Source organism: Embiotoca jacksoni, unplaced genomic scaffold (assembly GCF_022577435.1).
Source record: "Embiotoca jacksoni isolate LCO1_2020_lvr unplaced genomic scaffold, fEmbJac1.0.p SCAF_2, whole genome shotgun sequence".
Classification (NCBI taxonomy): Eukaryota; Metazoa; Chordata; class Actinopteri; family Embiotocidae; genus Embiotoca; species Embiotoca jacksoni.
This window is the reverse complement of record NW_027185340.1, coordinates 6,342,499-6,630,856: the sequence shown is the minus strand read 5'-3', so window position 1 is coordinate 6,630,856 and position 288,358 is coordinate 6,342,499. Positions and strand designations below refer to the sequence as shown.

Genomic DNA, 288,358 nt, shown 5'->3' with positions numbered 1-288,358 from the left:
GACCGTCCTGAACAAAAAGCCACAATACTGGACAAAGAAAACACCATCCAGTTCGAGGACCAATGAGGGGTTTCTTTCACTTTTCAATCACTTCTAGTCGTGCCCGGGATTAAGAGAGGGCTCTTGACTCTCTCTTTCACACAAAACCAAGAGTGCTTGTCAGCAACTTGAAGGGGAAAAAAAGAAGAGAATAATACGTGAGTCCAGGGTTATCGTGTTTAATTGGATTAGATGGTGTCATGTTGAAGTCTGGAGCATGACAAACAAGAGATAGACGACAACACGACCGGGATAAATACAGCATTATCCCACTAAAATATTTAATAACGCAAATTAAATATTAAAAAGGGATTTTATCGGCTTTTTAAAATAAAAATAAAAAATAAAAAAAACATTTTCATAGAAAATTGCTCAGACTCCGCGTGTCATTCTTAGAGAGAGTTTATGTTTTGATGTCTCTCCATAAAATGAAGTGAAACATGCTGAGGCTAAGAACTGTGGCACCGGAGAGGTTTATATTGTCGGGATTGTGTTGCAGGCTGTGCCCTGCGCTGATCTGTGCGTCAAGCAGCGGCAGCAATAACAAGGTGCGCGCAGCTGTGTGTGCAGGTGCGCGGCCTCCACCTGCTCAACGGCACAAAGAGAGAAAGGACGAGTGGAGAGGAGAGGGGAGGGAGGAGGCGAGGGGAAAGGGGGGGGGGGTAGAGGGAGGGAGGCCGGTGCCGATCAAAAGCTTGAGTTTTTGATTGCGCGGGAGAAATGGGAAATCGGTACCAAATTCACGTCGACGTGTTGTTGCGTTTATCAAGCTGTAAATGCGCAAAGTTTCAGAAGGAAATCCACTGAGAGATGAAACTTTGGTGCATGTTTTAGGTTGAAAGAAGAACGGCATACTTGTCACGGTTGGTTTTAGGCCTAAACGTTGAAAGCCTAAAGTTGACATGCCCTCTTCTTTGGCAACACGCCGTATAAACGGTTCTAAAAGTTCCAACCAGTTATCTGGTCTTTTGCGCTATTTTACGCTAAACTGTCACGTGTGAATAAAAAAAAAAAAAAAAAAAAAAAAAAAAAAAACGAAAGCAACTATGAAAACGTCCAATAGAGGATGCCCAGGTAAACGTGCTAGAACAAAGAGACAGAGAGCAAAGCAGGCTCAGATGCGCATCAGTGCGCGCACATACGTGCGCGCGCGCACACACACACACGCACGCACGCACGCACACACACACACACACACACACACACACACACACACACACACACACCAGATATTTGCAGGAAACTGCTGTCTATTAAAATATTTCTACCTGAGGATTAGTTGCATACAGAAATATGCAACTCGTCATTGACGTGACTCTGAATTAACAGCCCACTTGGCCGTGGGAGGTAAGTGCGAGATTTGATCTCATATCCTCCGCCTGTATGACCACAGATCTCTGCAGAGCGGCGCATTTTTTTTTTTTACGAGGTGCTGTTTGCTTTTTGGTCACTTCCAACTGTCTGCGTCTTGTCGCTTAAACTCTCTTTTGGGTCCGTCGTGTCTGGTGCGTTTAGGGACAACAAAGCAAAACAAACAACAACCAGGGGATTTTTTTTTTTTTTTTTTTTTTAGTCTCTGAAGGTACATGTTTAATTCAAAGGATGTTATCAAAGGGCGTTAAATATAAACCTCTCCGGTGCGGTGGTGTATCCTAAACACAGGGAGACCTGCTATCCACCTCTCAGTAAGTGATTAGAAAAAAAAAGTACAGTCTCAGGATACGTGGTTCTTGTTTGTACACTGTGCATAAAATGTTAACAGGCTGCTGTAATCCACTGGAAGAAAGAGTTGGCTAGAAAAAAAAAAAAAAAAAGAACTATGGGAACTCTTCAGTGAAGTCTAAGTCAGACATCTGAAGGGAACTTTTAACAGTCAAATCTGACGACAGATGGACACTAGAGGATGGACAAAAAAAAAAAAAAAAAAAAAAAAAAAAGAAAGAAAGAAAAAAAACAAAACAAGAAAAAGTTGCAGAGACTTTTTGTGCCTCTGTAACGAGTCTCATTACCATGCCACCCCTCCACCTCCACCTCCTCCCCCACCTCCCCCGACACCCTTCCTCGCTCCTGGCAACAGCAGACAAAGCGGGCGGGTTTTTAGTGGTCTCCGTCGGGGCGGTCACCCTTTGATCTAGGCCCGTTAAGAAGAAGTGAATCCAGGGGGGGAGTCAGGCCAAGAGAAGGACTGTGGAGGAAGGTAAAGTCACCTAGAAATGTTTTTGTTTTTTTAACCTACCTTAAAAAATAATTTAAAAAAAACGGACACGAATTTGCTTCCAATTGGGACAAGGGAATTCTTAATTTAAGGCAAAGACAGAACCTCTGAGGGTAAAATGTTGCCAGCCTGAAAAGTCTATTTGATTTCTGTTAATAAGGCCTTTTTCCTTTCCTAACTGCAGACAGGTAAACACACCTCGGACTCGGCATGGACTTCAAGGGATGCGGATTTCCAAAAGCTAAACTCCTACAAGATGCATGAGGGCCTTCAGAGGCCTGCAGAACGGTGGTGGGTTAAACTATAGATAGTATAGACACGCCTCCATCCTAAAGATGATGGGCGGATATAGACTAATGCACGTGTGTTGCAGCTCTGCACAACAATTTGCATACCTGAATTGTGTTGAAAATTTAATATTGTCCAAATTTGATCTATCTGCAGGGGGGGGGGGGGGGATGATCCAATCAGAACAAAATAATTGTAGAAAAATGTACCTTGTTTAAAAAAAAAAAAAAAAACGAAAAAAAAACCACGATATTATTTAGCATTATATTACTCGGCTTCTTGTGGTATGTTTGAGACGTACAATATAAAAGTGGGAGAAAGTTGGGCTTCAATATTTCTGATTCTGATTCCCGCCACGCCGCTCCGTCCCCTCGGACTCCCTTCACTGACGGGGACACTCAGACAAAAGGTCTCCTTAAATGAAGTTAGTAATGGTCCACATGTGCCAGATGACTCATGCAGCACAGGCAGGCCGAGGTGAATTTCGTATCATGCGAACCGCACGGGGAAGAGGAGGCTGAACATGGAGAAATAATTAAAAAAAAAAAAAGGCTCTGCGACTTAGTGAGGATTCAGAGGAAGCAATCCAACAAGCGTTTCCATTCAGAATGAAGTAGCTGGGAATATACTGAATAAATACAAGCTAAAAGAGTAAGAGTGAAAGCCTCCTTATGGACTGCTAGTTCACTAAATAATATGGTTGTACATTGTCATGTCAAATTATATGAATACAATTTAAAAAAAAAAAAAAAAAAAAAAAAAAAAAGGTAATCTTGTTCCTTGCAGTTTAATTATTTATTTAAAAATTCTGCAACGACAGAAAGCTTATCAAAGAAGAAAGTAAAATAAGTCGTTTCTTTTTCATTTAAACCCATTTTATTATTTCTAATAATTGATAAGGGAAAAAAAAAAACATGTCTGCCTGAGGGCTGTGGTATGCTGAAAATTAAAAACTGCTTCTAATAGTTGTCAGTTTCTCAGAGGATGGCCTCTCGTAGTTACTTTCAAAATGTTCTAATTTATCTATACAATATTCCCAAATATCGAAACAGTTAATTAGCTCTAACCAAATGTTTTATGATGATCAGCTCTATTTATTTTAAGCCATTTTTTCCCTAATAGCTTTACACTTTTCAAACTGTGCAGCAACGAAAATAACGAGGTGTTTTATTGCTTTAGAATAATCTTTTGCCGCAATTAGTTTGTCATATATTGTCATTAGAAGTCTATTAAAACATCAAGTCATTATTTGGGCATCCCCGGGCGGGGAATTAGAATAAAACTATCTTTCCCACACGGGTCCCATTTAGATTAATGGAAAAATATGTAAAACATTTCGTTTTAATTTTCCTCTGACAGTGTTTTGCATACATGCATTTTCTCCGCTTGCGCGGTCCCTCATTATTTATGAAAGCAATCTCGACCAACACATTACCAGCCTATGAAATACTGCTCGCAGCCTAATTGATTCCCGTCACAATTTTGTGAGGTTATAATCGTGTTAATTGTAATTTAATCTCTCAGGGAATACCGGAGAGATGTATTTAAATAAAGCTGCTGAACGAGCTGAGGAGATTTTATCAGTTCCACACATAATAGAAATGTCATGTAGAATTACACAGCAGAGGCAGACAGGGATGCATTCCTCTAATCTACAGAGATGTCACTGAAATCTTTGAATTTTTTTTTTCATTCCCATATGTTATTGAATTGTAAAGTTGTTTGAGTGCAAAAAAATAAATAAAATAAAAAAAAATAAAAATGAAAAGGAGCTCTATGAAGACCAAAGGACAGATTTTGTCTCACCTTTCATCAGAGAGAGGGGGGAAGGGTGAACATGTGGGGCTGGAAGTGGAAACGCCAAACAAGAGCAGGATTATCAGGTGGAACGAAAACATGACAATATGTGCTGCATGTAAACCCTCAGAGGATGTTGTGCTTTGTTGAAATATAAACTGGTCAAATCATTTCCTGATCATCCTCAGAAGAGGTGCCTTTTCTTTTTTTTTTTTTTTTGCTTGGTCTCAGCGTGACGCCGCACCACTTCCTCTGCTCTGAGATCTTCCTTCCTGTGTGTGGGGGGGACACCTGTTGGGCAAGAGCAGCTTGGAAAAGCCAAGTTGTCCCATCCGACTGGTCCTCCCTTCACCACTTTAGTCACTTTAATAGCCTCTTAGTGCTGGGTATTCACAGCCATGTGCAACAGGCTGTGAATGACTTTCTGTGGTCTTTTATGCTGTTCTACTGTAAGTCTGAATAGGGACTGTCAGAGCTGTGCCATTAATGCCAGAAATATTTTAATTCAAACAATATAACAACAACACCCATTCAACCTCAGTTTTCTAGCTTTAATTCAAATATTTATTGATGGACATCATGAAATCGACTATGGGGGTGACGCTGTCAAACCAATCGGGGAAAAAAAATAAATCTTTATTTTTATCCAGATTATACACACAAAATTCAAAGACGTTTCTATTTCTGAAACTTCTTCATTAATTGCAACAATATTTAGCTGCAATCAAGTTTAAAAAGTCCTCCAAGTATTTTAAAGTTTGATAAAACAAAGACAAATGTACAATATAATTTAAGCAATCACTGCAGGCAACTTAAAATGAACTAACTGCTGAGTTAAACATACATCTCTGAAATGTTACATGTTGTCCAATTTCACCGTGATGCTTGTCCAATATCTATTTTGATGCTCTGCAGAGTCTCACTAAACATCCCCAGCCAAATAATATTCAATGGAAGTCAAACACAATAGCAGTTTTGTCCACCAACCTCAGGGTATAATAGTAGACTGGAGAAAAAAACAAACCTACAAAGCTGAATGTGTATTCACCACATAGGAAAAAAAAGTGAACCAGGGTGAGAGAAATATGTGGCTAAATGCCAAAGAAGCAGCGTACTGTTGGGGTCTTTGGCTGGATGCAGGAGTGGTTTCGATCTTTTTGTCTGGCCTGGCCTGGCACAGACACCAGCCCTGCCCCAGACACAATAGATCATACAGTAAGAGAGAGAGAGAGAGAGAGAGAGAGAGAGAGAGAGATGAGTGGATGAGGTGGGGTAGAGGAGGTATGGCGCCTTTCATTACCATGGTCACCAATGGCACTATTAACCATTCAACACCCCCCCAATTATCCTCCCATCCACAGTCAGAGAGACAAAGCCTCAGTCCTGGTCTGCTGGAGCAACATGGCCACTAATCTGTCTCATTCTAACATCACACCCACTTCACTGTCTCTGCAAGTCAGACATGGACAAGCGCTCCACAAAGCCCCTTTTGTACTTCCATTTGTGACAAGACAACAAACTTCTTTACTGAACTCATTAAGGAGTTCATTTCTAGGTTTCACCGTTGATACGGTTAAATAGGTTTTGTAGATGCTGATGTAAAAGCAGGTCACGTTAATCTCATGTTAAATGAGAGATCAGCTAAAGAGTTTTGCTGCAGCTTGTGTACATAGGCAGTGTTGTATTTTTTCTTTTTCGTCCAGGTCATGGTGTCGCTAACGCCACACGCCTTCCCCATCAACACACCATCAAACACAGGCTCACAGCTGCCGCAGAGAGAGCTGCATGCCTTTACTAGGGAGAGTAACACAAAAAAAGCTAAATAGTGACTTTACGCACTTCCATTCGCCTTTTCTTTTCTTTTAAAGGGAGCGAGCAGGACTTTGATGTTTGGGAGTCAGGCCCCGTGTAGGGGGGCTGAGGCCTGACTGGAGGACTTGGTGAATAGATCCACAACAGTGGCTTGTTGTGTTTGTTTACCCTTTTGCCCAGCTGCCTGGACCGTGGAGATGGGACAGCATTCATCATGACCCAAGAGAGATGGGAGGTATGGGCACACACTCTCTGGAGAATGTGGTGATGGTGCAACACCCTGCAGAGCATGCCAAGAACAGCAACACGGGGCAACAGTCCTCGGAGGTTGGTTTCAAGAGGCTCACTATGTGCAGAGTTTCTCCTTTTGAAATAGAAGAGTCCCAACAGAAGCAAAACTTGGCTGAAACCCAAATAAATCAAGTGAATTAAATAACAAATATTTGACTTAATTAAAAGTCTCGTGTCAGAGGATGTGACAATGATTGAAAAGCTTCTGAAGTGCTATTTTCCTCCTGAGACCTTCAACAGTCCTGGTTCCTCCCTTGTCGGGGTTTCCTCACGTGGTTCCTCCTGGTTTCTTCTCAGCGGTTGTGTTATTTCTTTGGCACCGTGGCAGAGAGCGTTACGATGTTCTGAGCCTGCTTCAGCGAGGGCATGTCAATCATGCTGCCACGAAAGGTGAACGCACCCTGAACAGGTTTTGCAACACAGGCAAGAGCAGAAAGAGAAAGATTAGATTTGACTACTTAATGCTGCTCTAAACAATGTAAAAAAAAAAAAGAAGTATGAATTACAAATTGTATTATTTATTTGAAAATGATAAAAATATCCACAAACCTCACGTCAAAATACTGTCAGGGATTCTAGGCGAGAATTAAGAAAAGCCTGTCACGTTGTATAACAAAGGAAGTAACCCTGCTCACTGTTCAAACCACCACACACACACACACACACACACACACACACACACACACACAGAGAGAGAGAGAAACACACACATGCACGCCATGGCAGAGGGATGGGTAGGGTATGAATCCCTCGGGCGATGCTTAGTAGAAGCAGCCCTGGCAGGGAGAGGTGTGGGCAGATTGTGTATTACCTCAGCAGATAGCCCACAGAGCTCGACACACAGGATCCAACCATGCACTAAATTAGGAACAATAATATTGTACACTTAATTGGCCCTACTCCCCCCCCCCCCCCACACACACACACACACACTGTCTCTGAGAGTCACCCAGGGTTGTACAGTATGTATTTTCTGGTACTACGGAGGTGTGTGAGAAGACACACAAAGGATCGGTCCGAGTGGGAGAGCAGAGAAAGACCACGGTCATCTGAGCACAGAGTCAGCACACATATTTTGTCATGTTGGAGGAAGTTTGGTGTAAAAAAATAAAAAATAAATATTCCACAAATTATTGAAAGGTCTCTTCCATCATTCATATGAATATTTTGTAAAGTCAACGTATCCCCTGAATGATTTTGTAAATATTTAGTAATCAGAGTTAAATTAAATGAGGTTGTAGCCCAAGTAAAATTACTGGAAATATAAACTAGGACAACAAATTAATGAGCAAGAAAAATAGGATTTGGATCTTCTTTTGAGTTGATATAGTGAAACATTTTTTTTTAATTTTTTTTTTTTTGCATTTAAACCTTCTCCGCAGTGAGCAAACAGTTAATTTTTTTTAGATCAGAACACTGCCAATAAAGAGAAATTTAAATTGCCTTAAACTCTGCCAAAAGGAGAATCACATTATTTCAGAGGGTGTTAACCTTACCTTTCCCTCCTTCTGATGTTGGTCAAAAGCAGCAATGAGCTCTTTGGCCCACTGGACCCTCTCCTGACTGGGGGAGAACTCCTCCTGCACAGCCTGGATCTGCCCTGGGTGGATGACCTGCTTACCTGCACACAAACACAAAAAGAAAACTAACTATATGCTAATTGTAACAGTGGGTTTTCATCTGCTCTGAATATAATTAGGGGAAGAATTTGTGCTAAAACAATAAAATAAAATAAAATAAAATAAAATAAAATAAAATAAAATAAAATAAAATAAAATAAAATAAAATGATCTTACTTGTCGGCGCAAAACTATCAATAACACAGTTTGTGCTTTTTGCTCCGAGTATAACGAGAAAAATATCAGAAAGTTGCTGCACAAACAAATGTATAAATGTATAGAGCTGGAATGTTAAGAAAAAAGTTGGGGAAAAAAAATGTGAATTAGGAGGGGATGCAGCTGGCACTGCTCCATCAGAGAGGAACCACAACAAGAGAGGAGAAACAGGAAATACAGCAGTGATTTTCAGTTTCAGTATGTCCTTTGACACTGAGGTGAGTCAAGCGGGTAGCACAGGACCGTAAGCTGCTGTGCATCATGATGGGTAAAAAAGCGTCTCCTCTCTGCTTGCAGTCCTGCCGTTATACAGAAACTTAGCTGAATACTTGGTTCGAGTTTATTATAATTTAAAACGGCACACTGACTGATGTAAGAACAGCCAGTTAGAGCCGAAGGAGACATATATGGTCAAGTAAATCATTAAAAATAAACAACAAAATAATGCAGAATTAGCCCATGTAACTGTAAACAAAGTATTATATTCATAACCACATTGAAACAACAACCAAAAATTTTCATGCAAAAAAACCAACAAAAAACCCAACAACAACTGAACTAATAAAGAACTTCTTTTTCTATTTGGCTTCGATATGTGTTCAGTGACAGTGGCTGCACACCGACACTGAACAACTGAAACAGAAGCCTAATATGGAGTTCAAGCTCTGCCTGCCTGCCCCCCCCCCCTCCAACCCCTCCTCCACACTCCTGCTCCCACTCCCTCTCAGTTAAATGTGGGTGAACGCCACAGACATAATCCCGTGTACATTTGCAGATCAAACTTGTAGTGATAAGTTAAGGTTATGAAACGTCTGGTGAGAACGAAGGCTCAGGGGCAGCCAGCAGGAACTCGACACTTTAGGGCTTAGCTCTGTCGCCAACAACAAATCCTTCAAGGTGGCCGAGCGGGCGGGCTGAACGGGCAAAAAAAAAAAAAAAAAAAAATGTAGCCCAGGAGAGAGGAGGGAAGAGGAGGAGAGGTGAAGGCAGGCGAGCGAAAGGGGAGGAGAGAACCCGCTCCCCTTCATCCAGCTCCGCTCACCCTAGTTAACCTAAAAAAAAACCCCACAGCAGACACACAAGCTGCTTGTGTGTCTGCTGTGGTTTTTTTTTTTTTTGGACTAAAAGGCTTCAACAATTACTTATTACTTACTTAAAATTGATATTTACAATAAATAAATACATTTCAGGGAAGTGTGCAAACAGCAAAATATGTTCAAAACCCATTCTGTGTGCGTTTTTCTGAACTTGTGATGTGTGTTTGTGCAACAAACAAAAAAAAAAGTGCCATCACAGCCTCGCTGCTTCACACAAACAAACAGCCTGAGGACTCCCCAGGCCACGCTGGAGATGTGTCTGACTGTGTTGGTTGTGTGCGTGCACTCTTATAATATCTAGGTTTTTGTGCTTGTGCATCACCCTGTCTGCAGTATCTAAACAGAACAAGTAGATATGAAAAACTACGGGAATATGTGCATATGTGTTTGTCTGGGGTAAGTCTGTGTGTTGCAGTCCATCAGCGGTGAGGCGAGAGGAGTGTGTATTCCCTCCTCTGCCACCTGTTTTACTTCTGGACAGAAGACGGGAGCGTGTTTCGACACTGGAAGTGGCAGGCTTACTGTATGAGGGTGTCTCTTTGTGTTCGTGTTCGTGTGTCTGTTTAGGACGACGGGAGAATGACAGAGCGAAGAAACAGACTGGGTGACTCAGGTGCCCTCAGTTACAAGCCATTGGTTCTCCTAAAATACATCATTCATGCCCTCCAGCCAATCCCAGCCTGCCATGTGGTGCTGGCATCTCATTGGAGGATTGCTATTTAGCAAAGTGCTCTCAGGCGAATGATGGGCAGGGTCCCGGGGATGGCAGTGAAATGTGGTGCCTAAAAGCAGACAATTCTGTGGAACCGTTTTCTATTTCTGGGAGGCAAACACTTTCACTGACTCTTAACAGCAACACACAGTTTACAGCACATTAAAACAAGGCGCTTACAGAGTGAAGATGCTGAACTGTTACATCCCCAAATGAATCACCTTCCTGCCAGACATATTTGAGACTTGTAAAGGTGTACGATTGTGGCTTCTCTCTGGTCTGTTTACCAGTAAAGAGCACCGGGTGTTTGTGTTTCACCAGTGTGTTCTGTGCTCGGTGCTAATGGGTGCTGTACGCGGCTTAGGTAGTGCCAAGGTCAATTACTGCACAGGTAGAGGCTTTTGGCTGCACCGTATTATTGCTTAAGCGCACTCGGGCCAGTAATAGCTACTAACTAAGATTATACAGAGTGCCCATGGCTTGTAAGCCACTAATCCAGTGCTTTGAATGGTTCTGTTCCATAACCATTTATTTCATCAACCAGCTGTTTCCATTCATTAGCTTTTGTGCTTTTTGCCTCATGTTCAGCACGTTTTGAGCTTTTTTTGGAGGGAGGGTAGGGAGAGGGGGGGGTTATTAGCTCAGAGAGATAAGTCGTAAGTCATTCAAACTCAACCCACTAACAAACAATTGAAAACAAGATGTTATATTAATAAGATTGAGAACTCCTTGTGCTAAACATAACATGCGATCAGGGTAAAACTGCAGCAAACTGTACGAAAATAGACAAATGTGAAATAAAATCCTAGGCAGAAAAAAAATGCTCATGGCAACAGCTGAGCAATTCTGAAAGACAGACACAGACAGACACACACAGCACCAGAGAATACAGGTGGCAAATGAGGTCACCGGGAAGACTTTCTGTACGAGACAGCAAGAAGCTACAAATTGATTTGATGATGTGACGTCCAGGTAATATGTGTGTAATATGTGTGTGCAGCATGAAGAGTGTGGTCAGTGCCACTGCTTCTTTTTCTCACATTTCTTTCCAGAGTGAAAGCCTAAAAATGTCTGATGCCATCCTGTTAAAATGTTGGAAAAAAAAAAAATTCTGAACACTGAGGAATAAGGAACAAAACAATATCATGAAATTCAGCTGCTTATTTCTCCAGTTTATTTGGATCTACGCCACAGGAAGAGGAACGAAAAATATCAGAACAAATGCATTTGCTGCATGGAAGGGACACCCGCTTTGGGACAGGCTGTCCTGCCCTCTGTGGTCCGTTACATGCAGTCTGCAGGGCACACGCACGCTTTACATGGCTGCAGAGACTCAAAGCACATACTACCACACTTTCCTAATAAGTCACACACACACACAAAAAAAAAAACATCCATGGTGAGGACAACAGAAATAAAGTGTTTAAGGACTGCAGTGTTGTTAACAATTCATTTCACCAGCTCCTAAATTACTAAAAAACAAACAGCCCTCCGCGAGTTCTAAAATCACAGATGTATTGGTCATTCCAAGTATAAATATCAAATGAAAAGCCAGGAGGTGTTTTGCAACCTCACGCAGGTTTTAATGCCAGATTTTTAAAACATCTACAGATAAAGTCATTTCCTATTTTCATTTGGAAGGAGACAGGCGAAAGACGGTGTGACAGAAGGAAAGAGGAGTGAAAATGCAATTGCTGGATGGCTTGAATGCTGCTTGCCTCAGGAAGTTGAGGGAAAGAATACAAAGCAAAGCAAATGCAGAAATCTGAGGTGCCTCAGGGGGACAGACACGATGTTTCAAGTCAGGACTTGGAGGGACAGGGTCAGATTCGAGATGTCGAACCAGGAACTGTACCTGTGAAGCCCATGAGAGCTCCTTCTCTGGCCTGCTGCCTCAGCCCTTCCACGTCTTTGTAGTCGATGTAGACCAGGTCGATAGCCTGCAGCCCAAATGCTTTAGTGGTCACAACCACCTTCTGCCTGGCGTAGAGGAGCTCCCTGGCATCCTTTGTCCTTGTGGCACCTATGGAAAAAGGGATGGGGAGACACACACACACCGCTTGTAGATGTCAGTCAACATTTTTAAATCTGGTCGGTAAGAGGTGTAAATGAGTGGAAATGGTGAAGAGTGATAAACAGCAGTTATGATCATAAACAGCATGTCATCTTTCTCGTCTTTGGTGGGAGACCATTTCATATCAAACAAAGATTTTGACATCTAAATATGGTTGTTTCTAATTGGACATATCAAAAAGAGCTGGTCAGCAGTTTCTCCACTGTTCTCTTTGTTTTGTTGCCCATTCACAAAACAAACAACAGAAACCTAACCACGGGTTAACTGAGAAAAAAAACAAACGTAGTTTAAAAACCTAACTTACACACAGTCTTCTATTTTCATGTGCTAAGTGGCCATAAGTTACATGTCATCGTTCATTCTGAGGCGTCCCGATACACAAAGTCCTAGAATTAACCTCATTTTCAATGCTTACGCACAAAATCATCAAATAAAAACAATAATACTTTATTTGTAACCACTTTTCATGCAGTCCTTCAACCATTTGTTCAAAAGAGGGAAAATGTGAGTAACCTCTGTGAGATATGTGTAGTATTTACACAAGCGATTTAAGTTGTGGATTTTACACCACTGGTGTTCTCTGCCATAAATCCAGAAGGACAAAGACTGAACGTTTGTGGTTGACATCGTGTGGAGAGATTTAAGCAGAATGCGTGATAGCTACCTATGCTGGCACAGAAGTCATCAGAGCCAAACACCACGCCATCATGGTGAAGACCAACTTTGGGGGCGAGACGACGAACGTCCTCACAGACCGCCTGAAGAGAATATACTGTGTGTTAACACGATATAAAGAAATGTTGGTTGTAGTGACACGAAAGCTCCTCATTAAACTCAATACTTCTACAGCCATCGTCACAAAACCATCACAACTTTTCTCATTGAGAGATTACAACATAAATGACAATAAACAGATTTTTGTCAAATCCTGATTTTCATTTCACCTTTACTTTCTATAAACCTTGATGTTAATATACCAGCTCACTAAATGTGCCACCTTCAGCCCCCCCTCCCCACCCCCCCAACAAAAAATAAAAAATAAAAAAAAAAATACATAAAAGCAAACAAACACAAGTAGAAAAAGATGCTTCTTTTCTCTTGGCTGGCTCCAAACACTCAGGTAAGAAAAAGTTGAAAACCACAATACTTTCTGATTACCATGTTTCAGTAGTCATGGCTGAAGCAGGAATGTTTTTAAACCTGCAAAGTACTTAAAGCTGGCATTATATGATTGGTCCTTTTTTTTTTTTAAGGTGTGTTCAATCATTTTACTCCATATTTCCTGATGTAAATGGTATTTTTTTTCACATTATAGACTATTTTATTTGGTCAAACTTCTTGTGAGGCTACTTTGTGTTAAACCATCATTAAATACTGAAGCGTGGATGCAAAAAGGACAAAGATTTTGTTCATATTGAAATAAGAGTCTGATGTTTTGCTGCTTTTACTGGAAAATATCAAACAACAACACAAGTTCTGGACAATCATTACTGAGGAAAGTAAAATAACAACAACAACAAAAAAGATCCGAATGTGATCTTCTGTGGTGAAGAATAGGAAACAATGAGAATGTGTTTTGTGCTTTTGTTGGCCTCCAAATTAATTTCACCACTAGCTGTGCCACAGCAAGTTTTTTTTTTTCTCCTCATGCTTGTAACCTGGGGTTCAGTCTGGGCAAAAATACTGGGTGTTCTCAAGAAAGCACACAGAGGCACCCCCTGCCATCAAAACACACAGGCACACACTCGCAACCAAAAACACAGTCGCAGAATTAGAGTGAAGAACTAAAAGACAAATCAAAAGAAGGAATGACAGCTGGTTTCTCCCCAAATGCCCCAAACCATGCCCTTTTCCCCATGTAGCTGAAGGTCATGCTGCACTACAACAGAAAGCGCTTTGATGCTAGCCAAAATATCATTAAGAACTTTTCCACTATGATGATTTAAAACAGTTCTAATTAAAAAATGTCAGCGTGTATGAAGAGGGATAGAGAGAGACATGCACAGACAAGCAAAAAAAAAAAAAAAAAAAAAAAAAAGCCTCAAAAGGCTCATTTTGAGAGGCAGTCCGAAAGCTTTGAATCCCTTTTATTTTGGACATGTGGAGTTCTGTACTCGCTGGTGCAGTCTTTAATCTAAAGTGAACAATGGACAAACAAGAGAAAATGTCTTACGCGTGCAGATTTTTCCTTTTGGTGGCATTTGTTTGTGATTTACCTTAAAATTGAGCAGGCCCACAGCGGTTTCCACAAAGGTGACGAGGCGAATGGGTTCTGTCAGTGCCCGTCCTTTCAAGTTGTGCTGAAACCTGTCAACAAACTAAGCACACAGGGACCATCTTCATGAGCAACTCATTAACAAAACCCACTGTTTCTGTGGAGAGAAAGCAATCACAATAAATTAATTTGGTCTCTCTACTTTGTAACAGTCATATTCACATTCATCAAATGTTTGTGCTTTCTCTCAGACTCATATTATATTTTAACATTTGCTGAAATAATAATAAATAACTTTTCAGATATATGATTAGCTTGAACCTAGTGGCGATTCGGTTGATCATTTTTTAATATCTTGTTCTGGTGGACTGCTTTTTCATTCAGCTTCCTGCACTATTGTTCAATTAGTTGTCAAATGCTGCTGCTACACTCTGTGAACTTATCAATACATTAATAGTAATATGAATTATAAAAACAGGGAACTCAACCGGAACAGAAAGCAGATATTGAGCTATTTTGTCAGAGTGAATTTAAAAAGAAAGAAGAAAACCATTCAGCGGTAACAATCGTAAATGGTTTGACATGTTTCTCAAAATCCAGTGTGGGGTAAGACAGACAGAGAGGAGGGAAAAAAGGAAATCTTTATGCGCAAAAACTTACTTTTGATAAAAATTTTGACACTTTTATTTCCCGCACTGTTCCCATTTCAGTCCTTATTCACAGACACATCTATGAGGGTTCAAGAGCAAGCGTGGAAGTGCAGCAACAAAAGCGAGTGAAATGAAATATTTTACATTATCACCGGGGTTCCCCCTTCGTCTGAAGTCTTCTGCTCTACCTTCTTTCAGAGCCTCTGCATAACTACAGCGTGTACTCCCCTGAGAGAGTGCACATGTAAATGCACACGTGCACACACCAGCACACGCGCGCACACACACTGCAAACCAATAGAAGAAACAAAATATCGAAAAAAGGGGGAGAAGAAACAAGATTTGGGATGTCTTTGAGTGTGTTTTACTGCGACATTATTCTGTTTTTGCGTCCCCTCCTCCGTGGCAGGGGAACAGGGAGACTGGAGCAACAATCAGAGTGTGATGTGACACTTTGTTGAGGCCTTTATCCTGCACGACTCCTGCTAATATGCAAGCTCACCTAAGTAGGGCTTTAAAACCAAGTTTAATTCTTTGAAGACCAAAGCATTCCAATTTTTTCCAACAGACCAGTTCACAGCTAGCCCTGGACTGCCAGTGGGGTAGCCCAAATTCCTAAATCTATCATCTGGAAACACACAAAAGCCCCCTCCGTCAGATATTTCCTTTCAAAGCCAGACGAAAAGAAAAAAAAAAAAAGAGAGAGAGAGAGAGAGAGGAGAGAGTGCAAAAGCTCAGAGTAGAAATGTCTACCTCCGTGTCCCCCCTTCATCTCCTTCTTCTCCCTCTTTGACACACCAGGAGAAAAGACTGTTATAAATCATCTCAGGTACAGTGCTACTATTTTTTTTCTAAATGAAGAGCAAAATAACCCTGATGCCCACACTCACGACTCTTGTTCTGGAAACCGAAAGAGTGGGCCTCCATTGAAGGATTTCAACAAAAAAAAAAAAAAAAAAAAAAAAAATAGGGGCAATTTTAATCATCTCTCCATTCAATCTCAGTTGGATAAATCATATCTGAGAGATTTGCATAAATACAAACCATCAAAGACTTTTCATCTTCAAAGAGGTTTTCAAGACCCAATAGGCTTTGTACTGTAATCATCTGAGGTCACAACCCTGTGGGAGCAAGGCTGCTATGGCAACATAAAAACTAACGCTGGGGGCTTAGCATAATATCCCCCCCCCCTTCGCAAACACAGGAAGGGGTGGGGGGGTCCGAGAGGGAGTGTGAAAAGGGGGTGTAGATAAACCTATTTCTGGGACAGAGGAAACTAGATAGATATGGCCTGTTGAGGGGGAAACCTGGCTGCTATTACACATAGAGATTACCACCAATACACTGCACCACGCAAACCCCAACAAGGCTGTGGTGAGCCGGGTGCGCCGTTTAGATTCAAACCAAAGCCAAACAAATGACAGCTCCGTGCAGCACCACTGGCTGGAAAGCCTCCGAGCCTCTCTGATTACATGTTTCCGTTCTTCTCCCGCATTCTCCTCTTCAGCTATTATACACTTTGAGGCTCTGATTTACGCTGCATAAGAGGGACTATAGTGCTCGTTCACTGTTCCTCTGATGCGTACGGCAACCATTAGCTGTCAATGGCTCTCGAAACCCGGACCCTTTAAGATGTTATTCACCACTGAATTGAGAAAAAAAATAAAGGAAACGTAAAAAAGAAGAAATAACACCTCTTCTTGCCATTCAGAGCCACGCTACAAACAAGCCCTCTGACAATTTCACCACCCAATCTTGAAAAGAGAAGGAGGGAGAGATGGAGCTAGAGAAAGGAGGCTATAGTGGGACAAGTTTCAATTAATTTTCTTCAAAAGGGGGCCAGATTAAATGTTTCCGGCCTGCTGAAGTGTTCATTTCACAGAGGGGAAGCGGAGAGAGGGATGAGGGGAGGGGACAGGAGGAGGAGTAGAGGAGGAGGAGTGGGACAGGGTGCGATTCTTTTGGTCCCAGTGCGCACCAAATAGTGTGGTGGGCAAAGAATGCACACGGCTCCGAATCTGTGTGAGAATTGTCCTCAAACAAAGGGAGGGAGTTACGCCTGTTATGGCCCAATAAGGCCTGTCAGTCACACAAGGGCCGGAGGAGAGCGGAGAGACAGAGCAAAAGATTTCCACACAAAGAGAAACAACCAAGTCCATCTTTTAGCGACAAATCAGTCCGGAGGTTCCCTGTGCCAATATCAATAAAAAGGGAGAAAAATAAACAATTGAGGGGAATTACCGCACTGCCTTACAAGAGAGGAGAAAAATCAGACACACAAATACACATGAAGACACTCAGAAAAGTCTGCGCAAAGCCAGGAGTGGCAAAGTTTGGAATGACAACGATAAGAATAGATGGGAAACTTTGTCTCAGTAGTGCATGTGCACCTGCTAATGCACAAATACACAGACAAAAATAAAGCTACGTGAAAGCTGATTTACAGTGCACCTAACAGACATTTCTCCTGAGGGGAACATGACCCATATAAAGGGTTGACTTAAATAAACTTACAATTAAGTGTTTGTTGTTGTTTTTTGCCACAAAGCATTGGCATTAGAAAAAAAGAAAAAAAAATACAAGCAGGCAATTATCTCTATTTTAGAACATTAATGTGTTGGCTGTGATTTTCAGCAGAATAATAGTAATAAGAGTGAATAGTTTTAAAAGAAATTGCAGAACAAAAACAACTCTATTTTTCTTTTCTCTTTTTTAAGTGAGCAAAGGTAGCCAGGGGAGAAAAGAGCTGGAGGAGAGAATTAGTGGACACCTGTCTGCAATTATACTTGGAAGAAAGAAAGGGCAGCAGGAAATAGACGTGTTCTAATTAAAACCACTAGTTAAAAACTTCCTGCTCCTGCCCCAAGACCATGTATGAGTATATGTGTACGACGTGTGTGTGTGTGTGTGTGTGTGTGTGTGTGTGTAGTAATACTGAGGTAAAAAGCCAGACTAGACGCATGCCTTTCACTACTGATTTAATGAAAGCTTTATTTTAAAAGGTCGATCAGCCACTTAAAAAAAAATACTAAGCTAAACTGCTTGCCAATGTAAAAAGCAAGTAAATAAAAACAACCATCGCTCAACATTAGTGAGTATCTTTTTGTTAACGGACACCAGTATTATCCTTGAATTTCTGAAATCCAAAAAGTGACAAAGACTGACAGTCGCCCGGTGTCTCCTGGTAAGTGAACCATATGGAGCTGATCAGAAAGGTCTGCATTAATGATGTCACTGTATCCTGACCTTTCGGGACTTGACATCCGTACAGCACCCCTTTATAGAAAGCCAGAGGGATGGCCAAGCCCAGAAAAACACCTCTTAACTAATGCAGTTAGTGTGAACAATTTGTACAATAGAGCAGGCAAGTATTTAAAACAATTATTTCTACAGGTACTTCATGGGGGCATTTATCTATAACCTTTCTAAGAGAGGAGAAGCGTGTGATATAGGACATCAAATTTGGGCAGTTTATGATATGTCTATAAAGACTCTCAGTCAACATCACAGGAGATGTTTGAAACCGACCATTTGGTGAGTTATCTAATACACTAAAACATCAGTGACAGGTAAGATGTTCTGTTTCTACTTCGAAAATGTGTGGCCGGTTGCAGTACACTGAATATTTAAAGGCGTGCATGAATAAGGGAACGCAGTGCATATTTGTGGCTCACTGGTCTGGTTGAATGCTTTAAGTTTGATTAAATTAGCACTTAGCCACAATATGACATTGTTCACAGCAGTCTCCAGCGAGTTCACCAGTGGCAGAAGGCACCGACGTGTTGTTACAGAAAGCTATCGGGCTTCTGAAGCTAATATGGAGAAATGTCATCCGTTTCTTGAGCAGCAGCCAAGAAAAACACTCAGCCTGTCCCTGACAGTTCTGACACAGGGATCGATTCCCTCTTTTACTGGGAAATGGAAAAGTTTGTTATGATTGCTTTGAAGATTCCCGAGGTTTCTTCTTACTTCATGAGTTTGTGTAAGAGCGCCACTGGGTTTTCTAAAAGACACCCAGAGGTGAAAGAGAGAAATGTCAGGGGTATCACGATTCTAAAAGGGGAAAAAAAAAAATCCGCTTAGTACCCCGAGCCGGCTCGGACTACCGCCACAGTGCTTCTAGGGTGGACCATGACTTGTAGCTCACCCACTGCACCTCCTGCGTGTCGTCCACTTTGGGCAACATGATGGCAGGAGGGAGCACCTCGGCCTGCAGAATGACCTGCAGGTCAGCCTCAGCTAAGCCACTGGACACCGAGTTCACCCTCACACACTTCTCTGTCCGGCCCAGGTCCAGTTCCGCTAACATCCTGGGAATGGTTTCCCTGGCTTCTGTCTGAAAATACAAAAGAACAAAACACAGACAGAAACCATGATTATCCAATGTGCTGCATTTATTGTCAGATTGCAGTTCAGAATAACTAAGAAAGATGCTCATTCATTAAAACTGTGTGGAGTTGTTTGATTCAATTCCTACTGAAAACTAAATTAAATGCTACAAGGTACTGTCAGTTCAGGTCAAATTTGTTGTAAAGCAGTAAATGCTTTAATAGGGACAAAAACATAATTATCAGCTGGTAAACTGCAGATGATTTGTTAGGTGTACTCAACATGTTTCATTAAAAAAAAAAAAGAAAAAAAAGATGCAGAGCACACATAGCTTTCATTCATCAAGATAAAAAAAATAAATATATATATATATATTTTTTCTTTTTCGAAAATACAATAACTGTTCAATTTCCTTCTGGTAATTTTCCCTGCATAAATAATATTGGCCATTAGGCATCAACATAAAAATAAACATTTCATTTATGAATACAAATATTGCCTGATCAAAGTGAGTAAGTGACAAAGCAATCATCATGAAATAAATAACATCAAAATGAAACATTAACACTAAGATAAAATAAGGTACATCTGCACTCTATCTTGACTGCAGTGCATCAATATACAGTCTGTCAGCAAAACAGAGGCTGCACACTCAACTTTGGTCTCTCAACGCAGGCATTGTATGAGCTGGGCAGGAAGAGAGATGAGGAGGATGAAAAAAAAAAAAACAACATTAAATCAAAGGGAAGCCTACACTTCCAACTTCTATCCGTAACACAGTAGCACACGCCGCTGTATTCAAACCAGATGCTGGGCGACAGGAACGGAGAGAAAGAAGGGTGGAATGGGGAGAGAAGTCGGGAGAGGAGAGAGCAGAGAGGCTCTGTGGGAGAAATGTGGTCCGAGTTAAGCCAGCATGAGGAAACGGTGGCTTAGGAGTTGTCAGCTCAGATCAGAGGCTGGACCCTTTGAGTGCTTGTGTGTGTGTGTGTGTGTGTGTGTGTGTGTGTGTGTGTGTGTGTGTGTGTGTGTGTGTGTGTGTGTGTGTGTGTGTGTGTGTGTGTGGAGATGATCAGACTTTTACCCGACCTGAATTTTTACCACAAAAGACAAATTCTAATAGAAAACTATCAACCTGGTGCCAGCTGCAGCGTGAACCACCAAGGTTTTTCAGATTCTCATCCATGAAGTAGAATAAAATGCTGCACCGATGAACGGTGTTAAATGAGGCATCTTGATGAAGCGTCCTGGTTGATGGCAGCTTGTGATGCAAATGACTTGTATTTACTGCTTAACAACAATTAAGTAGACGATCTAAACAGTGATAATCATTAAACTGATCGCTGCAGTAATGTGTGTGTGCGCCCATGAAAAAGAATACACAGCCAGACGTAGCACAGAGAGCCCATACATCACAATCTCTTGTAAAAAAGTGGACCAGAGTCAACCTCAGTTCAGTTGTATGAAAGCTTATGAGGACCCCTGAGGGGTCACAGGACTAAACAGTCTGATCTCTTGGAATGCAGAACTGCATTTGATATTGTGAACGCCCTTCTAGTATCAATAAAATACGGTATCAAAGTACATATCAAAGATTTGCTCAGATTTAATAGGGGTCATGAGCAGGCTGGACTGCTGTGTGTCATCCAGGTCTCCCTTTTGCCTGACTGAATGAGACAAGAGGGATTGTCACACCATACGATGGGTGCACTGTGATCTTTGACTCTCACATGAGGTTTTGCTCCCTCTCTCCCTCTCTCTCTCCCTCTCTCTCTCCCCCTCAGTCTTAGCGCCGCTCTCACAAGCCAGGACAGACCTGTAACTGTATCGCGGTAACTTAAAACGGATGGGGCGATTTACGCAGCCATAATTCACTCTTCATAAACCTGCTACTTGGTGGATAAAATTCTGTCTGTCCCTCCGCAGTTCTTGCTGACTGGAGGAAGTTGATATGCGAGAGCTGCTGGCTGCTTCATGTGCCCAGAGTCACATTGATCCCCAACCAAACTAAATAAATAGCGGTCCAGAAATGATCAAAAAGCATGGTTTATAATATTCACAGATCAAATAGACAGGAGAACTCCAAACTCAGCCTGATATGTTGGAAGCATGTGTAAAATTCTTTTAATGCAACTGGAGATCGCTCATTGCATTGTCTCCTGCACTTTTCTCCTTTTGCAACGGTATTTCTGAATCCATGACGCCAGGAGTGGCTAAGGAGACAGCCAGGTCACCATGCACTATCCTTTCTTTTATCTTCCTTTCTGCCTAAAGTGAGAGAGAGATTATTCCGCTAGACACCTTGACCCCTATGGGTTCCGCGACTCCGAGCTTGAATAAAGCCCTTTGAACAGAAGATATTTTACATTAATAGACAGCCATCCAACAAGTTGCTTCAAAGCTCCCTCCCCAATCACCTGGTGTCCCATGGAGAGCTCGCCCCGACGTCAGCTCCATCTCCTCTTTGATTCCCTCCATCATCCTCATCATTAGAGGCTGACACGCACAGGCAGGCGAGCACGCGAGCAGACGGCCGGGCAGACAGGGCAGTACAACGCATAGATGCGCACAAGAAGCTTTTCAAGTGCAGAGAGGCTGACCTTCCAGGAGAGCGAGGGCAGCTTCTTAACACACACAGCCTGAGCCCTGCCACTCGGGGATCCTACAGAGTGCCGTGTATGTGTGACACAGCATGGCTGCTGCCTTGTAGACACCACCTTAGACTGGAGCGTCCAAACTGATGTGTGTACAGCCCACAGCGGGACCGACTTCCTCTCCGGCATCAGATCATGGACGTCCAGCACTTCTGTCATGCCGCTTGAAACAGACAACGTCAAACATTGCCTCTGGACAGACTAGGCGCGCAGACACACTGTGTCCATTCAATGTGAATTATTTCTCAGTGCAGGGATAGCTATAGTAAATATAGGAGAGATTTCAGAGCAAAAAAAAGGGGTCTAACATGGAATGTATTTTAAAAGAGGCATTAGAAGGCCTAGTTTTAATTTATCTGTAGAGTTTTTCTGTGCAATAATAGGAGCAAGGGATTATGATTAGGAGCATAAATTAGGCTAATTTACATGATTTAATACAATAACAAGTCAGTGTCATTTTAAAAACTGCTAGCAGGTGTGTGCCCCCATTCCCCAAAACAACTTGTATGTACATCCCGCCTTTTGTCATTGACATGGCGCCTTCAAACAGTCGAGTGCTGCATCTTTATTCTGAGAGTGTATATATAGTATGGTTTCATGCGATAAAAGTGGGAGATCATGAGTCACAGTGAGCGTAGTTGTTTTTCCTGCTTTATTTTTTATTTTTTTACCTTTTAAGAGCTGGCGTTTTGCTCCCTGCTGTGCAACTCGCGATGCCATTTAAAATGAGCTGTAGACTCTCGCAGGTGAAGGCTGCCTGCCTGAAGTGTGACCGTGTACGCATTTGTTCATCATGTAAGCGTGTGTGTGTGTGTGTGTGTGTGTGTGTGTGTGTGTGTGTGTGTGTGTGTGTGTGTGTGTGTGTGTGTGTTAGCAGGCTTCAAGTCATCGCGGATGCGTTCTGACAAGTGACATGCTGCACTCCAGAAAGCTGGAGTGAGATGACTGACTAATTCAGGCTACGCCGATAACTGAGACGTAGCAGAAGGAGATTCAGGCCTTCACTCTGTCAGTTGGAGGCACTCTGCGTTATCTGTTATCCTGTCAGGGCAGACAACAAGATGTAAACTAGCAGGATCGGAGGAGGAGAAATTTGTAAATCATGAAACCAGCTTGTCATAGTTGGTCAAACCTGACAGCCTGAGGTGGAAAACAGCTAGTTATTACACACTGTTTATACACTTTAATTAGCCATGAAAAGATCTCATTACAGCGCCTGGGTTCCAGTTCATTACAAGCTGCATTGCAATGTTTTGGGGAAATGAATTCGCAAGAGCTATGCATCCATATTTTAAGAAAAATGGTAGAGATGACGCTCATCCTTCAGTATCAGTGGAATACGTAACACGGATCCTCTGTACGTCTCATTTGCAACTTCCTGTACGCCTGCCTATCAACAAAGTCGGAACAATAAACTGTCAGAAATGCTGTATAAGAATAGCTGAGCTGCGCCAACTGTCGCTTACAGCTTCAGTTTTCTTCACTGCGAATAATCTGGTAACTCGGAGAAATGGGTAAAGTTCGCACCAGGCGAGCATAAGAAAACAGATTCACACAGGAAATGCTTTGCTTATCTTGACGTATCTCTATTGACTTCCAGTTAAACAATATGAAATGCTCATCCACGGTTATATTACATTCACTCGTGGCTTTTGGCAATACTACACTTTATGGTTCATCATCCAAAGTCCTCATTAAACTCCAATACAGGAATTCTTCCGCTTACCGCCGCACTCATCCCCAACATCATCCCTGTCCTGAAGAACCTTCGCTGCCTCGCTGTCCAAAAATGTATCTTATTAAAAATTCATTATCATCACTTACAAAGTCCTTCTTAAGGTGCCCCCCGCCCTCCCATCCAGGATCCCGCACTGGACCTGCTGACCGGGCTTTCTCAACAGCAACTCCCTTCCAAAACACATTTCTGAAGATCATCTGTCAGCATGTAAGGCTACTAGTCAAGGTTTAACTTTCTACAAAAGCTTTGTTCTGATTTCAATTCAATTCAATTCTATTGAATACAATTGAGTTGATGTCCCTTGCTCCTTCTAGCATGTTCTCCTGCACCTGAGAGAACACCTCTGTGATTCATGGTGATGTTTTTCTTCTTCTGTGAAAAGTGTCTTTGAAATCTTGAAACGCATCAGTCATGGATTTATATTTTCCGATCGATGTAATTAAGGTACTTAAGGAACAGACATCTGGCTAAACCACTGAGCTTTAAAGCCTGGATGAGGCAGAGGCTCCTCAAATCTTTGCCAAACCTGAGCAGAAGGTCTACAATGTGCTCCAAACAAAATTATAACAAATAATACACAACAGAATTTTCACCTGTAAAACTGTCATAGAAGAAAGATAAACAAGACTGAGGAATTTGATAGAAGATAATTGTATTTTATCACAATGCACGAAATATTTAAGATGTTCAAAAAATTTTACTGAAGCGAAACTGCACTGATGAGTTAAAATGATCAGAGAAGTATTAATCAACTAAAGAGTTTGTTATGACCTATGAACCTTTATAATTTTAAGGCAGTTCAAGTCCAATTATTTTTTTGTTTTGAAAGGGGTAAGGGTGCAGGGAATTGACAAAACTTATGAATCTTATTTTTTTTGCCATTTTTATGCAATTTCATCTACATTTCTAACTCGGAATAACTAAAGTGTGTGTCTCTCTTTTTGTATTCATGTTTAAGTGATTTGATATGATTTATAGCAGAAAACTTCATCTACTGTTGTGTTGTTTGAATCATTTTAGTAACGGTATAGAAGATCATTTGAAAATGGTTTCAAGCAGCTATTTGAGTTCTGATTACCTTCATATGCCCGGCCACTTAGACCGAAAATTAAATGGGAATCAATTTCTCGCAAAACATATCGAGATATAGCATTGCTTATCCCACCCCCCCCACCTCGTGCCCACATCTGCTCCATTCCTCTGTTTGCACCGCTCTCCATCATCACTCCTCCTACGGGGGTTGCTCTCCCAGTGTTGGGTGCGTTGCGCAGCCCGTAGCACAGAGTGGTGCGTGCTGCGGCTGCCAGCGAAAACACAGGAGTGTAACGGGATAATGAGAGACGGAGAGAGGACCTCTCTGTTCTCTGCCTCGGCACTTTTCGACGCCTCGCTAAGCCTCAATCATCGCCCCGATCTCATGTTTGCAATCCATGAAATAATTCAAATCTCAAAAGTCACATGAGAAATATGATTACAAGTCCTTTAAATCCCTCCACATTCCTGAGCAACAAATGCTTATCACAGCACTGTCATCACTCTCCTATGCACCCCGACCTCTTGTTCGCCAACAGCCCCGTCCCAAAGGACTCCAATCGATACCTGACACATGACACTGAAAACACACACATACACTGTGACAGACAGTAAGGTTGGGAATGGATGGTCTTTCTGTTCGGGCTGGGACGGGTCTATTTTCTGGCTGAGCGGCTCACATCCCGTTTGTGAGTCTTGGCAGCCTGACTGGGAGTTTCTCTCAAGTCTCTGGGGTCCTCCGAGGTGTTGAGCACACAGTTACACACACAAGCACATGCAGATACGGGGAGGTAGAGGCACAGACACACACACACACACACACACACACACACACACACACACACACACACACACACACACACACACACACACACACACACACACACACACACACACCAAGTACAAATGTTCAGCATTCATAATTCAACTGGTTAACCTTATTTCCCAGGAGCACTTTTCTGTCCAGAGTTTAGTCATTCGAATCCACTTAAATAGGGAGCAGATCTTTGAGTGTCCTCTGGAATAACACAGGGAGCACTGAACTGAGGTCATGTATCACTTGACAGTTGGCTGCATAATTTATGTTAAGTTGAAAATCTCTGGTGTCAGATACAGTTCATGCGGAGACCATGGCTCATATATTGACTGACAAACCAGACAAAGGTAATCGGCTGTAATAATGTCATCCCCTCTACAATGTGCCAGTCTTCCTTCAGCCGCTCTGAGAGCTGACTGAAAGGTCCATTCTCCAGACCAGTGGTGTTAATGGGGAGATGAAAGACAAAGGAGGAAATATGCCAATTTTTGTCAATGTGCGTATTAACATAAAATAAAGTTCAAACGTCCGGGTTAGCGGCATACTCTATGAATTAAACACTGCTACACGTAGAAGTAAGTGGTTTCTTACTCGCTAATTAAATCACTGGAAAAGTAAAGCTAGAAGCCGGACAGCCTTTTAGTAAAAGAAATGGAAATATAACTAATGACAAGTAAATATAATTTCAAAAGTCAAACCCTTTTACTTGAACTGTTGAAATGTTTACAATGTGAAAAGTGGTCAACTCATTAGATGACCACATCTTGTTACAGTGAAAGTCTAAACCACAGAGGGTACATGACACCTGCACATCACGACCAAATTCAACACTACCGCCCACCAATACGTTTCTAATGTTTATTTTTTGTCATGATTGTGACACGGAGCCTCAATTTTCTGTTTATTTTTCAGGCTGTGGTTTGCTCTGCTTTTGTGATTGTTCCATGATATTTGATAATCTAGTATTGTGTGCATCTTCTGTGACATGTACTTATTGCTACGGGTACCAGATATACAACCGTTTATCAACGAAAAAATATACCTTTTGGTAAATTTCTAATCTCTAATTTCTTCTCTAATACCTACTTCCTAACAAGAACCATTAACAAAGTTACTTTTACACAAACTGCATCAATTAAACGGAGAAAAATTCTAAGTTTGGTGGTTGTAATCACACCCCTTTACGCATTAAACCTTTAATATCCGGGACTGACTGGTTTCTAGTTTCCACATGGGCCCTGCAAGAGGATGTTGATCATTATCAGCAGGGGTTACATAAAGTGGTATATACTGTATATACATCCACTAACAAGTGGTCCGAGTTCTGTAACATACTGCTGTGAATGCAGGGCGCAGGTTCTCTGTTTTTACTTGACTGATGCACAGAGATCTACCAACTGTATAACAATCCCTGTATGTGCTTGTGTGTGTGTGTGTGTGTGTGTGTGTGTGTGTGCGCGCGTGCGTATTTGTGTGTGAATGTGCATGTGTGTGTGCGTGTGTATTTGTGTGTGAATGTCTACGTGTGTGTGTGGGTGTGTGCGTGCGCGTGTGTGTATTTGTGTGTGAATGTCTGCATGTGTCTACATGTACACGCCTTCGCATGTGTGCATGTTTGTATTCTGCATGTCTTGTGTGCGCTCGCAGGGCGCGTGCGAGAGGTGCTCCCCGTTGTTTCGGGCGCGCCACTATGCCATCTGGAGAGGAAATCGAGTGTGAAGTACAGTATAGTTTGGGACCAAGCTCCGTGGCAGCGGCTCAGCAGTTAGTTCATTAGTTCCAAACTTCCAGGGATTAGGAGAGAATCTCTGCAGCAGGGAGACAGGGGGGGAGTCGTGGAGGATGGAGGGACCCATGTGGGGAAAAGGAGAGGCAAAAAAGAGAAGCACCGGGAGGAATACTGGACCAAAGGGCACCAAGAGACGGAGACGGAACACGAGGGAGAGAGAGAGAGATAAACAGTCTTAACCCTGAGGACCCTGGAGAGGGGAGACGGGCGAGAGAGGAGGACAGTGAGAGAACAAGACGGCGAGGAAGAGAGGAGGAGAGAGGACAGGTGTAGCCGTCAGTTCCGCTCCGGGGTTTCAACCTGCCCTCCCTCTTCCTCCACCCCACTGATCATACAGATATGATGATATGTGTAAGAGTGTTAGAGCAGTCAGCCTTGTCTTCCCTCCCCACTCTCCTCCTCCTCTTTCTCTCCCCTCTGGGTCCATGGCGACAGTTAGCAAGCTCTGGGTGGCTCCTACCCTTTACTCCCCTTTCTTATCTCCCTACCTCTTAGGCAGGCACCATTACTGCCAAGATGGAGCGCAGACATTTTTGGAGTCAAAGTGGCAGGCAATTAAAGCAGGCACTCGCGGATTTCAATTTTCAAGGGGAGGGTGCAAACTGACCTTCATCACGTACCTTTTTGTCATGAACATCCTTCCCTGTTTTAAGGTGAAGGTGAAAGATGATAAAAAAGAATACATTAAACACATAATAGGAGGGTGGTAGTGGGCAGCAGCCCCATTTAAGGCCTATCCATGCATACACGGTAACTAACCTCACGTTCCCCCTCCTCCATTGTAGCCTTTACCAAAACAGTGGTTGCGGATGGCATTTAGCAGTCTTTGCTCTGCTCCCATTAGACATGCATTACGAGACTTTGAGACATTGTTGAGGGCTGGCATGTTTTGGCAAACCCACAGTGCCGACTGTGCGGTTGTCATGGTGAATATAATCGCAGCTTGGATATACACTGTAGAAATTGTCAGCGCAGACACAGTGCTGAATCTCTCATCCATTTATAGATCAGTTGGTCTTAAAGTGACCTAATAAAACACAGGTGATATTTTAGACAAGACGTTTTGGGGTATGTTTGCAAAGCTGACTGCAAATTACTGTCAGGGGTACGAAACGCGTGTCAGAACAATTTATTCAATTTATCTGGGTATTTACAAAGACAAAGATGTAAGCTTGCCCAGCCACCCTTCATTGTCTTTGCATTACGTTTATTTCACAGAAGCTTTCAGTAAAGAAAATTACAATAATTGCGGCAAAACTAAAAACCCAGATGTCACTAAAATTTTAAGATAGGTACTTGAGTAGACTTACTGTGTCCCATTAACAGTAAGTAAGTAACAGACAAAAAAGTACATATAAAAGGTAGGACGATAACGAAAGAAAAACAAGAAACGGGCTGCATCTTTATTTTGTTTTTACTTTTTCGGCAATAAATGGACAGCTCCGCTAAAGTGATCTAATATTCTTTACTGGTGTATTAGGCTTTCATTTTCTGAACACTAACTCCAGACGAAATGAAAGTAGTCTCAAAGCTCTGCCATCGTTTTGACTCTCTCCCTCTGTATCCAACAACACTGTGTGCATTATACCATGTCTACAGAGACAAAAACTGCACATTATAAGCCCAGGAGGAGCAGCTTCAGTTCTCCATCGGTGTGTATACACAAGCCGCTTTCATGCACAATGCAGTCATGTAGGTCATTTTGTGTTATGGCAGCTCAAAGCGCCCAAAAATCAATCACTGCACCAACAAGTCTTTTAACATGTCGTTAGTTTCACCCTCAAATACGAACCACGGAAGTGTTTCCTGAATCATCACCCCTAGTTACGTTTTGGCACAAATATCATTCAGTCAGGGTTGGGGAAAACTATTGGTTTGGGTTAAAATGGTAAAGTTACGCAACTAGTGTACTAAAAACAACAGTAAAAACAAAAAAAACATGTATATAGGATATGGGAAAATATTTTCGGTCCAAGACAACTGAAATACTCGGCTGAAATGTATCAACAGACGTTTACACCTTCACCTAGATGTTTTATTTCTCAATAAATGTGAATTTGTATAGATTGAAATTTTCTCTCACCATATATTTTTTTTCCATCAACAGGAATAACCTGAAATGAGGGTCATGCTATTTGACAGTTTAGTTCATAATGAGGGTCCGCAAATAGTAAATATTATTAAATATCCTCATCTATGCATGTAGTAAAAATGACTTATTGAAAATGAAATTTGTGAATGCCCAGTGAAAAAGAAAAACCTTATTATTAACATTATTATTTTATCAAACTTATATCAAGAAAAAAAATTGATATCCAAAGCAAACAAATGTCTTCATGGTAATCCCAGAAACCACAAGCACACACAAACACACACACACACACACACACACACACACACACACACACACACACACACACACACACACACACACACACACACACACACACACACACACACACACTATCCTAAGGAAAGGTATAACTACACAACAACCCCCGTGGATTTCCAATTGCCACAGTGGAGAAAGATTCTGAGAGTGTGGGAAGTGAAGAAAGGGTACCAGTGGGGAAGGTGCACTTTGTTATTGAGTAAATAACAAATTTTTATATTACACAGCACGGCATTTTAATCAAATAATATGTTAGCAGTTTTTTGAACACTACGCTGGAAGCTAACATGTCAAACGTAGCTGAAACCTGCTCTGATGCCTTCGTACAGTGTAGTTACTACGGTAGCTACTGTAGATCAAAGAAGGAAAAGTAATGGGATTATTCGGCAGGGAACTATTGTGGTACAATACTATTTATTGTGATGTGCATTACTTAGAGTGCTGCTTGTGGAAGACAGAGTGGGAAGGCTGCTGAGGGAATTGAATGGAACCACCCTGTAGCTAATGTATTTTTTTCCCCCTTAATTTTAACAGCATATAACAGGGCTGCAGGTCCAACCCACCTGGTAATTTCTAAGATTAAAGGCATTTAAAAAGGAAAAGAAAAAAACATTCAAATATTGTCTCAGTCAGCAGTAATAGCTTGTGTTTTATGTGCATTGAGTGGGTTGGTGAAAAAAAAACAAGTGGGTTGGAGGAGAATGCTTTTGTGAAAATATATGTAAGACAGAGACACAGCCCTGTCACATGCCGACAGCGCAAACAGTCCAGCATCTGAATTCTTCTCAAAGCCTGAATGGCTCCTTCAAAGCTGCATTCCTCTCCACATTTCCCCTTTAACACATAATAAAGACAGAAGCTCTGACATCCACCGACACCATTGCAGTGTCACAGTTCTAACCTGTCAGTCACACAGGCCATAATCTTATTGTCTTTGTCGACTACAGGAACAGCCTCAAGCTATATCAATCATCTTTATTATCATGACTTAAAAACCTTTGTTAGTTAACTTTTTGCACCGGGCCCCTTCTTTATCCCACTCTCCAATCACAATTTCACGGGTAGTTCAGCAGGGCCAATGGGGAGGTTGCGTGGGCAGTAGGAGAATTCTTTTAACCTGCTGCATCTGGTGCTTTCCCACTGCTCACTCAGTGGGACATGGTCACCTTGTTTTAAGTGACTCTGATAGGGGGGCACCGCTGCCTTTATACCATCATAATGGGGGAAAATGCTCTTGTTTTAAACATCTCACTTAGGCAGTTTTCCTTTCAGTGATTAAGACCAAGCACCTGTCTGAAGGAGGGAGGCGGGATTCGAATCACACAGCTGTGTCTGCGTGTTCCTCGTTGTCCTGTTCATGCCAGGCTGCATTTCATTTTGTGCATGTGTTATTATGTACCTTTTTGCTGAGGGCTACACCGTCCTCGCAGTCCAACACGGCACAGTCGACATCCAGCGAGGCTAGTTTCTTCAATTTTCGCTCATCATTGCCAGGGCAGTAGAGGACTGCCCTGCGGGGTATGTAGTGCAGCGAGGAGCCTGCAGAGTGATGGTGACGACGCCATGCTTCGGTATACAATTGCCAGACTGCAGGCAGGAGCCGACTGCTTTCCCTGTCAACACAAATACATACATACATACATAAACACGCGGTTGCATACGCACAAATACAGACACACAAATATACACAACACTCAGGCAAGGGTACCATGCGTGCACAAATGAACGTCTTTAGTGCATATATTACTCACGAGCACACACAGTATCAATACACGGCTAAGGGCAATGAATAATTAAAGGTTGTTGCTGCATTCATAATATCTACGGTGTTTATATTAGACTTGAAGATGGAGGAGGAGGCAGCTTCGTCCAGACTAGAGTGAAAATCTGGAAACATTTCATTTTGTGAGTTCTGTTTGCCCTTCAGCTGTTCATTGAAGTGAAGGAGAGACGCTGACCTGTGCTTTGGCACTCTTTGTTGAGAACAAACTCACCCAAACACTGAGCCAGTCATATGCTAATGTCGCCACACTGTTGAATATCTAGGCAGGCCAGAAAGTGAATGAGTAGGGTGTCAGTGGTTGTGTAGAGCTGAGTCATGGGAAAATGTAAGTTTGGGGAAATACAGTTTAACTGTGTGACAATAACTTAAAAAGAAGGGTTTCTGTAGTTAAACTTTGTAACGTTATTACTACTCTGACCACTGCAGGGCAGTTAGTGTTCACCCTAAATTTGTGGATCACTTAGGTGCACCTAACACATATTTTACACAGGGTGGATGGGGTGAGGGGGTGGGGGAGGGGATGTTATGTGCCTTTATATGGACTAAGTGATGCATTTTCAGTGACTGTATTTGATTTTATCACATTTCTGTTGTGCTAATGTGTTTGGGCCTGTTGACCAATGGACACTGATGAACGCTTGAGAGACTTTAAAAATAGAGGTATATACTTATGACCTCTGTGTAGCACATCATTTAACATTCCCTTCAGGACTGATTGTCAGAGCAGTTTTACAGAATTCTAGTTTAAAAAGGTAAATGAGCTGCACACAGCTTTTAGTCACACTTGAAATAAATTGAAATATTCAACAACACAGGACTGTAGTCGCAAAGTTGCCATTTAAAAAAAAAAATTATTATTATATATTTGATTAAATTACCCCCGCACAGCACATTTTTTTCCATTCTAAATGCTTTTCCCATGTTCTGCTGTATCTTTGCTCTTTGGAGAATGATTCTTATGAGAAATAAATGCTATAAACTGTTTGTTAAGGACTATTTTATATTTAGATATTTAGCAAGCAGCATGACAGAGATTCTGTGGTGCAGCAAAATACAAGCAAAATGTGTATAAAGTAGTTCCTCTTTAACAACCTAAAATAAAAAAATTGTTGGATTACAACAGCATGAAATGTAATTTTGACTAATACCTGACATGGTCCTCATCACTGTAAACATGCACTCTCAACTGTGTCAATGGTTTACACACAAAGTCAGCAACAATAGCATCGATACTGGTTTGTGTACCCTTTGCACCCACAAAACTGTCACAGCTTGATAATCCGTACCATCAATCGGGCTTCTGAAACAATTGGTCCTAATAAAAAGCTCAGGGTTTAGGATCAGATATATCTAATTACAGCAGGAGCCAGCTTCTCTTCCCGCCAACTCTCTCTGGGTATCAGAAGTCCTGTGAGGGGTCTTATTGGTACATAGTGTCCTTATTTGCCTGAGGAAAGCAAATGAAAGAAAGCAAGAGAGGGGATATCCATCCTGTTAAAAGAGGGGGCCGACTTATTCTCTTTTCTTGTCTTTTGCTCTCTAAAGGAGCTAAAGTGACTTCAATGGCCATTTAATCCTGTCAACTACGCTTCCACATGCCCTCCAGTGATCTACAGTGAGATGTTACAGTTGTAGCAGGGAGATAAAACCAATTCAGAATGCTTGCAGCATGTTAACCCTTTGAGGCATGTGCAGAGTCTATTTACAAAAGAATTGAGGAGAAAATATGATGAAGTTTGGAGGGTAGACTATGTCCCAAAAACATGCAAATCATGGAACTGTTAAATCGGGTCACGCTTACAGTCATCTTTGGGACAAAAAAGGTACAGAGCCCAAAATGACTGGGAAGAGATGTAAAAAGCAAATCAGAGTGGGGTGGGGTGAGGGGGCTGTTGACACCTAAATGAAGCAGTCTATTCTGCGTATACTACTCACAGGGAATGGTTAAAAAGCCATACTAAGTGCCTACTTCAAAGGCAAATATATTACAATATGTAAAATAAGAAAAATGATGATGGTTGTAATTTAAGAGTATGGTTACATTATGAAAGGGGAAAACTGAGAATGAAGAAAGGGAGTGGAGGTGCCTTGATGTTGGCTAAAGTCAATACAGAAGCAGAGGTTAATAACGGAGGCCATTCTACCTCTTTCTAGTCTTTAAGTGCCCACAGGAGGTCTCATTTTACTGTAAACTGGTAACTAAGGGGTAAAGAAGGGATGAGGCAGGTAAGCTGGGTTGTATTTCTTCCCCTCACACTGGCATTGAAATAACTCCAAGAGGAAGTAGTCCAGTAAAGCGTGCTCTGATCTCCTTGAAAATAAAAAGATGATATATATTGGCAGTTTGACAGGAAGTAGAAAGCATGCTGGGCCTCGTAAAATATAAATACACGATATAACGAGAGTCTGAATATAATACTCTGTTGTGGCGTTTCCTGTTTGAAGAGCCCAAAGTCAAGGTATGTATTTAGGTCATGGTTGTAGAAGAAAATGCAGTTTGGCTTAATAGGAAGCTACAGGACAGCTATGATAAAACTGTAGTTCTCAGTTCTATCTTTATCTATGCAAGAAACAGCACAGTCGGAGGGCATGTAAGAACATGAATGACCAATGTTAAGACTTGTTAAGATTCGTGTGATGCCATTTACCAGAGAGGTGGTCTTGCCTTAGCGATGCAGAAGGATCTTTGGAGTCAACATATCCTCATCCCAATATGACAAAATAGATCCATCTCCAATCAGAGCCCTCTACAGGACCAACATATCCTGACACATTAACAAGATAATAGCTCATTTGCCAAAACGACATTTGACCATTGGAGGGTACAGCGAAAGGCGTGCCAGACTTTGTCGTAACGGGAACAGTAGTAAACACTGTATCCTTCTGAGATGGCACCAAACCACTGTTAGCTTTAAGAATATGGGACATAAAAAGTGGTCTGCTGGGTCAAAGTCCTGCATTTGAACCATCCAATCACCTACTAAACATAGTTTGTCACTAATTACACTGCGTTAACTCGACTTCCTCTTTTGCTTCTGTCATAATTACTACGGGCACCAGACGTCGCAATAAATGCAAAAGTATGTTGTAATAAGCTGCTTCACAGACGATCTATACGGCCATGTTTTAGGGCTGCAACTGATGGTTATGATCTTTATGAAATGGGGTAGCTGGAACTTGAAAAATTACTTAAATGATAACATCTGCATTTTTGTAATTTTTTTTACGTACATTTTACATTAAAACCACAATTGACATACATTTCTGCTCTTTTAATAAACTAAAAGGAAACCTGAAAAACCTTTAATGTGTCCTTTTTCCAGTTGGTAGGTTTAGGTAGGCAGGAAAGAAAATAAAATGTTTTCAATTATCATTATAATATAAAACTGCAGTCTGTGTACATTAATAATAAACACTAAACTTGTACCTAAATGTCAATTAACCTGGCCCTGTTTTAGCATTAGGGTTTGACAAATAGGCCAAAAGAAATGGTAGAGCTCGAAAAAAGTACTACACAACAATTATCTCATAAAAACCCAGAGCAGCTGCTTATATTGTCAGGCAGCCATAATCATAGATAGATTTGAGCAAAGCTGTGACCAGTGAGGATCTAGCCACTGTCATCAAATACACGCATCACTTCTGCAAACTACATGCTGTTTGAAAATTTCTGTTTACATCATACCACATCTAGTTGAGATTTCCCCATTATTAGATCAATATAAACTTGGGTTGTATATCTTTAAACAGTCCCCAAGGCACCATATGCACCTCTGTTACTAATTTCTTTTCCTCGTTTTTCTTTTTTTCTTTCCGTTTTTTTAAATGAAGGGTTATGATAACACAGGGCTGTGTGGCCATATAGCAGCTGTAAAGCGGTCGGACCTCGCCGTAGTGACTACGTTTACTGGTCTGAGATCAGAGGTAAGTGTGAGTTACTAGGGACTGGTTCTTATTAGCAGGGAAGCTGCAGCAGACTCGGGCCTAGTGGGGGAGGATGGGTGATATATGAGGGGTGGTGAGCTCTGTATTAGACTAGATATGGGTCTTCCTCAGCGATCGGTACAGTATGTTACAGACGGACCTGCTATCCAACAAGTAATTATCATGAACAGCCCAAAAACATTGGGTTTAACATCATTCAGGGTTATTATCCTTCTATATGGCAGTTTTCCACGCTGGCTGAACTGGATTTTACATGCAGATTTGTGTCTGTCTTCCTCCAACACCAGACAGTGTCTTGGACAAAGCAGTTCACAGGTACAGAACTACCAACTGATCTTCAATCCAGCCGAATAGCCTCTGATGATCTGACACTCACTGTCGGCGCCTCGGTACCATCTAACTACAATAACTCCACCTTGAACCGCATATCCTTGAACTTCACATTTTATCTGCAGCGCTCTCAGGCAACTATGTGACTAATGTACACGTTCACCACGTTCTTCTCCTTATCTCTGAAATCCCCGGTTATTTAATCCAGTCAGGTGCATCAATATGCCTCCCAAGGTAACCGGCAATAGCATGTCAGTAAGAAATGTCAAAGTACATATAGAATTGGAAACATCCCGTGTTTCAGATTATGCTTTCTGGCATTTGATGGGTTTGTGAACATGTAAAAGTTTACGACACAGCTATTCACCATAGCTTTTCATGAGTGTACATCAGTTTTGGTCATCAATGGCGATATGGGATGGGAGCCTCCAACTGCCAGATATAAATGTGAAACAATACAGCTTTGGATGGCAGTACATATTCAACTGATGGCATTCAAGCAGCTGCAGGATTTATTGGTCAGTCAGAAGCAAAGGAAGATGGGTAATGTTGGCATAATGCCTGCAAGCTCGGGGTAAAACAAGAAGTCACAGCTTTTTGTTTTGTTTTAACCATGAAGAGAGTCATTCCTTAAAATGAATTGTTGTCACTAATTATTGAAGGCCATCTAATGTTAAAAAAACAACATTGAAAAAAGTATAAAAAGAAACCAAAGCGTGAAGTTTTCCCTTAACTAGATACCTACTGTGACAAAAAACAAGCCTAAACCTAACCAAACCTTAACAATAGCATTGTCACAACATAAATTTGATTTATTTACAACTATTACAGTGATTTCTAACAGTTTTGAATATCTATAACTCTTGAGAACAGTTAAACAATGTATTTTATTGTTTCCTTTGAAAGATTTGTTGCACATTTCACTGGATTACGCTAGGATTCATTTACTTTTTTTTTTTAAACTTTTTTTTTTAATGGCTTTAAAGTAATATTTACAATGCTCAGTGTCAATCCTCCCTTATTTCCAAGGAAATAGTGCGTTGTTATGTAAGTAGACTAAATTATAAACATCCATCATGAAAGCAGCTACGGTTCAGAGCCTTCAGTGAAGCAGAAGTCTGTCGACAGTTAAAGATATGTATGCTCAGTCATCTTCAGCTACATTTCCATTGGTTAGAAAAGCAAGCAAATTTAAAAGTCTCCCTGAGGAGACAAGACTTTGTTTGTTATCAGTGAGATTAAAGATTTAAGCCCATTTTATGTGTTATTGCTCATTATATTTTTACATTTTTAGTAAAAATGTAATTTATTCCTTTCTAATGAGTTCCTCTGGTTGAATGATTATCTAAAAATGTGCGCGGTCTCTAAGGAAAGGAACCTTGTTTGTAGTGGATTTTGTTTGTCAAACTTGGGACAGAAGAGAAAGTTCTTTGTTTTAATTGTGAGGTTGTGTAGTACAGTATGTTCTTGCCAGACAGATGTTCCACCACGGCAACTGTACATTATTAGAGACCTGGATGAATACTCCATTTAATGCAAGATATGTCACATAATACAGTTTTAAACTGTTGATTGTGGTCTGGCAGCCAATATTGTATTATGGATAGCCTGTAGTAATTGCTTCATTATCATGACATGATGATCACTATTTCTTGTAACTCTACTGGCCTCCACATGGCAGCATAATAGCCTAATTCAGGTGGTAATATTCATCCTGCCACATGAATTACAGCAGATAACAAGAGGCCTACTCCAAAACAGACCCCGATGACAGGCTCCCTCTCAATATGTAGATTTCCACAATTATCTCCAGCATGGTGGGCGCAGGCAGAAGCTGTGTCTAAAATGCACAAAATTAAAGATCTGTGTTTCTACCCCACAATAATCAGCTCCTTCTTAATATGCAAACTACATTCTGTGGTCTGTGGTGCTTAAGATTCCAGATTAAATTTGGTGAAAATAAAGATGAATAAAGAGTAGGGAGGAAATCGATGCAGCTGAAGCGTCAACAAGCCCTCGGTCTGCTGAAAGCTGTCTGCGGGTGGGAAATAAAATGGTCAAGAAGTCATCAATATTTACCTAGCTTCATGTCCACCTGCCTGTCTGACACTTTTGTTGTTGCTATTTTAGAGTGAAAAAAGAGAGCTGAAGCATTCCCCGCACATGTCCTCCTCTCAGCATGATGCTGTGTGTGTATGTTTTTTGGTTTTTTTCTTCATCACACTGCCTCAGGACTGAGGACACAACTGGATGGCAGAGAAATGTTGAAAAATTAACCACAGACACCCAAGACAGGGAGAGGAAAGAATCAAACACTTCTCTTTTACTTTTCTGCCCCCTGCTTTCTCTGACTGCCCTCCAGCAAGTTGGAACCGAGGGGGAACGATCCATTCCTCTCCAGATTAGATCAGCTGGGGGCTGCAGAGTTTACTGGGGACTACACAATAGCATACTGGACATGCTAACATGTTGTTAATGATGTCTGTATTGACCGTGCTGTGCTACCAAACAAAAATTTGCACCCAACAGCAGCTACATGTGCTGTTCGTGTGTTCCATTAACAGCACATGTGCATATAAAGATGCAATGCCCTACATGCAGAAGAGACCACGATTTACCCACCTTTAATCAAAGTCCTCAGCCATAAGTTAGCATGTCATGTCTGCACTGATTGGAGAACCTTTTTATACATCTCCCTACCCCAGATTATATCATGTCCCTACATCTTTCTCGTTTTGCCAATTCCAGTGACAATGTCCCTCACCATCAACAAAACCCCTGACTCATCCTCCCATCCATGCCTTCTCCCCTTTCCAGTCTCATTAGTTTGGGTTTCATGCCTTAATCTACACAATGAGGACGAAGTCATGGCAGTTATCTTCAGCAGCCAATGTCTGCCTACCTGTAATCCTCCTCAAAGTCCCCGGCTTTCTTCCAGCTCACAAATCGGCACACAATGCTTTTATGCGAGGCCTCTGCCGTAATGCTCGGAGACGAAAGCGGTCTTTTTTTCCTTCTCTTTTATTTTTTTTCACCCCTGCACATAAAACTACTTGAATCCACCTCCTCCGTGATAGAACAGAGACGTCTTAATCTAGGTCTCAGGGCAGGGAAACGTCAGGATGTAAAGGACAAAAGTACCTTTAATGACTGGTAGATGTCACTCCTGCTGCCTTTGCTTCTCTGTCTGTCATAAACAACTCAACAGATGCATTCAAGCCCTTGTGTAGCTCATGCTGTATATACAGTAAATGAATGAGGCAAATTAATGAATAATAGCATCAGAATAATGTACTCTGGATGACAGTTACAGAAAAGAAATCAATGAATTTATCATTAAAAGTTAATTGAGAGGGGGGTTTAGAAAGGTCAAACAAGTCGCTCCATTCGAGGAGGGCATAAGGGGGTTAGCTTTTAACTTAGCATTTTTATTGACTCTGGCAAAACAAAATGAGCGGGCTCTGTAGGATTGTGCACTCTGCATTGGCCATTGAGGCCCTCACAGCCCCATTGTAGTACTTTGAAGAGAATGAAAGGAAACCCCACTGGTGGAAATGCAGTGGAACAGCCCCACAACAGGCCACAACTGTTCCCTTATGCATGAAAGGCAGGGACATAAAAGACAAGATGGACTTCTGAGGTAGGGCCAAAAACAAAGGCAACAAAAGTGCTGATCACGAGGGGATGACACGACTCGTCTCGGCAGAAGGAGCAGGGAGAAAAGGGCCAGGGGACAATAGCACTCCCAGCCAAATGACATGTTGAAGAATTGAAAAATCCACACAAGAAGTGTCTTCTCAATTCACTAAACCCACAAGAGCTGGGTGACTGTCGGCTGGACCCTGTTTAGACTGAGAGGGAGGAGGGGGGGTTTCTTTTCTCTCGCTAACTTTCTTTCCCAAAATCTTTCCCTGTTTTGGCAAACAACTTGGCAAGGGCAGAGACAGACTGGGGTGATGGCTTTAGTCTGCACACACCAAACCGAAACCAAACCAAACCTAATCAAAGCGTGGTGGGTTCCGCTCCCGCAGCTTCCGTTTTGATCTGTTGGCTGTCTGTGCGTCTGATCCGTTTCTGTTTGTGTCCTAAACACAATTATGCTACTGCCTAACCACCATGGAAACAGTCAGACCAACAAAAAACATGTTTGCTCTCATTCAAAAAGCATCCTTGTCTCTAGTGACACAGTGTAATGACTGCTGATATTTGTGCCAGTGTTTCCTAAGTCATACTAAATAATGCTTTCTTAACAAGAACGCTTCCTGCCGATTTTCACCCTGATGGCTTCTCAGCTGGGAGCGACTGTGTTTTGTTTGTTTGTTTTTATTTCCCAGTGTAGAAAATAAATAACTGTTTTAAGATGGCAAACCCCACAGCCTTTGTGTGTGTGTGTGTGTGTGTGTGTGTGTGTGTGTGTGTGTGTGTGTGTGTTGCATTTGCAAAACCTTAAATAGGTGGTCAGGTTTAATAAAAGAAGAAGGGCAATTTAAAAAAAATCCTCTTAATTTTGCTTGCATTAATTAATCACTTTCACATAAATATGCCTTCAAAATGAATTGTATATGGTAAGAAAATAGAATGTATTTTCTTGCGACTTAAGATCCTCCTTATGCTTCTAAATTAAAGGTTAGGACTACTTGTTAAGCCAAACTCCACACAGTGTACTCCCCAGGTGAAGGCCCTCCTCCGCGATAGCCCGAGGCCTATTCCACAATTTTTCACACATACTCATGGGCCCTTTCACTGGCCATCAACCTGTCTGATTAATGGATCGATGTGGTAATTGATTAGTGAGGAGAAGGTGGGAATAGTAACATAGGTCAAACGTCAATAATGTCCCCTTGACAAAAGGTGGAAGACGTAAAATGTACCAGTGATAGCCTGCAGCCAGACCTCTACCCATCAAAGCCCTGGCAGGGCTAACATAAAGGCCCCAGCACATTCTCCAGCCTGCCCTGCCCTCCCTCCACACCGCTCCTTTTCTCTTGGTAATGCTGTCTGTTAAAGTGGCAGGAACCATTCTGGGAGCTGCTTGTCAGCTCACCTTCATAAAACAAGCTGTAAAGCAGCAAATAACAGGCTTATATGGCTTCATTATGCTGGCTATGCAAGATCACATCCCTGGGCCGAGGGGTGAGGGGGTTTGCGCTGGTAGTGGGGAGGCGGGGAGAATGTTGGCAGGACAGCGTGGTTCTCGTGGAGATTTGTTGTCCCATCGCTTGTCACCATGTCCGTGTTTGCACAGGATAGGGGACTAGTTGACCCCCTTACGCCCCTGTATTACCCAAAATCCTGAGCAAGACAGACAGAGAGGTGGGACTCGCTTTGGACATGCTGTTGACAGCTCAGTCAAATGAGACTTCTTTTGACTTATATCCTGCTTTACTCCATTTTAATGTTAAAGTTAAAAGATTCTAATTTGAGCCTCTAACAAACCATAAACCATATTGAAGGCCAAACCATGAACAGTTAAAGACTGGAGACGAGGAGAACAGGGCCAGATGGAGCATGCATCTGCGACAGTAAACCTTTGGCCGCAGCAGGGCTGGACATGAGAGAAAGTCTCATTTATTTAATGCAAATATCTTTGGGCTGTTTCACAGCCTGTCAGTGGGGGCTGCAACATGGTCAACATTTCAGGTTATGTCTCCAAAAAACATTTCCGCTGTTTTTCAAAGGCAGCCATGGGTGGCCTGGCAAAGAAGTCTGAATCAGTATAAGCAGCAGCAAATATGTGCACTTGTGTGCTTTTAGCAGTCTGTGGCACAAATAAGGACAGTAGCTAATTCCTCCAACACGACTCGCAGTATTTCCCCGCTGACTTGCTTCAAATGGATATGGAGCTTTTTCCCAGGGTAACTTAAATCCTATTTTCAAAGAGCAACATTTGACAGAGAATTGCCTTTTGTACATATATGATGTTTAATCATTACCCTACATATAGAATGATGAGCGCTCGATTAAGGTTCAAAGCTTCAAGAGGAACTATAAATAGTCAGCTGATATTAGCAAGTCAAATATGCAGCAGAGAAGGCTTACAGAACATCTGGTAGGCAAGCATACACTATATTCACCAAAGGAACTGTCCCTTTATGTGCTTATCCGTCATCTGCCCGGTCCCAGTCGTGTTGAGATCAGTTACTTATCTCTTTAGCGAGGCTGTAAGGCAGCAGTACAAGTGGCATCACTGTGATCATTGTATAGTTAATTGTCACCTCCATCAACATTAGCACTATCAAACATGCTAACCAGAGGGGGAAAGGGGGATGGGGGGGATGGGTGGGGAGGTTGACTGCACACTCTATTCTGATCCTGACACTTGTTCTCTGAGGGGCGGTTTTCGGTGTCAGGATTACAGTGCACGGGAGGAAAGAGGCGGAGGAGAGGTGGGGAGCTTTCTCCGCAACTCATGTCACCGCGTCTGTCTGATGGTAGCAGAGGGGGAAACGATAGAGAGAGACACGGAGCTGAAGAGGATTGATTGGCGTTTACTTTAAAGCAGCCTCTCAGCCAATGGCAAACCAAGAGGCCAACATAAACGGGACCATCTTCCCTTAACACTCTCCCGTGGGTCAACTAATCCCCCCTCCCCCTTTCCTCTTGTGGCTGTATGATACAGACTGTGACCATACAGTCACATGATCACACCACAGTCACATGACCTAAATAGGCCTGCTTGGGTGCAGACTCCATCACAAAAACACAAAGTTGGAAAAGGTTCAGTGTAAAAAAAAAAAAAAAAAAAGACAGACACACACACACACACACACACACACACACACACACACACACACACACTAGATCTATTACACCACACATTTGGCACAAGGCCATAAGGATTCAAACGTGTCGCCACCGAACCATATGGACGCACATATCTGAGCCTAATCTAACAAACACTGCAGCACGCAGACACAGATTTTAGCCGGCACATTGACACACATATCCGGACTGCTAAACAGCATAGCCATCTTGAGCCCCCTGGATCACTGGGGCCATCTGACACTGCGGAGCCTGAATGCATTAAGACTGGCAAGGTGGCTGCACTTTCCATCTCAGCTAGCACTGTTACATAACCCTCCATGATATGAATGCATTAACAGTATTAGTTCTGCAGGTGAGAACAACTTCTCTCCGCTCACAAATGGCGCCAACTCAAATTTACACAACAGATAATGTTGCTACAAAATATCAAAATAAATCGCATCCAGTAAAAACATCTGCAAATACACCCTGGAAGCTGACTGTCATGGGAGCGGGGGGCATCTAAACCGAACGCACTGAAAAGTATGGGGATGATTTTAAGCAGGCGATTACTTTAAGACAAAATAAACACACCTGATTCACGTGATCTAGAGATGAAACCTGGTGGACTCTACAGGTGTCAGCAGAACTTGTGGAAAGAAAAATTAATTTAAGGGGGGTTGAAGGATAAAGCATTCGTCAGATTTGTGGTGGAAAAGAGAGAGCGAACGAGGAATGGCCAGGCGTGGTTGCAGAGGATGGAAAAAAAAAAAAAATTGTGTTATAACATGTACTACATGCGACAGTCTGGGCTGGGATGTGCCTGGGTGCGCCCTGGACATGGATATGACTGGGACAGTAGATCAGAGGCGAGATCAGACTATTAGGATATTTGGCCTGCGATGTGATATGTACTGCGTCTGGTCTCTTTGCCCCCACCCACTCACCCACCCGGGCCCAGACACAAACACGCCCCCATACCCCTCCTCGGACGTCAGAGAGAGAGAAAAAAAAAAAAGGTCTGACAGATGGGTGTACTGGAAAGATCCACTGAGGAGACCAAAACATACTAAGGCGTTGTCTGTCTGACTTTTGGATTTGGAGGGAAACTATAACTGGACAAAAACAGGACGGGGAAAAAAGGGACATCTGTGGCATCTCTCCCTCTTATTTCCTCTCGTGTTTTGTTTTTTTGAGTGAGCAGAGTCTTTTGGATCATATGCCATTTAATTAATGACCCCCTCCCTCCCCACACACACAGACACACACAGACACACACACACACACACACACACACACACACCCGCACAACATTCACATCCTTGCTCCAACCTCCTCATCCCTCCCCTGTAAGTTGCCTGTGCCCCCAAGTGGTCAAATATGATAACTACATTTGTTTTACAACTGCATCAGTATTAAACATGCAAATTAAACTGACTCACCAGCCAAGACCATCAGAACCTCACTTAATTACTGAGGAATTTACTTTTAAGCTCAAGCCTCTTACACTCTTGTATTATTTAGAAGAAATATGAGAAAAGTGAATATGAAAGGCTTTTAAATGATGCACTAATGAAGTTTTTCTCTGTGATGGGAAAAAAAAACGTGTGTAAAAGAAATACTGTAAATACAGTTGAATGGGCATTTCTTGTAAAAGAGTGAGCATTACTTTTCTTTCATGCTCAATTTTTTTAGATCAGGTTAGATCATTTTTGAATGCATAAAAAAAGCAGCTCAAACTGTCAAATTTAGTGAGCTGGCAGAATGATATCAGACTAAGCTTTACACCAAAATAATACAAACATTAGAAGACGTTTTTAGCACCAGAATGGAACTTTTTTTTTTTTTCCTCATTTCTCTTGGAGATCAAGATAAGTCATCGTTCACGTCAGCACTGAATGGTCAGACGTTTTAAAGGAGGAATTTTAAGTAATAAAGCTGATGCTCCCCATAGTGTTGTAATGACAGACGCTTCATTCTTTTAACCAACAGGGATGCCTTTTGCCCTCAACTTCTGCCCAGCCCCAAGCCTTTAATTAAGACTGGCTTAGGCCTGATTGATCCTGACACACCAGGAAGTTTCTTGAAAATCTGACTGCCAAAACCATGGAAGTATTATATAGGCCACAACCCCCCATAGCAGCCCACTGCCCCTCCCCACACCCTACATAAAAAGGATTGTAAGCTGAAAGCCCCTGTAGTCGTCCATGGGACCTTGTATTAATAAGGTATGCCTATACACTTTGTATTAACTCTTAAGAGGTACGAAATGCACTTGTAGGTGTTAATCGCATTCTTATAAGTTGTTTGCACTGAATGTTTGCAGTTTGTCTTAACCACAAAAAGTAATTAGACAATTAACTCATGTAAAGTGTTGTTGTTGTAAGTTGTGTCAAAATTTAACCCCTACACTAAAAGTTGTCATAGCTATGGGAAACCCAGTTTCTCTACTACTGCTACAACAACAACAACAACAGACCTACACACCACCACATCATTAAATCAACAACACATTTCCTGTAGCAAAAGCTGTGGTGCAAATAGGAAGCTGGGACTGCTAGGCTGTCAGAGCTCTGTGTTCGGCGGGTGTTGTGCACCACATGGAGAGAATTCTTGTACCAGCTTTCACCGCAACACAGCCACTGATGAGTCAGTGAGCCCCAATGAAAAGTGCAAGAGCTCCGCAAACACTGCCTTTGTTTTGTGGTGCTGCAGTATTCCCCCAGACCAGAACTGCTTGATAACATTCATGTAACAAATAAAGTGTATCATGTGCAGAAAAAAAAATTAAAACCTGCGTGACAAGACTTGTAACTTTAGTAGATAAAAGAAAAAAAAAAAAAGTGATAAAAAGGTAAAATAAGGTTAAAAACAATCATGCAAGTCTAAGGTTTTAGGTGGAGGCAATGTGACATATTGAGGAGAAAGTTTGTCAACATCTGCTTTTAGTAAATTGCAGAAATGGATACAAACTTCAGAAGAACCGCGTGTTCACAGTGCGACAAAGCTTACATGATAATCTGAAGGACGGCGATCCATGACCATTCTCCAAACCTGCGCCTTCAGTGAGTACGGAGAGGGTTATGTCTGTCAGTGACCACGGTAACATTACAATCTGCTACTGCTGTTTCTACTGCTATTTTGGATGGTTTGATAAAAATCGAGTTTAAACTGTTACGTTCTGCCTCCGGGAATTAGCCAGATGTTCCCACTCTATAGTCTGACATAACAAAAGCTCTTGTCTTCTGCTGCTGACTCAGCTTTTATATATTACCAAACTAACTACCAGCTGTTTAAATTTAGGCACATATAACCTTTAAAAACTCACTTTAAAGCAAGCTAAACTTTATCACACACTAGTGCAGAGTGGAAACTGACAGACATGTTTTTTGGACCGCAGCTGCATGAGGCCACTCAGCCCTACAAGCTCATACAAAGCACAATACTCAAAACAATTGAGCCTGCTGATAAGAACTCTCAGACAAACTATCACTTCCTCCACATGCCACACTTAAGTTAAAGAACACTGAACATAAAACTTCGGAGCTCATCAGATTAGTTGAACCATACAGTACACTGTGCTTGTTAGTCAGTTGAATTATTACTCCTGATTTCTGCCCCATAAACAACAACTTTTAGCATCTGTAAGAGTCAATAATTGTTAATTGAGGGGATTGGTTCCTTGGATATGTGACGTTTGAAACCGTGGCAGACTGAATCTGTGATTTTGAAACCGTCAGTGGTACACTACAGTTCCAAAGTGGGAATGGCGTGAGCTGCTGATTTCACTCTGGATATGCCTTCTAACATAAAAGCACAGATGCAAGGTTAAAAACTTGACTTTCATTGTCTGGGGTCTTTAAGCAAAAACATGTTAAAACATAAATTTAGTCCACAGTTTAATGTGCTGGGAGGATAATGACAAGTTTTGTTTTACTCTACCGACAGACCATGTTAGTGTGATTGGCACTCTGTGGACTGACAAGTGCACAATACACAGGCTACTTTTTTTTCCTATTTAAGAAGACTGGACTTTGCATATACTCTAGGCTGAGGGAGGGGGGGGGAACTCTCCAACATCCTGGTACTACTCTAGGCACGCTTATAACTAAGATTCCTGAACATGTGTACACAGCATTAGTTCGTACAGTATCACTTCCTCCAAAGAACATTAACTTCTCATAAAACAATCCAGTAAGTACATAATATTATAGTTAAAGTGTAATTTTATTATCTCTTAAAAGGTAGTATTTAATATAGGCTGTTGGATTGTGTTAGAAATATTGCTCAAGTGTTCCTTTACTAATACAAACTGACTTGCATCCAATGCCTCATCAACAGCTAATACAGGATGTCATGTTCAGACAGAAGAGTCACTTTAGGCAAGCCTTGACTGTTACTGTGTATTTATAACTGAGCAATCCCTAGACATGTCAACTGACATTTGAATTGTTCATTTATTCAGCATTTTGATGTCAATCATTATTACATGTTCAAGTACATGTACTGTACATTCGCAGAAACCACCCACACTTTGGTTTATTGTAAAAGGACAGTTGAATAAAATGCACAGCTGTCTTGAAGGATAAAAAGGTTGACAAACGTTAGTCTAATGCTGAACGCACGCTTTGATATTTGGCTGTAATGGCTGATGCAGCAAACCTATTGGTAGAGTGTTCATAAATGAAACATTCAGAAACATAAACACAGACCCAGCCTCAATGTGGAAAGTGGCAGGGAAAGAGCAAGACCCTACCTTGGCCTATTTCTCCAATAAGGGTGTGGTGTGGGTGGGGTTGGGCAATGACCAGTGCCTCTTCCTTCCTTTACAGGGAGGATCATGGAAACTCAACTACCATTTACAGTTTGTTTGGCACCAACGCATGTCAGGACCAGACTCAAACCACATATTTAAAGCACTCAACATATTGAGACTAGCTTTGTAATGAAGTCAGTTTAATGTAGAGACGATCATTTTTCTTTCACAGGAATGAATTGTGGCAGTCGTATTACTTTTGCACAGAAAAGACCAGAAGGTGCTGAGAAAAGTGTAACTCTGTTGTGATTCCTTTTAAGAAGAGTAGAAATATGGCTGAGGAGGCTGAACTGATCAGTAATGCCCATCATAACTAGTTACCCTGTCAGAATAGCATCTTACCAGGGTCACCCTGATATGACCTTTAATGGTAACGTTGTGGCAGGCACACTCACCTAGTCAAGACAAGTTTTTCTGAAGCTGTTAAGTGTGAAGCGGTTGGTAAATTCAAAAAGAAAAATGTCTTAAATTTAGTTTTTAAATGGCAAAGAGTCATTTACAAACTATTCTAGAGATTTGACAAAACCTGAATGTGGCACTAGACAGTTTTGGTATGGCAGGGGGATCGTGACTACAAGATTACTCGGCTACTATAGCAAGACAAACCTAAACAAGGTATAACATCCTTTTCAGCCACAAATGTTGCCCTTTTCCATCAGAACGCAAAACATGAACTTCATCGAAAGTTTTGTAAAGCTATTACTCATTTAATTAAGTATCTAAGAAAAACTCAACTATCAAGTTGCACCATATTGTCCATTGCACCATTTGTTACCCAAACTCTACGCTGCAAAAGACAAAACTGCAAAATATCTGTACTTTTCAATCTCCGCTTTCCCCTCATAAGTTGTCGCCTAGTGTTACCAGACTATCGCTCAGTTCGTTTCAGTTTTCTTCCCAGTCTGGAAACCCTGTTTGCTTTAATGTTTCCCCAGACACTCTGAAGGGCAGACCAATCAGTGAGTGATCACAACGAAGCATTTTTTTTTTTTTTTCTAAATATAGTTGCAGTGGTGGTAGAATTTTGGCGCAGTCTAGTGTGATTCTGGTCTAACAGAGATACTGGATGTCTATGGAAGCACAGGTAAGGACCCAGTGACCGTATTTGTGTCACCATTCACCAAGAAGTGTGTATGAAGAAGAACAAGGGTTCAATCTGACATAGATAACCTGAGTATTGGCATTAACATTATTGTCAGCGGTGATTCCTGAACACAACTGAAATGTAGTGTGAAGGTCAAACGTCTAGAGTACAGTCACTGCTGGAATCCATAAAGTGATAGCCGGCACCAGTCACAGGAAGTCATTAAGAAGATTCCAGTTGGAGTTTGAGAAAGGTTTCCTGAACAGTGCAGAGTGGGTGTTGGCATATTGTTACTGGAAATGTCTGCTGATTGACACAGGGCATGACGGCTGACACACTGTTTTGACTGGAGTGTAGCCTAATGATCAAAGTGTCACTGAAATGTTACAATATGGAAATTTTTACGAATCCAAAAAAAAGTACAGGGTCTTTTCATTGTGTTAGGTGTGCTTGTCACTAATGCAACTCCAAGAGAGGCTGAGATTCAGAATTATCCAGAAATCTTTCAATAGAAATCTAAAAACTCAATCTTAAAGATTAGAAAAGCTGAGCAGTGTAGTAGCTGGCTGTTGGTTTTGTCCCTCTCTTTAGGTGCTGTAGTAAAGCTGGACTTCAAAAGAGCCTTATCACTGTCACATTCTCTCAGAAGAGAACACAGTAATGTAGACCGGATGCACAGGCTTACACTAGGTTGGTCTAACACAAGGAGAGGAGTGGAGAAATGCTTTGAATGTTGCCTTGTAAAGGGAAGAGCTCCTGTACAGGCCTCCTGACCTTCCCACTCCACTTCCTTCCTGAGAAGTGAAGGAATGCTGTGTCAGGTTTTTATAAATTAGTAGTGGTGTATTTAAACGTTCTCTCAATAGCTCCTCTTTGTTAATTCTAAAGAGAAATGTACAGTTGAAGCGATCGTCCAACAGGCTGCTGTAATGTGACCATACATTTACATAAATTCAAATAATGAAAAGTAAAAGTAAGTGTAATAACATGGAAGTGGAATATGGAAGTCTTTCATAATACTGAGCACTGGTTTTGACACCACTTATGGGCGAAGTTTTTTCAGCAGCAACCATTAAATGCATTTTCATAATGTAATTATCTCTATGGTGTCGCAGTTTTAATGATCACATGCAGGGACTCTTGCATTGCCCACAAAGCACCTCCTCTTCACACAAGCTTTCAGCATCAAGAGGAGAAATTGAAAATAGCATAAGACACAGCTAAAGAGGAGATTCAAATCAGAAATGTTTTTCTCCAGAAGAAAAATAGGCTACCAATAAATTGTTCCCAAGGGTATGTTTTCCTGCCTGTTCTTCACCATTTATCTACATTAATAATAATAACAGAGTTTATTTGTGGAGCATTTATCAAAATCCCAAACTGCAAAGTTACAAAGGAGACATAAAAGTGGGGAAAAAAAGGCCCGAGTAAAAATACATACTCATACATTCCCACGAATGAATCATTAAAAGCAGCTAAAAATAAACAAGTGGATAAAGATTATAAGAAACAAAAGTGGAAGTTAAAGAGGCAACTTAAAAGAGAATAAGTCGTCTGAGATTCTCAGATCATTCCATAAAAGTGGTGCCCTGAGACAAAAAGCTCTGATCTCTGATTTTCGTTTTGTACTATGCTCCACATTAAACAGTTGCAATTTATATAACTATCTCTTGCTTTAAATTTACTCGTAAGTATACTCATTTCTGAAGGCGAAGGAGTTTTTCTGGGACAATACACATTCTTTCCTCTACATTGCACCCATAAACAGAAGTGGTGCCACCAAATCTGGCAAAAGTGCTACCATCTGAGAGACATGGTGGCAAGTAAAACGATTTGACTCTGAAGCCCTGAACCTGTTTGAAATATTTCCACACTTCTCTTGTGCATTTTCCACAACTACTGCAGTCTTCCTCAGTGACGACAGCAGTGCCCTATCATACATACCGACCTCTACAAGTTAGACTAGCTCAGTATAGAGAGCTGGGAGTCATGACGTCATGTCTAGGCTGGCCTGTGTTGCACTAGCTTCTGTAAGTAGTTATCTTATCTAGCATTGGTGTCATCTTTCGAATTTGTGGTCCACGACAACATGTGCAATCCGAAAATGAAACTTTTTTGATTTGACTACAGTTGAAAAACTACTGTCCCTATCCAGGCAGATGCAGCAAGCCACATGTCCTACTGCTGAGAAAGACTTTGTTCCAAAGTTCACTTTTTTAGTTATTACCGTAAAGGACTTTTAAACCTGAGGAACTTTTTAACAGTTGTTGGAACAGTTGAACGTTTTTTGTGTCCACACTACAGGCAGTGAGAACCATGGTAGTAATTCATGATTTACTTTACCAGCACAAAAAGCTACATGCAAGTGATTGGCTCACTGCTTTCCCTTGCCATCAGACAACATTTTCCACTTGGTAGCAATGTGCCAATGTAATGCCCTCTTTGAAAGTCATCGCATATCTTTGACAAAAACACCAAAAATAAACGACTGCTGCCTTGATTAGTTAGTTTGTGCTATTGTGTGACTTAAGTTTGGATCCAAACTGACATGGTAAAACACAAATTCACTGATGAAGGCAGCGGTAGACCAGAAACACCCGTGTTCTGCGAGATAAAACGACTGTTTTTGTACAGGAAAATGTGTGCATGCGAGTCTTCCTTTTCAAACTGCATCAGCACAAAGGGTCCATCTCTCTTGTTCTCCCTCCGCCATCTTTGCTATGGGTAACTCACGAGGTCCCTACTTTGACTGTGGCTTCATCCTGTATTTTCCAATTATCACCTTTTAAAGGCCAGCTGGGTACATTCCAAACCATCGGGGGGCAATTCCATTTGCATTGCTCTGAGACAAAGTCATGGCCAAGTACTTTCATGTTTACATCCATAACAGACAGTCCAAAAGGAGGTTCTAGCTGCAGCACAAAAAGTCGTCATGATAGAATACCTTCCGCCAAATATCATAATTGAGAGAAGGATGTTCGTTCTTTAGTAATCTCGAGATTTAAAGTTGTTGAAAGGTTTGAAAAAAAAAATTAAAAAATTCAGTCAACGTCGAGGTAAGTTAGTGGACAAAATCTCGCTGCTTTAAGGTTAAAAAGTTTTTGTTCTATACACGGCAAGCAGCTTCTCCAAACTTTCTAATTTCAGACTGATCAATGTAGCTCTCCTGTGAGTGGGGTACTGTTTACAATTTCAGCTCATTATGCTGATTTTATTCTTTCTTCGTCTTCATGAACTTGATTTTTAAGCAGCTCAAGGAGTATTTTACATGTTTTATTTAGGTGATTTTTTTTCCACCAGTTGAAATTCCCTGTGATCAAAAGGGCTCTTCCCTCTATTGAAATGACCATCGCATCCATGTGTGTGCGTCCGTTTGTGCACGTGTGTGTTTGTTTGGAAGGGCGGAGAGGAAGTAACTGTTTCATTTGCTGTGCACATTAATGAACGCTGCCTCCGCTGCTTGCCTTTAGGCTCTATTTCTTAATGCTGGGGCTGTTCACTAGTGTAAACCCGTGTTTGATTTCCCCTCTCTCCTCCCTCTCGGACTGCATATAGTAGCATTTAGCTGTGAATTAATTTTCATGTTTGGATATAGCCTGCTGAGGTGTGATGCCAGTGGCGCATAATCAAAATCTGTAACACTTCGTATGGGTAGATAGGCCTTGTGGGCATTTTCACAGTGCAGGTCTGTAGCTGGGCGGGGGAAGAATCCAAAAGGAGAGAGAGGGGTCAATAGCCAGCAGACAAAACAGAAGTCAGCAATAGGCTTTGGACATTTAACACAACTGAGTAAATCTATTGTCTTATTGAAGGGTACGGAGCATAGGATAAGTTTTGCAGAGTGGTGTGCAGCTGCGAGTGTGTCTGTGTGATAATGCACATGTCTCTGGCCATGGGACAAGACAGGCACCCGAAAGCCACAGCTCAAACACCAGCAGCCCTTAACACGGTGTGTCTAATGCTCCTATTTAGTGTTTGGGGTGCAGTGGCGCGTGGCCTGAGGTTTTTGGGAGGGGAGCGTGGATAGCACCTAGCCTGACAGCTGTGCCCCAAACTGAAGACAAAAGCCAGAGGAAGTACCGCATCAGCGAAGATGGGACTAAAAGGGCACGGCAATTTGCTCTTGGTCTGGCCTATACTGCCGTCTGATTCAGCGCATCGTCCGCTATTCATGCTTAATATGGCCATATAGCAAACACTACTCTTCTATGCAGAGCTTAAGCTGGGAAGGCACCTTTAAACAATAGGAATAGGCATCATGTGGTACATTTAGATCAAAAGCTGAAACACAAACTACTAATTCATAACAGACTTTATTTCAAACAAACACAATGAACATGAACCGCCTTTTGTGCATCAGTCTTTTCGCTGGAGTTTATTTGTAATCCTTTGATAGGAGGGAGTCTCTTTGTCAATCGGTGTACATCAAAGATAAGCTAACTTAACATGCTGCTCGTGTTTGTGTGTCTACGGGCGCATGTACGTATTCGAGTTTTTAACATTGCACAGCGAAAGAAAGCTTTTAATCTATTGATTCAGTAAGTTTGGGTAGCAGGTCACTGGCTAAACAAATGAACCAGTTGTGAGCATATAGGCGAAACATCTTAAGTCTAAAAATCGGGTTTGCGTTTGATGCATACCAAGTGGAGCATACAGTAGAACATAACCTACCTTCCTGTCGAGATTACGGACTAGATTTATTGCATTTTCATGAACACAGATCCTTTGGCTAACACTTTGTTTACGAAAGAGACCCCAGCACGAACATAACAAATGCTAGAAAAAAATTCTGAGGTTGGGGAGAAGTTATGTTGAATTTTAAATTAAAGGTTTAGAGGTGCTTCCATTTGTGGGCTGGGCTAACAGAAACAAAAGAGATAATAATTACTCTTTGGTTGTCACATCAGCTATTTGGTGTTTAAAAAAAAAAAAGCCCCGCGTGAGAATTTTAACCCTTTTGAATGGTTTGTTTGATCTGAACACATGTTCCCAGATGGACGTCGTAGTAATTATTCCTGCGTATTAAAGGATAACATCTCTTTAACATCCACTGAAAACAAGTATTACATGGCAGTTGGAGTTCATTCTACTGCAAGGTGACCTGAGTTTGGTGTGAATAGATAGCGAGTTTGCTTTACTTGGATCTGGACAAGGCAGATAAAACATTACATGTAAACTGTGTATCGAGAGGTGCTCGCTCAAAGGGTGGTGCAGCCATTTCTGGCATCCAGATCAATAGCTATCCTGATAATAAAACGGAAAACTAAATATTTACAATTAGGTCTCGACATCAAAACAGGAAAACTATCCATCCTTTACATAAAAGAACTACCTTTATCGCCCCGGTGTTCACGCACAGAGAGAGAGAGGGATTGAACCGGCTCAAAAATATCCACTGGTTTAAATTAGACCATCAAACAGCTAGCTGCTGATTTGTTTCCTGTGTGTGTGCATGTGTGTATGGTGAACTGAGGGAGAGGACCGAGCAGGTTTCTGACCTCCCATGGGTGCAGAGAAGCGAGTGCAATGGTGTCAGTTCACTACACACAATATACGCAACCGTCCGAGCGTGTTTCATAATTAGATATACGACCTGCTGAAAGTAAATTAACAGGCCATTTTTCAAAATTGTTTGGAGGTGATGTCCAGTAAGGTGACCGTAATCCATTGGTATTTTACAAAGTCAGCAAACACACTTAACTTGATCTACTATTTTGCCATTTATGGTATAAAATGAAGCTTTATGGGACATAAAATATGATGAAGTTGCGTTTGAGTAACAGATCCATGAGTTGAAAGTTTATCAGACCTTAAAAAAACAGCGTACACTGCAGTTTATAATGCCCGGATAAGATTTTAAAAATCTGGAAAAAATTTATCGCAACATAAACAGTAGAAATACTTCTTTGTTTTCCGAGCAGAGCTAAAGTTTGCCCGAATGCAACCTTCCTAATGATGCCTGATTGTTTATGGGGATTAGTGGCATTCTGCTAAGATTACCGTGCGACTGCTCAGTGACTTTCAGGGTAGAAGAAACGCCATTTAACCAAGATAAAAGTTTATTAGGTACACATGCAAACCAAATTCCTGCAAAAAGTCTGAGAAAAGCTCAATATGTCACTGCCCCTGTCAGACAGAGGTTAATTAACTATGATCATTTTTTAAACAGTCTGAGATGGTGTTACTCTGGTTCAGCATTACATTATGGGTATGAAAGTAATGTCACTCTACGCATCGTCCCACCTCTTACTGTGCACTCAAAAGTCAGCGTTTGGCATTTAAAAGAAGTCAAATGGTACATAGCTGCTGTGCAAGAGTGTTGTGCTGCACAACACACATTCAGAAAGAACTCAAGAACAAGTTTTTATAGGCTGCCAAAGGCTAAACAGATGAGATGCAACATACAGGAAGGCTTTTTAAAAAGGGGCGTCTAACTTAAAGTAACCAAGCACAAAGTTTTCTGAATGAACTATCATAAAATCTTAATTTCTAGTAAGTAGCAGTAAATCATTCGAGGCTCAATCTCTCACTTTCCCTTTTCTCCCTCTCATTAAGTGCTTTGCAATCTCAGTTTTCTGATAGCTGGGACACATAAATTGTTTGTTGTTGTGTTCTGCAGTTCTTGTTTTGTCCACAACTTGTTACATGCGTTATGACCCATTAACAGAATGGAAACCTGCTACATTGTACAACCTGTATATATTCCCATCACTGCAGCGCAACCTGACTATGTACTTGTTACAAAGAGCCTGGCACGATGAAAAAGTGCAGACCCTCCTTTGTGAGAGTGGCTGTGTCCTTAGAGGGCATTAGTACAGGCATTATCTTGTTGTGCCAGACAGTTCAGTAGTAAACACCCTGGCAAAGGGCCTCGTAGTAAACTCTGATGGAACTGCAGAGTAGAGTCGGAGTGTTGTAGTCGTCCTGGCACGAAGATATGGGTCATGCGAGGCTGTCCTCTCCCTCACCCCGGCACCAGAGCCCAAACCCTGATGAGATTAGCCGGCCAGCCAGGCGCTCAGTGGTGGTAAAACACAAACACCACTGATTACGTGAACATTAAAGTCAGATCCCCTCACACTTCAGCTCGTATTCCCTTTAGGAGGGTCACAAGCGGGTTAGCGGAATGAGTGTGCCGCCATTTGCAACATATACGGCGAAACTGCCACTCTCTCGGCATGCGCAGTGGACCGCATAGATAGTAAACAAACACACGATTATCTTGTGATTAGCGATGATGTCATCAGAGACGCGTGCTATGACTTCCAATGCCGGGACAGTGACACAACTGTCTTACCGGAGTCTTCCAAATAAAGACCTTTACCTGAGGAAATGTGTCTATTATGGCCAGCTTGCCAACTTAGTTGTTGTTACCTCACAGAAATACGAAGCCAGGAGTTTGACATTTCCTTTCAGTGACTGCTTTTGTGGTACCTTGGCCACGGCGACTCTGTTAAATCGCTGCTAGAAATGGGATTAGGCAGGTTGGAATGCTAGGGTAATCACTCATTCAGCAGCAGGCAGGAGAAAAGGCCTCCTTAAGGAGAAGGGGTGGGTTTTATATAGCTGAGGTCTTTGATTACTGCCCCGTCTTAAAACCGCATCCGATGAGTAAAGACATGCACTGGTCCTCCCCCACATTTACTGGGAGAGTTGCCCTCCCGGGTTCCTGTAAATAAGTGATGTCACAGCGCTTAATGATGCCCAGACTAGACTCAACGAGGTCCTGAAAAAAAAAACCCAACAACTACCAGCTTCATCACTACTGTTAGCATGCTGCCTTACCGTCATGTCAACAAGGTTATTAGTTGTGCACACTGTATCCTATCTCTCTGTGGGACTGCTGATGACGCAGCTGAAGTACGGAGCGGTGAACAGGATCGAGTGTATTCTCTCTAATTCCATGAAGCCAGTAAAGTTCCTCCTCTGGGAGAAGAAACATCGTCCTCATTTGAGGATTGACTGTTCTGTCAGTAATGAAGATGTTCAGATGCAGAGTGCACAGAAGAAGATGAAAAACAAATAGAGAGAGAGGGAGAGATGCTCTTTCTGAGCTTTCTCCTGTTCGGCCCGATGCAGACTGGTAGTGACAGTTGTTTCCAGTTGCTACATATAAAAGGGCCCATCATAAAGCCTGGCTAGAGGAAACAGGATAAGCGCTTGAGCCAAGGCAGTAAAAAGCTCTCTGGGAACTTGAAAGCCACACAAATGAAGTCTGCGTCTGCCATCTGGAAACAATAAACAAACAAAACCCAGCAGCCAAACAAACACCATGAATGGCAGAGGGGGAGCGAGAGTAAGAGAGAGAGAGAGAGAGAGAGAGAGAAAAATGGAATCAGACATTAAGAGTTTGAGAGTGTGAATGAGTGATGGGGAGAGGAGGGTGTCAATGTTAAAATGTGTGCAGCATGCATCATTAGCAGACGCTGACGGGAAGACAGACACGGAGACAACCCTTTGTATAAAACGTCCTTTGATGCCAGGGAGATGGCCCTGCTGTTTGAATGTGTGTGGTACCACTGAAACCTGGTTCTAATGAAGTGCAGTGCTAACAGGAGGCTGCCTGTCTGCGACCAGCGCTGGAGACGGTGATGAGAAGTTATAAACCAGTCCCCATTTCAGCAAAATACCATAAAAGAAAATCAGGCACCTTTGCTCCCTGCCCAGACATATCAAAAATAGGATTTTCTCTGATTTTCTTCTTTCAAAAAAAAAAAAAAAAGAAATTCAGAAGAAGCTGACTCCCTTTTATGGCTCTTTTTTTTTTACTGGAAGGTTTTGTGCGTTTATGATCATACTGCTGTTCAATTACAACGCAAGAAACTCTATAACTACAGGAATACTAAAGTTTTTTTTTAGAGTACATAGGGCTGATGGAACAAATGACACACTTTATTAATACTGAAACAAATACTACAATTTTGTCTGTCTAATTCAAGGAGGTGAGAAATAATCTCTCCTTCACACACTTTCTCACCGTGAGAAATCTAGTGATATATGATACATGCTCAGTTGCTTGGGTATCTTGGGCATTTTATGCACATTAGGGTACTAAAGTAACTTGTGCATTGCATTAGGTGTACTGTATGTCGAATCATGAACCCTGGTTGTGATAGTCATATTTGTTTAACAGCAATCTATTGACGTAAACTCAAGCACTTAGGGGCAGCAGCTGATGAACTGTAAATTACTCACTGATCATCAAGGTTGTAAAATGTCAAAATTGGCCGAGGTCCATCACAAGTGCCCCATAAAATGTCTAAAACTGATTCGGTGGTCAAGAAAACAAAGATGTGAGAAAAAAACTACACCTGAGCAGCTAATCGCAGTAAATATTTGGTTGTTTACCTAAACAATTAACCGGGTATCAAAATTGTCACCCATTGAAACAACTTATCAATTATTTGACTAATCTTAAAAAAATGTCATGTAATTAACATAAAGCATTTGTTTTTAGTCTGTCACACACTGTGGTTTGTTTTTGTTTCACTGTTTACTGGCAAATGTTGCTATTATTTCTAGTATAAATAAATCACATTCTAATAATACTACTCGTTTCCCTGGTGACAAAATGTGTTTTACAAGAGGAAAAAGGATTTCTCTCAGCGGTATACAACTTTATCATGAGTGGGACTATTTTAACGAGGGAAATGCATGATCTAAAGCTTCACTTGGTAGTAGAAGGGGAAAAAAAAAACAACCTCAAGCTGCTCTCAGAGAGCTCATCACAAGGCGCACTGTCAACACTGACACCAAGGGGTTAAACCAAGAACTGCAGCCATGTGGCCGCAGCATGGACCCATGTACTGCTACAGATAGTCTCACCTATAGGTGCACACACGCTGAAGCACGTCAAGGCAGAATGACACACACACACACGCGCACACGCACGCACACGCACGCACACACACACACACACACACACACACACACACACACACACACACACACACACACCCTGCTGTGTCTGGTTAACAAACACTCTACTATAAAAGCAGCCCTCTTACTCATTAGGGTGCTGTGTATCAGACAGGAAATGCTGGGTAAATTACACCTCATCGCCCTGGAACTAGCCGACCATCACCATGGCAATGAGCCAACCTCAGTGCCGTGAGAACACCAGAGCACCATCGTGGCGGAGGAAAAGGGGGACGGGACATGTTACCTTTTTGCCTGATAACTGATAAAAAAAAAAAAATAAAAAAAAATACCCAATAGCAGTAACGGAAACATTTCTGAGGTGTAAACTGAATCCAAATCTGTATCTTTTTAATAGCTCTCTGGCCTTTCAACAGAGAAGCTGACTCCAAACCTGGAAGCAATATCCTGCCCACACACACTTCATCTGCTACCCAATTAATGCTACATGGGCTAAACTGTAGCAGCCAAACACAGTCTTTATTAGAAATTGTTAGTCATGCCTACAGTAAATGCTTTAATACAGTTTCACAGGAAGGCTATCGGTACGTCCTACAAATTACAGATGTTCACCAAATGTCACATCAGGCTATTGACAGACACAAGCTAGCTGGCTTCCGCAAACAGAATAACCCATTCAATGTGATGTAAAATTAGTGTGAATTGAGTAAAATCAGGCCTTTTAATGTGTGATTTTATCTATCTGAACAGGACACTCAAGTATAGATTTACTCTGCGTGAACATAGCAAACATATTTTGTTTTAACACTTAAGTGTGTTCATGTGGAGGTAGCCAAGGTAACCAAATTTGGTACTAAAAGATAAGGCATTTTTTAATACTTGGAAGTATTGAAGCGTTGCCATAAAAGTACTGAAGTACTTGTTCCCCAGCCATATTCACTGACCAAATATATTATGCTCATTATATGGAGATTTAGATAAAGGATAAGTAGCATGGACAACTGCACAGCAGAAACCTATGACCCCAACAAAAGTAAACCACTGTTGAATTAAATGCATTTTCAGCAGAGGTTTTAACACCTATAGTTATTGCATTAGTCTTTAGAATGATCATTTCGTCGCAGCACATGCATTGGCTCACATCTGTAAAAAGCAAAAACACAACACATCCCACTTGTGTTGTCAGTAAAAACAGAGGATATTTCCCCAGTTTATCATTTAATCCGACCACCACACTCAAACCCTTAACCACATAAACCACCCGTTAGCCAAGTCCACCCCATGTTTCTAGAACAAAATTCTTTTGTTGCATTGTTCACACATTCCTCCCTGGCCGTGTTTACACAGATGCAATTCCATGTGTGCTCCGGGGTCGTAAGGAGTCCTACTCCGAAGCTGAAGATGTGCTGTTGATCAAAGGCTTCAGTGCTCGAGCAGGGACACTTGTTTTGGTTGTGCTTCTTTTTTTTTTTCCTCTCTCTATGGGGATACAGGTTGCCATATCCATCTGTTGGCCGTATGGATCCACCTTGGTCGGTGCTGGGACAAGTGTAGGCCTCTCTTTCCCTGCCATCCCACACTGCTCTCTCAGCCCTGTTTACTCAGCTGGTCCCCACGCCAGAGCTTTGTTTTCACTCAGCAACATGTGTTAACTTAATGCTCTGTAACAGATTTCAAAGGCAAGCTTAGCTGGGTCAACAACAGGTAATAGAGCGATTTATTGATTCCTCGGCTCAGAAAAGCCAAAGTGCCAAAAAAAGTACTTTTGTAGACACCGGTGAAACAGGGAGTGATATTGTAGAGTAGATTTACTTAAACATGTATTTTGCTGGTGTTGTTTAATTCAGCTTGATAAAAAAAAAAATAATAATAATTTGATGACACAATCCTTGAGACTGAATGAAAAAAAAAAAAAGTTTTTAAAATACATTGTTGCCCACATTTTGTTACAGTGAGCCAATGACCAAGAAAACATCAAGAAAAAGATCAAATAAATAATTAAACGGTTAAATAAGGGTGAAGGGTTTGAGGTTACTTTGCCAACCTGCTCACCCTCCCCTAGCTGCAGAATTTGGTTACACAGTCCCCATGGTTGTTTTCTTGCTTGATTGGATTATGGCCACACACCTTAAGCTCAGCTTCCACCACCAATCAATGAGGAAATGAGATGTCAACACTCTGGTGTTTATTCAGCACTCGTTTATTTTTCTATCGGAAGCCAAAGAAAGCTCGGCCACAGAGGACACCAGATGAGCAAAGGGATTTTCATTAAGCATTTAGAATTATCACATTAAAACAAGAGTTTTGTGGTGTGTGTGACCGCTAATTATGTGTTCAAATAATGTTAAATTTTGTCATTTTTCTATATTTGCATTTCATGAAAATTCCTCCAGTATTGTGCAGTTTAAATGGAAATTACGCAATTTACTGTGAAATATAATTAGTTGATAATGACACATTGTACTAATGTTAAGAGTGTATAATATTACAGATTTATATTAAAATTCTGTCTTGTTTTTAATCTTTTCTTTTACAACTGAGAAGATGAGGCTTTTAAACTCCTGGCTGTGCATCCATATGACCAAGCTAAAAGAACGGGTAATGGGGAAGACACCAGGAAGTCTGTAATGCTTCCAGTCAGCATGAAGTACCATCAAAATAAAATTCTGCACAGTAGCTGCCGCTAAGAACAACTGGGCCAATTGAAAATTCCTCTCCAAATGTAAGGCAAATGCCACTTTATAAACATTATAGCATGCCTGCCAAGTGTCTGCACTGCTTTATGCCCCTTCTCTTAATTGAAAACGTTATAGGGGTGCATTACACTTAGGGTTTTTATAAGCTGTGCTATAAAGCCCTAGCAGGCCCTGAGAGGGGAAACTGCCCATTAACTTATAAGGTCCAGGCCTTGGCTCTCTTAATTGACAACCTCTAGGCTACTTTCATCACTTGTCGACTTCATAGCGGCAGTCAATGCTTCCTCCAGGATGCTGTTGCATCTTTGACACGAGGGTGTTTGTGACAAAGAGCAGTCTGCCGCCAATGCCAGGGCGAGGGCTCTAGGCTGTCCATAAAACAAGCACACACATTCCTCTCCAAGCTGCAGCCATCTGAGAGGACTGCATTTAACCATTACGGTACTGCTTCCCACAAAACAACCACTCTATAGAGAAAATCCTACATGAATCCCAATAGGCATGTAGACTTTTTATGTGCTCATACGGTGCACATTTTACAGCGCATACCAGACAAACAATAAGAATAATTAATTTAATTTAGCATGAGAAAATATTTTATTTTTAATCTGTTAAGGCTATCCCCACAAGCGTAAAAAGACAAGACACACACACTAACACTCACACCAGAGTGGCGTGACAGTCACTTCACACTCTAATTTGGCAGGATCATCAGCTTTGTGCCTCTGGAAATTCATGTGCCTTGAATTAGAGCCACATGTCACAATGTTGCTGACCAGAACAGACACATTACTTGAATATTAAACACACTTAAGTTCTTCGTAACAAACATTCAAACTGTTTGAAGTTTCTCATTACACCTCCTGTGAGACTTGAGTGATAATTTAAAGGTAGAAGAGCACTACAGGCATCTGTTATGAAGACTCGAGGCCTCATCTTGCAGAAATGCGCTGAAGACTGACATAGATGTAAGCATTTGTAGCACTGCAGCAATTTAGTATTGCAATTGAAAAAGGTTAGGGGACTTACAAGAGATTTTGGAAATGATGGTGAAAATCAAAAGAGCAAATTGTAAGACAATATAAATGAAAAGAAAGTTTGCCATAGCGTTCATATTTATTGTCGGTCTCAATCTGCCGTGTTTTACGGCAATACTGATTTATTTACTTTTTTGCCACATGAGCACTGGGACTCTATGGATGGGTGTTTTCTCATCAGCTGTTAAGACTGATTGCCATGAACGTTTGCACGAATATTCATGGTACCCAGAGGATGAAGCCTGGTGACGTTGTTGGTCATCTGACCTTTTTCTGCTGTGCCAGGCAACTAAATGGTTAACATTTTTGGTTTTTTTTTAGGGAAATGCCACACCTGTAGGAGGGACTCCACTATTTATTCAATGACACACAACTGAGTTAGCCTGATGCTTCTGTATCAGATGCACAACCAATGAAATATTACCATCTTTCCAAATGTAACATTCCCATTAACCCAAACTGATCTTTGTTTCATGTTAGCTCGGTAATGTTAGAACGCTAACCTGTAAAACTAAGATGGAGGTGAAAAACTTTAACTGCTAAACATAAATATGTTAGCATTGTCACTGTAACCATGTTAAAGTTAGCTTTTAGCTCGAAGCACTGCTGTGCCTCAGTGCAACCAGCGCTCCTATAGACTCGTGATCTTCTTATATAACGCCCGAATGGAAATTGTTGGTATTTTATCCGCCCCATTACATCCACAAGGTGAGATTAAACATTAGGAACCCTACCACTACCAGAAGAACAAAGCAATACAACTCAACATCCCCCCCAAAATCATTTTTCTAGAATAAACAGGGTTGAATCCACAACCATTTAAAATTCATTCAACACTATAAAAACTTGATGAACAACTTTTATTGTATTTATTGCAGAGCTGATGTGTTAGACAAGTGATTCCCAAACTGGGATCGCAAAGGCTCCCCTTAGTGGTACATGACTGCCTTGCTGTAAGCAGTGGTGCAGCCTACATAATAAGCAGGTATACCCACGAAGAAAGTCTCAGGATGTCCCACTTAAAAGTGATATATAAGTATACAATATAGTTTTGTGACATAACTTTTACTTTAGTGATTTTGTTTTGCAAATGCTGGGAGAGATGCCAGCTTTCATGCTTTTGGTCAGTGTGTTACGCTGCCCCGTTGCCAAAATGTAACTCCCATGAAATAAAGAGAAAGTTTCAAAATGGCATCTTTGAAGAAAAAAAGAGCAAAACAGCAGGAGAGAGTCTAACCAACAGGCTTTTCTGACATTTCAGCATCAATATTGGTCCATAAAAATTACAGCTAATTCTCTACTCATGTGTCCTCGAACCACAGCTTAAAAGGAGGGTGCAACAAGATGATGTCATTAAAAATAGGGATGGCTCATCATTTTTGAATCGTCATTGAAATATAAAAAAATGGATTAGGATATAGGACTACTGTCCTTCCCCATTTCCCATGTTTTTTTTACTGGCACCTGGTTGCGCAAGTGACTCTGTGTCAATGTGTGACCCGGAAATATTGACAGAAATATGACATTTGTCATTGTTACACATAGGCACAGTTTTCATTGTTTAAGAAATCCTTTTTAAAGTAATGAAAAGATTTCAATCAACTACACAAACAGCAAACTTGAGCTGATCAATAACATGCATTTGTGGTGGGCCTGTTCTTGTTTTATGGGATTTTGTTTCCCCAAACACACTATCTCTCCTGCTGGACTGTTTAAAGGGGCCATTTACCGAAGGCGGGCTACAACCTGGGACAGCTCGCAATTCCATTACAGGGCCAACACAGAAAGACTGACAACCATTCACACTGGCATCTACACCTGCAGCCAATTTATAATCGTCATTCAACCTAGCAGACGTATCACTGGACCGTGAGAGGAAGTCAGTGTCCAGACAGGAACCATGAAGGCACAGGGAGAACATGCAAACTGCAGAAAGGCCCCGAACTCAACCTGTAGCTGGGAGAAATATCAAGTATTTTATCGTATCATGATACGAGACTAGATATCACCTTTGAGTGTTGTAACATCATATGGCATTATTGCTGTCTTTTACTTGTTTTGAAGGCTTGCAATACAGTAAAGTGACGTCATTTTCTGAAGATTACCAGACCGTCCCGTCAATCCATCTGGTCTGCTGTAGTAAATGCATGTTTGCTTCTGAAACAGCAGCCCCGTGTTGTTTGTATTTCGCATTTTAAGGCTATTTCTCGATTAAACTAGTGAGTTTTATGTCGTGTAATAAACTGCAGTGGGAAGTGTTCTTCGGTAAATGGTGGTAAATGGCCTGAGAAGTTTGGGAACCTTTGTGTTCGACGAGTCGTTTTAGCACGGTGTACCGAGTAAACTTGTAAATGCCTGTTTATAGCGATCATTAAGACTATAAATGAATTAAAAAAAAAAAAAAAAAAAAAAAAAACAGAAAGAGGTGGACTGTATTGACAGAAATGCTGAGTCCTGCTAACATCTAAAATGAGCGTCGGTACATTTTAGCGGGTGATGTTTTTTCTACGGGACACGGAGCAAATGCATCACAAATGAGAGAGCGAGGAGAAGACATGAACTGACTTACTGTGGAAGAAGTCGTTTCACTGCTCGGGTAATGTGCGCCGCCATGTTTCCCGATGACGCTCTGAAAAAAAAAAAAAAAAAAAAAAACGGAGCAAGAAACAATTGGTCGCTTATGAAGTTCCCACGTGAAGAACGAGGCGTGTGATTGGCCACAGCGCGGAGAGGGGCGGGGCGCTGGGCTGGCGCCAGCACATGGGTAGGTAAACAGTTGATGCTGTTGTGGAGATGGGGAGCAACGGAGAGCAGAAACAGTTGTGATTGAATGTACACCGTATCACAATGTAATTTAAAAGATGTCAATTACTTATAAATCAAAAGTAAGCTTTTTCTTAATAAATGGTCTCGTCATCCGTGTCCGTACTTTTTGAGAGAAAAGAAACAGAGACAGGGAGAAGCTTGCAACGCAGAGAAACGGGAGACATAAAAAAAAAGGAAAAAAAAAAAAAGAGATTTGACCACAAGGCACGTCACCCCAGGAGTTGTCTCTCACAGCAGTGGTGAATTACTACTACTACCATCAGCCAGATCCAAGTGTGGTGCACAAATGACACGCAGTATTTGCCATGATTAAGTCAGCAGGGGTTTTTCTCCAAATGTCAGCATTCAGAAGACAGCCATTGGGTTGTGTTTGTATTTAAAATGTGAATGCCTTCATAAGACAGCAGACTTATGAAGGCTATGTTTGGCTGGAGAGCCAAATGTATCCGGTTGCAGGTTTTGAGAAGAAATGGAGGGAAGGACTCAAAGTCCACGATGAGTTGATGACTTGGTCTTACTTCAGTGGACATTTTTTTTTACCAGGCTTTGATGAAATAACAAAACAAATAATGATGTTTTTTTTTAATCAGCTTTCCCCCATTAATTTGCGCACAGATCAGAAAGTTTACAGCTTAAAAACTGATAACTTCATTCATTAAATATGTTGTTACAAATTTAATCGCGGGCTTTTGTCTGCCACTTCTCCATTCTTTGTTGTTTATTGGGAATTACTTGTTAAAGGCCTTCAGGAACTGTCATTATATTTACAATACATATATGCAACCTGTGATGAGTGTTGAATGTACACTTCTTGACATTAAATGGTCAAAGGCCAAAAAGGCTGCAAACCACTGTTATATCGTAGCATTGCCATTATTTATGCTCCTGGTTATTTTTGACTGCATAAATGCTTTCTCTCTTTCTCAAAGGCTTATAACTCATGTAAAACACATTTTAACACAAATGATAGAAAATGACTGCTGCACCTCAGTCACACCTGATAGTACCTGTACTTATAGATCAGTCCATTCCTTTTTTTTTGTCCAGTAAATTTGACATAAATTGTATTTTTAAATATAGATTGTGACTCTCAACAAAGAGGGATTATGTGCGCATCCATTCCTACATGAGATAAAAATGCAGTGGAGTTGGAAAATTCCATCCATGGGTTACTTGGAAACTACTTCTTTCCCTCCCCCTTCTGTTCATCGAACACAATTGTTGTCTACTAATCCAGTTTTGATAGCATTTGGCACACTTTCTTTGGATCACAGCAAGATGCTCAACTTCCATTCTGGTCTCCCCTAGGAACCTCTGAGCCCAAGAAAGCAGCCGACACCAGGTCGCGCCAGAGCAGGGGGGTTCTCTGTGTCCTCATAAAGCACAGAAAATTATTTTTTGATTCAAGTCACCCCTTGCCCCATGCACACACACACACACACACACACACACACACACACACACACACACACACACACACACACACACACACACACACACACACACAAACACACACAGAGAGGGAGAGAGAGATGTGCACAAGCTCATCAGTTTGGCAGCTAATTCCAGATATATGCTGAATATGTGTTTATTCTTGTCAGTCTGTTATGTTGTTGAATGTTGCAATCACCTAATGACCCCCCTGTAAGGCAACAGAATATAAAATATTATGTCAAAGGAGAAAGCCGTTTGCCTTTGTCCCCCTCTGCACTCGCCCATCCAAATAGACAATGCATCACTAGGCCTTGATGCCTCAGAAGTCTGGGTTCATTAAAATCTTGAACGAGTGCCAAAGCTGTAGTCATAGATAAAAGGAATATGAAAGGATAACAAAATTTATGGATGGCAAGTCACCACCTCACCCTGGCATTTATAATAAACAAATGGTTTCTGTTTCCAATTTAAATTTCTCATTATACTGTGACTTTTGGAAAATGTGTTTTGATTTACCAACATTTTATCTGAAAAACTGTATAATTGATTAGATTTACATGGCTCTGATTTTAATGCTGATCGGCTGCCTTCCCCGGCAGCCCCCACCCTTAGCCCAACACTCACCCAAAAAAGAGCCTGATCTGAACAGCTCCTGAGGCACATTAACATCATATAAAACAAACCTACATATCAAACAGGTCTTTCTGATAAAATAATTGGTTTAAACGGGCAGAATCCAATTCATCCCTTTGAAAGAAACCTCTCTGAGGGCACCAAAAAAAAAAAATTGTGAGATAGACTTCACAGCCCAAGTGAGATGGACATCAATGCAGTGTGCCAGCAATGGCTATATTAACCCATGGCTAAATCCCATCACACAAATGTCAGTGTATCCGTTATGAAACCATGACATTTAGATCCAAGGTCTCCATTGTGGTTTTAGAGGGAGCTGATGTTTGTCCATTCTTCGCATCCATCAAACCGGCACACAGCCTCACAGCCAACTGTACTCTAAACATAGAAAGGTTAAAGATCATAAGGCTTTATGTATCTGATTCAATTGCATAATACATTTTTTATGACAGCACAATCAATTTCTTTTTGGCGGGGATAATAAAAGACAAAACACAATATTTTACCTATTTATCAAATGAGTTCTTTGATCTTAAGAATGATCAATGTGTAAACAAAGATTTTGATTAATAAACATGACAATTTGAAAAAGACTCAATGGACAGTTATTTCATAAAATAAAATAAAACAATCCCTTCTCTTTCTTTTGAAGCCATTTATTTAAATTGTTAAACATTGCTGATTATATTTGTGATTTATAAAGAGTATAAGTACTAAAAAAACATTGGTTTTGCCTGAAACAGAACATTTCATAATACAATTTTGGGTAGCACAGTGCACTGAATCTAGATATTGCAGTGCACATTTTGTAAAGAAAAAAATTATTAAAATGATCATGAATCACATGTGAATCACATAACTGAATAACATATTCAGCAGCTCTACTATTTCTGAGACCTGGCAACATTTGACATACTCCGACTAATTTACCCCCAGACATCACCACTATCACCACAACACACCAGGACGGGTCCAATCTGACACACTACGACCGCTCACGAGTCATCTGCAATGAGGAGCAAAAAACACATTTAAGAACTGGACAACGTGTCAAAAAGCTCTCATGTTAAGAGGGCAACACCTATGAGCCACTTGCCTGAGAAGCACGAGATGTTTAATTATTGCCTCTTTACATTAGCTTGGACTTCCCCCCCTCGGGCATCATATCGGGGGTCAGGCTGTGGGGTGGTGAGGGGGGAAAGAGGGCCGAGACTGGTGGAGATGGTGAACAGGAATAAAACCCCTTCATTACGAGGTCTCTCTCTCCCTTACTCTCGGCCTCTCTCTCCTACGAATGGCAGTCCAGATCAGGAATTACAAATGATATCATGACAATTTTTCATGCTCTTCAAACCAGTGATGTTTTACCGACTCATTTGCTATGATACCTTGTTACGGATCCAGCTGTGAATCAGGGACGTGTCATGGGGCTAGAAGCCCACCTCCTGCTGAGCCTGGCCAATGACCTGGAAGGCAATAGGGGATGCCAGTGCCTGCAGCATGTGCTGCACTGACAAAGCAGCAGGGCACCGTCAAAAACCCTCTCATACAAACTTTGCAGATCACTCCGTTTTTAACAGATGAGTAAGCACTGGTGCTGACTTTTTTTTCTCTGGCCTAACACGCAGTTTATGGATTTCCCTTCACAAGCGTGTGGTTGCATAGCAAAACCCTTGCCCACAAGGGGAATAGTGTAGTGGTGGATCTGGGGTAGATGGGTGCAGATAGCATGTGGCAGGGTCACTGCGCAGGTTAAGCAACAATTCAGTTGAATGCCCATAAAGGAAGTGGAGTGTGCTTGGAAAAGACCAGCACACCAGCTAAAGAGGCCACACAATTCAGATTAAACGTTGGCCTTTGAACTGAAATTGCTGCAACCTCGCAACTCATTCAGCAGCGTATGTGTATGGACTTTAACATGAGCAAATGTTTGTGAATATTTCTTATCTTTGTTACAAAAACCAGATCACTGGTTTCATTTTAGAGAGATTTCTCTAAACGCACATTGATCCACAACAACATGGTGTAATTCAAAGAGACGAACAAGCAACCTAATCCATTCATTAGTTTTTGTGATCATCAACAGGAATTCAATGAGGTTAAAGTTGTTTGGGTTTCCAGATGAGAGCCCTCACGCAATCCCAGGCCCTGATGACTTCTGCATTACTAAAATGATGCTGCCAGGACTGATGGAGCTGAGAGTGTCAGGAGGCATTAGTCTTCACAGCCCAAAGCTGGTGGACAAAACCAGACTGCGGCCCCTGACCAATCCACCAGCAGGTTACTGACCCAGCAATCATGAGCAAAACAGGAACAGAGGGAAGGAGCAGGGCTATAAAAGAAAGAAAAATCTTAAGGAAAACTGATGAGACAAAAAAATGAATATGTAATAACTTTAAGAGAAAAGGCGGGGAACCAGAGAAGGAAAGAAACATTTGGAGTCTTGGACTTTACTGCATGTTACCCAAATCACAGGAAATGGTTTTAAGGGCTTTTTTCCTGTTGGGTTCATTCTGATTCTCCCTCTCTCACTTCATTTAACTGAATTAATGAGCAGGTCCAGCAGGACCTCGGAATATTAACTTCTTGGTTATTTTGATGAGGGATTGAGCGTCTGTGTTTCAGGTCATTACGTAACAAATAAACATGTACTTTTATTACTTATAAATGAATGCCACTCTGTAAAACCTCTTTGGATAAAATATTGCACTAATATAAAATGCAAAATTACCAAAAACAGATGAACATTATCAATGAGACCTTTCGGGCTGTATATGGATGTAGGCTTATGAATGAATGAATGTTCCCATGGTCCTCCTCTCAGTGCGCTAACACTGAACAAACAGTGGGTTGGTGGCCTCGCAACGCGACACAGGCTGACTGAGAAACACCTACATCATAGAGGAATTAAAGCTGTGTACACATAGTTCACCTCAGGACAGACCTGCTTCCTGCACGATGTCAATGCCAGACTCCCTCTGTGCACTCTGTCAAATGCACCTCTGTGATGGTACAGTAGACAGTGTTTCCATTGCACGCTGTGGGCTATATCATGCAGGATACCGTACTGGAGCTGTGAAAGCAGTTCAAAATGTGGTGCTTTTGTTTAGCAGCGAAACCCAGGGGCAAGAATATGCACGCTTATTTCCATATGTTGTGCATCCCTTCCGATTTATGAAATGATATGAGTTCATTCATTATTCATATTGGTAGTGCAGTTATTACCATTTTCCCATCAGGATTGCCACTGACACCATATTATTATGAAGTCACAGTTCGCCCAAGGCATTACTACTGCTGTGAAAAGTGGTCACATTTGACTAGTTAGCATGGGCATGCAGAACACTCGAGACAAGCACTAAATGCCATACAAGTGACCCGTGAATTTTTAATACGGGCAAAGTGGTGACAATAAGACAAGTGACAGGAAAGAAAAATGACTTAGGGACTGAATATTACTGAGGCACGCTCTGCTTAAAAACTCCCGTCTGAGTCGCGTTAATACTGAGCCCATAATGGCACAACAGCTTCAGCACCTCCAGCCATTAAACTCAATCTTAATGCAGTCCAGGTCCAGACTGTACTGTAGTCACACCAGGACCCAATGTGGGATCAGCAGTTTCCATTTGTAGATGTCACACTTTTACTCAGCTAAATTCTTTTTTAAAAATGAATAAGAATTTCACGACACAGCACACTTAGTTGTAAGCTAATTTGTCACAGGCTTATCAAGGCCTATTCATCACTGATCTAGTAATTACGAGAATGAGCTACAGGATAACCCCCCTTTTGTTCCCCCCTGTCTATTCTCCCCCCAGCGATGGTCAGCCTGTAAAACCAGAATGTGTTGGCACCTTTATGATATAAATACTCACACACCCTGGGCATAAGAAAGCTGTCAACAGAACATTTGTTTTCCATTTTTCACCACCCAAAGCACTTCAGTCTGAGGAGGAAAAAAAGGAGACAAGGCGTTAAAAATGTACCGCAACACTAACTATTTTGCCCTTTGGTGAATTTTGGTGCTTAAACAGATGGGGCTTGAATTGGTTCCTTTTTTATTTAGTGCAACAGGATCGTCTGAATTTCCATTCAACAAGCTCTCACCTCCACACATGCTTGGTTGTGGTTGGCACATGCAGATTAAAGGCATTAACGCACATGCAGAGCATTCACACATGCGTGATCATGTATGTGTGCTGACACACACACACACACATACACACACACACACACACGGCAGCTGCTATCGCTGTTCTCCGTTAATGCCCATTCATCTCTAAACTTTTTGCTGATTGAAAAACACAAGTGCATGTCAAGTGAACTGAAAGACAAGGGATGTCAGAGCGACGTGATTTGACCCACGCTTGGAAGTAAGCTGTTATGACCCCCATCCACCCCACCATAAATAGATCAAAGCACATCTGTTTCTGTGTCCAGCAGCCACACATCTATAATTGCAAACTGGCTTTAATGGCTCAGAGCGACCCATCAGATGCTAAGCAGTTTGGACACGGGAGATACTAAAGCATATGAGCATGGTGCGACCATCAGTAATCACTGGACAGGGAATTCTCTGGAGCCACAGTGGCGGCTGTCTGGTCTCTAGCGGACTGAAATAGATATCACGATTTCAGCCTACGGACGGAGGGCCTGAGGGCCCGGAACTGACCACACAGCTGTGATGGCAGAGCAGGGGTTGACCAGTGGTCAGAGTCAGGGATACCACTGGGATCTGGGGGGAAAGATGTGTTTAAAGACTTAGGCCGATGTTAAGGAGGGAGATGGTGGAGAGGGTGATAGTTGCAGACACCAAACCTAACCTGAAAGGTTTTGTTTTGGGCAAAAGACAGAAGCCAGAACAGTTAATGGTTTCAAATTAGTTGTGGGAGCGTCCGAGCTGGACTTGGCTGAATGAAGTAAGTACCAAGTGACGAGAGAAGCTTCAAGTTGGCCAGTTGTCACAGTGTGACACTGATTCGGCCTAATGAGCGTAGTGCTGTCACCACACATCTGCCTCTCTTTCACTTGTAGAATCTGGCAGACTCAAAACCTGCTGGAGTCGCTGCTAGATGCTGGAACTCGAGACATTGCCACCTCACTGGTTGCCAGATTACAAGGAACCTCACAAAATAACTTGTACTTTAACCACGGACGCAAACAGAAAGACAACAAACACACAAATTGGGAGTCATGCCTTGTCTTCCACGAAGAAAGACACGGCAGGATGAGAGCTCTGACAGTTGACACAGTGTAAAAAGTTTCAGTGACTAAATAACAAAAAAACAAACTGTATATCACTCAAAAAACATCTACGGAGACTCTTACTTTGCTCAAAAAGGTATAAGGGCTTTCCTTTTAGCTCAGTTAAGTTGATTTACTGACAATTGTTTGCTTATAATCACAAACAAATCATATGATTTAAGAAATTTTTCTGATTTATTTATCTTTTTTTACATGATCCAACCCTGATTATGAGTGATTATGACTTGCTCACAGGTCACAATTTCAAGCTGGGTAATTTGTCACTCAAATGATATCCCATAGACATCTAACATTTATATAAATTAACAAATGCCACATTGTTTTTACTCACTGTATGATTCAATAGATTAAATGTTACAGTAATAGCCTTGGTGTGTATGTGGGGGATATCAGTCTGTCTGTTGATCAGAGGAGACAACAAGAAAGACTGTACGTCCTTTAAGGTGATAATGATGATTAGGTCGTGGTGTCTCTGATCCGGGGAGGACAGCAGTCCTCCCATCTGTCCTGACTCTGAAGGCGTCTCTGCAGACCGAGCAGCTACTCAGAAATTCCTCATGGGCATCCTCCTGGAAAATAGCACAAAGGTTTACTAAACATCATTGTGGCGGTGGCACCAATTATTGTTAATATACATCAAATAGCTTCAGCCGAGTCTAAGAAACAGACTGATCACTCCGATGATGGCAACTGTCAGTCTGCTCCCCAATGAAGAGAGCTGTTGAAATAATTAGTCCATCCCCTGTGAATAAAACAAAAATACAACAGCAGAAATGACATCCAAAATATGCACATCGCCTCAGATGACCTGAAAACCGGCCGTAGCACGAACCGGGGAACAAGGCCACGTCTTCAAACACAACCTGAGCCAGTGGCCGAATGAATACCGGCTTTGTTTCAGCCGAGTATGTACATGTTGGCATAACATCACTGAAGAGGAAAAGCAGTTGTTGGAACATCTTTTGTCTGACCGTATATTCATCTTTACACTCTGTCTTTATGCACACATAAAGCAGTGCGTTAAGAATTTGCTGCACTTTAACCTTGTACTTTAGATTTCATTAATTTAGTAAACAGAGTAAAACATTTACTATATATTTTTTCCTTTTCTAATCTTTTATTCATGATTGCACATTTCCTTTGTATAAATCTAATCAGAGATAACAGAAAAGCAGAAAGAGGAACCAGGTCATATATGTGCAGTAAACACACAAAGATAATGCAAAAACATCAAACAAGGGCCACATGGAAATGGTACATTGAAAGGTCAGAGCTCAGAGCTTTTAGCACTATTGCAATGCAGATCCTGAAGATGGTGCTGCTCAGCTACATTTCTCACCTTTCCAAAATGAAAGCCTTAATTTTAGCAAAAAAAACCCTAAATATCCAAACCACACTACAACTAAAGGACTGTTTTCTGACACTTCCTGTTAACTGACTTTAGAACCCAGGCTCAAAGTCCCTGAAACTCCCTGAATCACGCTCCCATGATGCTGTCGCTGGCCCCTGATTCACCTGTGGAGAGGACGGGGCTAATCTGACATTCATTTATCACATTATTTCTTCCTTTATTTCTTTCCTAGTTTTCTAAAAAGCAATCTAAATTGATCGTGTGCTTCCGATATAAGAAGTCATATTTCTGCTGTGTTTTTTTTTTTTTGCTGTCAGTATGATTTTGAAGACTTGTTTGTATTGAGGACAGTTTCATTCCCAAATTCATTCAGTGTTGAACAACCCAGCAGCAACATTGAACATGTATTGGGTTTTTATTTGTTAATTTATTTACTATACTCTCTAAATGAGCTGTGCATGTAGGTTTATAACTACTTCATTTTGCGATATGAACATCTGTGTTCCACACTCAATATCCCCAGCCACTGTAGTTCTGTCATGTTGTGTTGTTTAAAGGAATGTGCTAAGCATACAACTCCCTTAGTTCAAAAGAAAAGTGTGATTGGAAATAGGTTTGTCTGTGTTTCATTGTGTTGAAACACAACCTGTGGATGGATGTCTTTGGATTTGTTTTCCTGAAGTGGTGTAACCTGAAACACTCTCTGTTTAGAACTGGGCCTTTCTATCTTCACATATGTTTCTTTGTGCTGCATTGTTGTTTTTATTTGTCTGGAGGTCCAATAAAAGTTTTTTTTCTGCCATGTATAAAATGTCCACAAACAGCTTCTGTGGCCTCTGGCATGACCAAGGCCTTAGTGAACTTTATACAGTTTTATCCATAAAGTATGTATTTGAAGAGCCTGATGAGTTTCTGTATTATTAGACTTTTCTCAATGTGAGAGAAAGGTAGAATTCAATTGCAATTTAATTATGGGTGTGAAGTCATGAGCAGTTCAAAAGGACACCGGGCACAAAGAGTAAGGTGTGTATGGTTTAACAACCAGCTATAGTGTCAACACTGTGACATGCTAGATTAAGAAAGGCACTGATGAAACTAGGAAACTATCCGCAGACACCTGCGACAGCATATAATAAATCTTCTTCACACTTAACGCAGTCTCAGTCAGGCTTCCTCCACTTGTTTTACTCTCACACCAAAAGAGGCGTGCCACATCCTCGTCTCTGTGAAGCGAGGGGGATTAAAAGTGTTGGCAACAACAGATAGCTCATCAGTGATAAAGGTGACAAACATGAAGCAAAGTGTGAACGGAGAGTCTTCACGCGAGCGTGGTGGAACAGGGGACAGGGCCTGAGTAGGGCAGGCGGCGCCTGATGCATGGGGGGGGGGGGAGATGGTGATGATGAGAACAGACACGAGCCACATGAGGCCCCCTGACAATGCAGGAGTCCCCTGCGGTATGTCCAGCAGTCGGCTTATGCACACACACACACGCACACACCCACAGACACGCAATTTTAACACGAACACACAGACATTGTAAAAACCAGTACAATGCACAAAACACACACGTTATACATTTTTTATAAATGTAAATCTAAAAAAAGCTAGAAAAATAAAACCTTTTGCTGAAATACATTTTGCTGTTCACTTTTAACTGACAGGTTATTTTATTTCTGATTTGTAATGATTGCACTCCATCTAGTGGTGCCATGTGTATAGCAATTGCCCGACACATGTATAGTGTTTTTTTTTTTTTTTGCCATCTGTAGTGTAGGAGTTAAAACATCACTGTTACTAAAAAGTCCATAAGTACACAGCGACACTGCTTTTATTGGGCAGCTGAATGAGTCATCAGCAGCATAGCAAAGTTGGTTTGTTAAACTGGACTTAAATTTGAAGCGTGTGGGGGAAATTTCATACACGATTCATTTTGGCAGCAAAAAACATCCCAAATTTGGTTAGGCACCGTTTGTGGAACCACGCTGGCAATTCCACACATGTTGTGGACACCAGAAGTCATTCCCAGTTTGCCTCACCAACACACCACTGGTTCCCCTCCACCATGAGGGTGCCTTTAAAACGATATGCCTTCGGGGGTCTTTCTTTTATGGGCCGCAGTTGCACCATTGACTATTGTATAATTCTCTTCAAATCAGTTTGTTCCCCTCTCCTCCCCCTTTTGTGGCCCACCCCTGACTTAACAACCAGAAAAAGGTCACATTTCTGAGAAGTGACTTCCATGCATGTTCCATGCTGGGTCGTCACTTTCAATTTCCTAAGACCTTTCATGTCACACACCCATCAACCCAGAGAACTGCAAGCACGCTGCTACACGCGACCATGTGCAACTTTTCATGGTGTTGGTGCAAAATATAAACCAGAGTAGTGTAAAAAGGGAATATATTCGAGACATTTAAGCACACTTGTATCTGTCAGAGCACAAACATACCATATGCACAATATGTATTATGTTTAAGGTCAACAGAAAGTTGAAAGTCAATGATGAGGCTGTCAGTTTAAACCTCTTCATGGGTATCCATGTCCGAGGCAGATATGGGGGAGTTAGAAAAGAGCATGCATGAGCAGAAGTGATCATTGCCTTCTTTCCATGTCTTCCTGAGCCCCTGCAGTATTTAACACAGAGAGACCCTCAGGACACCCAGTGAGGGCTCAACATACGACTGTCCTTTCCTGTTGCAGCGCACCGTTCAGATGCTATGAGATGTTTAACGCTGCGTACAAAATTAATGGAGCATGAAATGTAGGCCTGAAGTGCAGCAGGCTTCTAACCTGCAGGTGACATAGTCTACATGAAGGTTTTATTGTGATCTAAGTGAGCTGTATTATAACCGCATTTGACTGGTGACAATTCGTGACCTTTTGCCTATCCAGCAGCCATCCATTTCAATTATACCAACAGGGAAAGCTTTGGTGGGCGAGATACTGTTGCCAGTGCGCTTCTACTGTACTTCTAGTGTTAGCTTGGCCTGCAGGGAGCAAAGCATGAGGCTAATCCTGGGAGGAAGTAGAGTACCAGTACAACTGTAGCCATAAAAGCATTAAGTGTATGTTTTTTTTTTTAAATGGTCATCATCATCTGATACTTAAAACGGAAGTCAAGGAAGACCTAGACAAGCTTTTAAGTCTCGCCATATAATCATTGAAAATGATGAAAGAGCCAAAGACATATTCTCTCACTCACTTTATTAATATTTATTGGACAACATACAGTACAGTATAAAGAGTACCGTGGTGAGTCATTCATGTCTTCTTTACTGAAACGTCAGTTTATTCTGCTTTTATCTTTCAAAGCTTTTATGATGAATTCCAGCCAAGACAATGGGCATCGCTTTTTTTTTTTTATTGAAGAGTGCTGTACCATCAGAACAAAGCATTTAAAACCACTTATTACATTTCGGAGACATGCGGGTTTGAATAAAATGGCCCCTGTTTCAGTGTTATCATCATATAGTTACTAGCTGTAAAATAAAGCAGTGCTTTGTTCACCCCTCTCTCAAGGTAATTTTAAATCAAGTATCAAGTATGCAAGCTGTAATGTGTAGAATTATACAATACACTTTACCACCACTTATTAGACAGAGGGCAAAAAAATGTCCAGTAAAAGTTTTTTTTTGTGCATTTGAAGATGTGTAGCTCTGAACTGGTTGCATCAGTCAACTGTCCATCTTTGCAGTCAAGTCTTTATACAATGTCAATAACCTGCAAGTTGAGCTTATACAGTATATCAATGGGAAAGATTCACTCGCTGAGGCTCACTAGCACGGTCCTCTTTTGCAAAAACCTAGCTGGAATTCTCATACCCAGAATGCAACACTCTATTAATGTGTTCAGCAGCTGAGTCTCTACCTGACAAGTAATGGCAAGATTTCTGTAGCTATCAAAGTTTTTACCTTTCAAGTGTGTCCAGAATAAAAGTCCATATATATTCATGTATGATGCAGTTTGTTATGAAAGCACACTAGTTGGTTCCCTATGTGCACCATATACTTATTTATTATGTACCGAGTAATTAGAACCCCCTTAGTTAACCCCTTATCCATTAATCACGATTCCTTTACTTTGTAGCCACCACTGAGTGTCCTGTAGCCTTAGTATTTCATTGATACCTGTTAACAACAACATTTTCACCCCGTTATTTTCAGCTTGCGATCTGAAGCTGTTAAAGTTACTGTGGAAATTGTACATTGAGTCTGTTTTTGTTTGCAGTGAAGCTGCTGCATCTTCCTCTGCTGAAGCAGATTAACATGGGCGCATTTCACCACTATAACTATTCTCAGAATTTAACACCATGGTTTTTTCAGTTTAGATTGTTCAAGTGTTTTTAATCTTTTTAGCGAGGTTGGTGGTTGAGATATATGTAGATGTGACATTCATCAGACTGTCAGTGTTTCATCCACACATCATAGGATTGTGACAGTTTTTTTTTTTTGCTTTAACAAGCACCAGCAACATTTCAGCTTCCTCCTATATCTTCCATCAGTACCACCTCAGGCCTGCCTGCATTCGCTTCGGCTACATTGACTACAAAGTTGAAAAACCTCAGTAGCAGTAACATACAATAACATAAAACCTCACACTTTATCACTTCATCTAACCTTTCCCAGAAACACACTCTACCCAATGCAAGCAGTAGTGCAAGTACATGTACTGTTTTATTAAACTGTAGCATCTACAAATCCCATTACAGATATGTTTGTCTAATCTTGCATTTACAACTTTTATTTAGAATCCTGTCCTTCAAATGAAGTGCACACTTACAGACGTTATACCAGAACGACAGATATTAAAACTTTATAGACACTTCAGTCCTTATCTTTCACTGTCTGTCTCCAACACATTTCTTCTTACATACTTTCCAAAAAAAAATTCCCCTTCTTTCTTTTGGTTTCTTACCAACACAGACTTTTAAAACCCATAATAAAACTTGAACTACCCCCTTGGACTCATCAGTGAGTCTTCAGCAACCACAAATATCCAGTATCTGCTTTCGATAATACATATGTTTGAAAACCATTTCTCTCTGAATAGACGAAAAAAATGAAATAAAATCCCATCACATTAGAAATAGCTCCTCATTTTCACATTTAAAACATATTGAGACAAATAGTCAGAGTTGTAATCATCAACAGAAGCAGTCTTTTATCTCAGCTTTTACAGTTCGGCTGTTAGAAAACTTTCTTCGTCTTTAAATTAAGTTTTCCTGTCAATGCTGTATACTTTCAAGCGCTCACTTTTAAAATTAGATTTGAATTTGTTCATTTGTATCTTTCCATTCTTTTGTATTGCTGTTTTAAAACTCCTTGTAACCTTAAAATTTATGAAATGAAAAGCGTAATAGAAAAAACAGTTCAATAGCAAAAAGGACATGTTATGTGCAACATTGAAACATCATTTTAATCTTTATAGCTATACTTGTCAGTGGGAAGCTCTAAAACAACCTGTGTCTGCTGGATGCAGTGCTTCAGCTAACCACTATGGATGAAGAGTGAAGGAGTGTAACAGATATGATGTCAAAAAGGAGAGGTGGGATTTGAACACTTTGTGCAACCTTATCAAAGTCTTAATGAGCATCGCAGCTCAATTCTCCTCCACATCCAGCAGACTCAGACGCATAACAGTAAATTCACTTGGCTACTTGATCTCCTATTGTAAGTACTCACTAGCTCTTTTACTTTTGCACACTTTCCTGACTGTAAGGATACATTATTAACAGTGTGATGCTTTTCATTAAAATAACAGGTGGGATGGCTGTTGAAAATATCACCCTGGACTCAGCAGAAGACTCTCCAAACCAGAGCAGCTGTGATGTGTTTGTCTACCAGGGAGCCGCCGTGGTCCTCTTCCCTATTTTCTACTCTGTGGTTTTCATCATCAGTGTGTGCGGCAACAGCTTGGTTCTCTATGTCATCTGCCAGAGGAAGCAGAAGCTCAACTCTACCTCCATGTATTTGGTCAACCTTGCGCTATCAGATGCCCTGTTCACATTGGCACTGCCAGGGAGAATTACTTACTACATCCGTCACTTTGACTGGCCATTTGGTGACCTTCTCTGCAGACTGACCACGCTTCTCTTCTTTGCAAACACCTATGCAGGTAATTATGAGCACTCTTGTGATCAGTTTGATACATTTTGGAGAGTATGTTTACATGTGTCTACACATGTGCAGCCACATCTTTACATCAGGTGGAGACACTTTAGTTTTACATTCAGAGCTTTTTACGTGTGAACGATATCAGTATAAAAACACAGTAAAAGCTAAAGAGTCTATTTTCAATTGCATAAAAACAATGAGAAAATAAAAATTCTCTATGAGTACAACTACAATACATGAAGTATTCAAATGTAATCGACACAAATTTTTCTAAATGTGGCTGGGATGGTGAAAACACCCTCTACAAAGTCGGGAACTTTGAAATGATTGATTAGTCCTACCATTCTTTTCTTTATACGTTGACTATAAGCTGAGTTGCATCCATTTTATTTCCACCAGGCATTGGCTTCATGACCTGCATCAGCCTCGACAGATACCTGGTCATGGTGCATCCACACCGGCTGCAGTGTTTGCGGAGCGTAAAGGTTGTGCGCAGGGTCTGCTGCCTGGTCTGGGCTCTGGTATGTCTGCAGTTAGCTCCTCTGTTGTCCCGCAGCATGCTGCACGTGCACCAGCAGAAACGCACCTGCATGGAGTACTTCAACTTTGAGGGCTCTCGCGCTACCCCTTGCCTCCTGCTCCTGGCCTGTGCCATCTCCTTCTGCTGTCCGCTAACAATCATCATGGGTTGCTACGCCAAGATCAACCTGAAACTACGAGCTGCAGCCAAGCAGAACTCTGTAACTGGACGATCGAGGAGAAATCACAGGGCCAACACTATTATTCTCCTCATCCTCCTCACCTTTCTCATATGCTTCAGCCCTTACCATCTCAATGTTATGCAGTTTATGTCCAGAAAAATACACCACCAGCCAACCTGTGAAGAACTGCGGGTTTTTAAGGTGTCCTTACAGGTAAGTAGTGTAGGTTTTTTTTTATATTGATTTTATACATTCCCCATCAGTTATCCTCTTCATAACCCATCCTCGCCCTGCAGGTTACAGTTTCATTAATGAACTTCAACTGCTGCTTGGATCCAGTCATCTACTTCTTTGCCATTAAGACCTACAAGAAGCGGGTGATGAGCCTGTTTAAGGACTACCTCTATACTTCCGGTGCCTCCTCCAAAATGACAGCTGAGAACAGCAGCAGCAACACCTGAGAAACCACAGCTAAGTTTACACGAAATGTGTTTACGAGTGCCACAGAGAAGACCTAGTTTGCCATGTTAAACTCAAACAGGCCTATTTTAGTCTCTTGTGTTGATGCTTTCAATGGGAATGACTAATGAATCTTTCACTTCAGGCATTGTGTATTTTGCATTGACATATGCAGCTTATGTCCATTAAGTGTCGTATTTCTTGTAGGAAAGATTAAATTTACTAATCACCAGCCAACAAAAAAAAAACATCTTTGCATTATTATAGTGTGAGTATAATGTGTGTTTGTGATGTATGGAACTTATTGCCTATTGTGTTTTTCTTTCTATATGACTGTTTATATAATTGCATTTCTTATTATTATTACTTTCTTCTGTTAAAAAGTCAAAAAGGTATGTACTATGCAGTGACAACATTGTCATACTGTAGTGTCAAAATTAATTTGGTTAATCAATTTTTGTGTGTTTTTGAGTTCTTGTGCAGATGTTTGTGTCGGGGGAAGGAAATGTCATAACCCATATAAACAAGCTAAGTGTTATTTCCACTTATTGTAATATATTTTGGTCATTAATGTAGTAAAACCGACTTTCACTTCCATGTTGTAGGGAAAACATGAATACGGTTTAGTCCAAATGCAAAACTGTGTGTAAGTGGAAGTAGTTAGTTATGAGACATTTGAACTATGATACAAATATTGTGTGTGCTCTTCCACTATCAAAAACATTACTCATAAGGTCCTTATCTTTCATAGCATGCGTGAATTTTGCCAAAATGAGAACATGACACTTTTCTCACTTACATACCCACATCTGACTTCTGTGTGGGAGTGCGTAGATAAAATGTTACCACTTCCTCACCCACTTTTGCTGCTCCCCCTCACAGGCCTCATTCCATTCCTGCTGGCTTCAACATCTTGAGATGGGGCAGCTTGTGTGTGTGTGTGTGTGTGTGTGTGTGTGTGTGTGTGTGTGTGTGTGTGTGTGTGTGTGTGTGTGTGTGTGTGTGCATCTTGCGGGTTTGAGCAGGTGCACAGTGTCTGTTTATAGTGCAGAGTCCCATATTTAAATTTAACCCTTAACATTTCCTGAGTTTTTGGAAAAGCTATGCAATGATTTTAGCACAGAAAAAAATAGATTATCAATATAGGGTTGTTTGAGCACTAGTTCCTGAAAGACACTCAATGAAAATAACATCATTTAGTGTGAATACTCTGATCAAATGCATGAGTGCTAATGAGATCTGATAGGTAAACTAAAACGGACTCTTTAATGAATCCAGTGCCATTAAAAAAGGATTTATTCTATGTGTTCAGTTGCAAGACCCAGCAATTGAACACATAACATTGAATCTATATGATAAAAGTGCGTGAATATAGGATGTACCATCTGACTGTGTTACAAATGGGAGTTCAAGCTTATAAAAGGAAGCAAGCTCATCTCGGGAAACAGAGCTGTATATCTGGGTATCATCTGCATTAAGATGTAAGCTTGACTGATTAAAGGTGAATATTACCAAGAGTTAAAACATATAAAGGGAGAAAAACAATGGATCTAAGACAGAGCTTTGAGGAAACCCAGTCCCAGATGAGAAGCTGTGATAGTTTGAAATGGTATTGTTGTAAAATGGTGTTCTTCTTCTCCTCTTGAAGCGTGTCTTTCACCACCTTCAGGAATTGAATTGAATTGAATTGAATTGAATTGAATTGAATTGAATTGAATTGAATTGAATTGAATTGAATTGAATTGAATTGAATTGAATTGAATTATTATTGGGTTGGACTGTGCAGTTTTTTCAATAAGATACAAGAAAAGTAGTCAATAGTTGAAAGGTCAGATATTGATGTCTTTGAAACCAAAAGGCATGTAGACAGTAGTGTGAGTTGTTCTGTGATGTAGCAATATAATAATTATAACTATTTTCAGGCAAACACCCACAAACTAATTTTCTTTTCATTTCTTTTATGTCATCTTTAGTGCAAATTGTCTCAAATACCCACCGGAAACACTCTTTTGAATGACAAAACCTGGATTGCCGTTATGTCAGACTATAGAGGATGTGGTTATCGTCATACAACTGCCCCAAATATATGGACGAGTATGATTCTACGAAACCGACGTATAACTCCTAGTTACAGTAACAATGAAAAACATTTTGGTTGTCTTAGTGACATGGTTGCAGTTTGATTTTGGCATCAAAACTATTTGGTTAGGCCTCAGAAAATGTCACGTTCTGGGTTACAATAATTAGGTTAAATATGTAAGAAACAACTTACCGTCATGTAACTTACATACATACATGCATATATACAACATATATACGTACATAACTTGAAATAAATAAAAAAAATTACATGAATGGATGAGACACAAACAGACATCTGTGTTTGAGAAATCCAACTTCTAGTTATTATATCCAGCAGTATATAAACATGATTCAGAACTGATCCTTGTTTTAAAATGATATGACTGAGAATTTTTTTTTTTTTTTTTTTCATTTAATACATCCAGCAGTAGGATTGTTTACAACGGTGCATTTTTTTTTCTCTTGAAAAAGGGTATTTACATGAATTTAGGAAACACTTTGCAATATGAGCAAATAGTGAAAAACCACACAAATATTAATTGCTATAAGAAGCACCCATAATCAGGTGTTTTCATGGACCAAATTGTGGTGGAAATTTTCACCAGAAACATTTTAATGTCAACATCTGTGTGTGGTACATTGGTGACATTTTCTCTGATATTTGTCACAGGAAACGGGCGTTTTGAGATTTATTGAAATTCTTGTTGCAATATTAATAAACTACTTAACAAACCCCCAACATATCATATCTAACAAATTACATCTGTCAGTATATCTTTCACATTTTTAATACATCAGACAGAAGTTTCCAAAAAGTCAAAGTTTATAAGCAGAGGGAGAAACAGCTTCATGTGTTAAACTCATTTAGATAACATCTCTCATCACTAAATCCACATGAGAAAAATCCTGTTTTTCAGTACACCCCCTTTTGTTATTTCTGTTGTCCTTTTTTATTTATTAAGACAATATTAAATGATGGTCGTTGTGGCAGGAAACTCTGATCCATGGGGTCAAAAACAAACATGTTAGAGACTTTGCTCAGTGTCATTCTTATAACAGTCAACAAATCCTAAAGAAACTAAAACCAACATTCCAGTGGTAATTTTCTTCACCACTGCAGGGAAACAGTTATTGGAAAGAAAGCCGGTGTTGTAGTCTCTGTATATCCTCTAACATGTCAATGCAAATGGTGTTGCGCCCCATACACTTACAGACTGTGAGGTGGGTGTTGCGGTGAGGCAAGGTCGCTGTTCAGAAATTTGAGAGTAGGTTCAAAGTCTCATTTGTGTGGCTTCATCTGCTTTTTTGGTGGTTTCTCAGTTGTGATTACTTAGATCCATTACTGAGGAAGACGTATTGACACAATAAAATGCGTCACAAGACCTGAATGAATTCATAAACATTTAAAACATTTCCGTGGTTTGGTGCCATTACTTTTAGAAAGCCAAGCTAATTGATTTTGTGAGCTAAACAATATGATAAACAACATCCGTAATGATGTCTTGCTTTCAATCCTCAACATCCAGTGATAAGCACAGTCATTACTGATTTGCTCTTTTATTTTATTTTCTTATTATACTCAGTTTGATGCCAGAAGGAGCTAAATATTCAGAATAATTTCCAAATAATGTTCATTTCATTTTCAGATCTTTAACCATGAACTTGCAAACTGTATTGACATACATTATAAATGTGCAAGATAAAAATACTCTGCATGCACTGAGACTGACAAGCTTAGAGATTTAATGCTTGATTTCAGCACTGGATCTGAATTTATTTTGGAGAAGAATGGAGCAGTAAGGACATTGCTGCCATCCTGTGACTTACGTATGTTATAGCGCATGTCTCAGAGTACTGTAGACTGTGTTAAGTGCAGGCCTTTGACCTATACTGCTCTTTTCCCCCACTGTTAAGGCTCTCAACCTGTACAGCTGCAGTACTTCTTACTTGCCAGAGGAGAGCAGTGTTCACCTGAGAAGAGGTGTCAGAGAAACAGGATATTTTTACCAGGTGGTTTTTTTGCATGTACTCAATATTGCACCCAAGTAATGTTCATTTTAAGAAATGAAACACAATTTGATAACCAACCAAATGCGGTTTGGACAAACTGTTGTAACATTGCACAGAAGACATTAAGTGTAAGATTTGCAACAACATAATCGTTACAACATGCTCTCCTGTGCTGAAACTGGAGCCAGTTCCTACTGATCCCCAGTGCAAGGTTGCTGCAGTCATATGAACTCTGAGACGGTGATGTTCTGCTCATTGTTTTGGAAAACACTGAACTTTTAACAGGTTTAAATGCTGACTTCAGATCAGAGATGTTTTAAGGCGCTCACACTGTTTTTGGGTGAACACATTGTTCAGTGCAGGATTCACTGCCCTTTGAATACTTGGGGGCTTTGAATGAAAAGGAGTTTCTGTCCAGCACCAAAATACAATCATATTTGATATATATTAGATGTGCATTTATTGTAAAATAGATGTGCTGAAGTGCCGCGCATTGCAACACAAATCTATCACTGTCCTTTACTTTCTGACTGTGTAGTGTGCTGCATAAATGTTGGTCTGAACCCACTGCTGGCCACAATAAAAGTGAAAAGTGGAGTCAAATATAAACAGAAAACATATTTTAAATTCTTTTTATTACAATTTGATTATTGAAAAAATGATAAAATACTAAAGATGTATTGATATTTTTTCTATGTGAGATATGCTTAAAATTAAGCATTGCATTTTTAAAGCAAAAAAAAAAACCAACACAGTTATAATTCTCGATTCTACATTAAACATCTGATACATGTTGCTTAATTTTAACTTCAATTATCAATAGAATTAAGCGTTGTAAGAGGCCACAAGTTAGTCTGAGTTGACTTTTTGTTACTCAACTTTCTGTTTCAGAAGTAAAATGAACCGCCACAGAAGTTTCCTGTAGTGTCGCAATCTTATCTGAACCACGTGTTGAACAAAGGCCAAGACACTTGACATTAGACTGTTGACACATTGTGTTATCACGAATCTTGTCCCAAAACTGAGTATGCTACTCATGCAGCAGAATACTGGATCATGTCCATTTCTACACTCCAAAAGTTGTACTGTATATAACTGATATGTTTTCATTTTATGTAGAAGGAACTGCTATTTAAAATCTTACCAAATATTAAGAACCACACATTTTCTTCTTGGCACCTCAGACTAAAACTATTTCTGACATTATTACACTCCAGTCAGCACGCATGGATCTAACTGGGAGGCGTTAGTTAGTACACTAAAAAAAACCTTCACAGCACTTCTGAACTGGTCATTGACAGTCTCATCCACCTCCTGAAGGAAACTTCTGGCGAGCTACCGCTAAATTAAAGCATCAGTTAAGGGCTGTGACATTCACAACGATAATCTATGGCAGATATGTTTCATCACATACGGCTCAAGAGGATATCCTTTGTGCAGTTTCACTCACTGTGCACAGGATATGCAGAATACTGATTGGTATCAAATACTTGGAAAAATCTGCCATTGTGTCACAGTCCACCCACCACCCATCAATTTTGTTTTTAATTTTCATCGTCATAAAAAAATAGTTAAAAACTCATCTGAAAACAAAATATCCCAATATGTACAAGATCAGAGTGTAAAGACATTATAGGTGACTTTTCCTTGGTATTGAGCCCCATTGTTTTCTATGAATAGCAACGGCAAAATACCAGGCCTGTTGTCTGTCAGCGATGGGTGTGATCAGGTTGTCTGAAGTCCAGTGAGTCAGGCACACAAGGCCGGGCCATGAGGAAGTTAAACAGCTTCCTCTGTCTCGCCACCGGACTTGTTTTGAATGAAGGAAGGTTGCAGTCAACAAGAAAAATAATTAAATATTCTTTTACACATATTGTATTTGTATTGTGCAGCATTTAACTATCTGCACAATCCTTTATGTTCCCCATGCTCAACATATTTGTCACACCACAGTTAGCTTTTTACATTGGAGCCGGAAAGAACATGAACGTGTTGAGCACCAATTTGACTGTTATTTCTGAGAAGGCTTTGATAAGAAAAATAAAAAGCGCAGGTATGTGTTAATGCATACCATTATGTGCCATGATAGTGCACATCCTGCAGCTGAAAATGCTTCAAGAAGCGCCCACAAGGGCGGGAGTGATTTAAAGGTGTGAAAACCGCTCTGAGTGTTGGTGCACAAAACTTAGTTGTGATCAGCAACCCTGGATTCAAATATAGTGAGTAGTACTATTAGGCTCATAATTTACATTGACATTATTCTTTTTTACTTTAACAGAGAGAAACATTTCGTAAGAATGGCGTCATTTAGACACCTGCCATCACTACTGATCAATTGATGGCGATAAAAGCGAACGCATTAAACCCTTCAAAAGAAATATTTTAAATACGTTTTTTTCTTTTCTGAAAGTCATTGTGAGCTCAAAACATCAAGACAAAGATATCTTTGGAGAAAAAGAAGGTTCCTCATTTTGTTGTCACGAATGTCTGTAGTGTGAGGGGAAATTGAGTTTGTATTGTACAAGGGAATGTGTGATGTAATTGTGAAATTAGAAAATTTGGCATTAGTAAAACTTAAAAGTGTCTTCACATGAACCAGATCAAGCAAGGTGTAAACCCCCACACACACAAATAAACCTCTGGATAGGGTGATCTCTATAAATGAAGCTACATCCTCCCATGGGTAAACACGTGGCACACCATGCTGTCTGAAACGTTGATTTTACCCTCCTGAAATATGTCACATATGTTTCAAACTTAAACACACTAATGCCAAAAGGAAATGACTTACAACAGTGCAGTGTCACAAGATGTTGTTTTTTGGAAGCAGAAAGGAGGTGTTTCAGTAGATGGTTTACCAAAAGTGAGAGAATCTCACACACACACACACACACACACACACACACACACACACACACACACACACACACACACACACACACACACACACACACACACACACACACACACACACACACACACAGAGAAAGAGAGAGAGCTACAACAGGATATTTTGTCACTATGGTTACTGTTCTTGATCTCTGTATGTCATGCTGTTTTCAACCAGGACAGTGTGACTGCAGTGCTGTCGGAGCTCTTCCACTTGTGATCAACTCTAGAAAAAAATACAATTTCACATCCTTTGGATCAACGTGCCTTTAGTAAATCTGAAGAGCAGCATATTTCCTCTGAGGTAAGTTTCTTTTCCTAACTGAATGTTCTTTGAGGGTAACTGTGAATCATTATATGTGGGTCCTTTGATTTGTAACAACAGGGAAAATGCTTCAGTTGACAGTGTAGTTTGTAATGGATTTATGTTGAGAAAATATGCTGTATTCCAGAGTCAGATAACTACTACATGCAATTGTTTTTAAATGATGGCTGGGCATTTTTGAGTGGCATATTATGACACCTCTAGCAATTATATCTGCTCCTGTTTACACATGATATAGGCTACAGGATTTTGAAATAACAGAGGTCTTTTATGAGGGAAATTCAGTGCTAAAAATACCAGAGTGAAAGTAATCAATCTCAGTTACTCCATTGTTTGAAGCAAACCACTATAATGAATGTTTTAGTTTTCTTGAAAAAAGTACAATTTATATTCTTGTCATAAAACACAGAGTGGTTGTCAAATTTTGCAATTCTTGTATATAACAGCTTTGTGAAAGCATTTGAAAAATGTATTTGCCCCAAATACCCCCTTCACTTGTGTTAATGGGCCAGGAAACGTGTCTCTCCGCCGCACCATGTGCACGAGCAGATAGCCGTAGCCAGGGCAGCTTATAATTTTGGCTCAAACAATATGTCTTTCCAACTGCCACGCACTCGATGGCAGAGCACTCTGGGGAAGTTGACTTCCTCATATAGTGGAAGGCCGGTGCTGCAGCTGCATTCGGAATCAGGGTAAAGTTATTGTTCGCAGACTTCCTTCATATCACCTTTAAGGCAAACAACATAAAATCACAGCTATGCCCCCCCCCCCCCCCGGTTGAGATTGTTCTTAAAATAAAGTTTAGTTCTTAACAACTAAACTTAAAATGGACTCAAACTCCTGATCATGACATGCTGTTTTATGTCAAACTACAAAATAAGTGATACTGAATAAGTGTTGCCCAGGGATAAATTAAAAAGTATTGGTGCTTTACAGCTTCTGTCTGACACCAGTGCAGATCAAATGTGTCTTGTACCACACTTTTTTTTTTTTTAAAGTTTTGAACTTTACGCTTACCTTTTGTTTTGGAGATTGCAAATGCTTGATTGTGAAAACCTTGGCTGGTAAAAAGTGAGGCAAAGGTGAGTGGAGAGTTTGGTCTCAAGAAGAACCACAAGATGGCAGCACACACCACAGAAACCAAATCTATTTGAGTTTCAGAATTTCCCCAACTGAGTAATGATGATACGTCAGCTGGGGGTTTACCTGCTTGAAAAACACATTAGTTCATTTGTTTGGTTAACTAAGGATATAGCAAGTGAAATTATAATTAACTTTTCAAAACGGCTTACAAAATGAAAGCAATAAAACCCCCTTTTTTTTTTAACTTCCTTTTATATAATTTATTAAAATCTTCAACGTACACATGGATACAGTAAAAGACGAACACTCTTTAGGAAATGTCTCAACATTACATTACAGCTGTCTGGGAAGGAGTAATGAGAAATACTGCAACTTATCTTAACTTCCTTTTTGAAAGCAAGTTCTTAGATTTGTAAACTTACAGGTGTTCTTGTGCCAGGGTTGTACAAAACAGAAGAGTTTCATTTCAACACAGATACAGGCTCTGAGTTTCAGTAAAGAAAAGGGGAAAAAAAAGAAAATAGAAAAGAATAGAAAAGACAAGAAAAGACAAGAAAAGACAAGAAAAGAAAAGAAAAGAAAAGAAAAGAAAAGAAAAGAAAAGAAAAGAAAAGAAGTTCTGCTAAATTCTCATTCTAATTTTCTTTTTGCAGTTTCTGGTTCCCAAAATATCAAGATGGGTTCTACCAGTGAGCCTGTGACCTTCACCATGTCACCCGCAAACAATAATTCTAATGAGACGACCTGTGACACCCTGTACGCTCATCGGGACTATGCCAGAGTCCTTATGCCTCTTTTCTATTGCATCGTGTTCTTCGTGGGGCTGTTCGGTAACGGCCTCGCCCTGCACGTCATCCGTCCCAATCGGAAGAAGATGAACTCCACCACCCTCTACTCACTCAACCTGGTCATTTCTGACATCTTCTTCACCCTTTCTCTGCCTGCGAGGATTACCTACTATGCGCTGGGCTTCCACTGGCCTCTGGGCGAGGTGCCGTGTAAGATCTCCGGACTCATCTTCTACATCAACACGTACGCAGGGGTCAACTTCATGACCTGCCTCAGTGTGGACCGATTCATCGCCGTGGTCCTGCCTCTGCGCTTTGCCCACCTCAGGAAGGTCAGTAACGTGCGCTACATTTGTGTCGGCGTGTGGCTGCTGGTCCTGGCTCAGACGCTGCCCCTCCTCGCCATGCCTATGACCAACGCGGAACCTGACGGCTTCATCACCTGCATGGAATACCCCAACTTCGAAAAGCTCGACTATATTGAAACCACACTGATCGGAGCTGTGTTCCTGGGTTTTGTCATCCCTGTGGTCACCATCCTGGTGTGTTATTCTGTCTTGTGCTCCAAACTCCACCTAACAGCCAAGGCCAACCATTTGACTGAAAAGTCCGGCCGGAGCCGCAAGGCCATCGGCGTGATCTGCTGCGTGTCCCTGGTCTTTGTTTTCTGTTACAGCCCCTATCACATCGACATCCTGCAGTACATGATCCGCAAGCTGGTGGCGAGCCCCAACTGCACCGATCTCACAGCCTTTCAGGTGTCGTTGCACATCACCGTGTGTCTCATGAACCTCAACTGCTGCCTGGATCCGTTCATCTACTTCTTTGCCTGCAAGGGCTACAAAAGGAAACTCAAGAAGCTGCTGAAGCTGCAGGTCAGCATGTCCTTCTCCAGCGCAGTGAGGACGTCACCCGAGGGCTCCTCCAAGGACTTCATCGACGGCAACAAGATCCAGCTCACCAGTACGACTCAGGGAACAACCAATGAGAGGCACACAGAAAGGAGACCACCCCAGCACGTGTGAACGAAAGAACTGCAAACGATGGGAGTCAGGAGAGTGTCTCAAATAAACTGGTCTTAACCCTGAAAGCCACACCATCATAGACGCCAAGCAGCTACTCAGAATCTGGATCTGTTGGAGTTCAGCTGATTCTCTTCCACAAATAAAGATATTTAAAGATGAATAACAGAGGGGCAGAATTTTAACTTGGAAGAACCAGCATTTCTTGTGTTTACATATTTTCTTATTGGTTTTAGTAAATGTTTCAGGAGAGCCACAGAAAGAAAGATGAATACTTGGTTTTAAGTCTGCTTGTCCCCTGACTAAGTGTTAATGAGGTAAGCACACAGCAGAGCCTGAAAGTTTTGTACATGAATTCAAATTCTTACAAGTACTCACTGACTTGAAAAAAACTGCCCAGCGACCTCTCGTGTGATCCCGCCCTCACCGTTTCAAGAACTGAAATGTTTAATCACACAAACTCAGGAAATTTCAGGAAAACTGATGAAGTGGACGACTATTATTTGATCTGTCTATCAAATGAATGAACATAATTTGGTTGGATATATTTGTCTGATTTAACATTCATTTTCTTTTGTTGGGACAGTGATGCAATTTTATTCAAAGACTTGTAGATAGAGCCGTTTCAATTTAGACAGTTATAACAACAAATATGCTGAGTACAATCTTTATCACGTGAATTGGTCCAGTCTGGATGCTTTGACATGATAATGATTCTGTTTGTGAGGCAGCAAGCAACCAATTGTTTTGTATTTCGTGTGGTATTTTATTTAATTTTTTTATGCTGTGCGTGATCAACATATTTTCACATACAACACATCACTTGACCACAATTCTGAAAGTAATATTAAAGCAATAACAATAATTATGAGGTAAAAAAAAGCTAAAATTGTTGTTACATGCATGCCGAATGAAAACTGCAGCGGAACTGTGACCGTTTGCAGCGTTTCTGTTGGTGCGCTCTGTTTTATCGCCACACAAGAACCTCTGACAGAGATGAGATGGCGAAGGGTTGTAGAGGTGATTAGAAAAGTGGGGGTCATCAAAAACATCAAGTACATATTTTCTAAAGCTCCATGTGATTGTAGATACCTTTGAATCGATGTGCCTCTTACTCTGCTTCTCAGCACCTCTGATTATCTCGCTCAACTGCGGTCACAAAGGTTTAGTTCGAAAACTGTTCAGCTTTGACAGATAAAGAATTTCCTTCTTGCATTCCTTCTTTAGCATGAACACCACTTCGAACATACAGCCAGTGTCTTAAAGGCCGACCCTCAGTCTCAAGAAGAACAAGGAGTTCTGCAATTGCAATGGACATTCATGGACACCATTGAGACATCAGAACTGTGTACAGCTGGTCGCACCAAATAAAGTATTTTCTGTTTATTGCCCTTTGTATGAAAAATAATTGATGAATAAAAAGGAATAATGGCATTTATAATTGAAAGCGCCCTCACTATACTTTTAGTGCTTAAAACTTTTGCACAGTACTGTTCATCATTCAGTCATATCGTAAATAAATGAAAGTATTCTCCAACATTTAAGTCAATGTTTTATGTCAGCTTCTCACCAGAGCCTAATGACAACACTGTGTTTATAGTATATGGGTAAGCCGAGTCACTTTATAACTTTCTGGTCTATGTTCACATTTAACAGTATTTCAACTTTATTTCAAAACACTAATACATCATGACTTAACATGATCAATCATTAACACTTCCCTGTCAACTGGCTGTTTCCCTAACTCTCTGAAGGAGGCAAGAGTGAACCCTCTCCTGAAGAAACCCACCCTCAACCCGTCTGAAGTAAATAACTACAGACCTGTCTCTCTTCTTCCCTTTCTTTCCAAAACTTTGGAGCGAGCTATTTTCAATCAACTCTCCTCCTATCTCCACCATAATAACCTTCTTGACCCTCACCAGTCTGGTTTCAAGGCAGGCCACTCCACAGAGACTGCCCTCCTCGCTGTCTATGAGCAACTTCACACTGCTAGAGCAGCCTCTCTCTCCTCTGTCCTGATCCTTCTAGACCTTTCTGCTGCATTTGACACAGTGAACCACCAGGTCCTTATTTCCTCCCTTCAGGACCTCGGTGTCTCAGGCTCTGCTCTCTCCCTTTTCTCATCCTACTTCAACGACCGCACTTACCAGGTAACCTGGAGAGGATCCGTGTCTGAACCTTGTCCCCTCACTACTGGTGTCCCTCAAAGCTCCGTCCTGGGTCCCCTCCTCTTCTCTCTGTACACCAACTCTCTCGGCTCTGTCATTCACTCTCATGGCTTTTCCTACCACAGCTACACTGACGACACCCAACTGATCCTCTCTTTTCCCCGTTCTGAAACACAGGTAGCAGCACGAATCTCTGCCCGTCTGAGGGACATCTCTCAGTGGATGTCCTCACACCACCTGAAAATTAACCTCGACAAGACTGAACTGCTCTTCCTTCCAGCAAAAGACTCTCCCACCTGACTACTACCTTGGACAACTCTGTGTTATCCCCGACCCTGACTGCGAGGAACCTCGGCGTGACACTCGACAGTCAACTCTCTCTTACTGCCAACATCACTGCAACAACACGTTCCTGTAGATACATGCTGCACAACATCAGGAGAGTACGTCCTCTTCTCACTCAGAAGGCGGCGCAGGTTCTGGTCCAGGTTCTGGTCCAGGTTCTGGTCCAGGCTCTGGTCATCTCACACCTAGACTACTGTAACTCCCTCCTGGCAGGTCTACCTGTTAGTGCCTTCCGACCTCTGCAGCTCATCCAGAATGCCGCAGCTCGACTGGTCTTTGACCTCCTAAATTCACTCCCACTACTCCGCTCCTCCTCCTCCTCCTCCTCTTCATCCTCCGCTCCCTTCACTGGTTACCAGTAGCTGCCCGCATCCGTTTCCAAACATTGGTACTTGCGTACCGTGCTGCGAACAGATCGGGTCCAGTCTACATCCAGGACATGGTCCAACCTTACACCCCAGCCCGTTCACTCCGCTCTGCATCTGCCAATCGGCTGGTCGCTCCCTCGCTGCGAGCTAAACACTCTACAAAATCACGACTGTTTGCTGTCTTGGCTCCTAAATGGTGGAATAAGCTCCCCAACAACATCAGTACAGCGGAAACTCTGTACATCTTCCGCTGCAAACTAAAAACACACCTCTTCCGACTTTACCTTGAATAGTAGAACTTTAGTAGCGCTTAAAATGGCACTTACTGATAGCATTTTGTAGTTTGGCTATCTTGAAGAAAATTGTACTTTCTTAATTGTTGCTGTTCTGAATTTGTACCCTCATGGTTGAAATGCACTTATTGTAAGTCGCTTTGGATAAAAGCGTCAGCTAAATGAAATGTCATGTAACACCAAAGTCCTTGAATCTGTTGACAATGCTAAAAAGGAAAAACTTATGAGTAATTATTGTGTGATATTTTGTAGGTTGTGGAGTGTTAACAAGCATTTTCCAGATGTTATCAGTACCAAAGAAAATCAAATGTATCTATATATATATATATATATATATTCATTTTAGGCCTCTCTCTTCATCAGGTTAGGTCTATGTGAATGATTAAGCCTATTTGATTAATATTGTCACACAGATATTGTTCACAGTCCGACATTGATGTTTACATTACAGCAGAAAGTAGAGTCAGTAGTGTCGATGCCTGATCGACTGTATGTTCATAGAGCTGAGTGTAGTTTCACACAAAAAAAGAGGAACTGTGAAAGGTCAATATTAGTGAACCAAGCAGGGCCGTTTAAAAAATTTTCTTTTTAAAGAACAGAAAATAATCTGAAGACAATGTTAAATAAACAAAGTGAGTGAACAGGCTGGGGGTGAAAAAAAAAAAAAAAAAACGTAGAGAAAAGCTGATCAACCAGATTTCAAAAAGCAGAGACGGAAGATTGGGTGATGAACAGGCATGACAACGGACACAAATTAAAACAGACTGAGAAACAGGGCGCAGACACAGGGATAATGTATACAGCTGGGCTGATGGGGAACTGAGAGCAGACCTGCGTGGCAGGGAGAGACAGACAGACTGAGGACCTCTGGTGGGCGCAGGGAGTAACACAGGGATTAACAAGAAGACAGACACAGGTGACCACAGGTAGGTAGAGGGAGGAACATCAAGAAAAAACAAAACAAAAGGTAAAACGGACATACTGAACCCCTGACAATATTTATTAGCATTTTAAACTCTTCATACGCTTTATTTTAGTTTTACTTGAAACACATTTCACACATATTATTGCCAACTGCTTATTCACACCTTTTTTTCATCTACAATCTGATCATCTTTGGGACAAAGAAAGACGAAAAGACAGAGAGGACAATGAAGAGGTGACAAAAGAGAGACAGAGAGGACAATAAAGAGGTGACAAAAGAGAGACAGAGAGACAAAGAGACAAATCGACAAATAAAAAGATGATTGAGATATGAATTTATGCTTTTCTATTCCATAAATGTGATTTACCCATTAGGAATATCCATTCATCTTTCAGGATCACAGGAGGGCTGTTATAGAGAGAAATTTCAAAACGTTCACAAATGTTTATTACATGATCTACTCATGGAGAAATGTGATTTTGTGCAGAACAAATGCAGTTTTGTGTTGAAGTCTGTTCCCCCATTGAAATGTGCTTACAAGTCTTCCCAGAGCATCCTTTCAACAAGATCATTTTGCACCACTGTCTCTCTAAATATGTAAACAGAGTTTGAAAAACCTTACAGCGATTAAGGAATTTTTCACAGATGAAAATGATCAAATGTTTGTAGTATATTTATTTCTTAGCCAATATCAAGGAATACATTATTCTAACAATTATCATTAATGTACACAGACTGATAGTTTTGCAGTATTTCTTTTCTGCCTCTAGAGGACAGTGTGAAACAGGTAATACGGTGAAAAGAGCTTTTCACAGATAATCCACTTGAAATGTTGACCAGCACAATAAAAGAGGATCTATTCGTCTTTATAATGAATATTTTCATTTGACTTTTAAATGTTAAGATTTGCAGCATATGTATGGAGTATAAATTATATAATTGAAGAGAGGGGATTAAAAAAAAAAAATCATTTGACGCTGTATAGATATCTAAATAGTAAGTGTAATATAATGTTTATCATAAAGCATATATCATAGAGTGGAACACTTACTGAGGCAGCCACATGACAAGTATCAAAGAGAGGAAAATATCACACAGACTGTTGTCATAACAACATATTGTAATGAACACAAAGTACCATCTGGTATGAGATTTTTTAGACACATCAAGAGGACAAGCCGATAGATAATTATTTCCCAGGAATAAGAATTAGACTAAATGAGCAGCTTTCATATAAGAACTGTGCAATAAAAATCATGCACGAGCGTGTGAGTTTTGAATCAGAGCTGAGAAATCAACATTGTCAAATATATGGCAACAGATTATGGAGGTCAAATCAAACACAAATAAAACGAGTTTTAAGCCGTGGGAAAGTACGCTGTCAGTTTCAAAATCTGTAACAGGAATGGAAAGAGGGCGATCAGGGGAAGAAGTTTTGATTGCACAATGTTCTTTAAAGCCAAATGTCCTAATTCACAAGTTGTTACCAGCTCTCACACACACACACACACACACACACACACACACACACACACACACACACACACATTAATCACACACATTAATCTGTATTCAATCCGGGTCCAGACTGACCTTGAGCGTTTCACCTGAGGTATGCGCTTTGCATCCATTAAGTCGATGTGGTGTAAAACCATCTCACAGCATCAGCGTGAAGTGTCTATTACCACCGTCTTATTTCCTGTTTATATGGCAACTGCCTCAACATCCTGTTTTTAATTACTTCTCTCCAGCAGCAGATGCTTCTCACAGCAACCTGCTGTGGATTACTCCCCTGAGAACTAATGTGCTGTGACAGACCCCACTTTTCCAATCAATAACTCGCCCTAAATCTGCCATCTCTCTGCCTGCCAAACACACTCCCACTTCTAATGGCACATCATTTTCTTTAAGGGGGTGTAATTGCAGACTGTGGAACGCTGTAGCCCTTTGTGTTCCAACTACGTAGATACTGTAAAGGAATCTAAAGTACAAAAATGCCTCACACAGGAAGTGATGGGGGCTTTACACTTCTCAGGCTCGCCACCGTTTCCATCACATTTTGAAAGAGCAGTCACTTCCCCGTTTTTTAGGCTGTCAGAGCAGAGGCTTCAGATAAATCGTCATGAAGTCCCTTTCACTTCATGAACCTGTTGGTGTAAGATGTTTGTCTGATTTCCGTGGTAAGTGCAGACTTTTACTGTCCAGGCGAAGCTACCTGATCTGTTATATGTTTAACTCGGGGAGGAGGGAGTAAAGCTGGCAGATGTGTTTTATAGCTATTTGCTGTACGTGTGTTTGACCTCTAAATGATTTAAATTACCTATTTGTTTTATTCGGCAGCTTTAAAGTCATTATTTTCCCCCCCTTTATTTTAAAAGGTATCCAATGATTAACATCACAATGGAGACAGTACAGTAAAAAAAAAAAGAAAAAAAAAGTGAATGCTGACATTTTAAACACTGAAGTCACATGATTTCTTATCAGGATACAGAATCAGTTTCTCTTTGATAAAAATACCTCACTTCCACATTTATTTTACTCTACCCATAGTGTACAGTTATTGCGTACGTTTGCTTTTGTTTTATTTGTTTGCTTGTTTGTGCCTTCTTTTTTTAATATTGGAAAGGCACAACGAGACAGACGTGCTGTTTGTCTTCCTCTGTGTTTTTCACACTGCAGCTGCACAGTTTTTAAAAATAAGTATTCAAATTATCAAGCGGCAGGTTCTGCAAACTGTAAAATACAGATAGGTCCATATTTAGAAGCAGCCGCTGGCCATTTCAACCACAATGTTTCAGCCCGAAACCTGATTGGTAAATATTTTCTGCCAAACACAGAGCCTTTGACTGTGCTGCGAGGAAAATCACAGTTTCAAACATTTTTCTTATGTTTCTTTTTTGCTGTTTTAGATTTCACTCATGAAGACCAATGAAGGATTATTTACACATGATGTTCATACGTAAGTTACATTATCTGTTGCGCCTCATGACATCGGACATCTGACAAATTACATCCGTTAAAACTGCGAGTAAAGAATTCGTCTTTAACTTTTCTGTGAAGGATTGTACGTTTCTGAGCTTCATGGAGTTGATCCGCTTTCAAAGAGACACAAATGGATCCCAAAATACCTTTTTTCTTAATATGGTCACGCTAAAAGCACAAGAGTTTTTCGACGTCACTGTTTTTGACACTGACGTCTTATCCTCAAATCATGAAAACATGTGGGATATAGCGACTAAAAAGTTAGAATTAGGGATTTATACTTACAGTTTTCTGTAATTTTCAGTATGGAGGTGGATCTAAACTCATCCAACATGTCGGTGGGCTCTGGTGGGAAGCTGGAGCAGGGGCCGGTGGAGTACCGCATTTCGGGCCTGATTTTCTACAGCGTGGTCTTCATCATAGGAGTCACTGTTAATCTCATTGCTTTATGGGTGTTTGCCCTGACCACCAAGAAGAGGAACTCCGTCACTGTCTACATGATAAACGTGGCGGCGGTCGACCTCACCTTCATCCTGCTGCTTCCTTTCAGGATGGTTTACCACCACCAGGACTACTGGCCCTTTGGAGATCTTTTCTGCCGCATCAGCGCGGCTCTCACCATCTTCTACCCCTGCATGGCTCTGTGGCTGTTCGCTCTGATCAGCGCCGACCGCTACATGGCCATCGTCCAGCCAAAGCACAGCAAGGAGCTGAGGAACGTGCCAAAGGCGGTGGTGGCCAATATAGGGGTGTGGGTCATGACTCTGGGAAGCACCGTACCGCTGCTCTTCTCTGATGAAGACCCCGATCGCATCTCCAACTTCACCACCTGCATCAAGATGCAGGACATCATCTACATGCGCCGTGACAACGCCGTCAACTTTGTGCGACTCGTCTTCTTCTTCCTGGTTCCTATATGCATAATGATCGGCTGCTATGTCGTCATTGTGGACAATCTGATCCACGGCCGCACCTCTAAGCTCAAACCTAAAGTGAAGCAGAAGTCCATCCGGATCATCGTCACGCTGATCATCCAGGTGTTGGTGTGTTTCGTGCCTTTTCATGTGTGCTTGGTGCTCCGTTTGCTGGGGGACGGCAATGATGGCGGGTTCAGCACGTGGGCCGTCTTCACCACGTTCCTGATGAACCTCAGCACGGTCTTGGACATCATTCTGTACTACATCGTCTCCAAGCAGTTTCAGGACAGAGTGATCAGCGTGATTCTGTACAGGAACTATCTCCGGAGTGTGAGACGAAAGAGCCGGCACACACACACCGGCAGCACCAGATCAATGAGCAACCTGACCAGCGCAATGATATGAAACCCCCCCCAAACCGCCACTTCGCGCACCACACTGATACTGTGAAACACTGAATGCATCGCCTTGTACATAGTTCATTATCGGTAGGATCAAAACTTGCAATTAATTTTCAAGGTGTTTTTTTTTTTTCACACTCACAGTATGGGAGTGCTGCTGTTGTGGCAAAAAAACATCTGTGTTCGGAACTGATTGACTCACCCATGAGACTTGAAATGTTTTCTGTGCATCTTTGCTCTGCTAGACAAAGCACGGGTGTGTGTGGGGCTCAGGTGCGATACGTGCAGGTGAGAAATAAGGCTTGCGCTCATTTAAAACACAGCCGACGGTATCTCACAAACACTGAAACTCTTGTCAGCCTTCTCGCTCTGTCAGCTGAGAACTATAAAGTAAAGGGCCCGACAGCCTGCGCGGTGGGGAAACCGACAGGAAACAAGGGTGGCTTATTTTGTTTGGTCGCAGCATTTCACTTTTAACTCTGCCTGTGCAGCCCCGCGCTTCCGCAGAGGCGAAGTGTGCAAATATAATAATAGCAGTGTTGCATGAAGCCATGCAGCTGTAGAGTTTTAAGCCCAAACACTTGATACAGGACATAATTCCAACACACACACACACACACACACACACACACACACACCACAACCGTCCCAGAGGTTGTTGTACATTTGTTGACCAGGTGATGGCAGCATGGCACAGCTAGAGCAACATCCACCTGCCAGAGCACGGCCACGCACTGCTTTCTTTACTTTTTGTAAAGTGGATCTTGCACGATTTCTATTGCTCCGCTTCAAGCTTCTTTATACTTTCTTGGTTTCCGTATTTTCAGTCCTTTCAGCCGGCTTGTTGCAGTTTTTTTTAATTTTCTGTCAAATAATTCGTCCACCTCAACAACACACAGAAGTTGTTAACAACAGTCGTACCAGCTTCCTCAACCAGGAATCAGTCTAAAGTGTGTTTATGGTGCAATGTGAATGGTATTGATTGGATGTTAAATGATTCAGTCGCTTGGAGTGCATTTACTGTAACATGCGCATGAGATGTCAGGGAGGCTATTTTCGAGATTCAGAGCAACCTTAAAGCTTAAAAGAGAAAACCTTTTTTTTTCTGTGCGGCGGTGCTTCAATGTCAGGTCTCTGCTGCGGGTACAAGCGCCACAATGCAATTTATTCTCAATTTATTCCTCAAACGACAGACAAGAAATGAGTTAGAACTGAATGTGTGACAGTTGTGTCTCTGTGCAGAAGAGGCTTTAAATGAAGGAAGGAAAAAAAAAAATAAAAACAACAGTCATGTTTGAAAGTGATGCTTTTGATAGGTGTCCTGCACCAACATCATCCAAGCTAGGAATTGATCTGGTGCCGCCAATTGTTAAAGTAATTGAGTTATTGTGTCTGTCACTGCATCACAATCTTAAGTGCATTAGTCAGTGAGTCAGTGTAGCTAGGTAACTGTGTAGTGTCTCTTTCAATTAGACAGACAAGGCACCCGCTGGTGTAACCACATGTACCGCAGCGATTCTCAGAACAGGTATTTTATGGGTGATCAGTTGCAAAAACAACAAAATAAACTGCATTATAGTGAGAATTTCCTTCAAAAGATGTTCATTTTTGCTCACTTGTAATAAATTGAAGTCAGCTCATGCCCACTTAACATCCACACTGTGTTAATGTAACCCAGTGGTAAAAGCATAAAGTGTAATGAGTGTTTGGCTGACCTGTACAGTGTTCACAGGTGAAGAGGTGGCCACTCTGTATGATATAAAGGGGATAGATTTACACTGCGCTAAATAACAGGAGGCAGACTACAAGATTTCCATCTCACACGGAATTCTGGGAACTGCAGTCCATCACATGGTGATAGGTTTATTGGCCGCTGGACTGCATGTGGATTTATAACCGAGAGGTCAGAGGTCAAATGAAACATCAGAGGGTCGTCTATCTGTCCCACCTGTTAGACATCAAAGAAAACCCAGCCCCACTGCTCACAGCAACTGGCATTTAAAACAATTAAGTTTCCTGTCAAGTCCCTGTGATGAATTATCCGGAAGCTTTACCCGCTGTAATTCTAAATCTTCCCAACAAGTGCCTTTGTTGTAGAGAAATTAATGAAAACAAGATTGTCTTTCATAGGAGCTGATCTAACAGCGCGACAGCCAGCTGCTCTTCTTTGGGAATAAAAACAGTCAGCACTAAACACAGCTCGCACCAAATACTTTTTTTTCCACCACTCGTGTGGAAAACAAATCAGGCGGCGGGCGCAGTGGCCATCTGTTTTGTTATTTGATATGTGTGAATACATGTTGTAATGACTTTGTTTGTGAATCACTCTGCGCGGCAGAACACACGAGAGCTCTCGAAGTGCTGGAGTGTTCAAAGCTAATCATATAATTGGACACAATAGTCGATGACAAATGGAGACGCTTGGAGCCAGCCAGCTGGGGAAGTGAATATGTAATCATTGTAAAATCATATCATTTTTGCATATTTGAAGACAGCTTAATAGAGTTTGCGTGTCAGCACGCCATCAAATGATGATCAGAGACAGCGTTGCTGTATTTGTTTTCCAAATCGTGGCGCGATCATGATTAAAAGTGTTTCTCAAGAGTTTGTGTCCTAAATGTTCATTTGCGTTACATTATTTTAAGGAATGCTGAAGACAATTTGGAGCAAATGAATAAAAAAAAGAAAAAGAGACTGATACAGAAGTAAACAGCCTACGGCAGCGAACCAGGGGTGCTTCTGGTCCAGGAGGTCCTGCTCCAGTTGCCAAAGGATTTATATGGAAACATAGCAGAGAAACTTATCTAATTTAACAGACACAAATTACAGTTGAACAAAAATGTGCGTCCACACATTGTAACACCTGACCGCTATGTGTTGCAACGGAGAGTAAAACAAGTTAGCAAACAGTACTGACACCCTTTCGCCGCCACCCCGGCGTGTTCTCGTTATCTGTTGGCATCAGAGATACGCACCATGACTACCCACATTAAAGAAGGAGGTCATGTGACGGAGAAGGAAGACGCTGCCTTCGATATTAACGTGGTGAATTTGGGTCTGGCAGCACCATCTCATAAAATTTTTAATATTCTGAAAGCTCATGAGTTGTGATCTGTTTGCCGACATTTTCAAAAATGGCTGAGGCCACATAAGTTGATTTTTCATTGGGTGGTAAGCTAATATATTCTAATTTAATGCTTATGGAGTTTTTCTCTGTACTTTGATTACACGAGGAAAATGTTGATTTTCCCAAACGCCTAATCATTTCCGTCTGTCGTTACACCTTTATGTGTCCTGCATTATTTTACCCACCTGCTAGCTTGCTGAATTTGTTAGCCTCCGTGGCTTCTAGACGCCGACATAAACGCCTTTTGGATAATGTGAAAGAATATTCCTTCCTCGTCTGTATCATCAGGTCTGAAGGCAAAATATCTCCAAACTAAACTCCTCTCTCAGATCGGCTGCCTGCCTGCAAGTCCTGCTGCTTGTATCATGAGAGTTGTGCACTATGACGTCACGTTAAAGCATCTGTGTTACTTTAAAATAAAAAAAAAAACAGAGCGTACGTTTCCCTCTTACAGCGGTCTATCTTAACAATTCAAATACAAGACAAGCAGCTATTAAAAAGATATTTTTAGCCATTTCTAAAATCCTTTGTTTTTTAAGTTAAAAAATAAATAAAATTGGAAACTGTTGCAAATTTGGTTTGCTGCCCGTGCGCGTTGTTTGGATGCGGAATATTGGCCAGCGAGAATTTCACCTTTTCGTGACATTTATTTGTAATTTATTTAATGTGTAAAGTCTGGTGTTCGTGCCCGTGACAAGGCAGCAAAGAGCAATTCGGATTTCTTTTAAGTAAGTTAAGTAACTTCATTTTAATGTAAAGTATTTAACTTAACATATGCAAAGAAACATAAGGAATGTGACTTTGAATCCAAACTGGAATCTCTTCTTAACTCTGACGGGCTCGTTGGCACCTCAAACAGCAATACTGGTCGGCACCCTGGGATGAGAACAGTTTGGCCACTTCAAGTAACAGTTGTACGAATGCAAACTTCCAAACCAACCTAAAACATTGACTGATAAATTGTATGGAAAAAAATATGATAACCACTGTGTTAAATAATGTCCCCTTTCAATTGAAACGAACAGCACAAACTGGATACGCCGCAGTTTGGTTTGAAGCACTGTTCTCTACACTTTTACTATACCATTAGTCTTCATATTGTTCCCATTAGAGAGCACAAGGACATGAAAGAGAGCCTATAATGTTATATAGATACTGTACACATCCAGCCTCAGCTGGGCCTCCTAGTCTACTGTACGGCATTAGCAGCAAGCAGCTGCCTGCATTTACATCATTTAGCGTTTCTCTCAGGGCACTTAAACACACTGAACCTCTCCCATGGTAAACTTTACAATAGGATGTTGAAGGATACTTCTGGACTGCTGTAGGAAATGAGAGGCACATGTGCGTGGATGTAGCGGTGCAACAGTGGGTTCCCCCCTGTGATGCTGAGCTTAAGGGCTGCACAATGAGACTAATGGATTCCTTTTGCGGACAAAACTAGGTTAAGCACATGGGCTATTGTTTTTATCTGTGGTAGATGGTACAATGATATCTTATGGACAGTAGAAACTGTGTGAGGTATTCCTTTCGTACGCATATTTAGCAAGGATTGCCTTTCAGAGGTAATCTTTTCCTCTGGCAACCGCAATCTACTTCGACATTGTCTTTTGTCTCCATTAAAAGGAGATAATCTACTGCAAGAGTTCCAAATGCTGCTAAACTGACTGCAATTGACCCTGTATTTAGCAGAGAACAGCAGAGGAAATGTATGGCCTTGATTGCAGCTGTGTGTCTATTTTAGCAGATTGTTGTATTGCTGATTCACACACACACACGCACACACACACACGCACACGCACACACACACACACACAGCCAGCCACCATTAGCACGTATGAATAATGTAAGGCCTTCATCTCTCATTTTTTTTTTTTGTTGCCAACTCTGTGCTCAGCTAAGTGCCTGTATGGAAACCTTGGCCTCCTCCTTGTCAGGTTCTCAATAGATCGGTTTAAGATTTATTTTGAGTCTGGAAAGCAGCATGTGCTCGACAGCGTTTCTGCTCATTGCATGTGGGAATATCTTCAATTGTATCATGCGAAGTGGAATAGGTGCTCCGGTGGGGACTGTGTCATGTTGGGTTAATATTTAATCCGGTCTCACTTTAGTTTCCTCCCGATCCACGGCATTTTGGGGAGCAGAATGAGAAAGCAACATTACGAGACGGATGAGGAGACGTGAATAAAGACGTGGCCTCACTCGGGATTTAGTGTTGTAAAAAGCTCGTGAAGACGCCGTCAATGAGATTCCACTTGTGTGTCTCTCTTTTGCTCGGCAGAGGCCGAGGCCACAGTGCAGGCGCTCCCTTGAACAGCGAGCCGTATTATGGCAGCTAATGCTAATGCACTTATTTCAGCCCATGTGCATCTAAAGAGGGCTGACTGACAAATTTTATGTACAAGCACGTATAGAGAGGAATAGTTGTGTGTGTGTGTGTGTGTGTGTGTGTGTGTCTGTGCAAAAGAGAAACAGAATGAGAGAAGAAGAGCGAGAGAGGCCTTTCACTTCCTCTGTGTGCACATCACGTCTCCACTCCCTGAGCTCAATTACAGGATTGATACTCAGAGAGGAAACTTCATCATGTCGTACAGATGTCTTCACTGGGAGAAAAGAGGGAGACGATGCATGTTGTCATTTAACGTGACATGGTCTGCGTTCATTCAAAACAAACAAAATGAGAAACAGTTGGACGATAGATTTCATTATAGGTTAATAATAAATATAGAGCACCGGCGGAGAGTGGAAACTCACGGAAGGAAGACCGGAGTCGACTTACTGATGGGAGAATGAACCGGAGGGATGGAGAATTTAACAATTCTGCTGAGTGAATTAATCTAAAACAATAACTTTTAAACAATAATACTCTTTCAGTGAGCCATTCAGCTCCATCATAGTAAACATTTTTTTATAACCCAGACAGCTCTATAAAGTGCTTTAGGCATCATTGGGCACAACCGTCATTAGTCAGTGCCTGCGTGTAAATCTGAATAAAACCACAGTGCCAGTGATGCTGCGCAGACAGCAGACGAGCCCGTATCCATTCTACACTGTTTCGTTTCAAACGTGACACAAGCGGAGAACACACTCCACAACAATGGCCGTGTTTTGCTTTAATTTGATTAGGTTTTGTCTCAGCAAATGCCAAGTCCTGTTTTGCCTCAAGAACATATCTCTTAATCACGTTCCATCCAGGCTGTGTCTTTCATCTAAATCTCACAGCCGTGGCTCACACCCAACTGTATTTCGCTGAAAGGTAGAAAAAAAAAGGAAAAAAAAAAAAAGGAGCGCACACACACACACACACACACACACACACACACACACACACACACACACGCCAGCACGCACGCATCCAACAAGGGGGAATACGATGACAAAAGCCTAGCTCTCATCTCTGTCATATAAAGTGATGTTTTGTGTTTAGCTGTGTGCAATAGAGGTGTGTGCGTGTGTGCGTGCGTGTAAGTGTGTGTGTGTGTGTGTGTGTGTGTGTGTGTGTGTGTGTGTGCGTGCGTGTAAGTGTGTGCGTGTGTGTGTCTGCAGGGCTCAGATCCATGTTGTTTGGTTTGCTTCTCCATTAAGAGAGCTGTAAAGGAGAGGGAACAGATGGCTGCTGGCCCGCTCTGTCCTGCATCCTCTCACAACTGCCACACTTCCTGTGCGTCCATTAATCTTCTCTCACTAGTCCTGCAGCACAACTTTATTAAAACAACTCAGGAGAGAGCGAACAACAAGCCCGCACAGCTGTCAGGAGCAAAAGACAGAACCATTCGTCCACAGAAGAACGGCCTCGGATTCCGAGACGCATCTGTAAAACAGCTCAAGTAGAAGCTGGTTGGCTTTTTGAGGCGGGCTCGGCAAAGCGCTCGCTGTAGCAGAGGCACAATAAATGCTCATTAGAAAGCAGCTGGAACTGCCGTTGCTGCAGAGTTCATAGGCGCAGTTTGTCAAACTTAAACATGTGAGCTCCCTGCCTACTGTATTCCTCCCGCTCCAGAAGCTTGTGGGAAACGCTGCGTAATAGTAAAGTTTGACCTGAGTAATGGCTTTGACTGCGGAGGATCCCATAAACACTAAATCTACTATTAGTCTGCCTGTTAAACATCCTGCTGGACTTCTTAATGCGATTATACATACCGGTTGGATTAAAAAAAAAAAAACTGTTAGAGGAAAATCCGACGCGATGCCATAATGACACGAGGCCGAAAATTTGTTGCCCTGCCTGATTGGTTCTCACGGGAGGAAATATGTTTAGGCGGCCGGTGCAAATTTACATGTCAAGCTCTGCCCTGACAAACACTCTGAGAACGTAACTCCATTTGGTCGAGCGCTCTGTGTCCATAACAGTCAGTGGGTAAATTGAAAAATCAATTCCAATTTAAATTATTGGAATAAAGAACTCCAGGAGCCCAGGATAAAAAAAAATAAATAAATAAAAGAAGACCTTCTTCTTCTAGATCCCCTTTAATTGGAAAGTCATTTCTTCAGGGTATTCTAATGGTTCTGAGGGAAGATTGCAAAATAAAGTTGATGAGCTGGGTGGCGGCGGCGGCGGCGACGGCGGGTTAATAGCGTGTGCTTGTGTTTGTGTGTGTTCTACTGACCCTGTGTGTTTTCTTTGCTCTGCAACGCAACACTCAGTCTTCCCCTCCCTCATGACAGAGGCACCAAATGAAGACTAATCCAGTGGGCTCACACGCACTCAGACACACACTCCCTCACGCCTGTGGTCACTCGGCTCATCCATCTGCTATCTGGGGGGAGTGTCGGGGGGGGGGGGGGGGGGGGTGGCTCTTGGGTCAAACTAAATTAACCATCCCTCGCTCACAATTGTAAAAATGTAATTGACTTAATATAACCAACCCTGGCGATTTGGATGCTCTGGCTGGGAGTAATTTTGCAAAAGCTTGCAGATGCCACTTCAGATTGCGAAGCAGCTTCAAAGTCGAATGTTGCGTTGATGCATCAGGGCGTGTGAGTTGCTGCTTCAAAATTCTAAAGTATCTGCAGGATTATTGTGAGAGCAATGTCGGAAACTTCTATAGAAACATTTATTTTGTTGGCATTTATCCTTTAATTATTTACCCCTCCCCCCCCCCCCCACACACACACACACTTTTTACATTTACCGAGATAACAGGCAAACAATTGAACGATAGTTTTAAACATTGCCTTCAAAATCTTCTTGTTTCTTGGTATGAATGAGATGAAGAGGCTACAATCAGTTCTTTCTATCAACAGTGGATCGCGTGGTCGCTGGTACGTCTACCGGCTTTCAGTAATGAACCCACGCAGAGCTGTCGTCCATCTCATGCACACACTGCAGTTCTACTCACTTCGACTGAGCTAGCATCTTTCATTCATGGTTTACTGGGGGTTTCCCCGCCTGCAACCTCGCTGGTTTGGTTCAGTCTCGCAGCTCTGTAAGGGGCATCCTCACTTAGAAGTGGGGGCGACCAAAAGAACGGAGCTAAAAGAGAGTAAATATTGGACGTGTTTGGTGGAAAGACAAACAACCTTGAATCACTGCTAGTGTAGCTGTTAAAAGTTCCCCATGTCAATCTAAAAAGTGATAATATGTCAATGTTTTTGCCAAATCAATCAATCAAACAGCTCTTTTGAAGCCTCGCGTTCGTTATTTTGGCCGTCGCCATTTTGCGATGGCGGAGCCCGAAGTGACGAAGCAACGGGTGGATCTGACTCGGTCTCCGAGGACACTACGCCCCACCCATCTGGCGCGGAAACCTGACTACGCCACAGTCCTGTCAATCAAATGGATACGCACGCTTTTTGAGGCCTAATATCTAAATAATGATGGGATTATTTTTTGATGGACCGCCTGAAAACGAATAAGAAGGAGTGACTTCAGCGGATAACACTTTTATGACCTGCGGAGAAAACGTATTGACTTTGTATATCATGAGACAAGTTGAATTTGAGCCCTTGTGACCAGAGCCTTTTTGCGGCCGGCCCCTGGTGGCCCTTGGTGGTATTGCACTTTAAGGCACTTCTGCCTCATTTTCCAGACCCTGACCCTACGTCCACTTTTATAGAGAGCCTATGGTTTTTGCCTGTGCACGAAACTTTGCCTGTAGCCGCAATTAAAAGGCAGACTGGAGTGATGTGTCTTTCTCCTTAAAGTCTTTCTGCAGTGATTAAATGCTGGTCAGAATTATATATAGATTATTAAATGTCCATCAGGGCATTAGATAACCTATATAGAAGTTAGTGCAAAGACCCTTATCACCTTCATCATTCCAGCTGTTAAACCATTATCACTTCAACTGGCATGTCACCTCCACCTCCCTCCACAGGGATGAATTGTGCCTGTATAAAAAAGAAAAAAAAATGTAATTGTCTATTATATCAAAAGGGTTTCATACTCCATCCAGTCTGGTGTAAATCCCTCCTCGTTTTGTTCAGCCTTTCTCATGCCAACCTGGTCTGAGACCTTTCTCCGTCGCCTTGTTGACATTAAAGAAGCGCCGTGCGGAGACATTTCCATTCAAGAAACTTGTTGACACAGTTATCAGACATCAAAGCGCCTCGTGTCATTTTGAAAAGGCCTTATGAGAGTAATGGAGATGTTAAAGGGCGTGTTGGCCCCAAATATCACAAAAAGGATGAAGAGGATATGAACACGCTTTGACTGAAAGGAGGGAGAGCATGATAAAAAAAAAACACTGAAATACATTCTCTAGAGAAGGAGGTGGGGGAGTGGGAAGAGGGGGGGGGGTGCTCGGCTCCATTTCCGCCTAAGAAGCGCAGAGTTAAAAGGTGGCCCCTGTACAAATGAAACTCAATTTCACGCCACATTATCCCTCCCTGTTCTCTTTCCTGGCTTTCATTTTCATTAAGACCAGAGACAATCATAAATTAATAATTACTGCCGAATGTCTAAGCGCAGGCCGCAGTCCTATAGCCCTCCTCGCGCCTCTGTGGTCTTCCATGTTCATGCTTGCAAAATGTTAATTTAGGTAATGTGGCCTGGCCCTTGTCAGATAAAACTGTTGTGTAGTTTCGCTAATACATAATGGTCTATCTGATTAGGTGACATTAGTCCTATCTATCAGACGATCAGCCTGCACCTTCCTAATGTCTCTCAACAGACTCAGGGCACCACGAGACGTGCACTATTACTGCTTTCACTAAACGGTCACCTCCTGGTCGTCGTGACGAGCGAGGAATTAGCTCAGGTGGGGTTAACAATGCAGCTGAAATTATGCTGGAGTATAAATACAACTTCACGTCGCTCTTGTGAAACTTTTTCCATCCTTTAAGTGTTAACATTTTTTTTTTTTTTTTCCCTTTTCTTTCAAGATCTGTCAGGCGACAACACAACAACACCAAATTGTGCAATGTGACATTAGGCGAACCAAAAGGAGGCGGGGTCATGCGGAATAATCACGTCTGGATGATGTCTTCATGAGCACGTCTCCACGTCAAGCCAAGTAAATAAAACACACCGCTCACACAGGCTTTCATTGCCTTGAATATACAATCAGCAATGTGCTCTCCACACTACAGTGAAGTGAAATGCAACAACACATCTATAATGCACATTTGGTATTTAAAGTCTTCGTGCCTCATGGTCATATTTGTACTGAATTTAATTTATTACAAAATGTGCAGTGATATGAAACATGTAGCTGCAGGGCCTCTGCTCTCAGACGCCACTGCAGGAAAAAAAAAAAAAAAGGCATCAGATAGAGAAATAAACAGAGTATCTGAGGAACAGCAGTGAGCGGCCCTCGTCTCACGAGCTCATTGGAGGTGAGCCGAGTGGATGTTTCACCAAAGAAGAAGGAACGATCGAGTCATTAAACGCACAAAGTGGACGTGATGTTAAGAGTTTCTTTCACTCCAGAGCGAGTTTAAGTTTGGAGTGGACCAGCGACAGTCAGCCTGAACTCCACGAGAAGCACGGTCTCATGATTGATTGCCCATTGTGTGTCATATTGTTCTTTCAAGGTTGATTGAAACTTTAACCTCATTTTTAATAACGAGAGGAAAAGCTTGAAATATTTCAGGGCCTTGAATTTTTACAATGCAGCATTGAATTATGCAGCAATCAGTCAATTATTCATCTGTGTGGCTGTGCTACGGCCACGCTTTAAAAAGCATGCAAAATGGGAACGGGCCAAGCATGCTGTGTCAACACATTTCACTCAGAATTGCTTACTCGAGAAATTTGTCTCTCAATGTCGATTTCATATTTTTCCTCCGTGCGTTTTAAGAGCTGTACCTGCTACAGTTGATCTGAAATGATCCCTGTAGATTACTATTGTGTCTCGAAAACAAAACAAAAAAACCAAATAAGGCCACTCAAGAAAAGTCAATAAAAATAAAGACAAATGGGTGAAAACATGTCAATTGCTCACAGCGTAGAAATGAGAAATAAATGCAGCGTGAATGTACCGACTTCAAAATGTCCTGACAGCTCTCTTAAAGCCTGAGTGTTTATATGAAATGGATATTATAATGCAGGACCCTTCAGCGTGTTCAACTGGTTACATACGTGTTGTTTATTTTATGGTCATATATTGTGAATTAGTGTCATACACGTAAAAGTACACATGAAATAATTTATTTACAGTGAGCTTGGTCACACCCTCATTTACATATTTTATCTAGGGTTAGCCTATGCATTTAAAAAAACACACACACAGACACACACACACACACTCACACATGCAGGTCAAAACGCACACACACACACACACACACACACACACTCGCATCTGCACTCAGTGAGAAGAAAAGAAAACAAGATATTCGCATCATTTGATTATGCATACATGTTTTTTTGTTTTTTTTTACTGCTATACAAAGCGAAGAACAATATGCTCATTCATGTTTCTACAGTACAGTATACCTGTATGTTGTTTTTTTTAGGCCGTACATAATACATAGAAAAAGGGTTAAGAGACCGAGGGCTGATTGTAAATGTCTCAAAAAACGAATACACCAAAAACACAACAAAGATTCAGAATCGCAAAGAAACCGGCTGCTTCCCCCCCCCCCTTCCCTCCCCCAGACACGTGTCTACGATGAGCGCCTCTGCGTTCGGCTGGCTCAGCTGCGATGATCTACACGTGCGTGCGTGTGCGTGCGTGTGTGTGTGTGCGCGTGAGCGGTATCTGTATCTGGAATGTTAAACGTCGCCGTCAAAAACCGGCACAGAGCAGCGTCCACGACACCTCAGGGGGGGGCAACATAGTTAACTCGCATGGTTTATCATCAACATGTTAACTTTATTTGAATTTGAAGTACAATGAAGAGATGATTCGAGAAGCTATATAAGTTATCAGTGACAACAGACCTAGACACTCCATTGAGAACCAAAAGAACAAACACATCGTGAACATGGGACCACTTCCTCCTCCGCCTCTCCTTGATTGTAACACATAAGGTCGAAACTGGTTTTGCAGTTGAAGGACTGACATCAGCTTATGTCTGGAGAATATACACGGGGGTGTTTCAGCAACAAGTCGAAAGTCTTTAGGGAAAGTGACAGGAAAATTAGAACTTAGGAGTATTTTTTTTTTTTTCCCTTTTCTCATCAGGTAACAATGAAACACTCTAAAAATGAAACAAAGTGTAAGTGTGTACGTTAAACGGGGATGTCAATAAATGGCGTTTCGTTTGGAAAAGTTGCATCATGACTGATTGTTTCTCAAGCTGACACGTGATAGTAATAATTTGACCGAATATTTTTTCTTTTTTAAAAAAAGCATTGAGAGGTGCTGATTTCTGAGTGTGTCTCATGACAAAAAATGTACAGTAAATTCCAAGAAATATTACCTCTGTTACAAAGATTACAGTACTATTTGACAGCAAAAGTCTTCATTTTGAAAGTGAAATGTTTGTTAATTATGTTTTCAAAATCATCCGGGCTCGAGTGAAGTCAACCCGAGTATTTGTTCAGCACAATATAGGATTTATTAAATATCATAATTCCAGGACAAACATTTACATGCCTGCATGCTTTCTCACCAAAATGGCAGCTATAGGAAAGAATGATGGCTCAGAGATAGAACAAAACAAAAACTGTAGGTTTATATAAATGGTGGTATTGTTTGCCTAATAGCTCTACTGCATACACAATACCTCTTAACGTTATATACACATACCTTATCAATCCACTCGGGTTCAATAGAGTGAGTTTTCCTATCATTATCATCAGATCTTGTATATACAACAAATGGTAAAAAGGAAACTTGATTGTATTATCATCTAATTTAGAAAACATGAAAATCACTCGTCTCTTTTGATGAACACATGGATAGATTCACATTTTCTTTCTTTTTTTTGTTTGTTTGTTTGTTTGTTGCCGTCGTTGTTGATGTTTTCCACAAGGTTCATCTCCATGTGTCGCTTTTAGCTTCTCAAAATTCAATTTGAAATACAAAACAAAAAACTTCAGTCGAATTTCTTTTTCGAAGCTTTTCTCGCTGGCTGAGATACAGTATAAAAATCTTCAGTGCTGTGAATTTCTGAGTTATTACCAACAATGTACCGCGGGTACATTTTTTTTACTGTGCTCAATATATATGTTTATCCTTCACATCAGCCAACCTCCTATGTCAAAACCTGCTTTTTCAAATTATTTCCCGTTGGCATCGGTGACGGAAAAAGACTCGTTACTCTACATTCAGACTCAACCTCCTCCAGCATTTTGGGTGAACACAGCATTTCCATTGAACTCCTGCAAGCAGCTTGACTTCTCTCCACTACTAAATCAGCCTGGATAAGGGCTCTTGAGAATCTTCATGGGTTTTCTTTTCTTTCTTTCTCTTTTTTTTTTTTTTTATTTATGAAATTTTTGTTTTATTTCCTCCAGCTCCTCACGGCCTTATCAGTACATCACTGTGGTTTTCAGGAACAGTCTTCCATCTGCAACAGAGGACACACAGGAGCCAAAGATTAGCCAACAGCGAACATCCTGCTGACGCAAATGCACTATTCAGGATGTGATTGTTGATGAAACGTAACTTTGAAATGTTGCCCCCAAGTCTTTTCGATTTCAACGGCGTTACTGTGAATTGATAAACTGATTTCAGGATAAGACAAAGTTAGCAGCCGTGACGAACGCGATTAAAGTACCACGTAGAGTCGCTCACTTCAAAAAACTTGGTGGAGTCGAGGAGGGGGAAGAAAAAAAAAAGAAAAGAAAAAGCGCCACAAATTCCAAGTGGTTTTATGTCTTTAAGATCATGTACAGTGCATCAGTCCGGATGTACAAACATAATTACACCGCCACATGCATATTTCATTACCAACAAAGCATACAATGTAAAAGCAGCTCTGATAACTGCACTCCAGGCATGAGAAGTGGATGCCACACATGTTTAAGACATCTCCACTGATATGCTTGTTTGAACACAATACTGCACTCACGATGTAAAGCGCTCTCTAAGTGACGTCTCCTGCATGGAAATGGTGTTTATTGAGAACGGCAGACATTCCTTTGCTGCGCTATCTGCAGACACCTCCAACCTAACGAGCTTTGTCCATTTCCAGCGAACACTCTTGTCTGAGTGTTCGCCTGAGCGAGCAGCGCTGCCTCCGCCGCTGAGCTGGTAAAAGCATCTGTTAGGCACCGCTCAGGAGCGTGTTTGACGTTTATTACCTCCACATTTCCTCTGCCGGCTGAACGCTACAGTAATGCCTTTAAGAAGCACACCTCTCTATGGCAGCACGCCTAAATAATTCAGCGTTAAAGAGAGACGCACACAAAGACATTTAGCAGCGCGAGTTGTTGGACATGACACGAGCCGGGCAGGACATCAGAGACGGCGCTCCACCGCTGGGCTGCAGAGTCATGGAGAACACACCTGGTTACGATGTCTTAAGAGTGCTTTTACCTCTGCTGGGAGCCATCTCAGCGTCAGGTTACTGTCTATAATTAAAGACACATTTTTTTTTTTTTATATATCAATTTATAATCAATACTCATTACATTATCAACAATTAATCAATTAGTCCTGTTCTCTTTTTTAAGCTGTGTTTTAATGTATTGAGCACAGAGAGTGGAGACAACAAAAGGGTGTTGTGTGTGTGTGTATACAGTGTGTGTGTATGTGTGTGTGTGTGTGTGTGTGTATACAGTGTGTGTGGGGGAGGGAGGTGGGGTGTACAAACACACAGGCTAATTACCCAGCGCTGCCGTAGGTCTCGAAGGCATTGCACTCTGGCTGCCTCTATTCAAGCAACAACCACTGAGTTCTGTGTAAAAGTCATTACAGCGATACCAAAGGAGAGCGACGGGGGTTGGCGAGAGGGAGGGGGGCGGGAGAGGGCTGGGCGGGGGGGGGGGGGGGGGGGGTAGTCGGGGGAGGGACGGCGACACCGGGAGAGTGCTGAGTGCTGGCCGGGGATGCACAACTTGACGCGCGCACATTGCACGCCTTTTCGTGACGGCAGCAGACAGAACATCACCTCCCTGCCCGCCTCACAGTTGGGAGCAATTCATCGGGGCGTTAATGACAACAAAGACGATTTGAGTGTTTGATGGCCGACAGGAGGAAGCTCGATATGGCAGCATTGTACTTCTTAAATTAGCGTTAAAACTTGGGAGGGTGCTCGGTGAGCAAATCTCACGGATTCCGATCATTGTGCAATCTTCGTGCAAATGTCGAAACATCTGCTTTACATACACGCCTAGAAAAACGGGTGACGTCCTGACACGCTGTTTTGTGAAAGGCTGTCTCATTAAAATATGTTAAAACTTTAGTATTTTTATATTCAAATCAAGATGAAAAGTTCATTAAAGAGAATAAATATTTCATTAGATGCTAAATAAAACAAAGGGAATTTTTTGGCTTCTCTCAGCATAAAATTCCTTTGAAAGATTAATTAATACATGTAAATTATGCAAATTATGCCCATGCAAATATTTTATGAAGACAATTAAGGGATCCATTAATTACAGTCTTTTTTGCTTCAGTGACATTCATTCATTTAATTTTAATTTCACTTTAACTGTTTTGATGTTTAATCTTGCAACAAAGAACTTTATCTCGGCGCACAGGGTCGTGTAAACTTGCCGAACACATCGAGTGGGAAGCGGCAGGGAACCAGAGGAGATACTGGGGGAAGATATTCGCATGTGCACCGTTGCCAGGCAGTAACTGGCGAGGTGCAGTCCCAGTAGCTCGCCTGCCTGTGAAAAGAGCCACGCTCCCTCTTGGACCCGATTCAAAACACTGTAAAAGCAATTAATAAACACAGACTGTGTTAATATCGCAGAATTAGAGAAGTGTGACAAAAGACAAATAGAAATAATTAGTTCTCTAAAATTATGCCCTCATTATTTTTTTTTCCCTCTCTCTCTCTCTCTCTCTCTCTCTCTCTCTGCCTCTCTGCCTCCACTCGCCTCCCCGAGTTTGGAGTTGAGAATATGCCCGCACATTTCTCTCGGCTTTCATGCGAGTGATAGGCTTGTTTTTTCCCCCCTTCTGCTTGTGCAATTTATCAACATCATTTTTTGCCATTCGAGGTTAATTATACAGCGAGGCTTTGCAGAGTAGAGTAGAGGAGACATGGGTGGCAGACAAATGCTTCTCTAATTGAACAAAACACAAAGTGCAGCCTGTTATTCGGTTTCCGCCTTCATTCCACTCTTCAAGGCGACGATCAGAGTGATTGAGAGACCGCAAAAAAAAAAATCATATGCTCCGTGCTCGTATCATGGTGCTCCTATTAGTGACGAGATAAAAGAATTCTGCTTCATTTCAACCTCCGCTGTACATTCAGGCGGTACAATGGCTGCTGTCCTTTAAAGAGTAAAGCTTTAACACATTTCATTTGATACGATCACACTACAAAGAACCAGCTCTTCATAAAAGTGTAAAATGTTAGGAATTAAAGGGGCTAAATATACTAATTTGGTATGAAATAGAGGGCTATAATTACTCTGTATCTGAGTTATCTTTGTGTTTAAATGATGACATATGGATTTCCTTTTTTTGGACTGTTTCAGATCCCTGCAGTGACTGAATGACATTTAATTAAGGAGGAGTCATCGTTTCTCTTAGTGGCGTTTCCTTATTTTTGCCCTTTCACAAAATATCACTTTAAGTAGACTAATCAAACATTAAAGAGTTAAAAGGGCCCCAACTTATTCTCTCGCATGCAAAGACGAAAATGTTCCACTTTTCACAGCAAATTACATGCAGCATTTTCCCGGATAAATTGGGACCTCTCCCACTGATAAGGGCGGTTCTCTGCAGGACGCAGCCGAGGCGTATTAAAGCAAGACGTTCGAGTAATAATGAGGATATTCAACCTCTGCAAGGTGTCTTGTATCTGCGTAAACACAGATAGCAGACAGTCTGCAGAGGTTATCGCCGGAGCGCCCTTCCCCAAACACATACTGCACCCCCAAGGCTAACAAACAAACAAACCATTAAAAATGTACAAGGCTTATTCATAAAATGGATTGATTTGCCCCGTTTATGACTATCAGAGGAGGGATTCCACTGCTTTTTGGTGGTTTTATGACTCATTAATGCTTCCTGAGTTGTAAATAAGGGACTTCTTCAGCCTTTCCTTGCCACCGTCTTGCTTAGTTGGCTCACTATTTTGCCTCCCATATTGTTGGCAAGTTTTGTCCTGACAAAGATATTTTTTTTTCCTAAAAGCATCAGAGCCACTAAAAGGCGAGTAAAAGAACAATATTATTCCTACACAAAACCAATGATCTTGACCTAGCGCTGTGGCCCAGATGGTGAGCTGGATGTCTGAACAGCAGGCACAGAAACACTAATGTTCATAAACTGAAGCAGTGTGTGTGTGTGTGTGTGTGTGTGTGTGTGTGTGTGTGTGTGTGTGTGTGTGTGTGTGTGTGTGTGTGTGTGTGTGTGAGGGAGAGCGAGAGCGAGAGCGAGAGAGTAGAGGGTGCAGAGAGAAAGAGAGCAAAAGTGAGAGCCAGAGAAAGAGAGAGATTTATTGTCTCATCTGAGCCCCTGTACCTTGTATTGTCCTTTCAGCATCTGTTCTTCCACTGCTGCGGTCACTCTCCATCTCAGGGGTCAGAGAGTCTGAGAGAAGAGAGGGATCACCACCGTTAAACATCCCTGACATCCACCTATCACACTGCCAGCTTCACAGCATCGCTCATTCAAAACAAGGGGACTAAGCCTTCAAGCTAGATCTCTGCTGCATTGGATGAATCTCTGTGATCATCAGCGATGAAATGAAAGACAATCCAAATCCTTGATTGAAGAATGATCTGCGAAACCAAGACCCTGCAGTCAATTGTTTGCTTGAAATGGTTAAAAAGGTAGTAAGATATATATGTGTCAAAAGTAAAACAGCAATAAAATTGAGTGTAAATAATCATGTTTAGATTTCCTAATTGCTCTAATAACTCCATAATGTGTACTGCTGGTTGCAGACCATTGAGCTGATGATGAAAGAATCAATAAAAATGAAGATTTGATGTGGCAGAGCTAGTGTATAAAACAGCTCTGCATTACTTGACTGACATATTAAAGTGAGTTTTTCCTTTGAATTTTATTATCGCATCCAGTTTTTGTGTATGAAACCTGAACTATGTGAGCGAGAGATGTCACATAAACATCAAACATCAATACCTGCACTTCGTTTCACTACTTGAGTTAATGTGTTTGGTCATTTTCTACCTGAACCTGAAAAATGTTGTAGATATGTATCACTTGAGTACACTCGTGACGTTACGGTACATTTTGACGTACTGCTACAGATACGGTACCCTGTGCACGTTGGAGCTAAAACAATTAGTCCAGTCATTAATTATTGATGGACAGTAAAGTGAATTAATTGGTAACTATTTTGATAATCGGAAATAATTGTTTCAGTGATTTCTCATCTTAAATGTGTATCGTTGTTAATAGATCATCCAAGACTTACTGGTATCAGCGCATGTGTTTGCTGATATGAAAACTTGAACAGAAAATAATGCAGAAAAGATGTTTGGCGTCGGTTAGAAAATGTTCTATTTGTGTTTATCTTGATATACAGTTATGTATAATTTTCATGTTCCCAGTGAAGTTTACTGTTTCCGTGCACTGATGTCCACGTGGACGATACACTGTAAAATATCCTGCTTCCGTTACATATGTTCACTACAGGAGTCCAACGTGTTTGATAACAACATGTGAGGGATCATTGCAAAAATAACCTCTGTTTATATGTGCTGTGTATATATAGAGAGAATACATTTTTAAAATTGCTACCGGGCCCCTAAAATCCAGCATCAGTCGGGCCCAATTTGTCAACTGAATATATTTGGGTTTGGGAATATTTGTTGGGCAAAACCAAACATTTGCCACTGAACTATTAATCACTCAAACTCAACGATTAATCAGTTAATCAACGGCATAACTGGCTGATTAAATGATAATGATAAATGAAAACATTCTATAGTTGTAGCACAAAGTTCTCAGGACATAATGAGAATAGAAAGGAAATGGGCTTTTTGACAATGGGAAAGCTGCAATTTAAACGAGATGAGATAAGCCGTGGTTCAAGATCGGAGATATGTCATTTTATTAACATTGTTTTAAGGGTAAAGTTATCTGTGACAGTATTTCCTTCACCTCCTGAAAAACTGAAATCATTGGTCCCTCTAGAAGCCGTGCCACATGGTGCTATGTAGAGTAACGGGGTCTCACTGTGGAGTGTCTGACCGTTGAGTGAGCGCATGCTGTCAGATGGCGAGGGCTGCTTCAGAGTCTGCTCGGCCTGCTCTCTCCTTTTGGATTCGTACTCCAGAGCTTCTTGGAGTTTCCTCTTGGCCTTTTTCTCCTTCTTCAGACGCTTCTGAATGATTGCTAAGATGAGGGAAAGACCACAGTGACAACATTTTTTTTTTTTTTTTAGCTCTGGGGCAAATTAGAGGAGCCAGATTTTTTTTTTTAAGTGAAATGTGATTACTGCCATATTCTAGCAGGAAAAGATAATAACCGTTTTTTTAAAATCCAGCGTGTTGTATTATAGAAAAATGAAATCAAGTAAAGCTAAATATTTCATAACATATAAAGATCTTCTTAAAAAATAAAACCTGAACAAATACTGACTGTGACTTAGCAAACTGCTAGAGGGAATTAAAGCTAACTGAAAAATTTAATGGGATATTTTTCATGAATTTCTCTCATTAAACATAAACGACGACTCTGATGCATTTTACATGAGACTCAGAGTGAATTTGTATTGAATGTGTATTTCCAATTATGTTAACTGACTATGAGCAGCAGAAGCAGAGCTACACGATCACTTTCTGTGCAACCAAAGAAGCACGCGGCGGCTTGTGTCCGCTTCGATCTGAAGCATTACACATACATGGAGAGCTGTGTACGTACATTCAAGAGCTTTCAGCTCTACATGAGCACAAGCCTGTGAAGTACTGAGTACACTTACAGGCGTGCACAACACACGCACGCGCGCGCGCACACACACACACACACACACACACACACACACGGTTGACAGTGCCAGGTAGTCGTCAGCGTGTACCTCTGTTCTTCTGCTCCATGGCGAGCTGCTTCTCCAGAGTCTCCCGGAGCTCCCTCTCTCTGAACAGCTCCATCTTCAGCTCCGTCTTCTCCAGCTGCACCTGCTTCTCCTGAGCCCGCGCGTTGTCAATTGCCACTTTGAGCAGGCCCTGCGCACGCACACACACACACACACACACACACACACACGCACACACATATTAATATATACACACAGAGATGTACAGGAAAAAATAAAAATAAAAGGGGGGGCAGGAGAGGGTGGAAGAGAGAGAGAGTGAGAGAGAGTGATGTGGGCTACTTAAGAGCTTCAAGATGAAGTGACAGCGAGCCACACCGAAAGTATGTCACAGCACTTCTTTGTGCTGCCCACAGTAGTGAAGCGGAGAACATGTCGGGCCACAAGCCGACTGCTGCTACGCGATTCCTTTCAGTCAGATCGCCACCTGAACTCCTCTTTTATCTGTGAACGTGTCATTATCCTTCAGCGCAACCGTCTTCCTCCACAGCTTCCACGGGACCGAGTTTCAGTGATGATACGTTTTCTCTAATAAAGACAGCTGATGTGAGAGTGCTGGACATGTCTGACCCCTTTTGGTCAGAGCTGTGAAATACAAGTGTTGAAAGACCTAACAATGTTGGAGCTGCTCAGACCCTAACAGGATAGAGAGGAGAGGTTTGCTTGATTGATTGTGGAGGAGAACACTGGTCTGCATCGCCACATTACAACTGAAGTACCTGCGATCAAAGCAGCAGTCTGTTTTATAAGATTTATAAAGTCAACATCAGCTTCTTTTCTCTCCATTTGAACGACCTGCGTTTTTATATTTCACAACTCTGCGGCTGACAATAGTCAAATAAAAACACAGTATCAGCCTCTTGTCTAGTCTTAAGATCCTCACACGGCACAGCAGGAATGAATAATATGAATGACAAGTATCTCATCATGTATCAATTACATTACTGCCATTCCAAACACACTCCTGACAGCCCCGAAAGATGCTGCGTTCTCGTGCGAAAGCTGGACGGCCATTTTCCTCACAATTATTCCCCATCCACATGCAATTATATCAAATGCACTGGGCTATAGCTTACTAATTGTTGCTTCTTCTAACCCCAATTTAGTCTAAGTTGCTTTATCTTAATTTTCTGCTTGGTTTCATTTTGTTGATTTGTATATAAATATTCAAAGCGAAGATCATTACCAAAGATGACTTAGAGGAGTGTTGGGAGCTCGCGACGGGTTTACTTTGCGGCTTTCTAATTACCGCGCGGAGCCAAAGGAGAAACGGGACTCTGACGCCAATGGTACAAGTGCAATGAGAAGGGCAGCAGTGTACACACATCATTACACTCAGACAGAAGGCAAATACATTCATCTTTCTGACTGAGGCTGTTTGAACTGAAGCCTAAATAGCACTCTGAGTAGATGGGTGTTAAGGTATGCACATTTACAGACTAAAGTGTATCTGTGGTCCTTGACGTAAAATGCAAGGAGGATGTGGATGACATCTATATTTGAACAGAAACTGAGCTCTTACATAGAACTTTAAAAGTCAGACGTACATAATCATCCCGGTATCATGCCACATGTTAAACACCCGTCAGTCCAGCAGAGGATACTGTCTCAGTGGCACATTTTGCCTCGTCCTGGTGTGACCATTGAGGTGCGTTATGTTTAGGCACCAAAAACCAAGTGGTTGGGTTTCGGAAAAGATCACGGTTTGGGTTGAATGTGACACAGTCGCAGTTTGGTTAGATTTAGACAGAAAAACTACGTATTTAGGATTGGGATTATAGATTGGGTAAAAATAAGTAATTTTGTGAACTGGTTCGTGAACTACCGCTCTGAAGCCTCGAGTTCGGATTCTGGTTGTTTTTGGTGCCAGAAGTGACCATATTTGGATGAGCAGCGGGGAAGTGAGCGTTGAATCTGATTGGGAACCAGAGGACACTATGCACCGCCCACCGATGGAAGAAACCTGACTCATGTACCGACTCTTGGACTTTAACACACTTCTCCCACGACCGTCTTGTGTTTGTCCTGTCCGATTACCCTCGACCTCCTCCCTGTATGAACTTTTTCACTCTTTTTACTTCGACACGTGACCGCCTTCTTCAATGGTCAAACGTACGTGACACTGACTCTGTGCCCTCTAGTGGGTTGAAGCGTGTATTACGGGCTTTGCCGTGACACCAGGAAAATATGGAAAGCCTTAAATCGTGCAGAAACCAGGGTTTTGTTATATTTCATTGCCCAACTGAGTCTTTAATCATATAAAGATCTGGCAAAGACGGGATTAAACATGTTAAAGAGATCGAAATGGCTTTTTGAAATTCTGAGACGAGCAAAAAAACACCTGCTTGGTTTTTTTCTTTGGCTGGAAATATGAGCTCTGTTCAGCGTTTTTACTGATGTAACCCTCATTGACAAAAAGTAGTTTGTTTGTTAGTGGATTTACCCGCTGTAAGCATGTCCACCTCTGTCACAGCTGCGGTGATGGTGCGGTCGACTAAAAGAAACTAAAGTGCACGGTTGACTTCACGGGCGCTACAGTTTCACAAACAACACCTTTCAACATTTAATGAGTGTGGATTTTTCCAGATTTCTTTAAGGTTGACATGGTGGAGGTCCTGCTACACAAGGTTCAAGCTGTTAACTATATAAACTGTGAGGGCATGCTGGAGTTACATAAGGGCACAGTTCAGCCAGTGGACCATACCTGTATGTTGGTGAGGAGAGTCTCTATTGATGACAAGCCGTCTGGGAAGAGGAATGGTGAGGGGAAGCCGGGAGGCAGGGTCTGTCCGGCGAATGACAACCGCTCGTAGCTGTCTCTCGCTGTCGGGGTACACATCGGGTTGTCCTCTGCAAAGAAAAATAATAACATAAAAAAACAGTTTGTTCAACCTGAAAACAAGATAGCTGGTCGAATGCATAAGTAGTTTTTGGCCAGGCTGACACATATTGACCCCAACCAGTAGCAATGACTGGGTGTGTATTGATCTCAAGTGGCCAATCCCGGCTCTCCCCACCCCTCAGAAATATGGCGGACTCAGTGGTCCCCGGGAGATTCCTTCGTATTGCTTCTTCTCAAGGCCTCAGCGTGGGGTTAAAAAATATCAACCGGCACATAAATCCAGCTTCCCCCATTCAAGAGATGTCATGCGGACTCCAAAATCAGAAGCAGCCTGGCAGTTTGACCCCAAAGGCTCGGGCTTCCTTTGTGTACGCACGCACGGGTGCCTGTCAAACCTAAGATGACATCATCCTCCATTCATCAACCGGCAGAAGGGTAGGGCCCTGCCATCTGCTGTCCAGCCTCTCTACCAGGCCTCAGAGGAGGAAAGAGGAGCAGGAGAGGGAGGGAGGGAGAGAAAGCAGGAGGCAGACCGGCAGACACACGTGCAGCCTGGTCAAACTAAAACAGTATGTCAGACACTGCCGTTTGCTGCCCCATCGCATCTGACACATGTTTTTGTCCGATGAGCTTTTATCAAGCCAATAATTTGTAAGTGCTACCATCTTGCAAGGGAGACAGTTTATCAAACACTTCCAATCCAAAAAGGTCTCCGCAGGAAGTCTCTGCCATCAGCTGTTTAATTGTTAATCTAATGAAAGAGGGGAAAGTTTTATTTGTAATGTGGAGCCCTGGCTGTGTTGTGCACAACACCTCTCTGCTCTCATCCAGTATTCATATCTGTTTATGTGGCAGGCTGAATCTTGTACAAACAGCGAGTAGAGCTGAACAGCCCTGCCTCTCCCTCCCATCAATATTCACCAGCGCCAGCCAAGTGCTGGGAACAGCTGGTCTTACATTAATTAGTTTAAAGTATTTATTTCACCCATCCTCAGAGCAGATTGAGCAAAAACATTGGAGATTATTTCAAGCATCTGCAAATGCCCTGGAAACATCTCGGCGCCAAAAGTCGAGTGTTAGGATTCACAGTTTAGGTTTGTAATTTGGAGAAGGCTTTTTTTGTTTTTTTTCTGTGTGGGGAAGATGGTGAAATATGCACCGCTGGTCCGTGGAGAGAGTAAACAACCTTTCTCCTTTTTCAGATGGAGTTCACTCCTGTTGATTAATTAGAATGGATGGTTGCCTAATGGATTAAAATTTGTTTATAATTTGACTTCATAAAAATAATGAATTGCCTACTTTTAAGAAGCCACTCCTGTGGTAATTCATTTTGTTTGGTGCAGTCCTGTGTGCGCTTTGAGGTGGGCGTCTGGGTGGAGATCTAAAATACACTCTCCTTATACAGTGGCACAACATGAAAGTCCCATTTTATCTCAATAAAATAACTAATCAAAGATCAAAAGCATTACAGTTGGCTCCAGCTCAGGCTGATATAGATGTATTGCATGCATTACATACATGCATCACCCACCTCCAATAAAATCACCATAACAACTAGGGACGTTAGTAGACCTCGGGGAAAGGTCTGCTGTTGTAGCTTTGTAATTGATTTGTACTGTAGGCACTTTGTCCCTTATTTAGTGTTGGCATTAATCATAAATCATTGCTTTAACAAACTCCGGCTTCCCACTCAGCAGGCCTCCCCTCCAACACAATGTTGGATCACAGAGAATATTTGATGGCTTTGTTGCAGGGGAAACAACCTGTCATGCTCTGGGAAAAGCAAACAGCATGTTTTGTTCGACAGACTCAAACTACCGTACAGCACCTCTTGTCAGATAACATTTCCACCAGGAGCTATGCATAAATACCGGCATTTAAAAAAAAGAAAATAAAAAAAGAAAAGAAAGGAAAGAAAAAAGAAATGGGAAGCTAATAGGTGACTAATTTAATCAATATAATCGAAACTGGCTTAATGAAACTCAAATGTAAATTCCAGTGGAACACGATCGAGATCTGTGGGTTTGTGTGCTTCTAATGTTCTGATGCCACCCCCCCCCCCTCCTCTTTCTCTCTGAGCCTGGCTGCAAATGCTGGCATGTGTTTGCATGTTTATTTCTCACCATCGCTCCAGAATCATTGACTTCAACTTAATTACAGTGACAGGCGTTGGAGTGATGGGGGCCGGTGGAATGGAGTACTCTGTTTCCAGGTGATATTTCTACACTAGCGAGGCTGCCAACAGCAGCTGTGACAGCCTCTTGTGCTTACCGTACGGTAAAGGTACAGTTAAGGCCCCGACTATGAAATACTGTGGAAAAACACTCGCAGGTCACCCCTGTCACAAATAACATTTCATGCACAACTGTTTCGGTGGATAATAGGAGCCACAAATAAAAATGGGGCGCTGTAAATACAATGCATTCTGAATGAAATGCCATAATTTAAAACAACGCCGCCCCCCTCACCTCCCCCCCTCTCTCTCTCTGTCCTCCTCCTCCTCCACCCTGCTCTCAATAGCTGCAGAGGGAGTCCTTGACAGTGTGCTAGCAATGATGAATCACCTATCCAGTTAATTTTCTCACTCCTCATGTGTTGTGCTGCTAAAACAGGGGCCCAGGAATTGACTTGACAAACTATGAATGTAAAAAATATCACTTGGAGGGATCTGGGCTTATCTCCAATTTACATGTTATTAGATTTGTGTTGCAAGCGGCACTTGGACCTAGCAAAGCTGAGGCAAAAAAGATGGGGCACATGATAACCAGAGATAAAACATGTCTAAAACCCACTTGAAAGCCTTTGAAATATTTGATGGAAAGTCACAGGGAGTGGAGAGAAGCAGAGGAAACTGGCCTGATTTAAAATGTGACAGACACACATTGCAATCTGTGGTAAATCTAGAAGAAACCTTGGGAAATTTAGCTGCAATCTCTGGATAAATAGCTGTAATTGACCTTGGGAGTTGAAAATGTGCCATATGTTTCTGGTTCCTGTGTTTGAAACTGGGTCCCTCAGGACATTTCAGCTGAGTACTCACACGAAGGCAGTGTGAGCTGGCGCAGAGGAAGATACAGAAAGACACACAAAGAGAGAGGGAGAGAGAGAGAGAGAGACGGCGAGGAAGAGGACGAGAAGGATGCCAGGAGTGAGAGATAGATGGCTGAAGACAGAAGACGGATGGATAGATAGGTGAGGTACGGTCTGAGGTAGAGGAGGCTGGAATAGAACGGGTGTACGGAGAATGAAAGAGTGACAGAGGGGGAGAGAGATAGGAGGGAGAGGGGTAAAGAGAGAGAGAGAGCAGAGGTACATTTGGCTGGCCAGTCAGTGTGATATATTGACAGGTGAAGCCTTTGTCCTTGCAAACCTGTGTTCCTCCCAGCAGGAGAACTGAATGCTAAACCTGGAGGTTGTCAGCAGAGCCAACACAAAGCAAGGCGCTGCTTTTCACTGCACAATTACATTTGATTTGACCTGCCAGGTCGGCGGAGAAACCAGCCTCCTTCAAATGGAGTCGTTATGACCTCTCGGACAGCCATTAGCAGCTAACACAGCATTATTCCACCTGCACTTAAAGCACTGGATTTGGAAAAAAACTTGTCAAGGGAAATATCTGTCTTGTGGTACAAATGCAGTGATGCAGAGCTTGGCAAAAAAAAAAGTAGTTGCATGCAATTTGAGCACTTGAAAAAAACATGAGCTGAGCTGATTTTGCAAATGATGTCTGCACTCTGAAGGGTCTCTCAGGCAAAAAAAAAAAAAAAAAAAAAAAAAAAAAAAAATCAACTTAAACTGTAAGATAGTTTCAAACAGGTACTATAGTGTGTCATATCCTGATTTTAATCACAGGAGATTTTCTGTTTCTCTGCACAGATGTATGTAAAAGCAGGTTTAAGTGTTACTATAGGTCGAAATGAACATATTTACCACATAAAATATGTCCATGATAGTTTATAATCCAACTATCAGAGGGTTAGTTTGACTTGCGGTCTCACTTTGCTTAAAGTAAGAGAACCTGCATGACCTACAAAAAGTGTGTGATGATCCATACGAGACAAATTCCTTTGGAATGACTATCACTTGCATGTGCTGTGCATATGTGTGTGTAATGTACTGAATACACTGAGGAAGGAGAAAACACTCAGATGTATGCAAACAAAAACACCCTCAAACACAGACACACTCATTACACACACACACACACACACACACACGCCGCACACACACACACACACACACACACACACACACACACACACACACACACACACACGCCGCACACACTAATGTGCCCTCATCACATTTAAGCTAATTTCCTTTTCATCACGGAGAGAGGAAAATGAGTGTTTGCCCCATCCCTGCTGGGGGACAAAGTCAAGAGCCCCGGTCGGTTTGGGCGAGATTAACAGGTAACATTTGGCTCCCACTCTCTTATCACAGCATGAAAATCAAACCGCGTGTTTTCCTCTATCGCTCTCTCTTTCTCCCCTCCCTAATGTTCCCTTCACTTAGAGATGAAATCGCTTGCTGCACAAACCCATTTGGAGAGAGGAGAGAAGGTGAGTGGGATAATCAGGCTGGCCACTGGGCCGTGTTTCCTAAATGCTCTCCAAAACATTACTGTGCACAGGCATAAAATTAGCACCGGGGACCTTAAAATGTTGACATTTAGCATGACTTTTTGGAGAGTGACACCCTCATATTTTCTTGTAGGATATCATTAAATTTCAACTGCCCTATGGCTGCGCCTTTCCATTAATAACCAATTCAGTGTGTCACTTCTCCCTCTCGCTCACTCTCTCTCTTGCCACCTTTTTAAAGTAATGAGTCCATTGCTTTGCCTTAATAAATTGAATCGTATTCTCAAGGCCATATGAAGATAGAGCCACAGATGGACAGGCTGCATGGAGGAAATAACCATAAATCCTTTACTGTCAGAGAGGCGGTCTGAGGTGACAAAAGAAGACAATCGCAAACCTCAATTGGGATCAAACCGAGATCACAAAAGACACAATGAAAGGCTCGTTCTGTCTGTCTTTCCCTAGCGTGGATAAAAAAGTATTTATTATTGCTTTCATAGCTGATGCTCGCTAATGATTATACATGAGAATCACGCACAGAGATTAGAATGAATTGTCCACAATTGTCTGGAGTGCACATTATGCATAACACCACCGCAGCAGTGAAAATGAAGAACTACAAATTGTACTTTTGCCTAAACAGCGTAGATTACAATATCATGGTGCAATTAAAAACAATTAGGACAGATTTTTATCATTTGTTTAACTGCAAGCTTGGAAAAAGAGGGAGAGAGAGAAAAAAAAAAGAGAGAAAGAGAGAGACAGAGAAATGGAAACAGAGCGAGCAAGAGGCAAGGGAGCAGAATTCGTGTTGACTTCCATTCAGGAGGAAGATATCTTGTCTTTTTATGCGGCCCATGTCATATTTATTGCATAAAGGTCAGAGTGTTCATTTGTTCAAAGTCAGCGTTTTCCCTCTCTCCTCTCCTCCATGTAATAAATGCAGGGGCTATGTCATTATCGGACCTCTGAGGATTACAGGCTTGGCTGACTGTGATGACTGCATAAAAGCATACAGGACTTTTGTTTCTGCCAGCGCACACCTTCAAATGAGCTCTTAAAGAGCACAGCAGTGGAGACAAAATGGCATTTTGTAGAGACGATCACAGTCGGGATGGGACCGAGCAGAGAGAGGCGACTCGGTTAAGGTTAGAGATCACGTGACCTTAGTTTTAAGGAGGGTAGGGCGAAGTCTGGAGGAGTGAAATAAACTTGTGGCTCAGGAGAGGAAACGACAGAGAGGCAGAGTATAATAGATTTCCGTAATTCACCTATTGACTATGAGCCCAAACTGTCGAGAAGATAATACTTGGAGAAGGACATTATTGTGAGGTACTTTGAAGGTGTTTAGATTGCCTTTGCATATTGACCTCCGTTGTCCAGGTCCAGGTTTATTGACAGAAGAATCCCAGAGATTAAATTGGCCTCAACTATTGATTGGCTATTTTGCCTGAATCATTCCCATTTCAGAGGGGGATCATTTGTACTGTACACCCCACTAATCTGTCTGACCCACTAATCATCAAGCCATTTATTTCCCACTCTTTGTTTAGTTCTCCTTTGTTTAGCATTTATTAATTCATTAGAGCAACTTCTCATGCAGCTTAACTTAGACAGTGACTGGGGAGTCCTGTTTCTCCCCGATAGCAATGTGCATTCCAGCAAAATGTGCCACCGAATATGCACCCAACATCACAATACACATGCCAATTACATATTGATAATTAAGCATTCAAACAAACAAACAGAGAGGAAATCCCCCATAATCACCAGGTTTTAATAGAACAAGTATTAGCTTGGTGTGGTTGGCCAGATAGCCTGCTGCTAGATCAGAGCTTCGCTGGGTTCGGGAGTGGGGAGTGGGGAGTGGGGAGTGGAGGGTAGGAGGGGGGGAAGACACATTGGTGTCATTGCCTGGCATTGCAATCCTACAGGGAGACGCTGTGTCGTTCTGTTGCTGCCGAACGAGTGGCGACGATGGCTGGCGCTAATCCAAACTGGATATACTGAGCTGCTTTTAAATGAAGATGAAAGAACAAAAGAGGAAATGGGAAATGTAAACTTTAAAAAGCCTGGCTTATAGGAGCCCTTGCTCTTTGGCTGCCTGGTGTAGAAACTCAAAAACTGATGCAAATCCATTAGTAGTCCTGTTTTCACAGTTATAAAAATACTTAAGGGATTTTAACAGTAGCAACGTGTTAAACGTGTGGAAATCTGTTTGGATAACATTATTCATAACACTGGCTTTGCGCCGTGTGAATTAATAACACTTCATTTACAGACGGAAGAAAGCTGGCATGGTATTTCCAGTTAAAGAGATTAATTTTTAAAGACCTAATTGACAGGCTGGGGTTAGGCAGGATAAGCAACAGACTATAAGGCTGCAGCTGCAAAGTCAAGGTGACTGGAATACTCACAGAAAGGCTTTCAAAAAGCAGAATAGAGAGTAGAGAGGGAGGGAGTGAAGAGAATTAGTCCTCAAGCACTTTTCCCTCCGCCCCCTATTCTTCCTCTCTTTATTAGGAATGATTTACTTTCTCAGTGAAAGGATATAAAAGCTCAAGTATAGCAGTGTAATTATCGCAGAGTGAAAATTTAAAGGTTTGACTCACAATGTCCTCAAGTCAGCGAGCAGACTGCCAGACGATAAGAGTGACTGTGTTCAACGCTCGGCATCCAATTGGTTGTGTTTTATGGGCTTTGCCAAGGAAGAGCACACAAACAGCACTCGGCTCTGCAAGTCTGTAAACATGATGGACTGTGGCAAAGTACTAGGGCTGGTGTTTACCTTGGCAGAGCCTGGCCCTGGCATGTCGGCAGCATCACTTAATTACTGTTTACATGTAAATATTAAATTATACAAACAACCCCGCAGAATGTCTCCAAAACTACAGAAATACATATTCAGGGTCAACCTTATCTGTCTGCAACAGTTGCCACTGCTCGAATACGAATCGTTTTGAATCGCAAATTTGCAGCATTGTACATAATCTTCATAATTGTTTAATGCTGTTGTCCAAGGGCATTCAGGTAAATATGTTCCCATAATCTGCATAACAGCAGATGCTCAGATATGTAAAACGCACCTTGTGTTCTCAGAGAGAAAGAACAAAAAAAAAAAAAAAAAAACAATTGAAAAAAAAAAAAGAAAAAGAAGAGAAGGTTATTGTTGAAAACAGTTTCATCAGGATGAAAGACCGTGAGCATTAATGTCTCCAGTCAAGAGTGATAGATGATTGCTTTGATTACAGACCTGTTTTCCTGACAGTCCGGAGCAAGCACATATAGTAAAGCACTGGTGCCTACTGTGCATCTCTGGTATGGCTGAGTAAAGCACTTGTTCATTTGCAGTGAAGGGTAACATGAAACAGGCCTCAGCCTTCTGATGGACAGGGAGATTTCACCTTCGCCAGTGAATGATAATGCATTATTAAATTTGCCTCTCTGCTCACTAGATACACTTAGCTGACCACAGCATATTTATCTCCCCATCCGAGGCTCACGTCTTGGCAGGAGAAAGCATTCTGTCACTTTTGAGGCATTTCAAAGATTAAAAAGAACCTCTCTCTTTTCAACGTCCCTAAAAGCATCCCCCCTTTTCAGTGAAATGTGATTAGCAGGAGATGGTGTCACGCAATGGAACATTCATGAGGGGGAGAACAAATATCCAAATGAACTCCCATGTCCTCGAGGAATAGCCCCTCTCTGCACCATCAGCAATCTCTCTCACATGGGCCGGGGAAATTTGATTGATCCTCTATTGAATTATTTTTTTGCACTCTTTCATTTCAACAGGACGCACTGACAAGTTGTTTGATCATAAAGCATTATTGTCTGCCAAGTCACATTTCAGGGTTGTGATGGCTAATGATCTTGCCTCCTGACTTAGGGAAAAGTCAGGTAGTCAGCATGTGTTTGAAGCTCGCAATGCCAAGGACATCGGGAGGACTGAACAAAACACTATGCATTAAAGTCAGAAAGATGAAGAGAAGGCGCTTACACTGAACATATCCAACTTTTAATGATACTGTACAGAGATACCATCAATGTCAGTGAAATATTTACATCGCAAAAAGAGCGCACGAAACTGATGCCCAAACTTTTGCCCGACCCAAAGTCCCTTAACTGCCTTTTTATCATTGCAAATGCTTATGCAAAGAAGGAGAAGAACAAAGACTACAAAGGCTGGAAATCACTTTTTTGTCTTTTTCATCTTTTTTTTTCCAGGCTCTCAACATGAGCCCATCAGCGTCCACAGGTCCTTGCCCAAAGCAGCTGCATGGTAATGGACTGTGATACCGCTTACCTGCTCTAACCTCATCATTCACAACTTTAAACTGCAGACAGTGCACCAGCCCCGTGATCATCAACTGGACATCCAAGCTAAAAACACTGACAAAGAAAAGGCGTGGCAACTCGCCGTCGTCCACTGTGGCCACGCCGGTGCGCCGATGCATCAGCGACTGCTCGCTTGATAGCAGGTATAAAAGGATGCACCTCTAGGTGACATAATACACCGCAGGCCTCCATTTGTGCTTGAGAGGACATTATGAGTGCATCTCCTGTTGTGTCAACAAGTATATATAACATTTACCAGGGAAGTGCAAATATCATATTACCAATGATTCACCCGCTTTTAAAATATGGTTTACAGAATCACTTTACATAGCGTAGTTGCCTCTGACTGTCCTGTCAGGCATTTTAGCTCAGCATGAAATAGATGTGTCATGTCTAACTGCATTGGGAGGGCTGATGTATAGTGCTGAGATTTGTTGTTGGCAAAATGCTTAAACTGCCATGTGTTTTCTTTAACGGAGAACTCTTGTACTTCAACATACATGCTGTACATATGGCTTGTGTTTCAAACACCTTTTCCCTAAGGAAATAAAAATGATATCCACCGTTTGATGTCCAAAGTGAGTTTACAGCCAAAAGCTTCCGTACCTTTCAAATTCCCCCTTGTTTGTCAGCTACCTGCTGTTTCACGAGACAGAGGCTTGTCGGAAGCTATCGCCACAGACTTTCTGTTTGAAGCACTTCAATTAGTCACATGTGAGATAACACTTAGCTTTCTACTAGCCTTTTTTTCCCCCCTCACACATCATCTAATCTCCCTTTTTTCTCAGGCAAAATTTGGACAAAATATAATCAAGTTCAAACAACAGCCCCATGCCCCCCCCCCGCAAAAAAAACACACACAAAAAAGTACCATCTGGCTACTCTGCACTGGGTGACACAACTTTGGAAAATGTCTTTTTTATACGACAACAAACAGCCTTTGTCCTTCATCACCAGAGATGACATGAAAAAGACGAGACATGTTCATAGGATATAAGTGATGAGACATTATAGTGTCTGTCTCTGAGGTGTCTGGCTATTTAAATAGTCTCCATATGAGCTGGGGCCCTGCATCCTTCCTGCTGCACCCACTGCGCTCTCTTCTAAGAGTGCATTGCAAGAGATTAATTTAATGCTCTGCCAGGATCATAAAGATCAAACAAGTGGAGAGATATCATTAAACCATTGGAATGTTATCTCATTTATCTAAACAAACTGATGCGATGAACAAGCCTAATTAAAAAGCTCACCATAAACAAAGCTTCGGATGGTGAGGCCTCTCCCCTCTTTAACAATGGAACACATTTATTTTATTAATCTAATGCATCGTGTATCATATCATTACAGTTCAATATATCTATCATTAATTTTATTCCCTTCACTTAAAGCTTTTATTGGAATTACTTTGGTTATTAGTTGGTTCTAATGTATTGGTTACCTCTGTATCTGGCTGCTACAATCTCTCTTATCTCGCTGCATAAACCTGTGCATGTTATTCAAATTGCCTCATTTATTATGATAGCTTCCTCATGTAAATTGTGCTGACTGCTCGCCCTTGCACAGTCCTCATTAGACTAATGAAAACCTTCAAACGAAAAAACTAAACAACCTGCCAAATAAAGGTCTGGGGTTATTATGAAAATTACAACTGTGGGAGCCGGGAGAAGCTCTCTTCATTAATTCATGCTCAGCAAATTGGTAACTAATTTAGTTGCACTCCTCTGCATTAATGGGTTATTTTATAAAAATGTTTTCCACAGCCCGAGACCTCTGGTGCACACACTGGAGAGCTCAGAATCCTAATCAAGTCCAGTGACATATTAGGAATTGACAATCTCAAAGATAATACAGCGCGTGTTTGTGCGTAGGTCAACTGCTTAGAACTGGCGTGGATTGCCGGGTCATTTGCTTTCTCCTCTAATATTGCCAAGAAATTAGAGTCATTTGTGTTGATTATCTGAGTATGGAGGAGGCACTTCAGCTAAGAAGTGTGATTTCTATGACTGAGGAAACATTCGGCTGATTTATGGATGTGGATACACGCTAAAAACCATCTCCTTCCTTTGTTTGCATTGTTTGTGTAAACCTCTTACAGACTTCAACGCACACGCACACACACACACACACACACACACACACACACACACACACACACACGTGAATATGCAGTTAGACGGTTTGTGACCCATAAATTCAGCTCATGATCCTGCTAATTATTACTATTCACTGCTTCACACCCTGTGAGTGAAGGTCTAACACTGATCTCCACGTCAGTCTAGCCAACAGGGAACATACAGCTCAATGATTTCCATAGTGGTTTTAATATCATTATCAGCCTCACCCCAGCCTGCATCACCCGGAACAGCACAGCACAGCTCTGCTAAAACCAACAGAGAATACTAAAATCTATTATTTGCTTCATTTTGTATTTAATCTGCCGTACTTAGCAGATTTCTATCGGCTTCCTTTTTTTCCTCTTCTGTTTTTTTTTACGAGCCAAAGTAAATCGTAATAAAACAATGAAAGCAGTTAATAGTAAAAAAAAAAAAACACACAAAAAACACACTTATCAACAAGGCGAGTTAGGGTCCAGCATTTTGAATTATTTTTCTCTCCAAGTTCAGACTTGGTGCTGATGGCAGGAAACAGTATTTGTGAGCAAGTGTGCAGCTTTTTTCATTCATTTCATGAGGTTTATAAACAAACGGGGATTTGAGAAACCCATTTCTAATGTTCAACATTCAGTAGGTGCACCGTCAAATGTTAATTAAAAGAAATACAATAATGCCATTAACTGTTATCGCAGCATGTCCAGTAGGGCTGACCTACTGTATGCTGTAAATGTAAAACATCTACAGCTGCTTAACACAGTAATGCCCTGCCATCTAACCAATAAAACACACACACATACAAATATATTTACACACATGCAGTTTACCTCTTCTCATGTACACATTTGAGTTTTGGTCTGTAAAAGAATACATATTAATGACAGTGACAGTCAACGACTGCGATTAATTGGAGGCAGGAAGATTTAAGAAGCTGATGCCAAGTTAAAGGCTTCACATTTCTCAAATTGTGTGATGAATATTCAAAGACTGGAAACATCTTTCAAAAGGTTTTTTCTTATGATGAGAAATTACACTCATGCACACTGGATGGATTGTCTTTTTCTTTCAGAAGTTGTCCAGTTGTCATCTGTTGCATTTGCTTTAAAAATCTAACTAATCAATCTTTGTTGGTTAAACTTTCCTCAGCTATTCTCCTTCTCTTAATGTGTTGACATTGTACAGGAGGAACTCAATGCAAAATTTCCGGTCCCGAACCTAAATGTAGCAGTATCTTCGATTGTGAGGGTCAAAGCAAAAAAACAAACACATCACTATTTGTTTTGTAGCGGGCATCCTGAATATTCTTGTTGGCACTGCAGTCTGCTGTGTAGATAGACATCTCATTTTTAACAGAGAAACTGGGCTCACCTTTGTCAGCGTGCATCCTCTTTGCTTCATGGCTCATGTCGTGGGCTAGGTCTCCCTCTTTCGGCCCAGGTACCATGTTGGGGGACAGGCCGAGCAGGGCGTGGTTCATGGACAGGCCGTTGTGGTGTGCTGCTGCAGGGAGGATGACAGAACCAAAGAAACATTACTGAGATGTGTTGAATTTCAACTCTTCTATTTGTAGAATTTGAAAAAAAAAAAAACAATCTTTACAGCCCATTTGGGTTTTTCTTTTCTTTTCACCATTTATGTGCGTATCGAACGTACGTATCCGGTCTGAGGAGCTTTCTGTGTGGGCTGGGGAGCTGGACACACTGCTGCTGCGGTGGGATGACGGGTGACTGCCCGGCCTCCTGTTGTCTTCTAGGGAGGGAGCAGGGGAGGGACTGTCCGGCACACGCTCCTGCAACCCCAGCAGCCCCAAAAAACACACACCCAAAAATAAATATCAAGTAGAGCCGCAGGTGTTACACAACAAGAAAAGTGAGGAAGCACTGTTTGAGCAATATCACACGGCTGCTTTCAGTTTTAAAATTTACCTTTATAACAGAGGTGACCATTCTGGAGGGCAGACTCTGGCCCTGTGCTGCGGCTGCCATGTTTGCAATGGTGCTGAGGTGGTTCATCTGGCTCATCGCCATGGTGACAGAGGCTGGGGGCAGGCTGACTGGGATGAGGGGGTGTGGCATCATCATGAAGGGGAGTTCCAGGCCTGAGACACATGACGAGGTCGTTGGTTACTCAATGATGCATATTATGAGTGAGATATTCACAGGGGAAACTTGTGAAGCTGTGGCTAAAAACTCCAAACCTGCTGGTGGTAATTCAGCAATCAGTAATTCCCAGCACTGAGACACCCTTTAAAGTGGGTGTCCAATAACACTGAAGCTTTACCCTGCCATCCATTAGGAGAAGAATGGAATAATTTGAATTAATCACTTCTCGGGTATCTTTCCATGTTAACATAATACACATAAATGTTTTACAACGTACGTTAATAATAGATACTACTGCAATAATAATAAAGAAAACGCGGATGATAACTATATACACAGTCATTCAAAGACCAAAGTTTACACTGTAATAAAGATGCATCAATTATTCTGTGATGCATAAAAAGGGCACATTATGGAAATTGTTTCAATATTTACATATAAAAAATATCTCTGTAAAAACAAAGGCAATCTTGAAAGCCATTACCCAAATGACTAGTTAAATGTGCTAATGACAAACAAGTACTGTTGGACTACAGTGTGGCAATGACTTTAGGGCTAATTATAGCAGCCTATATTCCCGAGCAGAGAAAGAAGAGAGTGAGACCAAAAAGAGTAAGTCACTTTCAGCTCGCACAATAATGGAATTTTCTTTCTTTTTTACTCTTTCATATGCACACAAATTATTCCATTACAACATCAGAGATATCTTACAAATGTTTTAAATTATTCAATTGCTGTCTGGCAATAGATGCCTAATTGGGAAAATTGAAGACATTAGCAGTCTAAAAATGTAAAGAATGTCTCATAAAGATACCATTGGGGGTTCGTAGCTAGTCAAACTGTGGCCCTGCACTGGGCTTCTGAATGGCTTAATGAAAACAAGCCAACTTTCAAAGGACATCAGCGCAGACAGAAGGTCAAAGCTAGGTGTCTGTAGCCTCCCCCTGCCTCCCTCCCTCCCTCCACCCTCCACCCCTCAACCATGGCACCCCCCCGCCTCCTCCCTCTTCTCTATGGGGACTTTGAACTGGCAGGATCAAAAGTGACTGGGAACAGTTTGGTCTCATTCCTCCACCACCCAGATGCTTTTCCTCAAATGCTTAAAAGAAAACCTCATAGACACTATTGGATCTGATTGAGGTTCTCTGTTGATTTTTCACTCTTTTTTTTTTTTCTCTCTCTTTCTTGGCAGCCCAGTTCAAGGTAAAACAAAAAACAAAAAACAAAAAAAAAAAAAAAAAGTAAGAGAAAGAAGGGAGGGAAAAAAGATACCAAACTACAGAAAGCTATCCACAAAACAACTCCACTCTTCTTTTCTGACAAAACATCAGTAGCCAAAGGGCAAGGAGATCTGCATGGCGAAGCCTCTAAAGAGAAGGACACTGGTTGAAAATGAAAGGACATGAGAAGTACTCCTCTCTGTCATTCCCCTCCTTCCAAAGAAACCATTGATTTCCATAAGAAAGATGGCATGCAGTTTCTCAGTGGCGAGTATTCCCAAACAATATAAAGAAGGGGAGATTAAAGAAAGGCGGAAGCCAAGCAGCACCTTGTATCAGCGCCTCTGCCGAAGCTCAGACTGAATCAATTACCACTCAGCAGGCTAAGCTCAATTAAAAAACACCACAGAGGGCCTGATTGCGGGGGTACTTACTGTAGGACAACATGCAGAGGTCTAGGCTACCTATCAGCCTTTCAAGGCCACTCAAGGGCCAGAGTGAAGAGACTTATTCTGCCTTTGAGGTGGGTACATTACACCCATTCAATCAAAAACCGCAACATGCACAAAGACAGATTTTCACCATTTCAATTAAGTATAAAAAAAAACCGCAGTGAAATGTCACCTAATATAACACAAGTCCACACTCTGTAACATTTCTCTACATATCTCTGTGTCTTATCTTGTACTTGATGGTATATGAATCTCGCTGACGTGTCTCCACCTGACTGACACCCTGGCGCCGAAACACTGGACCTCTGTTCACTCTAAGGGGTATTAGTCTCGCTTTCAGTGCCTGTCCGGCCCCTTTCATGTCACCCCGTCCCAAAGCGATGTTTCTCCCATAAAGACCCATTCAGGTCACTGCAGGGGAATGTGGCACCGACCAACAAGGCTCCACCAAATCCCTTTATTTCTATCAGAAAGGAGCCAGGTAAGGAGGACATTCGTTCATTCACCGATTCTGGCATTTTCGCAAAGACAGTTAAGGGGTTCTCGTTTCATTCATATGCAATTTCTTTTTCTAATCTCTTTTTTTTCTTGTTAAATGAAAGGACTACAAACAACTGCACCGCACCGCCCCGAACACTTTTGAACTTGGCAATAATAAACAGTGATTTGTGTTTTTCTTTTAAAAAAAACAGACTCGACAAACATTAGTCGGACTCATTAATCACTTGGATATTGTGCAGATATTCCAGTGGGCACACGGTTAGAAACATATTTGTCAGTTTCTGTTTATCTCTGATACAGAAGTTCAGACCTGATGAGAGGTGAATTCCCACAAGCCCCCTCCCCTTCTCTCCTGAAGGGCATAAACAATGCATTTGGAGTAATTTACCTGAAGTAAGCCTGAGGGACCTGCAAAGGTGAACTCCTATTTACCATCATTAAAACTACAAATCACTTAATACCAATATAAACAGCTCAGCTATTATGTCGTGCAGTGCTGGGGAGTTCACGCATGGATAAGCAAAGATCTGAATCACGGAGGATGAAATGAATGAATTAAAACAGCCCTCGGTAACAACATGATTAAAAAGCTGTTACATCAGAATCAAACTGCACCACTGATGGCAGGTGCGTTACTTAAAAAGAAAAAGCCTGAATGTTAAATGTTTTAAAGTGATTAAAAAGTTAGCAGCAATTTATTTTGATAACAAAAATGATGACTTGCAGTGATTTGTGTTGCAGTTAATCTTCATCCAAAGAGAACTTCTCTGGTCACCTAATCCTGCTGAGGAAAATAAGAAAAAAGCAACTTAGCCATTGTCATTGAAAATGGTATGTGAAAGCAGCCAGCTCCCTTACCCTTAACTCTGTTGTGGACAGATTTCCCCTGACAAAAATTAAACTAGCTCCTACTTGGCACTTTATTATCTCTTCAACTGAATGATTTATTGTTTGTAGAGCGAAAGAACCAAAGAGAAGGGGAAGATTACATTTCCAGCCAAAGCTCAGGCCTGATCTCGTTTTTTACTCCCTCTGTCCAGGAAAAAAGCTCCCGACAAACAATAATGTCAGCTGTAATTGATCGGAGGTCGCTGGCTGGGCCTGCAGTAAAAGCGCACTATTTAAGCGACAATCGGCCCCGCGCTCTTCAGACGCTGGCTAATGAAGCTGTCTGTCTGGGCTATTTACCTTCTCTTAAATGGAAGGGGAGAGATGTACTGTAAGAGACAGGGCTGGAGAGGATCTGCCTGCCGCTCCGGTGAAATAGGACCTGCACATGCCTCAGGAATGTATAATTGGTTGGCGCAGCCAAAGCTGGGGATCCGGTGCTAATTAAATGACTTGTTTAAAGCCTATCTGTCTTTGTTTGGGAGGCTCTGGGCTTCAGAACAATGCATTGTAAATGCTGTTGTCAAACAAACATTCCTGGTTATCCTTTGATTTGAATTGAACAAGACAAAGGGCTGATTTGCTCACTGCTAAGCCTTTGGTTTTCATGGTGTTGAGATATATTTTCCTCCTCTGATCTGTCAAACTGAACAGGACCATTCCAGTCAAGCAGCTAAATGGACTGACTCGCCGCACAATGCATATGCAGTCCGCCGCTGCAAAACAATCTCGGTTTTCCTCCTAATTGCGCTTGTAAAATGCCCCCATGTTGTGTATGTATTTCTCCGACAAAGGTGAGGCGGCGGTGCACACACATGGCGAGTCTTTGTTGTGGTCGTATCAAGGATTTGCACACCAGTCCCAAAAGGAAATGAACGGCTCATGAAAAAGTGTCTGTCACGCGGCGAGACATTAAGAGGCCTCTCCATAGCACTAATCAGCTATTCATCTTTACTATAACTGTTAATCTCCTCCAAAATCAGAAGCCCTGCTCCGTGAGATGGAGGGAGCCCTCCACCCATTAGATCAAACAGAAGACGTAGCCTCCATAAATATGTTGTCTGGCATCGTGGTGCCACTTAAGACAACACAAGCGCATGCTTATATGTGCACAGAAACACAACTTTCATACACACACACACACACACACACACACACACACACACACACACACACACACACATGCAAACAAGAAAAAAAAAACAGACACACACAGATGGCAGGTTCAGTCAAGGCTGGTGAGTCCTGTTTCTCATTAAAATGGGGGGGAGAGAGGAAGGTATTGAGCTTTGATGTAGCCACCCACAGCCCTTCAGTGTCATTGAATGAAACTTTGAAGCTTTTTGTGTTTACGCAGTTAATGTTGATAATAAAGCAAACATCTTGTCTTTGTTAAATACCTGCTGTACGCTTTCGTATGCATACACACACACACACACACACACACACACACACACACACACACACACACACACACAAACGGACACATAAAAAGAATACATCTTGCAGTAACAAAGAGAGGTAAACATGAAAACACACAGGCGCGCACTCAGACAATGATGCAGTGCAGATGCAATTGTGTGAAGGTACATGCACATACGGAGCCGGCCAGACATAAAAACACATGCAAACAATATGCTTTACATTCCAAGGGCCGCAATGATTGGATACATTTCAAGCTAATTCACATCAACAAACACAAAATGTGTTTAGCATGCCAGGATGAAGATATGCACTTTCCCGTGATTCAGGTGGGCAAAGATTTCCTGCCAAAACGCCTAATGTAATGTAAGAGAAACCATGATAAGAAAACATTGCTGGTTTGATGAGGTAACATAATTGCTTTCCAAACCAAACCACTGGAGTGTAACATGTGTTAGGAATTATCAAGGAGACAGACAGAGGTGTTTGTCCTTTAAGTGTATAAAATCTAAAGCAGGCAACTTTTATAGGATAATTTAAATGCTCAGCTCTAATGGCAGGCATTCCTTATGAAAATTGAAAGATCAATCATGTCTGTGACAGATCTGTTGTGAAAGAAGTTCTTCCTGTGTTCGAATAGAAAATGCTAAACACGTTTCGCCGCCGCCCGCCCCGCCCGCCCGCCCGCGCCACAGTCCCCATTTTAGCTGTCTATTTGTCTCTTTGCTGGAAAATGTTAACGAACAGGGCAATAATCAAGCCATATGCTTGCATGTGGCAAATCTCATTACAGTAAATGACCTTTACCAACTAATGCCAACATCCTTGTGCTTGATAACACCGAGCGTATAGAGCGGGGGAGACAATGGTGGGTTTAGTTAACGCAATCATGCACATGGCTGGGGATGGCCGAGACAGCCCCAGACCTTCAGGACACATTAGCAGGCACTGTTCACTTCTCTAATTTGGGTCGGAACCGGGCTCACTTTACATTTGTCACACATCACTCTTGATAAACACACGCGGAAAAAAAAAAAAAAAAAAAAAACAGAAAAGAAAAGAAGAAAAAATAAAACGCCGCCAGATCTCCAACATCCGATCACTTACTCACAATGAGCTGTGGCACAGAAAGTGCTGCGAGCGGGAGGAGAGCAGAAGGAGAGGAGAGATATTACTAGCAGCTGTTACTACTGCGGGTGCAATATATTCAAGCCCAATCAATAAAGCTCCTACAGACAGTGACACCCAAGCAGACAGAGGAATCATTTTCATCTGATACTTAGCAAAGGCTCCCCCTTTTAAAAAGATTGCTTTCAGTCAATGACAACCAGTTGTCATTTGACTAAGGCTCCTGAAATGAAATATATTGACGCGCATTATCAATCACGACCCACTCTGCCATCATATCGCTTTAGTGGAAAGGAGGGGGTGGGGTGGGGGGGGTGGGGGGGGGGGGGATCAGTTTGCATGTGGTCATCAGATCATCCGTTTTAATTACAAAATTAGCATCACTACCTCCTGCGCTCTCACTTCCTCCATTACAACCACCTCTTGAGAGAAAATCAGTAATGCAGTGTATAGTTTACAACTGCAGTGCTAATGAGTTCAAGGTAACTGTGATGTTTCTCCTACATCTCCGCAGCACAGGAAAATGTAGCTATCTTGGATTGAATTATTTCTAAGTTCACAGATGAAATGATAAAAGACTATTTTGAGGTTATTATTTTGTAGAAGTGAGTATTTTTCACAGAGATCCCAAACACAGTTTTTTTTTTTTTAAAGAAATACCTTCCTTTGTTTGTTCACACTGTGAAGGACATGCTGATTGTAAAATTCCTCAACATGGTTTCAACTTGCTCGCTCTCTCCCTCTTTATTTTGGTCCCAGAGGAGATGCTGTGTGATGGTGAAGATGTCTGGGCTCAGTATGGCTGATAGCTCTATTTGGATGAGGGTTCCCATATCATAATTGAGAAAAAAGAAGAAAAAAGAAAAGAAAAGAAAAAAAAACAACCACCTTTCAGGTTCAGGCTACTCACAAGAGTGCTTTTGAGGAACAGAACTATTTCTACCAGACAAGTGCTCTTTGATTCTCGCCCTGATTGCTGCGGAGTCGGGCGATGGGACATTTTTTACAGTGTAATCACAGTGGAAGAGATTGTCATTTAGTTGTTGTCATCACCGTGCGGTCATTACTGTTACTGTGTACGCAGTAAACGTCATTACTCCATGCTAATGTTTCCTCTTAGACATAATCATAGTAAAATGAGAACACATGATTTCCAGCATCTAACGCGGCGCCGTCTTAGCTGCACTTGTGAAAACCGCTCCTATTCTACGCAATCACACGCCATGTATATTTCACTTTACTCCGACCTGCGAAAGCTCATCATCACTGAAAGGTTGAATGTCATTTATTACACGTATCACATTTACACCAAGTGACATTGTCTTTTCAAATTGTGTTGATCTCTTCACTTTCAAAGGTCAGCCCCTTCCCTGGCTAAATTCAACCTGACAGAGAATAGTGAGGAGGGGACAGCCGAACACATGCATCACCCACGCATCAAAGCGCTCCAAATTAATCTATCCAATTAATGAAGAATGAGGCCTAATGTTGATGAGGGATGACAACTCGACTGGTCAGTTGTTTTTTATAGCTCTGCTCCTGCTATTGTGAACTAACCGCAAGAGACAATCAAACAAATATTTCCATGACGCGCTGCTCGTCTCGCGCGTTGCCTCTCCTCGTGTCTCTGCAACACTGCAACTCCGCTGCCACTCAAAGATGATAGAACTTGATATGGATCATTACGGAAATAATGTTTAATCAATTCCCCCTGTTATTGTAATCTATTTCTGCAGTTGTCTGCATTTGTGTATTTTGCGGCTACATCAGTGTGCCTCACAATTTTCCAATCATGCATATTCAAGTATTACGCTGATGCTTAACAGCCGACGCAACTGGAATTAGAACGAGGACATTAGACTTCATTAAAAAGAGAAATGATTATCAGGTTTATCTTTTGAAATGTCTATTAAAATGTGTGTGTCGTTCCTCACTTATCTGTCACCTGGCTCCCATGAGCCTGGCAGACTAATAGAGAGATGGTGAGGGCCAAAGCCCAAGAGAGAGACAGAGACCCATCAAGCTCTTCACTCAGACTGGAAGGCTGTCTGTCTGCTCTGCCACTCTTCTGTCTGGCTCAATGTGTTCCCACCACCACCACTCCTCATTTCCTCAACACTGGCAGCCTAAACAGGTCCTGTTTAGTTCTGTGAAGACCTTCATTTCAGAATACAGACAATCAAAACAAACCTCACTGTAATTGCATAAATCAGACGAGACAATAACGTGTCGCGGTGAAAGAGGTGTTATGATATGTTCGTGAAATGAATTCTATTCAGCCCATGGCTACAATCTCGTTTCTCCAAAGAGCTTTGGCTGACAAAGGCTCCCACAAGAGAGCTAGAGAGGAAGATGGATGAAGTTGCCCCTAGACACTCATATCAGGTCAGTATGTGCTTTATCCCCTAATGGTTAAGGTTAGGATTGAGTAGGGGGTGATACTAGATCTGAGCCCGAGGGCCAATGTTCTGTGTAGAGGAGCAGGAAGTTGCCACCATCCTCCATCATGGCCCACATTTAGCAGCGCTGGGCCACCAGCACTAGTGCAGCTAGCAGGTTGGGCCGCTTAGTTAGCTAGTTGGATGTGTCCTTCCACCCAGAGAGCTTTATTATTAGAAAGGACATAAACAGACTAATTAAATCGCAGCAGTGGAGCTGGGCTGACAGCTGGCGCAGAGAGTGTGACCAAACAGATCCCTATCAAAGGGCACGAGCAGCGTCTCTATATGTGTCCTGCTTCTGTGTGCACGACTGTCTGCTGACATGCATGCCTTTATGTCCTGTAAGTCTATGTGCGCGTTAATTTTTTACCAATTTTAGACCCATGTTCTGTTCATAATTGATGAGTATAATTCTTTCCACTGTGATTTCATTCACGCACACTGTCATCTTAATGTCTTATTTATCGGTTCATCGCAATAACTCACTGTTATGGTCCAAAATGGTACAAATGCTATCCAACAGAGCAGTAAACACTCCAGTAATTAGTGCATGGTCTCCAGGCTGACTCCACTCAGCTCTGCAACATGGCCAAGCACGGACCCCATATAGAGAGGAACCTAGTTATGCATTGATCTCAGAAAATTAAGGCTAACTGCCCCAGATTGCAGCGTCTTGATGTACCTTCTGGATGAGCGATGTACTGTACTTGTATTGTTTGTCGAGTAAACAGGATGATTTTGACTTGCTGTGCTTTAAAATGAATATGTGTTGAATTATTAATGATGGACCCCCCCGGCCACCACCAACCCCACCACCACCACCACAGCTCCTCCTTAAAGTGTGGTTATCTGCGTGTGCAAATGCAAAACCACTGATGATGAGAAAATATGGTTTTAACAAGTCAATAATGGTGAGTGCAACAAGAACTGTCTAATCAATGAGGCTGCAACGTTTACAAACAAGGGCTTGAATTATAACGCCAATAATTGATCGCTTCCATTTTTTTCCCCCTCTCCTTCATGTGATGTCATTGCTTATTGATTGTTTCCTGCCAGTGAGGGATGACGGGAAGTTTCAGAGTTTGTTTTCGCTATGACTTTTGCCCCCCCCGGCCCCCCGCCCCATGCACACACACAACCACCCCCCACCCCCCACTCTGCCCCTCCCACCTCCCCCTTAACACCACCAGCCCCTTCCTCCATTTGAAATTTGCAAGCTGTAGCACCAGCTTAACCAAAAAGGATTAAGTCCCATACCCAACTGAGAACACAGATAATGCTCAGTAATTGGTAAAAAATGAAGATGAATGGGACAGCTAGATAAGGACCAATTAGCTGCTGGGAGTGTACAGCTGTGGTCTCCTCACAGAGCGCTCTCAGGGGCCGAGGCCCTCTCTTTCTCTCGCTCACGCGCGCACGCACGCACACACAGACGCTGGCGCACACGCAAGCGTGAGGGGTAGGGCTCGCAGAAATTAGCCTGATGACCCTGGGAAGAGAGAATGATGCTTCCTCATCATCTCACCCAGAACCTTTTCTCTCAACTCTCAGGCAGGCAACACTCCAGGTAGCTGTCACCACCCATCCAGCTCCAGCCTAGCATGTGGCTTCTCCGCTCCCTGTCGGGCACGGGCAGCCTGGACTGAAGCCACAGATGTGAGACAAAGGGCTTTCAGTTTTTGTTTTGTTTTGTTAAAGTAGCGCTGTTGAACGCAACTGCGTCTACAGCTCGGCCGTGGTGTTAAAAGATTTAAGACGGATTCAAAATGTATCTGAAAGTTAGCGCTGACTGTTGTGTCCCTTTTACTGCCGCGCTGTGTGTCGGTGAGTTGTGCGGTCGGCATGTCGTGGCATCATCTGGCTGATGACAGTAGAATTCCCATATCTAATTACAAACAGGATTTCAGCTCCATTAGAGTTGTGTTGTGAGGAGTCAGATGAGTGGCAGGGCAGCACCCAGTGGCCAAACAGAGACAGAGGGTGAAAGACAGAGAAGAAGGTGAGACGTAGCCAAAACAAAACAAAACAAAAAAGAGAGAGAGAAAGGAGGACAAGGGTGGACCCTGCCTTCCTTCCTACTCCTTCTCTGCAGGTCAGAGAAACACTTTATTTTTTCCTTCCACGGCAGAAAAAAAACAAAACCCAATTCCTTCTCTTGAAATTGGCAGGTGTTTGTTAGTGGGCAGCTGACAATATTTTTTCTTCCAGTAATGAAGGTTGTGGCTGGGGTCAATGCACTGGGAGGGAATGGCGGGCTGTTTATCCCCCTCAAGGCCAAGCGCCACACGTGTTTTGCTTGGTCTGTGATCTGTAATTGTGGCATTTCCTGAGAGGCGCAGGAACAATCCACATTGTGCTTTGGGAGGTCTCCCTCTGCCCAACTAAAGAGTGCGAGGGAAAATCAAAGAAAAGACACCCCCCCACACACACACACACACATCTCATTCCGTCTCTCTTTACATTTTGAAGCTGCTCCATCTCCATGTCTTTCAATCTTTCTTTGCTGTGTCTCCCTACATACACTTCTTTTATATACATTTGTTTCCTCCTCTCCACCTCTCACTCAGGATGTTTGGTTATTTTGGCAGAGAGTCGAACTGGCTGTTTTTTTTTTTCTTTTTCTTTTTCCTTATAATTAATAACATTGATGCAAACAGGAAGGTCTAATTGTAATGAATATTTAATGCGAGGGAGAAACATTAGCCTGTTCAATTTACATCAACACAAAGACGGCGGCGGGCAATCCAACTCTACAAACAGTACAGAGTGTCCTTCACCGGCTGGCGCTGCTCTGCTTTGCTTTAAGCACTTCACAATACAAGATCTGCTTCACACAAACACTGAGACGAGGCACCTGTATTTTAGCCCGAGGGGGATTTTTTTTCTTCTTCTTCTTCTTCTTCTTCTTTCAGTTGTAGCTCTTTCTGATTAAATGGATCTATGTCCTTAGTGGTATTATCAGATGCATGCTCATTATCATATCAATTCCGATCATGGTTGGTAACATAATTTGTGTAAGTAAACACATCCGTTTTGCGTGGGTCTTAGTTTAAGCTGGATGATTATAAAGCGTCAGTCCATTTCCTCCGAGCAGCTGTGGTCTGAGTGTGTTCAAAACAGCATGAAGTCATTCCCCAGTCTGCACTCTGAACAACAGTCAGTCCAGTCCCAACAAAGCTACAGCCAAACATAGTTCCCCTTTTGCCCACTCAATGCTATATCAGTCAAGTGATTTATACGTTTGCTATTGGATAATAGGCCTGAGAGCGAGACATATTAAGCATTCACACACCAAAATACTCCAGGTCATAAATCAGCGATACTTTTGGAATGTTAAATAATTCTGTAATGAAGCTTTAACTTAAGCCTGCTGTTATTTTTCTGAAATTACAAACACGCTTCCATTAAAAATAAAACATGTGAGTAGAGGTCTGGGGCCGGTTGAAGAAGACAACATGCTGCTCGCTGTGTTTCATGGCTCTACAGTGCCGAGCAGGCCATATATCTCCGGCGTATTATCAGGATGACTCCTGCTGGCCACCCTGTCACAGCAGAGTGCTTGATATAAACAAGAGATTGCTGCGACACCCAGTAATCAATATTAGGATGGTTTCAGTACCAAACATCATTTGTCTGTGCGACCATTCCTTTGACCAAACGAAGCATTAATTCAAATCATAAATCTGAGCTGATTTAAATCCGAGGAGAGTGAGGGAGAGAGAGAGGCCCCTGTCTGACTGCCTGCCCCTAATGATTTATTTTCTACATTTCTGCGAGCGAGAGATTTGTCCATACTCACTGACAGGTCACCTTCAAACGCCAGTGGCAGACTGTTCATCACCATGCAGACGAGCATCTCATCGCTGCAAGTAAATATTAAAGGAAAAGAATCCAATTGATTGTGGATGGGACCGAGAGGCGTCGCTGCCATATATTTCACTCAGAGAGCTAATGCTGTGGCCCGCGCATCCACACCGAGAACTGCTCCCCCTTGCCAGAATTATGATTCTACCGGGAGCCTGTGTGGCTGGCTGTGGGCTCAAGGTTACAATTTAAATTGTAAAAAGATAAAACAGTTTCTTATTAGCTCCATTGCCACAGCCTTGCTGTTGGTGCTCACATTTATCTTTATTTCTGTGACCTCGCAGGCTCGTATTCTCTTTTTTTACACACTCCGTTCTCTCGGAGTGATGACCTCACACTTTATGCATTTTGCATTGTTAAATCTGCTTAGAAACGCATCCTGTTTTCATCTTGCGCACCAGAAGCTCCACGGTGTCAAGTATTACTGCAGAAATGTATTCAGGAGTCGAGCCATTTATTACAGTAAGTGAATCAAAACCTCAATTTAGCGACCAAAGCTACAGGGATTACATTTGGTTTATAATTTGGAATGGGCTCATGAATCCGCACTAACATACATTATCATTCTCTTTAATACACTAAGTGGTTGTGTGTGATATTACAGAAATCCTTCTGCATTTTAGGGCTGATAATTAATTGAAATGGCACATAGTGAAAAACCAGTGCTCTCACAGAAATTCAATTAGACCTTGTTAAAAGCTGATAGCTTTGGGAAACTGTATTCACAGTTTCACTTTGCTATTAATTTTTTTTTCTTTCAACATAAAACACTTCAGGAGAAAACAAGACCCAGGTGAATGTTTTCAGTGCATACAAACTGAGCTAAAAGCAATAGCTATATAAACATTCCGAAAACAGTACAAAACACAGTATCATGCAAATATTTAGTTTAGGAAAATCACAAAACCAAATTTGAGTTGCCGAACATGAGGCCTGAAACGACATGCTTATCTCGCAATTTGGTACAATGACGATAGTTGGCTTTCAATTCCACGGGCATTGTGATTGGATATTACCATTACTGCAATTTTTGGTTTCTTTTCGAATACGAGACCACGGGAAAAAGTCTGGTCTTCTAGATATCATGAGTCATATTTCCAAAAACAATGCACATCCCTTCAGTCTGTCTTTTAGAGGTTGATTTCAGAAGCAGCATTGCCATGAACCCCTTGGATCTGAATTGAAGCCAAGCTAAAGGACAGTCTGGCATTAGAAACACAAACTTAGAGGTCGGTAGGCAATAGGCCGATATAGAAGTCTTATATTTGGCAGTTAAATGAAGTGCTGTTGTTCTGAAGTTGAATAAAGTACTGGGCAGTCATTTCAAGCAAAAATACTATTCAATATTTGCTTGGAACTATTATTTGACTGTTAGTCAAAATCCCACCGTGCCACACGTCCCACTGGAGCCTGGTAGCAACATGTTCTTCTTACCTTATGTTGTTTAATTAAGCAATATTACACGAGAGGGTGTGCTTTAACGTGATTATTGGCACGACATTGATGCGGTCAGTCCTCGTCCGTTTTATTGCTTTCTAGAGATGGTTTCTCAAACTGAATAAATACAACACACACAAACACAAAACTGCTCAGCCAGCTCAATCTTGTGGTAAGTAAGATAGCCGCTGGAAAAACGTTATCGATGGAGTCATGTATTTTTAAGATCTTAGCACCGTGTGAGGTGTTACAACATTACCGGTCCAGCTGGCCTCCGCTGGGATTTTAAGTGCACGACTATCCGTGGTATTATAGCAGGTGTTACGGTAAAAAAAAAAAAAAAAAAAAAAAAAGGGGAAAAAAAACAACAAAAGTCCATAAACCATCTGACTTTGTATTTTTTTTTTAGTCTAAATCACTGACCAAAACAATTCATATAGTTGCTGTGAACTCGACGTTTTCGGTCAGTAGCTGGTCGGACGCCAACAGTTAGCGGTTAACGGAAACTTAAACGGTTGCCGCCGAGTTGTGTCGTTAAAGGTGAATATTTATCCACTGTGAACAGGAAACCGGCGACCTCAAGGCGGTGTTCAACCAAGCCAACCGCTCTCTGGTTAATGGGCTAACTGTTAGCTGCTCGCTGTTATTACACCAGCTCAGTGTAAATAATACATTTAATATTGATTCAGGAATTAGCATCGCAATTAAAAAAAAAAAAACAGTAAAAACTAATTTACAAAAATGCCATTACTCAAGGGAATAGATGTTTTTCTCACCCCCGCAAGACAAACATTTACTTCGTCCTACAAAGCGTGATGGTATTCTGCCTGTAGGTGGTGCTAACGAAACTTGATGAATTCAAAGTGTCATAACTTTAAAAGTCATCGCTGTTAACAGTCTACACTATTTTCCCTTAATATGTGTATATTGATACAGACATGTTCGATTACACTTTCCATGTCTGAGCGTTTTTTTTAAAATTTCCCATTAAATTAGCACACATGTAATTGTGCGGTCTCGGAAGACGTACGAGTTCTCCGGTACGTAAGTCTGAATGTGTGTGTTGGTGTCTGCACAGGCACATAAAATAGTTTACAGGTTGCATTTCGCCTTGGATGTGTTCGTGACTGTGTGTGTGTGTGTGAAGGGCATCCTAACCGACACTGGAGCTGAGGTCTCCATTCTCTCCATCGGCCCCATGGTGGTTGGCGTTACCGTGGTAGCTGCTCATCGCCTCCAGCTTGATCTTCTTGACCTTCATGGCCTCTGCGATGGCTGCGTTGGCAGCTGCTGCCGCTGCTGCTGTCAGGCCTGGAGAGAGGAGGCAGAGGAGACAGAGCGCTTACAGACCGCTACATGTCTGCTGGGGCTGAGCCGCTGCACCTGCAAAACCTTTCAGAAACCTGCCTCGGCGAATCAGGAAAACAAAGAAAAGGGACTTTTGAAATAATAAAACAATGAATAATTTTATACACTATGGGGAATAAGCTCCTATGAGAACACAATTTGTTTTTGTTTTTTATCTTCTGACAGGGGACATCTTCACAGCGGGCTATCATGCTGATGAGATGGATCCCTGTGTGTGTGGCAGCATATGATTTTTATGAATGTTTCACCGACTACGGCATTCCTCCCCACAATATTGATGTATGTGTGCCTTGATGGGAACAGATGCAGTCAAGATAATAGTGGATGATGCAAGCATTTTGTGTGCGCAACTTATGATGCACAATATGTGTGTATAAACAGTATAATCGAGGCATAGCAATACAGCATGACACGAGAGGGTTCAGGGAAGGAAAAGTGAACCAGTAAGGTATTTCAAAGATAACTTCAGCTGCATTCAACAGATCTAATCATCCTGAATAATGCCTAGCACTTACATGCTGTAGTACCTCATAATAAGAGGGCCCTTCTGAGTGTCAAGGCGAGTCATCAAGCACAATTGAACACTATAAACAAATGTACCAAAGATTCAAGTTGTTTTATTCTTTGGCTTTGAGTGTGTTCAATACTTAAGAGGACAATGTGCAAACGTTAACTAAAGAATACAACCCATTAAAAAAAAAAAAAAAGCAGGTTTTTTTTTTACTTTCAGTATCATCTCTATTACATATATAAAAATATATTCTCTTGATCAGACAATAGGCAACAAAACCCCACAACTTTTAAAGTGGCAGTGAGATATGACACATGGGCACCGGGGAAAGACTGAAAATAAATCACTCAAATTCATGTTTTTAAGACTGCCCATAAAACCTGAAAAGGAGCTTTCAAAATCAATTCATGAGAAAAAAAAAAAAAAACTAGAAATATAAAAAGGTTATTTTCTACAGTGAAAGACTTGCCTCTGCACTTCTCACATTTGCCAGCACAAATAGTCCCGCTTAATGGTAGCTTTAACATTACAATACGGAAATGATAATACATTATTCTGTATGCATATCACCTGAACATTTCTGACAACATGCCAAATAGCTCTGAGAATTTTCCTTGGATTCTAATCAGGCCCAACCCTGCTGTTTTCCTAAGACAGACCAAATGATTATTGACATCACATTTTAACTAATCATGTACGTTTGTGCAAACGACAGATATGTGCTGGAATAGCAGTGTTTGACGTGGTCGTCCACCTCCATTCAAAATGAACTTGATATAGTAACTCCGAGATTATAGACATACATATGCTGAGCACACTGCAGAGATCATAAAGCACTGGTTTGTCATTGTGGTAGTTCCAGGGTTTCTGGTGTATTGAACGTGACTGAAATCTTTATTCATGAGGCTGGTCTCAAACAGCAGGGACAGATAGCGCTAAAGCTCCTCCAGGCCTGGTGAGTCTCAGGAGAGTCCCACGACTCTTCTTGCCAACCCCAGCAACAAAATCAAAAATGCACGGCGAGGAAAAGATATGTACCTATTACCGGAATCGCTCATACCCACAATACGGTATATCACCTGCCCTCTTACAGGGAGCTGCCTGTACTTGATATGCGGGTTTGCCTTACGTTTGACGCAGAACAAAGCAACGTCTGCGTTTATCATCGCTAAGCTGTCACATCTCCGTGATGGGACTCAAAGCGGCTATTAGCCATGCATTTGAGTGGAGACGCGAGTACAAGGAGAGGTAGGAATCAAACACGTGGCTCTAATGGATACATGTGAGCATACGCAGACGCACAACACACACTGGCTAACACGCACGCGGCAGCGTAGCGGCCTGGACACCTTCTCCTCTCATCCCCAGCTGATAGGCAGATGGCGAGAGTCACTCTGAGCCGCTGACATGGAGGTGCATATAATTTAAAGCCTTGTTTGCATCTTAAAATACATCAGTACCATATTGACGTACAGTATACATCATGTCAGCGAGAGCCCTCTCGTTTGCAATGGGCCCTGGCTGCTGTTCCATATGCATAGGCAGAGCAGGAGAGGAAAAAAAAAAAAAAAGAGCCATTGCCTCATAAGAAGGTGATACTTCTCCACATAATGAATGTGGCCTCTGCCCAGTCTGAAGGTCAGCCTTCATTTGTGTATAATGGGCAAGAGTCAACTGTTTTCCAAATGAGACGTATGCAGAACAGACTGCCGAGTAAATATTGAAATCACCTCTGGGCTGTTTGTGTGATAAATTCCCCCCACAAATCAGGTGCCGCTCAAAGGAGTGCTGCGGCGGAGCTTTTTCTGATGCTCTCTAACTTGTAAGAACACCGTGGTTTATTGCACCGCAGCCCGTCTGTCCTCACCATTTTATTTTTCTTTAGTAGACCAGACTAAACTGTAGGAACGATAAAACAAAGAAAGAAGGAAATTAACCCGCTTAGACGAAGGTGACGGGGCTTTGATGAAATGCGTGGTGGGTAAATAAAGGCTGAGAAATTGATTTGTACTATTGTGAAACAGGTGGAATGATCACTTTTCCGTTTTACATTTATCATTCCGCGGCGACCTCCACCTCGCCTCTGACTAAGTGACACAATCCATAAATCAAAATCTTTGATCCGATAATTGTTTCATTTCAGCAGATCAATTGTCATACCCACACAACACACACCTCAACACAATGCACGTAATAAGGAAGCCGGGGAGATGTTGGCGCCCAACAACAGGTCTATTAAGCCACTAGAAAGTCTAAACGTCAACAAGACCAATCCCACTCAGTGCTAATCTGCATTCATTACTATGCAAACAAAACAATCCAGCCTCATATATTCTTTCAAAGTCACCTTTAGATTCAGACACTTTTCTCATATAGACGCTGCACCGGCGAGTCCGAATCCTCCTGAGCACAAAACAAACAGCGCATCGCAGTCGCATGTAGAGAGTCGCACCAGCGAGAGAACAGAGAAGGGAACATTTCGACAAATAGAGAATAGCATGGCACTGTCACATGGGGAGCACAAAACAGCAAATAACAGAGACAAGGTCTGATGGTAGCCCTTGGAGCAGCTGTCATATTAAATAATAATGAAGGATCTATTAATATGCAAAGGAAGCAGCAGCCGACTGGCTTAACGCTGTCATGCCTCTGCATATTGTCAGGATCTTCATCATTAATTAACATGCTAGCTGCCCCATACCTGCGCCAATGTCAGAACATTCTTACAACAAACACCCCAATGCCTGTGCCCTCCGCAACTAACTCGTATAATTAAATTAAAATCAGATTAACTTCACATCACGACACAAAAGACTGACTTTTACGACTTTCTCTAGCAGTGATTACATAAAAAATATATAATAATAATAATAATAACAATAATCATAATAATAATCATAATAATAACGAGAGCTTATCTGCTGTGTTTCAGTTCTGTTCTCTGTCAGGGAGTGCACCATGGGCAACAATGGAAACACACTTTATTTATCGGACGAGCAGGATAAACAAGAGAAGAGGCACTCCATGTCAATGAGCATGACCGCCTAATTTTATGCATGGACCGGTGGCAGCACATGACAAACTGGGGATGGGAACGACGCGACTCTTAGGTACACTAAACCACTTGAACTGTGCTATCCACATCATGACAAATTTAGTATCAATTACGGAGCGCGCTAACCTTATGACAAGCAGCTGACTGGAATAGGAGGGGCACAAAGAACTGACACTAAATTACCTGGTGCACACTGGATCTATTTTAAAGCAGCTTGAAGTGGCGACAGATTAGAGGATCCACTCTGCAGTCGAAGATGACATTCTAATTGTACATTGAAAGAGTATAAATATTACAATATGTCTCCTCTTGGAGTGCTTGTAGGAAAAACCAGCTCTGTGTGTCACCGAACCCCCCCCCCCCCCCTCCCACACACACACACACACATGTGTACAGTGCAGCCAGACAGCATTTGGAAATATTGTTTTTATCAGTAAAGTACAGGATGCTCCCTGGTAAGATGTAGGTGACATTCATTTCTCTAATGGTAAATGCAGTACTCTTGCGTTATTCAAAAGGTTGAAGCCATATCCAGGACATAAATGAATTATATTGAAGCTGCTGCTTAAGTAGTGGCCAGAGTGTGAGTGGAAGCCCCCCCGCTCCACTTTAAAGGAGATGTCATCTCAGTGTGGTGTCAGTCCGCAGCAAATAATCCGATTTGGGGGCCAATCTGCCTGTAATGCATCAGCAACTGGAAAGGCTCCAGCGTAACATACCCTCCTCCCTCCCCCCTCCCATCCACCCACCACCCCCGGGGGCATGAACGCAAGCAAGGCAAGCACGCATTCAGACACTCACACATGTGCTTTCACACACATATGAGTGTATTTCCTTAAGTGGAAAACTAAGCATATTAAGATGTCCTTTTCTAAATGGAACTGGTGTCAAGGGCAAAGATACATATGTTAACAATGTGTTTCACATCGCCTCTCCGGTCCTGTTGAGTGCGAAGGAGACGTCTGTCCACTGGGTTTAATACAGTCTTTGATTTTAATATGATATGATGTGAGTGTATGTCTAATATCTAAAAAAAAAAAAAAAAAAAAAAGTTCACTGATTACAGTTCGCATGAAGAAATCAAAGCTGCACGCTGCGACATTAAATCGTTTGAGAACTTCCCGTATCTATCATGAAATGAGACTTTTTGGCAGTTTGGAGCATCAGTCAGCCAGCGTTGAGCGATACGCGGCTACAGGAAGGACACGCCGGCATCATACATTGCAACTGCTCAGAGAAGCATGTCATTTCTCTCCTGTAACGTCAGAAGAAAAATGACATGCTAGTATGAAGAAAACATTTCATGTAGGGTTTGGGTCTTTCTCTGCAGCCCGAATTAAACGCTGCGGTGGCTTTTAAGTGAGTTTTAAAGATTTGGTGAAGCCCCGGGAAAAGCCGTCGGCCCATATTCCGTCCGTGTGTGCAGGCGCTAACTCATCTGAAAAATGAACTAATATGACATGACACGATAGTGTAACTATTTCAGACAGTTTCTCAATGTCGTTTTTTATCATCAGTCAGAACATTTGGACATGACAGGGAAGATCAATTAGTCACCTACTTAGATACTAACTTATGTGTGGTCAATTATACTTAATTACTAATCTGTCAAAATTGGTAACTTCCTTGACGTTTAATGCTCAATACGGTCCTCGAAACAATAAATGGTTCCATTACAACGGAGAAACTGGTGTAAAAGTTCTGTCTCGCCACAGTTGGGAAGCTTAAGGCAGTTATGAGAAGAACCAAAAAAAAACCTCAATTACTTTATCTCTGCCCCCTGAATACCCTGACTAAATGTCAAGATCATAGAGTCCCTCTGGGCTTAAAGGGGATGATATCAAAAGGCTTTTCTGTTGCTTTATGTTCCACTAAATAACACGGCTCTTTCTCATCATTGTCCTTCTCTGTGTTCACTTCAGCCTTTAAGTTCGCCCTCTATACTGCAGCACAGATAGCCAGTGACCTCACCCTATTCCCAGAGTTCAAAGCGCTGGCCTGTGAGTCTCCATTGTACTGATTCACATGGATGGACTTGTGCTTAATATTGAATTTCAAAGTACTCATAGTTGCTGCTTTGTTGCCTCTCTGAGAAAGAGAAACAAATAGTCCCATTCTACTTTATTCTTTCACAGAGATGTAATTAAAATGTGTTCGGAAAGATAATCACCAGTCTGTTCAAATTGTTGTACACTAAAGATCACCACGGAAAACGCTGCCGTGGTGTTTTATCTCGTTGTAAAGTACCGCAGTTAATAGTTGGTTAAATACAATGTGCACTGTACTCCGAATGGGCATTCAAAGAGCTCCTTTCGACAGTATAATATCATTAAAGACATATCAAGAAGGATAGCAAAATATGCAAATCAGAGCACTTACAGCCACCAACATCAAAGCAGCCACAATGAAGTCAGCCACAAATAGAACAAAAGCATTAGTTGCAATAAGAGTTGGCCCGGGGGTAAGTTAGGGCACAAACGGTTGTTGTTGATTCTTGTGGCGATAAGCTTGCTTTAGCATCACCCACTGCCTATGTACATATACCAGTGGAGTGGATTTAATCGCACTAATTAGAATGCACTCAAGGCAAAATGCAACATCTACTGGAATAATCTGAGAGAAAAGATCTCCACTCCAATTTATTCTCCCCCTCTTGGTTTCCGGGGGTTGAGCAGAGGATCTGTTTTTGGTAAACGAGTGAGCGGCTGGTGTCTGGTGGTTGGGTGCATGTGTCACTTTGGACTGGTTGCCATTTCGAGGACAAGCTGCGGGGAGGCCACTCGTAGGGAGGTTGTGTGTGTGTGTGTGTGTGTGTGTGTGTGTGTGTGTGTGTGTGTGTGTGTGTGTGTGTGTGTGTGTGTGTGTGTGTGTGTGATGGAGAGAAGAGAGAGAGATAGGAGAGACCCAGACAGAGTGAATGGGAGCCTTGGCAACAGAGCGCTACCGACTAAAAACCATACCATTACCTGTGGGCGGGATCATGCCAGGGGACATGAGACCGGGGACCGAGTGGGGCATGATGTGGGGGTTCTCCGGTGATGTCACGCTCTGGGTTCTCTTCGGAGGCCGGCCGGGTCTGGAGCTGCAAAACAGGGCAGAGAATGAGAGTGAGATGGGTGAGAGCTGAGGAGGAGACTGGCAGCGGGAGGAGGGTGGAGGGGGGGGGGGGGCGTGTGGGTAGCGGCGGCGGGGGGAGTGTTAACATTTGGAGCACTCCAGAATGCAATTCCATTCCAAAGAGCTAACATGTACTGTAAATAAATTTCTTTTCAAGGACAGTTGCTTTCTGCAGCTCAACATAATAGACTTCCATAACTAATTAGATTACACGGTGAATTCATTTCCTTTATTGAAGATCAACCACTTTTTGATGCATAATTCATAACCCGTACCTCGTTACCTGTTCCTCCGTATTAATATCCCCACACTATTTGAATTGCCTCGTTTGCATATGCTAAAATCCAGTGCGCGGCCCTCGGCCTGGAAATTACATGTTAACTTGTTATAATTATTGCAGTCAGGCCACTATTGATTTATGAGACTTTTAAAAACCAAATATGTGTAGTTCTGGTAATGAATGATATTTTAAGGTTCTTCAGGAAATTAAAAGGCAATGGCTGCCTTAGGAAATGTTCTGCTTGCTTGATTTAATGCGTGCCTTAGCTGGAAGGTGGTGTGACAGAGTGATTCAGACCTGTTGGACGGTTCTGATGGGGGAGTTTTATTACACCAAACGAGGGGCACAGATCCAGCTGTGATAAATGACTGTGCCACCTCACTGTGGAGGAGAAAAGGGCCTTCAAAGCAGATACACCCCTGACTTTCCACACATCTTACTCATTCACTTATTAATACAGCTTCGAGTTTCAATCAATACCTACTTTGCTGGCTTATAGTTGCAAAGAAAAGCCTACAGGGTGAAGGAAAAAAAAACACACAATGAGCATGTAATGGGCCAAGATACTATAGAGCTATATTCTTTATGAACCAGGAGCTGGATGTCTCGGCTGAAGATGAATTATGGTGACTTGACACAGGTGACATATTGGCTTCATACATTATTTCACATACAAAAGTCCATTTCAAGCTTTAGCGGGATACCAAGTTCTCTGCAACATGACCCGAGTTAAATCCATCTTTAAAAACACCGAAGGGTTTCCGCAGTCGGCTGTGACTGGGAGTGAATTTTACAACCTTTTTTTTTTTTTTCCATCTTGTGCACAAATATATCTTCGTAGGTACTAATTATGTTAGTGGCATAACACATCATTGTGGTCACAAGAGTCATAAAAATTTATTCTATTGCCTTCTTTCTTCATTTATTGTCTGCAAGTAAAGTTAGTTATTACTTTCCCAGACATAATTTCAATCTTCGTCATATGATTTTTAATATGGACACAGAGTTATGGGGTTTTTACAATCACTGCAACCAGTTGATGATCTCCTCTGACTTAACAATAATGTCTTATTCAGGGCTTTATCAAGCAGTACAGCGTATGCAGCCGTTTGTGTTACAGTACATTTCACTACATTTCCCAAAGGCAGTATCTACAGAGTGATGCAGTGTTTTAGTTCACATACCACACAGCCTTAGTGGTGGAATTTATTCAGCCATGTCTTGTGAGGTTTATTTACCTCAGTCCTGCTAATAGAGTGCACTCACTCTATCTGTCTGAATGTGCTGACTCTCTCATAAAGCGGCTCTGGAGGTTTTTAGGGACTAAAAGCAGACCTTCAACCAACTGTGTCCCTTCGGAAAGGGGAAATACACAAGTGATAGAAAGAAGTATCAAGAGGGAGAGCGAATGACAGGAAGGCGAGAGGAAGGCAAAGAGATTGGGAGAGGGAGCGAGAGAGAGAGAGGGAGAGAAAGAGGGAGGACCAGAAAGAGAAACGAGTGCCCCCTCAACCTAGGAACGTCTGGAAACGTAATTCCTATTTCTATAGAAGCACCTCTTTGATCTTATGAGAGGGAGAGATCGCAGACAGTTTTGCTGTCATCACTTTCACTTGTACTCTGGTTGAATTATGTATGAAAGACCTCAATAGAGGGTATGTGATGGGTAAAAGGCTTTTTACTAACAATACTAAAAGCAAAAAAAGGCCCTCAAATGGACAAAAAAAAAAAAAAAAATTGTCACGTCAACCTCAGATCATGTCAAAGGATGTGAACCCGGGTACAAAAGCCCGGTTAGGTAAAGGTAATGTTTAGATATGCTGCGGGAGAATCTGTCCGTGTGTTTAAAGGGATTGCATTTCAGCTACTCTCTGCACACAAATAACACTAGCCGGCCATGAAAGCAATACGGCAACTGAAACGGAGCTTTGAACTGAGGAACCTCCGAGCAACAGGAAAGCCTCTCAGACATTAATGTTACTGTCTCCTCTCCTTATGGCTGAGTAGGTTTCTAAATTTGCAGAAATGCCACACACTTTGCAATAAAGGAGGGAGAGGTGACTTAGTTCCCTTTTTTTGTTTTTTTTTTTTCATTCTTTTTTTCGCCGTAGTTTGGTATCATGTTCCTTAACAATGTGTAATTCAGGGCCCGATGCTTAAAATCCAAACACATTCATGCTGGTCGGAGCCATCCAGGCTAACAAGCTGGGTCCAGAGAGGAACTCAACCTGGCCTCAAACAAAAGAGCCGGGCTATTTATCAAGCAGCAGATGCTGATTCCCTAAATAGCCTGGCACAGAAACCCCTGCAAACTAGGCCATTATTGCAGAAAAAAGATAGCACAACTGGATTTACGATTGGAATTTTGGTACATTTGGTGCATTTCTTATCTGCAGTTGTCTTTTACAATCTTTCCAGCCTTCTTTTTTTAATTATTTTTTCCTCTCAAAAATGTTTCAGAAGATAACTACCTCCGGGTTTTAAACTGGACTTGTTTGGACAATATTATTCCTGTGCTGGAGGTCAGTCATGAAAGAATTTTATTTCAAGCTTTATTTATATTTACACTAAAGATATCCAGGGCCCTCATATCGCTGGCTTCAATTAAGGAAACAAAATAGGGCCCGCCAGCTTTGGGCCGGGGCCACAAATATGTTACACATCTATTCTCTCGTTTTTGTTTTGCTGCCATGGTGAAAAGAAAATAGTGGTGAACTTTCCCTGAACCAGACTTCCTTTAATGGCCCGGCCGTGTGTTGACCCAGCAGAGTCGGCTGGAATCTGATACTATCCAACACACTACGCTGCGCAGGCAATCAGATTACACGGGGCCCAACAATACACTCCACACGAGTCCAATTTCAGCACGACAATGCAATAAAAGCACAATAATTAAATTCACATTCTCACCCCGTTTACAGGAAGCCAACACGAGGTGATGGGTATAATAAGAGGTATAATATCGCATGAGATATCAGGATGGTTTTTGATCTCATGGCGAAATTTCTGACATCTCCCTATCAGAGTCTTTTTCTGACGACGGAAGCAGTGACTGAGATCTTATTACCCAGAATGCTGTTAATGCAGTGATTATGATCTGTTATAAATCAATTGAAACCACAACTGTAATGTTTATCCCAAGTGAGCACGCTCCCTTAGTGGATTTAGTTACACACAAAAATCATCTGCTCCTCCCATCTTCGGATATCTTTAGGAATTCAACCTGATTATGTCAGTGAGTGGAGTTTGCAGAGAAAGAGCATAATATTATTTCCTGCTGGTTCTGATTGAGCCATTAACCTTTTATCTCGCTCTTTTGTTTGACGTTTCTAAAAGGTACGGATGAAGATATTTATTCCATTTCCGCCCAGTCGGCCAAAACAAGCGAGTGAATCATTCGTCTGGGGCTTGTGTAAACAAAAGGCCTCTCCAGGTCTCTGCCAATCAGGCCTTATAAAATATTAACCCAATGTCATTGCCCTTTTAAAATCTCTCACCTAGAATTCCCTAATTGTTCCTTTTCTTTATCTCTCCAGTGCAGAGAGTAAATAAATTAACAAAATAGCTTTTATCGCCCTGAGTAACCTTTTAACTGAAGGATTATCTGGGGTTTATTTTTCATTTCTCGCACAGCGATAGCAGAGCATGCCCCATTGATTGGTTTGCTGGGGTGGTGACCAGCCATGAAAACAAGGTCTTATTGATAAAACAAAGCAGGCTCCTTACCTTTTAAGTGCCAGGTCAGGCAGAAATTCAGAGGCCCCAGACCATCAGGGGCCTTAATATGCTGAGTTTAGATGTTTTTTTTGTTTTTTATTATTATTTGGTTCAATCAAACAGTTTAAAAATATGCACACAACTCCTCCGAGAGGTTAACTATGTTTGTTGAAAGACAGGGATAACATGTCTGTGGTGTATTACTGCCAATTTAAAATCCCCACAGGTAAGATAACAACGTTGGTTGAAAGAAAAGGATGAAATATTTAACTTTAATTCTAGAAATTAGTTACTTAACTAATCTGCTATTTGTTTTCTTGGCTTTAAAGAAAAACAATGCCTTATGGCAGGAAAAGGAAGACAGACTTGCAAGTATCCATCCTAAAATTAAATTCAAACTAAACTGCAGGGGGGAAATGGAACAAATAGTGCTTTTCCCGCTGTAGATTTGTGATGATAACATATATGTCTAATTAATTATCAGCTGATTGGAATGTGATCCCAGCTCTCTGGCTCCCAATTTAATCAGCTGCCTTAAACGGAAGATAGAAGAGTAATGTCAGCAAACACAGGAGGGGAGATAACATCCCTGTCCACGCTAACGGAAAGATAAAGGAACCAATAAGTAGTTTATTAATTATCTACATATTTCCAGAGGATTTATTATTTGACTTTCTAGAAAAAACACTGACAACGAAAAATATTTTGATCATCAATTAATCATTGAAAGAGTGTTCTCTTGTTCCAGCATCTAAAATGTGACGGTTGACTGCTTTTCTGTGTTTTATATCATTCAAACGGAATAAATTTGGGTTTCAGTCAAATGAAACATATGAAGGTGTCAATTTGAGCTTTAGGATTATTATTTATTGACTTTTTTCTGACATTTTGATAAACCAAACCTAAAAATTGTCAAATTAATTCATAATGAAACTAATCATGAGTTGCTGCCATACACAACAACGTAATTGTGAATCATAACAATTTGACAAAACAAAAGCGGTGGAAATGACAGGGATATATGTCGCCTTCAACCAAAAGGAACAAAAAAATGATTTATATTTCCTGCTGACCTTGGCAGTCTATTCGTTGTGATGATCGTAATCTCAGAGTCACCGTGTGATACATGGGAATGTATTCACTCATCCATCTTTTTCATGCATCCATCTATCCTCACCCTCATCTTGTATCTGTATTTGCATTGAACCTATTCTTGGATTATCTCAATCAGCTTCCCCTTGCACCTGTCAAACGCCGCCTCGCACAGGTAGCCACATCGCACTTATCTGATCTAGATAGCTGGATTACAGCGAGTTTGAGAGTGCGAGGAGAGAAGGGGAGAAAAAAAACAACACACTTTTATTTATTAGGGTTGGGAACAGCTGCATCCGCCTGCAAACTGTGAACCTTTGTTACAGAACAATATATCACAGATCAAATGGTGTGAAATCAAAGGCGGGAGAGAGTTAGCATCAATCCCACTAAAACCCCTTTTAAAGTGCTGTCTGTGCTCTGATCCCTGTGTGGACTAATGTGCGGGGCCGAGATCAGTGGTAGTTGGGAGAGTGGGTGCCTTCCTGGTGCCTTTGTCTAGGCTCAGGCCTGATTAGAACCACGCTGGGGTGAGACCATCGCAGTGTCTGATGGTACTGAGGAACTCCGAGCCAGTCACGCTCCTTCCACTGCCCTCGAGCCCGTGTCACGAGAACCAACAGCGGGGCTTTTTCGGAGCAAAACCACTGTTACAGTAGCTACAAAGAGCTCAGTCTTGTAATCACATTCTATTAGAGCCGTTTGAAGCCTCTCAGCTGTGAAATGGAATCTAAAAAGATCTAAAACATGATAAATTGCTGATTATTCCCATGCATCATTAATGTTAAAAGCTGATTTCATAATTGTATGTCCCATAACTACAGAGCCTCAGATTGTTTAGTATCACATCAACAGAGTGTGATAATGAGTAAGCAGACTTCCTACATCACGGGAACTGATGAGGAAAGCCTAATTGGTTGACTTTTCCATGCCTAATGGATGATTCTCTTAATTAAAAAGATACTGTACCAAATGTTAGAAATCAGATAGTGCTTTAAGTAAATGCAGTTAATCAAATGTATGAGAATGAGCACTTCCAGGAAAGCCTAAATGAGATTGGTAGATATGATTTTGCTCCAATATTTATTAATTGCAAGTGCCTTTGGTTAGCAAAACAGAACAGGTCTTATCTTCAAACTGCGAGGAAATTTCATCTAACCACTTGCACTGATCTCTCTTTTTCATGAACTGCGATGCATATGAAACAAGTCTTCAAAACAAGGCTTTAAAAACTTACCCAGTCAGGGTGCCTTTGAGGATATTTAATTAAAATCTAATCCTGCATTCATTAAGGCTCACATAAATTAAGCTGTCATTCATAAGATTTATGGATTCTCATTTGCATATTGCATACAATTCATCAATTACTCAAGTATGAAAGGAGCGCATTTCCCTTGGAGCTGCCTGCTAGCCTGCCAACATTTGAAATGAGAGAAAGAGCACGACTGTCAGGCATTCACTGCAAACTTTTCCCCACAATGTCTGTGCGCTGATTAATCTCATTTTCTAGGCATCCCTTACAAGATTGTACACAGTCCAGCTGCACTTTTCAATTATTTCTCCTGTCCTCTCAACTAACTTTGAAAGCAGGACGGGCTAAATGTGGACTCGAGGCTACTTTAGTCTTTATGTATATAACATGTCTTTTTGCCAGGGTAATCATAAATTAGAGAGAGGGGTTTTAGAGATCCTAATAGAAAGGAAATGTAGTAATTTTATTGCAAATCCCATCAGGCAAATATTCTGCATGCTATAATAGCACATTTCCTGTCACATTTAGAGAGGAACACATCCAGCAGGCATTCTGACAGAGGGAGAACGCACAAGAAAAAAAAAAAAAAGGAAAAGAGGGGGAGGGTGGACGGATGAGAGTGAGAGTGGCAGAGAGAAAACAAAAGAGAGGGGGAGAATCTTAGCGCTAAACACATAAAAACTCCCTTTTTGGACATGAGGCTATGGGAAACACAGTATGGAGTAAGTGCTTAAACCAAGCGGAGCGTGAACGCATCTAAGATAAAAGGTCAGGCAAAAACAAACAGACCACTCGCGAGGACGAATGGAATTAATTGACTCATTAATATGCATGGCTAATAAAGCTCAAAATCCTAAAACAAAAATCATTGTCAACCATTCCCTTTTAATGGCTCTTATTTTCAGCTTGAGAAGAGCGGGTCTACAGGGTGTATCAATCTTAGGAGGGGTGGAGTTCCTCCAACCAAACAGGCTCGGGGTAACCTCGGTGTTGTATGCTCATGTCCTCCCCACCAGACAAAGGCAGAGTTGTTCTGGTGGAGGGATTAATTGAGAATTAATCCCAGTTTCTGGCAGTGGAACAGACCGGCAGTTAGAAGTGAAAGTCATCCTGAAGGGTAGTTAATTGGTTCCCCATAGCAAAAGCTTTGGAGAACAGAAATCAAGCTGCATTTTCATTAATCCTCCCCATTGTTTTGTGAAATTGTTGTGGAGAGTGACTTCAGATAGAGTCAATAGTTAAGGCTTTTAATTTGCTTTTAATTCTGCCAGTGGGGTGACAATTAACAAACCCCAAAGAACAATAGCTGTTAAAATTATGCGTTCGATTGCCTCTAAATGACTCTGAAATCAAAAACCGATAAGCAATTAATATACTGTACTCTACAAATGGTAAGTACCTCCAACGTGCTTGATGCGCTCCATCTCCCTCCGTCTCTGCCTCCATCTCGCTCTATATATATCACTCGCTCACTACTAAAGCTTTTGAACTTTGGGAATAGCACCACCAGATTGTCGGATGTGATTAATTTCAGGTCTAAATGGACACAACAGACAGAAAGGGTGATGTAATCATAACATGAGGAGACACAGTGACTAACAGCAGCGATGGAGGAGGAAGAGGAAGAGAGAGAGAGAGAGAGAGAGGGAGAGAGAGAGAGAGAGAGAAAGAGAAAGAGAGAAAGAGAGAAAGAGAGATTGGAAGAGAAAAAAAAACAAGAGGGAAAGGAGATGGAGCAGAAGAGACAGCAAAGGGCTCACAAACACACTTTGAGTTCAAGCTAAACAGGAAGACTGCGGTGATTAGCATTAATTGCACTGAGGATTGGAATCCTGTGTGAAACATTAAACAAAAATTATCTACTGTTTACACGGTTTTTTTTTTTTTTTTTTTTTTTTTTCTTCTTGATTTTTTTTTTTTTTTTTCATTAATTAATGAAAAGTAAATACTTGGAGGAGTCCAAAAATGATCTAGGGAGGAAAAGAACTGTTTACATAATCAGGAAAAATGTTCCTGCCCCCTCTCTCTTCTCTCTCTCTGTATACATGGAAAGGTTAGGGCTCGGGCCTGTTTCTCACTGTTTCCCAGTCAGAAGTAACAGTGTCTGTTCCCCTGAGTGCCGACTGCTGTGTGAGAGTGTTTGCATATTTAGAAACAAGCGGCCCTGTTTATGCAGCCCCACTCTCGGCTGCTCAAGTTCACTCCAACGCAAGCCCTGATCAATTTGGCCAGCTGTGCTTTAAATGCTGTTTACAACAATAACATCTCGGCTAACAGAGCAGAGCGCACACACACACTTCCCAGAGAGGGAGAGAGAGAGGGAGAGAGAGAGAGAGAGAGAGAGAGAGAGAGAGAGAGAGAGAGAGAGAGAGAGAAACAACTTCAGAGGGAGCCCCCAGCCTGCACATTCCCAGACGAGCACTTGTACTGAGTTAAAGACGAATCAAAGCCCGACTCCTCGGCAAGACACGGAAGAATTGGATTCCGTCTGTGCGTCTTTGTGATCCTTCCGGAAGAATCGCTCACTGTGAGCAAAGAGAGGAAATAACAAGAACTCAAACTAGAGTCCCACCCTGAAGTGGGCCAACGTGAAGGTGGCACGTTCCAGTTCAAGGCTTTCCTTCTTGATGAGCGATTGGTGCAAAATAAAATGTCAGGATCACTAAAATCCCCTCAAACACACATGACAACTGCTTTCGGCAAGCTGCCTCGCATTTCACAAATAACTCGGCTCGGGTGTGATACTACGTTCCTTGAGACTTGAGATTTCTCTTAAAAGCTAAAACTCCATTTAGGCCTGGCAGGAGAGCAAATAGGCCTACTCAGCAGATAGCAGTGAGGCTGCTGGTGTGCTCTCGCTTGATGATATAATTCTTAATGTACAGCTTGACTAGACATAAATCTTACCCAAGCATCAGCTCACCTGAATTCTTTTCTCTCTCTCTCTTTCTCCCTCCCTCTCTCATGATGAATTGTTTGCTACATCTCGGAGACTAAAACCCTTCAACCTCTTCAAACCCGGGTTTCTAATAACGCGTAGGTGCTGGGGAGAGGTGACAGCATGATGAATATCACAACAGACAGCTCCAATATGGGACAATTTTACCAGATCAATATCTCACTGCAATATCAGAGAAAAGGAGCTGATATTAGTCTACACAGTGTATTACAGATGGGGTACATTTCTTCTCTCTGCACTCCCAGTGAACCCAGGCTATATTTCATCCATGTCGGCGATGGTTTACACACTCACAAACACTCTGGAAACTAATCATAGCATGGTAGCCACGCCAGATGCATCTGCTTAAAATTATCCATATGTGTGACGCGCCCATAACCCCTTGTTCAACGCGGCGACGGACTTGCAAATAAACTGTGAATCACATTAGAGGATGTTACAGACCATTATTTCTAGTGAGAACAAATGTTTTGTCACATTCTAATAGAGAGATCACAGGCGTCATGTGGGAGATGAAGCTTTTGTTCGAGGGAATCTCACATTTCTCACATTTGTGTAAAAATAAAAAATAAAAATAAAAATACACACATGGGAACTGAATAATCAAACCGTACAAGTTTCTTTGACTAAAATGCAGCTGCTGTCACAGACTATAAAATATTTAACAAGACTGATCAGATCCACGATCATAAAAGATGCCAGAAAACAAATAAAACTGTCATTGCTTCACAACATATTCAAAAATTATTCTGTTGTTTTGTGCCTTTTAAATCTTGGAAAAGAAACAAACAAATCCCAAATAAACAGTTGCTTTTGTAATCAAACGGTACATACATGTTTGTGTGTGATTAGAAGGGCCTGAGTCTAATTTGCTGTGAGAGTAAATTACGGTTCAGGGGGATTCATCAGAGTACAAACATTTGTTGAGACCGAGATGAATAAATCAATCACCAATGCTCTCTGACAAATTAACTGACAACTGCTCTCTCCGTCGAGCTCCGCGCTAAACACCGCGGTCAAGTAACGTGTGCCTGAAGAAATAGAAAGAGACACCTTTTACTTCCAAGGGAGACGGATGCATATAGGGAGAGAGCGAGACGGAGAGAGGAGGAATGAGAACGAGACTGAAGGAGGTAATGCAGACGCTGCTAACGCTTAATATCTTCTCTCTCCAGGGGGCCGGGGCTGAGGGCCCCACTGCTGTCAGCTGCAATAGGACCGGTCTTTTTGTGAGTGCCCAAGGTTCGTTAAGGGCTATTAATGGAACACAGTATCCCTTGTGCAGGGAACTTGTCAGTGTTTCATTAGAGACTGATAAACATATAATACATAAGTGTCAAACCCAGTGTGTGTGCAGTGTGACGTGGTGGCGGGAGGGGAGAGGGGGATTTTTGGATTGCACTGCCACAGTCATTCCCGTGCTTTGGGATGTCACGAAGAGGGAGGAGACACATCGGGACCTGTTGATCGCACTGCTGGCATGAGAGGACGTCTAGAACTGGGCTGCAGCATGGCAAACATTGAAAGGTATTACAGTCTTTCAATGGTGATCCGGGTGAAGAAAAGAAGTTTTAAGTCGATATCTCGCTTAGATAAGACGAGCTGGCGTATCTCCTGTAGTTCCCTTCTCGCAGCTTAAGCCCAAAGTAGAAGGAAAAGAAATACATCATATTCAATTAAAGTTCCTTTTTCGCCACTACTGAACAAATCAGCCCACAGCTGGGACTCTGGGTCTAGTTCACAAAGTCCTTTTGATCATTTTGAGGCAGTAAGAGAGTTTGGAGTCCCATGGAGTACGGGACCAAGCTGATCTTATTATGATAATTGGGGTACATCAACTTCAGATAGCACTAATGGAGTGAGATTTCAGTGATCAAGAGCGCACATTCGACTGTGGAAGCAAGTTCACTTTTTTAGAAGGAGGCATTATGCAATGCTCTGGTTGTGCTCCCAGTGGGCAGCAACTGAGACTGCCAGCGCAACCAAGAGTGTGCTTTTAGCTTCTGGTGTCGGAAGCAACGCGATACACTCTGTGACGTTTAGCGCCGGAGAGAAGTGTTACTCTGGTGAAGTTAAATCTATTTCCCCATGAGTGAGTAATTGGTTACCATGACCATTAATCAGTTAATCTTCTCTTTTTACCCCCTCTCTTCAACGGAGAAATATCAGAGGTTCAATAATTAAAAACGTGTCAGGTGAAAGTCCAACGCGCTTCCTCACACTGTATGTTCTCACATTCCCTGCTTTGTTCATCTTATTAACCTCCTCTCCGCTCGCCGCGCCTTTAAATGAAATCTTTAGCCCCTTACATGTGAAATTAAAACTGCCCTCCCTTGAGCGCTTTTAATTATTCTTCTTCAGGAGAAACTTCCACTTCCACTTTTGTCAAGGCGGCCTTCTTTCTTCCCAGTCGCCCTTTTCCTCACTCCCACTCACTGCCCAGGTCTGTCATGCTTCACTCCTCCCTCCAGCCCGTTGCTCCCTTCTCTTTTTTTTTTTCTCTTTTTTTTTTTTTCCTTCTTTTTCTCTTCTTCTGCGGGTCTGTTTAATTCTCACCTTGCTCTGCCCTTGTCATCAAGCCGTTGAAGCACAAAGCCAGGAGCAAGGGAGTGTTTACTCATTTCCCCACTACATTACCTCTCCTATTAATCACTGCATGGAAACTTCTGGACACTGAAGCATCTCTGCAGTCGCTGCCCCAGCTGCCCCCTATGCTAACAGGGCAAACTTTACATACCTGGCATTCTGAAAGTGAGGTATTATTTTAAATTACACTGACAAAGAATCTATTCAATGAAGGCACAAACAACTTGTTTCTTCCACAAAACTCCCTCAAGCCAAGATTGTCATCAATTTAATGAATCAAATATGGGGAAAACAATTTTTTTAAATGCCTCAAATTATTCCTAAGCATAATGATGGCTCTTGAAAAACACCAGTTGAAGTAAACATGAGTTGGTTGACATTGAAATGCAAGATACATTATGTGCGCACAGGACGGGCAGAGGTTACCGTCTCTAATTAATCAAATTTAATTGCATGTAAATTGTATTTTAAATGCAGATGAGGAAAAAACAAAAAGCTGTATTTTGAGGAGGAGAACACACCCTCTTGTTACTCTTCACTTGTTCTCTTTGTGAGATCAGAGAGGAAAATGAAACAGGTTTGAAAAGTAACAAATGTCTCAAGCTTCCGCCGAATATCCAGGTTTATATAAATTACTATTATCTACTATAAACACTTGTTGTTTTTTTTCCTATTTATTCTTTGAAAAAGAGGGATGACGGTTTAAAAAAAAAAAAAAAAAAGGTGAGAGAATTCAATTGGTCGTGTCCACGCAGCCCGCTGAACAAGGCAAAGCTGCTGCACAGGATTCTTATGAAATTCAATTAACACACCAACAGCTTTCCTTTTCTCTCCTGCCCTAATTCCCACATTCGCGCTGAAATGACTGCATTCCCGGCGATTATGCTAACCGCTTGGAGTGCACCATAAATTCACAGGTCTGGGAAAGGCTGTAACGAGAGCTCCTTAAATATGGGAAGGAGACGTTTGAGAAGATGGATCGCCGTGGGCTAGCGGTCGACCGGCAGTGGGCAGGGGGAACTTGTTTGTGAAACACATGCTACTCGCTGCCATACTGCTTCTAATGAGGCTATGGACATAAGAAACATTATCATTAATGATTGAACCCCTCCTTTTTTCCGGCTTTCTCTTCATGTCTTCGTTTTTTTTCTCCCCCACTTTTCTACCACAGCCCCCTTGTCCTTTTGCAATTACTGTTTTACTGGATGGCCCAAGGCGGCGGGCTGCATGTGTGTCGGCTATATATGGAAAAGAGAAAGAACCCAAAATATTTGAAATGCAAATAAATGAGTAATGTAAATAGTTTTGAGAGAGTTTACTCAGTGAACAATGGCCCCTTATGAGACACAAGTGCGACAGAGGGAGAGAGAACAGGACTGCTGGTGTGGGGATCGGAGCGGTGGGGGTGGGAGGGATGATCCAACACAATGTGGCCCTTCTCCTAAAGCAACTTGTTATCAGGCGCTACGCAGAGCCCCCCATTCAATCTGCATTTAAATACATTTCAGTCCACTCACTCATTTGCATTCATTTCTCCCATTATATTTGAAAATGGCCAAATGTCTCGCCAGCACAATGTGGGAGCCTATCACAGGCCGGGGTGAGCCCACACCTGATGCCAATTTAGCCTGCTTGGATCTATTCACTGCCATGGCCTGATCTGACAACTCCAGCTCTTACCCGTCCAGGAGACTTTTCAATTGGATCTGCTTGTGGTGACAAAATTGTTTTGCTCATTGAGTATTTTTTTTCTTCTTTTCTGTCTCTCATCCCCCCCACCCCCCACCCCCCCTTCTCCCCGCTCCCCTCCTCCTCTCTCCATCTTGCTCTCCCTCTCTCATCGTCGTCACTCCCTCTGTCTGTGTGTCTGTGTGTCTGTTTGGGAGCCATGGGAAAAGGAGAGGCAAATGATTCTCAGTGGCTTCTGATTTCCACTATTTGTTCAGCATTAGGCCCACTTATCTCTGAAAGAAAAAGCAACATGTGGAGAGAAAGTGACAGGCAGAAATTCAGCCTCGCTAACAGGCCTATTGTGTGCTGAAGATCTGCATTCAAACATGAGGGGCCCTCCAACTCTTTCTCTCCCTCTCTCTCGCGCGCTATAAAATGCGCATACTTGTGCATAGACCTCTGTCACAGTCAATTATGGCTGCTAATCTGTACTGCAATGGAGAGTAAATATTTCATTACTTTTTCAAATAAACAGTTGGTCTGAGCCCATGAAGTGTCATCTATCCCGTGAAAGGAGCTGTGACGTTCACTTTCAATTACACCATAAAACCGCCAAGCTTCTGAAGGAGAGTTTTTTGTGCTGAGAGCACCCTACTAAAATCATTAGACTTGGTAGCAACATCTTGAGATGAAAAGCTGGGTTGAGAGCCCACCATTTACACTACAGCACCTTTTCTTTGGCCCGAAAACATTCTGCGAGCGCTGCCCCCTGCCTCCCCTTCCTCCTTCTCTTCATCCCGTTGCCTTTATGCCTCACAGAAAAGTTCATCAGACTCTGTGTCTACGCAGCTCAGCACAGACACAGCACTGTTTTCCCGGCAACATACTAACTAAGTGGTGTTGTGTGAGATTAGCAGATGAAATAATGCAAGGAGCGGGGAGGGCAGGGCGGGAGGGGGACTGGCGGGGGGTTGACAGAGAGATCCCAGAGTCTACTGCTCATTAATCACTGCAGCGTCTTTGACCTTTCATTTGCCAAGGGCGCAAAGAGAGGAGGAGGAGGGTGGCCGCTGCTTGCTAACGCTGCCCAAGAAAAGAGGGTGGGGGGTGGCTGGGTGATTGGGGGGGGGGGGGGGGGGGGGGGACTGGAGAAGACGCAAAAAAATATGTCCGAGAGACTGGTACGGAGATATGTCCTAGTCCAGAGAAGACGCCACAACACATTCTTAATGAAGAGTGAAATTAATCAGCTTCACGGACTGTTAGATGAATCAGGCATTTCCCAGCCCCTAGGTGGTATCAGCTGCTCTGCTCTGCTCGCCAGGCCTGATAAAGACCGATAGGCCCCTTTCCCATTTACACATGTTATTAAAAAAATTACAAAGATGTCTGCTCGGCTCCCTCCCTTCACACCAGTCTGGGCTTTGGGAACCTGGTGCTGGAAGTGGCAGGGGGGTGTGACATTAGGCGTATTTTTAGCGTCTGAATGCTCAGCTCTTATTTACCAGGTGGGCTGGGAGAAGTGAAGGCAGCCAGGCTGTGGTGGTGAGAAAAGCCTGACACACCGCCGCTTTCGAAGAGAAGTGAGTGTGTAACTGAGGAGTGGTGTGGAAAAGGAGAGGAGGGTGAGTGACAGAGGGAGAAGTTGTGCAGCTGTAAAAGCTGGCTTGTGACACTGCTTCAGATACTCGTGTTGATTGATAAGTAGGTTGATGCCTGTTAAACATCATTACATCTCCATTGTCTGTTGTAACTTGGAAAGTCACTCCTGTAATTAGATAATGAAGTCTCGAAAAATACTCTGGCCATAATAATTAAGCAACAAATGAGCATGAGAGAAAATAAGTGATAACGCAGGCTAATCAAGTGAGAATAATGCCACTTACTGAATCAATACAGAGGAAATGAGTGAGACAGTGAGGCGGTATATTTTAGCATCAAATATGGTGGGCAGTTATTAATATACATTTAAGCTTATTTTTAACCCTAATTGATGTTCAAGGTTAATCTAATCAGACCAATTGTACCTCTGAAGAGCCTGCTCCAATTTAATTGGCTATTTTTATTGCCTCTGCGAGATTTTAATTGAAACCAAAAGGGGATCTAACAACAACTGTGACATGTTGATGTCTGGGGGATAGTTATAAATATGTGACAAAATATGTGCATTATTAATGTGATTTCTTAATGCATTATTGTAATACGTCCCCAGAAACACAGATATTACTTTGCGCAACAAGGGGTGGGAAGGGGGTGGAAGACTCAATTCATCCTGAATATGTCAACAAAATAATACAGAGACATTTTCTTGTGACTCCAGGCAACTCTAGAGATTTAAATCATTAACATTCCAAAGATAAATTTGAATTGGTCCCCCCTGAAAAAAAAAAATCTACTACTACTAACTACTAGTAGTTATAAAGGCTAGAGTAGCATTATAGAGGCACAAATCTGCTCTATAACGTGTCTTGAGACTGCTGAGGGAACCTTCACTGAGTTTGTACAGTTGAAATGTTGATTAAAGCATTAACTCGGCTGTCAGCGGTTTCAGAGCTTTTTTGCGTGCTGCAGATTATGTGATTCAAGAATACTGTGTTACTACCTGCACTGGAAAAGCGATGAGACCATAAAATAAGTGCCATTGATCCAAAAGAAGAGATTACATTGTGTCTGACACAGGCGTGAACATTAGCATGAGACTCCTGGATCAAATTCTGCACGGCAGCAGTAGCCATTGATGATATCGATCAGAATCGTTGCTACTATGATTATACATCAGTGGGCACTTTAAAAAAAAAAAAAAAAGTGCTTCCTCTTCTAATAGACATTTGTAGGAAATGTTCTCTCTATCTGTAGGAACGGCTCTTCATTCTTTCCCCATTTGGCAGAACTGTGATTTTAGAGGTAAAAGGCTTATTAATTGCATGCCTGCTTCCTGCTGACAGATCCAGTGAGAATTCAGAGGCACACAGGATTCAGCGCTGTTGGAGTGTTGTTATTTGTCCTCCAAGGGATGACAGCTACTCTTTACCAGTGCTTTAAATATCAGGCCTATTTCTAGACCTGAAATGACAGGGGTTAAGATAAGGAGGAGAGACACAAGGAGAGGCAAATAGACAGACGAATAGAAAGAGTGAGAAAAAGGTAAAAACTCCGCTATGTCATCTGCGAGTAGAAAAGCGAGTCTGAGCGGGCCCGCGGTCCCACAGTAAGAGTGGAAAACACCACCAACTCAAGCCTGACATCTGTATAAAAACAAAAATAATCTGCTGTCAGCAGAATGTTCAATGACTCCTATCACCCGGGTGCTGATAAAGACTCTGGCCGCTGTAAGGATTGGGCTGTTATGCGAGGGGCTCAGTGGATCGGAATGCATGCTAATTGCCATCAGAAATATGTGGCGAGCCTTACAATTTCTGGCATTGCTCCGCACCTTGGCGAAGGATACGCCAGAAGGGCTCTAGCAAAACAAAGATTAATGAACAGTGTTGAATCGCTGTAATGCCATGTCAACAGTACCATACATTTCATTACAGAGGTCACCGGTGCCTCTGTGGTAATGCCATGCGAAAAATTTACACAGCACAAGTCTCAGTCCTTCCAGCAAGCTGAAAACAGGAGATAAATATTTTACTTGTTGGCTTATATTCTTCCACTGATGTGATTACAAAGACTCCTTCAGAGTGGCCAAACGCACATTTGCACAGCCAAAGGTCTAAAAAAGAAAAAAAAAAGAGCATGTGCTGAAAATGGGAAAGTTCACAGCAGCATCACAGTGACAGCAGAAAAATATATTCAATGTGTCAGTATAATCCAGTGTGTCAGTAAAACCTGATGCTCTAAACAGGAGCAAACCTCCCCTTTTAAATAATTGATATTTTCTGATTAAATGTGGCAGTTTGGAGATAATGAATTCTTTATAGTGCGCCTTGAGCAACTCAACAGCTTTGCCCTGCATGACAGCTTTATGGGGCGTCTTTTTGCCCAAATTTTGAAAGTTTAACCTATGTAGATCAATGTGCTTCCTTAAAAGAGTTTAATAAATTAAAGTGCAGGGGGCTTTTTTTTCCTCAGCGAGCAGAAAAAGCTGATGAGACAGGTTTAGTTTAATCTCAGGCAATAGAAGTCATTAACCATTCTCCCAGGAATTAAAATATAGCTTGCCCTTTTCTTCTCTCACTTATCATTAGCATCACTTTAATCTCCCCGCGTTTCACACTGCTATTTTAATCATTACTTACTGCCTTTTGACAACTGAAGAACATGGCTTCTCCCCGCTCAGGCAATATCCTGATTTTAGCTGACAAAATGTAGGACATCATTTAAAAATATCTAAATTTCCTCTTCCCATTTTTATTCTTCTAACTTCCACTCTTTAGACCCCTGAATGTCCATCTATTTATATCAAAGAAAGCACAAAAGACGAGAGGAGATTGAGTGGACGACATTCAGAATGTAATTTGAGTTAGCTGCAAGGGTAACAAAACGTATAGGAGAGTTTATTTGTGCCTGTCCTGTTATTCTAATAGATGGTGGATTTCACATATCGCTCTATGTGGGTCATGGAGGGTGTTGGGGGGTATATTTGCCTGCCCTTGAATCAATGAACATTTACAACAGAAACCACGTATCTCCAGAGCAGAATATAAATAAAGTATTATGGCCAGTCTCTCAATGACAATGACAGATGTAGGGCAAGCAATGTCTTCAACTTTTGTTTCTTTATTGTTACTGGTAACAGTAAAATTGAACAATAGGGATGGATTTGGAGCATGATTAATTTGGAAATGATGAAAAGAAAGAAGAAAAAAAAAAAGGATACAATGGCCTACAGCTGATACTGTATTATATTTCTTAAATTGGTAGTGTGTAAAAGTTGTAGTTTGGGGACTTCGTGATCCAAATTCAGACAACTTCTTTCATTTCTTTAACAGAATAAAAGAGCCCTGTGGTTGCTTTAAAAGCATTACTATGCGACAGTACAGACAAGCCACATAATTCCCACAGTTTGTGCTGTTCATTTCCATTGAGAAAGTACACGGCTTCATGTTTATGCAAATAGACATATTGGTGCGTCATTACATTTCATTTCACTGATTTAACAGTAATCCATCTAAGCTAGTGTAGTTCTCCCCTAAAATACATGAAATTGAACTAATCTGCTTTTCCCTCAGTGACTCACTACTCGACTGCCTTTTCTAAAACTGTGCCAAGATTAAAGGCATTACCAAAGAACAGAAACCTCACGTCCTTTAGATTAGTGTTCAATTACTTAATCCGTTAATAGAATTTGAGTTTTGTCCAAAACAACAAAGTACCTCAAATGCACATTATTATTGGTCTTGTCAAAAGCAACAAGCAGATTAAGTGTAACTGTTACAGGAAGGTTTAAGGCTTTGGATTCGGTGCACGTGCAACTCTTTTTCATGTGGGAAAACTGATATAATGATCATTTAGAGAAACATATGGATGCCATATTGTCCTAATGAGCCACACAAGCAAATGTGGAGTAACTTGAAGACCGTATCTAAGAACACTCCTCTATTGAGGGGAATAAAAGCCGTTGTTTGGCTATCCTTGATGAAATGAAACCGGCACCCTCCTTTCTTTCCCCTCTTCAAACTCGGTATCTCCCTCCCTCTCTCCCTCTCTCCTGCCACAATTTAAAAATCAACACTGGACTTGTTCGCTTAAACGGTTGGAAGCAGTTTATGAACATTTCAACAATAAAATCCCCTCCTTCTTACATCAAAAAGAGGCTCGATTCATTTCTGATCTCGATCCAAGTTCAAAGGCTAAGTTAAAGTGATACTTCAAAGAAGCGTGTAATCAAAGACATGCAGCTGTTAAAACAATCTTTTGTTAGTTCATTGTCTTCAAACCAGACTCTTCACAAAATCCCCAAATGAAGGGAAGCAGAATCAAATAAGTTACATTCAATCATTCTGAGTGGGAGGCTTTGGTGTCATGCTAGAATAAATGCAACACTAAAGATTTACTACTATTTACAGCAGCTGAGGCAGTACAATAAGGCTGGTATCCTGCCGCAGGAAAAAACTACAAGGGTCCTCTTAAATATGCCAAGGGCTCGAGGCACAGTAAAATATGCCCTAGACAAAAGTGAGGCATTTTGACAAATTAAGCACCTAGTTATGAAGGCTACATTGTTATATTTGATGTTGTATCCTTGCCTCTCTACTGCAAGGCTCTGTGTAAGCGGTATAATGTCCTCTCGCTCTTTCCTCCGTGGCCTGCTGCACTGTGTCATTTGATTTCCTCCACAAGGGCAAGTTGCAGCTGTATTAACAAGTCCCTATCACCGCTTGATGCCATTGAATTTTAATGCTAGACCATCCAAAAGGAGGTACAATGAAAAGAGGTGGGGAATAAAAAAAAATTAAAAAAAAAGGGTGGAAAAAAAAGGGAGCTTTGCCAGTCCACTGGCTTGGCTTAATTTTTTAATATGCGTTAGCACCTTGCTTTAATCCGACTCTAATGTACATCGTCAGGGGTTACTGTTGAGATAGAGAAAGGAGCTGTCAATCAAGGCTTGGTCAAATTATACCCAGACTCCATTAGGTTTAAAATGGAGCAATGAGGTCTAGCGTGAGTCAATCAAATCATTTAAGGATGGCTGTTACGGTTATTACGTTCTACTTGTTATGGAACCTGCTCTTACCTTTATTACGATCGCAGACAAGTGAAAGTGAACGACCACTAAGATGCACCTGTTGTGTTTTTACTTTAAAATGTTGCTGTACATTTTGCTGCAACTCTGCTGCATGATGACTAACGTGCATAACAAAAACTTAAAGTGTTGAAAGTAATATTTTTTTCTTGTAAACATTCAGAGAATACAAGTATTACATTTAAACGTGAGTGTTTTGTTTTTTTCATTGTAAGGTAGTGGCTTATGAAAACGTAGAAAGTAAAGTTAAGTAAGTCAGTAACATATAAGTAATATTTAAGAGATAATATGGAAAATCTTTGAATTAATATACTTAAAAATGAAAAGGGAATAATGATAAGTTTAAAAATGCGCAAATATGAAGTAATAGTTTATATTATTTTAGCATTTTGGTAACATGAAAACTACTAACCTGTATATCAGAAGATCCAAACAGGAGCAGAGCAGGACACCACATGTAGAAGGAAAAAAAAAAAGGGGAAACAAACAAGAACCAAAGTCAGATAAATAACCAAAGAAACTATTTATTAGTCAATATTGCTTGTTAACTCTGTTTACTTGATTAAATGAAGCACACTGTGTTTTATCTCTCAAATAAAGATTTTTCCATTGTGTTTTGCTTTTTGGGCAGAACTCCCTGGATGAGTGTACGAGCAAAATAAGATAAGTCAGATGCATCTGTTCTGCGAGGCGTCCCGCAAATGTTTGAGCCAACCGACCGACAATATGGGTAAAATGAGAGTAGTGTTGTGCAATATTTTTATTTGGACTGTTTGCAAACATGGCATGAGCCGAGTAACTGCCGAGCAGCTCTTAACAACCACATTTCTAACTAACAGAGAAGTCGGGAGGGGGAAGACAAATTGCCAAAAAATGACATTATCATCTCCGTACATGTCACAAGGCAAGTAGATCTATGTCAGCCACTGAGAAGAAAGTGTGTGAACCTGCCTGCGATTGTGAGTGTGTGCGTGTGTGTGCATGTGTGTGTGTGTGTGTGTGTGTGTGTGTGTGTGTGTGTGTGTGTGTGTGTGTGTGTGTGTGTGTGTGTGTGTGTGTGCATCCTTGTGTGTGTAAGTGAGTCTGTGTGTGTCTGACCTGCTCCATCTGGAGGATTCGAGCACTCAGGGGCTGTCACACAATAGGGAGACGAAAGCCCGCTGAAGGATAACAAATGACTTCATGGCAAAACAGCCATTGAAATTCTTTCAGTATGTGGCATTAAAAACAACTGAACAAATAGAGATAAGAAGGTGGGTAGGATTTGAAATGAGATTTTTTTTTTTTTTTTGCTCTCCCCTCTCCCTTCCTCTCTCCCTCAGCTTAAAAGCTAAACAAAACAAATGGAGCTTATTACTGCAGATTACCTTACACTGGACAGATTCACCGCATGAGGCCCAGTGTAAACAATGTCTTTCTCTCCGTGTACTAACTATGTGCCATTTATAACAGTGAGCAATCATATCCACAGTACCCATAGATAAAGCAAAATATATCCTGGCCAGCAGTTTAAAAATATAATTGTTTAAGGGGCTGTTTCCATGTGGGTTACCATAGCAAACACTGATAAAACAATTAGACGTCAGTTAAATTACTGCTTATTTTACCTCTGCATAAACAGCGGGCTGCCACAGGAGACTGACTGGTTGTCTGTGAGTCAAGGGAAAAGCTGAGCCTTCCATCCTTCAAACTGTGTCACTCACAAGGTGTCGGGTCATGTTGTTAACACCGCCAAGACCTGAACAATCGTCTTTATTTCCATTTACTGAATCATTTTATAAAAAGAAATTAAAAAAAAAAAAGTAACCATGAGTTTAGCCAAGTTTCCATCTAAAATGTAGCACACAAATTTCCAAAGAACCATTTAAAAAGAAAAGAGGCTAATTAATAGATGTTTCCATCCATTATGTGACCAGGACGAGTTGGGGTGCATTAAACAAGCAGCTGGTGGCGCTAAATCTTGCAAACTCCAGCAGAAGAAGAAGGCACCGCGACACTACGAAGTCAGGAGCCTGTCAAACCTCACATGAAACACAAACTGTGATAGACAAGATGGAAGTGAGCTATTTCTGTTCTTTGTCACGCATTCATTTGAGAATAGCTTGAGTGTTCTTATTGGTCCACACAGATCAGATGTTTTGTTTTCCAGTGGATAATTATGGGTGCTTTCACACCTCCCTTGTTATGTTCAAACCAAAATAGCAGCACCAAAGAACCAAAACTTGGTCTGACCAAAGGAGCTGGTCTCGACCCAGATCAAACTGAACCACGGTTGTGTATTTTTGCAGTGTGAAAAAAAGAGGAGATTAAGGATTTAAATGTAATTTTGTTCAATGAAGAAAATCAAAAGTCAACTTGAAAAAAGCGCTTACAAATGATAAAAACCTCGAAGTTATTTTAGTGAGAAGAAAACAAGTGCTTGTGTAATATGTAATATATTTTATAGCGTGGATCAGACGCACGCCCATCTACAAACCAATCAATGTCAAGCATAGGGAGTTGCAGCCCAAAGGGGTGATGATGACAGGATTTAGGCGTGTCACGCAAAGTTCTTTAGTGCACTCACAAATTGCCGGATCAAACTGGATCAGAGGTATACAATGCAACAAAAACATGAACCTTGGTTCGGGCCATGGTCTGGACATTCAGCTGTGAAAACACTCTCAGTCACATATTTCCTGTAAAATTAGTTAGTTCATTTTCAAGTGCACTTTGTTGCATCTAATTTTTATTTTCACACTAACTTTTACACCTCACCCGAGAAGGCCAACTCATTTTCGACATTTGATTATTTTATGTGCAATTCAATAAATGCAGACGAAAACAGGTTTATGGAACCAAACTTAACGCTTGATGCAAAGCACCATCATCTTTTCTAGAGACAGATAAAGTGCCAATATTGATAACAAAAGAAAAAGATTTTGAAAAGGAAATTTTCTTCAGTTTGTTTCAATGAAATGGCTGTTATCTGCACTGGGTGTAAATGGTTAAAGTCGAGGAGTTCAGAGGCAGTATGATTCACGGTAGGTACAGGGGGCAGCAAACACACACAGAAACACAACCTGCTCAAAATTTATCATGCGACCTAGTCGGCCTAACAATCAGGCGTTAAAGAGAACAAAAGCCCATTCCAAATAAATTCCCACTGTATTTGTGCTGGGATTTGATTTACTGGCCTGTGGGGAGGCACCATTTGGTAGCACAAGAAGAGGCGGGGAGAGGTAGGTGGTGTCTGAGAGGAGTGTGTACGTGTGTACATGTGTGTGTGTGCGCGTGTGCGTGTGTGTGTGTGTGTGTGTGTGTGCGCGAGGGGGCTGGGCACCAAGGGATGGTGGGTAGGGGGGGTGCTCATGTGCCAGAAGTGTTTATTGTGTCATGGTGATTTATTGAGTGAGCTTCATTTCACTGAATGTTCTCAGATATTTATTTCCCTAAAGGCCCCACAAAGATATGAACAGGCCTGCATCCACATATGTCATCATTGCCCATTTTACAGCGTCAGGAGATTTCTCTCAAACTAAGAGGGGGGAAGAAAAAGAGAGAGGTAGAGAAACAGCTAGTGGCGATCAGGGCACCTCTCCATCAAAGCCCTGTAAACAATGGTACCTCAGCAACACGGAAATGGCATTTTGGAATATGGCTGAGGACTTTTCAGCGATCATCCCTCCTCGTCTCCCCACTCTTTCCTGCCAAATACATACTTACAGAGCATACATAATTTAAATCAAGGCTTTGAAGGCCCACTCAGCAAGACCGGTTCAATGTTAAAGAACTCCTTTAAGATTTAAGTTTTTGTTTTGTTACACTTTCTAGCTCCTTAAGGAGCTCGAGGTTTTACTTGGAACTCTGACAGCTTTAACATTTGGAATAAAGGGCAAAACTGTCCTTTAAAACAAGTAAAGAAGAGGCTATGTTTTCAGACATATATCCCTTAAATTATGCACGGTAGCAGTCGCAATTATTATTCCATTACCATTTGATGTTAAATTTCAAAGCTTAAATATGATCAGAAAAAATATTCTTGTTTTTTTGTTTGTTTGTTATAAAGCACAATGTTGATGTTAAATTCTGTTATTCCACAACTTTTCTGATGTTTCATGATTCAAATATGCACTGCAGATTTGAAAAGTTGTGTTCTCCGAGCAGACGCGAGATAGATTTTCGGGGTGCGAGACAAATAGAAACAGTATATATATATATATATATATATATCAGGTTTGGCGGTAAGATGAGCATATGTTCATTTTCAGGTCTGGTGTTAACATATGATAGTGTGAAGAATGAAAGGTCGAGTCTGTCTCTCCATGTGTTAGAAAAAAAGAGGCGTAAACACAAGCCTGTTATCCTAAACTGTGTTTATGAATGCTGAAAGGATTTTGTTTTTTGTTTTTTACTTAAACGCAGTTTTACCTGACTTTTTTTTTTTTTTTTTTCCACCAAAAGGCCAAGGAGTGTTATGGCAACGTACTATCTGGTTGATTCTTATTCTGTGGGGGTAGAGAGTGGGTGAGGCAGCCAGATGGTAGGAGTCTTTGATTCTCCAGATGGCTGTTCTGTGTGGTGCTCAGTGACACTGGGCAGGCTCATTGACATGCTGCCTCCCTCCCCTCCATCTCTTCACCTCCTCTTCCTTCACCTCCTCCAACATAGTCACTGTTACGAAGATGGATACCAGCCCCCTGGCCTCTAGCTGCAGATCTTGAGAGGATGGGATGGGACTTTCCACTTAGGCCAACAAAGAGAATATCAGTGTTTGGGATCGTATTGATGACACCCATTTGCCACTGTCAAATCTGCGTAAATTGTCTGTGGGAGGCGGCTGCGATTGAAACTGAAATGATTTGAGGGAGGAGCGACCCCTGATCTTGGGTCAGTTGCAGCATGTCGACAGAGTAAGTTTCTATTACGGTTTAAATACAGTTCTTGTTTCTGGAAATCTTCAATGTCACCTAGCAACATGTCAGAGAACATATAAAACGTTTATTCGACCTCTCTCTTTATTAAATTTGCGAGAGATCTGTGTGACGGTTATGTGATTTTTCATTCCATGATTGTTAATGTAACAATGCATAATAAACTTTTGGACTTTTATATGAAAATAAAAGACAGACTATCACATTATACAGTCATTTTGTCCGTGTGTATAAATTATTATATCCGCCGTTGACTGCTGACAGAGAGAAAATTGTCATCTTGACCCTCATCATTATTTTTATGGGAGGAGAAAACACACCCTAGCCATACTCACTGCTGTAAATGAATCTACATTCATGCACATCTAAATTAGCCAGTTAAGCAAATCTTGGCCTAATTTGAATTGGACCAGTTAGGACCGTGTTTCTGCAGATCAGCCAAGCTCTGGCATTAAACGCTCCCTGCTTTTATTCCCTGACCCCTGGTGCACCTCTCCTTTTGGGGTCATACCATCATTACCATAGTGCAAGCTCAGAGACTGTGTTTCTGTGTGCCTTAATTAATGTGTGTTTATAGGGGGCCACAGGAGTGAGTGCACTTAATGAAACATTGCTACGGTAGCCTCCGGGGTCCAGAAGAGACAGCTTCTCTATTGTGCTGCTGATTCGTACAGGCTGTAAACACTTAATTGATCTGAGGAGGATATTTCACTGCACGTTCAGGGGAAATCCTTTTCGAATTGGGACTGTTCATGATTACTTTTTAACTTCTCTTTCAGGGAGTTGAAAAAAACAAAAACATAAGACGGTCTGGAGTCTGTTTATTTCTGCATAGAGAGGTTTAATTAATGATAACTCTGTATATAAACTGAAATGAAAACAAAAAAAGAAAGGAAGGCGGTGAGGAATTACAAATAAAAACAACAAGAGAAAGAATGCAGGTGTCTTTCTATGCGTGCATGTGTGTGTGTGTGTGTGTGTGTGTGTGTGTGTGTGTGTGTGTGTGTGTGTGTGGCTGTGATGATGCCACTGAAAATGATCTCTGGTTGTTGTGATGTCACGTCTGGGATTCTGGGGGGGGGGGGGGGGGGGGGGGGGGGGGGAGTACTGGTGCTATAAAAAGGCCTGGAGGTCCCTCTCCTGTGGTGGATTGCTTTCCTCTAGCAAAGAGTGATCCTGTGTTTGCGTGTGTGTCTGGGTGCATGTGTGTGTGTGTGTGTGTGTGTGTGCACTGGGGCCGATGACAGGGGCCATGGCCTCCACACCCGGGGGACCGCCAATGAGAAAGAAGCATTTCCTCTAACATTCCATGGGTCACAAAAACAATTTGCCCGGAGAAAAGTGGCTAAACAGCCAGAATGCTGCTCAGTGGAGCTGCGGGGGGAAAAAAAGCTCAAACTAACTGCTGGCTTTTCTTTCACTCTTCAACTTTAACGGGCAAAAATGCGTCTCACAACTAAGGGGACAATACATGACAGCATTTAAAAGTAATATTCTGCCAGCTCAACGGCACTGTATAATTACTAAGTTTGCTCTGTGTGTTCTGAAACTGTTTTGCATTGGAAGAAACAAATTCATTTCTCACGCTTCAACTGCTTTGTGATTACTGTTAATCGAGAACACAGAACGATTCGCTACTTCATTACCCTGTACACATAGCATGTCTGCAGCAAAAAAAATAAAAAAAATAAGTACGTGACTAACGCCCTCTGAAGTGTCTCCAGCCCAGCAATTGCTATTCAAAATATGTCTACTTCAGCTGGCCTAAATATAAACACAGACGATCTACAGTTCACACGAGCACGCGTGATTATCTGCCGTCCTTTGATCAGCCCAGAGTCTGGACGCCCGGAGAATGTTCATGATGACATAACATCAGGTCAAGTGAAACCTAGGAGTAGAGGAGTGCCTGGCAAAGCCCACTACAAATAAGACTGGATGCTGCTGAAGCACACAGACCATTTTGCCTTTCTATTCTCTCAACCCACATGGGCTGACTTCTGGGACAGGGACAGAGAACAGAGCGGACATTCCTCAAAATACTCCTGATCTAGGACAACTGAAAAAAAAAAAGACAATGACAAGTGGCTGGTGCAGTGTTACTAGGACAGTAATCTAAGGACAGGGGAAAAAAAATAAATATAAATAACCTTTGTCAAATGACCGTGAGGCTTGCCGGTGATAAGCCGCTGTGTTGTGGGACACGGTTGGTTTTAGAGAAACAGCACAGCTTGGCTTATCCTTTTCACTCATCCAGATAAAAGTTGGCGCGAGTGTGGAGTCGTTCTCGCTGGCTGAGTATGAAAATGTGTTTAGCGGCAGTCTTAAGAGGAGTTGATTGGGGGTGGAGGATTCTCCCTGAACACAGTGCTTTCCCTGGGAGAGTGAGGCCAGGTAGTTAATAGGGGTCAGAGCCAGGGCTGAAGTGTAAATTGGCAGGGGTGCATCAATTAGAGGGTGGCAAAGGCTAGGATAAGGAGAGGAGAGAAGAGCTAGATGGAGCAGGAGACAAGCATATAATCTTTATCACCGCCGCAAGATTCTGCAGGAGGTCTGTCTAGGAGAGGTGTGTGTGTGTGTGTGGTGGTGAGGGGGGGGGGGGGGGGGGGGGGGGCTAAAATATTGCGCAAATTAATGAGACAAAGCAATGGTGTTATATCCGTGTCCAGAATGAGAGAGTGGCTTGTCAAGTTTAGCATGTCAGACTTGATTGTTATACTTAGTTGCATCATGTGTGCTACAAATATGGCTTTTCTGCTTGTTAAAGGTCTGCCTGTATTTGCATGAAAAGCAGAGAAGCAACCACCTGGCCCACCGGGACACAAACGCACAAACACACGTGTGGAATTACACCAGGAGACACTCGGGAGAACAGGACTCAAGCAGCCTCTCACTCTCTTGCACAATGAGACCCAGTGGATCTGCTTGTGCGCATATATGCTGTACGTACATGCGTGAGCCCCCTCTTGTCTGCTAAACATGCATGTCCTTGTGTCCACGGGCAGGAGCAATTCAAAAGGAGACATATTTAATTATATTGCATTCACCTATCCAAGTGATCCAAATGATTTGAACATCGAGCATTGGAGCAGACGCGCACTACAGAGCTTACATTTGCAATCTTATACCGTTTAAGTGTATATTGGAAAAAAGACAATCTCGCTTATTGAACACATTCACCCTGGAGGGCAAACTGCTACGGTAATGAACACCACACTCTCAGAGAATTACAGTGTCCTTTATCCTGCTGTAGTGGAGGATGAAAAAGGATCTGGCCGACATGTACACACAGACGCGCACGCACAGCCACAGAATGTGGGACAGGAAAAGAGAGGGAAAGTGGGAGAGAGGAGAGAAAAAAAAAGACAGAAAACACGCATTTCAAGACCCCATAAACCTGTAAACAAAATCTGTGGAGCAGATAAATTATAAACGCCACAATGCAATTAAAGCCAAATTCAATTCGAGCACACACTGTCCATCTGTCACGGTGAAACAAAAGCCGAGAACCTCCATTATTACCAAATCCCTGCTCCCGTTAATTTGCTTGCTGGGAGATTTTTTAGTTTCTAGGAGCGAGCCGTACTTAAATGCCAGGGTCGCTCACTCAGGGCTGTGTCCTCTAAAAACAGCCTCCAGATGCTCCCAATCAGCCTTCATCAAACTGCCACCTCTTTTTCTCCCAATAAGAATATATATATATATATATATATATATATATATATATATATATATATATATATAGTATATTTCATTTTTTCCCCTCCTCTGATCTTAATGAGCTTTTTTGTTCAACAACAATACAGCAAAACAAGGATACCTCAGGAGAGAGGCACCATCATCTGCATTCTCAAGCATTTGCTTTAATGGTGCAACAAAAACAATTTGCAATAAAATAAAAACAGGAAGAAAATTGAAACACTGGAGTGTGCTCTTTTGATCACATCAGCATGTCTTACAGAGGATATCCAAAAGCCCCTCTAACAGGTGAGAAAATAGCAGCTGATACAGTCACAGTGTGCATCTAAGATCTTTAGTCAAGCTCTGCTTGTGTATGCTTCCTTGGTCCTGGTGAAACAGAAGCGCTCCTCTTCCTAATCCTGTTTGGCCACTTTAGAATGGCAGATAGAGATCTGTGCCCCAGAATCTGAGAGTAGGGTTCAAGGGACTGAGCTTTCTCTGCTTTATGCCAGCAAAAAAAAAAAAAGAAAAAAAGAAAAGAAAAAAACGTATCATCTTCAAAGGTGGGAAGAGTGTGTCAATTTAAAATCAGAAATGTATCTGGCATCTTTATGCTTCTTAAACTACAATGCATCTCGGCTGATTAAAGCACATCAAAGAAGGCTGATTCGTTCCTCAGAGCAATGAGGGGAGATTTTAATTGCAAAATGTTAAAACCTCACAATTAAAGGCTTTCCGCTGCTCGGGACGAACCCAAACACAACCATTAAGGACACCGTACAAATTAGCCTGAACACGAATGAGACTCAGGGACGCGGATGGTGCTAAGAAGTGTGCGGCGCAAAATGATAATCTTCCATCAGAATCATCTCAAGGCACCGTCCACGCTATTAGAGAGTGAGGATACAGCTGGAGACGGGCTTTTCCTGATCTCTGCTGTCCCTCTGACACTTTCTCTCACAGACAAGGCTGCTAACGACAGGGAAAAAGAAAAAAAAAGAAAAGGAGTTTTTGGGTCTCGTCACATTTTCTTAGACAAACACATTTTGACACGGGAAATAAATATGTCCATAAACAATGTATAAACATTGGAATAATTTCCACACAGACATGCTAACAAGTGCACAAATACACACACACACACACACACACACACACACACACACACACACACACACACATACCATTGAGGTGTCAGTGTGTCAGAAAGGGCTGCGGCTGCCATGATAAGAGGCTGACAATGATACTGTACAGCTATTAGGCTGGAAATAGGCTGCCAATACAAACAGTTGTTAGGCCAGCCCATTGTCAGGCTGTGGATTTACTGTGAAGCCCACAGAATTTAGTCAACTGCACTTTTTGCAGGTAGTTTCCTGAAGCCATTGAAAACATTGTTTTCCTTCAAAATACTGGAGCATTAATAAGGCAAAATAAACACACTGGAAAGGTGTGACAGTAAGTGAAAACATAAAGCATGCAGCTACATCGCACAAAACACACACACACACACACACACACACACACACGCGCGCACACAATGCACACACATGCCTCCTTGTAACAAGCACAGAGCCCCCTTTTACAACCCCTTAGAGTAACAACCGTGTCTAATTAAAATTCACATTTCAACCAAAAAGGGAAAACAAGCCATCTTTGAACAATCCCGTCCGTCCTCGCCCTGGTCATGAATTTCAGATAAACACTGCGATACACAGAGAGTAGTGCCACATTAATTAAAAGCCTTGATAGACGCGGCTTCCATCTAACAGACCTATCAGGAATTAAATTTGTATCAGCGGCAGAAAGAGCAGTTGAGGGGTCCCTCAGGGGGATTAATGAAACAGACTTTCATAGCGGAGTCATCAGAGCCCTGGGCTGAGGGGAGGAGGCATGAAAGAAAGGGCCAGCAGCAGGATGTCATGTGTGGGACCGTCGCGTCACTGACCTCTCATTTCATACTTTAATAAAGTCGCACCCAGGTGTCCTTGATGCCTTCCAGTTGCCTGGGGCTCTGGGAAAAAGCTAAACAGGAGGCAGCCATAACATAATTCAGAATGCTCACCTCCCTCCCTCTCTGTGTTATACATCCACGGGCATGCACACACAATAACTCCTGTATGTGCACACAAACATACGTTGCAGACGCTCATGTCGGGTTGACTGTTCAGATTTCAGGCGAATCATTAAAATGAGACGAGGCTTTGGTTGAGAAACAAGGCGCTATTGCTTCACTCGAGTATTTAAGTGAAGTATTCAACTTGTGCAATACAAAGCAACCATGTTACATCAATTCTTCAGAACGAGCCTGCCGAGTTGGTACAGCATTTGCCGTGTCACTTCGGCTTCATGATTTACTATCGCGTGCAGTTGGTTACAGGAAATTGGAACAGTGCTGACTTGCTTCTGAATTGTGGTCGAGACAGTTTTCTGTTGAAAACAGAAGCAGATTATCTCGACAAGAAGGCAGCAGATTTAGAGATGTACAGTATGCAATATGTTATCATGGCGCAGTCAGCCCAGACAGCTGCTATCTGTCATAAACTCTGGCTATTGTTGGCCGCGCTACACAGCAACATGTGACCTAATCTAGATGAGCAGCCACTGAGCAAATACAGAGTGGAATGGTGTCATTTTTAATAAAGCTGTTTTATGGACTCCAGTCAACAGAGCCAGAGGAACAGGCTGAAACTTCCTTGTGCAAATGATATGGCAGTAGGAGTTTCATAACTTCCTCTGCTCAGACAAGCCTGTGGCAAGTCTCCTAACAGAGCACAGTGCAGTGCTGTAGTCGGAGAGAGAAAGGGGAAAAAGAAAAAAAATAACCTCCGCCTTATCAAGATTTTACAGACATTTCTTTAATTAGTTTTAATATTTCTTGTTTAGATAATGTCAGCCAATTGACAATTCAGTCCCAAACGGAACAGGGAGGGGGGGGGGAAACTCTGCACTTCTCTGATACAGAGAAAATGGCTGATTAAAAAGATTGCTTATTTCATTTGTTCTAAATGCATATGCATATTTTGGACAGGAATCAAATACCTCTGAATGCATACACTTTCAGTGCCGATCTTATCGCTAATGTCTGAATGATATCGCACTATAATGTTTGTTAAATCCGGAGGTAAACTGTTGAAGAAAGAGAGCTATCTCCGATAGATTAATAGTGCAAACACACAACTTTAAGCTCCCTCCTGCTAACGTGCTCTATTTGCTGCCGGGGAGGCGACATGGATGTGAAAAAGTTCTCACTGGTGACGGAGTGGTGATGGAAAAATAATTAGTGTTGCTGAGGAAAAGTTTCCTCTCGCTGAGATCTCAGGCAAACATGCTGGGCCTCAACCCCAAAAAAACCAATGTTGATCAAAGCACGTAAACATCTGGAGCAATGAGACTCCTGTCGCTGGAACAAAGATATATTTATATTTTTCCAAGATTAACACCAAAGATAACCGCACGTTTACGCATAAGGGAGCACTTAGAATAGCAAACGTTGTTCAGAGTGTGATACTGTAGCCTACCTGCATACCCCCCACCCCCAACCACCACCACCACCAGTCTCTCCTCTAATCTTTGTTTTTTTCACAATCCTCACTGTAGCCTACCTGCATCCCCCCCTCCCCTCCCTCCACCACCTGTCTCTCCTCTAATCTTTTGTTTTTTCACAATCCTCACTCCCACATTAACACATTCTCAGGCTTTTGTACTCATGTCGCCTCTCCCTAACCACCTATCTCTGTCTCCCCCCCCCCCCCCCCCCTTCTTCCCTCTCTCCTGCACACACCTTTTCTCTTCACTGGGCAGCAGGTGTTGAGTGGTTGTGTTTACTTCCCCCCCCCCCTTCTATCCAACCCTTCCCTCTCACTAAGGCTCTCTTTCCCTTTCTCTCTCTGTCTTTTCTAGGACTCTCTCTCTCTCTCTGGCAGCTGGTAGGAGGAGGGAGGAGGCTATAACAGCTGCACATGAGGGCGGGTGGAAAGAAGGAAAAAAAAAAAAAAACGTGCACAAGGAAAACAGCTCCAATCCCCTCAGGGTTGTCAACTCCAATCCCCCCAACCTCTGGCGTTTTTTAACCAGGCAAACAGGGAAAACTGTTGCAGTCGGAAGACATCAGGGTCCCCGTTCTATCAGGCCTACCTGGTGATTTCAGCCTCGGCGAGCAGAGTTGACGCTCCCAGAGGGTCTCTGTGTGGAGCTGTCTAGGAGCCTGCATGAGAAGTGTCCACTTAAATCCACTTACTACCATTTAATCGTTTGGAGTTTGAACAACATGTCACTTCCAAATGGAAATTGTGCTGGAGGTACTTACATCTGTTGGAGAAAAACACCAAACAACGGACACCATCAGGGTGCTCCCCCCCCCCTCTTTTTTTTTTTTCCCCATCCCTCTCAAAGTCTGGGGTGTATGTGTATGTGTGTGTGTGGGTGTGGGTGTGCGTGTGTGTGTGTGTGTGTGTGTGTCGTTTTCACAAACAGCATCAAAATACATGAGATCAGCTCTCGGGCTTTGTTTGGCCCTGGCAAGGTTAGGCCAGCCTCATTCCAAATTTCCTGAGGGGGAACAGAGAGAAAAACGATTCCATGCAGATAAATCACTCGCACAGATCAAAAGACAAATCAGTGGCAAAGACAAAAGATGCTGACTTGCAGAGAACAATGGAGACAGGGAGATGTAGGTATCAGAGGAGTCGGCCCTAAGATCCCCGGCACCGCTCAATCAAACCTGCTAACCAGGGTTTGCACACGAGGTCAAACAAACTCTGCTTCTGCAAGAGAGGAAGTGTATTTAAACTGATCTCATTGAGCTAGTCTTGACAGTTGGGGGCTGCTGAGTTCTGTGTTTAGTTTTGTACAAGTGAGTTTGTGGCTTTGCAAACTCATCTTCTCGGTTTGATTTAATGGCTACCCTCAGAGTGGGAGAAGCCCTGTTTTGAAAAGAAAAATGGGAAGAGAAAGAAAGATGAGGGGGGGGGGGAGTAAACTGTTTGATATAGAGCACTGGTGTGTGTTGAGCATGCGCACGTCTGTGCGGTTTGATATATGCCTGGCTTTCTATAGTTCTTGCATCTAAGACGAGAAGTCCTGTCCCGAGCAGCCCTTCACGCATCACAGCCCGCTTCTATTAGCTTCTTCAATACGAGCAATAAATAAACATATAGAATCCACAACTCTTTACCATCCACTCATCATTTTGGAGAGTCGAGTTGTCACACAGAAAAGAGACCTTTGGGAAGTAACGTGCAGAAGACAAGAACCAGCAGTGCCCCTCACCAATATTACCTTTTGATCAAATTGCTTCAGAGATATGAGAAGAAGCAACACATCACTTTAACAGCTCTGTTCTCTATTTAAAAACAACTCTCACAAAGGGAAGGTCATCTGAAAAGCACCTTGTGACTTTGCTTTAAAGCCTATTTCACAATGTAGAGGACCAAATTATGTTCAAAAACACAGTTCACCATGCACCACTGATAGTCATTATTTCATCCCCGTCCTCCGAGATCCATGTATGATAACACATCAATTTAGATTAAGGTGATATGAAAGAGAAATGTAAAACAGGTTTCAAGAGGGAGGAGCTGGTGCATTTGAGATGAATAAAATGATATTAAAATTAACATGTTGAGCTTCGGCATAGTCACAATTGACCTGTGAAGTGTGCTTAACAAGAAAATATTTCACATTGAAGCACTGGGTCCAGGTAGGCTGTAATAGCTGCCCATAAAATCTGCTGAACTCGTCAAGAAAAATGTCACCCGAGTCTTGACATCAGGCTTTATTCAAATATAGGAGGGGGATAAGGAGGCCGATAAGGTCAGAGGATTTACCTAATAGATTTGTAGAGAGGGTGAGAGCCCCATTCAGGTCTCACGAGGAAGATTAGCATGAAACTATAACCAGAGCCGGGTCGAGCCCTCGCTGAAACTGACCCACGTTCCACTTTCTGCTCACTATCTCCAGTCCAAACATGTTACGATTTGATACTGCTGTTCTGGCCTGGAACAGAGGGAAAAAACAAGCCCCGGTGCCACAACAAAGACAGGAAATTCAGCATAGATTCCTACTTCTCTCTTTTCTCCTGCCTCTCTATACCTAACAATGCTGGTAATGGAGAGAGAACAGTGCCCGGAGCTGGCAGAGACACCTGCGACATATTTTCTCCCCTTACACCACTCACTCCCCCCCCCCCCTCCCCGCCAACATACCCCCCCCTTCCCTCTCCCCCTAGCCACCCTCCCACTCTTCCCACCCCCTCGACATTAAAGTCCTTCACAGAAATCAGAATTTAATAAATCACCCCAGAGCCTGACAGAGTTTATCTCCGGGGGTCGCCTCCACTGTGCAGAGACTCACAGACAGACAAAGCCCGGCCCGATAAGATGTGAAATTAAATACAGTTAGCAGTTTGAGACAAAGGAGGGAGAGTGTCAAACCGAGCTTTGTACGACGTAAACGGCTGGCTGCTGGTCGGGGCGCACGCGCACACACACACACACACACACACACACACACACACACACACACACACACACACACACACACACACACACACACACACACACGCGTGCACGCACACACAAAACACCAGAGACAGCGGGGTGATTCATTTCAGGTTTCCTCTCACATTTAGCCTCATTTGCATCATCCACTGTCAACATATCGTCTCTCCCAGATATGTTCAAGAGCTTTCATTAGACGTCCAGAGGATGACATCCTTTTTACCCAGATGCACCATTATTAATCACTGGCTCTACTCCGATGTGGACTCATCTCCATCACGGATCAAACGCTATCTGCCTGTGTTTCCTTTCATTCGGCAGACATCCCTGACACCAGCCATCACTACAGCTAAAGGAGACTTATGGGAGTCTGTTGGGGCTCAGACGACCTTATGAATGCGGTACATAAGCATTTAGTACTGAGAGGATATAAATGTGAGGATTTGTTCAACACTGGTAGGATCTGTCAGCAAACCTCCAGCCGCCGAGCACACACACTGTACAGCATACCAACTGGAGGGCTCGGTGAAACAATTACCGCTACTTAAAAAAATGAAACATGCCATATAAAATCCCTGCCTGGTGTTATAAAGAAACATGATTGCAATGCCTCCATATGAGTATACAGTAATATTATTTTCAATTAGCTACGGTCTCCAGTTCACATCAGGATATGGCCGACCTCAGCTGTTCAAAGCTGATTTTTTTTCCCCCCCCTACTTGGTAGTTAAGAGAAAGCACAGTCAGGTTTCCAGGAAGAAGTAGTGCGGGTTGTTTAATAGGCTTAGCCTGGTCGTTGGACCTGACCTTTCCCTTTAACAATACCGGGCCGTCAGGCTCAGGCCTGCTCTGGGAACACAATGACCCGTGGGTGAAGCCTAATCTTCTCCAACTCCATTCTCTCTGCTGACCAGACAGCCTTCATCCACAGCCTCTCTGTTGCTTCAACTGATGTCTTCCTGCTGAGACAACAGTGCCAAGGAACTGTCAACAGGCCTGGCCCAGCAGGGCCCCGACTGGGTCTCTCACAGAGAGCCCTTCAGGGTCCACAGGCACTGACACTCTTGCGCTCCAACTGCGAGTGCCCCTCCGCAGAATGTCGAGAATGACAGGAATGCTGGGTGCCATCATGAATCCTGATAACGTTCTACATCTAAGAGCATGATTAGCGGTCTCTGTAGTCGGCCCGTCTATGGGCGTGATTGAAAAAATGGGCTGCTGGATATTGCAGGCCTGTCACTACAGTGCAGCAGCCTGTCATTTGGAATAACCTGATCCTGCACCTCCCACATCACACCCAGAACCAGCAGCAAGAAAAGTAACAGGTCCATATTAATGGCCAATGATTATATTAGCACTTATGTGTAAACTGGGGCTTAAAGACCTCAGAGTCCAGAAAGAACCGTACAGCTCAGAAAGTTCACATTAACCAAGCACTATTAATAGAACTGCGGTAGACTTGAGATCTGCAACCACATTCATTTCATCTAAAGCTTAGCCAGTCTTTAGTTTGACCTTTCTCATATATTAAAAAAGGCTTTTTGGTGGACAGCAAATACTTGAAATAATTACATGCATCAACAGGAAAAGCAAATGGCACAGCTGTATAAAAAGGGTTCTATCATATGTCAGTGATTGATCATGTAAAATAACAGCACTGGAAGTGCATATACGAACACACACACACACACACACACACACACACACACACACACACACACACACACACACACACACACACACACACACACACACACACACACACACAGATCATTCTGAGATGGTTCTGAATGCTCTCCTGTAAAGTCCATTGCTGTTGCAAGATCATATGAGGTAAAGAAAAGAATAAAGAAATGCCTTCGAACTTAAACGTATCCGATGCTGCATGACTTTTAAAGTGTTTGATCTGCGCAGGTGCTGACAAGGCAGCTCATTCTATTCCAAATATTATTATTTTTTATTTTTCCCCATGTTCAAATGATGTGCTGTGAAAGGTTGTTCTTTCTTCTCTGCGCAAGTAAACTATACAAAGACGTGTTTGATCTCTGAAATCCGATCTGTATTTCTAGCATTGTCTCCAGTTCCTACTGTGGCATCTTAAAGGTCAGGAGTGAAAGGCCATTTGATAACTACAGAAAGACCTTTCGGCTTTATTACACTGCCTTTCATCTCCTTTCCTGCGGAGGTTAAAACAAAGCATTGCATCCTTTGAAAAAGAAGGGATAAAATGGATCGCTTTGGAGCCTAAAGCCCCCTTTTTTTTTTTTGTCACTGGGGGAAGTCTGGCATCCAGTGTACAAGAAAAACTCTAGTGGGATAGTGTTCTCGGGCACAATTAGCATATGTCCTCTCAACCTTCTACCAAACCTCTCAATGAGACCCTGAAATCCTATTGAGATATTATTACCACTCAAACAGGGCATTACATGAAACATCTAAAGCATGCACGCGCACACTAATACAGGTGCACACATGCAAAAACACATACACGCACACACACGCACACACACACACACACACACACACACACACACACACACACACACAATCACAGTTCAATGACAACCACTTCCCGCTGAATATTCCTTTCTTTTTAATGGTAACCTTGGGAGACGGGCTGCACCGGCGCGACACTTAACAGCCACTAGTCTGAGAAAAATGTTTTTGATATGCTTGTGTCATTTAATCATCCACATTCTGCCGAGGCAGTGCAGGACAATTTTGCAGGATATTAACTCCCAACTAAACCCTGGCTTGTATCATTTGTGGGGCCAGTCAAGCAGGAGTCCCAGGAGGAGCAGAGACATCCTCCACACAGTCGTAGTAATCTAAGCTTGACTGGGCGGGGCGCATGCACACGCACGCGCACACACACACACACACACACACACACACACACACACACACACACAGAGCTAATAGACAGGTAGAGTGAACCATAAAGGAATAAAAGAATCAGGAAATGTATGGCACAAATGAAGCCCTTTACTGACTGTCACGACAGTTAAAGGATTACGAGCGTATTTGTGATTTGGGTGATCAAGTAGCGACAATAACACAGAGGAAAATAATACAGTGCAGTAAGCAGTGGTAGAAAATTGCCAGGTGTATGGTGAAGATATATATATGTATTCACAGACGGCAATATTACTTTTTTATTTCCACACCAAAATTCGAGATTGAAGAGCATTCGTAAAAATGTCACTTTAACGTGATCCATTTGGACAGCTCTCATTGCTTAATGGGGTAGGAAATTCATTTTTTTTCTGCTGTGGAACAGACATAGTGGATGATGTGATTCTATGCAAAATATATGAAGCCATTACTAGAAAAATGCACGAGTCTCAATAGTTGGGAGGAGGGGTAGGAGGGTATCTCATTGCACGGAGGCTATCCCTATTCTTTATCAGGGAGCGTCACATACATACACACACACACACACACACACACACACACACACACACACACACACACACGCATACTCTCACACACACAATGCTAAAGACAGCAAAGGCAACTGATGAAAACCATTTTTGTTCCATCACAAAGAACTAGGTCACCCTCTCATAATTGTCAATCATGCAATAAATCTCTCTGTGGCACAAATGAATACGGCATTGGAAATGAGACAAAGCTTATTGGCATGCTATGTCAGCTTGACTCAATTCATCCTCCTTTTCACACAAGACCATTCATATGTGAAGTTGTGCAAGGGTGTCTCTCTCTCTCTTTCGCACTATCCCTCCCTCCCTCTCTCCCTCTCACACACACACTCTCTCTCTCTCTCTCTCTCTCTCACTGAGCACCCTGCGTGCACTTGCACACGGGCGAACACACTCCTAATGTGAAAGTTACACAGGGTTAATGTATGTGGACAGGGCATTTCTGCCAAGGGCCGCTTTATTATCATAACCATGTTTATTTCCAGAGAGAACATGTCTCACTGTATTTTCTGCACTACTGTGGAATTAATAGTAACATACACAAGTTGCAGCACACTGCTTTCAAGGCATTAGCACACGTGTTAGCAGAGTCTGACAACTTAAGACAGTAAAAGGGATTCCTATCAAAGGAAAACTTAATTTTTCTGTTGAGTGATTTTTTATTTTTTTTTCCGGTTGACATGATTTTGGATTGTTTTGTCTTTTTTTTTTTTGTAAAGTCAAGCAGCATTCATGATTTCAAAGTGTGAAACGTAACTGCACCGACTCCGGACTTTTTCTGCGAACCTCACAGCACACCAGGTGCACGGCGGTCGTTTTCCTGCGATCTGATTGGCCGGCAGCATTAGCTTGACACAGCACTACAGCTCCATCCACGGCGGTTCGTGTCACGTCTCCGAGGACCCGACTGTCACTCTTTAAGAGGAGGGTAATAATAGCCAGGCGCCACAGCAAGTGGTGGCACAGGCGATTTTAAAGAAACATCAGGGAGACGGTGACATTTGAGTCCGGGAGGAGAGAAACCCAAGCGCTGCAACCAATAAAGACTCCCACCGATATCCTCACTGCACGCTCACAGAGAGAGACACAGAGGCAGAGAGAAACAGAGGGTGGAAGGCAAAGAGAGATGTCACTGTTAGATGAAAATGTGTTGACCCGGTGATATTGATACCCCCGTTCATAACCTCTACAGGTGCGCAGTGCCTGTACAGGAAGCAGCTCTGGGTGTGGCTCTCTCTCTCTCTCTCTCTCTCTCTCTCTCTACAGATAAAAGAAATGCAGACCTTATCGTGTCACAGCGCACTGAACGATCTGCCTACTTCACTTTGAAATGCCAACAACTGAGTGGAAATAGAGCCACTGTAAATAACACATGGATACACAGCACAACGGATCTTTGTTGTTCTTAATATTTGTATTCTTTTTCGGTTTCGATGGGAATCTTCAGGTTGAATCTTCAGGGTTTTTTTGTTTTTTTTTTTAACCTTAATCTTTTTAAACATTACAGATAAGTGCAGTTAAAAAAAGCTAATTGTCCCATTGTTGTTATTTTTTTTTGAATGCTCTTTGAGCACATCATAACTTGTTAACATTTTTCTTGATTTTCTAATTTAAGAATTACTTAACTGACAATGACCTCAAGATTAATGACTGCATTTTGATTGAGCAGAGTTAGCAAGCTTGTGGTGATATTTTTTTTTTCAGAGTTTGAAAGACAGATCTGGAACAATCTGTCGATCAGTGTCAAACATCGCACGCTGTTGTTGGACATATCGTCTGGATGTGACCTCTAAACGTATTAAGTGAAGAATATGACTTGGTAATCCGCCATTAGTGGCAATTAGGAATGAGAAAACACTGATCATACAAAATTAATGAAGAGACGGTTTTCGAAAAAAAAAAAAAAAAAAAAAAAAAGAAGAATAATCACCGTTCATTATTATTTACTGGAGCTGGTTTAGTTTAACTACAATTTCAACTGTTCATTCAATTATTAATTTTCTCCTTCAGACTATCTGATGGCTGGGTTGAATGCCAGAGTTTTTGAAAGCAGTTTAGTGTCTCGGCTGCTGGCTCAACAGGAGCTTATTTTATGCACAATGCTAGCTTTAATTCAATGCAACAAATTGACTGCACAAAGTGTTTCTGGTGTCTAAGTGAATTCAGATTCACATAAATAGCTGTGGGGCTGTTTTCTTAGTTTTTCATCAGAAGGTATTGACTGAGCAGATGCTTTGAACCACCATAGAATGAGCTGCTAGTCTCAAGTGTCATTAGCTTCAGGGCTTTTCCAGCTAGCGCCAGGTAAAGATTAGATAACAATCAGCCCTTTAATAGATACTGTTGGAGGCACTGGAGCCGTTCCTGTGCCGTGCCGTTCATCTGAAGCTAACAACAGAAGAAGGAAGAGTGGAAACCGATGTCATTTCCTCCCTGGTTTCTTTTCTGTGATGTACCGCTGAGCCCAGCAAGGAGCACGGCTGTTGTTAAATTACATGTAACTGTTGGCTCATACTGGTGTCAATGTGCAGTGTGTCTGTCTGTCTGTCTGTCTCTGTCGCTGGGAAGATCCTGCTACAATTTGAAATGACATATTTCCAGTGCGGGGTTTATTTAAAAAGCAATACACTGCAATGTACTGAACACATTTCGATATGAATTTGACACATCAAATTTTTTGGGATTTTAAAAGTTGTTTTTAATCTGATAAAAAAAAAAGTAGTTTCTGCATGTACTGCCATGAATACAAATTAGTCAACTTAAACTTAAACAAAAGATGTAATTTAAAGTGTTTGATATTGGATAAGTATTTTCTTCATATAAAATATAGTGTGCGTAGACTGCTTCCTTACTCTCACTAAAATGAAGAAAAACGTTGCATAAAAAGAAGCGCATTACTTCACTGAAATTCCAAAAGTACAAAGGGCTTTTTGTTGGATGACATTCCTTTCTTAATATACTTCAATTATTAAGGCGGAGTCCTTTGTATTGAGCAAAGAGCTCCAAAAACATTGACACTGAAGGAATAACATCTGCATGTTTACTCAGGAGAAGATTCATCCCTGATAGCCTCCATGAAAATGAAGAGGGGGAGAAAAAACAAGGAGAGGAAATTTGTGGAATCCCATCTGAGATTGCTTCCCTGATGGATTCCTTTTCCTGTCAGCTCAGACGAGAAATGAAGCTGGGGAAAATTAACTCCTGATACAGCTACGCTGAATTAGACAGAGAGGGGAAAGAAAAAAAAAAAAAAAACAACACACTTTTTAAGGATTCCAGCCTTGTCATTTTCAATTTTCTGCTCTTTGGACATGCTTGTATTCAGATTCCCCAACATCTATTCGCCATATCAATCCTAATTAGACAATCTGGGCCCACGAAGGATGGGAGCGGAGTTATTTGCATAATTTAATCATAAATACTCAGTGATACATATTTCCAAATGCATTTGTACAATTATCTTTTCATCCTTGGGGCAAAAGTATTAATATGATTAGGCAATAATTCTTTAAAAAAGGGGGAAAATAGGAAACCAGCAAGTGTGCACTCTTTTTTAAACTCCAGCTTTGGGCTATATGAAAAATTAATTAATTTCTGAGGAAAATCAATTTCTCTATGTGACCATATTAGACAGTGCCAAGGCAAGGGCCTGCATTCCTTCTCCAATCAGAAAATCTCATCTGCTCCCTCTAACTTCTGTCAGTAGCATTTACCATCCTGGTACAAGCGTCAGTGACTTCCGCTATGCTCTCTAAATGTGCTGTAATGTGAAGGAGCCCGTAAGTAAAGACGAGCTAGGGAGCTCAGAATGGGGGGAAAAGAGGAGAATGAAATCAGCGTGACCCAAAATCTACTCCTGCCATGTTAGGCAATCACTGTCAAGTGTGAAATCATCAGGTAAAATCACTGTTAACAGATGTAGTTTAATATGCAAGATTACTCATGTTGACAGATACATTTTAAACAGCTTAAGTATGTTGGAATACAAAAAAACAAAAACAAAGCTAATGCAACTTTATGGTAGATAATTTTAACATACTAATCAATGTCAAAAGACCTGATGTTGATGTGCGATTTTAAACCATTTCATTTTGCAAAGGAATTAATAATTCAATTGGTGCTGTCGATCCAGTAAAGGCATGCAAATAGGATAGGAGCTTGGACAACTAATGCATCCAACAGGCAAATTAACAATACAGGCCTCTTTGCCATGCAAATAGCCTCTAAATCCACAAATGACATTAGACAGTGTCAAACAAAGCCTCTCTAACAAGTGAAATCTGTGGTTTCAACAGTCTTGGCTCAGCTTCGTTTTAAGCTACAGAAATATGATCCCAGAAGATACGCAGAAATGGAATGTTACTTTTGTTAACTGAGCCACTCTGTGGACTTTCCTTAAAAAATGTTTTAATTTGCTCTTGTTCCGACCGAGTGGATGTTGAGTCGATAAAGCAATTCTGATTTTCAAGGAGACTATTTGTTTGCAAAAAAAAAACACCTTGCCGCCATCTGCCAACTGCACAGTTGACTTGAGCACATGTACTGTACCTAATCAAATTTAGCAGAGCCCCACTGAAGGATTAAAAATGTAAAAAAAAAAAAAAAAGAGAGAGGGAGAGAGAACTTTAAATGCTTTTTTTTTATTTTTTTTTTTTTTTTACTTCAATAAAGAAACAGCACACAATATGAGGACCAATTTGGCTTTCAAGAAAGTACTTCAATAGATTTGGATTTTAAACAGCTTTGTATACCATTATCACTCGCCCTCTCTCTCTCTCTGTCTCTCTCCCTCTCCTTCTCTCTCTCCTTCTCTCTCTAATCAGGCATCTGTCACTCTGTTTTTGAAGTTATTATCGCCCAAGCTCCCTCTTGGATGTGGTTGCTGGGTGACGGGTATCTTAGCACCCACTCTGACTGGGAATGATTTGAATGGAATCCAGAAATCTCCCCTGAGTACCTGTAAACACATCCGTGCCTTGTAGAAAACAAATATATTATAAGAGAGCTCAGCAGAGGAGAGGAGGGAGAGAGACAAGCTGGCACCCTCAGTGGCAGCTCACACTGAGCGCTAAACAAAACAATTACCGTCATTTGCAAATATGTGTGTTTAGGCATAAACACTCTTGAAATAGGAACAAGAGAGGTGATAGCTCTCATAACACTTGCTGTCATATCACTATCAATTAGATATATTTGTTAAAGAAAAAGTGCTTTCACTGTGACCTGTCACTCGAAACATTTCAGAGGAAGATCTGTTTGACTGAAACAAGCCAGCGAAAATCTATTTAAGAAGGGCATGTAAGTGAAAAGCCATCTCATTCCCAGTGGTGGGACATTGTCTAGGGCGTGTGGTTAACCTTCAGGGGTAGACAATGATTGTCAATTAACTGCTGTATTTCTGCACCCCAGCATCGGATAGCCTGCCTTCCACAAAGCAGACCAATGAGAGATATGCGATATCTCTGCACCGCCCCTCCCCGTGTTATAATAACCTTTCAGAGAGTTCAAGTGTCACACAGCAATAAGAACCTTTTTCATCCCACCGCAGGGAAAATGAAAAGGAAAACAAGTAGCTGGAACAGAGGGCTCCTGGAGGGCTCCTGGAGGGCCAGAGTCATAATGTAGGGGAGATTACTGAACCTGGATCAGTATGGGAGCCAGAGTGAACACTGCTAATCTGGCACGAGAGTCCTTAAGAAAATGAAGGGGTCGAGAATGACTGTATTCCTAGTACTTCTTAAAGATTAACAATAATTACTAAGTAGTGAGTATTTCAAACACTCACTATAAAAACAAAGAGAGGGATTTTTTTTTTTTAAATAGAATCTTATCTATAAACTCTCATTTTTGAAGCCATTACTAAAACACAAAAAAGTCCAACACAACAATTCTGTTTTCTATTTCATGTTTTGGAACCGAGTTATGCTAAAGTAAGCATAATAGGGAACAATTTGGTTGGAGCTTGTTTGTGTCCACATCAAAACTAAACCAGCGGGATGCAGTGGTGCTCTGATGCTATTCACATTCACACTGTGTGCAAAATGAGACGAGTGTTGTTTTAACACAATAGACTGTGGGAGGGGAAAAACAGCATGTGAAATAGTAAGACCCATTGTAAAGGAGTATTATTCACTTCATTGTTATCACTCTGCCACTGTATAAAAAGAGTAGTGACATTGTGGTAATAGGGTGAGATGAAAAGCTAAACTATCTCAGGCAGCAGGGCTGTTGTTGTGAAACCTGAGCGGGTTAACTGGTGAACTCAGATACTTTTCATCTGACAGTAAGTCGGTGCAAAACGGAACATCGACTTTGGAGAGGGGAACTTGTTTTCACCTACAGGGCAACCTGCGTCCTGTTTACTTAAACTGATCATTTTGTCAGTGGCAATTCAATGACAGACGGAGCGAAGCACACATCCCTGCAAATAAAATCAACTCTTTCTAAGTAACAGAAGCCTTTTATCCAGCGGATGCCTCACTGTTCCATGATGTAATTCTCCAAATGGGGCAGGCAGGCGGGCAGGCCGGGTCTGAGTGATTGATTTCAGCCCAGCACCGGGAGAACCTGGCTGCTTTCAGAGACAATTACAGTCCTGTCCATGTGCCCGTAATAGCCCAGCACTTTAGCGTCATTAAAGCGACGCGAGGCACTGCATTATCCTTTAACCCCATCGCTGGCCATCCCCCCATTGACAACCCAGAGAGTTCAACCACATACTTTGTCACCTGAAGCCCCACGCCAGGCTTGAGAGGACGATCACGGCACCGGTATGGTTCTCACTATGGAAGGAGTGAGTGTGTGTGTGTGTGTGTGTGTGTGTGTGTGTGTGTGTGTGTGTGTGTGTGTGTGTGTGTGTGTGTGTGTGGTGGGGGGGGGGGGGGTGTGCTCTGCTCCTTTGATGCTTTATGTAAATGATGCTTAAGCACCAAAGTGCACAGGTGAGTTGTTGAGTCGATTGCTACTGGAATGGAAATATGAAGCTGCAGCATATTGTATGTAGATGTGTGAGGCTGCCTGTTTCGAAGCAAGCATAAAGACAATGGCAACAGTGTTTGCTGACAGCAAAAACTGGAGCTTATACTCAAAATTCTAATGAATAAACAGCACCACAAACAGCTTAAAAAAATTACAAATATTTCACTGTAATAATATTACACTCAGTCTTTCTAAAATGTTGTGCGAGTCATTTGATTTTTTTCTGACCAGGACTAATGACACACTTTTTAGTTACAGCCACGCTTTGATGACCACAATACATACCCGTACATTTTAATAACTGGAAAAGAATCTTTTTGCACAGCAACTTGTGTGTGTATGTGTGTGTGTGTGTGTGTGTGTATGTTCATACATACATCCTTGTGTTTGTTGTTCCACATGTGACTGTGATACTCATGACTGCATCGAAAACTAAAAAGTTTGATCACCCACTGTGATGTTGCAAACAGGATTCATGCTTTTAAACGGAGACTCAAATTGACTTTAAGTGTTTATTGCTATTCCCCCACTGATGTGAGCCTTTCCATCATATTTGCATTTCCAGCTCATTTCTGGAAAGGAGATCAATATGAAATCAATCATAGTGACAGGTAAGATGGTAAATTTGACCAGGCTGAACCATCCTGTGAGACTGAGTAATACATCAAAGCTGGGTGCAACAGGACAATAAAAATGGCTTTTAATCAAATATTGATCGCTGCTTAAATCACTCCATTTTAAAACATATAAAGCTCAAAATATCAGATTCAGTAATATGGGGTCATGCATTTATTTTCTCGTGTTGTTGTTTACCTAACTACCTGGATATTAATTCATTTGTTTTATAGAATTCAAGGATGTTTAATTAATGTACATTCTCATATTGCTGAATTATCCCTAGCACTTACAGTGTTCAAATAAATATAGCCTAATACACTTTTCTTTTTTTTTAATTCAACAGGAGCCGTGACTGCACTGTAACCTCGTTAGGAAATCTGGTGGCTGTCCATACAAAGAAAACATTTGAGACTAAAACGTTTGTTGCCCTCTAATTCTATTAAAAATGGGTCTATCTTGTTTACTTTCTGAAAATTCTAGTTCTCATAATTGAGATCATATTGCCCCTGTGGCAAGGACATGTAATGAGGTGTAGCCTACTTTTATGTCAGTCTTAAAAAAAAATAAAACGGAACTAATAGTTGTGTAAAATTTCAGAAAAATTACAGTTAAGCATTCCTGAGAAAAGATCAGAGGCTCTTAGTTGTGTAATTGTCTTTGAAGTGGCAGCTCTCCACCTAAAGTTTATTCAACTGCGTTGTGAAACTCAACCAAGGTGTAGCCTACATTATCGATCCATTCGTGCTGAGGCAGACAGGCTATCCATCATGGCACAACTTTGCCCTGCACGTGTTAAAAACTTTCACTTAACTTTTTCCCCCTGGTGAAGCGCGCTTGTCTCTTCCTGTCCGACATACCGCTACGAGCACATTGCCTCGATGTTTGGGGTTTGACACACACACACACACACACACAATCACGCATATTCACCCACTTACGCACGCTCTGTAACAATCAATTATTAAATTCGGCGAACAAATTATGCCGCTCGAACCACTTGTTTTGTAAAGGAAAAATGTCTCCCCCTTTCTTGCTGCTGCGCCTTTACGCACAGCTGTCTGTAAGGACATTTAAACCAAAAAAAAAATGCACAACAGAGCTCTCCACTAACCTCGCATTGGTGCAGTCGTTGTACAGAGTCTCGAAATCTTTTCTGGAGATGAGTTTACAGCGGTTCACCCCGGGTTGAATGGCGCCGAGCCCTCTGAGGATGCGGACCTGCTCCACATTGCACACCACCGGCGTGATCTCCAGCCGCTTCAGCTTGGTGTAGACCGTATGCAGTCCGCCGACCAGGTGCTTCAGGAACAGGTCGAAAGCCTGAGGAAGGCAGATGAGCTCGCAGCCGTCCACGGTGAAAGAGGCGACTTTGGCACCGCGCAACTCGACCATCCTGCACTCGTTGTTTTGCGGTATGTTTTCAACAGGCGACGGGGTCGAGTAGACGGGTTTGCCGGGGGGGAGAGCCGCGTTCGGGATGCCCGGGCTGCCGGTTGCGAGGAGCTCTGATCTGAACAGGTTCTGTCCGGGTCCGGGTGGGGGGGCCAGGGATGGAGATGGTGATGAAGTTGTCGACGGCGGGGACGTCGTCGCGGAGGGAGTCGAGATTGGAGGCGGTGGGACCAGAGGAGTTGGTGGGATCAGAGCAGCCGGTACGGCCATGGTCACCTACAGGAGGGGAAGAGAGTAGCCGAAGTTCAAAGTATAAAACCCAGCCTGCCGAGACACCCCTAAATGAAAGAATCCACGAGAGTTTAGCTCCTCAGATAAGTTGGGAAGTAAAAAGAGCTACCGAAAAAAGGCGTGCTGAGTGAGGGTTTTGGGGGGGCGAGCGGCGGGACAATGATCAAAGATAGGAGGAGGAATGACAGGAGGAAAATGAGCTGAAAAGTGCAGCTCCGCTCTGTGGATGAGTTGTTGTTGTCACACGGTACAGAGAGGGAGGAGCTAGGGGACAGTGGAAGCCTTTGAAGAACAGATAACTGGGCTCTGGCTTGAAATGTTTCAGGTCTGTTAAAATATCACTCCACACTGGAAAGATCCGGTTATATCATATATATCATAATCGTATAAGTATAGCCTTTTTTTATTTGATTTTTTATTTTTTTTATTTTAAGATTTGTTTTCCTGAAGGGCTCAATAAAAAAACAAAAAGATTTCAGTTTACAGTTATTGATGGTACTTCAACAGCAATCTTCCTGCTATCTAACAATGCAAAGGCCACTTCACCACGGTGATTTTTGTAAGAAATTAGCACCTGAATGTTTAAAACTTTTGTACTTATCTGTGACTGCGTGAAAATATCTCAGATCCTCTTTAATCCAGGTATCAACACTCCAGAGCGTTTTAAACTTGAATTCTGAAGTCATATTTGTCTCCACATGCTGGTATAAGTCACTGCACAACCCCATCTGTGAGAAAAGATATCATATTTGATTTCATTTGTATTCTGGTTATTGTATTTAAACAGCCAAAGTAGCTTTAAGTAACAGGACAATACCACATGAAGCAATGGTTGTATACAAAGATGAAAGCTTTTATGCAAATTAAAACCCTATTAAAGCATACAGTGTGCTTTATAAGTAGTATATTGTCAATTAATGTGACCTACAGTTGCTAATTAGTGATTAATCTCCATCAGATTGCTTTGTAAAAGTTACACCATCCTACACTTGCAGTGCTTCCTGTCAGTAGTTGTTTGGTTCACTGTCCATCTCAATCCCTGCGATAACTATAATTTTATCGGGGAAATGACAAGTGATCAGATGAGCATGTAATACAGCACGTATCCTATGTGGCACGGATTCGGGTTAAAAAGTTAATGAACTCAAATTTGCTGCACATATAAAGGCACAGACTGAAAGTGGTAGTATAGTAAGTAAAAAAAAAATTAAACAAAAAAAAAAAAATCTAAATTCAGCATAAAAATTATAATGGTTTTACCTCTCGGGTGTCTTGCATATAGTGATAAATAAAAGGTACGGTACACATAACCGCCAGACAGAACACCAGATTGTTCGAGAGTTATGATGCTGAATATTCAACCCAAACTTTACATGAACTCTCAAACTTTCGCTCAATATCAACCCCAGACGGTACAGGAAAGAAGGATGAAGGCATAGCGGGTAAAATTGAGCACTGTATGGGGCTGTAGGGTCAAGTCCATGTACAAGTGTATTACTGCAGCTCATGTAGACTTTACATGCGAATCCAACCACTGAGGCACATTATGAAGTACAGTAGCTTACTTCCTGCCTTTCTTAACAAATCAATCAGTTGCTGTAAGACAGAGAACTGTGTAAACTTGAATAATCTTAAATTAGACCGATTGCAATTGCAAAAGGAGCTTTGGGTTTTTCCTCAGTCTGCACCACTGGGAGGGTTTTTAACCTTCTGTCCTAGAACTTTATAGCACTCATTTCCTGAGATTTACAAAGAGCTTGTAGGTCTTGATATACAAAAAGTATACGTCACAGTTTTCTTACTTTTTTAAGTTTTTATCACAACTGTGTAGTTTTCCTTTGATCTATTGGTGTTTGCACAATTTTACAAAGTAAATCAGCACTTTGTACGTACTTTTACTAAATGCAATGAGTGTGGTGCACACCGTCTGTATTTGCCTAAATATTCGGTGTATTCCTGGTGTCCTGTTGTGTCAGATCAGCTTTAAGAAAAGGAGTGTGCTATTTCAAAATTATCATTCAGGGAAGAGGTAGCTTGTAGTGTAAAATCAATAGCTGCTTAAAATTCATTGCCAGGCAATCCATTTGCCCTTTATGTTGCTAACCTTTCACTTAAATATGCACCATATTAAGATTTCATTATATACAATGAATGTCACAACAGTTTGCCCACTATTTCTCTTGTTTGCACGGGTTAACTGCAAATCATTGTGCTTGTAATGTCTGAAAAATGACTTTCATTAACATTATGCAGGGAAAAAAAGGAGGAAAATATATGAGTAGCCTGAGTAGCCTAATAGGTATTAAAAAGGCACCCCAGGAAGTGTATGATGTTTTAGATACAAAGGTCCTTTAACAGACTGGGTGGGCTGCATGTGTCTGACCTCAGTTATAAAAACACAGCATAACACAACAATGCAGTGTGTATACTGGTGCTGTACATTACACCACAATACTTTGTGGATATAATTCAGCAAACAAGTACCATTGGAACTTATCTCAAAAGTAAAGAGCTTACAAATAAAAGTGTGTACTTGTGACAAAAATGTGTCATTTTAAACAGTAGACACTTCAAATGGTCCTCGCAAAAAATAGTTGAAAATGTACACGAGTAAAGTTTCAAGTTTGATTGACTACTTGGTTAATTAAGTAACAAACAGTTTGCATAGTATTCCTAAAAGTGCACAGAAGTACAGTACCTTTGGATGAGATTGCAGTAAACAAATGACTTTGTCAAAATGTAATCACCCCGTAATGATGTATGGCATCAGGAAAGTGTTTGAAAATGTATGGATATGAGACAAGACTTGTGTATGATCAATGACACAGTATATTGTTTGATGTAATAATTTATTCACCCCATAAAGCTTTGATAAAACAATGTTGAAAAGCAATTTAAATTGAATTCATTTAAATGTCAATTCTCATGGTTAGGATTTTTATATAATTGGCTATTTAATTAAAATAATTTTCATAGTCATTAATACAGCCTGCAACTTGTAGCGCACTGACGTGTTTTAATTACATGGTATTAACAAAATTGATATGCTTTAGAAAGCATGGTGAATAAGAAATAATTAGACCAATCATACATCATCCTCTTATGGACATTAAGTGTACCACAATATAATTGATGAACTTAAAAAACGAGAGAGATAAATAACTTTAATTGTACAGAGTTGGTGTACAGAGTCTGGAACAAAGAATCATACTTACGATGTATTATATTTCAGAGGCAATTCATTATCTGTGAGATCACTTAGCTCTCTGTGCCCAGTACTCTCCCCTAACCTATGATTACATGACATTTGAAAGCAGTGATACTGTGCAGTCTTTTAAAATGCATAAATCTTCAAACTGCTTTTCAGCATTGGCCAAACAAGGGGGGCGGGGGGGAAGCGGCTTCAGACATAAGAATCATTTAGATGCTTGGAATAAAGCTCTTATTGATCATGAATATTTGTTTCTCCAAGGTTATACTGCCTTGACCCCATCTATCCTTAGACACCGGCCAACACAAACATGCCACTTGGGGTGAAGGGGAGACGTCGGAGAGCGCTCTGATGGTGGAGAGTGACTGATAATATTCTACACAGTCCGCATCATTGTCTTTAGTTACATAGTATATGATTCCCCTCGGAATGTTAAGTTATTGAGTATTTACTCATGGTGTCTTTAAGCTCGGCCTGGGAAACATGGAGAAAATTCATTATTTCAATTTTGACCAAATACTGATATTGCAACAATATTAGAGGGATGACTGTTGGTGCTTTCACAAAATATTTACAAAGTGAGATTTTTGGTCGATAATTATTTGTCATGTGGATATAATGACTAAGTGAGTAAAGTAGATAATACAAAAAAAAAAAAAAAAAAAAAAACGAGGAAAGTCTGGTAAATTCACAATTTACTGTCGACTATCCTTTTAAGACAGGAAAGTCAACACTTATGTCGTGTCACAATATTATGATATCCAAAATCTAACACAATATCTATTATTAAAATCACGATATCAATGTTATATTAATATATTGCCCTACCCTCCTGTTATCTTCTAATCAGAACAACTAACGTTTCAGTCCGAGCAAAATACATGATCATGTTACTTAGACAGCCTGCATTGTTAAAATGATGAGTTTATTAATTGATTCAACAATCGATTGAAAATTAATGTGAAATTATTTCGACAAGTGATTAATTGTGGTGCGAGTCACAGACTTTCACCCGGGAGGATTTGAGTCCACAAGGCAACCAAGTGGGTTTAAAAAAAAAAATTTTTTTAAATCCTAACAGTCACCATGTGTTTTTTTTTTTTTCTTGAAACCAAAACAAGGTCAGTTTTTCCTAACCCTGACCACACGGGTTCCCGCACGGTTTTGTTTTCCCAGAGCACGTGACACTGATACGTCACACCGGGCGAAGACGCGAGACGGATCCGGTCACCTCTAGTGGATAGGCGTGCGTGTCACGCGCGTCGTCGTGACACCAGGTTGGTATTTACACAGACTAGTGTTCAAGTCTGCAAAGAAGCAGAAGTCAACATAGATTTCTTCGAAGTAACTGACAACGCATAGTTGACTGACATTACCTGCGTAAAATGACTTTATACTCATCATTTTTCTAACTCTATCCACGTTGTTTTTACTGCCTACACCTAAGGCACCATCCCTTACGCGCCCAGGCGAGGCAAAATGTCCCACTGACACTGGTCTCTCTACTGGACTGAAGGGCTTATTTAATACTTTGGTATCACACCGGGTTGCCTTATGTGAGGATATCAAAGCAACTTGCGTTAACCCGAGTGACCAAAGTTGAGCATAAAACGATACAAAACACCATGTTTGAAAAATACGAAAAGCCGGACGGCTGCATTCAGCACGAATTTTGTGAAATTCCATCTTCTCGGTTGGATTTTTGTTCAGTTCCAAACTTCGAAGACACTCACAATTTTTTCAAGAGTAATGACGAGGAGATAATTTAGTACCACAAACTATTTGCAAACTTATCCTTGACAGACGTGCACTGCAAGTATATGTAGTGTAGATGAAGAGCCAGACGGGACTTGGACTCTGCTGAGCTAATAGAAATGCTCCTTCACACGAAGTATGTAAAATAACAGCTTTCTGGTACTGTAACTGCTCAAAGGAGGAGTAAATGGAGCTCAATTCATTTTCAAAAGAGCCAGCCTCACCACTAGTCCCACAATTAGAGTAGTCACAGCCCACATCCTCTGGTACTTCATTTGATGCCACACAGCTTCCAATATAACTGGGGTGCAAGAAACAGAGAGATTTGTGGATATCTAAATTGCTAAAGCAGAAACCTGTATAAACAGCGGTAATTACCGGGCCATTGACAGTCTCTCAGTGTTGTGCTCATTCTGCCACAGCCGCAGTGATTAAAATGAATCCTCATCGACTTCTCCATTAAAGCGCTGGCAGGAGCGATCCCGTGACCTTTCCCCATTGATTGAACATAACAATCACAATTCAATTGTAATGCAAAGAGAACATTTGTTATAATGTACACGAGATGCATGAGCCATTTCCTGGGAGCGGAGAAGGGTAATCAATGGAGTGACTCTTGGCGTGATGCAAGGAGAATGAGGCTGTGTTTGCAGGTCCTAATTCATACAGCCTGCAGTGTATGATGGAAAGCAATGATATTCATGTAAACACACTGATTTCTCTGCTCATCGTTCAATAGGGTAACAACAAATCCTGATTCCTATATCTATAGCCTGATACACTTCTGATTCAATCTGACACCAAAGTTTGAGTCATTTATCGCGTCACATAGAGATATCGCTTCCAAATCGTCTTTCAGAGAACAGCAACTGCCATCTTTCGAGAGGAGTGACTTCAGAGACGACAGCCTGTTGCCACGACAATCATAAACTGAGTGATGACATAAACCTATATGCTACTGGAACAACCTCATGTGACGTTATACTGTATGCCAGCGATAGTCAAGCGAGGACAAGCTTGTAAAAGCCTAATAACTAATGATTGGCTCAATTCGAGCAAGTGAAACCACAACTTGCACAATCCATGTGCCACAGAGAAGAAAAGCATGATAGGCATAACAACCCATCGTTGTTCAATCCCTATTTAAAAGCTGCACTCCATCATGTCTTTCAAAAACTGTCTTATGAAGAGTGTATGCGAATGATGTCCTTAAGGGATTTCTTTTTAGAATCAGGAGATTATAGTTTACACGGACATTAAACAGATTAAACCAGCCAGCTCTCTAAAGGCAGTTTATCTAATGGAGAAAATGTGGTATGCTAATTGAGAAATTCCGATGGTAAAATTATATTTAAACCCCTCTCTCCCTCTCTCTCGCTCGCCCTCTCTCTCTCTCTTTCTGCTGGAGGATTTTTAGTTTGGCTTGATGAAATCAAATGGCTAATCACAGCCATAAGCTGCGAGACATTAGCTGAGTGAAACAGTGTTTGCCATACTAAAAGGTAATTGTCTCGGAAAACTTCATCGATGACAGATTCAATTCCATTTAGTAAATGTTTGATAAATGTTGTACAAACAGGCAGGCCTATCTCGCTGTGCTTAGAAAACAAAGGGAAATTTTAATTGCTTTAATCATCTCTGGCTTTGACGTTGTTATTGGCCTTAAAAATAGCAGTTAACAGAATCTGTCCTGCTGAGGAAATTGAACCACATTTGGAAAATGATCCGTAATTAAGATAGGGGCATCCCGAGCAGCTCGGTCCCAGCGAACTGTTGTGACTAGGAAAAACATTCCAAGTCATACAAAGCTATTCAATTAACAGAAGGACCCAAGGAAAACAACCCCCCTATTATGTATCACTTACTTTAATCAGATTGAAAGCAATTGTATCCTTTTTGAAAATCCCTTAACACAAACATGTTAATTAACAGATAGGACTGTGGAAAGATGTATTTTTTCATTAGTAGGTAAAATAATGTTCCCCTTTAACATCAAGGAAAATCAACTGCTTACTGCAGTTAAACCAGTCAGCGGTGTAAATTCCCTGCCAGCATTTTTATTTAAAACCTCATTAATGTGTCTCAAGCCAGCATAGCTGTACCTTTAATCTGCACTAAAAGGAAATAATGCGTTTCCTGCTTTATTTACCAGCCTTACTTAACAAGTGTTCCTGTACAATTAGAATTGTTAATAGATCTGGAAACAAAAGGACTTTGAAGGTGGGAAAGTGCTGACATTATTTCACAGGGGAAAAACACTCTGGAGAAAAAAAAGATCTGCTGTAAATGTAGTTTCCTGGAACACAGGCGTGCTGCAATGTTGGTCTCTCTCATTAGAAATGCCATGCACAGGACATAAATCAAGGCCCGTAAAACATTTCATTGCCACACAACACTAAATTACACACTTGCTGGTTTGCCACACTGATTGTGTTTAAACATTGTAATTTTACTTTATTCCCATTAAATCTATGCCAAGTTTTACAATCCATAAACAGAGTATCTGTAATAAACGTTAATAAATGTCAGAATTTGCATTTGGAAAAAAACAGCCAGCTACATTTTTGCAAATATCAATCTATGAACCTTTCAACATTTCGTCAAACAAAATGCTAATTGTACCTTTAGGAATTAGGAGACAAGCGACAAGAAATGAGAAGCAATGTCCTTTGGAATCAGGAAATCAGCTAAGATTGAATACATTAAGTGCGAGGCCAGAGCAAAGTGGAGGAGGATTGTTTAGGTAGAGAACAAAAGACAATGACAGGATATATATTCATGTAATAAGTTGTAATTCCGTACAGCCTTTATATAATCAGGTGTAATTTAATGTCATTTAAGCAGTAAAAACATCTGTTGAACCTTTGTTGGCCTAGTATGTACTAATTCCCCCCTCTCTCACTTTCCTGTTATTATTATCATCGTTGAATTATACTGGTAAACATGGAAGATACGTGAAATTAGTTATGGTAGCGCAGCCCTTCTGCCAGTTATTTAAAGTTTTTATTACAGTACAATAATTGGGATAGAAAACATATCAACGATGTCAAGTTGAATTTTTGGTGACTAGTTATTGACATCAGTCCCAAATCTTAGTTGTCATTGATTATTTAATTCATTCCAGCATTGTAAGATTGTAAGTTGCAGGTGAACTTGCCCTGCTATAGAACTAAGGCATCATCAACACCTAGTGACACTGATTTCAATGGAGGTATTAGCCTGTATGGAGTACTAACTCAATACCATTACTTTGTTGTTATTTCCACTTTAAAAGCCTCATTGCTTACCGTGTCGAACTTACTGGGGTTATTTTTCCGTCCGTCAGGAAACACGAAGCTATAACTGCATGTCATGTCTTAACTACTGCAAGACAGGTGGGTTTGGTATGTGTACGTTTCAATCACATTATTCTCCATAGATTTAAAAAGCTAAAACTAAACTGAATCGGAATCAGCTGGAAATAAACAGCGATGTCTATCCATTGCTGGTGTGTCACTTTGGCCCTGTGTCTCTGTTTATCATGATCACCGTGTAATGGTGATATTACGGTGCATGATATCATACAAAAAAAATATTTTGTGACTTAGTACAAGAAGTCATTCTTTTCTTCAGCATCCGAGCAGTAATACATGAGAAAGTCTTAGCGGGGCACCACCATGTGCTATAATATCGCTCAGTTTGTGGTAGGTCACTATGCTCTGCTGACTTAATAAACTATGCATCCAACAACAATGATTATTCATGTCATTCTTCAAAGGTCCTTGAGAGGAGCTTGATGCAGCAGCGATTCAACCTTTCGTATTAATTCAAGCTTGGCTAAGATTGTACCATCTGGGCTCTTGTACTTTGTGATTAATGCCAAAGAGTTGATTCATATGTGCAATTGGAGTTTAATAAACAAGGATTTCAGAGTTAAATGGCACATACAAATGCTTGGGATAAACCCATTCATACGGTCTAATTTGTGTTCTTGGTAATAAAGCCGCCACATAATTGCTCACTACAATCATCTCCCAGATACACAAATATTGGGATTTTCTGATTAACATAATGTGTTTCTTCCGTAGAGGAAATAATCCTACAACTCTAAGATGCCTTCAGACATATATGCATAAGATTCTTTATTTGGTCCAAATTAACTTACTACTGGTACAGCGTGATTAACACTGGCACAAAAAATAATTACTGTTCATCATTGGACAGATTAAGCGTCAACAAACTTTTCCCTTTTACAACAATGTTGTTTGTATTAGACATTATGGCCTGGCAAACAAAATTAACTTTGTAATCCTTCTCTTGCTCATATTCCCCTAGTCTATTTCAATGTCACAGCACTTGCTGCAGACTTCATAAAGGAATGTATTAGGGCTGCTGAGAGTATCCCAATCTGGCACAAAGGCGCCACACAACAGTGACCTCTACAGGAGCACAGAAGACATCAACTGAAATAGTTCATGACTTCTGTTAAACTGTTACATGCACTTCTCTTTAAAGTTTTCAGGTCGTGGACCACAAAATTAACACACCAAGCATTTAGTTCACCAGATTCTGTTCAACAAAACTTAAATTCTAGTGTAAGATACAATTCTTGCTTCTGATATAAAGCTGCATTTTATTGTATTTATTATGTTTTCCAACAACTTAAAGCCTGACAGTCTTTCCAATAAATGATTTATACTGTATGACACAAATGTAACATTTGATTATTACTTATTTACCGAACCCTTGAACCTTGTTCAAAAATGAATTACAGCCGACGGACTGTAATTTAAGGAAGTCAAGGTGTAATGCAAACAGGTGAGGCTGCAGTATATCAACAAGAGATGCCCTCACAAACCCAAACCCCATCCGTGTTTAGCTGAAGACAAAGAACAGTGCAGACCAGTGTCTTTAGTGGTGTAGAGGAAGAATGGGTGGATGCCAAGCCACACAGACCACAGCCAAGTGCAGGATCACAGAGAAGGAATGAATGATGCTCAGATAAGGGACACAGTAAAGAGGGCAGACCAAACAGGAAAACTAAGAAGGGAGAATGTGCAGGGCGTTGCCTGCCCGAGCAGGAAAATGTGTTGATACAAATATATTGCATTCCTTTTACGTTTTTTTTTTTGTCGTGTGGTGTAATTTTGTGCCGTGTGTTTTTACTAAAAGTAAAACCAGAAAGCATCCCAGTTTAGTTCACGTGCACATCATCAGGGCAGAATTATGAGACACATAGTGAAAACCTCACAGCTGTCGTTAACATTTGAAACTATTTTAGGACACTGTAACAAATTATTTCAATGTTAGAATTGACTTTTACGGTGAACATAAGACAGTCTAATATCAAGAGATTCTACATCCACATCATTACCGAACTCTAAGTATTTGTTTGATGCCGATTTCTGAATTTTGTGGAAATCTGTTGAGGGTTTAAGTTACCTAAGTGACAGAGAAGAAGTCTTCAGTGGAAGCAATAAATTGTTTACTGTGATACTTCTACAACAGGTCTGTGCAGTGGGAATGAATACTTTGATTAGAGATGAACTAACTACCACTGAAAAACAACACATGTAAGACTTAAAAAAAAAAAAAAAAAAAAAAAAAAAAAAAAAGATATTGTGTGTAGAGGTTAAATATGCAGCTCTTGAGCTAATGTACTCCTGGCACAAATGCAGACTTAAGAATACGAAATTAGTAATCGAGAACAGAGAGAGGATGGAAGAAGAAACACATAGGCTAATCTGCCTCTTTTCCCACACAAGGGACTGGGAGAACACAGGCTATGTTGTACCCCCCTTTCCTTCTTAGCCGAGTTCTCCTTTATGTATTCAAATTCACTTCAGCAGCATAAAATTCTCCCAAGAGACAGCATTGTCCTCCTGCTTGTCCCTTGGGCTTCCCATCTCTCAGTAACATCTCTCCCCTCCACACGATTTAGCCCAATACCTAGTAGACAAGACTTCTTCCATTGTACCTTCTTTATAAATAGTTCAGTGCAATTTAATGAACATTAATCAGAAGGCTTTTAAAAGCCACCAGTGAATGCATACAGATCTTTAAAGGCTAAATGCAAATTATTCCAGTTCTCCGTTTTTTTGTATTTTTTTAGTAGGACAGTCTGAAACAAATGCACTGAATAGCCTTTCACTGGTTTTACCCCCGGAATAATAATCTCTGTTGTGGTATTATGTGTGAAAACAAAGGGTACACACATTTTTCCCTCTCTCTGTCTCGTTGCACTCAGGAAACTTAGAATGGCAAATTTTACACCGATGGCTGAGTTGCAATTGCAGTTACAAATGTACGAACACTATACTTTCATAATAACGCGGTCCAAATGTTTCAAAAGGCACGTAGGTCTGCTCTAGTGAACTTGAATGTGTGGTCCCTGGTGCATAAAGTAAGCATAAGGCCAACTCTATAGCAATGAGGCTTTACTGAATGAAATGAAAAGCCTGAGGCATCAGAGTTAATACATTAACACAGTGGAGGACTAACAGACAAAAAAAAAATACTGAGAGGTGAAACAGAACAAATGATTAGTGTAGTGAAATGATTGTTATGTTTAGACAAGTCTTTCACACTGCAGTGGTGAGGATAATCTCTCATGGTTTAGGTAAAAGTAAATGACTCTAAAAGAGCTGACTATCACGAGCCAGAAGAATTGCACATCACACTGTAAACCAATTCTGTGGGAGTGATTCTATCCCAGTCTAAGTACCACAACATTATCATATCTATTCACTGCTAGCATGATGCAAATAGGCACAATGGCATGCTTGCCGCTACAAAACTCTCCCACAGGGTTCTAATAAAACAGTACAATTTCCCACTCGCCATTCTCCCTCTGAAAACGTACCAGTCTGCAGCCCTGTGATCTGCGACAGACAAAATGAGACGCAGCAGCTACAACAGAACTGAGACACAGTCAGAGTATTCCCTGCGCTCCTAGAATAGATAATGCTTTCCTTCACATTCCTTTATTCTTTCAAAAAGAATGCATCAGAGGCCAAATATTAATTCTTCTCGTCATATGGAGGAGCTACACAAGTGGCATACTAGGATGGGCTTTTGAATGATTAAGGGAACACATAAAGGGTTTCTTGTGGCGCTTTGAACTTTCTGCAGAGTTCTGAGCACTCTTCAACTTATTCCCCACTCTGCAGGAGACTTGATGTTAAAAGACAACATTAATGAAAGCTCTGTAACAGGTAGAGACAGAGAGATTAATGCAATCTAAACACAGCAAGCCTCTCAGAACTGGCACTGGCTAGCAGGTGAATGGGGAAACACTTTTCCTCACTTTTCCTCTTTCCTCCCACCATGAATCTCCTTTAAAGAAATGCCAATAGATCTGATTGCCTAATTCTCTATTCCCTCCCTCCCTCCCTCCCTCCCCCCCTCCTTCCCCGGGCCCACGTGCGGGGGAATCACTTCAAGGAATGACATTGACTGGGGAAGTGCTGACTTGCACCACTGTTTGTCTTTTGATGTGGGAGATCAAATCAATGTACGCGCCGTTCTCCGAGCAATGCGCAGGCATATTAGCATTAGCCTGAAGGTGCCTGCTTGCCCTCAGTCATTAGCGTTTACGTCTGACTCTCCAAATAATCAGGATTTACTCAGTGCTCTTGTGCACCGCATTGATAGGTGCAAATAAACAGCATAACATTTAGGATGGAGTGTAGTGTAAGGTTGTCATAATGTCACCAGCACCTGCATAAGGCACAGACACTGCCTGACACGGACATTTTTTATTGGCGTGAGCTGCGTTATTTGTCACTGGTCTGGTGTGCAATGGTGCTTTCACATGGAAAATGCCGCAATGAGATCTCCTGAGTGCTTAAGTCAGATGGATCGAATGCTCTTGAACACTGATAAAGGTTGATTTCAGGTTGTGCCAACATTATTGTGGGCAAACTAATGCAGAATAATTATCATATTTTGCCCTGTCAAAACCCAGAACAATGACATATTTAATGCTCCAAAGGGTGCCTCCGCAATACGAGCGAGACATAAGTACAATGACTTCCCAGACGAGCATATTTAGATTCGTATATTTGTACACGTTCGCCCAAATGCAACAGCTAAATGTCATGTCAGTGTTGCACCAGAAGTTTACTCAGACAATAATTGTGTAAAAAAAAATAAAATAAAAAAAACTATTTAAGGGTGCAACTTTGAGAGTAAAGAGGCATAAAGATCGTGGCCGTGCATTTCTGCCACATTTGAATTCACACTGTTTGCCTGTAACTTCATGCTAATGATCAAAGTTGAGTGGGGGATTCTCCTGAGTGCAAGTTATGAAGATGAGATGAGGAGAGAGAGCGAACGGAGAGAGAGCGAACGGAGAGAGAGCGAACGGAGAGAGAGCGGGAACGGAGAGCGAGAGAGGGAGAGAGAAACTGCTTTGCTGCCCTGCTTTGAACACTTTTACACTTTCCAACAAGCTTTGTTTTTTAATTGGCTGAAATTAATCTTAGGGATGTAGATGCCTGATTTGCATTCATTAAAACCCAACCAAAAGAAGTCATGCTTAATTCCAATCAAATTTGCTTAATTATGCATGGCGAGATATTCCCAAATGAGCTGTGGATTTTTGTTAGACCCTTTTTTTTTGTTTCCTATAGCAAATAAAATGTAATGAAGCTGTCTTTTTGTGTTTTACTGAATGTTGAGGAGCATGTGAGGAACACCTTGAGCCTGGGCTGAAAACAATATTACTGCTAAAGTAATTATAAGAATCTGCATTTTTCATTGTTAATTGTGGATGTCAGCATCATTAATTTTAATTTACGGCAGGCAATAAAATTAAGAATACTTTGTGCTGATGTTTTAAATCAAGCCTGTGAAGGGGACACATAATGCAACTTAAATCTCAAGTAGATATTGATTGGGGTGGATGGTCTTTTCTATGAATCTTAAATAGGCAGACGCTGGGAATCTGCTTGAGACTTCACTTTTACGAGTTAACTCCAGCGCCAGATAGCACGACTGCAATACAATTAAAGAAGTGTCAGTTTATGCACACACGCATATGCACGCGTTCACACACTCTTAATCAGCTAACTGCCTAACAACAGGGTGATGTTGAACCAGATAACAGCCCTCATAAAGCAGTGAATGCAATAACAACATAATTTGCCCATGACTAACTTCTTCTGAAGAACACGTTTACATATCTAAAATCAAAAGACATCTCCGTCGTGCTACTGTTTTCGGAGGAGTTGTCATTATCGCTTGTTTTGACAGTCATATTAATTTGATTGTCGGACATTGTCAGACTGCCTGCACGGACAGAATGAAAGCAGACTGGAGGAGTTTAAGGTGCGGTACTGTACTCTACGTGGTCTATGGGGGATGACATTATGTGTTTCTGCTCCAACACTTGATTTATAGCTTCATTTGGACCGCGCTTGTACAAAACACATCCTGCTGCTGCAGGAGCTTTAGTGCATTGTAGTCTGAAAACAAAGGAAGAATAAAATTGATCTTTCTGGACACACACAAAATCAATGAATGGCTATTTCCTGTTCCATGGCATGTTAGTCCAACTGACTTGCTCAATCCTTGAACTTTCCTTGTATCCTCATTGCTGGAGAGGAAAGGTCCTCAGAGTTCAGTGGAAACTTGAGATGATGTCATTGCAGATGCCTCGGATCACAGAATTTTTGTTTTAACTCCCTGCCTTGACCCAAAAAAGGAACTAGTGAAAGGGCCCTGGGTTCGTATCAGCCCCATTTGCTTATTTGAACTAATGAGCTTATTCTATGTTTAAAATGTGTGTTCTGTTGACTTTTAAGGTAGGTTTCAATGAAAAAAATTCGGATGTAACTTTTGAAATCAGAGGGTCAACAAACAAGATAAGACCATTCTCATTAATGTATGCCTGGAAATGTGTGAACTAATTTCCTTCAATTCCACATTTGCCAACAGTATTATTCCAGAGGATGTGTTTGTACCTGTTGTACAATACATTCTGTCCTCCAACAAGGTGATTATGTTTCCAGCACAGAAAGACTCGAGTGATGTTCAATTGTTCTCTTTGAAGCTGGCTGTTAGCCATGAGCTCCTTCATGACACATGGAGCTGCTACTATCAGCTCCCCTCTCCTCTTCCTGCCTGCTTTCCTGCCAGTGACTGAAGCAAGTCACTCTAATGCAACAATGATGGTGATTTCACTCTGCTTATCGAAGCGAGTAAGTACTTAAGCAGCTGCTTGTACTTTGATCCAATTTACTTCCTGAATGTGTGCTTCCTCATGCACAGTAAACAGGCCTGCCTAAGTTGTCATTAGTTCAAAGCCAACAACACAAATAGTTCACATGATTATTGTTTGCCTAATTTTTTTGTCCTGCTTTGCACAGTAGCTCTGTTAACGGGAAGGAGTTACCGCAAGTGACAGGCCCTCTAAATATGGGGCATATTTCAGGTATCAATTTGAATGTTATAGCGATGGCTCTGATTCAATATTGCCAGCAATGCTCTGGAGGTTGAATGGGAAAGCCATAAGCTGAATACCGCAACCTTTAACATTATTGTGTGCTTGACTCACCCCCAAGGACAGGACAGATAAAAGATGATCAGTAAGAAAATTGATAGCACTGATTTAATAAACATCCTCAAAATGATCTCTGTGACCTGCAGGTAGTGCGGCAGTCACTCGTACTTCGCCTGGGTTAAAGAATCAAGTGAGATGATTCATTTGAGTGACTGAGGTAGTTGAGTTTGATGGATCATTCCTAAAAGCATCATTGCTAATCTTCAGCTCCTCTTTTTTAGGTTATTCACAGATCAGTGAGTTTTCCGGCTAATCCTGGACCTGACGCTGCTCTTGTCTGTGTACATGGTATTCATCATACTCTGACAGCGAGAGTCCTTCAGACGACAAATAACCTTCAGAGAGAGGAGGCAGGCAAGCAGTAGGTGTGCAGTTATTTTGGATACATTTCACAGTGGAGTAGGAAAGCTGCATGGGGAGATGTATGGTGTCCTTGTTGGAAGCGAAGAGATGGACCCTTCTCCGTTTCCTAGCATAATCATTCTGAGCCTCAGCCATGCCTTCGACAACTCAATCAGACAGCCCTCTACCTGTAAAGTGGCTGGGTTGATTTGATTGCCATTTTTATTGGATCCCGGTCACATAAATCAAACCAATGGGGACGGCTGTACAGACGTGACCACTCGTCATTCGCTAGTAGCCTTGGAAACATTGTTTCGGGGGCCGCGTGGCTGTCATCGGAGGTAAATCAGGGGTCTGAAGTTTCTTTCCTCCAAAGCAGGAGCATGGAGTTAAATCATCTTGAAAATTGATGTCACTGTGCCCAAGTGTTTTCACCTATCCCTTAGATAGAGTCCCATCAACTGGTGACAATGTCAGCACTTTCACCCTTCTCTCAAAAAAACGATGCTTCCTGTCCTCGGGCCTCCACAGGCCTGTTGTCGCTGATAAGAGCTGTTAAAGGGTTGACCTTTTTCAATACAGATTTTTGGCTGCGTCTTTAAAATATAATAAATGTTCAGCTTGTCTGAACAACTTTAAACTTTAAAGTTTAACTGGCAAAAATGCAGTAAACTTTTTGCGGTAAACTAGTTTCTGATTTCTATCTTCCATCTGCTACAATCAAAACAACTAAATCAGATGGTCAGGCCTTTTTGGACTGTCAAAGTAATCTATCCTGTAAAATAAAGTGGGCCACCATTCTAGGTGGTAAATGCAGAGACCCTGTCTTTGAAAGTTAATATATTGTTCAACGCTAAGCACTGTCTGGTGAGCAATTTTGATTCAGTGCGAAGTGATTAAGTCTATCATGTCCACCAGCGCTTACAGTGGGAACATATTAGATTAAATACAGGTAGCTAATTTCCTCCTCTGCATGGGTGAGTGGGAGTATGAATGAAAGTGATGTAAAATTAATTTAGACCTCTAAAATTTTGATCACACCGAGGCTATTTTGGTTCTCATGATGACAAGTAATAGGAGGTTGTTGCTTTCTAACCTCACAATATTACCACGTTTGCCTATAGGGCTTTCAGGATCAATTTCATTCAGCATAAATATCACTTGATCTGTAAAACAAATTAGAAATAATAAAAGCCATAAAAATGCACCCAACCTCTATTGAGATGTCCCTCCTAGCCATGTGTCAAGATTGAAGACATTAATGATACACGGAGGAGAGAAAATTACCATCTAGGATACGTCCGAACCAGTAAACTGGTAAACAAGCTGGCCGTTAGGAGTGGGGATGATTTGAATCAACAAGGGTGAACAGATATGGATACTCGGCGCATTAGTGTTAATAGGAATAGATTATGGAGGGATTTCGTGGAGTGACCTTCAGTGCACTAATTGAAATAGTATTCCGAGTCAGCAGTGGAGTAATCAACTTAAACACAGAATCATAAATCATCATGAATAGCGCTGTCACAAGCAAGCCATTAGCCTCGTGTTTTTTCCCCAGCAACCTCATGAAAATATCTGCCACACCGATCCGTAGGTTAATAGGAACAGAAATGGCATTTAGAGTCTATTTGGATCAAATGTACTGTGAGCTCGAAAGTAGAACTTTGCTAATTTGCAGGTAATGTGAATTGATGTAGTAAGGGTTGGAGATAGTTCATGCAACGAGTCAACACAATAACTCTGCAGAAACACTCGAGAGCTTGATAAAGCCTTGATCACAACACTGCTTTGTGACAAGTCGACTCTCGACGTGACCAAGGGGCCCAGCAGCAGCTAGATATGTTATCAGGCGGGGGTTAGGTAATCATGTTGGCTAAGTGTGACCTTTGTCTTTTGTTATTAATTATGGCTGACAAAAACGCAATAAATTGTGGGACCATAGAGCTACACTTGTTCTCTCTAAGGATGTGTAGGGAGCGACTTGGCTGATCATTGCACAATTCAAAACAACACCATGATTGTGTGTGATATCGAAGGTTTTTAGTTACTACACTTCTTATTAGGTCGAATCCACATAATGCAAGTTTATTTACTAATTATCACCTAATGCCACATTTATTTCAAATATTGATACCGAGCGTTTTGTCAAAGTTTACAACATCTATATCAATATCAACAAGTGTTCTCTTCGTAAATAGCTTTTTAATTGCAACTAAAGTGAACGAATTAGATACTAAACAGTCGTTTAGCGTCAGTAAAACGTCTTTCACACAACAATACCCTGCAAACTTGTCAGAATTGCTGATAAGAGGGCCGATCCTGAACGCTTACACTGCATTAATCAAATAGCAGGTCTAATTAAAAGCGCTTTAAACAAAGCTTTTTTTCTAAATGTTGCTCAGGTATGGCAATAATTTTTGATCAGCCAAGCCTGGAAGACAAATAATTAGAACTGCCACAGCGGCCTGATGAGTGATGTCAGCATCTCCGAGTGACCTTCCCCTGCTAATTAATTTTCATTCCAGGGAAAAAAGACCCCGTTGTTGCACATTATTAATTGAGTTCATGAAAAGATGCACCTGATTAATTTTTGTTGATAATACTTGTCATTCTGGCCGCCGTTCGTAATCATTTTATGGGTTTTCATCTTAGTGATTTTCAAAGTTGATCTAAGTCATCTTTACTGGAGATTAATTTGTCCAGAGTAGAGCTGCCCTGTCCCAAAAGACAGCAGGGCCTCAGTGTATCTCACTTAGACGCTTGCCTGGTAAACACGTGGATTTTCTCTGTCATCATTTGTTTATTTTTATTTTTATTGTCCCCATCACATTTATTGTGGACACACTGTGAAAGTTAAGTAAGAGTAATTAACCTTAACAATTAATAATTAACTTTTAGTACCACACCATGCTGTGACTCCATAAAAATGCTATTACAATGCTAATTCATGGCAAGATGCTTTCTAAAATAAACTTATGGCATACAAAAACTGCATCTTAACTAATCCAGGAGCCTGTTGGCTGGATAATATATATATATATATATGCATATACACATACAGTACAGGCAAAATGACAGATAAAGTTCCCCAAAACTTGGGTAAAAGTCACAGCGCTTACACCTTGTTCTTTATGAATCAAGCTGTCTCTCAAACCCCCAAGCTTAGTGAACACAGTATCACATCTGCAACACTGATGGTGTTGCTTTCGATAGTTGAGAAATATGAGCCTATTTTTATCTGATAACAAGCGTTAACTTACCTTCAAGTGGCCTTGTCACGTCATTTTGGGGATCGCCAACAGCTTGCAAACATTCTTGAGCCAGGAGGAGTGAATGGACTGCTCCATTTTGCTTAGAAAATCCCAAACTGCAAATTCAAAGCATGTTGTCCTATTAGGTTGTTATTAGTACTAACCATGTCACACGCAATCCCGTGCACACTTAGATTTAGCTGTATTTCTTATTCACTTTGTTCTGCAAAGATAGCCCACAGAATGTAAACAGAACTATGACATAATTAACTTATGCTAATTAGAATGTTCTTCACTATCAAATGGGTACACAAAGGAAAAAATACTGTACATAAAGGCAAAATAAAATGGCGATCCATACATGAATAAATGAGCGAATTTAAGTTATCAATACCAGCATAGACTGTACATCAGCGAATTATAGCTGTGGATCAATCAGTAGTGACTATACAATTAATGAGTAAAATGAGTGCTCTGTACACTTCCCCACCCATCAAACAGATGTTACAGTTTGTTCATTTTGTGGCTGCTGTGTGGCACACTGACTGTAAAAAAAAACTTTACTCTCCACATGATTTGCCTGCACCTTAATCCAACAGGGTTACAGACCTCAAGTAAAAAGATGCATTTAAGTCCATTACAAACGCCGGACAGATGACAACATTTTTGCCAGACAGACCCTCACAGGAACATTCACACAGAATGTAATTTGAGCTTCACAAAATTTTATTCTTTTGATTTAATGTTACTGGTATCATTTATAAAATTTTGAGAAAATTTAGCTTTAAGTACTAGCTGAATCTTAAGTTGTGAAGAAAGAAGAAAAAAAAAAAAAAAACTGGTGATTTTTGTTTAAATTACATTTGGTCGGGTACATGTTTGTCAAATGCCATTTTAAATTTGACCAATAACACGGTGCTATACCGTCATGGTTGTCCCATTACCATGCCAGTGTAATCTTAAGAGTTTAGCAATCATGGTAATGACAAAACTACCATTAACTGCCAATCAAGCATCCCTGCTATATAATGAATGTTGTCACTTGCAATACGTTCCAAGTCTCTTACTTTCCCCCCACAGCAATCAGGTATCTGTGGTGTAAGTTGGTGGCCAGGCTGCGTCAACTCCTGCAGTAAAAATATAATCACCTAATAAAGCCTGATGATTTATAAAGATGAATTAGCACTGCTGTGATACAGTCACAACAAAAATGTTACATTTGAAGTTTTACCAAGTTAAGATTTATGGCCATGAAGGGTAGTATTATGTTGTGCATGGGGTATATTTTGTGGTCACGGGCTATAAATTGTCAAAGAAAAACTGCCCTGTCCTCTAAATTTCTTGATTTGTGATGAATAGGAACCAATAAAAAAATAAAAAAAAACAGTACAGCTACAGATTTTTGGTGAAGTATTCCACAAGCTCTTTGCAAAGTCCTTTTTAATTTTATTTTTTTTGCTTTTGTCTGAGTTTCAGTCATTAGTCAATTAATCTTTACCAAAACCAGTCTTTGTGGAAGTCAAGGAGGACACAGGCCAACAGCTGAAAGTCTTTGTTTTTCTTTTTCTTTTCTTTTTTTTTTTTTTTTTTTTATCAATTGGAGGATTAGCTTTACATTTGTCAACTTAATGACATTGCACAAGTTGTACAAATATGAAGTTTTATTGGCAGCACATTAACAATAGGTCAGGTTAAGATGGACTGTCTACAGTTCATTGTTATAACTTTCATCCAATAAGTGCCAGACAGGTAAATATTGCTTTAATTTCATACAGACTACTTTTTTTTTTCCGAGGCTTGACGTTTTTATGACTTTAATTCCAGAAGTAAAACCGTAAATTACTGAACTTACAATGCGGAGGTAACAGCTCGGAGGTGTTCCGCTCCTGCTGGTTCTTCTTTGAATTGCCTGGTGGTCGGCGGGCGGTCGGCAGGTAGCAGCGCAGGTGGAGGGAGCCTAAAACAACATTTCCGTTTTTTGTTTTTTTTTTCCGTATGCCCCACCAGGTGACATACCAACGTTCAGAAATAGTCCTCCAGCTCATAACTGCTCATTTAAGGTAGCTAACTTTCCAGGGTGTCGCTGAACGTTTTCAAAACTTAGAAAATCGTTGTCACCTGTCAGCCCGGTCACGTGGCGGTGGTTCCTGTCTGAGCGCCTCTGAGCGCGCGGGACGTAAAGCGGAAATAGAAGGTCCCTCTTTTTTTTTTTTATTTTTTTTTTTTTTTTTCTTGCATCAAAAACAAATTTGCTAATCTCTTTGATTGTTCCACTCCACGGAAATATTTAGTAAAAAGCGAAAGAAGTATACTATTTGAAGAGAAACAAGAGCGTACTGTATCGTTACTGATGTGAGGAAGCTGGCTTGCAGGTAAGTTACCTTGATAACGAATTTATACGAATGTGTACAAGTTTAGATTTTTTTTTTTTTAACCCTCACAATTGATGGAGTACAAGCTTTAAATTAACATTTATTTGATAAAAAAAAAAAAAAAAAACGTATTAATAATGAAGTATTTTCAACCACAGAGAGGGCGAGGCTACAGTACATATTTACCTTTGTAGTCTGAGAATATTACTTTGACCCAAATAACAAACACAATGTAATGAAGTCATTCCCCTTTTAAATCACCATGGGGTAGTTGCATTAAGTAAAACAGTTGCAAGTGTATTAATGTGACACTTTTCCTGATTTAGGACAAGCTGCTCCTGCACTCAAAACTGCTATTGTTTTTTGTTTTTTTTAACCAAAGTATGATAACTTTATCCAACTTGACAGAACAGGAAAGACAAATCCACTTTGGTCAATGTTTGAAATGGCATTTTTGCATTTGTAGGTCATTGGGGTTATAGCAATGTAAAAGGAAAAGTGCTCAATCACTCGCAATAATGACTTAATTCAGCGATGTTATTTTACGTAGATTTAAAGGAAACCTCTGCTATTAACTTTTATAAAGGTAAATTGGGAATTCCTGTGTATAGTCACAATAATATCACGATGATGAGAGTTTTATGTTAAGTTGGTCATCCTTTTTTTTTTTCATCTTTTTTTGTGTCATCTTTCTGGTGTACAGTAAATGATGCAGCGCAACAACATTCAAGAATCCACATATTTTTAAGGAGGTAGGATAACAATCTTCATCAAAGATGTCCTCAGCTTCATGAGATGTTGACTAAACAATTTTGTCATATTTCTACGTTCTGTGCTTCTTTTTTTGCCTTTCAGTTCCTAAAACAGAAACCTCAACCCTGCACTACATTTTTTTTTCCTGTTCTCCTTGTAATTGAAAATACCTTTACAGCCACAAAAGCCTGCTATTGTATGATAAGCTGCAAATGTAAAGAGGTGTCTGAAAATCCATTTAGAATTAATAATACCAAAACCATTCTTGTTAATGAAAAATTGTAATTTATCTGAAGAGGCTCATAGTCATCTTTGAAATGCAAGATGTCACTGAGCTGGCATAAATGCAGGTTTTAATGGATACATTGACACTGCTGCGGTATTGTTCTTGACAGTAGAAAATGATGTGAATAGCGTTGCTTGTCATTGTTGTGAAACTATTAATAGATCTGTAATTATGGTGGGCAAATTGTTGATTTTTTTTTTTTCCTCTGTGGTATTTGATATGCTCAGCACAATGAGGAGATGAATTAGGACTAATAAATAGGTCTCATGATTCTGTCTCTAATTGGAGGATCATTATATCTCTTCCAGAGAGATGCCCACAGCTAAAGCCTTCAACAGCACTATTTCAAACAGGACACAAAGGCCTTAATGAATACTCCTGTGACTTCACACTATCTCTCACAAAGGGAAGCACATATTCTGTTTTTATCTTACACATAGTTTCCTGTAATTGTTGAATTGAGGTGCCAGAGCTTTGCTTGGAAATCACAATGATTATACTACTGTTTGTATTTTAGGTTAAGGAGTTTTAAGGATTGTTTGAAGAAGAATTAGAAACTTAAGATGGCAGCAGCATCATACGACATTTACTTTAGTTTAAACCTGGTGTGAATGTAAATGGGCTGAATATTGGAAAATAAAATATCAGACGTTGTCATAGACTCATGTTAAATGTTTTACAATGTCCTTACATGAGTACCTATGCATTACCATTACAACACAATAATGAAAATACATAGAGAAAATGTAATGCATGTTCAGAGAATGTGTTCAAATCTCTGGGTGCCATTTGCGCCCATCAGTGTAGCTGATAGAGTCATTAGAGAGCTGCTGTGGCTCGGCTCTGGGGTCTCTCTCCTGTAAATGGCTCTGTTGGATGGGTGAACAACCTTCATATGGTTCCTTGGCCTCACAGCACTTCACGAAAGCTAATAGGTCATAGCTGCAGAGATGGGTGAGTGTTAACAATGGATAATGTGAGAATGGATTGCAGTTATCTGACGCTTTCTCTGTTCCACAATTCACAGTGTTTTACATTGCATCAAGTGAATTTGTAAGTGTAAGTCACTTTGTTTTTTTGACTTTTTATGTCCAACTGCAATGACAGCAAGGTTTGGGAATTTTGACATTACACGCATGACCTCCATGCTAATGGAGGAGCTTCTTCTTTATCTATTAGTGACTAACGTGATCACCCTTGGGCGGCTGGAAAACCAAAAGTGCTGAAATCGTCTAAATGATGAGCTGAAGGATCTGTGGGTTTTTGCATATCACACCTCCTCTATGGCTTTAAGAAAAAGGGTGAAAAAGGTCAGCTCAATATGCATATAATTTGGGGTTACATTTGAAGTTTGGGTTTTAAGCCTCTTGATGAAAGACAGCTATGAATAAATGTAATCTTTTCTTTCACATTTTGTCATTTGCTGAGAGCTTGAAAAAAGGTCTTTGTATGCGCTTTTGCGTTAAATATTCTTTATTACTGCTACTTGGGGTTCATTGTCCCTTCTGACACAGCCTAAATGATTGAGTAATGTCACTGATTTAAAATATATTTACAGTAGTAAAGTTATCACTGATCGCAATTAGAAAACGTTGCCACCACGCTTTACGCCCTCAGGTTGTCATGGATGAGTGAATGGGAAAAGTTTAGACCACTCTAGAGAGGAACTTATTTGTTGAGCAAGGGAAAAAAAAACAACGAGACGAGGGCAGACTGTCAAAGGATTGAACGCCATTCATCTGCAAACCTGTTCAAGGTGTGCCTGGTTGATGTCCTCCTCTTTGGTGGGGAACATATGTCCACAGCAGCTGTGCCACCATGAATAGGCAGTGATTGTGTGCTAGCTAACTGCATTCCTGGGAGCCAGGCCAAGTCTGAGTGGAGTGAGCTGTCCCATTTTTGATACGAGTGTTCCACCTGATTTACATGTCTCTTTTTCCACAGAACTAAGCGACCATTCACTTGGGCCAACATAGCACCTGACTCAGAAGATAACATTTTTCTCAGACCGAAGATGCTGATGAGGTGATTGTGAGACACTCCAGATGAACTGTGGTAAGGCATGGGATTCTAGCAGCTGTGTTACTGTATCTTCCCAATGACACAGTTTCCAAGAGCTGCAGTACAGTTTCTAGTGATATGAAATGTGTTGTAATGATGGATGGTGGAAGTTTGACTCGCGCTAGATAGTTCAGAGGCGCAAAACTATGTCTGTTTGGTGGGAGTGAAAGTAGAAGATAGGTTTGGCTGAAGCAACATTTTTGTTTGTTTGAAGAATATTTTTATCATAAAAAAGATACCGATTTTTTTTTTTTTTTTTAAATACCGCTCTTCCTATATGGCTGTCCATCAGCAAATATTGTCATCCACCTCTGTGTGGCTGTGTTGCCATACATGCAAAGATTGTGATGCTTAGCGGGTATAATGTCTATCAATGTCTTTGTTTGCGTACTAAACATGATACAGTAATTACTTCAACACTATTTAATCATAAATTAAGGTATTGGTCAATTCAGACTTGATGAGGGTGAAGAGTTAAGGGGAAATCAAATGTTTTTAAGATGAATCCTGTGTAGGGTGCTGCAGTAATCTAATAAGCTACATTTAACCACAATCCTCACCATTCAGTTGAAAGTCTTTTCCATGGGAAAGTCATTAATTTGTGTTTAAGATGTTTAACTCAAAATCTAAAATTAAGGCCTCAAGGTGGCGTTACAGGACAGGTCTAAAGGTGGCTAAATTTAATAAGGATTCATCATCTGTTATTGTTTGCCAAAAAGATGGAACAGCTTGAACAGTCTGGTAATTTTAGAAAATTACATCACTTAACTGTAATCCAGTCTTTAAAACTAGGAAAACATAACAATCATGCCATATCATGATATTATGATGTCCAAAATCTAAGACGATATCTAGTCTCTTATCATAATACGACAAAAAGTCAATATATCACCCAACCCAGAGAAGTTGCTGAGATATTTAATTCTCAAGTGGTGGACCAACTGTCATCTCAAGATAAAATACATTTAATTTGTGAATTCGTTACGTTGCTGTTTTGCAGCAAAAACAAGTTTCTTGTAGAAAATTATGGCGTTTGTTCTGTCATTTGTAATCAGTAAAGTAATGAATAAATTGTCGGTATATTTAAAAACAACCCGTGAAAGGTTGAGCAGGTTATCATAAAAAGAAAAAAAGAAGGAGAGTCCTGTACATGACTTTATGACCTGAAATAATTGCAGATGCAACATTGAATATTTTCTCACTGGATGCAATCACTGTTTTTCAAATATGGCGTTCATCCTCTCGACATTAAACTGAAACACCTGTAATTGTTATCAGACACTTGCACAGGAAAACACGGAGCTGCTAAGGCAATCTAAATGTAAACATTAGAAGGCCGCCGCGAGATGGAAATGTCCTTTCTGCGTCGCCTGATGTCTGATCACAAACAAACAATAGACATCTGCAATATTTCTCTGTCCTATCACCAACCTCCAACCAACGAGGAACAAGGTCAACAGACAAGCTCCAAATGGGATGGTGATCCCAAAATAACAATCCCAACGACCAACAACCTCCCCCCCCCGCCCCCCCTTCTCTCTTAAACACAATCACACAATCAAAACCCCACTGCCTTTCCCTCATTGTTTAATTTCTGCCGGTTATCTTAGATATCTCGGCGGCTGTTCTTATCTTTGACCTTCAGCTTGTTGCTTTGTCGTCACCCCCTCCCCACCTCCACCCCCCCCCACCCACCTACCTGCTCCCACCCCCCACGCCAGTGTGCTGCGACCTTCAGAGGGGTGTCATTACTCCCTGACCCATTTGACGATCCCCTCATGTGGAATGTGCATATGCCGAATCGCTGTGGATCTGCACAGTATGGGGTGAGGTGAAGTACTTACAGAAATATGACTTGACACGCTTTATCAAATGGGGAAAGATGAAGACGAAACAGCTGCTGGTGCTGTCGTAAGCAATCTGGCCGTGATTGAATAAAAGTGTCAGGAAAAGGGCCGCTTGATGGTCTTTTGTTCTCCCCCATCCAGCTTGATGTTAGTTTGAGCTGTCAGGAGGGAATCACAGCTGGGTGATTTATCAATACTTGGAGTGACCTTGTAGCCACACTGCTGTGTGTATGTATAAGTGTGTGTGTGTGTGTGTGTGTGTGTGTGTGTGTGTGTGTGTGTGTGTGTGTGTGTGTGTGTGTGTGTGTTTATCTGCGAGAGAACATGTGTGTGTGTGTGTGTGTGTGTGTGTGTGTGTGTGTGTGTGTGTGTGTGTGTGTGTGTGTGTGTTTCTGCGCACGCTTGTATCTGTGTGTGGCTCTCGTGGATTAAAAAGACACAAAGTGGAATATTTTCAAAATAGTTGGCACGCATAGACAAAGACTTGGCTTGACTTGGAACAAAATTCTCTCTTCTCTTAAACACAGTAAGTGGATTGTTCTGCCAACACGATAAGGGTATTTTTCTCCACATCAGAGCCCTCAAAGTACCACCAGCAAATGTTTGGGAGAAGAGTATCTCTTTTAACTACCTCTGCTTTTGAACATTTTTGTTGTTTTTTGCCTAAATCTCTTTACTATTTTTTCCTAACCTGTCCACAGCAGCTCTTCACCTCACTACTTTCTTTGAGATGTACTTGGACAGCTTGTTTTCACAGCAGCCATTGACTGTCTCTGTTGTGATTAAGCAGATGTTTTATTGCAGACTGGAACAGTCATTACTGCCATAAACCCATCTGTGGAATTGCTTTTTATGCAAATTCGCAAAGCATCTGCATAAATAAAGTTCTAATTAATACCTTTCTGCAAACCTCTGCGCTCTTTGATTCCTAAGTGTTCTTAATTGTGTACAAGGAGGTAGAAAGTACAAATCAATGCTCACAACATGAAAGGGTTTTGTTCTTCGTGCATGTACACCGTTATGTTTTTTTTATAATTCTTTCAGTAAAAAGAATGAATAACAAATACATGTCGTTTGGCAATATTTTGAAGATTTATAGATTTTTCTTTTTAAAGCACACTGCTTAGCTGGTTTTTAAAAATATACTCTATTTTTAAATAATTACATTTTGACAAAATAACATGGTTAATTATTGACAAATCGTTCGTTGATTAAGAATGAGCTTAAAGCAATTTCAATCAAGGATAACATTTATGTGAAGTTGCAGTGAGTAGCATTTTTAGCTCCTGGTGTCGGTTACAAGGGAAATAAAACTAAATCTGCTGCTACCGGTTGATTGGGAACTACTGAAGAGTAAAGTTTCCCCGAGAACATTAAGGCTGCTTTATAGATCCCTTTGTTGTGAGGGTGCCAATGGAAGCTCATTAATTTCCCCAGGTTTTTAATGGGGAGTGTTGAACATGTGGCAAGAGTTGTCTTGGTGGGACTCTTATGAGTTGCACTTCTGCTGCTGAAAGGATATTATACGTGTTTATTGTAAAGGTGTCCCTTTGCTAAGTAATCAAGCACATTTTATTGTTTGGAAAATTATACAAACCAATTTGCTTAAGCAGTGTGATTGAAAAATTGTCATTTAAATTATGATTTGGTCATATAATGTTGTTGGATTCTTTTTGCAGTAAACCTGTCAGTTTCCTGTTTTGTAACAGTAAAATCATATTAGGCACTATTATTTCACTAAAAACTAACCTTGTGCCTCCCCACCTTGCATGACTATGGGTGTTCTTACACCAGAGCACAATAAATATAGAAGCTAAAAGGCATTTCACGTGAACTTGAACTTTCAGTACCTCTGAAATCAGGAGAAGAAAGGAAATGTTGTGAATAAAGAAAGACTTTGTTTAATGATTAAAGGAGCCATCCAAGCCATGAGCGAGAAGGGAGGAGGTGCTGTCAGTGAGGTCAGGGGAAAATGAAGAATGGCTTCAAAAAGCCATGAAGGATGAATTTAACTTTTATTTTGTAGGGCTTGAGGAACAGTAGGTATCTTTAAAGCAAACGGATGTCCCAGTCGCTTGTTTGTCTTGATGACACTTTCAAGTGTGAATCAGCAGATCATTTTAAGTTGATTCACTAGGTGGCAGTGTCACATTTTGAACATATTAAGCTGTGTGCTGCAACACATTCAGTTTGAAACAAGGAACACAACATGAAAGTGTCAAATTTGAGCTTTGATTTGAGTATGTTTCTATCAGTTTTGAATAACATGTTATGTTGGATATAGTTCGCAAGTAATGGGGCACTGCGCTGCTAAATATTTCTTGGGCAGCGGTGTGTTTTCTCAGTGTTGCAAAAGAGAGATCAGATGCGGGTTGGAGTTAATTCAGAGTTGGCATTTAGATTGGGGTTTGAAGGTGTCTGTTAAAATGAGGAGTAAAGAGATGACCATTCAAGTGGAGACGGGTGAGACTCACAAAAGCAAAAAATTATCAGAGATATTTATGGTCAAAAAGGCAGGTGCCTATAGGAAGAGTAGAAAATGTCAATTTAGTGTTGAACAGACAATGATCTGCATGGTGAAGATATTTTTATTTATTTTTTTCCCAGAGCAATTTATAAATTCTCTGCAGGATGCAGCAGTAGCTGTTTTCTGGCCAACGATCGAGAGAAGATTTAATAACCAAGACCTCAGAGGATTCCCTACAAGATACAAACCCCTGGTGAGCCTCAAAAAACAGAAAGGTTACTGTTTGCAAAGAAAACAGTAACAGTTAGGAGGACTGTAAAACGTTCTATGGACTCATGGAGCAAAAATCACCAATAACAAAATGATGAAAGAAGAAAGTGTGGAGAAAAAAACGGAGCACCTGATGACCCAAAACATTACCACCTCATCTGTCAAACGTGGTGATTCTGTTATGGCTCGGGCATGTATGGCTTTCAGCTGAACTGGCATTTATTGATGATCTCACTGCTGACAGAAGCAGCAGGATGAATCCAGAGTTAAGAAGGAGCATTCTATGTGCTGAGATTTGGACAAATGCATTAAAACTCGCTGGATGATATCATCTTTTCTGCCAGACAAGATCCGACACATACAGCCAAAAGCAGCTACATTTTTTTCTGTGCTGATGTAAACCGACTCAAGTCAATTCTATGCAGTATCGATTATTTTATTTCAAAATGAATGTGGTCAGTTAATTTGTTTAAAACATGACAAGAATCAAAAGTATGTCACTGTCCAAATACTAATAAGATGGACTGTATGTCATTATGTGAGCTCTGGATTACTAATATTTCTTTATTTGTGACAAGACAAACACAACTAAACAAATAAAAATGTGTAATAAATATCAAATTAGAGCCTACAGGTGTAACAGAAACTTCAGTTAGAAGTCCGTACCATTCACCCTATTCATTTCATGAAAGTTCTGCTTTCTGTAATGATGCAATGCAGAGCCAGGATTTCTTACACAGCACAAAATACAAACATGGGTTATGCTGCTCTCTCTCTCTCTCTCTCTCTCATCAGCTAGTGAGATCTAGCAACTTTTAGCATAATGAATTTAGCAGGGATGCCTTCTCTACACAGTCCATCAGGCTTGCCATCTAGGAGATTAAATTATGTCTGTAAGCATTAAAGCTTTGATGCTGTATTTGGGCGGCATGCATGCATCCATTTGCAAAATTCTATATAACAAAATTAAAAACATGGACACCTATGGAAAATGGCTTGGCACTAGCACTTAAATCCAACCACTCCAAACAGTCTGCTGACTAATGCATTTCTAATCATTTCTGTGATCAATGTTAGCTACTGTGCAATAAGATTAATCAGCCATATGCAAAGCTAGGATCACCTTGAACAAGGCAAGACGAAAGGGGGGAAAAAAAAAAAAAAAGGGAGATAAAAGGACTGAAAGTAGGTGTCTTGCTATTATGTATGATAAGCACACCGTACAGAAATAAAGCACACCTGCATTATTCAGGTTTTTCATGCCGCTGGTTTTGTGTGTGTTTCGGCGGCATTACACCGTTGTGCTTCCCTCAGCTGTGCTTTGGCATCTGTGCATGGCCATCTCACTGCTGAATAGCTGCCTGATTATTCCAAATCTAAGGGAATATTCAAACAAGGCCCGATAATGCATTCTTCCATATGATTCTCCAGAGCTGGGACAGCTGTTCAGCAGCTTTCAGTGCCATGTTCAGAGAGGGACAGATTTCTCTGCTCAATTAATAGGCCCTATTAAAAATCAGGGGGAAGTTTGACAAATGAAGCAGAGATTCAGTTTGTCTTCGAAAGATGCCTCCAAAACAGCTATCTTATGTAACTGATAAATAGCTACACTTTAACCAAAATGATTGGGAAATTAATGTTTAACTTCATAATCAATTGGCCACACAGGATCTCAATGGCAGATGTATGGACACACACACAAAGCCCTCACTATATGAGGAGTGTCGTTTACATTTCAAGACAATAACTGTCAGTAACTTTGTCACTACGCAGTCGTCCAAATTAAACAGATTACAAGCAGGTCAATTTCACAAACCAGCCCGACAACATGATAAAACTTTAATGACAAGAATTTGTCAGCTGTATCAGACAGGAGGAATTACTGGAGATCAGTGTCTCTTTGTTCGCTTCACTCTGGCCACACAGTGATGTGAGAATGCAGAGTGCTGCTGCTGCTCCGCCGGTGCCTTGTAAAGTTTCAACGGGCAGATGAATTCTTTCAGTCTGGCTCACTCCCCCTCTCTTTCTCCCTCTCGCTCTCTCCAGAACAACGGAGAGGTTGTCTGTCCAAGGACACACCTGTAAGGTGCAGACTCTCGACAGGCTTACCTCAGAGGCCTCTCCTGCTGTACTCAAAAGGCAATTATTCCTCCCAGAAGATAGAGCACTGTCAACTTCAAACAGAGGACATTCTTTAGGCAGATTAGACTAAAATTATGTTTTATTATTTGGGCCCTGAAGAATGAATTGGACTCTATTTGGCCGTCTTTGTGGTGAAATCTAAGACAGTTTAAATGGCAGAGGTATGTTTGGAGTCGGGGTAATACTCTGGTGTCTTTATGAAAGGGCAACAGAGAGGATCAGATTAGAAGCTGAACAGCGAGACTCTTTCAGTGCGGCTGTGCTATCATCTCTGTCTTCTTGTCTGTGCCTGTAGAGAGGTTAAATTAAATGGCTGTAATAAATGTTTTGGTCTTGCTGATGTGGTATGGCTGGCTATCAAACGAAAACACTGTGGAGAAACGGCATGGTGGAAGATCAGAGAGAGGAACAAATGGAGGGTGGGAGAACTATGTCAGCACATTACCAACATTAGAAACGGACTTGTTTTCACTTAAACCTCAATTATAATTGCGGCTCCAGAAACAATTATATTGATGAATGCTTTCTAAGTTACTGTAATTAAATTATTCCATTTAATTAACGAATTATATTGAATTTCTCCCCAGAGGACGGCATTAGCCTCATCTGCTGTTTTACAAACAGGAGTACTCTAATGTTGTGTGCTATATGGAAATGATTACTAATGCCTAATGAAACTGTGTCAGATCAGATAAATGCTGTCGAGAGTCAACAAGCCAAGCTTGTAACACAGCCAAACTTGAGACAGAACAATACAGCTAAAGACCAAATTATTGATTTAATATTTTTTCAAGAGCAGGCTTTGTAAAGATGACATCAAAAGAATTAATGCTGAGTGCATCCGTGATGTCTTAAAGAGAATATAGAAAGTCCAAGAAAATATGCATTATGCAGGTTTAAAAAAAAAAAAAAAAGAAAAGATTGTCCTGGTGTCATTTCATTAATCAAGTCTTTAATTTACAATGAAAGTAATCAGCGTTTTAAAATGAACTTTCGTCATCCACAAGTTCACAGCAATGTAACAAAATCTTACTTTGAAAATTAGTGGCTCAAAATGATAGTGTCAATTTGTTGCATAAAATAGCATCTCATTGCTGTTTACACTCACTGGCTATATGGAGGGTAATTATACGCCACATAAAACTGGGAAGCTCACAAAACAGTTTTACTCTGATGGTTTAGGAGTACAGAGCGACACCGTGGAAATGCACAAATGAAGAAAGAAATTCAACTGCAGCTGACCATTGCCCTCTGGTGGGAGTGCCAAGCACCTGCTTGAAGATGACTAAATATAGAGCATAACTAAGATTTGTTTGTATTTCTTGTGTTACAAATGCCATAACATTTGAGATTATTCATAGGCAGGCAAAACTAAGAACACACACAATTACACACAGGTCAGATGAATTTTACAAACAAAGCACACAAAGTAAGTTGTAAGTTATTTTGTGCTTTCAAAGAAAGAAAAAGAAAAAAAAAACCAGTGCCTACAGTGGCAACGTGGTGCATGTGTTTATTGTCCAATGCCCTCTTGGCTTGGCCATATTAGTCCATGTGAGAGGAGAGAGGAGTTGTGATGCTGTAAGCACATACCGTGCATTCTCTCTCCTCCGCTGTGCAGTTGTTGGGCATATTGTGAGGTTTTAATACGGGGGGATATGGAGGAGGGCTCGGCTCACATTCGCCGTACAGGAAGAGCCACGGCCAAGAATGACAGTTGCTCCTCTTGGAGCTGAGACATCCATGGATTTAAATTGCACTTTGAAAGGTCAGCACATGACAGGCAATCAGTCAGCTCCCAATTGGATGATCAGCAGTCATTTGAATATGTTTCTAAATTTTCTTTTTTCTTGTTCTTTTTTCTTTGTACTGCATCATGAGAAAATATGAGTGAACATTTTCCTGGGAAAGACTTATTCAGATTAGATGTATAAACGTCCTGGCATTCTTAATAACTTCCTCGCACAATCAAAATGTAACAAACATCAAATAATAACGAGGACATAAAAAAATACAACAGTTAAATGAGTTGATAATCAAAACAAATTACAGTTAATGGAAGGTCATAAGATTTTTTTAAATTTTTTTTTTGCAGATTTATAAAACCTTGGACTTTGCATGTCATCCTCAGTCATAAAAAAACACAGCTGAGGATCTTTGAAAACAGCAAATCCGAAATAAATTGCATAAGTGAATATTTGTCTGTGTAAAATGGGAAAATATTGTTTTATATAGCTGCTGAACAGTTTTTTTTTTCAATATGCTTAGTTTTCACATACTGTGACCTTATCTAACCTCAGTGATACTCAAATATAATGTTCATGTTCAGTCAAGCCCACAATATGGGTGTAGTTACAACATTTTAATAAGAGGACAAGAACTGCCTGAAGTCAGATGTGGATGGGAGTGGCAGTAAATGTCACATAAAAAAAAGAAATCCATACACAAACACTGCGTTTTTTTAATTTTTTTATTCAATTAAATGTCGCTTAGCCTTTTCTTCATTTGTGCCAATGTTGTGGCACACCTGTATTTCCAGTTCCAACATGTTGCACTGGCACCGTCATTGACATAAAGCAAGCTAATGCATCATACACCTGTGTGGGAAAAAAGTAAAAAAGAAAACACTCCTGACAAGTCAATTCTGTTTTGTTAAGCTGAGGTATAAAGCTGCTGTTACTGTGAATTCAAGAGGGCTTGAGGTTGGGTTTGTGTTTATTCAAAGCCTGGTTAAATTTAAGGATATAAAGAACCAAAAAAACATCATATGTCAAAGTTAAGGTGACATCAAAAGGTGTGTAAAGAGGAAAAAGTGAGATGCAAATTGAATAGTTTTTAGGACAAAGCTCAAACACCTACGGGGAAGTTCACTAGATCATCCCATGTGAATGGAACTATATGTATTTGAATGAAATGCTGCGCTATTTTGATGGAAACATCCCCTGTCAGTATGTGTGTCTGTGCGCAGGCTTCGTTGCTGGCTCAGGAATGTTGGCATCAAGTATGCAGTCCTGACAGACAGCTGCACTGCAGTGGCGTTTTTAACATGCCAGACCAGGATCCAGGCGTGCCGGATTCTCCTAAAAAAAAAAAAAAAAAATCAGAACATGCTTCAGAAAAGGATAGGAAAAAAAATTGCACTAACATGACTCACAGTTCGCAGGTGATAGACAGAGAACTTATCAGTTTGAATAGATGTCTTAGAGCTAAAAAAGGACTGAATTGTCTTTGAAATTTGAAACTGTTTTGCATTGAATTCAAGTTTTTTTTTTTTTTTTTTTTTTTTTCCAGTTTGAACAAATCACAAGTCTAAGAGAATTGAAGAAGCCACAGAGCCCGTTTAACATGACCCTGATGAATACTGCACTGACTCAACCGGTGACTCACTTTATTTCTAAAGCTGTGAATTAACTGCTCATTTAAACACCTGACACCATCGACTCTTTGGTGCTATTTCTCCCCTCAGCCATTTTCACCTCATCCTACAACCACAGTATTCATAGGTGTATCCCGGCTCGCCTGCTTGTCCTGTTTATTTTGTGCATGTTCAGCCCCGCCCTGCAGACGCGCTGATATCACGCAGTTGCGTAATTTGACAAGCCAGCGCAAAATAGGGACTAGAATGAGCGTTTGACAGCTGCCGCTTTGCTCGTACAGATTGTATGGAAACAAAACAACACATATGCGGAATTTATTTGTCAAAGATTCCGGATAGTTAAGACAGTATCTCTGCTTTTATGGCCGCTGCCGTAAGGAATAATGTTTGGCTTGCTCCCGGGCAGGACGCGCAGTTTCTCCATAAAACCACCGCACCACTGACAGCCGACGGTCTGAGAGGTGAAGATCATGGACAAGTGCTCTGTAACACGAGGGATGCCATCCCGGGAACTTCCTCCTTTCATGATTATAATTTGGTAGGAGATTGCATTTTTCTTTTTGCTTCTGCCTCACAGCATCAGTGATGTCCTCGGGTTTTGACGTAGGAATATTGTATGTTGCGTGTTTAAATCAAAACATGCTGTTTGCATTTAAATATGTGAGCCTGATAATGAAAGTAAAGGCCTGGGATTACGGCTCCTGTCCCATTCTGAGCTCTGCACGTCTGTGTTGGTGCTGACATTCACAGTGGACCGTAGGGTGAATCGGAAAAGCAGGGCATGATTGGGATGTGAAGCGTTGCACCCGCTGCTGAAAAACTTGTGAGGAAGATGATGCATAGCGCTGCAGAGCAACTGGATGTTCTAATTTCAGCCATGTATTTCGAAACAGCTCAGGCTGGAGCGTTTCAGAAGGGCGTCTGCTGCTTGTCAAGGGGGAGGGGTGGGAGCGGGGTGGGGGGGGGTGTCTTTGATGTGGGGGGTGTACACACACACACACACACACACACACACACACACACACACACACACACACACACACACGTAGGCCCCAAATGCATCCCCAAATGTATTCACCCCAGATAGTTTTGTTGTTGTCAGCCTTGTGAAGCCCTAGCATCAGCTCAGTGTTGATTAGTTCTGGTCGGGGTTTTGCATTAAGTAGCTGGTCCTGGAATTTTATGTTTTTACAAAGTCAAAGTGAAAATGCAACTAAAGCACTGAGTGCATAATAAAATCAGGGCTGACTTTGAATCTAAATACTGCTTTTTCATTGGAAAGATTTGAAAGAAATAATGTCTCAGAATGAGGCTCTTTTATGGGCTGAATCAATTACTGAACCTTTGTGATTTTCCATCATTCCATTAAAATCCAAAAACAGAGTGACCTGATCATTTCCCTCTCTTTTGCTTCCCAGGTTAAATCCGAGATGGACAACTACTTGTGTCCGCACCCACAAGACGTAGTAAACTGCAAAATGCTGTGCAGGGACAGCACGCTGGCGCTAGAGCCTCCTTACGCCGAGGACTTCGCCTCCCCTTACAGCGTCAACATGAGCCTGCTCCTTCCTGACGTCACATACCTGCACCCGGGCCTCTGCAGGACTATGAGACAGATCAAAACGGAGCCTCCGCACTCCCTGATGCAGCCCACCTGCCAGGCCAACGGAGCGCCACCAGCTGTCCCAGAATACCCAGGTGTTTTTAGCGCAGCCGACACTGCCAGTGGTAACTTTTTCATCAAACAGGAAGTGCCAGATTTTCAGGACGTTTCCCTCTTCCAGCTTTTGAACTCTGACTTGGAGCAGTTTGTTCATGGATCGCAGGTGAACTCTGTGCCCGTAGCCCCATTAAGTCTTCCCATTGGGAACATTCAGGTAGGCCCAGTGCAGAATTCCTCTAAACCCACAAGCAGCTCTCAGAATGAATCCTTTCCATTTAATCGACACGTAGGCCATCAGCTGAGACCAACCTATCTGCCACCGTCTCCGCCAAACTCTGAACCCCCAAGTCCAGACCGGGGCAAAGAGCTCCTCCACAACCTCTCCCCGCCTCCTTCCTACGAAGCCAGCATCGCCTCCAAGTTAACTTTTCACACCCATAATTCCATTGATCTCGGACAAACTTCCAGCGTAGCTCCAATCCAAAACCAAGACCAAAATTCCACTGTCGGATTTGCGCAAAGCCCAGCGTTCAAGCCCGACGCCTGTCAGACGACACCGCGCGTCGGCCCGCTGTCCCCAGTGTTGGCCCAGTCGGCTCCATTTAAGTACAATCGGCGGAATAATCCTGATCTGGAGAGACGGAGGATTCACCACTGTAACGTCCCAGGTAAGGCCTCTGTTGGTCTGCACAACAATGATAAAGTTGAGTTTAGCAACATCGAAACGAAAACATCCTTTCTTTTTTTTTTTTCTTTTTTTTTTATATATAACATGCAGGTACTTAATGAGCTCTCTCTTTTTTTAGGGTGCAAGAAAGTGTACACAAAGTCCTCTCATTTGAAAGCCCACCTGCGGACCCACACAGGTAAAATTGCTTGCGTTGCACTTCTTATTTTGGGGTGAAAGTGTTGCCAGGCAGAAACATGTACTTGGCATGCAGATGCATTCTGTCTGCTGACAGACCTGGCCCACATCTCACTGCTGTCAAATCGCATAAACCCTGCAGCTCTCGTAAAGGGAGACAGGACACGCTGTGATTTATGGCTCACAGTTGAGGCGCAGTATCCGTTTTTTTCATCGTCAAAACTTCTTAATTACTCATTTGATCTGTAATATATTCTGTATTCTGTTAAATAATGAGATTTATAGAGGGAAATTCATTAAAAAAAAAAAAAAAAAAAGAAAGAAAAAAAAAATGTGTTGTGCGTCAGCTTCATTTTGAAATGTCTTTGTCCTGAAGGTGAGAAGCCGTACCAGTGCTCCTGGGAGGGATGTGAGTGGCGCTTCGCTCGCTCTGATGAGCTGACGCGCCATTTCAGGAAACACACCGGGGCAAAGCCTTTCCAGTGCGGAGTGTGTAACCGCTGTTTCTCCCGCTCCGACCACCTGGCCCTGCACATGAAGAGACACCAGAGCTAGAAACCCCCTCCCACAAACAAATCTCTTTATTTTTCAGTAAACATGGACAAAGTACTGCCACATACATATCAGCAAAGAAACATATTAAAAACTGTGGATTATTCCACTCAATCACAAGTGGAGATTTTTTTTTGGCAGTGCTGGCTCACCACTAGTTGTTTCTTTTATTCTGAAAAGATTAAATATTACTGTTGCCTTATTTGATTTCCACACAAATGCCTCAATACCGGGGCAAAAATGTTCAGCCACATGTAATAATGAAAGATCTTTTTAGGCCTTTATTTTCAGATATCAATTTTATATTTAAGTTCTGATTGTACAGATCATATCGACACTGTGTTGAAAGGCCATTTATTTCATATAGTGAAACAGCAAACGGATGTGCTGTAAGCGCAGATATAGTAAGTTTGTATACTATTAACTGGAAGGAAGTGAATGTTGTTTTAGCCAGCAGGTCAACGGATGGATTGAGTACGTGTTTAATATGAAAGGTAACAGCAGTTAGTTGAAGTTGCAGATTTCCTCGGAGGAACGATTTTTAGGATGAGCACTGTTTGCGACCCATGTGGTGAGTGACGTGCTCACAGCATGACTTTAACACTGCCAGATTTATGGGTTCCTTTAAAAATGAAATCTGGACCATTACAGTGAAATAAAAGGAGGACATCGGGAGTGAGGTATGAATGGACTATTCATTTGGACAGCAGCACTAAGAATGTCCTATGCTCCTATAGTTAAATATAGATATGGTAGTTACAGACAGTGTTAACTGTCCTTCAGGCAGGTGCTGGAGATCAATCCAAATGGTGCATTTTTATTTCAAGACTTCTAACACTGCATGATTTCATGCAGTTACTGAGCGGTTAGCTGGTTTTGTCCCCTGTTAACTTCAGTCCCGCAGCAATATCTCATTTTATAGAGAGGATGGAAAGTGCTCAAACATAATTTACAACAACTTTGAGAGCATGACATCACAGTTTCTTTTTCTCTTGATGTACAAGTTAAGACTTGATCATCTCGTCTTTGTTCTGGTTGTAAATTAAGACTCTTAAGATTTTATTTAATATTTTTTTTCTGTCTGAACATCTGTGAAAGTTGATGGTTTCTTTGATGACTCTCCACATGTGCCTTTAACTGCTTGTTTGGGTAAATGAAAAACAAAGCTGCCCCGTTGGGACAATGTTCCTTTATCAGGTATTCTGCTGTAATGATGTTGGCTCTTCCTCTTCATTTCCACAATATATCAATCTCAATAACATGACCAAATTTATTTCTAATTTGAATATGAATGAACAAAATTGATTTTGAAAGTTTCTGTAATTTAAGATGTATATATTTTGTATCTGCTGTTTAAGGATACAATCAATTGATTGTTTTAGGGGTGTACAAAGATTTTAAACCTTTTTTAAAAAATTAAATTATTTGTGTTTTTCATTGACAAAGTCCAAGACGGACAGAATCACAGAATATTGTTACAGTCTACAATGTTTCCACTTTATCCAGCCAAAGCAGCAGCTCAGTGGAATATGTGCCAGTGAGTTATTGCTGTTAAATTATTGATGTGTATACAATATTTGGTGTCAAAGCTTAACAAAAAACATGTAGCCTATATTGATGATGTGTCCAATGGAGCCATGTGACCCTCACAGTGCGAATAAAAGTTTTGTGTTGAACATATCTTTTTGATTGTATGATTTTTTTTACAAAAAATACTCACACACACAAAAGAATACTCACACACACGAAAGTGTATGTGAGTATTCTTAAATATATAACTTTTGTTTCCATGTAATTTTTTTCTTGAATAGATTTGCTTATATTGTAAAAGACAGTAATGTCCTGCATCAGTTCTATGCTTTGTAAAGGTTTCTTGAGCACAGTAGGAATCTCACTCCTTTGAGACATTTTATTATTTACATCTTGACACGATAATCTTTTGTTATAAGTGGTATTGATGTAGAGTTAATTACTGATCGCGAAACGATGCTTTTTTTATATGAAAATAGATTAAAAAGACAAAATACAGTAGATTAAAAAAAGATTTCAGATGTCAGGGCTCACTAAAAAAAAAAAAAAATTTCTAGATTTGTAGTCACATTTTTAAGCTACACACTTCAAATCTTGTGAATAGATTTATTCATAAGCAGGTTCTGATTGAAAATGCTCGTTTACAGGCATCACTCAGTCAATTCATTGAAACGGGGAATCAAGAGAACAGAACAGATATTTAAGAGGAATATCTGCAAAATTTCAAAGCGGCAGTTTTACATTCATATCTGATCCATGAAATGTATTCCTCCTCCACATCTCCCAGTGTTAGATCATCTTTTTGGTTCAAGTTCCTCAGCTTTCTTCTCTGGAATTCAGTATTTAGCCAGGAGCACACCCTTACTAAAGTAATTTCTCATTAACAATTCTGTGTCAAAACAAAACAGAATGTCTCCGTCTTGGTTTTCAGTCGTTGGAAAGTGTGCTCGACATGAGTCATAGCAAAGGTGCTGACGAGAGGTTCCAGGAGAAGCTTTCCACACCGCAGGAGAAGTCTGAGCTTGTCCTGAGTGCAGAGGAGCTTCTCTGTAGGGATCACACTTGCTTACTTTAAAAAAAAAAAAACTAAAAAAAAACCTTACTGTACGGAACAAGCTACACAGTCTAAACTCCAGTGAGTGATCAATCCTGCAGGTGATATACTGCACACTAAAATGCTTAGTGGGGTGGGGAATTGATTGTAATCATCTGAATCCTTTGCTGGCTGACAGAAACATTCATCCAGATCCAGTTATAATGGAGTACAGAACAGGATGTTCACGGTATTTTCTTCTAAGTGTAACATGTTCTCGGAACATGCTGAGTGCATACTAGGTCGTAAAATGCTACTCTCTGTTCGTACCGGATAACAACAACAAAGCAGTATGATACTGTGTTTCTTGTATGTCTGTGCAATGATATTCAGGTACCAATTATAGCATTTTAAATGAAGAAAATAGAAACATATTTCAAGATTTTGTTGTCTTCCTGTGGTGATCAGATGTACTTTGTGTACAAACTACTGTGTTGTACATGAGCCATGATTTAAAGTGACTTTCCTAATACCAAGATTGGGTTTCTGAATGCCTGTGAATGTGAGTACAGTACTCACATGTCTGAGCGACATCGAAACCACATACCATCCATCTCAGTCATAGATAGCAACTAGCTCCATCCCAGTCTGTTACATACAAAATGCAACTTTATTAACCTTCATGCCTCCATTCATATTAATATACATGTATATGTTTGAACTTATTTTAATTTCACAGCTCCATCCATATGAAAAATACAGAGAAAAAGGCAAAAACACTGACTGGATACTTAAACAACTCTTGGAGAAAAGAAAAGTGTAACAGAAAAAAAGGACACCTGTTCTTGAAGTTTTGAAAAATATCAGGATTAAAAATTTCTTTTACAGATGTGGAATTCCATGAGCAGAATCTCCCTTTTGAAGCGATGCTGAGCAATATCACATTTCTTTTTTCTTTTTTTTTTTTTACGGTAAGAATGAAAAGATCTGAATATATTTACACTACACTCACTTTACATAAATACAGGAACAACGATTACTGTACGTAATATCAGCAAACTTGAAACATAGGCATTGGCTTCACTACTTAAATTTTCAAAACCAGGAAATCAAAAGCAGATGTTACACAGAAAGTAAAATATATATTGAACCAATAGAAAGTGTAAGATCAGTATTCATTAACAAAGGCATCACTCAACTGAAGGAATCCCAGCCACAGAATTTGTTTTTCCTGTGAGTAGGATTACTTAATATCTTCCATGGAATCACTGTGTTGAATGATGTGCTGAAGCTGAAACATCCAGAGGCCTTTGTAACTCAGTTTTGTTCCCCTTGGAGGAGGTGACTTATTGCAAGCAAAGTAATAATGTGTGCTATAAACAGCCTGGTAAAGTGTTATGGGAGGATGCTGCATTTGACACAATGGTATAAGGCTCAGTGCGAAAAGAAAGTTCAACATTAGAGGTCTGACTTGCATAATGTTGTCTGTGCTTTGTTTGTTGTTTTTTTTTTCCCAAACTTCTTGGTTTCTCATTTGAAATTTATTAATTGAAGCACACGTGTTGAAATCGAAACTCTGCACAGAGCAGTTGGTATTACAAGTTTGTGATATGAGGCACTACATCATTATTATTGCATAACTTTGACCCTGGTTACCGTAACAAAATTATGCTTTAAAATGAGGAAAGAGATGCTGAAGGGAAATACAATACACCCTGTCCTGTGGAAACACCATCTTCAAGTCTAATTGAATTTTCCAAAAACTGGTGTATTAAGGCATGCAACATCATATACTGAATACAAGAGTACATGTGTTGTTGATATGTGCTTGATCGGTATAATTTCTTGTCCGGGTATAGCAAAATAGCAACACAGGGAATCGAGTACCTTAATACGGTCAATGTATATAAATAATTTGTTGATTATAGCAAACACTGGTTCAGCCTTGGGAATAAAAATGATTTGATCGTGAACTTGTTGAACCACAAACCAAAAAAAAAAAAGAAGCAAACATCACATATGATAATTTACATGATGAATACCATTAGCCCCATTTAACTGTATATCAAATTAGATAAATTACAGTCTCTGAAAAAGACTTTACATGTATAAATGTATTTCCTGCATCTACTCATCAAAAGCCCTATTTTTCCAATGTATATACAGGCTGTAGAACTTTGTAATAAGTTTTATCTTCACTATCACATATATTACAACATTTCAAAAGATCCTTTTTACAGAAGAGAAAGAGTTAAATGCAATGACGAAGTGCCCCTCAATCATAAAATGTTCTAATACATTATATGGATGATAAAATACGAGGATGATTATTCGTTTATAAATCGACATCTGAAATAAAATTATTTGAAAAATCCTCCTAACAAACAAACAAGGTGCTGATATGCTTTTTGCCAAAATGATAATACAAGTGGGCATAATGACATGTGCACAAACAAGATACATAAATAATGATAACAGAACATTACCATTCTCCGTTCCATAAAAAGGGATGTCACATACATTGAAGTGCATGTGTTGGAATTGCTTCCTGGACTTGGCTACTTTTACTGAAAGCGAGAATGTTGAATCCGAGTGCGTGCGTGCGTGTGTGTGTGTGTGTGTGTGTGTGTGTGTGTGTGTGTGTGTGTGTGTGTGTGTGTGTGTGTGTGTGTGTGTGTGTGTGTGTGTGTGTGTGTGTGTGTGTGTGTGCGCGTCTGTGTGTACATTAGTGTGTGAGGGTATGGATTTCAAGGTACCATAATCAAAAAGGTTACCGTTTCATTTTACTGGCTTCGGTCCAATAAATGCATTTGGCAGCACTATCGAATAACATCAGTTGGCCTGATACTCGGGGTTTATCTCTGAAGCTTTTACACAGCATAAAGAGCAGTGGAAATACTTGCAAAAATGTCTGGTATTACGACTATAAAAATATACTTTTAATTGAATTTCCTGATTAATGTTAAGTGATGTTCTCCAGGAGACATTTCTGCTTTTTACCGCATCTAAAATGTGCTGTCTCACTGTGAAAACATAATATATCTGTCTAAGTATGTGTGTGTGTGTGTGTGTGTGTGTATTTTTAATATCTGTGTGTGTGCAACTTCTGCGTTTTTCAGCATTTAACTAACCAAATCACAAGTAAATCTGATAATAATCTTGACATATATCTAGTCTGAGGTGAGAACATTTCAAGTGACTTTCTGTGTTTGAGACAAGTAAAATAAAATATGGAGTAAATCCCCAGCTGAGACATAACAGATTAGAGCTTGGAGCTACAAAAAGCAGTCGGGAACAGAGGGAGCTGTGGTGCAGAGTGAGAAACTCAGATATTGACATCAGCAAACAGAACAAAGAGGAGGTGGAGGTTCCTTCTTGTCACTTTGTTCAGAATATATTGCTCTTCAGTATTGTATATCAGGTACCACACTATCCCTGTAACACTAATGTCAGCTTATGGTCATGTGCTGCTGCGCTGTGTCCTAAAACCACAGCACAATTTCCTTTTTTTCTGTTAAACACAGCTGAGAAAACACAGATTTGAATGGTGTAAAACAGATAGCTCGGGATAGAGTGAAAGCATGAGTCTGTAAGGTGCCTCTATTTTTTTTTTCTTCACATACTGGAAAATCTCCTCTGATTGTTTCAAAGTTCACTGTACATGAGGGGTTTGTATTTTTCTGAGTCAAACAGAAGCAATAAGCAGGCATAAAAAAAAGAAAAGAAAAGAAAGCAAGATTCAATAAACAAAACATTGTTATACTGAAAGTATATTTCTCCTTCAAGATTGCACTTTACTGATTGCTAATCACAGCTCAAAATCCACCAAAGATTTCTTTTTTTAAGAAAATGCTTTCAAGAGGCTCAACATAAGGAGTAGTACTGATAAAATTTGCGGGTTTTCCGGCCGTGTAAGTGAGATCCTAAGTGGTGTGTTTCTTTGCTGGTGTGATGATGTGAATGTCCAGTTTTCCATTATTTAAAATAAAGCGTTGTGTAACTGAAAGAGTGAAATGTGCTGATGAGGTTGATCCATTCAGGTTGTGGCTTTTTAAGTTCAAGTTGCTTCCTGTTTGCTGGCTGCAGGAAAGGTGAAAGTCCAGCCTTCTTTTTTAGCTTGGGATGCCTCCGGGAGGAAAAGGAAACCTTCTGTGATTAAACGGTGCCCTCTGCTGGTCACAAATTCGACTCACGGAGGCACAGTGAAACAAATACTGCCTGTAACTCAAACTACGTGCCGGTCCAGGCCTAACTTCTTCCTGCGCACACAGGAAATCCACTCCTTACAATGGGGTCTTTCACATTATGAATGCTGGAAAAGCAGCCATTTGAACAGTAATGAAAAGAAAGATACCAAAAAAAAAAAATAAAAAGACAGTTGCAATGGCATTATATATATATTTTTTTGTCCAAATAAAGAGTGCGAGTTCATCTTAAAAATCAAAGTGAAACATTTATGAACAGTGCTGTAAAAGACAGTTCCCTATTATACTCCAAACAATGACAATAAAAGATCCTGCCGTCTTTTCCTTCCAACCCAAAGAGGATCCAGAAGTGACCCTGTTTTGTGCTCTGCAGGCCCTGTGCACCTTCGTCCATCCTTTTTCTCAATCTCCGTCTTCTCTCCTTATGAAGGATGAGAGTGTGTGCGTTTATATGTGCATGTGGTGAGTGTGTGTGTGTGTGTGTGTGTGTGTGTGTGTGTGTGTGTGTGTGTGTGTGTGTGTGTGTGTGTGTGTGTGTGTGTGTGCGCGTCCAGGCCAGCTGAAAAACATTCACAGGGAGATCCCGCTCCCCCGGCTGCCTGTCTGTGAGTGTGTGTCAGTGTGTGTGTGTGTTTGTGTGTGCGTGTGTTTTTTTTCCATTGACCTCTCTCTTTATCGCTCTCCGTCTGATTCACACCAGCATGTGTCTCCGTCGGTGCAGGGCCAAGTGGTCAGATCTGGAGAAGCTGCGGTCACAGTCTGCACACTTGAAGGGCTTCACGCCTGTGTGTTTTCTGTAATGCCTCGTCAGCTCATCAGAGCGGGCGAACTTCCAGGTGCAACCGTCCCAGGTGCATTTATATGGCTTTTCCCCTGCAGAGGAAGAAAACACACTCGGTCATTATTCTTCATTATCATATGTTGCAACATGTGGTAAACATGTGCCATACATGTGATCATATATATCCCGGGTGGAAAACATGGGAAACCCGTGTTTTGTTTCTGTGAGGGAAGTTATTGTCCACTTTGAAAATACAAGCAAGTTTTAAGAATATGCTAATATGTTTAAATATTTTTATAAACTAGATGTATGGTTGACATGAAACAAAAAATGCATTCATATCCGCAGCATGGTCTGCAAAATGATCAGCTGTGTTGTAAGGTGACATGAAAGTGCATGTAAAGTGCATGATTTGTTGCAAATTCGCTGAACCACTTGGTGTGGTCTTTTAAGGCAATATGCTGCAGCACAACAGCAGTACCCTGCATAAAATGTCTGTTTCACTTTTAATGATGCCAGAGGAAAAAAACAAGTGTGTGCTGACTGGCACCCTGGCTATTTCAATTTACTGTAATACTAAGGCATTTCTTGTATGATAGGCTACTAAAATGTTGTGCCAGTGAGTTAACAGCTCACCACTTTTAGTTAGAGCAGACGACGAGCCATCAGAAAGGCCTCTGGGCAGCCGTAAATACAGTCTCTCTCCATAACAATTAGAGAAAGATGATTCCAGTAATCTTTTTAGCACTTCTCATGAAATAAACTCATGCTACAGACAATTCAGTCTTAATGAGGTGGCATCAAAATGTTTCTTTGTGTGTATCTGAGTTTGAGCTGGTGACAAAAAAGGACAGAAGTGATTACATGCCACAGTATCTGCTAAATGAGTGAGAGGGAGCGTGAGAGCAATCTTGTGAGACTTTAGTGGATATTACTGATGATCAGATTATGACCACCCAGGGACAGTTGTAAATGGACTCTAATGAGAACTTTCTCACAATTTGGAGCTGTTTTGATTGAGATGCAGCTGATGTTAAATGATTGATCTTTCTCTTACACTCCTGATTTATGAAAATCATTCAATTTATTGACATTTTTATTACAGCTGAAATCAGTGTGTAAAATCATCTACATACTGTATGTCTGAATACAAATTAATCAATTCATAGGTATTGATCATAAGGGTGCTGAAAGATGCATGGTACGGTGAGGTTGTTTTTTTTCCTTTGCAATGAGTTATATGCTCTTTATTGTCTTTTTCTGATATTTGATTTGTTATTAAAATGTCTCTGGTCTTAGTCTTGTTTTAGCAGTCTTCAAAATCACTCTAAAGTGGTTTTCAATGTGGCCTAAGCACAATATTAGCTGGCTCACACATTTGCAAGCCCATGACACTGGGTCACACAAATAGAGAGACTTTCTGAGAATGTAAATGTCATCCTTTTTAGACCGGATCAGGCATCAAATTGTAGCAAAATACAATTAAAGCATGATAGCATGCAAACTGAGACTTGACTGACCTGTATGCGTCCTCCGGTGTGCTTTTAAATGTGAGCTTTTGGTGTACACCTTATTGCAGCCCTCAAAGTCACATCTGTGGATTCTTCTCTTTTTGGAATCGGGTGACTCTGACCTCCGGGGGCGCCGTATGCTGTCAATACTGAACGGGGACATGGAACTGCAGGAGAGAGGACGACAAGAATCCACATGAAAGCATTATTAGACTGTGGTGATTTTTTCCCCCAACACCACTCTGTTATAAACCGATACGGAATAATACCTTAAGACAAAGGGTGTAGTGTTATTTGTTAGCACTTGTGTTGCAAGCGCACACATGGGCATGCACTGTTAAGTTTCGGCACGTTTCTGAGATTGTGTAACCAGAGTGTTAGCAAGTTTACATACAAAAGACAAAATTGTAGCCTTGATATCTTAATCACTTTCATTGAATAAACTCAACAAGAGAATAATGTGAAGAAATGAAGGGTTTCTGAGTTTGTAATAATGCCAGTGGCAGTAACTTTAACAGGGCAAACGGTAGATGACTAAAGAGAGCTGTTAACATTTTATTTCCTCACTTGTAGTAAAAATGTTGGAGCATCCTTCTGGTTCTCTCCGGCAGCACTACACCTATGCCTAGCACGCCCATTTTTGAATTTGTAATGGTTAATTTCAAAATTACAGTATGCAGCTGATTTGGAAAACAAAGACCGCTGAAGCATCTGGTATAATTTTGGACGTATTTGTTTAACACACTGTATAATGTACCATAGCACAATCTGGGCACTAAAGCGATTCCATTGTTTCATTTATTTTGTTGCACAATATGAATTTATGCAAAAATAAAGGTAATTAAATAAAAACGACTTCAAAACTACTTGACACATACTGTAATAACACCAGTTGTTAGAGTTATTGTGTTATGAGTGGCTGTTTTAGCTTTTGATGAAAGACAAATGAGTTGTTTTGGTCACATTGGTGTATTTAGGATGGAGATTAACCGTGCAGTGTTGAGAAAATGTGAACACTATAATGAGAAGTGTGTGTAACCAAATTCGATTTTTTTTTTTTTTTTTTTTAAAGAAAACACCATTGTATTTGACCTCAAACTGCATAAGTATCATATAAGAATGTATTGTTGCCAAAAACCATTAAGTCTGTTGATGTCTTGTTTACTTTTAGAACTAACTGCAAAATATCAGTGACCTTTAAAGTAGATGGTAGAGTGTACAGACTGGTACCTTTCAAAGGTAGCAGAACAGTAGCCTTACCAGCAGGTGGCAGTACAACTCTGCTGTAAAATGCCTCTGAGGAAGTAGATGAGGTAAGAAGGCTGGTATTGTTATTGCTCCAATACTTTCATTAATCAAAAGTGGGGGGGATAAAGGAGTTTTATTTTGTCAATGCTGCCCAGAGAGGTTAATGACTGCTCGGTTATTGTGGTCATCAATACATTTTGGCATGACATTTCCTCTCCAATAAGAAGTCAATATCACTGTTGATTATATAATTTGTCACTGCTCGAAGCGAAGCCCTGAGACTCAGGGTGGGTGGGTGTGTGTGTGTGTGTATGTGTGTATGTGTGTGTGTGTGTGTGTGTGTGTGTGTGTGTGTGTGTGTGTGTGTGTGTGTGTGTGTGCGCGTGTGGTTTTACATGCATGTCTGCCAGTGTTTGCGTGTGTAGTTGCATTGTAGTCATACATGAGTTTTCAGACTATAATGTACACAAACACACAAACAAAAAAAGAAGTCCAAGAATGCCGAAGAAGAGTTGACAGGTTGTGGTACATGGTCAGAAATTCATGTCTCACCCCCGTGAGTGTTGACTGTGCAACACTGAGCACCTTTTTACGCAGGAATAAACACATGACTGCTGCACACACCCAGCAAATTGGCAAGAAAAGGGAGATACGGTAGAGACAGAAAACAAGAAGATCTCTGTTTACTGAAGGGGAGGAGTAATATCTGAGGGATATATTTAACGGGGCTCTCACAGTGATGGTGAAGTCTCTGCTGTGGATACTGAGAAACAGGTAAAGCGGGTGCAGAAGAAGAGGGGAAAGAGGAAGGAGGCGGAGCAGCCACGATCATGTTAGAGGGATTTGCAAGAGTAGCCAGGGCTGCCAGACAGGCCCCTCAGTGAACTGTCTCCACCACACACAAAACCACTTCCTCCCTCTCTGCCTTTTTACCAAAGCACAATTTGTCAGACTCAGATTTAGTATACGCTTACAATCAAGACACACACGCACACACACACACACACACACTGTAGCTACACACAGGCTACATAAATACACTGAAACACAGAAAAACACACAAACATACAGATCACCTGTTACTCTTGGCTTACTGCCAATCTGAAGCTGTACAGGAAATGAGCGCATGGGTCAGATATGAAGTGAACTTCAACTCCCCTCTCATTTCTCTCTCTGTAGCTCTCTCTCTGTCTCTGAGCTCAGAAAATACCGCACTGCAACATGATGTCAAAATTGAAATTTTAAACAAAGAGGTGTATTCAGAAAGTGATTGATGTAATTACTGGGCCATCTACTAATCTAAAAGAGAAATGTAGATGAGCATCTAGCGTCTGATGTACTGTAGGTCTGTGTGTGTGTGTGTGTGTGTGTGTGTGTGTGTGTGTGTGTGTGTGTGTGTGTGTGTGTGTGTGTGCGTGCGTGCGTGCGTGCGTGCGTATGTGTGTGTGTGTGTGTGTGTGTGCTTAGGAAAGTGAAGAGGAGAGCCAGTGGAAAGACTCTGAGCTCAGACATCGAGCAGATGAGGCGGATGTTTACATTCTGACTTCATCCATGAAGTGACTTCATGATTATGATATAATTTAGGAAGGTCTGAGTACAACAGCTTCTAAAACAAAGAACAAGCAGCATCATAAATTAATTTCTTTAATTCTGTCTAGCTGCTTTTCCACCGCTGGTGATAAGTTTGTCGTCATTACGGCTCCGTTTCAAGAGCTCAGTGACAGATTTCTGGTTTAATCAATTAGCGGTATTTATAGGCATTGTGGGTATTCGTAAAAATGCTGCGGCCCTCATGGAAGAGCAGTCGTTACACACCAGCGCTCACCACTGAAACAAAGGAAAACAGTGGTAAACTTGTGAGTCCACCCAGAGGAAATCAGGTCGTAGCACAAAAGTAAGAGTCATTGAAATATAACCATAAAAGTAAAAGAATACAACAGGATGAATGATGAAATATGGCAAATAAAATCAAGTAACTGAACGCCTGAACGACTGCAAGCTTTAATGAAGGTAAGTAGGGTTGGAATGATTGATTATTCAGCACCAAAATAACCAAAACAAATTCCTTACAGGTGACAATTTACTTGGCAGTGAATCTAATCCTGATTCTGAAGTTTTATCCAACTAATCCACTTGTGACTGCCAAAAAGCTATTACTGACTATTTAGATAATCAAGTAATTGTTAGTTGTTTATCAAGAAAAAAATGCTTCATATTTGCTGGTGTTCACATTCACCAAAGTGAGAATTTTCAGTCTTTTATATCACTTTCAACAGGGAATTATTGGGTTCAAACACATGAATATGTCAGTTTAGGCTCTAGAAAACTGAGATGGACATTTTTCATTACACACTAATGTATGAATACAAATAATCATTAGTTATACTTCTAAATGCAAGCATCAGTTTTAACATTTACCATGTTGCTGATGTCATGTGAAACATCTTTACACATCTTCATCATTTTCATGTTTTTTTAACTGCAGTTTAAAGATGTTCTTGCTCCTCTTTGGCTCTGCTTAGCTCCAGAAAGATGCAACGTGCAATATAAGTTGCCATTTAGTGTATATATATGTATATATATATATATATATATATGCACTCACAGCTGTTTACACGACAACACATTAAGGAGCTCTTTGAATATTTATGACAAATGTTGAGTTAAGGAGTTTTCCTCCTATCAAAGTGGAATATCTTCATGGTGTTATAACACAATACAAAAAGATCTCTTTAGGTTTTTCATGCCATATCTTGGCTTTACTGTAGTTTCTGTATGACAATGGATTTGTTCTATATTGTCATATAGAGCCCAGAGGTAAGCTCAGTCATTCTGCCTTGAACCCTGAGTCACCACAGCAGTATGGCTGTACTGACATGAATGTGTCTGTTAGTGTATCCCAAAGCAGCTCAGAGAAATAGGAAGTACAGCTGAGAACAATTTCAAACAGAGTTGACCTGCTTTAGTTCCTTTGTTTCCCCTTTTTTCCCTGCTCGTAAGCAAAGACAGAAAGACAGAGAGCAGGGGGGGAGGGTGTGTATGTTGGGGGGGGAAGGGGCATTTTAATGTGTGTCACCTGCAACAGGGATTTCCCACCAAACAAACACAATACATATTTTTCTAACTTCTCAACCGGCAGCGGGGTCGTAACATCGGCCTCGTCGCAGCAACAGCGCTGCCTGCTTCTTAAACAGACCAGCGGTAATGGTGGAATTATCAAGAAAACAGGAAAAGGGGATGTGTGAGCTTCTGTGTGCACTGGAAGACTGCCCACTGGGCATTCCTGTACCTGTCCGAGGATACTACCCCTCACCTCTCCCACCCTCCCCCTCCCCCTCCACCTGCTCTGCTCCGTGGCCCCCGGGTCCTTGGGGACCAGCCAGACTTCAGCAGAGACAACCCTTCCAACATAAGCCCCCGCCCCCAGCACGCACACGCACACGCACACGCACACGCACACACACACACACACACACACACACACACACACTCCTCTCTCTCTCTCAGTCTTCCTCTCTTTCACCCGTACTCACCCACAATAGCCTATCCACCGGTCCCCAGGGAAACGCATGAATATGGAGGAGGCTGCCCAAGAAGCACATGATACACACACGCACACGCACACACACACACACACACACACACACACACACACACACACACACACACACACACACACACACACACTCAATCTAACTCTCTCCTTTCACTCATTTATTTATATATGGATACCTGGATTGGAAGCTGCAGGCAGTCCCATCCTCCGCCCTTCTCCTCTCTGAGGCTCTCTAGATGACTGCTTGTGGAAATGTGGTGCCAAATTATATAAAGCCGCTCCTCCTCACAGAGTACACATTTAAATGAAAAGAAAAGAAATATAGCAACACAGTGGACCGGCATGTTTATGAGTCGGCTTCTGTTGCACTGCAGATGTCCATAGAGTGCATGTGTTGTGTCAATACAGGATGCACATTCTCCCTCTCTGTGGCCAAATCGGCGTGTAACTCAAGAAGACTACAGACTGCTTTGTTTTTCACAGACAAACATGCAAGTCTGTGTGCCTGTTGACAATGGCTGACCTCCTTCTGGAACCAGCTGTTCTGTCCACTGTGCAGAAACACGTGCATGCATACAGTACCAAACAACACATACACCGGAGGATGAATACTTAAGAGACGTGCACGAATACTTTTTTTCCCCACGTGCACAATCACATACACGGAGTGCACAGTTTCCACACAGCACAGTCTGCACTTTGCACACAGAGAAGTGAGTGTGTGGGCAGGCCCTGGCAGGGCATTGCTAAGCCTGGCTGGTGATTTATCGCCATAGTGAAAGCTTGGGCAGTGAAAGGTTGGGTCCTGCCAACCTCTGTTCTCCTCTGACCACCCGGTGCCCACGTGTGGCACTCAGGGGCACGCCTGTCCCTTTCAATAACCTGCACCGAAACCCGAATCCTCCAGTGAGTGTGTGTCTTTGTGTGTGTGTGTTTCTGAAACATGGCAACCTCTACTTGTACGGCTGAAGAAGCAGAGCAATATTTTTCTTTTACCATACTGTGTTGTACAGTGCCACTACAACAACTCATTTAGTTTAATTGCTGTAGACGTTCACACAGCCAACAGTGCACAAACAAACAACACAATGTCTTGTACACAATGTCAACCCTGGAGATTTAGCACCAAAACACAAGTGTGTTGAGGTTGGGCCACTGTCAGTGTCGGCCTTGTTAATGTCGCTACATCATTAGCAGGATTCTCACAGAGTCCTGGAATACTTTTCTCACAGTTAGTTTAAATACAAGTCATATGGGTATTAACTTGAGTCTGGCCTGGCTGGTAGTTATGACTGCCCTGGGTTTATGGGCAACAGAGAAGGAAGGTAGGGCCGAGCCAAATGCTTCTCTGCATCTGATTTCCTGCTTCTCATCAAAACACTATAAGCTGTCATCCACTGGAGAGGAAGCCTTTTCATTTCAACACAGATGGACTGGCACCACAGGGGTTGATGTCTGCAGGTCGAACAGGGCATAAAGTATGTCTGAGCAATATGCATACAGGCATATAGATGCACACCCACGCTCATACATGCGAATGTGGAAGAGATGTTACAAAAACGCACAGAAATGCACAATGCTGAGCCTTACAGTAGGTTTTATAATGATGCTCAGGTCCAGGGGAATCAGGAGAATCGTTTTAGACCTCTGTACTCTGTAGCTCTTCTTTACGTTTAAAATGTTAGGAGTGGAAATCTTGCTGGTATGATAGATAATGATTTGTAGTGAAAGGAAATTGTTCCTGAAAGCCACCCTGACTAGAACTAAGTCCACTAAAGCAGATTAGATCTTCAAAATAAAAGCCCCTAATTGAGATCTCCACATATCCTGAGGTGTTGGAATATTTTTGTAAATAAACTCCTTCCATTGTTTTTATGAACACGGATATTATATTCTCCTTTCATGTTTATGTTTTTTTTTTTTTCATTTTTGGTTGCCGAGTAACTGCGAGGTGCTACTCATTTTGATAAACCACAACACTTTGATGTAATTATTTACTATTAGATTGAGTAATGATGTGAAGCAAAGTTTGTTTGCAAAAATTCACTTTCTCCAATTCTGATTATATGATATCAGTGGAACAAATTGAAACTCAGCCAGTCAAGAGTAAGGAACGTAAAGATCAAAGCCACAATTTCTGAACATGTTCTTGTTGTAAGGATGAACCAAATTAAAACTCTAGACAGAAATAGGTTTACTTTTAAGCTTTCAGAGAGAAGAAAAAGTCAGTGTGTAGATTTCCTGCACACACACGTAAAAATAGTGATACTCACTCTTGTACGGCGCGGGCTATAGACAGCGCAGTGGAGCCGGTCTCATTAACACTGTCCAAGGTCACGTTTGGCAGGTCGTCGTCATCGCTGTCACTTTTGATCTGCCGTGGTGACAGGCCGTTGGGGTCTGTGTATGCTGTGAGGATGGGACATAGACACAGGAGTCAGACACATGACACATGAGCTGGCCCTGTAAACTTATAAGGCCTATCACATTGTGTGTGTGGAAAGCGTTTCTAACCGTAATGAAGAGAACACCTTCACATGTTATAATTATCCTACAAAGTCCTTTTTTTTTTTTTTAAACATTTAACATGTATTTGTTTTTGTATATAGTTGTGTGTGTGTGTGTGTGTGTGTGTGTGTGTGTGTGTGTGTGTGTGTGTGTGTGTGTGTGTGTGTGTGTGTGTGTGTGTGTGTGTGTAAAGATGGCCTCAGGATTTGTGTTTTCACCCAGGAGCTGTCAATCAAACAGAATTGTCAACTTGAGGACAGAAGAGTCAGCCATGACACTGTACCCAGCAGTTGCACAGTCACAGAAGAGCATGCAAAAGGACACCCATGCACGTGCACACGCACACACGCGCACACGCACGCACGCACGCACACATACACACATGCACGCACGCACACACACACACACACACACACACACACACACACACACACACACACACACACACACACACACATTGTCTTTATCAGTCTCCACCCATAGTGATAAGAAGCTGGGTGGAGCACTGTTTGTCTGTTGTTGTTGTTGTTGTTGTTGTTGTTGTTGTTGTTGTTGTTGTCTCTGAGCATTATGTGAGAACATTTGTGCATTTGTTATTGTGTACTGTGTGTACTGTGTACTGAATATCTCCAACGCAAAAGTAAATGTTCATGCATAAGTGCAACTGTGCCGAGCATCTGGTCCCCTACATTTGCAACTGATAGAGCATCATATTCATACTTAGGACAAACCCTCACATTAAATGCACATCTCAATAATTGCAAGCAAGATCTGTCTCTTTTTTGATTCTTTCCTGTCACACAGTAACCAAGAAAAAACATGAATATTGAATATTTGATGGGCACGGATGCTACCATGACCCTCTGAGCCAGTGACCTCACTCGTTTCTGTCTCTTTAGCTCCACAACAGAGTTATACTATTCCACAAATTGAGACAACTTGCCCCTTGGACAACTCAGAGGGTAGATTGTCAGAGCCTGCAGCCATTCTGTCCTTGCTGTCTCCATGGACACAGGCTGCCAACATCTTGGATAACTCAAGGAATGAATGTCTAAGATAAATAAAGACCTATTTGTCAAAGAAAAGGTGCTGAAAATCTACAGCATGAGTTTAACCATTAATTATGTTTTATAGTATTTCAGAAAGAAAAAAAAAAAGATACTAAAGAATATGGAACATGGAAACACCATGGCTAAGATTTTATAATGGTGATTCTTTTTTCTGAAGATGAAATTATCGCAAACACGGAATATATTGAGACGTACGATATTTCCACTGAGGTTCTGCAACATCCCCATCTACTGTAAGCCGGGTGCTTTTATAAGCTATCAGGACTTCACCTCCTCTGCCCTCTCAGCTGAGACTGTGGCCATAATGGCCCATAATAATGGTCTACAGTTAGGATCAGACATGGTGTTATTACTGAGGAGGGGAGGGGGGGGTGCACAGAAATAATGCTGGAACTCGGTTGGAGCTCTCGCTTTTAAAGGTTTTCACTGTTGTTGTAGACCAAGACATGCAGAGTGGTCACCAGCTCGCCTACCCTATGGAAAACCTGTAATTAGTTCGAAATGCATCATGTGTTAGAAAAGGGGCATTTTGAACGAGGGACACAAAGGAGGAGTGGTGGAGAGGTGGGCAGAGCACCGGATTTCTTTCTTTTCTCTCCTGTTGTTTCCACTCAAGCCCTGTTTCCATGGCAACCTCCTGCCAGAGACAGCGAGACAGCAGTGAAAGAAAAGGGTACCCACCCTCTCTTAAAGAGGATGGCCGCCAACCTGTTTGTGTGCATATGAGTGTGTGTGTGTGTGTGTGTGTGTGTGTGTGTGTGTGTGTGTGTGTGTGTGTGTGTGTGTGTGTGTGTGTGTGTGTGTGTGTGTGTGTGTGTGTGTGTGTGTGTGTGTGTTATGAGCGCCTGCAAGTGTTTTGCATCTATGTTGAGAACTTCAATAATCACATTAAACTTCTCAGGGGAGGAAGAGGATTTAGTTTGGGATTTGCCTGTTGTCGACAACTTATTCATTTAACCACCAACCAATAGCGACACCTGCAAGAGAAAACTACAGATATGACGAAAGGAAAAAAAACATATCCAAAGAGATATTAAATATGTTGTAGCCCTTCATTATTTTTGATCTAATTTGAACTGTGTGAATTTCCATGTCAAGGTCACATTAAGTGCAATAAATAATCAAATTTACTGGTTGCTCTCTCAATAAAAGTCACTGCATCCACCACACCCAACACTCAGCATTAATCCACCCTATTTCCTTTGTGTTTGGTGCCTTCAGTGCTGTGCAGAGCTAATGTTGGACTGCGTACATGCACGTGTTTGTTTAAGTGCCACCCATCTTCCATATCCATCCACACCCTCTTATGCAAGTCTTGTTTTTCCTGTCCTTCCTTCTTTCCTCTCCTCTCCATGGGTGTTTAAAACGCCCATCTCCGAGGACCACCCCACCCAACCGGCCAAGAGTCTGCCTGAGCACATGTACAGTATGCTCTAATTACACATCTCTGTTGTTTGCTTGTAAAAAAAAAAAAAAAATGTACAGTGGCGAATGCACCAGTGCGAGTGTGAGGCTAAATGTGTGTATCCATTCTGCAAGGAGTGACAAGACGCTGCCTCTTTTACGACCAACAGTTGCCCTGTGTGCAGCTCAGACTTGGACAGAAACACCTACTGTCGACTCTCTTCCAGTGGTTGGCAGTAAAACCACACCCAGAGAGAAAACCAATAACACAGTCGAGGCGAGGCCAGAGAGGTCTAATGCTGAAACCGCCCCAGATGTTTGCTCCTCGATAGAGAGAAAAACTACCTGCACTACAGGCTATTAAAAAAAAAAAAAATGGGAGAGGCGTTCAGTCTGTAAACCTTATCCTCACTTTGAAGGGGGGCGACATTTTTTGCCTAAGGGGACATTTCTGAAAGCATGTTCCCCGACCGTCAGCCTTCACAGCACTGCGTCTGCAAATTGTTTGACAAGAGACAGTACGGGCAGACAATAAACCACTCCACACTGCTTGTCATTGAGATATCTCATATAACATCACACAGGTAATGCAGCTAGTTCTTCACTCCTTAACGCCTGCATGCGTCGTCACTTGTTTTTTTTAACCCAGAAACAATTAATTAAATTTTTTGGGAGGCTTTTATAACCTCATTAGCAAGAGTACAGTTGAAGTGCATTGTGATGGCTGACAAGTGATAACTAAAATATCTTCTTTGATTGGGGAGATTGTTTTATGTGAGATAATTCATTTCCAATTGATATTTCTCAAAAGGTGGAGCAACTGCCAATGGGAGGCACATCTCATCTGCTTTATTTTGCGAGTGCGTCATCATTTCCTTTAACCTGATCACTGCTTTTTGCTGGAGCGCCTTTGGAATGATGTTTCTTACTGAGAATAATGAAAGAAGTTTGACAGAAATCCCACAGGAACAAAGTCAGCCGTATGAATATGAAGTAAATTCCGAGAGCGGTTTCTCACCTTTGCCATGGCTTTTGGCCTCATCCAGAAGAGGTAGCATGATGGCGTTGTTGAGGCTGGAGGGGGATCGAACGGCAGTGGTGTACATGAGGGGCAGTGACTGTACCACAACTGGGATGCGGTGAACATGGCTGGCCAGCTTCCCTGCTCCCTGCAGGCTCAGAGGGCTGGATGGGGGCGGCGGCACAGAGTGCAGGATGTGCAAATACGGCTGACCTCTCACCCCGCTTCCGGGGGCAACCAGAGGGCCCGGTGTGAGCAGCGATGAGGCTGAGGTGATAACCGACGGAGAGGACGAGGAGGAGGATGACGATGATAAAGAAGACGGGGAGAAGGCAGATCTGAGGGGGGATAATGATGAGGTCGTGGTGATGGACGACGAGGAGGGGCGGGGTTTGTTGATTGACAGGTCGACGGGCTCGGTCTGTGTGTGGAAGTGCAGGTCGTGAGCTAGCAGGTCTTCTGGGGGCTCGGGTTTAACTCTGCTGAGGAAGAAGGGGACGCCGTCCATCGCAGAATAAGGGCGCACTCTGGGCGACTGTGGGAGGAGAAGAAACACTGAAGTTAGATTTTTGTCATTTTGTTGCCATAGAAATGCATTAACCTGAGACACACAGGGGGAAAACAAATAAGTAGAGCCATGAGCCTGAAATTCCTTTATTCATGACAATAAAATATAAACTCTCACTAACCACTCAGGCAAAAAAAAAAAGTGACATATTTAGCAATTGCAGTCTAGGATGATTGTTTTTGTGGAAATATTCAGCCTCAGAAACAATAAAAATGCATGAAAAGAGAAATGTCAGAAAGATATATGCGGTGGTAATTGTACAGAAAGGAGCAGCTAATTTCCTCATGTTCATTCAGGCATTTAACTCCCACTGCGAAGTCCCCTCAGTTAACGTGATGTCATACGCAGATGAAACGCAGGAATAAAGATAGTGTCTCTCACACTCGCCTCCTGTCACTCCTTGTTTCTTTCCTCTTGGCGTGGGTTGCACACGCTCTCTCTTTTCCTGCTGTTTTCCATGACTCCCACACGAAAGCGGCTCCCTTGGCTCCCCCTCGTATCTCTCCTAAATCTCCTTTGTGACGGTGGAAAAACATCATATGGGCTCAATTTCCTGACCGTCTCTCGGTCTCTCAGCGATGGGCCTCCTAAGGCCAACGCTGGTGGCTCAGTGTATCCCTCAACACATCTTTCACTTAACACCAAGCAGACTGTAACACAACCGCTCCATCTGTCTGCGTACGTTTTAGGAACCTGTTTACTTGGAAAACGATAATAGAGAACATGCACAGTAGAAAAACGACCCTCACCCTGCTACTATTTCTTACGGACTGCCAAACTTTGACCCGTCTTTGATCTCACAATCGTTGTTATAATGTCAGATTAACTAAGCTTCATGGGATGTAGCCGATTTCAACATCAGTGTGGGAGGGGTGCTACAGTGTGTGGTGAGCGGTGTTGATCCTCACAGTGGAGCCTTTCAGAGGCTGAGTCACAGTTAGGGCCATCAGGGAGTAAGAGTATCCAGGATTTTTACTAATCAAACAGGGAAAGCTCATTAAACTTAAAGGAAAACATTGCAGTCCAACAGCAGGCTGAAGCAGAAATGAAAAAAATGCTCTGGACTGTGGATTTCCAGCCTCACTTTTGTTTTTAAGACTTGCATTTTTTTCCCCTTATGTAATGCGGAGAGAGAGTCGATCTGTGGTGAATTACACATTTTTCTGACTGGTGTGTGAGTGTGTGCTCTTTTATGTAGTAGCCTACTATTTTTACTCCAGACTTGTGTGCTCGTTTTCAGCCTACAGGAAATGTTTTGACCCCGTGAGTAAAAAAATATATTTTTTTTAGTGTATAACTCCTCCTCAGTTGGAAAACAAACTCTGCCCCTTGAAATATGCCCTCCGATGACCTCTGGACTTCCGTGAGGTTCAGCTCGGGGTCCCTGGTGTCAGGTCAAGATTCACAGTGCAATATGGTCTGGTTCATGAGTACCACCCACGTGCATTTTCAGTGGCGGTCTTCAAGTGTGTAACCGTTCTTTGGGGGGGGGAAAACATTTTAAGGGGTTTTATTAAAGTTTTTTGTATGCGGTGAACAATATAAATAGACCAAAAAAAAAATGCTGAGTCCTGGTCCTTGTGGAGAAAATAGATGAGATGATCATCCTTCAAGGGAATTCAGTTTTCATTTAGCAGCACAGTTCAGTCGGAGACATTTCCCTGAAGGGATTGGCCATTTATAGCCAACAGTTATAAAGTTATATTGAGGGAAAAAGACTGCCTTTTTGACATTGTTCTCAAAGAATCAGAGCAACAATAAGGATTCTGCTGGGAAGACTAATCCCCTTTAATAAAGACACATGTCTACAATTATTACATCGACTAAAATCAATAATAGAACAAGCTTCAGTAGGAGGTGTTTGGAGGTAATGGGAATGGTAAATGGCATAAAGGTGTCAGGAGGGTGAAAGCAGGAGGTGTCAGGTGATGAAGGTCACCTTCTACACCTGAACAATTGGATTTTAGTGGTCAGCTGGTTGCCAAGCAGCTAATGAATGAGTGTCTAATGTCAAAGCATGAATGAAATGGCGGATGTCGGTCCATCTTTTGATTGTGTTATTTGGAGTTATTTGTCCACTCGTACAGTAAACGCAGTAGTATGAGAGGAAGCCCGTTCGCACAGCAGCCTCAGTGATCTGTGTGTCTACACATGATGTGATCAGGCGTAGGTGACCCGTGTTTCGGGAATACTCAGAGTCCAACACATAATCACTGTTCTTACCATCAAAAAACAGAAATAAATAGACTTGAAGTGTAAAAACCTGTGTCAGGTCACATTTAGGCAAATAAAGTTAGACACCGTCTGTACAAACAAGTGGAATAATTAAAATCGAATCATATCAAACGCACGGGAGACAGACGACCAAAAAAATGTGGATAAAATGTTTTTTAAAGCAGCAGTGCAGTCTCAGGGTGATTGTTGAGTTAAATCTTCAGTGGATGTTCATGTAAACATGATCATGTGACGCTGACTTTGACTTCACCATAAAGGAATCCTTGATATGGTCACAACACACAGAGTCAGTAATGCATAGCTTTACATTTTACTTTGAATTTTAGTTTTTAGTTCATCTGTTGAACCTCTTTGTTGGAAGACTCGAGGTTTGACAAGTTGTATATCTGCTATCTGGTGGCTGTACCAAACATCAACCTATGGAGAACCATTTCATAAGAAATATCACATACAGCAGTTGTCAATACGTATATTTGTGATGTTGAGTGTCCTCTCCGCTCCTCTTGCATCAACTCCCAACCTCGCCTTTCTTGACAGAGCCTCAGGCTACCATCCAGCTGCTTTCACACATGATCTGTATAGGAAGAGTGTGTCACAGTCAGCCTGGAACTATACTGCCTGAAGGCTTTGAAGCCAATAGATCCTCTGAAGCTCATCTCAATGTTGTGGAAATATTGTCTTTCTCAGTAAGAACGTGTAGCTGACTGGTAATGTTGTGGAGTGTTAGTAGCTCTTCTTTCAAGTTAAAGTCAAGAAAATATACCATGTGTCAACCACAAGTGTAGTCTGATTGATGTTCAGTAATATTCTGTGATTAACAAAACAGATATGCTGTTGCAGCCCTAAACTCTAATGGGCTGAGCCATGTTTGAAGCTGTAGTGACAAGTACATGACTTTCACAGAGTTTTATATTACAGCCCGAGGACGAGATTTGTTTATTGAAGATATATTTGTATCAACACAATAAATAAGAATTAAATAAAAGTACAGAGAAATCATAAATTTGTCGAGGGGACTTAGAAAGTGTCCTCATGACATTGTTTGTCTACTAGCAATCATAAGTTTAGTTTTCAAACTTTTTCCTAAAATTACAAATTCAACATTTAACCTGATTTTTGTTTACCTTAAGTATTTATGTTTAAATATAGTTAATAGTAGAAGTAACTTCAGTTGCTAAGAAGCAAGTTTTACTGAAAAAGAACCGAAATGACTACAAAAAGTAATTATGAGACAAAGAGTAAGTTAATTACAAGACGTGCTCTTTAATACCGATTTACAGTATCCTTTGTTGAAATTTTCAAATTGGTTTCAGTAATTTTTTCAAACAAATTTGCTTTCTATGGTTGAACCCACAGAGTTCTCACTTTTTATTTGACATGTTAATAACCATTTGAAAATGGGGGAAACAATTTTTGTATCTGTTATGATCTGTACAAATTTAAAAAGCACCTTACTGTACCTACCGCCAGTCTGTTCTCATTCTCAGGGGGTCAAACACTGGCCGTTTTGTCAAAGCTGTTGGCATCAGAGAGATACGAACAAGGTGCGCTTTGGCATCGGCACCGTGACCACCCGGGTGGAAGAAGGAGGTCATGTGATGGAGTACAAAGAGTGACAAAGTCAGCAAAGGGTGGAAGTCTGGGGTGGCCGGAAGGAACAAACGCAGGTGTTTCACCCGGGAGACCGGTGTTCGGGTCCATGAGAATGCAAAAGTCAACGTGGACTTCTTTGAAGTAACATATAAGTTACTTAGGTAACATCAAACGTAAAATTACTCATTTTGAAGATATTTTCCGAACCCTTACCAAGTGTTTTCTGTCCCTAAACCTTTGGCATCTTGTGCATGTAAATGAGATGCCAGCAGATTGTGACAAAACAACAGTATTGGATGCCCTGAGATGAGAACAGGTCGGTACTGCAGATCTCCCCAACCAACTGCAGGCTTTGCTGCCATATGTGTGAACTAGGTTAGGGTTGTTTTGCTGGCATGAAATTCAAATAACAAGCAAACTCTGGCAATTAATCATGAAGCAAAAGGTCTGAGAAGTGATGTACGGAAACACTTTGGATTTAACACCATGGATGGAACAATGAAGAATGGTTGTAAGGCTGTTTTTATGTAAGTTTTGTTCAGGTCACACTGTGTTCAAGTGAGTTCAAACACATTACATGAGAGTGAAACTTGATTTTATGAAAAAGTGACAGCCGTGGAAAGCCAATCAAGACTTTTGAACCAAAGCACCTCAGCGAATAAAATGGTTGGCTAATTGTTTTGGCTTATACATTTTCATTTCAATCAAAAAAGAAATGTGCTACCTCTTTATTCAATTTCATATTAACACTATGATAGTAAGAGTTATAGTCACCTGCTAAAAGTGTCCAATCATCTTATGTAAAAAAAAAAAAAAAAAAAAAAAAAAAAAAAAAAAAAAAAAAAAAAAAAAAACACGTGTGAAAAGGTCAAAACAACAGAAGCTTTGCACAAAAATGCAAAACAGAAACTTCGCTGCATTTTGGGGTCAGGCTTTCAAACTCATCTCAACCAGCAGAAATGGAAAACTTTAAGCCACCCCCACTCTCATTTTGACAGATACAAACACACGTATGCGCTCAAACCTACACATATTAAGGTTGGCTCGACCCGCCCGCCTGCCTCTGTCCTCATGCCATTGTCTTTATTAGGGGATACTGGTTAGCGGGGCAGATTTTCCAGCCCCTTGCAGGCGATTTGTCTAACGAGGCAGACCATTTCCAGCAAGCCCTTGGCCCTACGCCACCCAAATGAAGACCACATTTCTGCAGCAGCCTAAACTGTCTGTCTGCCATCTAAAAGGGAAGCTCAAGCGAGATTGGATCTTTGTGCACTTCAAAGCTGTGTGGGCTGCAGTGCTCACATCCTGACTGTGACTGACATCACGACGTAGGGAATGATCTCAAACCCCCAGGTATTAGGCAGCAGTGCAAGGGCACAGCTCTCAAACCCTTGAGCCACAGCTGATAGCAGAACACCCAGAAAGTAAACCACCTGCTGCCTCTCCGCTAAATCCTCTGATGTAGAGAGATAGATTCAACTCTTATCGACACTGAGCACCTCCACAGCTCAACAATTCTCTACAGGACCTAAGATAACCTGATGGATTATCAGCAGCTGGTATTTTTCTCATCCATCATGGGTTAATGCTCTCGGGTTCATCTCAGCAGAAATACTGTTCTCCCACAAAGTGCTCTGGGTGATATATCAGGGGGGTAAAGATATTATTGATGTGTTATCAATGGTAATCGATAATAACTGAACACTAATTCGGCATGATTACAAATATTAAGTGGCCTGCACCTACTGCACACACAGCTGTGGCGGCAAACACAGAGGCCTTGTAACCTAGCAACAGCTTCACCATAACAAGACCACTTTATTTCTAGGTACGTCAGACCAGAGCAGACCAGCACTGATACTGTATGTGGGCCATGAAAACGTTGCATGAGGTAGCTCCGTTACACCCAACATGGTCAACACACACAGTTTAATTGGACCTCAGGCTCAAAGATGACATCAAATTGTACGATGCAGCCTGAGGAGTAGAACAAACAGAACATCCGGGTGGAAATGAAACAGCACTCACGAAAGGCTTGTAGTGACAAGCTCTTCTTCTGTGTGACAAATTCATATTGAGTGACAGAAACAACAGAGAGGTGACATAAGAGCACTGTGTGAGGTACAGTCGATGAAGAGATGCAGCAGCGAGAAGAAGAGCATTGGCCTGGTGTGTTGTGTTTGTGTGGATACGAGAGGGAGATTATTCATGTGTGTTTGTAAGAAAGCCAGGCAAGGGAGGATAAAGAGGAATATAGAGACATAAAGAGGCAGGAACAGACACACAGAGAGAGAGAGACAGAGAGAGATAAGATTTAGAGTTTCCCATGCAACCCTCCTCCCCAGAGCAGTGACTACATGTGCGCAATCACCCCCAGCCAGCATGGACTCTCTGCTGGCCCCAGTCACCTCCCCAAAAGACCCCGATGCATTCCTGCTCCAGCTGTGGCTCTCCTCCTCTTCTTGGTTCTTCTCCTCTTTCTGATTACTACCATGCTCTCCGACCACTCCTCTTAGCCCCCACACTCACTCTCTCAGTCACTCACTTGCTCGGGCCTGGGAGTGATTATCGGCCCATTGCCGGGAGGAGGAAAGAAGGAAAGGAAAGCAGGAAAAAAAAAAAAGGAGGGGGGAGGGGGGGGGGGATTGTCTGGAAAACAACTGCTCTCTTACCCCTTGTTCCGATTCCAGGGGCTCAGCTTTGACTCGGACTGCAGGCATTCCGTCAAGCATTAACATCCTGTTTCTTCGGCTGCCTGTGAAGGAACACAGAGGAGGTGTAAGACGAGTGTTTTAGCATGACTAAGCAGGTCCCACACTCAGTTATTCACACATGGACATCTACAATGTTGCGCTGGCACTCCCTGAGAAATAAACACATTTTAAATAGATGTGGATTCATGTTTTTCGAAGTCATCAGGAGCTGATAGACAAAAGATGCGCATAAACTGTGTAAACTCAGTTAGAGCACAGCATGACACAGAGTCCCTCGTCTCGATAATAACGATTTTCAATTGCCTGGTGGGCTGCTGCGGGGTTAATAACACTTCATAACACTGAATAAAATCCTCTTAAGACTTCAATGGAATACAAACACACACTCTGATACATACACATAGTCACTCAACAGCAGTCGCAACAGCACAAACACACACCAGAGTTTCCTCTCCCAACACAGATATAAAGAAAATAATAAATGTCACTTGAAAATCGTGAAACTAGACGCTTCTGTCGATCATATTTTATACTCATGATGATATACAAACACACTTTCAGTACTACTTAACATTCATCCGTGCCTCTGCCTCTGAGCGCTGTGTGTCTGTAAAGTGGGCAGCAGTGCCCGTCTCCTCAGCTCCGCGCTGTGGCTTTAAGAGGGATACTCAGATGGAGCCAATGACAACAATGCATGTTCCGTATCCCTCAGCTGGGGCCGACCTGAGGTAACCCTCCCTCTTATTATTTTAGCAGCAGTACATGGAGGAATGCAAGCAAGGCAAATAGACTCTAAACATCTCTATTACTCTCCACCGCTGGCACCAGCAGCGGGGTTTGTGGCCCAGTGCTTTGCAGTCAGCAGCACCGGGGCCATCGTGATCACCATTAGTCTGAGTAAAAAAACAAAAAAAAGAAAGAAAGAAAGAAAAAGCTGAGCCAGTGATGGATGACATATATTTTCTCTATGTAAATGCCCATCTGACTATGTCTAACATCTTACACAGCATCCATGTTAGCCTGTCAAATGATGACGATTTTTTTTTTACACACCAGAAAATCCACTCAAGACAATTACCAGAAAACATTTCTTTAAAAAATGTTTTGGTCAAAATCATTTAATGCCATGTATTTGTCCTGCACCTTTTAGATTCTGAAGCAAAAAGGCTAATCCTGACTGTGTGTGTTTATGTGTGAGGGAGGTAGAGAAAGAGGGAGGATTTACTCCCTCAATCTGCAACCCCCCAGATCTCGCCTCTCAGGTCTAAGTCCCTCAGGTACCCTGGCTGTGCTGCTATTGTATTGTTGTCCAGGATGTCCTTCGGCTTCAGGTCTTGGTAGGCCCAGATAGCGTTGCCATAGTAACGACTGAGCGGGTGGAGCTGCAGCCTCAGTCCAGCCTCGAGCCATGTGTTGAGGATTGGAAGAGAGAAGAGTGCACGAAGAGAGGCAGAAAGTGAGGTATGTTTTCCTCCAGGATGACCATCATTCTACACAGGCATCGAAAAAAGCCAAAATACCCAGAGGGAGTCACCTCAGATAAAATCTTGTTTTTTCTTTGGAGTAAGCTGTCAAAATGTCCTTTTTTGAGCCTGAAAAAGTTTCCCTTTTCCAAGCGTATTTGTTCTCTATGCAAAATGTGCACCCTAATGCTACTGGACAAAAACAAATCTAAACACCATTCAATTTGGCACAGCCAATCAGATCTGAACATTTCTTGAAAGCAACAACCTTTGTCCATGTGCCTTAAGTCCAGCTAATCTAGTGGTTTGTGAGCACCCACCTCATGAACTGGCCTGCAGAAGGCTATTCATAGGAAATCAATGGCCACTGCACACTTCTGCTTGTGACTGTAATGACCGTAGAGCTAACAGCAGTGAGAGGGACCTAACACTGAGTAATGAGCTAAAACAGGGGCGCTGTGTATCGAGGAGTGCATGTCAAAATACTTTGAAGTCAACTCCCATGAAAGGATCATCTCTTTCTGAACATGAAGATCAGAAATCTCAAAGATTAGAAATAAGAACAAAGATTGAGCCTGAAACGAAGAGAATTTCTTCATGACAGTAAAGCAAGGCGTACCCAGTATTTTCTATCACTAAATTTGGTCTGCTGGCGGCAGGCTCAGGCAACCAGCAGTACGCTGTCCATCAGCAGTATGAGGCACTGTGTGTGGGAGATAGAGGGAGGGAAGGAGGGGGTGGGGGGGGGGGGGGTTAGAAGGAAACAGGGTAGATTAAGATCACCTTTCCATTTGCTGCACTCTGAAATGAAATGGCCATCCCAGGTGTGTGGGGGAGCTGGATGGAGAGGAGAGGAGGGCAGTGGAGTGTTGAGGCATCTCATTTCTCCCTCCTACAAGCCCTCCCATCCCCACCAAAATCCCTCGGAAAAAAAAAAAAAAAAAAAAAAACAAGGTAAAGGGAGCAGGTGAATATCGAGGCCAGCTCTGGCAGCAAAAATGCTCTAAATATACATATATCCATGTTTTCTGTTCTCTTTGTTTTTCTGTTTGCACTCATTTCTGTCTGTTAATGCTTTTCAGAGTATAAACTGAAACACCCCCACATATCCACTTCTATGACCTCAGATCCAACATCTCCCAGTTTGCTGATGGCTATTGACTCTGTGCTGACTGAGGCAATAGCTGTAGTCACACTGAACGGGTGAAGGCTGTGGCCGAAACCAAAACCGAACACACCAGACTAGGCAAACCTCTGATCTGTGACTTTTCGCCTGCCTTTTAGCTTTATACCTGTGCTGCAGTACGCTGACGACACTGGGATTTAAATGAAGATGGATTTTATTTAATTACTGCGATTCAACAAGAAATGACTTCGATTGGCAAAAAACAACTGAAAGGTGTGTGTTGGTGTAGTGGGTGGTGAACATCACTGTGACTGCATATGAGTGTGAAGACAGATCCTGTCTCTGAATGTTCGCTCGCAAAGCAATGAAACACTTTTTTGTTCCAATGAAACTTAGGTTTAAACAACCTCACAAACCAGATTTAGTGTGCACCATCTCTGCTTTCTCTCTCATCTTTGTCCCTCATGTGGACATACTTGCACGCATGCACACACACACACACACACACACACACACACACACACACACACACACACACACACACACACACACACACACACACACACAGAAAAAACACACACCCCGAAACACACTGCAACAGACGGGCTCCGCCAATGCTTTGTTCCTGTGTCGAGCGCCCAGAGCAACTGGGTGCATCTGTGTCACAGAGGCTGGACCTGCTGCCACGGGCTGGGATGGAGGAGGGATGGGGAAAAAGGTGAGAGGAAGTGAAGGGTGCAAAGAATTATGGGAGATACACGAGGAAGGATTAGGGAAGGTGATAGCAGAAGAAGTGAATGAGGGTGGGGGGCTCGTTGAAGAGCGCAGAGTTGCTGGCAAGAGCAGTGGTTAGGGAAGTAATCAAGGGGAGTTGAAGGGGTTGGGAGGTGTGTGTGTGTGTGTGTGTGTGTGTGTGTGTGTGTGTGTGTGTGTGTGTGTGTGTGTGTGTGTGTGTGTGTGTGTGTGTGTGTGAGGGGGCAGGGGGGGATGTGGGGATGTGGGGAGGAGGAGGGGCAGGAGTCAGAGAAGCGAGAGAGGGTAGAGAGGGGATATGGACCCGAGCCAAGGCCCGGTCGAGCGCAAAGCACACGGTGCAAGAATGCCAACAGACCCCCTCCCACCCAGTCCTCTACCAAAGAGAAGAGAGGAGAAAAAAAGGAAAGCAAGAGAGGAAAGCAGCGAGGAAAACCATTTTTAAAATGCTACAAATGAGAAACAAATGACGAACTTGTGCTATAAGTGTGGATGCGTACAAAGGGCAGGGCTGTAGGTGATGTGAGATGAGCATTTCCTGTGTTTTGCCTGTCTGCCGCTGGCCTCTTTGCTGCGGCTCACTTCCCTCTTCTGTGCCCCTGGACACCCCAATGTGACACATTAGCCTGATAAGCGGCCTACAACTGCAAACTCACCAGCACACTACTCCACTTCCTCTCTTCAGAGTCACTCAGGGCAGGAACTTTTTGAAAAGCAGTGAAAGCTGAGTACAATCTCATTTAAATGGTAACAGAAAACACTTGCTAGACAAAGACAAATGGCTGAGTGGCACTTTTGTAGACCTTGGAAAATAAAAGGTTTAATACAAATTAAATAAAAGCCATATAGATTTATTTTTTTGGTGGCGGTGTAGTCACGAAAGAGCCTCAGCTGAATCACAGCTGATTTTCAATCTCACCGTCCGCCTGCTTCATATTAGGCTGTGTCTGTTCATGACCTCATCTTGTTGGCCTAATTCTGGTCTTGAGAGCCATTCAAATAGCTCCCTGCAGAGTTAATACTTAAAGTGTAACTACATCCAGGCGAATAACGGCACTCGGTGTGGTCAAAGGTTCAGCAGACTTGAATCTTCAAACCACTCCTGTCAGTTCGACCCTTAAGCCAAAGATTAGGTTATGATGCAATAAAGAAATGTAATCAGAATTAAGACAAATTGCATACTTTCCTGGTAAAAAACATAGATTATCAGAGCATATTAGGTGATAATAATCATCATTATCAAAGTTTTAGAGCTTATATAGCTGCCAAGTCAAGTATACTTCAAATTCCCAGTTTGTAGTTATTGCTGCGATGCATTTTCTACAAGCTTTGATGGGGAGGCACTCAATGTGAGGAGAGAGTGAAAACTCCAAATATGGCTGACTTCAGCTGCCACTGTGTGTTTTTTGTTTTCTTTTATTAGGACAAAATTTAGGATGAACTTAAGGTGAAAAGAACGCTCATAATTAAAGCAAAGGCTATAAGATATCCTCACTTTAAGTCTGATACGCGATAAATTACAAAACAATGGGAGCCTGCATCTCCCATCATGCAACCAATAATTTTTTGCTAGATCCTCCCAGCCTGGTCTATGTCCACGTCTTTCATACTGATGTCCCTGATTTATAACTATTTCTTATACATTTGCCTCCAGCCTCTAAAACCATCGCGGGGGTGCTCATGTTGCCAGGCGTGACTGAACTCCCTTCAGAGCCATAGAAAGCACATAGCTATTGTTTTCACAGGCTGAGTGGTCCTCCCCATGACGAGGTAATGGCCTCTGTGTATAAAACTGGCAGAGCTCCCCTTTAATGACTTTCTACCCCCAAACAGCAAATACCTAGTAAACAGCGCTGATAGTGTTTGTTTATGTGTGCATCTGTGTGAGCACGGTGGAGCCGGGTGCTTTCCCTCAGAGTCCACTCCTGGATGTACCGACATGGACATAGTCTTTTTTAATCATTCCTGGCACAGATTGAATGGTCTCAAAATTTCCATTTCATAAGCCGTATTTTCCTTGGCGAGAGACCGGCAAGCGAAGTCTTTTGGATGCTTCTGGGACATTTTTGAACAGGGCTCTGTAGCAGTGTAGAGTGCAGCTACCTCTCTGCTCATAAAAGCATGGCATTCTCTAACCGCCAACCAGCACAATGGCATCAAACCGCAACTTATGTGTGCTCCCCCTTTAAAAAAAAAAAAGAGAGCGAAAAAAGTTCCCTTTAGGGTTAAAAGCCCCTTAAAGATGCACTCAACTGATGCTGTTTTTATACCTCAAGACCCTGCCCATTTCCTCTGAGAATAAACCCGTCACACAGCGGGAGGACACAGCTTTCTTTATGACCACAGTTATTAATAGACAGAATACACTATCGTGTGTTGGGTTATTTAATCTCGGCCACATACAACACATCAGGTTCCATCAATTTAAACTGAAATTCTGTCAACACATTATAATTTTATAAATTGGAAGTAAATACTGAGTCTGTCACCAGCAAGAAAATACAACTGTGACAATCTTACTGAGTCATCACCTAATGGACATGCTTAGTATGACCACTGTAGTTGTGAAGAGGATATTATCGGCCAATCGCTTGTCAAAAAAATGCCACATACAAGAAAAAATAAGCATTCATAGAACCAATGAGACGCTGTGGACTGGGCTGAAGCAGCTTCAACGATGGACACCAAAACCATTTGCAAAGGTTGAATGCAGATGGCAAAGGATGAGTATTGATTTCATTGAGCCATGTGTCAGAACACACATCAAGCAGGACTGTGGTGAGACCCAGCTTCATAAATATCTAATGCACTTTTGCGACACTGTTGAATTATTGTTTGTCAGTAAAGTTTCATATACTACACTCTGTAATAGTGGACAATGGATTATTTTCAATAAAATAGAGCTTTTTGTGCAATGCCGGATTAATGTAATGCAAGGTTAAAGGAGCCTGGGTTCAGCGGGTCTGATACAGTATCTGATGTGGAAATGGGCTCAGCAACAATGTGTGGTGCCAATTTTTTTTTTTTTTTTTTTACCCCTACACAATGACCTCATTATGTAAGTTCCTGTAGACATCTAATGCCAAAAAGTGCCCCTTTATATACAGTATACAGCTCGATATAAACTTTCCCTAAAGCAGGAGAAACAAGTGAAAAGTCAGATAAGTAAGTACAATGTGTTTGCGTATGTGTGTACATGTTTTTCTCATGTTGTGGGCACATGAATCTGTTTACACAGTCACATTGTGGGCACTCACTTCCCTTTCTGCGAAAAAAAAAAAAAAGAAGCAAATCCCAATGTCATAAACCATGTGAAGACTTGGTTAGGTTTCCATGAAATGAATGTAAGTCAGTGTAATGTCCTCTGAAGTGATGGAAACACGACTGTGTGTGTGTGTGTGTGTGTGTGTGTGTGTGTGTGTGTGTGTGTGTGTGTGTGTGTGTGTGTGTGTGTGTGTGTGTGTGTGTGAGACAGTGAGAGAAGGAGAGAAGGAGAGAGAGAGAAAGAGCAGTGAACTCATGTTGTTCTTGCCTGAGCCAGGGAGCTCAGCACCTGAGAGGAAACCAGCTCCATTTATAGAGTTGATGCCCATGTAAATACACAGACCACACAAAACACACACACACACACACACACACACACACACACACACACACACACACACACACACACACACACACACACACACACACACACACACACACACACACACACAAACAACACACGTTTGCGCACTAGCAAGGCCCACGGAAGTTCCCATATTCTGGTGGATTGCCCTTGGGTCCTTGCTATTTCTGCCAGGGGCAGGGGGATCCTGTGTCAGTAATCCTGTCAGGATGAGGGGGATGAGGTCGCCGGATGCAGCTCAAGTCCACTGCCTTCACGAGCACACATACATATACACGCGCACACACACACACACACACACACACACACACACACACACACACACACACACACACACACACACACACACACACACAAATGAAAATAATTTGTGGGAACACTTAATTAACCGCAAAAGTCTTGAAGAGAGTCTTAAATCAGATTTAGTTTGCAAATTGACAGCAAACTAAAGAATTTTGGTACTAAATTAAGTAAGAAGAAAAATAAACTGTTTTACAAAAATGTAATAAATGTAACTAAACGTGGTAGTAAACAATTATGGACTACTATGAATTATTCATTGAGACAAAATAAGTCAGCCTCATCTTATTCAGAGAAAATTTGGACAGGAATATTTAAAGAGACCGAGCAAATCCGTTATGTCATCAGAGTGCCAACACTAACAAATACAAATTTCCAATCGTCGACTTATCAGTTCATCACCAATTTGGACAGATAACGGACAGAATTGTCCATAAACAGATTCAGTCTGGTTTTCCGACAATAATTTAACCACTAACTTCCAAAAAGTTGGCTGTTGGTTTTGAGTAAATGTGAAAAAATAAAAGGTCATGTTTGTTCTGAGTCGGCCTTATTATGGATAAATTGTTACTTAAGCGACAGAAGGTAAATGGTGAACTTCCATGGAAGCTATTCAGATGTTAAACATGTCAAAGTGCCTCAAGGAGATGGCCTGGGACCACTCTTGAGCATTATTTTCATGAATGATCTTCCTTCAGTATTAAAAGAAGGTTCGTATCTCAATGTATGATGATGATTAGACGGTATTTAACAGAAACAACTATTATTGATTTTAATAAAAATTTGGACTTGAAAATGGATGTAGATTGGATCAACAGTTATAAACGTATGTTGAATGTGTTTAAAATAACTACTGTTGTAAGAAGAAAAAAAACTATTATTTATGTTCAAAACCACATTTTTAACAAAGTTATCTCAAATGGGAATAATTTTTACTTGTAAAGTGGGAAGTAATTGACACAACAAACTATCAAACAAGTAATTCAAGTTTTGATTTCATCCCACCTAGATTATAGTCCAGTACAGAATAATAATACAGTACAGATACACACAATCATTCAACAAGGCACACTGTTGGGAGGTTGTGTCACACACACACACACACACACACACACACACACACACACACACACACACACACACACACACACACACACACACACACACACACACACACACACACACACATACACACACACACACACACACACGCTAAAAGAGCTGTACTTAAGAGGAGACTTTAGTAAATACTATATATACTTTGATGTTTAAGGGTTCCATTGGCATTCAGTAAATTCTATTAATCTACTAGATCATTATAGATTCAGTCCAATCTTCTCTATTTGTGTGTGTTTACGTATACTTAAATTGCATCAACAATTGTTTTATTTACAGCAGACGTGCATCGCGATGTGTTATGTTATTGTATTGAAATGAGTAGTGTGAATGTGTATTTTTGTAGTGTCACCATGTAAACTGTGTGGACTCCAGGAAAAATAGCTGCTCCTACGCAAACGCTAATGGGGATTTTAATGAACAAACAAACAAACAAACTTGGCTGTGTGGAGACTACATGCAAAACACATCAACTGTAGAAAAAAAAAAAATTCTCCTTGGGGATTAATAAAGTATCTATCTATCTATCTATCTATCTATCTATCTATCTATCTATCTATCTATCTATCTATCTATCTATCTATCTATCTATCTATCTATCTATCTATCTATCTATCTATCTATCTATCTATCTATCTATCTATCTATCTATCTATCTATCTATCTATCTATCTATCTATCTATCTATCTATCTATCTATCTATCTATCTATCTATCTATTAATGTGTTCACACAATGTAACAAATGTATAGTTTTAAATAAAACGCGGTGAAACAGTGAAAAAATGCAACATATTGGCATCGTCACACACTTTAATGATGAGCTCAAACACATGGATTTAAACCAAGAAGACGAGAGCCTTTAAAAAAAAAAATTGTGCAAGTAATAATACTTTAACAAAACATGTCTCTACTGTGTCTTGTTAAGTGTGTCAAATGATAAAAACCTCAACATTTATGTTAGCCTTTCCAATCTGTTTTCAACAGACAGGGGGAAATCTTTTATGGTTGTTTTTTGTGTGACTTTTTGCCATTGTAAAAGATCCCCACCTCCACCAATACCACCTCCGTCCTTTCTATGTCTTGTGAAACTGTGGGAAATGAAGAAGCTGTTTATTCCGAGAGGAAACACTCAAAGCGAAAAGAAGAGTCGGTCGCTGTCTGGTTTGTCTGTGTCTCCAACTGTGTGTCAAATGCACTTCTTCTAAAGCTGACTTCCTGAGCCCCGGCTCTGTTCTACTGTCTGGCTACCGCACGCGCACGCGCACACACACACACACACACACACACACACACACACACACACACACACACACACACACACACACACACACAAACCTTATGACCTCTGCCTGCACCCACAATGAACCATATTTATCTTAGATTCAGAGACAGACACACTCATACACTATAAACTCTCTCTCAATATCACAGCTCAGCCCATTAAAGAAGAATATAGATGCCCATTCAACACAAACAGCCACCCACACACACCTACAGTTTGCACACACACAAGCCATGCGCAAATACAGACACACACACACACACACACACACACACACACACACACACTCCTCCACAGTGCTCCAGAGAGAGGTAAACAGAAGAGTCTGACATCCTCTTGCATCATGTGCCTCAAATGCAGCAGAGAAACGGCTAAACAAGCTGTGACCGTGACAGTTCTAAAGTGAGGTGGCATTACTCAAGAGAGCTTCGACATCGAAGTCAAAGCAATTTGTGACACCATTCAAGACTATTTACGTCCGATTGAAGATCATTTTGATGTAATCATGAGAAAGAATAAGTTAAATATTCCACATGAGGGCTTGGACTGAGGAAACCACAAAAAAAAATAGATGCTGCAATACAACTCCTGAAGCGCCAGTTAACTATGAAGTCTTCTTGCTCCAACATAATCTACTGACCTCTCAGGGACACCGCACACACTCAGTCACCTCTGTAAATGCAGTAGGGTCAGTGGCTGTGCATCTAAAATAGCCTCTGACACAAAAACCTCACTTGTACCAAAGGAGGGGGAGGTGGAGCCGAGGCGAACCGGGATAATCGTGAGGAGGACTTGTCACAGGCTTTCAGGAAGATACTGTAATATTCTTGGCAAGTTTAAAGCGACGTTTTCATGGCATAAGGCTATACTGTACATAAGAGAGAGAAAGACAGAACGGAAGAGGTTAACTGAAGTGGATCAATAAAAAAAAAAAAACACTGTGACTGCAGCAGTCTCTTATTTACTCTCAGTTCACAGGTCTTCAGTTGAGGTGGCCACACTGCAGCGCTTAGAAAACCCTCTCAAGCTGACGAAGCGGCATCGTGGGAACAATTCTGCATTCAATTCACCATGAATGAAATAACATAGAAAATATTAGCTATGGTGGGAAACCACTAAAAACAGAGAGAGAGATGCTATATGTTGCGGACAGTCTGTGTTAAGAATAAAAGCCCATGAGAACATGTAGCGGAGGTTTGAGCGAGTCAATCGCAGTATCCAGCCCTCTTCTCCTGTGGAGGTTAGAGCTGCTTTTTATATACTGAAAATGAGGGTCAGATTGAAAGCCTGCACTTGTCTCCCGCCCTGACGATTAGCATCCTTGCAATAACCTGCATCCTTCCCACCAACCACCCACCCACCTACATACTCTCTCTCTTACTCCCCTCCACCCAGACCCCACCCCTCAAGGGATGACAGTACACTCCTGCCCTAATGGGGAATTCTTCGAGTAGGCTACTGCCTTTTACCCCCCCTTAGGCTCCGGTAGCGTATGTGTATGTGCGCTCGTGTTCTAACGTGTACGCCCGTATGCGCTGCCCCTTCCCCCAACATATACACTCTGTACATACCACTCACAATAGCTTGTCTTCCGAATGCATCACAGCACATGTGCACTCTCAAAGATCGACCTAGATGTTTTACAATAACTCTACAATGCACGCATGCAGAGGCACCAATACGTTGACTCATCTGCAGCATCTAATGTAAACACCTCGGCACAGAAATAATACCAGCTCAAACACTTAAACGCGCACTCTTCCTTCGCCCCCCCCCCTTTTTTTTTTCTCCACTCGCTGTGTCTTGTGACGCAAACACAAGCACATTTTCATCAGTGTGTAATAGTCATGCACAGTCCTTTGCATGCAGCATCACGAAGGGCCTACCCTATCTAACTTAACTTTGCGCTGAGACAACCAAATCGAGCCCGACGCACAGCATATGGAAATTAGACAATAACGGACCAACCAAAACATTCCAATAGGCTGACACTTATTACATCAAAAGTGCAGTTATTTTCGCTCGCCGAGTTTTTCCCCTTGGTTTGACCCATTCCAGCTCTCCAACACCACTCAATAAAAGCCAGCAGCTGTGTTTACCTCTATTACTCATCTACTCACGCCTTCACTTCGATTATTTTTCCTCTCGTTGTTGAGCTGATGCTGTGCCGTGTTGGTACCTGGGTAAAGCGGCTAATTGTCACGGCCCCGTAGCATGAACCTGAATTTGGCTGTGCGGAAAAAAAGCACTGCGGCCCTCTCAAATGGATTCCACATGCTGTTTGCATAATTTCCTCTCCCAACAGTTGACCTACAGTACAACTGGAAACAAAAGTTCACAGTGATCCACACAGCATCCACACACAGGTCTGCTGAAACCATCTGCCATGAGGCTACTGAGAAGCAGCTCCCCAAAGATTCTGTAAAGGGATACTCTCTCTGTAAAAACAGACCAGAAATGGTCCTAAACACTCTGAAAGTGCTGACTTCGAATGCTCTTCCATCCTCTTTTCTTGGCTTCCTTCCTTTTCTCCTTCCTTCTTTTAACCAACCATATTTGGCTACAGTCAATTACACACTTGGTTGACAGAGGAAAACGTCATCAGAGATAGACAGGCCTTCCTTTTGACATACCTTTCCATCCGAGCCATGGAAACATGTCAGGCAACCTTAAATCAGAGTCTGGGGGCTAAGCTCTGCCAAATGAGTCACTTCCAGTAAGCACTTAGTGTGCTACTCTAGAGATGGTGTCATCATTTTTTTTTTTTTTTTTTTTTTTTTAAACAAAACAAAAACTAGATCAATGTGTGGGTCAGGCATCATTGTAAAACCTGACTTTACTTAAATCTGTTTGTTGTTTGATGAGTTTTTTTTTTTTTTTTTCTTTCTTTCAAAATAAAAGCTCAGTTGCTCTGCAGCAGCTTTAACAGTCGACTTCAGATTAGTATTCAACAAAGTAAAGCACCAACAATTCAAAATACTTACATTGATGTTTGACAAGCTGTAATCACTCTTGTTAGATTGTAGTTCTTTCTGGGTTTTTTTTTTCTTCACTATCAACCCTCCAGTCACTGGCTGTTGCACAATACTTTCCATGCTCTCTCCCTCTCTCTCTCTCTCTCTCTCTCTCGCTCTCTCGCTCTTTCTCTTTTTCTTTCACTCAGTCACTGAACACACATGCTCTGGCACTCTGTGTACACCCTTAACTCAATTTGGTAAACAAACCTGGGCTGGACACTCGGGGTCAAAGGTTGAATCCACAAGAGAAAAACACAAGGGGGAGAGAACATTTTGTCATTTTCTGACATGATGAAATACCAGCAAAGGGACTTCAACTCAGATCCCCTGCAAATATTATTATTAGTATTATGTCTTATTTCACCCAAAGGAACACGGCTACCACTGCATGTCTCACTTATCAGGATGAGTCAACGGCAAAGCAACCGCAAGACCCCACAACCTTTCTGTTTCATCGATTTAGTCAGCTTTTGTGACCATCTATCAATATACCAAGTCATCTTTCTGGCTGCTTCCACACATGATAATGACATGTTAGTCTATTGTAAGAACGTGCGGGTGTGTGTGCGCGCGGCACAGAAAGTGTCTCCTGTGGCTGAATATCCTGGTTTGAAAGCTCTGGAGACGGGAAGCTACCTTTATGAGCAAAGCCCGCAGGCATATATCGTGAGCATACTCATTTTCCTCTCTTCCCTTTTGGCCTCGGCTTACAGTTAGGGACCCACATCAATCCATCCATATAGTGCACTGCAGTCTATCTGCAATCAATGATGATACACTCCATAACACCCACTTGGATCAATGAGCAGTCAGTCAATATGCCAGCAGTTAGCCCAGCTGATTGGGGGTAATGCAGGGGATTGCAAATCCCCAAATTCGAATTTGAGTCTACATGTTGTCAGAGTGACCAAACCGGAGCCCGACGCCTCCATCTGTCAACATCTGCCCAATTTGTGCGTTGTGATCTGTGGCTGACAGAGGATGCCTTCAGTGGGGGAATCCTGCTGGGCAATTAAATGTCCTGGGCAGAGGGGTGTTGATGGACAGATAAGAGTCTGTCCGTTGGTGATTGGCTTTTTAATTGAGTCCCCCCTCCCCACCTGTACTGATCTCTATCATAAGCCCTTGGACCATGTCTTGGGGTGGGGGTTGAGACATTGAAGGCATCAAAGTGGCAGCAGCAGCTTGGTGCAGTCGTGGGGGGAAACAACCAGGGGTGTGACGCATTATTTTGGCCACAATAACAGCATTAGTCATTTCAGTAAATACACAAAAACAACAAACAGTAACTGAAAAAGCTCTGTAATGGTCGTAAGAGATACGCCTGTAGCCCTTTAGGAGCAAATGAGGGGAAAGTGTGATGTTATTTTAAAGTGATAAAGTCTATAGAGGAGAAAAAGTTGGGGTGGATGGATGAGTCAAGAAAATGTGAAGACTTTTAGACGTTAGGCGGCATTTAATCTACCGACAATCAACATGGATTTCATTTAACAATGACCACGACTCTTCTGTAACAAAAACAAACATCAGAATACCTCGAAACCGCAACAATATTGTCGGGACAGCTCTTGGTGCCTCAACAAAATATATATACAATGGGAATTTTTATAAATAATCATCAGTAATGGTGACCTGATGACTGAGTGGGTAAAAGCAGTCTGGTAAATTCAGAAAATAACACCAGTTTTCTGAAATGCAGCCTTTAAAATCTAAGACAATATCTAGAATCATATCAGGATATTGATATAATATTAATATAGAGGACAGGCAGTGTCATACCCATTTAATTACCAAAGTCATGAAGTCTTGTTTTAGCTAAAGAAGATATATTAAAAAAAACTCCTTAAAAGACAGTACTATGAGAAGATAGTTTGAGAGGGAAATTAAGAATCATAAAGATTGTTTTGTTAAGTTCAGTTCAAAGGGTTGCAGTTACTGAGTAGGTAGTTCATCTTTATCTTAGTGAAACAACTACGTGATTATTCATATTAAAATGCACTTTGTTCACACATCACTACGTAAACACATACCACTCATACTTCATAATCTGCACTGTTGTTAGTTCAATAGATCATTCAGACTGTCACTGTTTCAAGCTGTAACGTAAAGTAAAATAGTAAAAAAAAAAACTTAAAAAAACTATGCCAATTAGAGTTAATGAAGTTAACAGTTCAGCAGACTGTGAGAGAATGATCACATACAAATATTGCCTCTGTTGCTTTCACTGTCTTTTAATAAGCTTTTAATGAAGTAACTGTAACACAGCTGAGGTGTCGGTGGTGCTCCCAGTCCAGATGATCATTCAGTGCAGTCCATTCAGATTAAAGATTCAGTATTAAAGAAGTATTTGCACATGTTATGAAGGCCCTAAGGTCAGGTACTGTATGTGTTCTATCATTGACAGCACTTTGACAGCAGACTTGGTTCAATGTTGCAGGAATTAACAATTACGTTTTTTTTTTTTATATATTTTGTCAAATTAATATTATAATCTAAAAAATAGTCATCATTTACAGCCTTCACTGATTTGGTGTCCAGTGCTTGCAAGTATTAGTGGGATGTAAAGAGGGCCAGTTTCAGAGCTCCAGTGTGATTCTCCTCCAATGTTCATGCACAGCAGAGAGCGTCTACTCTACATGTGGGATAATATCTGCCTGCTTATTCATGCACAGGCAGAAGACCCCTTTGTACATGGATTTTAAGTGAGACTTTAAATGGGCACTAATCTCCCTCACTGAACATCCATGAGCTGCAGGGGGTCTCGTACACACACACACACACACACACACACACACACACACACACACACACACACACACACACACACACACACTCATAACCCCACCCCCACCTCTCTACATACAATATACTGTGTATTTGTTGTGTTTATATATATATATATATATATATATATAATGTGTATACATTATACACATTATACATATATATACACACATTATACATATATATTTATGGATGACACCCCCACTTAAACCAAAACAAACACCCTGGGGCTGACAGCGAAAGGAGGGCCTCTCCACATCACGAGGGTAAAGTCACAGAGGTCAGTGTAGTTTCCACATCAAACCCAGGAGCAGAGGCCAGAGTCTCATCCCCCTTCCCACCTTTCTCTCTCCTTCCCTCCCACTCTCTTTTGGCCCCTCCATCCCCCTCCACACCCCTCACACACACACACACACACACACACACACACACACACACACACACACACACACACACACACACACACACACACACACACACACACACAGTCACTCTCCGCCTCCTCCTCCACCCCCTCGCTGGATGTACAAATGCCTTTGCTGTCAGCTCTGCCCTGGTCCCCTGTAATTGAAAATAACAGCCAAGGGCCAGCCCCCGGCCACTCTCCCCAGCCTGGTGGCTCTCTGCCTCGGTGACAGCCACCCATCAATACCAATGACTATTACCCTGGAAGTGAGAGCGCTGCCGATGACATCCAAGACACCACCCCTGCAACACTCCCACACACACACACACACACACACACATACACACACCCCAGTGTCCTTCCTCCGCTACCCGAGCCTCCTAATGTTTAACCCGTTGCTAACAGCCTCGTCTCTCTGTCTCTAAGCTGCTACAGTAGGCTATGGTAGGCAAACAACACACACACACACACACACACACACACACACACACACACACACACACACACACACACACACACACACACACCACAACGCTTCACAAAAATGCACACCCACTCTACCACCCACCCACCCACACAACTCCTAAGACTTGCACAAAACTATGACAAGCAGCAAACTTTTTTCCAATGAGAAGTGTTGAGAGAGTTTTTGCAGTGCCGTCACACTCTCATATCCCCCACCAAGACATTTAGTCAGTAATATTCTCCTGCACTCACTTCACTTCTGAGCTGACGTGTTTTGAAGTTGCTTTGGACTTGTGAGAGAGAAGAGATTTGAAACACAACCGGTGCCAGTGGCAATGTAAAGTCCGGATGCTGCCACAGTCACTCAGAGTGTGATCACTTTTTTTTTTTTTCTCCTGTTGTCATGTTTGGAATTGAATTATGAATCTACATTGAGGATAGGTGTTAAATGTCCAGTCAGCACCATGCAGGGTCTCTTGTTTCCCGCACTGACGGCCACCAAAACACAATGCCATAGGTGATCTGAGTTGTCATCTGCTTTGACAGAGCAATGACAGCTGAACGAAACGCACTGAACACAAGCACAAAGCCCAGCAACGTGACAAATGAAGCACACACCAGCAGCAGCAGCAGCAGCAGCCAGCAGAGGAACAGGACTAGAAAAATGCACAGACCTTGTCAGAAGCTGCAGAGCCGTGGAGACTAGGAGACTGTTTTCCTTTCTACAGTCCTCTCTGTCTCGTCTCCTCCTCTCCCTCTCCTCTCCTCTTCTCTCTCCTCTCACTCTGCGTGTATGTACGTGTGTATGTGTGTGTGATAATGTGTGTGAGTGAGTGTGAGTGTGTGTGTGTGTGTGAGTGAGCAGCTCCCTCCCCTTCTGCCTCTCAGCTGCTCGGCTCAGGCAGTTCTCAGGAAATGAATGGGAGCGCACAGAGAACTGTTGTACTTGCAAATGACTTACCCCGAGTCACATGATCCGCTAAATGTAGGGTGGGCCGGTGGGTGGAGGCTTCATAAGCAAAAGGGAAGACAATATACTCTAAGCTTTAACAGCATGCATCGAATTACATGGGGCCCCTCCGGGGAGGTTTCCGACGCGTCCGCTCTCCACCAGCCCAAAGTCCCTCTCCACCCCTCCCGGAGCGCAGCACAGAGCCCCGGGCTGGGGGTGAACATCGGAGCACCTCCCCGTTTAAAGGGGACAGAGGAGGAAGGGGAAACGGAGAATTAGTTCAACTTGTTTGATTTCCTCATCATTGAGAATTAATTTGAGATGTTTTATTCGGTGTGTTTACTATATAAACGTGCTGTGAAAACAGTGACTAGACAGTTACTGTAAATACATTAAAAAGTATATATTTTAAGAATATACTCTGTATTGTATTTTAACGGCAGTCCTATTAGCACGGAAATGACTCGTCAATTAACCGTTTAGTGGATAAGAATATGAATTGATTTTGATAGATGATTGATCATTTAAGTCATATTTTAAAACAAAGTCGTCCAAAGTGTGATGTTTCCAGCTTCTCACAGGAAAGGATTTGCTTAGGGAATTGGATACGTTTTGATTTTCTACTGTCAGCAAAGAATTATTTTATTACAATCACAGGCGTTTTCTCACTGTTTTTTTTAATTTTTATTTAAAGAGGAAACAATTCAGCAATTAATCGATTAATCAAGGAAATAATTACTCATTGAAATTATTGAAAACAATTCCAAGTT

The 288,358-nt window shown here is 41.5% G+C and overlaps 7 protein-coding genes and 1 non-coding gene across 11 annotated transcripts; 4 read left to right on the top strand and 4 right to left on the bottom strand.

The window, feature by feature from the left end:
* Nucleotides 1-4,876: 4,876 nt before the first annotated feature.
* Nucleotides 4,877-64,723, bottom strand: clybl (citrate lyase beta like). 2 transcript variants are annotated; one of them, XM_069154275.1, is made up of 9 exons: nt 64,660-64,723; nt 31,176-31,389; nt 19,173-19,361; nt 14,377-14,478; nt 12,825-12,918; nt 11,942-12,109; nt 7,939-8,063; nt 6,992-7,017; nt 6,766-6,843 (listed from the first exon to the last, which is right to left on the bottom strand). In XM_069154275.1, exons 1-8 carry the CDS (start codon nt 64,701-64,703, stop codon nt 7,009-7,011), a joined length of 945 nt encoding a protein of 314 aa, XP_069010376.1. In that variant the 5' UTR covers nt 64,704-64,723; the 3' UTR covers nt 6,766-6,843; nt 6,992-7,008. The 2 variants fall into 2 exon arrangements, with proteins under 2 accessions (XP_069010375.1, XP_069010376.1); XM_069154274.1 differs by lacking the exon at nt 6,992-7,017 and having other exon boundaries at nt 4,877-6,843.
* A 14,644-nt stretch (nt 64,724-79,367) lies between these two features.
* LOC138201621 (G-protein coupled receptor 183) lies at nt 79,368-80,877 on the top strand. The gene is made up of 3 exons (XM_069155238.1): nt 79,368-79,716; nt 80,115-80,629; nt 80,713-80,877. The coding sequence occupies exons 1-3, from the start codon at nt 79,368-79,370 to the stop codon at nt 80,875-80,877; spliced, it is 1,029 nt and encodes a 342-aa protein (XP_069011339.1).
* Nucleotides 80,878-88,010: 7,133 nt separating this feature from the next.
* Nucleotides 88,011-92,611, top strand: gpr183a (G protein-coupled receptor 183a). Its single transcript, XM_069154273.1, has 2 exons — nt 88,011-88,160; nt 89,918-92,611. The coding sequence occupies exon 2, from the start codon at nt 89,941-89,943 to the stop codon at nt 91,075-91,077; it is 1,137 nt and encodes a 378-aa protein (XP_069010374.1). The 5' UTR covers nt 88,011-88,160; nt 89,918-89,940; the 3' UTR covers nt 91,078-92,611.
* Nucleotides 92,612-97,235: 4,624 nt separating this feature from the next.
* On the top strand, nt 97,236-102,071 carry gpr18 (G protein-coupled receptor 18). The gene is made up of 3 exons (XM_069154271.1): nt 97,236-97,353; nt 98,083-98,132; nt 98,460-102,071. Exons 2-3 carry the CDS (start codon nt 98,092-98,094, stop codon nt 99,475-99,477), a joined length of 1,059 nt encoding a protein of 352 aa, XP_069010372.1. The 5' UTR covers nt 97,236-97,353; nt 98,083-98,091; the 3' UTR covers nt 99,478-102,071.
* Nucleotides 102,072-111,174: 9,103 nt separating this feature from the next.
* dachd (dachshund d) lies at nt 111,175-205,766 on the bottom strand. 2 transcript variants are annotated; one of them, XM_069154269.1, is made up of 12 exons: nt 204,987-205,766; nt 157,350-157,465; nt 150,608-150,760; nt 135,920-136,092; nt 135,648-135,783; nt 135,363-135,494; nt 122,825-122,970; nt 120,103-120,250; nt 119,277-119,420; nt 117,579-117,647; nt 114,471-114,505; nt 111,175-113,499 (listed from the first exon to the last, which is right to left on the bottom strand). In XM_069154269.1, exons 1-12 carry the CDS (start codon nt 205,535-205,537, stop codon nt 113,482-113,484), a joined length of 1,821 nt encoding a protein of 606 aa, XP_069010370.1. In that variant the 5' UTR covers nt 205,538-205,766; the 3' UTR covers nt 111,175-113,481. The 2 variants fall into 2 exon arrangements, with proteins under 2 accessions (XP_069010370.1, XP_069010371.1); XM_069154270.1 differs by lacking the exon at nt 114,471-114,505 and having other exon boundaries at nt 204,987-205,765.
* Nucleotides 205,767-226,887: 21,121 nt separating this feature from the next.
* On the bottom strand, nt 226,888-226,997 carry LOC138201761 (U5 spliceosomal RNA). The gene has a single exon (XR_011178559.1). It is a non-coding gene; the product is annotated as a U5 spliceosomal RNA (small nuclear RNA).
* Nucleotides 226,998-240,457: 13,460 nt separating this feature from the next.
* On the top strand, nt 240,458-244,997 carry klf5b (Kruppel like factor 5b). The gene is made up of 4 exons (XM_069154268.1): nt 240,458-240,775; nt 241,656-242,568; nt 242,707-242,766; nt 243,142-244,997. Exons 1-4 carry the CDS (start codon nt 240,599-240,601, stop codon nt 243,318-243,320), a joined length of 1,329 nt encoding a protein of 442 aa, XP_069010369.1. The 5' UTR covers nt 240,458-240,598; the 3' UTR covers nt 243,321-244,997.
* A 1,529-nt stretch (nt 244,998-246,526) lies between these two features.
* Nucleotides 246,527-287,742, bottom strand: klf12b (Kruppel like factor 12b). Of its 2 annotated transcripts, none has more exons than XM_069154267.1 (6): nt 287,598-287,742; nt 270,253-270,335; nt 263,182-263,719; nt 259,455-259,590; nt 252,387-252,544; nt 246,527-250,958 (listed from the first exon to the last, which is right to left on the bottom strand). In XM_069154267.1, the coding sequence occupies exons 2-6, from the start codon at nt 270,316-270,318 to the stop codon at nt 250,777-250,779; spliced, it is 1,080 nt and encodes a 359-aa protein (XP_069010368.1). In that variant the 5' UTR covers nt 270,319-270,335; nt 287,598-287,742; the 3' UTR covers nt 246,527-250,776. The 2 variants fall into 2 exon arrangements, with proteins under 2 accessions (XP_069010368.1, XP_069010367.1); XM_069154266.1 differs by lacking the exon at nt 287,598-287,742 and adding an exon at nt 287,311-287,567.
* Between the last annotated feature and the right edge of the window lie 616 nt (nt 287,743-288,358).

Bases quoted from the DNA above. Each gene is read 5' to 3' on its own strand.
- clybl (XM_069154274.1), bottom strand. From the start codon at position 64,703: ATGGCGGCGCACATTACCCGAGCAGTGAAACGACTTCTTCCACA. The intron at 31,390-64,659 runs GTAAGTCAGTTC...TTGTGTTGACAG, and splicing joins GTGAAACGACTTCTTCCACA to GGAAAGCAGTCGGCTCCTGC. The intron at 8,064-11,941 runs GTACAGTTCCTG...GTTTGTGTGCAG, and splicing joins AGCTCTCATGGGCTTCACAG to GTAAGCAGGTCATCCACCCA.
- LOC138201621 (XM_069155238.1), top strand. From the start codon at position 79,368: ATGGCTGTTGAAAATATCACCCTGGACTCAGCAGAAGACTCTCCAAAC. The intron at 79,717-80,114 runs GTAATTATGAGC...TATTTCCACCAG, and splicing joins CTTTGCAAACACCTATGCAG to GCATTGGCTTCATGACCTGC. The intron at 80,630-80,712 runs GTAAGTAGTGTA...CTCGCCCTGCAG, and splicing joins TTTTTAAGGTGTCCTTACAG to GTTACAGTTTCATTAATGAA.
- gpr183a (XM_069154273.1), top strand. From the start codon at position 89,941: ATGGGTTCTACCAGTGAGCCTGTGACCTTCACCATGTCACCCGCAAAC.
- gpr18 (XM_069154271.1), top strand. From the start codon at position 98,092: ATGAAGACCAATGAAGGATTATTTACACATGATGTTCATAC. The intron at 98,133-98,459 runs GTAAGTTACATT...TGTAATTTTCAG, and splicing joins TTTACACATGATGTTCATAC to TATGGAGGTGGATCTAAACT.
- dachd (XM_069154269.1), bottom strand. From the start codon at position 205,537: ATGGCCGTACCGGCTGCTCTGATCCCACCAACTCCTCTGGTCCCACCG. The intron at 150,761-157,349 runs GTAATGGTATGG...TCCTCTCTCCAG, and splicing joins TGGCATGATCCCGCCCACAG to GCCTGACAGCAGCAGCGGCA. The intron at 135,495-135,647 runs GTACGTTCGATA...TCCTCCCTGCAG, and splicing joins AAGCTCCTCAGACCGGATAC to CAGCACACCACAACGGCCTG.
- klf5b (XM_069154268.1), top strand. From the start codon at position 240,599: ATGGCCGCTGCCGTAAGGAATAATGTTTGGCTTGCTCCCGGGCAGGAC. The intron at 240,776-241,655 runs GTAGGAGATTGC...TTTGCTTCCCAG, and splicing joins CCTTTCATGATTATAATTTG to GTTAAATCCGAGATGGACAA. The intron at 242,569-242,706 runs GTAAGGCCTCTG...CTCTTTTTTTAG, and splicing joins TCACCACTGTAACGTCCCAG to GGTGCAAGAAAGTGTACACA.
- klf12b (XM_069154267.1), bottom strand. From the start codon at position 270,318: ATGTTAATGCTTGACGGAATGCCTGCAGTCCGAGTCAAAGCTGAGCCC. The intron at 263,720-270,252 runs GTAAGAGAGCAG...CTCCTCCCACAG, and splicing joins CCCTGGAATCGGAACAAGGG to TCGCCCAGAGTGCGCCCTTA. The intron at 252,545-259,454 runs GTGAGTATCACT...TCTCTCCTGCAG, and splicing joins ATAGCCCGCGCCGTACAAGA to TTCCATGTCCCCGTTCAGTA.